Source organism: Anomaloglossus baeobatrachus, chromosome 3, assembly GCF_048569485.1.
Source record: "Anomaloglossus baeobatrachus isolate aAnoBae1 chromosome 3, aAnoBae1.hap1, whole genome shotgun sequence".
In the NCBI taxonomy this organism is placed as follows: Eukaryota; Metazoa; Chordata; class Amphibia; order Anura; family Aromobatidae; genus Anomaloglossus; species Anomaloglossus baeobatrachus.
Genome location: NC_134355.1, coordinates 619278608 through 619566965, shown reverse-complemented (window position 1 = coordinate 619566965; position 288358 = coordinate 619278608). Strand labels below are relative to the sequence as shown.

The 288358-nt window shown below is 48.2% G+C and overlaps 2 protein-coding genes across 2 annotated transcripts; both read left to right on the top strand.

The window, feature by feature from the left end:
• The first annotated feature begins 60531 nt into the window (after window positions 1-60531).
• YWHAQ (tyrosine 3-monooxygenase/tryptophan 5-monooxygenase activation protein theta) lies at window positions 60532-92555 on the top strand. Its single transcript, XM_075341099.1, has 6 exons — window positions 60532-60644; window positions 63838-64270; window positions 83123-83246; window positions 83995-84158; window positions 84635-84730; window positions 91350-92555. Exons 2-6 carry the CDS (start codon window positions 63974-63976, stop codon window positions 91413-91415), a joined length of 747 nt encoding a protein of 248 aa, XP_075197214.1. The 5' UTR covers window positions 60532-60644; window positions 63838-63973; the 3' UTR covers window positions 91416-92555.
• Window positions 92556-127794: 35239 nt separating this feature from the next.
• ADAM17 (ADAM metallopeptidase domain 17) lies at window positions 127795-273068 on the top strand. Its single transcript, XM_075341098.1, has 20 exons — window positions 127795-127926; window positions 133856-134207; window positions 161822-161954; window positions 164528-164661; window positions 165227-165315; window positions 174215-174377; window positions 219366-219508; window positions 225861-225947; window positions 237186-237299; window positions 246838-246982; window positions 248510-248598; window positions 250110-250262; window positions 250892-251091; window positions 252866-252969; window positions 260034-260168; window positions 263687-263817; window positions 264071-264149; window positions 265654-265742; window positions 267526-267582; window positions 272525-273068. Exons 2-20 carry the CDS (start codon window positions 134075-134077, stop codon window positions 272861-272863), a joined length of 2517 nt encoding a protein of 838 aa, XP_075197213.1. The 5' UTR covers window positions 127795-127926; window positions 133856-134074; the 3' UTR covers window positions 272864-273068.
• Window positions 273069-288358: the final 15290 nt, after the last annotated feature.

Sequence of the window (288358 nt, the reverse complement as noted above, 5' to 3'; positions counted from 1 at the left end):
TAGATTATATAAGTCATGGTCATAGTCAGCGAATGCCTCTGCAATATCTTTTGGATGTTTGCATAGCTGACCATGTTTCTTGTTTACAGATATAATTCTGTTTCTAAGGGCACGTTACACGCTACGATATATCGGGCGATATGTCGTCGGGGTTACGGATTCTGTGACGCACATCCGGCATCGTTAGACATATCGTAGCGTGTGACAGCTACGAACGACTGTGAACGAGCAAAAATACTCACCTTATCGTTGCTCGTTGACACGTCGTTCATTTTCAAAATGTCGGTCCTCCTTCTGTGCTCCGGTTGTTCATCGTTCCCGAGGCAGCACACATCGCTCCGTGTGACACACCGGGAATGACTAACACAGATTACCTGCGTCCCGCCGGCAATGCGGAAGGAAGGAGGTGGGCGGGATGTTACGTCCCGCTCATCTCCGCCCCTCTGCTTCTATTGGCCGGCCGCTGTGTGACATCGCTGTGACGCCGAACGTCCCTCCCTCTTGAGGAAGAGGATGTTCGCCACCCACAGTGACGTCGTCCGGGAGGTAAGTACGTGTACAAGGGGTTAATGACTTTGTGCGTCACGGACAACTAATTGCCCATGACGCACAAATGACGGTGGCGGGTACGATCGCTTGTGCGATCGCACGATAGATCGTACCATGTGACGCCTCCCTAACTCTTTGCTGTTTTATCCTTGACATCATAAATTTAATCTTTTTTTTTCTCCACTGATGTGACCTCTCTGTAATAAGCCATTACTTCTAAAATCACCTTACAATAGCCAGATTATGGTCTACAGGTCCACAGTATAGTACACTGCATATCACCTAGCAGACATATTTTCCATTGCACAGTCTACAAAGTCTGTAAAGACGGCCATGTTATTTGCAATCTGCTTTCCTAGGAACAGATCTCAATAAGCTATTGCCAAGTAGCGTTTTTCTAAGTTGACAGGGTGACCCACAGATTTTCAGGGGTTTTTTTTTACTCCATTGGAAGGCCAGGAGTTACCATAGATTATTCCTCTGATATTTTGTACTAGCCAAGACTCTCAGGGGTTGCTGGACTAAGTTATCTCAGAATATGTTCAGAAAAGTGACATGACAGTGCTGTGTATAGTCAGGAGGGACTCCGATTCTGTAGTCTAAATGGAAGATTGCAGAGGAGGCAGATGCTCGGGGAATTCTTGTCATCTCTGATGTTTCGTAAATTCTGACGGGTTATTGCTTGTACGTCACTAAAAATTGTTGCTCATAAATTGGGATTCCTGCCTGGTAACATGCAAAGCATAAAACTGCTAGAGACAACAACGTACGGCCAGTTCTCCAAATTATCCAAGGAGCTGTTTTTCAGTACGTCAATACCTGGCTGTGTGCTGCTTATGCTACTGTTGGCAGCTTGCGAGGCCTAAACATTCTCTGGATTTGTCAAAGGGAGCCGCCAGCAGCGGAACTTGATGATTTGCCCAAGTGCTTTCAGCGCACCAGAACATTCCTCAGACAACCATTACTAACCTCATTGATAGCAGCCGAGATGTGTAAGTGCAGGGATTTCTGCAAGTTGCAATCAAACATCATACAATACCTTCCAAAAGTATTTCCCTCCTTGGCAGTTTTCATGTTTTGTTACCTCACGGCCTAGAATTTGACTGTTTTTTGAGGGTTTGTATATGTTGATGTGAAGAACATGCCTACAACAGTGAACATTTGGATTTCATTTTATTGTGAAGCAAACAACAAAGAGGACAAAATAACTGAAAATGTCAGTGTGCATAACTATTCACCCCCTTAAAGTCAGTACTTTGTAGAGCCTCCTTTTGCAGCAATTACAGTTTCAGGTTGCTTTGGATAAGTCTATATGAGCTTTCCACATGTTGGCACTAGGATTTTTGCCCATTCATCAAGACACAACTGCTCCAGCTCCATCAAGTTAGATGGTTTCTTCTGGTGATCAGCAATCTTCAAGTATGACCACAGAGTCTCAATTGGATTAAAGGGAAACTGTCAAGTGCAATATGCACTAAGAACCACAAGCAGTTCTGGATGTATATTGCTAATTCCTGCCTAACCATCCCTGTATACACTAGCATAGATAAAGGGATCTTTAGAAAAAGTATTTCTAAAGATCCCTTATGATATGCTAATGAGCGCAGGGACTAGTCACAAGGGCATTAGTACCTGCTCTCATTGCGCCCTCTTAGCATGTTAGCTCGCCCACAGGGGAGTGCTAACATGTTACTCAATGCCCACTGCCCAGCGTCATCATCGGCAGTGACGTACATACCTGAGTCCATTGCACCACCTCAGAACGCTGGGCATAAAATCAGTGCGCATGATCGTCCCCGGAACTTCCGGTCATGCGCACTACGCCAGTTTGAAGCTGGGACGCATAAAATAAATAAGGAAAGTTTTTTACATGAGATTTGGTGTGCCGCTGGACTTTTTTTCTACATGGTTCCTCATACCTACAGCTATCCTGCTTCATCAGCGAACACCCAGAACCGGAGCCTTACTAAGGGAATACTGCTTCTAATCCGCTCCTCCCCAGGATTGTGGATAAGTCGTATAGTGGTCGGTGCAGAACCACATCTATATTTTGCACACGCCTGGACGCATATGTGACGCCCTGGACTAGCCAGGTAGTCACAAACACAACATCACACACACCCCCTCCCCTGGTTAGGCAACAACAGTCAAATCCTTACAAATGATATATGAGTCCCAAAAAGAACCACATACACATAGGAGTATAAATTTCCAAAAAACATCAATTTTTATTAAACATATACAGATGTACACAGATATAAAATCGCATGATTCATTTATCAGAAGGTATAAGGAGGACCTCTACCAGACATCCACCCCCCACAAAAGTAAATCTGTGTGTCTGGATAGCGTAGAAAAGGGGGGGGACAAATAACATAATGAGTCCCATATCCTAGTTACAACTAACAAAATGTTCGCTGTCGCCAGACATAATGCAGCTCCCAACTAATCCAGGGAAAATGCCATCTAAAAAGATCATACAATCAGTATAAGGCTAAGTTCAAGGCTTACCCATAAATTGGACAATAGTAGAAGCTCCGAACACACAGCAGTGGGGGGAAAGACTGCAGCTCCCAGTCCCGGACGCGTGTCGCTTAATGCTTCCTCAGCAGGAGGGAGGCAGGGGCGGAAGTGCGCTCATTCCCCAGATGTCCGTACTAAATACCCATGTGTCATTTAATTAAACACCAGGTGATATGTGCGTGCCAGCGCGGCGCACGCGCAGTGAACAGCCTCAAGTGTTTATGTGAAACAAGCCACAGCATTCCAACTCAAACGCGCAGACTCAGGGAGAATTCTCCCACTGACGTCACCGAGCATGCGCATTGGATCAACGGAGGCCGTGAAGTGTCTTACCTACAGAGGACTGTCAGAGAGCGTGCGCCCAGAAACGCACACATCACCAGGAGGTAACCAGGGGCTAATGCAACACAGATCACCACGTACCTATGTCCCAGATCGCCCAACATGTACTAATCAGCAAATTTTGAAACATAAACATAGCATACAGAATGCACAGTATACTAAAGTCATACCACATTCCCACTGTGACGGAACCGCATCAACCAGATAGAAATAATATCACTAGGTCATAATCAAGTCCCTAAAATACAGTTCAATCATTCAATAGTCCCAGATGTAACTATCATAGAAAAACAGCCCAGCATAATATGTACAATATTTCACTATCATAATTGCCAGGAGGTTTCAAAAAGTCTCAATTAATAACCATAAATTTTATTTTAGTCATTCACCAGGGTTGAGAGATATAGGAAGATTAAAGATCAACTCTGCATTCCATATATATATATATATATATATATATATATATATATATATATATAGAAAAACCCCCCCCGGCAATTATTCTCTTATAAACCGTCAATACACAGCTATAGCAGTAATTCCATGAGAGCTGGTCTAGGTCATAATCAAGTCCCTAAAATACAGTTCAATCCTTCAATAGTCCCAGATATAACTATCATAGAAAAACAGCCCAGCATAATATGTACAATATTTCACTAACATAATTGCCAGGAGGTTTCAAAAAAGTCTCAATTAATAACCATAAATTTTATTTTAGTCATTCACCAGGGTTGAGAGATATAGGAAGATTAAAGATCAACTCTGCATTCCATATATATATATATATATATATATATATATATATATATATATATATATATATATATATAAAAAAAACCCGGGCAATTATTCACTTATTAACCATCAATACACAGCTATAGCAGTAATTCCATGAGAGCTGGTCTCCAGACTCTTCCAAATCCTGAAACAGTTTTCCACATGGTAGACTTTTTATCAATGGTCAGATGGTGTGCTTGAGGACAAGGTTCACGATGAGCCGCAGAAAACCACCGATCACGAAGAGACACATGGGTACAAATTCATAAGATGAATAAATCACTATTAAAACAAGGAGAACAAACAAACACAATTAAAAAAGAATCAAAAAACACCATAAAAAACACCATAAAAAATATACATACCACTGATTTTCTATAGAAATGGGGCAAAGCTAAGTTTTTCATTTAGCCCATTTGGCATCATTGTGCCCAAAGTGACAATCCACCGGCACTCAACCTGTGCCAATTGCTTCTTTCAGTCACCCCTTCTGATGCCACAGTGCAAAATATCAATACCCATCAGTTTCAACCCCGAGGCATCACAACCATGGAAGGTCTTAAAATGCCTCGGGATTGTCCTAAGGGCAGTATCATCAACCACCTGTTTCGAATTACGAATGTCTCGAACATGATCCCTTGTCCTAGTCCGAAGCTGCCTGGATGTTAAACCAACGTACAGCTTCGGACAAGGACATGTTGCTAAATATATGACAAAAGAGCTCTTGCACGTAATATACTTCTGGATTTTGAAATACTTGCTGCCGTCGGCCGATCAAAAATCAGATCCTGGAATAAGATTGTGTTCTCTACAAGCCAGACACTCCCCGCATACATAGCAACCCTTCCTCTTAAGGCCCCGTCACACTAAGCAACATCGCTAGCAACATCGCTGCTAACGAACAACTTTTGTGACGTTGCTAGCGATGTTGCTGTGTGTGACATCCAGCAACAACCTGGCCCCTGCTGTGAGGTCGTTGGTTGTTGCTGAATGTCCTGGGCCATTTTTTAGTTGTTGCTGTCCCGCTGTGAAGCACAGATCGCTGTGTGTGACAGCGAGACAGCAACAACTAAATGTGCAGGAGCAGGAGCCGGCTTCTGCAGAGGCTGGTAACCAATGTAAACATCGGGTAACCAAGAAGCCCTGTCCTTGGTTACCCGATAATTACCTTTGATACCAGCCTCCCCCGCTCTCTCTGTCAGTGCCGGCTCCTGCTCTGTGCACATGTAGCTAGCTGCAGGACACATCGGGTTAATTAACCCGATGTGTGCTGTAACTAGGAGAGCAAGGAGCCAGCGCTCAGTGTGCGCTGCTCCCTGCTCTGTGCACATGTAGCTGCAGGACACATCGGGTAATTAACCCCATGTGTGCTATACTAGGAGAGCAGGGAGCCAGCGCTAAGCAGTGTGCGCTGCTCCCTGCTCTGTGCACATTTAGCTGCAGCACACATCGGGTTAATTAACCCCATGTGTGCTGTACTAGGAGAGCAGGGAGCCAGCGCTCAGTGTGCGCTGCTCCCTGCTCTCTGCACGTGTAGCTGCGTGAGCTGGTAACCAAGGTAAATATCGGGTTGGTTTCCCGATATTTACCTTAGTTACCAAGCGCAGCATCTTCCACGCTGCGCTGGGGGCTGGTCACTGGTTGCTGGTGAGCTCACCAGCAACTCGTGTAGCCACGCTCCAGCGATCCCTGCCAGGTCAGGTTGCTGGTGGGATCGCTGGAGCGTCGCAGTGTGACAGCTCACCAGCAACCTCCTAGCAACTTACCAGCGATCCCTATCGTTGTTGGGATCGCTGGTAAGTTGCTTAGTGTGACTGGACCTTTAGGGTACCTTCACACTTTAGCGATGCAGCAGCGATCCGACCAGCGATCTGACCTGGTCAGGATCGCTGCTGCATCGCTACATGGTCGCTGGTGACCTGTCAAACAGGCAGATCTCACCAGCGACCAGTGACCAGCCCCCAGCCAGCAGCGACGTGCAAGCGACGCTGCACTTGCACGGAGCTGGCGTCTGGAAGCTGCGGACACTGGTAACTAAGGTAAACATCGGGTATGGTTACCCGATGTTTACATTAGTTACCAGCGCACACCGCTTAGCTGTGCGTGCAGGGAGCAGGGAGCCGCGCACACTGAGCGCTGGCTCCTTGCTCTCCTAGCTACAGTACACATCGGGTTAATTAACCCGATGTGTAATGCAGCTACATGTGCAGAGAGCCGGAGCCGGCAGCACAGGCAGCGTGAGAGCGGCGGAGGCTGGTAACTAAGGTAAATATCGGGTAACCACCTTGGTTACCCGATGTTTATCTTGGTTACAGCTTACCGCAGCTGCCAGACGCCGGCTCCTGCTCCCCTGCTCGCTTCATTTGTCGCTCTCTCGCTGTCACACACAGCGATCTGTGTGTCACAGTGGGAGAGCGCCTTTGAAGAAAACGAACCAGGGCTGTGTATAACGAGCAGCGATCTCGCAGCAAGGGCCAGATCGCTGCTCAGTGTCACACACAGCGAGATCGCTAATGAGGTCACTGCTGCGTCACAAAAAGCGTGACTCAGCAGCGATCTCGGCAGCGAGCTCGCTGTGTGTGAAGCACCCCTTAGTTGGTTCATTGATAAGGAATGGATTAGACACAGGTGCCACATAATGGCTGTCAACCAGAATGTCCCTGAGATTTTTCCCTCGCCGAGGTGTCATCAAGGGATTCTCAGAGACATTCTGGGACAAGATCTTATCTGTCTTAAGAATCGCCCAGTGTCTTTTCAGGCAATCTCTCATTTTGTCCCACTGGCAATTGAATGTTGAGATGTATCTAATCTCATTCCCTTTGTTTTTATCTTTCTTTGTATTGGTTGAACTGTACAAAAGCTGTTCTCTTGGAGTGTGTCTGGCTCTCAGGTAACCCCTCTTTATATTGCGGTTACTGTATCCCCTTTGCTGGAAACGTACCCTCAAGTCTTGTGACTCACTTTCAAAACTTTGGTCTGTCGAGCAGACACGCCTCGCCCTCAGAAACTGCCCCATCGGGACGGCCCTAATCGTGGACTTAGTGTGAGCCGATGTCACATGCAACAGAGAATTCACGGAAGTTTCCTTCCGATGAATATCAGTGTGCAATGCGCCATCAGCCCCCACTTCAAAATGAATATCTAAAAAATCCAATTGTTTTTGACTAGCAACATAAGTTAATTTGATGTTTAAATTATTCCTGTTTAAATAAATCATAAATTCATCTAGCAGAGACGCAGCACCCTGTCACAGGAACAGCACGTCATCTATATATCTATGCCAACATATCACATGTTGGGAGAAGAGATCGTCCTCATGGAACATTCCCCTCTCCCACATGCCCAGAAATAAATTTGCATATGATGGCGCACATGCCGCCCCCATGGCGGTGCCACGTCTCTGCAGATAATACCTGTCCTTAAATAAAAATGCATTATGAGTCAAAATAAAATCCAATAGTTCCAAAATAAGTCCACGAGTAGGTCCGTCCAGACGGCTGCCATCCAAGAAGAGACGCGCCGCCTCCAGGCCATCCTGATGCGCTATACACGTGTAAAGGGACTCCACATCCGCCGCCACCAGCCACATATCTGGCTCAATGTGGAGTCCCTCCATCTTGGCAAGCGCATCAGTAGTGTCACGTGTGTATGAGGGCAGATCCTGTACAAGGGGTTCAAGGTAAAAATCCACAAATTTACAAATGGGGTCACAGATGCCACCAATTCCCAAGACGATTGGACGTCCAGGGGGATGGGTGGCATCCTTGTGGACTTTCGGCAGCAAGTAAAAGGTTGGAGTCCTGGGGTGCTTAACTAGGAGGCCATCCATCACTTTCTTGGGAATAATTCCCTGTATACAGGCCCTGTCTATTATCTCCTGTAGTTCCAAGTTGAATTCAGGAATAGGGTTATGACTCAAACGCAAATATGTTGTTTTGTTGTTCAATTGACGAAATGCCTCGCGTTCATATAAATTTACTGGCCAGATAACAACGTTGCCCCCCTTGTCGGCATTTTTGAGTCAAACAAAATCCTTGTTGCCTCCTCTAGGGTCTGATGTCCACACCAGGTGGGGCGGAGCCAGGCGGTTGGCCCCACCCACCGAGGATTTCACAGGCCTGGAGTCGGGAAAAAGCAGTTAGTTCAGTTTGGAGTGGAGTGGAGAACTTCAGTTTTCTAGTTGAAAGTGACAGGAGAGAAACTGTTAGTGTCTGGGTAGGAGCCCAGGCACTGTCAGCAAGGTCGGCAGACGGTGGTGGCCGTCTGCAGGAGTTGGCGCAGGTCAGTGGAACCGTAGAACCGGAGACGGGTGGCCCGCCGGTACCGAGCCGGGGAGCAGATTTGAACCAGTGGGAAACCATCGGAGTCAATACATTCTACAGCGGTGCAGGGAAAGACAGCCATCATCAACCTGTCCGGGGAGAGCAAAGACACTGCAGTCGGCTGCGGGACCCGTCCATCCAGCCATTTGGTTTACCAGAGACTCTGTAAATCTGTGCCTGAGTGAGTACAACAGTGCCATCCGGCACCGTGCCGCGCTGCCCCTGCAACCATGCACCCCGGCCTTCCTGCCTCCCCGTACCACCACCGGGCCCCGGGATCACCAACCCCTACCCACTGAGGGGGAACCAACATCCTAGCTGCTCCCTGCCATCGCTCCCGGGATCCCCGTCACCAGCAGCGGTGGTGCCCATTATCACCACGACCAGTGGGTGGCGTCACGAACTATACCCCCAAACAAACCACCTCTTTTCACTCGTGGGTGAGGAGCGCTGCTCGAGTCCCCGGGTCCGGCCCACCGCTCGAGCCACCGAGCAGCAGCAGCCCCGGACCCCAGCGTAGCGAGCGCGGCCCCTCCACCCGCGACACATACACCCGACTTCATAGTGCGCATGACCGGAAGTCCAGGGATCATGCACATTGAGCCGAAATCCAGCATTGAGCGCGGTGGCAGCTGAGAGGTGAGTGTGACGATGCCTCTGACTCTGCGCATTCATTAGTATGTTAGCACGCCCAAAGGGGCGTGCTTACATGCTAAGTGGGCAGACTAGCCACGGGAACTAAGGCGGGCTTTGCACACTACGACATCACAGGTGCAATGTCGGTGGGGTCAAATTGAAAGTGACGCACATCCGGCATCGCATGCGACATCGTAGTGTGTAAATCCTAGATGATACGATTAATGAGCGCAAAATCGTCGTAATCGTATCATCGGTGCAGCGTCGGCGTAATCCATAATTACACTGACGCGACGGTCCGATGTTGTTCCTCGCTCCTGCGGCAGCACACATCGCTGTGTGTGAAGTCGCAGGAGCGAGGAACATCTCCTACCGGCGTCACCGCGGCTTCCGTAGGATATGCGGAAGGGAGGAGGTGGGCGGGATGTTTACATCCTGCTCATCTCCGCCCCTCCGCCGCTATTGGCCGCCTGCCGTGTGACGTCGCTATGACGCCGCACGACCCGCCCCCTTAGGAAGGAGGCGGGTCGCCGGCCAGAGCGACGGTCGCAGGGCAGGTGAGTGCATATGAAGCTGGCGTAGCGATAATTTTCGCTACGCCAGCTATCACACGATATCGTACCTGCGACGGGGGCGGGGATTATCGCGTGCGACATCGCAGCCTCGGCTTGCGATGTCGCAACGTGCAAAGCCACCCTAACTCTCTTGGGACTAGTTACTGGCCTCATTAGCATATAACAAAGGATCTTTAGAAATAGCTTTTGTAAAGATCTCTTTATCTATGCTATTTTAGGCTGGGACTGCTAGGCAGGGATTAGGAATATACACACAGAACGTCTCGTGGTCCTGGGTGCATATTGCACCTGACAGATTCCCTTTAAGGTCTGGGCTTTGACTAGTTCTCTCCAATACATTTACACGTTTCCCCATAAATCACTCGATTGTTGCCTTAGCAGTATACTTTGGGTCATTGTCTTGTTGGAAGGTGAATCTCTGTCCCAGTCTCAAATCACTTACAGACTGAAACAGGTTTTGCTCAAGAACATCCCTGTATTTTGCACCTTCCATCTTCCCCTTGACTTGGAGCATTTCCCTGTCCCTGCTGCCCAAAAACCATCCCCACAGCATGATGCTGCCACCACCATGATTCACTGTGGGGATGGTGTTCTCGGGGTGATGAGCTGTTTTGATTTGGCATCAAACATAGTATTTACCTTAGTGGCCAATAAGTTCAATTTTGGTGTAGTCTGAGCACATCACCTTCCTCCATACATGTGTGGAGTCTCTCACATGTCTTTTGGCAAAATGAAAACAACCTTTCCAATATTTGGCTGAACATAAAGTATTGTTTTTTCTGGCCACTCTTCCATAAAGGCCAGCTTTATGGAGTGTATGGCTTATTGTGGTTGTATGGACAGATTCTCCTGTCTCTGCTTGGGAACTCTGCACCTCCTTCAGGGTTACCTTTGGTCTCTGTGTTGCCTCTCTGATTAATGCCCTCCTTGCTTGGGCTGAGAGTTTTGGTGGGCGGCCTTCTCTTGGCAAGTTTGTTGTGGTACCATATTCTTTCCATTTGATGATATTATGGATTTGATGGTGCTGCAGGAGATCATCAGAGATTGGGATTTTTTTTAGCAGCCAACCCTGACTTGTACTTCTCAACAACTTTGTCTCTGACTTGAATGGAGATCCCCTTGCTCTTCATGGTGTTTGGTTAGTGGTGCCTCTTGCTTAATGGTGTTGCAGCCTCTGTGACAATTTTTATTTATTTTATCCCTAAAATTTAATTTTTGCCTACATTTTTTCTCATTTCCCCAACACACAAATCAAATTACAGAAATTTTTAAACACAGGTTGCAATATAACAAAATAGTTAAAAGCCAAGGGGGTGAATACTTTCTAAAGGCATTGTATATTTTTTAAAGAAAATGTCCATAACATTTTATATTAAAATAGGCTCAATGGGTTATTATTAGGAATGATCGAATACCTCAAATATTCGGCAACGCCCACATTCGCCGAATAGGTCGCCGCTATTCGACTATTTGCGAATACTCGATGCGCAATGTAAGTCTATGGGAAACCCGAATAGTTGCCGAATAGCTTCCCATAGACTTACATTGCGCATCAAATATTCGCATAGCGGCGACCTATTCGTCAAGTATTCGCGAAGCCGAATATTGCTGAATATTTGTGATATTCGATCGTCCCTGGTTATACAAAGAAGAGCATATACCTCACATTGTCTGTGCTCTCCTGGTGGTCTCATGTGTTCTTCTGTTGGTAACATCATATGAATTCGACCTTTTCTTACCGTTGACTTTAAAGCTATGTGCGCACGTGTGCACTCTGCACCGCACACAAAAGGTCCGCTTCAGAGCGCAGCTGAAAAGCTCCGTTCTGAAGCGCCTGGTGCCTTCAGAATTCGTACGCTCTGCATGCTGCCTCTCCCTGTAGACAGCATGGAAAGCGCACGAAAGAAGTGACATGTCACTTCTTAGAACGCACGCTTCGGGCAGCAGCCAAATCGCTGCGTTCTAATACGTCACGTGCGCACGTCTCATGCACAATCTTCATAGATTGTGCTGGGGACGCAGGACGCATGCAGTTACGCTGCGGTGCAGAACGCAGCGTAACTGCATGCAATACACACACGTGCGCACATAGCCTAAAGGCTGCTTTACATGCTACGATTTATCTGACGAGCTCAGTAGTGATGTGACACGCCCAGATCGTTGTTACTATTTGCCGAGATTGCACATAGGTCGTTTATTAGCGGTCACACGTACACATCTCACAAGCGACGCAAAATCGTTCAGCGATATGTTTGACCAAGGCGGTCGTGTGGATGTTGTTCGTCGTTTGTAGGGTGTCAAACGTACCAATATGTCTGCTGCGTCCCAAACAATGAACAATATTTTGAAACTGAACGATATGTCAACGATCAACGATTTTCAACCTATTTGCGATCGTTCGGAGTCGCTCGTAGGTGTCACACGCAACGACATCACTAACGATGCCGGATGTGCGTCACGGAATCCGTGACCCCGACGACATATCGTCAGATAAAACGTAGCGTGTAACGCCGCCTTTACTGTCGCTCTCATTCATTCTCTTCTGGATTATTGTAATTCTTTACTAATTGGTCTCCCTGTTACTAAACTCTCCCCTCTCCAATCCATCCTGAATACAGCAGCCAGGATCATTTTCCTCTCCAACTGCTTTATTGATGCCTCTGCTCTTTGCCAGTCATTGCACTGGTTGCCTATCTGCTACAGAATCCAATATAAACTGATCACTCTCACTCACAAAGCTCTCCACGGTTCCGCACCACCCTACATCTCCTCCCTCATCTCTGTCTATCACCCCACCCATGCCCTCCACTCTGCTAAATGACCTAAGACTGACACCTTCAACAATTCGAACCTCCCACTCCTGTCTTCAAGATTTCTCACGAGCTGCGCCTATACTCTGGAACACACTACCAAGAGCAATCCGATTAATTCCCAACATCCACACCTTTAAGCGGGCCCTAAAAATGCATTTCTTTAGACTAGCCTATCACCTCACTGCCCTCATCTAATCTAGTCCCTTTCTGCCCTTCATAAAATTTACTTCCAATTTTTGTCCCCTGTATCTTCTGATTCCATTAATCTGTACCTGTATAAATTCTGGCTGATGACCGGTCCACACAGCTGGTTTTGAATCCCCTATTAAATCGATGGCTGGACCATATATGACAAGCTTTTCTCCCCCCCATTCACCTTTTGTGCCTCCCCTATTTCCTCATAGACTGTAAGCTTACGAGCAGGGCCCTCACTCCTCTTGGTATCTGAATTTTGTTATTTTGTATTGTCTCATATTGTCTGTACCTGTCCCCTCTGAATTGTAAAGCGCTGCGGAATATGTTAGCGCTATAGAAATAAAAATTATTATTATTATGACTATAGCTAATCAGCAGCCAATGATTAGATGCAGCCTTCACATTGTTTCTAAGCTGGAAGAGATATTATTTATTCCAGCTCAGAAACAATGTGAAAATTACAGCCACTTAGGCGGGCTTTGCACGCTGCGACATCGCAGGCCGATGCTGCGATGCCGAGCGCAATAGTCCCTGACCCCGTCGCAGATGCGATATCCTCGTGATAACTGCCGTAGCGAACATTATCGCTACGGCAGCTTCACATGGATTCACCTGTCCTGCGACCGTCGCTCTGGCCGGTGACCCGCCTCCTTGTTAAGGGGGCGGGTCGTATGGCGTCACTGCGATGTCACACGGCAGGCGGCCAATAGGAGCGGAGGGGCGGAGATGAGCAGGATGTAAACATCCCGCCCACCTCCTTCCTTCTGCATATCCTACGGAAGCCGCAGTGACGCTGGTAGGAGATGTTCCTCACTGCTGCGGCTTCACACACAGCGATGTGTGCTGCCACAGGAGCGAGGAACAACATCGGACCGTCGCGTCAGCGTAATCATGGATTACGCCGACGCTGCACCGATGATACGATTACGACGCTTTTGCGCTCGTTAATCGTATCATCGAGCCTTTACACACTACGATGTCGCATGCGATGCCGGATGTGCGTCATTTTCAATTTGACCCCACCGACATCGCACCTGCGATGTCGTAGTGTGCAAAGCCCGCCTAAGAGTCTCCTGCAGTCATGTGAAGTCCACCATTGGATAACAAAGTCTGGAGACCAGCAGGGGATAGAGGTAGTGATGGGAGGAGGGTCCGGTAGGTGAATATACTGTCTTCTTTGTTTTAGTAACCCTATTTTAATATAAAATGTAATTGACAATCCTATTAAATGTAAGAATTAAAGGTTATGTTTTATTAATGATGTGGTCATAACCTTCAAGCACATTTGTTTATGCTAAAGAACCTGTTTGTTCTTAAATAACTGTCACATAACAGACGGTCATGTGGTTTCTGGCAATAGAAGGTCACAGCGTTTGGCTGCGCAAAAAGCTTCCTGATTTTTTATTGTTTCTGCTGTCAGTATTCTTTGTACTAGGTAGCTTTCCTGCTGGATTCATCTCTCCCCCTTTAGGACCAGCAGGAGCTCTCCTTCCCTCCATCTGCTCAGTATCAGTATTCTCCATGTGCTTAAATACTCCCATCTTCCCTGGACTTGAGCTGGTGATATTATTCAATTCAATCAAGCTCTGGTTGCAAGCATGTGGCTTGTGCTTATCTGTGGTATTGTTGCTGAAGCTTTGCTGAACACCTGCCTGAGTCATCTGTGGATAAGTAGTTCATACATTTTCCCCTGTGTGTCCTCCTTGTTTCTTCTCTAGTATTTAATGAGGATGACGAAGAGCTCATCTCACCCGTTCCCTATTTAGGGCCCAGCACTAGTGATACCTAGGGTCAGGTATCCGACTCCAGGCATAGTTGTGGAACCTATCTAGGGTGGTGAGGGACTCCAGGGACCAGCGGTAGGTTTGGTCAGTGGTCACCATCTCCCCCTTCCCTTTTTTCCCTTCGATTTGCACTTCGCTGTACCTAGCGTGACACTAAGCTTGTCCATACACATAAGACGACTCTAAGCCAAATGAGGGTTTGGCTGATTTAGCCGACTCTACCATACATAGGAGCACTTGTTTGATATCACGTTCAGCCAATATTATACTAATATGAATGGAAAACTTTACTGTTGTTACTATTGTTCATCATTGTGGATACAGTAGAGATGTAATCCGTTCCTGGTCATTTCTTTTAACAATCTTGCTAGCATTGATTACCCTTTTCACTCCACCTGCCGCCCTGCTGGTACTATACTGCAGAATTGATAGGTATTGTTAGCTGACACCACGTACTCAGTAGACACACTAACCGTTTTCAATTCCTGGTTTGGATAAGACTAGATTCACAGTATTTTCCGCTGAGCACTACATCGAGGTTTCTGACAGAATCCCCCCAAAAACAGGAACCCCAGACAGAGCCCCAACAGAGCCAATCACTTCAGTGAAGCTGATGGAGTCCCCGTGGACACTGTCTGGCCTCCATCTTGGCAGTATTTGCCTTTTTCAGACATGAAGAAAGACGTGGCAGACCACGTTTGATGCGCCCTTATGAGTGTTAGAATCGTACAGGTAGGTACAATGTCGGTATCAATAACATCTACACTTCTTTGGGACTAGCTGCACACTGCGAACTGCTGTTTCAGCCTTATTAGGCCCCATCAGCACATGATATTGATTCCGGCTGCAAGGAAAGAGACTTGGAGATGGCTCCAAGGACCGAAATTCACTGCAGGTAATGATCAATATCTTTTGTTGTTGAAAAATAGAAAAATAAAAAAAAGGAGGTCTGTAGAGACTGGCCATTTTTTGTAAGGTGCCGTTACATTGTGTTACACTTTCTCTTTTCAGGGATAAGATATAGTAGAAGAACCAACAAAATCAATATTTTCAATTTAGCATTTTTGGTAAATCACATCAATTGTATTAGTTGAAGGACAGATATAATGTTCCCTTTTGAAGGCCTCTTCAAGATGTTGCCCACGTGGTCTCCAGATCAATCTCCAGCTATCATTGGGTCCAAAACAAAAGCGGAACTAATCACTTAAGAGGAGAGACTCAGGGGCGACAATACCAATGATGCAACCTGTGCAGCCGCACAGGGGCCCAAGAGGTAAGGGGCCCATTTCCACTTCCAAAGCAGGTGGAGTTGTGCGTTTTAATGAACTATTTGACTGCCAAGGGCCCATGGATAGACCTCTATTCCAGCCTCCATTGCCATCTTGCTTTGCCCCATGATAGCCTTTGAGAGTAGCAGTGTGAGGTTAATGGAGCACCTGTATTTGGACATCTGGATCGTAGCCCAACATTGTGCATAGGCCTTCTGATAGATTGTGTAGACACTATTTGATGCCTTAAACATTCAATTTCACTTGCAGTAAAGAATGAATCAGTTGTGAAACGAGTTGTACAGCCATTTCTCGAAAGTGTCCCAGGAGCCATTTTTCAACATGACAATGCCAGGCAACATGTTGCTCATGCTACTGTGAGCAGCCTGTGTGGACTAAACATGCTGTCATGGCCTGCCGTGTCAGCAGATTAGTGTCCTATCAAGCCCATCTTGGATGCCATTGATCGTAAGGCCGGAGTCAAACTTGCTAGTAACTCGCGCGAGTCTCGCATCGCATCGCATCACGCGGCACGGCCGCACACTCTCCGGAGGCGAGCATCTCAGCTGCATAGAGATACATGCAACCGACCCGCTCCTGTCAGGAGACTGTGTGGCCATGCCGGGTGATGCGATGCGAGACTCGCGAGAGTTACTAGCAAGTGTGACTCTGGCCTTAGAGAGCTGCCAGCAGTGGATTTTGATGATTGTCACGCCCAAGTGCAATCAGTGAAGTAGAACATTACTCAGACAACCATGAATAACCTCATCTATAGCAACCAAGGTTGTAAGAGATTTCTCTATGTGACGCTCATACTCGATACTGAATAAAAAAAGAAGTTTTAAAAATGTTATTACCATTTTTTAATCATTTGCATATCATTAACATGTCTATCAATCCTGTGATTTCCATATTTCCACGACTTTTCCGTATTGGTGTTGTAATTTTTATATTGAGGAGCATCCAAAAGATTAAATCATCTACTTTTTCTCAAATGTATATAATGAAATAAAAATAAAAATATTAACATATCTGGTATGGCTGTGTGCAAACTAATAAAGTATTTGTCTCACATGGTGAACAATGAAAAGAAACAAAAATTTGAAATGGCAAAATGGTAATTTTTTTCTTACTTTGCATTCCCCAAAAATAGAATAAAATTATAAGACTAAAAACTACAGCTCGTATGTAAAGGCCGCTTTATACGCAGCGACATCACTAACGAGATATTGTTGGGGTCACGGAATTCGTGACGCACATCCGGCCTCGTTAGCGGCGTCGTTGTGTGTGATACTTACCAGCGACCGCTAACGATCCGAAAAATGCCAAAAATTGTTGGTTGTTGACACGTCGTTCGTTTCCCAAAAAACGTTGCTCATTTGGTACGCAGGTTGTTCGTCGTTCCTGAGGCAGCACACATCGCTACGTGTGGCACCCTGGGAACGACGAACAACAGCGTACCTATCTTATCTAACATCTAACCTACCACTGCTCTTGCATGACTGCTACATGGCGCTGGCTGGCCAGCTCTGTTACATCAGAGACCTACAGTTCGCTAGCAGCAGTATATGTACATGATATCATATATATTTTAGTACTCAACAACACCTACAATATACTTAGTATAAAACATATCTTTTACAGTCAGGAAAATGGGCTATACAGTATGGGGGTGCAACCACCTCCTACAACCACACTGACTTGAAGAACAAAACTCCCAGGTACTTTTTTATTAGAAAGGTCATATTTACTGCAAAAAATAAAAATTAACAAGAAATGTTTTTCTTCATATTCACCTCACTTGGATTTCTTTCCTTTGATAACGTAAATGGTGTGATTCATCTAAAACGTGTCTTGCAAAAAACATGCCCTGAAACGGCTATGTTATTTGGGATTTCTCTAATCACCTTGACCTAAAGAATCATATTGCATTTTTTTCTGTTTTCCAGTATATTGAGTGGTGAAAAGAATGGTGCAATTTATAATGACAAAGTTTGAATATTTTTTTACAATCTGAGGCTGCACAAAAAGTTTGCAACTTTTGGTGATGTACAAAGATGGAAATGTGGGGCTGAAAATACAAAGAGGCGCAGATGGTGTCTTACCTGGTGGCACCAGTTATGAAGTTCAATAATTGCACTAACCTGATTTGGTTGTGTATAGACACAACCACTAAAGGCCGCTTTACACGGGACGATTTATCGTGCGTTCGCACCTGCCCCCATCGTTTGTGCGCTACGGGCAATTTGTTGCCGGTGTCGCACAAAGTCGGTAACCCCCTGTCACACGTACTTACCTCCCGAACGACCTCGCTGTGGACGGCGAACATCCTCTTCCTGAAGGGGGAGGGACGTTCGGCGTCACAGCGACGTCACACAGCGGCCGGCCAATAGAAGCGGAGGGGCGGAGATGAGCGGGACATAACATCCCACCCACCTCCTTCCGCATTGCCGGCGGGACGCAAGTAAGCTATGTTCATCATTCCCGGGGTGTCACATGGAGCGATGTGTGCTGCCTCGGGAACGATGAACAACCGGAGCACAGAAGGACGATCGATTTTTTTAAAATGAGCGATGTGTCAACGAGGAACGATAAGGTGAGTATTTTTGCTCGTTCACAGTAGCTCGTAGCTGTCACACGCTACGATATGTAAAACGATGCCGGATGTGCGTCACTAACGACGTGACCCCGACGACATATCGTTAGATATATCGTAGCGCGTAACGAGCCCTTTAGGCACGTAACCAATCTTCTTCAGGAAAAAAATCAGTAATGTACTTTACTGCTTTTTCCTGAAGAAGGAGTTGGAGTAACTCCAAAATGCATAGAAAATAAAAATCAGATGTTTTAACTTGATTGATCTTCAGTGATCCTCCTTCCTTTGGCCGCGTGGATTAACCCTTCCAATCTCCTAACTTTTATCATCAGAGATGGAAATGTGACAGGGCGTGGTAACCGCCCTGTCGTCAAATTTATGATGACTTGTGAAGTTCCTAATGCTACAAATTTTAAGGCCGCTTTACACGCAGCGACATCGCTAATGCGATGTCGTTGGGGTGACGGAATTCGTGACGCACATCCGGCCTCGTTAGCGACGTCGTTGCGTGTCAAACATACGAGCGACCGCTAACGAGCAAAAATACTCATCTTATCGTTGCTTGTTGACACGGTGCTCTATTCCCGATTATCGTTGCTGTTGCAGGACGCAGATTGTTCCTCATTCCTGCGGCAGCACACATCGCTATGTGTGACACCGCAGGAACGAGGAACCTCACCTTACCTGCGGCCGCCCGCAATGAGGAAGGAAGGAGGTGGGCGGGATGTTCGTCCCACTTATCTCCCCCCCTCCACTTCTATTGGGCGGCCGCTTAGTGACTTCGCTGTTATGCCGAACGAACCGCCCCCTTAGAAAGGAGGCGGTTCGCCGGTCACAGTGATGTTCCTAGGCAGGTAAGTAGTGTGACGGGTCCGAGCGATGTTGTGCACCACGGGCAGTGATTTGCCCATGAGGCACAATCGATGGGGGCGGGTACGCTCGCTAGCCATCTCACAGCGTGTAAAGCGGCCTTAACTCCGGTCCCGGATTGAAGTATGATTTGTGGTGAGGTTCACACCATTTTGTGCCTCGCTTGATTCATCAAAAATTGTGTGCATTAAAATGAATCAGGTGCCTCGCTCTCCTCCTTGCCCCCTTATCAGCTTGAAAAAACACCGATCTTGATAAATGGTGATGTGGCGCCCCTGAGGGTCCAGTCGCCACAAGAGGTACTGTACCTCAGCTAGAGGTGTGATACCCCATTCCCTTGTAAGGAGGAGGACACAAACCATTGTACACACACACTCTTAGTATTGCTATACCACTTCAGGCCAGGGTTAGGGCAAGATTGCTGCTAAGGGAGAGCACAGTCCCGGAGCCAGTCTGGAGTTGGGGTTAGTAAGTGGGTGGAACACGTTAGAACGGAGTGCAGAACTAAGTAGGATGCGGAGGAGAGAAGTCCTGAGGACTGGAGCCGAGGGAGCTCATCCTAGGACAAGGAGGGAAAACCAAGTAGAAAGGAAGCAGGGGTCCTAGAGTCATGAGCAGTGGGAAACCCACTCGTGGGCTCGTATCCACAGCCGACGTATTGGTGTGGAGGGACTAGGCCGCAAAGGGGACCGGCCCCATGACTAGTGGAGAACAGCCAGGCTCAGCTAGCAAAACCGGAGGCTGAGGTATCTTCATGTGCTAAAGCCACAACCACACACAAATCCGCTGAAAAGGTGACCAAAGAAAGCTAGGGGATCAGGCAGAGGAGCCTCCCAAACAAGGTTCATGATAAACGAAGGAGCTGTGGACAAACAAGCGCAAATAGGGTCTTACCCAAATAAGTGCAGGGTAGGGAGAGGGGAGTAATGCTACTCACCAAATATAGTTGTAAAAGTCACAACTACTGTATTAGCACGTACAAATCGATCCACGGCTGCAGCCACCCAGTGGCAGAAAACATAAAGCAATAGAGAAGGGTGTTCAAATGCCGCGCCAACAGATCACTCGTTCAGATGTTCAGACCAATGTCACTTTATTGTCATCCAGGTCTACGCGTTTCAGGAACCCCTGCTCCCTTCCTCAGGACCGTCAGGTTACAAATAACATGTTATTTGTAACCTGACGGTCCTGAGGAAGGGAGCAGGGGCTCCTGAAACGCGTAGACCTGGATGACAATAAAGTGACATTGGTCTGAACATCTGAACGAGTGATCTGTTGGCGCGGCATTTGAACACCCTTCTCTATTGCTTTCCAAACAAGGTTCATGGACACTGGCTCAGGGCACTGTGTGTGAGGCGCAGGGCAGGAGGGCGAAGCCAGCGCAAGAAGACGACCAGGAAAGGGACACATAAAGGGACACTGGTCTGGTGTCTCCAAATTACCTGGGGATCGGTTGGACCCCATCACCGCAGGACTCAGCACTCCAAGGGCAGCATTTGACAAGCCGGCCATGATATCTGCAACTAACAACTGTGAGTAAAGAACTAATGACTGCATTTCGCTGTGTCCTAGACTCATTCTCTGCGCCGCCAGCCCCGTGCTGTTCAAACACTTCATTGGCTAACAACTGCCTACGGTTGCCCTGAGGCCCAGCTCCACCTGTGGCGAGTTGTACCATCATTGCTGCATCACCATCTGCCCCCAGCTGTGCCATCTAAGCAGCGTCGGCCATACTTAGCCGAATACCACAGGTGGCGTCACGATTAATTATTATCCCTTGTAAATATATTCCCTCATCATTTAAAACGACACTGCCAGGGTCACGGAGTCGGGCCCTGCCGTCATGATCAGAAACAGAACAAACAGAAACGTGGCCCGGTTCTGAGTGTCCCAACGGCCCTGGTGGTTGTCAGTGGCCTTTAAGTTAAAGTGGAAATGGATGCAGGGTCCCATAGCATGTGCTCCACCTGCTACTTTAGCCATATGTGAGAACAAAAAAACGCCTCATTCCTCTGTGTATTGAAAGAGGACCAACCACCAGAATTTTCATATATAAACTAAGGCCAGTGCTATACTGGTGTTATCATGCTGATTCTATACATACCTTTAGTTGTCAGATCGCATGTATAGTTTCTGAAATACAGGCAAGTAAAGTGTGTGAAATGCACTTTTATTTGCTTGATAGCAGCTACAGAATAGGGCAGTCATGGCGAACCTTTCAAAGGCCGAGTGCCCAAACTGTAGCCCTAAACCCAATTTTTTTTCCGAAGTGCCAACCAATCCTATTATGTAAATAATTGATTTTAATCCTACCTTTGCAGTTTTCTCTTCAGCAGGGGGCATCACACTCATGCCTGCTTACCACACATTGAAGCTGAGCCCCTGCCCTTTCCAGACACAGCAGTTGAATTGATCTTTCTGGAAAAAATTGCAGCTTATTAGACAGAGATTTTAGCCTGGAATGCAATCAGATGTCACCCTGTAATCCACATCTACATTTCAAAGTCTGAACATCTTGAAATCCCATAAAGACGTACAAGTTGCTCCCCTCCTTTTTGATTGTGTAGTTATGTCCCCCTTCCTGGGCCACTTCTTGGTAAACATGTCCCCCATCCTGATATATATTTCCTACATTTTGGTATCTTTGTCCCCATCATGGCCCCATCCTGGTAAATATACCTCATCCTGGTAAATGTCCTCCATCCTGGTAAATGTACCCCATTCTGGCATGTTCTCCCATGCTGGTAAATGTACCCCATCCTGACATATTGCCCATCCTTGTAAATGTTCCCCCATCCTGGCATGTACTCCATTCCTGGTAAATGTCCTTCATCCTGGTAAATGTTCCTAATCTTGGTTAATATACCCCCATCCAGGTAAATGTACCCCCATCCAGGTAAATGTCCCCCTTCCTAGCATGTACCCCCATCCTGGTAAATGTCCACCTTCCTGGCATGTTCCCCTTCCTGGTAAATGTTCCCCATCTTTAACATATTCCCCATCCTGGTAAATGTTCCCCTTCCTGGTAAATGTACCCTATCGTGGCATGTTTCCTCCATCCTGGCATGTATATTTTCCCCATCTTGCCATGCATGTTTCCCCATCCTGGCATGCATTGTTCCCCATCCTGGCATGTTTGTTTACCCATGCTGGCATGTATGCTTCCTCCATCCTGGCATGGGGGGGGTGCGTGCATAATTAACAGCCGGCCTGCATGATCACCCCTGGCAACTACAGCCTGGAGTGATCATGTGCGGCTGTATTCACTGCCTCCCGTACATCATTATCAGCGTGGGGTGCAGGTTTCCTCCATCCTGGCATCTATCTTTTCCCCATCCTGGCATGTATGTTTCCCCCTTCCTGGTATGCATGTTTCCCCCCCATCCTGGCATGCATGTTTCCCCCCATCCTGGCATGCATGTTTTCCCCATTCTGGCATGTATGTTTTCCCCATCCTGGCATGTATGTTTCCCCCTTCCTGGCATGCATGTTTACCCCCCATCCTGGCATGTATGTTTCCCCCCATCCTGGCATGCTTGTTTTCCCCATCCTGGCATGTATGTTTTCCCCCATCCTGGCATGTATGTTTTCCCCCATCCTGGCATGCATGTTTCCTCCATCCTGGCATGCATGTTTCCCCCCCATCCTGGCATGCATGTTTTCCCCATGCCGGCATGCATGTTTCCCCCCCATCCTGGCATGCATGTTTCCCCCCCATCCTGGCATGCATGTCCATCCCCCATGCTGGCATGCATGTTTCCACCCATGCTGGCATGCATGTTTCCCCCCCATGCTGGCATGTGTGTTCTCCCCCCTCCATGCTGGCATGTGTGTTCTCCCCCCATGCTGGCATGTGTGTGTTCTCCCCCCTCCATGCTGGCATGTGTGTTCTCCCCCCATGCTGGCATGTGTGTGTTCTCCCCCCTCCATGCTGGCATGTGTGTGTTCTCCCCCCCATGCTGGCATGTGTGTGTTCTCCCCCCATGCTGGCATGTGTGTGTTCTCCCCCCTCCATGCTGGCATGTGTGTGTTCTCCCTCCTCCATGCTGGCATGTGTGTGTGTTCTCCCCCCTCCATGCTGACATGTGTGTGTTCTCCTCCCTCCATGCTGGCATGTATGTCCTCCCCCCCATGCTGGCATGTATGTTTCCATATTTCCCACCCATGCTGGCACTGGCCCCCCCATCCCCACCTTGGCTCAGCCGCACACAAGTTAAAAAAAAAAAAAACACAACTCACCTTCCAGCACTCGCTACACTGCTGCGTGACGCTGGGTCCTCAGTTCCCACGCGGACAGAAGACGTCATTAATCATTACGCCGGCACCGCTTACTGACGCTCCTTCGTCTCCTAGGCAACAGACCTGCAGCCTGGGAAAGGAGGCGTGTCAGAGCGTGGAGAAATGTCTCCTCTGCTCCAACACAGCTTTGAACTGCCGACACCACCGCACCAGCAGTTCAAAGCGGCAGGATGAGGACACAGCGCATGTGCCAGCAGAATGGGCTCTGCGTACCCCTGGTGGCATGCGTGCCATAGGTTCGCCATCACTGGAATAGGGGGAGAAAGGACAAGCAGGGAAATAGGGGCGGGAATAACTAGCAAAACCCGACCCACCTATTAGATATTCTTTTGCACCTTTCATCAAATAACAGTGCATGTCACAAACTTTACCTGCCTGTATTTCAGAAAGTATAGATCCGATCTCATAACTAATGGTATGTGTAGAATCAGCATGATAGCGCCAGTATAGCACTGGACTTAGTTTATATATGAAAATCCTGGTGGTTGGTCCTCTTTAAGTCTGCTTCGAAGTTGAGAATACAGTACTTTACAGTGTCATGAGATGACGGCACGTGGAGTGCATAAGACCTGTGGAGACTTCGTGCAAAGCTCCTAGCAAGTCGATTGCAATCCATTATAACTCTTCTTTGTCTCTTTGTTAAGTTCATAGATAACCCCATTATAATATCTCCTGTTATTGTAAGCATTCACACACATCCACTGGATGCCATTATATTCAACGCTTCAAAAGAATTGTGATTGTTGATTTGTTTGGAAACAATCAAATAAAGTTATCCGTCCACTGACACCCAGTTCATTTGACTGTTTTATTGCAGAGATCAGAGGAATTAATTGTTAGGATTCAAAGATTACATTTTGTAATGTCTGATTATAAAACAGATTAAAGGCCCCGTCACACTAAGCAACATCGCTAGCAACATCGCTGCTAACGAACAACTTTTGTGACGTTGCTAGTGATGTTGCTGTGTGTGACATCCAGCAACAACCCGGCCCCTGCTGTGAGGTCGCTGGTTGTTGCTGAATGTCCTGGGCCATTTTTTAGTTGTTGCTGTCCCGCTGTGAAGCACAGATCGCTGTGTGTGACAGCGCGACAGCAACAACTAATGTGCAGGCAGCAGGAGCCGGCTTCTGCAGAGGCTGGTAACCAATGTAAACATCGGGTAACCAAGAAGCCCTGTCCTTGGTTACCCGATATTTACCTTTGTTACCAGCCTCCGCCGCTCTCAGCTGTCAGTGCCGGCTCCTGCTCTGTGCAATTGTAGCTGCAGGACACATCGGGTTAATTAACCCGATGTGTGCTGTAACTAGGAGAGCAAGGAGCCAGCGCTAAGCATTGTGCGCTGCTCCCTGCTCTGTGCACATTTAGCTGCAGCACACATCAGGTAATTAACCCGATGTGTGCTGTAACTAGGAGAGCAGGGAGCCAGCGCTCAGTGTGCGCTGCTCCCTGCTCTCTGCACGTGTGGCTGGACACTGGTTGCTGGTGAGCTCACCAGCAACTCGTGTAGCCACGCTCCAGCGATCCCTGCCAGGTCAGGTTGCTGGTGGGATCGCTGGAGCGTCGCAGTGTGACATCTCACCAGCAACCTCCTAGCAACTTACCAGCGATCCCTATCGTTGTTGGGATCGCTGGTAAGTTGCTTAGTGTGACTGGACCTTTAGAATGAAGTTTTACATCAAACGGCTATTAAAAATGCAATTCACTATTTAGTGGTTTTGTTTATATCATGCATGTTAACCTGTAATAACAGCACTTGCAGTTCAATAGCTCATTATAATGCCCCTTTTTATGTGTCTGTGATAGAAGCACCTTCATATCCTGGTGAAACCCCTCTCCTTGTTCCTCGCTGAAGTCTCCAATGTTATTTGGAAAATCTGTTTAAATCACTATGGAGCTAGTGCATCTTTAGTAACTCCCAAATTTCTGAAGCTAGCAAGCATATCTTGCACCAATTCTTCATAATTGTCTGCTTTGTGAATATCTAAGTACCGTATTTTTCGCTTTATAAGACGCACTGGACTATAAGATGCACCCCAAACTTAGAGGAGGAAGATAGGGAAAAATAGTTTTTAATGTTAAAATGAGGTTCCGTCTTATAATCCTATTGTGTCTTATAATATCTCACTGGGGGGAGCGGCGATGCTGGAGTGGCTCAGGAGGGTCATAGGAGGCAGGGACAGTGATGCTGCTGGCTCGGAGGAGGGGGTTTCGCAGCTCAGGAGGGTCAGTAGACAGAGGGTTGGAAATACTGAAGGCTCGTTGTATCGCGGCGTCAGGCACCACTGATCTGCCGGCGCGGTGCGAGCTCCAATGAACTACCGGTGGTTGACACGATGGACTTCAAGGAAATGGCCGCGGAGGTGGCTCGTGCGCAGATTGGCTTGGACCCATTTGTAAAACTGATATGTCTATGGATCAATGAAGCTCTATGGGTCAGTATATGGATAGAACATGGACGTGTCACACAGATGTGTGAATGTAGCCTTATACTTACTAAATAAAGGCTGATCTATCATATAATTACCAGCAGCTAATAGAGACTGGATATAATGTGACACGAACTGAGTAATGAAATACCTGTTGTGATAACAGCTGCTCAAAGCCAACTGCTGAGTGATTAGCTGGAACCTGCATTTGGCAAGTACAGATTCAAGACTTAAAATTTTCAGCAATGCAAATCCAATAATGATAACATTGAAAATAGTGGTGCCAGATAAAGTATATACAGTAGTACGTGATTATCACAAGCGATGGTATAATCCACTCACTAGATATGGAATATGCCCCCACGTACTGTACTGCTACAACCCCCCAACCTAGTCTCCTTCCCCAGTGCCCTGTAGACCAGGCCTGCAGAACAAGTAGCACGCGGGCCGCTTAAGAATATTGTGCTGTATGTGAAAACTTGGAGGCTCTAGTTCTCATCTTCCTATATTCAAGTGTATTTGCATCATTCAGACACAAATCCAGTTGAACACTTCAGCATCGGGAGTGGCGCAGAGGAGCGCTGTTCAGATGCCGCCCCGACATGCAGCGGCGTGATGAGATCATCACGCTGTGCCCTCATCACACTGCTGCTGTTGCCACAGGGAGGCGAGGACACAGCTGGAAACAGTAAGTGCTCCATGGAGGAGCCAAAGATTAAAGCACTACTCCAGTGTTTTTCTTTATTTTACCACTAGAGTGGTGATTTAAATTTAAGTCCCCTGCCCACTGTCTTATGCTCACCATCAGGGCCGGCTCCAGGTTTTTTTGGGCCCCGGGCGGAAGAGTCCCAGTGGGCCCCATCCACACGCAGACAGACACATACGTACACATACATATACATATTTAAAGACAAACTCACAAAAATACATATAGAACTGACACATCTATACAGTCATATACACCTACATACATAGATACACATCATACATGCATACAGACACACACAGCTCTGCTGGATACATATAGACAGACACACATAGCTTTGCTGCATACATACATACATACAGACACAGCTCTGCTGCATACAGACAGACACACACAGATACTCTGCTGCATACATATAGACAAACATTGCTCTGCTACATACATACACACATAGCTCTGCTACATACATACATAGCTCTGCTGCATACATACATACACACATAGCTCTGCTGCATACATACAGAGACATACACACGGCTCTGGGGAGCCCAAACACACGGCTCTGGGGGGCCCACACACGTGGCTCTGAGGGACCCACACACACGGCTCTGGGGGACCCACACACGCGGCTCTGGGGGACCCACACAGGCGGCTCTGGGGGACCCACACAGGCGGCTCTGGGGGACCCACACACGCGGCTCTGGGGGACCCACACACGCGGCTCTGGGGGACCCACACACACAGCTCCGGGGGCCAGCACATACAGCACCGGGGGGGCAGGGCATACACCTAGGGGGAGAGAAGCCCATACAGCTCACCAGGGCCCATAAATCAGGGGGCGGGGAGGCCACATACTGCTCGATCCCGGTGGAGAGGGGGCCCACACAGCGCTGGAAAGAAGTGCTGTGCTGGGGTCGCTGGCTGGCACTGCGCCTCCTTCATCTTGGGGACTGAGTAGGATGCCGGTCGGTAGCTCCGCCCACAGATGAAGTTCAAACCAGGAAGTCTGCGTGCCTTAAAGGATTCCTGCTGAGCACTGCGGTCCCTGGAACTCAGCCCGGGGGCAGCAGAACTAAGGCGAGTGGGCCCCGGCCAAGGGGTACCAGAACTGACGAGGCTGAGTGGGCCCCCCCGGCTCTCCAGGGCCCCGGCATTTGCCGGGTGCTGACGCCGGCCCTGCTCACCATCTGCGCTCTTTACCTGTTTCCACCGTTGCTCCCCTAGTCAGTTTGTGACCTGCCAGCTCCATCAGTGTTTCATGGAGCGTGCCACAGGTCACAACTCAATACAAGTCTATGAATGCCTTGTTGTGGGCTCATTTTTGCTCTCATAGACTTGTATCGAGAGCTTGTGAAGTAACTTCTGACTTCCCGCCGGGCACAAGATGGAGCAGCGGGACCAAAGAGATGTTGAAAAAGGGTGAAGATGCCGAGGGGTGAGCATAAGATGGATGGCAGGGGACCTAGACGTAAAGCACCACTCCAGAGGTGAAAAAAACCCACTGGGGTGGTGCTTGCAATATACGATTATAGGAGGGGAGTGGTGGGGTTTGTGTTAGTGATACAGTGGGGGTACCTTATGGGACAATGGAGGAAAATTGTGAAGGAGGCACAGTATACAGAAGAGCAATGTGTGGGTGATATTATGGATATGTGTAGTGTGTGGGGGGATATTATGGAAATAGCCAGTGTGTTTGCGCTATTATGGAGAGGAGCAGTATGGCAGAGATATAATGAATAGGAGCATTGTGGGGGGATATCAGCATGTGCAGTACCATCATATGGGCGACATTATGGAGAGGGGCAGCATGTGGGGGACATTACGGAAAGGGGCTGTATTTGGGAGACATTACGGAGAGGGGCAGCGTGAGGGGATATTACATAGAAAGGCAGCATAGGGGGGACATTATAGAGAAAGGCAGTGTGAGTGAGGGACATATGGAGGGGGGTAGCATGTTGGGGACATATGTAGGGGGCAGCATGTCAGGGACATTATGGAGAGGATCAGCATGGGGGGGATATTTCGGAGAGAGGCAGTGTGGGGGGACATTATAAAGAAGGACCATGTGGGGGGGAACATTGCAGATAGGGGCAGTGTGGGTAGTGGCATTATGGAGAGTGGCAGTGAGATGGAATATTATGGAGAGGGGCAGTGTGAAGAATATTATGGAGAGGGTAAGAGGGGAAGAATATTATGGAGAAGGGCAATGTGAGAGAATATTTTGTCCAAGAAGTAAAGTGAAAGGCAATTTTTATTTAAGGGCACAGGGAGATATTTTATTTACCTGGCAGTATAATGATACTTTTAAGGGCACCATGTTGGTAAGTACTGCTGAAGGCTGGAGAAGAGGGAAGTTTGAATACAAGAGCTGTGGGAGTGGAATCTCATCATGGTCATAGAATAAAAGAAAAAATAAATTGGATCCTCCGTTAAAATATAACTTCTTTTATTCTTAGTGAACCATAAAATCGGATGTCACACAGACTCTATGCGACATCCGATTTTATGAATTACTAAGAATAAAAGTTATACTTTAATGGAAGATCTATTTTATTTTTGTTTGTTTTTCTATGGACTTCTATTACTCAGGAGCCGGTGGGGTTAGCTGAAAGCCTCCAACTGAATTACAGCGGACCACCACGATACAGGTGTGAGTGCGATTCTTTCCATTTGAATCTCATCATGGAGTGTGTACTATGACAAAAAACTTGAAGACAAAAAGGGACGTGAACAACTTCAATCAGATAGGATGTCACCTATAAGGTACCTGGGTGTAAATGTTTTTGTGATACTGCCTGCATCTCATCAGTACTGTGGTGCCTGAATAGTTGGCAGTCCGGTGATGATTGATAACAACAAATCCCAGTATCCCGTTACTATTATTAACCCCTTCATCCCAGGGCAATTTTCCATTTTTTTCCTCTCCTTCTTCCAAGAGCCATATGGTTTTTATTTTTCTGTCAATATTGCCATATGAGCGTTTGTTTCTTTTTACAGGACGAGTTGTAGTTTTTAACGACACCATTCATTCTGCCCCATATTTTACTGGAAAATGGGAAAAAAAATTCCAAGTGCGGTGAAATTACAAAAAAGGTTCACTATATAGTAAAACTGACCTGGCGTTATGATTATGAGGTCGTAGATACCAAACATGTATAATTTTACTTTTATCTAAATGGCGTAAAAAAATTCAGAGGTTTGTAAAAAAGAAAAAAAGAATTGCGCTTTGGCTTTGATCCACCCACGCCTGTTAGCTGAACATGTCCGCTGACCAGATCAGCAATGGGAGGGCAATAATGCGGGCTCGCCACGAGAGCCTACATTAAAGGGCCATACTGTAATGCTCGCAGAGCGAGCACGGGGTTAATGGATCCACTGCCCAAGGCACCGATCTCTGGCCTGGACGAGCGTACCTGAACGGCTACAGAGTCTTCACTAAAGCCACTGGTGGTGGAGATTGGCTAAATGCTGGTAGGTAGCCGACAAGATTAGCCCCAGGGGATCACAGTACCTGAACAGCTGGCACCACAGGTATGAACATAAACAGTCTCCGATAGTAGGAGCAGCAGCTGGTATCGAAGGTTCGGTCGAGATGGATGGATGCAGGAGCAGCGGCCGGTATCGTAGGAGCGGCTGGTGTGGATAGTTGCAGCAGCAGCTGCTATCATCGAAGCGGCCGGTGTGGATAGTTGCAGCAGCCAGTATAATCATGCACTGGAACACAAATAAGAATCAGCACACAGCAAAGTATCAGCAGCACAAAGGGACCTAAGAACTAGCAACGTATAGATCACATTGCCCAGGCACCTCCCTTAGGGCACTACTCCATATTAGATACATACGTATATTAGATGCTACAAAAGGAAAAAGGAGATGCCTCCTCCCTGATGAAGATTCTGACAGCTTAAGAAAATCGAAACGTACGTAGGTTGTGGATGTCTCGAGGCTCTTTTCCACGGATTCCCCCTTCTGGTATATCGTGGTTGGCTGATATGTGGTAACGATTTTTACACAGGCACCGCTCATGCCCAGTATTGCAGAACCTTTAGTGGGGCCATCAACTGAATTGGGACTGCATTTTATGTAACTTGTTATCATCTATGGGCGGCATGATTGTTGCTGAGTTAGCCCAGTGATCTGTATATGCCCACTGGCTTATCTGTTACCTGCTAGGATCATGTTTGTTTGTGTGCCCTGAACATGCATACCACTGCCTTTGTCATTTTGATGTACGGGGTTAAATCCGCTATGTAATTTTAATCATGCTTTTAACCTCATGGGATGTTATCCCCACTTTGTCTAAATAAAGATAAATTGTATTGTTGCACTTTAAAAACTCTCGTTCTCCTTTTTACATCATGTTTTTGAGTTTGTGCTAATGGTGTGGAGTTCCAGCAGAATCTGGATCCACCCCTCACTTTCTATGGTACTCTGGAGTACCTGCATCTAAAAGGAAAAACTGGCAGCACTTCCAGTAGTGGGAACAGGTGCATATCTGTTCATAATGCATAGTATACAGTGGGGAAAAAAAGTATTTCATCAGCCATTAATTGTGCAAGTTCTCCCACTTAAAAAGATGAAGTTGGCCTGTAATTGACGTCATAGGTGACCACAACTATGAGAGACAAAATGAGAAAACAAATCCAGAAATTCACCTTGTCTGAATTGGCAACATTTTATTTGCAAATTATGATGGAAAATAAGTATTTGGTCAATAACAAAAGTTCATCTCAATATTTTGTTATATATCCTTTCTTGGCAATGACAGAGGTCAAACGTTTTCTGTAAGTCTTCACAAGGTTGGCACACACTGTTGGGGGTATGGTGGCCCATTCCTCCATGCAGATCTCCTCTAGAGCAGTGAGGTTTTGGGCCTGTCGCTGAGCAACACAGACTTTCAACTCCTTCCAAAGGTTTTCTGTGGGGTTGAGATCTGGAGATTTTCTAGGCCAATCCAGGACCTTCATATTCTTCTTACAAAGCCACTCCATATTACATTTCTGTGATATTTTTTTAATTTTTATCTGTCTTGTCTCGTTTTCCCATTTTTGATAATCGAGGTCCACATCCGCCTTCAACTTTTTAAGGGATTCGAATGATAATTCTCTCCTCAATGTTGTATATACTTCTTCCATATCCACCTCAATTGTAATCAATGATAGACCATTATGTTCACTGAGTATATGCATAAAGCCATTAGCACAGTGATTCGCCATGTCTTCCCATTTTTTTTAAAAAAAGACTAGTCTTCAATCTCAAAATGGTACAACCTGGACTCTAAGGGGCACTTTGCACACTACGACATTGCAGGTGCGATGTCAGTGGAGTCAAATCGAAAGTGACGCATATCCGGCGTCGCTGTCCACATCGGAGTATGTGAATCCTTTTTACTACGATTAACGAGCGCAAAAGCGTCGAAATCGAATGATCGGTGTAGCGTCGGTCATTTCCATATTTTCGGAAGGACCGATGTTACGATGTGGTTCCTCGTTCCTGCGGCAGCACATCGCTGTGTGTGAAGCCGCCGGAGCGAGGAACATCTACCTGCGTCACGGCGGCTCACGCCGGCTATGCGGAAGGATGGAGGTGGGCAGGATGTTTACGTCCTGCTCATCACCGCCCCCCCTGCTTCTATTGGCCGCCTGCCATTTGACGTCGCTGTGACACCGCACGACTCGCCCCCTTAATAAGGAGGCGGTTCGCCGGCCAGAGCGACAACGCAGGGCAGGTAAGTGCATGTGAAGCTGCCATAGCGATAATGTTTGCTACGGCAGCTATTGTCGCGGGCGGAGGGGCAGCGCTCGCTATGCTCGGGTCCACGGCTGCTGCTGGCGTCACGGACTATCTCCCCAAAACAAACCACCCCCCTTTTCACTCGCCCACGAGTGAAAAGGGGGGTGGTTTGTTTTGGGGAGATAGTCCGTGACGCCACCCACGGGTCGTGGTGATAATGGGCACCACCGCTGCTGGTGACGGGGATCCCGGGAGCGATGGAAGGGAGCAGCTAGGATGTTGGTTTCCCCACCGTGGGGCCCGGTTGTGATACGGGGAGGCAGGGTAGCTGGGGTGGAGGGTTGCGGAGGCAGCGCAGCACGGTGCCAGATGGCACTGTTGTACTCACTCAGGCACAGATTCACAGAGTCTCTGGTAAACCAAACGGCTGGATGGACGGGTCCCGCAGCCGGCTTCAGTGTCTTTGCTCTCCCCGGACAGGTTGATGGTGGCTGTCTTTCCCTGCACCATTGTGTATGTATTGACTCCGATGGTTTCCCAACGGTAGTCCGCTCCCCGGCGTGTATGTACCAAAGGAGCCCGTTTTGCCCGCAGGCGTTGGCCCTTGGATCTCTAGCCTATGGCGGTGGCTGTTTATCCTCACGGTGTGGACTATTGCCTTCTGTCGGGTTTCGGGTGTTTGGAAACCCCTGGGGTTCCGGTCACTCTCTGATTTGACCGTTGTCAGCGGCTCATAGCCTAGTCGGGGTCCGATGGCCCTGCCTTTGTGCTTGGTACAAATCTGCTTCCCGGCTCTGTACCGGCGGGCCACCGCCCGTCTCCGGTCCTACGGTTCCGCTGACTTGCACCACCTCCTGCAGACGGCCACCACCATCTGCCGACCTTGCTGACAGTGCCTGGGCTCCTACCCAGACACTAGCAGTTTCTCCACTCCAAACTGAACCCCTCACTCCACTTCCACTGAACTCCAAAACTCAACTAACTGCTTTTCCCGCCTCCAGATCTATGAACTCCTCGGTGGGTGGGGCCAACCGCCTGGCTCTGCCCCACCTGGTGTGGACATCAGACCCTGGAGGAGGCAACAAGGATTTTGTTTAACTGTTGTTAACTATCCAGGGGAGGGTGTGTATGTGTGATGTTATGTTTGTGACTACCTGGCTAGTCCAGGGCATCACATTCCCCCTTGATGAAATGCAGACCATCCGCGGGCTGCCCGTCCATTACCGGTTTTATTTCTGAAAAATATAATTTAACATGGGAAAACATATAACATAAGCATACTTTTTAATTCTTCCCTGACGTGAGGCTTTCATCTTAAATAGTACTTAACGGCATAAAAACATTTTTATTAATAACGGACGGGTTCATGTTCTTCCGCTTCCCCACCCAAGCAACCTACACCTTGATGCTGCCCCTAAGAAACGGGCAGCACCCCTCTTCCCCAGTCCGGAAGCAGGAACTCGGTTCCAGGTCACCCGAGCGGGAACGGGTACGGTGTCTCGCACCCGGCTGTCATTTCAGGGGACCCCATGTCCAGGGGGACCCCTGACCCCCGGAGGATGGCCACCAGTCCTGATGGTGGCCGGAGCCCAGCCTGCTCTGCTGCGGGTCCTTCCTCCAATCTGCCTCTCCGGAAGCGGTAACGGAACACGGCCCACAAATTATTTACAAGGCCACAAGTTCATGGTTGGAATGCAAGTTCTCTTTCTTGTCTCTGAAAGGGGGTTAGTGGAAACACATAAAGTCCCTACGGGGACAACTTTTCTTCTTTTACGGACGGTAGAAATCAGGTAAGTAATTCGGATCATTGGTGTTCATTCAGTTATTTACACAATCAACATGCTGCACCCCTAGATAGTAGTTTCCCTATACCTAAGCGGGGGCCTACCTAGGTTGGGGCGTGTGGACCTTTGGGGCCCAATGTCGTTAGTAGCGGGCGATGGGACAGAGGAGACACCCGGTTCCTCTTCCCGTATGTCGTGTATGGCAGGTGGAGACCTACGGGGGCTTGGTATAGGTGCATCCCTGGGCACTGGTTCACTGGTGGTTATTTCCGTTTCCATTTCTTCCATGGGTTGTGGGAACATTATCACCGGAACAATCACCGCGCCGTTCTGCATAGGCCAGTCTGCTGGAAAGTCACCCATCACTGTGTGGATCACCTCTTTTTCCTTCTCCCTGTTCAGTATGGGAACCGGAACTTCGTTTGCCAATCTCAATGGGGGTGGGCACCTCTTCAGGTGGTCCCTGGAAACTGTAGCCGAGGTCTTCCCCTGGTCGCGGCTAATTAGATAAGTCTTCTCGTTCTCCCATTCGGTAAGCTGTATGACGTACGGGGTCTTCTCCCACTGATCATCAAGCTTATGGGTTCTTCTCTTCCGTTTCAGCACTACATCTCCGAGCTCAAAGGGAACGGCTGGAGCCCGCCTGTTGAACCACTGTTCTTGTTTTTCTCGGCTCTGACGCAGATTCTTCTCCACATATTCTTGGATCCGTCGGTACTGCGCTTGCCGCCGGGTATCCCAGTCTGCAGTCGAAGGGAGGGCCTCTGGAACTTCCAGGTCCATTTCCAGGTCCACCGGCAGCCGGCTCGGTCGGGCTCTCATCAGATACGCCGGTATGCTTTTGGTAGAACCACAGGGGATGTTATTGTACATGTCTATCAGGTCAGGCAGCTTCTCCGGCCACAGGTTCCGCTCTTCTAATGGTAGTATCTTGAGGAGATCCAGAACCAGATGGTTCATCTTCTCACACATCCCATTAGTCTGGGCATGGTTTGGCGTGGTCCTAATCTTCTTACAACCGTATAATTGGCAAAACTCTTGAAACACCTCTGCTTCAAAGGCCGAACCCTGGTCCGTAAGCACCCTCTCTGGGTATCCATGTGGTCGACAAAAGTAGACCTGGAATGCTCTAGCTGCAGTACGGCCGGTCAGATCTTTGACTGGAACAACCACCATGAATCTTGAGTAGTGGTCCACGATGGTCAAGGCATAGGTGTACCCACTTCGGCTAGGTGTCAGCTTGACGTGGTCCAAGGCGACCAACTCCAGCGGTTGATGGGTAATGATTGGTCATAGAGGGGCTTTCTGGCTGGCTTTGTCCCTTCTTCTCAGTGTACAGGGACCACACTCTCAGCACCAGGCCTCTACGGACTCCCGCATCCCACTCCAATAGAACCGCTCTCTCAGCAACATCTCCAGCTTCTTCCAGCCGAAGTGCCCGGCGCCATCGTGATATGCCTGTAGGACTTTGGGCACTCTGGCCTGAGGAACCACCAGCTGATGAACCTTCTCGTGAGTCTTCAGGTTGATCAGCTCCCGATACAGCTTCTCTTGGTGCAGGTACAGCCGGGCTCGTTCTTTCCACAGCCGCTGGGCTTCAGAGGGAGCTGCAGGATCAATTCTGGAGGAGCCCCGCTCAATCATGGTCTTGACCAACTGGACGGCAGGCGCCTGGTCTTGGGCTTTTTGCCACCCCTGGCTGGGTAGCGGGTCCAGGTTCACCTGTTGCTGTTTGACATAAAGTTTCTCGACCGGTGGCCGATGGAACGCGGGCAACTTGATTTCTTCGAGATCATCGTGTTCCGACCCCCCCCATCCGGCAGGTGGGGCATCCGGGATAACGCGTCTGCGTTGGTGTTCTTGCGGCCGGCCCTGTACTTGATAATGAAGTCATAGTTAGACAGCCTAGCCACCCACCGTTGCTCCAGAGCGCCTAGCTTGGCCGTGTCCAGATGGGTCAACGGATTATTGTCCGTGTAGGCAGTAAGTCTTGCTGCCGCAAGGTAATGTCGGAACCTCTCGATGATTGCCCACACCAGGGCTAGGAACTCAAGCTTGAAGGAGCTGTAATTTTCGGGGTTCCTCTCCGTGGGCCGGAGTTTTCGGCTGGTGTAGGCGATCACCTTTTCCTTCCCGTCCTGGACCTGGGACAAGACTGCCACCAGGCCCACATTGCTGGCATCGGTGTAGAGGACGAATGGGAGGTTGTAGTCGGGGTACGCTAGGATTTCTTCCCCTGTCAAGGCTGTCTTCAGCTGGTGAAAGGACTCTTCATGCTTTTCTTCCCACACAAACGGGAGTCCAGGGACTCTGCCATCCTTGGTCTGTCCCACGAGGAGATCTTGCATAGCTGCAGCCATCTTCGTGTACCCCTTGATGAAGTGGCGATAATAGCCCACCAGGCCCAGGAACTGTCTCACCTCTCTCACTGTGGTCGGCCTTGGCCAGTCCTGGATAGTAGTGATCTTCTCGGGATCTGGGGCGACACCTTCCGCGCTCACCACGTGTCCGAGGTACTGTACCCTGGGCTTCAGCAGGTGGCATTTGGAGGGCTTCAGCTTCATCCCATACCTAGCAAGGGACGCAAGCACTTCAGCCACGTGCTCCAGGTGAGCCTCGTACGTCTGGGAGTATATGATCACATCATCTAGATACAGCAAGACAGTTTCGAAATTGAGATGTCCCAGGCAGCACTCCATGAGTCGTTGGAAGGTTCCAGGGGCATTGCACAGCCCAAATGGCATGCTGTTGAACTCGCAGAGTCCCATGGGAGTGGCAAATGCAGTCTTCTCCCGGTCCTCTGGTGCGACCGCCACCTGCCAGTATCCGCTGCTAAGGTCAAGGGTAGAGAAGAAGCTAGCAGTTTTCAGCACAGCCAGCGACTCCTCGGTACGGGGGAGAGGATAGGCATCTTTATGCGTTATCTGGTTGATCTTCCGGTAATCCACACACATTCACATGGTGCCATTCTTCTTCACCAGTACCAGTGGGGCTGCCCAGGGACTACAACTATCCCGAATGACCCCTGCCTCCTTCATGTTCCTCAACATGTCCTTAGCGCATTGATAGTGTGCTGGTGGGATGGGCCTATACCTTTCTGTGATGGGTGGATGTATGCCTGTAGGGATATGGTGTTGAACCTCTTTAATCCTCCCGAAATCTAGTGGGTGCTTGCTGAAAACCTGCTCATACTCCTGTACTACCCTGTACACTCCCTTTTTGTGATGCGTGGGTGTAGCTTCAGTGCCTATATGCAGTTCCTGGCACCACTCCGCTAACTGTTCGGGGGGTATATGGTTACTGGCAGGGGGTGCAGAGGTAGTAGAGGCGGTCTCATGAATGGTGTGAGGATCTAGGGTAAGCAGCTTGGCCAAGGTAGCGTAACGAGGAAGTCTAACTTCTTCCTCCCCACAATTCAGCACTCTCACAGGCACTCTCCCCTTCCTGACGTCAACCACCCCTCTGGCCACCATCACCATGGGCCAGTGCTCAGAAGGCATGGGCTCCACCATAGCCGGGTAGTAGCGCCTCTGGGGACCTACTGCTGCCCTGCACCCAATTATCATCTCGCTTCTTGGTGGCACCACCAAGGGGGCCACATCCATCACCCTTACTCCACCAATCTCTCCACCCGTCAAGTTCACTTGCTGCCGATGTCGGCGAGCTGGATCTTCCCTGGGGGCTTGACTCTCGTTGGAAGCTGGAGTGCGGCGAGGATCTTGGCGAGGTCTCCATCCATGCGGCGGACCTGGGCAGCCAGTTCCTCCATCATCCCAACAGGTGCTGCAGGGGCTGGTAGAGCCGAGGAAGGAGGTGCCACCGAGATGGGAGCAGTTTCAGCCGGCCATGGGGCCGCCTCAGGAGCGTTTGGTGTTGGGGCTTGCAGGGCCTTGATGGCCCGCTTTTTCAATACTGCAAAGTCCAGATCGGGGTGTTCCAGGGCCCACAGCCGTAGCTGCTTGCGGTCTTCCGTGGACCCCAGCCCTTGCAGGAATTGTTCTACTAGCATCTTATTGCTGTCTACATCGTTAATAGTGTCCACCCGCTTCAGTGCACGGAGAGCTGTTTGCAAGCGCAATGCATAGTCTCTTATATTGTCCGCCGGCCGCTGTCGGCACTGATAAAACTGCATCCGCAATTCTGCTTCCGTGCGGGTCTCAAAAGCGGTTTGGAGTTTCTCAAAAATGGTAGTCACCGAGGGCCTGTCCGCGTCGGTCCAGGTCTCCGTCTCCTGCTCAGCTGCGCCGGTTAGCTGCACTAGCACTACTGCCGCCTGTTGCCTGCCAGTCAGGGCATACAAATCGAGGACCAGGCTCATCTTTTTACGGAACACCTGCAAAGCATCAGGCTTCCCATCGTATTGCGGTAGCCAGGCAGCACCAGGTACATTGGGCAGGGAGATCGGCATTACCTGGGCGACCGCTGGACCCGCGGCCTCCCCCGCTCTTGCGGCCGGAGCAAGGGCTGCCCCATTTCCATCTGCGGGTGCCGCTACGGCTGCGTCCGCCACTCCTCCAACGGCTCCGTCGGGTGCAGACATCTTTTTCCCGTTCCCCCTTGGTTCTTTCTACCACTTCCTTCTTCTGGGGGCGGGGCTTCACTTTCGCGCCCTCCCTGCTCGGGGAAGATGCTCGAGTGGGAAATCTTCGCGCCCAAGATGGCGGAACTTCAAATTTTTCGGCCGGACGCCGCCGGCGGGGACTGCAAGGCGCACTTCTTCCGGTAGGTAGATTGGTCCTATCCTGTTCGTGACGCCAAGTTGTCGCGGGCGGAGGGGCCGCGCTCGCTACGCTCAGGTCCGCGGCTGCTGCTGCTGCTCGGTGGCTCGAGCCGTGGGCCGGACCCGGGGACTCGAGCAGTGCTCCTCGCCCACGAGTGAAAAGGGGGGTGGTTTGTTTTGGGGAGATAGTCCGTGACGCCACCCACGGGTCGTGATGATAATGGGCACCACCGCTGCTGGTGACAGGGATCCCGGGAGCGATGGCAGGGAGCAGCTAGGATGTTGGTTCCCCCTCCGTGGGTAGGGGTTGGTGATCCCAGGGCCCGGTTGTGATACGGGGAGGGAGGGTAGCTGGGGTGTAGGGTTGCGGAGGCAGCGCAGCACGGTGCCGGATGGCACTGTTGTACTCACTCAGGCACAGATTCACAGAGTCTCTGGTAAACCAAACGGCTGGATGGACGGGTCCCGCAGCCGGCTGCAGTGTCTTTGCTCCCCCTGGACAGGTTGATGGTGGCTGTCTTTCCCTGGACCGTTGTGTATGTATTGACTCCGATGGTTTCCCAACGGTAGTCCGCTCCCCGGCGTGTATGTACCGAAGGAGCCCGTTTTGCCCGCAGGTGCTGGCCCTAGGATCTCTAGCCTATGGCGGTGGCTGTTTATCCTCACGTGTGGACTGTTGCCTTCTGTCGGGTCTTGGGTGTTAGGAAACCCCTGGGGTTCCGGTCACTCTCGGATTTGACCGTTGTTGGCGGCTCCTAGCCTAGTCGGGGTCCGATGGCCCTGCCTTTGTGCTTGGTACAAATCTGCTCCCCGGCTCGGTACCGGCGGGCCACCGCCCGTCCCCGGTCCTACGGTTCCGCTGACTTGCACCACCTCCTGCAGACGGCCACCAATGTCTGCCGACCTTGCTGACAGTGCCTGGGCTCCTACCCAGACACTAGGAGTTTCTCCACTCCAAACTGAACTCCTCACTCCACTTCCACTGAACTCCAAAACTCAACTAACTGCTTTTCCCGCCTCCAGAATTGTGAACTCCTAGGTGGGTGGGGCCAACCGCCTGGCTCCGCCCCACCTGGTGTGGCCATCAGACCCTGGAGGAGGCAACAAGGATTTTGTTTGACTGTTGTTAACTGTCCAGGGGAGGGGGTGTGTGTGATGTTATGTTATGTTTGTGACTACCTGGCTAGTCCAGGGCGTCACACTATCACAAGATATCGCAGCTGCGACGAGTGCGGGTACTATAGCGCTTGGCATCGCTAACATCGGCTTGCGATGTCATAGTGTGCAAAGTACCCCTTAGTCCTCTTGGTATGAGACCTTTCTATATGTATTTGTCCAAGAACGCCTTGTTCCACCATGTCTTGGTTCTTTTTTTTTGGCCAAAATTTTATATTTGTTAATTATCTCCTGCAGATCGCTGCCATCCACACCCGTGTCCACACTACTCTCTGAAGGCATCGTTGAGATGAGTAAGCCACTTATCATTACGTGACTTGAAATCCATGTTGACTGAAGGAATAACTAAAAAACACAAATGCACAGTATATAAGATACACAAAATCCATCAGTACTTAGGAGTATGTAATGCCAAAGGAAGGGAGAAGGATTTCCTATCCATATCGCAAATATTGCACTTATCCACATCACAATACATCAAAACAAGGAGAAATCCGTGGACAAATTGTGCTGTAAAACATAACATTTATTTTACCATATAAAAATGCAAAAATTATTTTTGCTCAAATATAAAATAGTACGGACAAATATTAAGATGACAATAACATGGATATTCACTGGTGTGTACAAAAGAATATTTATCTAAATAATGGTCACGAGGATACCACGACAGAGAGTGGTCCACTCTATTTCTGGTGTCAAGAGATCGCAGCGCATGGCTACACCAAACTACAGGAAGGAATAAAGGGAACGGACAAGTGAGGCAAACTGAAATGGGATTAAAGGAAGGGAAAACACCCCACAATTTCCACACAGCATTCTCTGGCTATGGCTCCCAAAGCGACTTCTTTGTCCACAGCTCACAAGTTCACTCCTGTGGCTAGCTATAGAAGAACTATCACTGGCAACTCCCTATGCTGAGAGGGGAGTATTTATAGCAGAAGTGAATGGGAAACTCAGAACAGCTGAGACCCGGCTTTTCATCCAAGGTTAGAAGACCAGACAAATTACTTAACCCTTGCAGCACCAAAACAAGGAGAATCTGCACAGCCAGCAGTTTTAACCCGTCCAAGTGTGCGTGTAACCATGCGCTGCAGTCTACTGACATCAGAAATAGAGGGGACCACTCTCTGTCGTGGGACCCTCATGACTATAAACCCCTACATTTCGGCCTTTTCAGACGTTTACATATATAAAAATATGTCAGTAACGATATACAGTAAAAGGGGAGTAAACATTATATGGATGGTTTAATACTCTATATAACAGGTTCCCATTAAATAGACTACAGGGCTTCTCCAGCCCCTAAACATCTGCTAGGGTACATTATTATAACTGGAATTTCGTAGACTAGGGTTAAACTGAATAGCAGATGCACAACCCTTCAAAGGAACCTGTCAGCCTATTTCATGCTGCCCAAACCATGCAGCAAGAATCAGAGGATAGCTGCATGATTGCATCCAGGTATATATTTATCATCATATGCCTCTCCAACCGGTACACATTCTGCCAGTCAATGCAATAGTTGCCCATTCACTAAGGAATGCAATATAAACTTATCACTTTCACCTACAAAGTTCTCCATTATTCTGCTCTGTCCTTCACCTTCTCCTACATCTTCTCCTTCACCTATCACCCTACCAGTGCCCTCCATTTCACTAAGACTGACAACCTCTTTAATTCGAACCTGCCACTCCCGTCTCCAAGAGTTCTCACGAGCTGCTCCAATTCTCTGGAATGCACTACTCAGGACAAATTGATTAATTCACAGTACCCACAGTTTTAAAGGGAACCTGTCATCAGAAATTTAGCTTGAAACCTAAAAGTTTCCCCCTCTGCAGCTCCTGGGCTGCATTCTAGCAAGGTTTCTATACTTTTGTGGCCCCTTTTAAACCAAATTAAATACTTTATAAACTTGTACCTTCTGCTATGTCAATTTTGTAAATCGTCCATGGGGGCGGGTTCTCTGCTGACCGTTGCTGTTCCTCCAGCACATTGATGCCGTCCCCCCAAGCTCCATTTCATCCATCAGGACGCCACCCACTGCGCCCGAGGTGCCGCCCACGCCAGGATCGCTGGTGACGTGTGTCACAAGCATAAGATTATGGGCGGCACTGTGATTGCATCGCAAGTGCCCGCCCATAATATCGTGGACGCGCTTTCCCCCACTGCCTCCAGCGTTCTGCGCAAGCGCTCGCCGGCCAAATGGCCCGACGTCACCTCCTTCCCATCTTACCCTGCAGCAGGGCAAGATGGGAAAGAAGTAACGTCGGGTCATCTGGCCAGCAAGTGCTTGCGCAGAACGCTGGAGGAAGAGGGGAAAGTGCGGTCACGAGGTTATGGGCGGCACTTGCTGATGACACTCACAGCGCTGCCCATAACCTCGTGCCTGCGCAAAACGTCACCAGCGGTCACACGTGCACACAGTGCACAGTCCCGCTACAGTCGCACAGCGCATGCGCGGGACCACGGGCGCCCATGGGCGGCGTTCTGAGATATGAAATTCAGCGTTGGGGGGCGGCGTAAATCTGCTGGAGGAACAGCAACGGTCAGCAGAGAGCCCGCCCCCATGGACGATTTACAAAATTTACATAGCAAAAGGTACAAGTTTATAAAGTATTTAATTTGGTTTAAAAGGGGCCACAAAACGTACAGGAACCTTGCTAGAATGCAGCCCAGGAGCTGCGGAGGGGGAAACTTTTAGGTTTAAAGCAAACTTTCTGATGACAGGTTCCCTTTAAACATGCCCTAAAACGTATTTCTTTAGACTGGTCTATCACCTCCCATCACCTATCCTTTTTGTCATCTCTTTACGCACCTTCCATGCACTTAATAACCCTCTGTACCTGTACTTGTACATGAATATACTCCGTTATTCCTAGCACTGCTACATGTGATAAAAGAGCTCTAGGTGCACAAGTGGGAGAGATCTGTCCATCACCCCAAGTAGTCTGGCCAGGGGCAGTGCCGGACTAATCTCATCTCTAGCTAGATCTTTAAAGTATAATTTCTCTGAAATGCTGGAGCAATCCATGCTGCTGGTGGTTTGGGCAGCATGAATTAGCTGATAAGTTCTGTTTAATAAATTTCTTATATCGTGGGCCGTCTGACAACCACTCTCTCTGATTTTTCATTGCTCAGAGAATGACAACTACGGCACAGGACAGACTGTTTCTCTGCAACAGAAATTTTGGAGATGAAAATGGGATGCCCATCCCAGAGCTGAGGGCAGTTTCAGCAGAATGGAGGACACTAGGAACAGAAACTATATATTAGAAATTAGAGTTGGTGCAAATCAATTAGTAGGAACCGATCCATCGGCCACGTCAGTAATCTGTGGCTGCTGAAGGGGAGCCCTGAGAGCTGCGTCCTACCTGTCGGCATCCGTGGCTCTTCCTCTGATTAGCCCGCCTGGCGCAACGTCATTGTTGCGGTGTGCTGCATATGTGACAATGCATCAGGCCGACTAACGAAAAGAAGAGATGAGCATGACACTTTGATGCAATCGAAAGTTGCCAGTGTACAGCTTGTATAACAGTGTACATTTGGTGTACCCTCTAAATAACTGGACACACAGTCATTAATGTCAAAACCGCTGGCAACAAAAGTGAGTACACCCCTAAGTGAAAAATGGCCAAATTGTATGCAAAGTGTCAAATTTTTGTGTGACCACCATTATTTTCAAGCTCTGCCTTAGCTCTCTTGAGGATGGAGTTCCCTAGAGTTTCACAGGAGCCACTGGATCCTCTTTCATCCTCCATAACGACATCACAGATCTGATGGATGTTAAGAGACCTTCTGCTTCTCCTCCTTCTGTTTGAGGAGGCCCCACAGATGCTCAATACGGTTTAGGTCTGGAGACGCTTGGCCAGTCCAGCACCTTTACCCCAAGTTTCTTTAGCAAGGCAGTGGTCGTCCTGGAAGTGTGTATGGGGTTGTTATCATGTTGGAATATGAAGTGAGGGGATCATGCTCTGCTTCAGTATATCACAGCACCTTCAGGCATTTATGGTTCTCTTAATGAACTGTAGCTCCCCACAGCTGGCAGCACTCATGCAGCCCCAAACCATGGCACTCCCACCACCATGCTTGACTGTAGGCAGGGCACACTTTTTTTTGTACTCCTCACGTGGTTGCTGACACACACGCTTGAAACAATCTGAACCAAATAAGTTTATTTTGGTCTCATCAGATCACAGAACCACATGTAATCCATGTCCTTAATCTGCTTGTCTTCACCAAACTGTTTGTGGGCTTTCTTGTGCATCATCTTCAGAAGAGTCTTCTTCCTGGGATGACAGCCATGCACACCAATTTGATGCAGTGTGGTGTATGGCCTGAGTACTGATAGGCTGAACCCTCAACCCTGTAACCTCTGCAAAAAAACTGGCAGCACTCATTTTTATTTTGAAAAGACAACCTCTGGATATGACCAGGGAATTTTAGGGCCCCATACTGTGAAAATTTTGGGGCCGCCTTGAGGCTCCACCCTGACCCCTTGAACATTCCACAGCCCAACCACCAATATGTATATACTGTACAGGGGACACTGCCGGATATATGTATTATAGGAGACACTGCGGGATATACATGTATATACAGGGACACTGCCGGATATACAGTTAGGTCCAGAAATATTTGGACAGTGACACAATTTTCGCGAGTTGGGCTCTGCATGCCACCACATTGGATTTGAAATGAAACCTCTACAACAGAATTCAAGTGCAGATTGTAACGTTTAATTTGAAGGTTTGAACAAAAATATCTGATAGAAATTGTAGGAATTGTACACATTTCTTTACAAACACTCCACATTTTAGGAGGTCAAAAGTAATTGGACAAATAAACCAAACCAAAAAAAAAAATTTTTATTTTCAATATTTTGTTGCGAATCCTTTGGAGGCAATCACTGCCTTAAGTCTGGAACCCATGGACATCACCAAACGCTGGGTTTCCTCCTTCTTAATGCTTTGCCAGGCCTTTACAGCCGCAGCCTTCAGGTCTTGCTTGTTTGTGGGTCTTTTCGTCTTAAGTCTGGATTTGAGCAAGTGAAATGCATGCTCAATTGGGTTAAGATCTGGTGATTGACTTGGCCATTGCAGAATGTTCCACTTTTTTGCACTCATGAACTCCTGGGTAGCTTTGGCTGTATGCTTGGGGTCATTGTCCATCTGTACTATGAAGCGCCGTCCGATCAACTTTGCGGCATTTGGCTGAATCTGGGCTGAAAGTATATCCCGGTACACTTCAGAATTCATCCGGCTACTCTTGTCTGCTGTTATGTCATCAATAAACACAAGTGACCCAGTGCCATTGAAAGCCATGCATGCCCATGCCATCACGTTGCCTTCACCATGTTTTACAGAGGATGTGGTGTGCCTTGGATCATGTGCCGTTCCCTTTCTTCTCCAAACTTTTTTCTTCCCATCATTCTGGTACAGGTTGATCTTTGTCTCATCTGTCCATAGAATACTTTTCCAGAACTGAGCTGGCTTCATGAGGTGTTTTTCAGCAAATTTAACTCTGGCCTGTCTATTTTTGGAATTGATGAATGGTTTGCATCTAGATGTGAACCCTTTGTATTTACTTTCATGGAGTCTTCTCTTTACTGTTGACTTAGAGACAGATACACCTACTTCACTGAGAGTGTTCTGGACTTCAGTTGATGTTGTGAATGGGTTCTTCTTCACCAAAGAAAGTATGCGGCGATCATCCACCACTGTTGTCATCCGTGGACGCCCAGGCCTTTTTGAGTTCCCAAGCTCACCAGTCAATTCCTTTTTTCTCAGAATGTACCCGACTGTTGATTTTGCTACTCCAAGCATGTCTGCTATCTCTCTGATGGATTTTTTCTTTTTTTCAGCCTCAGGATGTTCTGCTTCACCTCAATTGAGAGTTCCTTAGACCGCATGTTGTCTGGTCACAGCAACAGCTTCCAAATGCAAAACCACACACCTGTAATCAACCCCAGACCTTTTAACTACTTCATTGATTACAGGTTAACGAGGGAGATGCCTTCAGAGTTAATTGCAGCCCTTAGAGTCCCTTGTCCAATTACTTTTGGTCCCTTGAAAAAGAGGAGGCTATGCATTACAGAGCTATGATTCCTAAAGCCTTTCTCCGATTTGGATGTGAAAACTCTCATATTACAGCTGGGAGTATGCACTTTCAGCCCATATTATATATATAATTGTATTTCTGAACATGTTTTTCTAAATAGCTAAAATAACAAAACTTGTGTCACTGTCCAAATATTTCTGGACCTAACTGTATGTATATACAGGGAACACTGCCGGATATATGTTTATAGGAACACTGCCGGATATATGTATATACAGAGGACACTGCGAGATACATGTATATACAGGGGACACTGCGAGATACATGTATATACAGGGGACACTGTCGGATACATGTATATACAGGGACACTGCTGGATATATGTATATACAGGGGACACTGCGAGATACATGTATATACAGGGGACACTGCCGGATATATGTATATGTCGTGGGCGGGGAGGGCGCTGCACTCACCACGCTCGGGTTCGGCGCTGCTGCTGCTGCTGCTCGGTGGCTCGAGCGGTGGGCCGGATCCGGGGACTCGAGCGGCGCTCCTCGCCCGTGAGTGAAAGGGGGTAGTTTGGGTTTGGGGAGTTGGTCCGTGACGCCACCCACGGTTTGTGGTGAGGTTGGGACACCACCGCTGCTCTGGACGGGGATCCCGGGAGCGATGACAGGGAGCAGCTGAGATGGTTCTCTCCCCTCCGTGGGTAGGGGGGTTGGTGGTCCCGGGGCCCAGTGAGGTGTCGGGGAGGCAGGGTTGGCGACGTGCAGGGTCGCAGGGGCAGCGCGGTGCCAGATGGCACGGTGGTACTCACTCAGCCAAGAATGGATACAGAGTCTCCGGTAAACAAATGGCTGGATGGATGGGTCCCGCAGCCGGCTGCTGTGGTTACCCCCCAGAAGGTTGGTGGTGGCTGCCTTTCTCTGCACCTGTTGTGTATCTTCGGTCCTGATGGCTTCCCACCGGTAATCCGCTCCCCAGCTTGGATAGGTGCCGCAGGAGCCCCTTTTGCCCACAGGCTCTGGCCCTGGGAATTCTAGCTGTGGCGGTAGCTGTATATCCCTTTCTCGGTTTGGACGGTTGCCTTCAGTTGGGTCTTTGCTGCTAGGAAACCCCGGAGGTTCCGGTCGCTAACGGATTTGACCGGTTTTACGGCGACTCCAAGCCTGGTCGGGGTCCGTAGGCCCTGCCGGTTTGTGCTGGCTTCTCTTCGCTCCCCGGTTCGGTACCGGCGGGCCACCGCCCGTCCCCGGTCCTACGGTTCCGCGTCAATCGGCCTCTCCTGCAGACGGCCACCACCGTCTGCCAACCTTGCTCTTGGTGTCCGGGCCACGTACCTGGATACTGTCAGATTGCTCCTCAACTGCTACTTTCCTCCTTCTCCTTCACTCTCCCTAACTGTTCTGACTTCCTTTCCCGCCTCCAGGACTGTGAACTCCTCAGTGGGTGGGGCCAACCGCCTGGCTCCACCCCACCTGGTGTGGACATCAGCCCCTGGAGGGAGGCAACAAGGATTTGTGTATGACTGGTGTGCCTATCTCGGGGTGTGGGGTGTGTTGTTGCAGTACCTGTGACGACCTGGCTTGTCCAGGGTGCCACATTCCCCCTTGGTTAAATGCAGACCGTCCGCGGGCTGCCCGTCCATCACCGGTTTTATTTTTGTAAAACTGTAAAAGAGGTAGAAAACATGTAAACAGTCAACACAAGTATTTTTATAAATCTTCCCATAATGGGAGGCACGGTATTTTTCACGTTACAACTCATTTTATTAACAGTTGGCTTCCGCTCTCTCCCGCCCAAACAACCTGGCCCTGATGCTGCCCCTAAAAAGTGGGCAGCACCCCTTAACCCCAGTCCAGATCCAGGCTGCCCGAGCGGGAATGGGTACGGTGTTTCGCACCCTACGGTTACTTCAGGGGACCCACGTCCATGGGGGACCGCTGACCCCCGGAGGATGGCCACCGGTCCAGGTGGTGGCCGGGCCCCAGCCTACTCTGCTGCGGGCCCTTCCTCCAATCTGCCTCCCCGGAGGCGGCTACGGAATTAAGCCAATTATTTACATTCCACAAGTTTGTGGTTGCCCTGCAAGTTCTCGGGCTTGTCCGTAAGTAGTTCCTTACGCACGGTGCAAAGGGTCCCTACGGGGACAAACTTGTTGGCAACGGCCGGTTCAATCACGGTTGATAATCAAGTTAACATCTCGGTTGATTACTTTCATTCATTTACTCATTTATACAATCAGTGGACTGCACCCCTAAATGTTGGTTTCCCTGTACCTAAGCGGGGGCCTACCTAGCTTGGAACGTGTGGACCTACGGGGCCCCAGGTCAGTGGTGACAGGCAGTGGGACAGGGGGAACAACTGGTTCCTCTTCCAGTCTATCGTGTGGGGCAGGCGGAGGCATAGGGGAGCTGGGTACAGGTGCGTCCCTGGGCATTGGCTCATCGTCGACCACTTCCAACACTTTCTCATCCACGGGTTGTGGGAACAGTATTACTGGAAGAATCACTGCGCCGTTCTGCGTAGGCCAATCTGCCGGGAAATCGTCCATCATGGTGTGGATTACCCCTTTTTCTTCCTCTTCAGCCGGTCTGGGGACCGGAGCTTCAGTTGCTACCCTCAATGGTGGCGGGCACCTCTTCAGGTGGTCGCAGGAAACCGTGGCCAAAGTCTTCCCCTGGTCATGACTGATCTGGTAGGCCTTCCCATTCTCCCACTCGGTGGGTTGGATAACATACGGGGTCTTCTCCCATTGATCATCCAGCTTATGGGTTCTTCTCTTCCGCTTCAGCACTACGTCCCCAGGCTGGAAGGGGCCTGCAGGGGCCTTCCTGTTGAAGCACTGCTCCTGCTGCTCTCGACTCCGGCACACGTTCTTCTCTACGTATTCTTGAACCTGTCGGTACTGCGCCCTTCGCTGAGCGTCCCATCTAGCAGTCGAAGGGAGGGCTTCTGGGGCTTCCAGACCCATTTCCAGGTCCACTGGCAGCTGACCGGGCCGAGCTCTCATCAGGTACGCCGGTGTGCACTTCGTAGAACTGGAGGGGATGTTGTTGTACATATCGACCAAGTCAGGTAGCTTTTCTGGCCACAGGCTCCGCTCTTCCAGCGTGGTTCATCTTTTCACACATGCCATTGGTCTGGGCATGGTAAGGCGTGGTCCGAATCTTCTTGCAGCCGTACAACTGGCAGAACTCCTGAAACACCTCCGCTTCAAAAGCCGAACCCTGGTCGGTAAGCACTCTCTCCGGGTACCCGTGCGGTCGACAGAAATAAGCCTGGAATGCTCTAGCGGCGGTACAGCCGGTCAGGTCCTTAACTGGAACAACCACCATAAATCTTGAATAGTGGTCCACAATGGTCAGAGCATAGGTATACCCACTTCGGCTAGGGGTAAGTTTCACGTGGTCGAGGGCAACCAGCTCCAGCGGTTGATGCGTAATGATTGGGTGCAGCGGGGCTTTCTGGCTGGCCTCGTCCCTTCTTCTCAGTGCACAGGGACCACATTCTCGGCACCAGGCCTCCACAGACTCTCGCATCCCACTCCAATAGAACCGCTCCCTCAGCAACATCTCTAGCTTCTTCCACCCAAAGTGCCCGGCACCGTCATGGTATGCCTGCAGGACAGAGGGCACGTTAGTCTGGGGAATCACCAGCTGGCGAACCTTCTCGTGGGTCTTCGGGTTGATCAATTCCTGGTACAGCTTTCCCTGGTGCAGGTACAACCGGGCTCGTTCCTTCCACAATCGTTGGGCCTCGGCGGGGGCAGCAAGGTCGATCCCGGCGGAGCCCTGTTCCACCAGGGTCTTGACCAAGCGGACGGCAAGTGCCCGATCCTGGGCTTCTTGCCACCCTTGGCTAGGCAGCGGGTCTAAGTTCACCTGTTGTTGATGGACGTGTAACTTCTCGGCTGGCGGCCGGTGGAACGCAGGCAACTCGATCTCTTCGAGGTCATCATCATCCGGCCCTTCTCCCCATAGGTGGGGCATCCGGGAGAGTGCGTCTGCATTAGCATTCTTACGTCCAGCTCGGTACTTGATGGTGAAATCATAATTAGCCAACCTGGCCACCCATCGCTGCTCCAATGCACCCAGCTTGGCTGTGTCCAGATGGGTTAACGGGTTGTTGTCAGTATAAGCGGTGAACTTGGCCGCTGCGAGGTAATGGCGGAATCGCTCGGTGATGGCCCACACCAGTGCTAAGAGCTCAAGCTTGAAGGAGCTATAGTTCTCGTGATTCCTTTCCGTAGGCCGGAGTTTCCTGCTAGCATAAGTGATCACCTTCTCCCTTCCGTCCTGGATCTGGGAGAAGACCGCTCCCAAGCCTACATTACTGGCATCGGTGTAAAGGATGAATGGGAGACTGTAGTCTGGGTACGCCAGGATTTCTTCCCCAGTCAAAGCCGTCTTCAGCTGATGGAAGGACTCTTCATGCTTTTCTTCCCACACCAACGGGGTTCCAGGGGACCTGCCACCCTTGGTCTGTCCCACGAGGAGGTCTTGCATGGGGGCAGCCATTTTCGTGTATCCCTTAATGAAGTGGCGGTAGTAGCCCACCAGACCCAGGAACTGTCTCACCTCTCTCACCGTGGTCGGCCTCGGCCAGTCTTGAATGGCAGTGATCTTTTCGGGGTCTGGGGCGACGCCTTCCGCGCCCACCACATGTCCGAGGTACTGCACCCTGGGCTTCAATAGATGACACTTTGAGGGCTTCAGTTTCATCCCATACTTGGCAAGGGACGCGAACACCTCAGCTAGGTGCTCCAGGTGGGCTTCATACGTCTGTGAGTACACAATTACATCGTCCAGATATAACAAGACGGTCTCAAAATTCAGATGTCTCAGACAGCATTCCATCAGCCGTTGGAAAGTTCCAGGGGCATTGCACAGCCCGAACGGCATGCTGTTGAACTCACAGAGGCCCATGGGGGTAGCGAAGGCGGTCTTCTCACGGTCTTCAGGCGCTACGGCCACCTGCCAGTACCCACTGGTGAGGTCAAGGGTAGAGAAGTAGTTAGCGGTTCTCAGAGCGGCCAAGGACTCCTCAATACGGGGCAGAGGGTAGGCATCCTTATGTGTTATCTGGTTAATCTTCCGGTAATCCACACACATCCTCATGGTGCCATCCTTCTTCTTGACTAGCACCAACGGGGCGGCCCAGGGACTACAGCTATCCCTAATAACCCCCGCCTCCTTCATGTTCCTCAACATGTCCTTGGCGCATTGGTAGTCTGCAGGGGGAATAGGTCTATATCTCTCTTTAATAGGGGGATGTTCACCGGTGGGGATATAGTGTTGGACCCCTTTAATCCGCCCAAAATCTAATGAATGTTTGCTGAAAACTCGCTCATACTCCTGTACCACCCTGTATACCCCTTCTTTGTGATGTGTAGGAGTATCATCAGTGCCTACGTGCAACTCTTGACACCACTCATCTAACCGCCCCGGAGATGGGTGAGGACTGGCAAGAGTCGGTGGGGTCGGAGGAACGGCCTCCTGGATGGTGTGGGGGTCTAAAGTGAGCAACTTGGCGAGGGTAGCATACCGGGGAAGCCTAACCTCCTCCTCCCCGCAGTTTAACAACCTTACGGGCACCCTCCCTTTCTTGACGTCTACCACCCCTCGGGCGGCCATTACTGTGGGCCAGTGTTCAGAGGGTATGGGCTCTACCATGGCGGGGTAGTCTCGCCCCTGGGGACCTACCGCTGCCCTACACCAAATCATCATCTCACTCCTGGGAGGCACAATCAAAGGGGCCGCATCCATCACTCTCACTCCCGCAATCTCCCCTCCTGTTGAGTTCATTTGCTGCCGGTACATAAAGGCCCGGATCTCACGCTGCACAGCCCTCTGTCGGCCTCCCGCTGCGGTGGCAGCTAGCTGCCGCAGCAGGGTCAACGCCTCGCCCATGCAGTGCTCCATCACATTAGTCCCTAGCACTACCTTCGGGTTATGATCGCTGGGTTCGTTCATTATCACAATCATTCCCTGGTGCTGCAGTTCAGCCCGTCCCACAGTCATGGCCACTTGTTTGTACCCCATTTGGGTCAAGGGGAGTCCATCGGCTGCGACCAGTGTCATGCTACTGTCTGGAGGGGCAAGTTCATCAGTTCCCCAATACCGCGGATACAGTGTGTAAGGTATCGTAGTTACCTGGGATCCAGTGTCCAGGAGTGCCATCAGCGGGATGCCGTCCATGGCCAGGGGGATGATGGGCCAGGCCCCGATGTACCGGTCCCGCCAGTCGGGGGGGCCACTGGGTTCTACTCCTGAGGATTGGCCCGTGGCCCCAGGGGTTGCTCGTTTAACGGACACCGTCGGGAGTAGTGGCCGGGCTTGCTGCACCTGTAACAAATTGGAGGTCCATACCGTGAGTCATTGGCCCTTCTCCGCTGCATCCAGGGGACGTCCTCCGGGCGGTCGGCGAGCTGCATCTTCCCCGGGTGCTGGGGTCTTGTTGGAGGCTGGAGTGTGGCGAGGATCTTGGCGAGGTCCCCATCCATGCGGCGGACCTGGGCCGCCAGCTCTTCCATCATTCCGCCAGTGGCTGCAGGCGCTGCGGGAGCTGGGAGAGAAGGGGCCACCATGATGGGAGCAGTTTCAGCTGGCCATGGAGCTACTTCAGGAGCGTCAGATGCTGGGGGTTGCAAAGCTTTGATGGCCCGTTCTTTCAGCATGGCAAAGTCCACGTTAGGGTGCTCTAGGGCCCACAGCCGGAGCTGCTTACGGTCTTCCGAGGATCCCATCCCCTGCACGAACTGTTCGACTAGCATTTTGTTGCTGTTCGCATCATTAATGGTATCCACTCGCTTCAATGTGCGGAGGGCTGTTTGCAGGCGCAAGGCATAGTCTCTAATACAATCTGCAGGCCGCTGTCGGCATTGATAGAACCGCATCCGCAGCTCGGCCTCGGTGCGGGTCTCGAAGGTAATCTGCAGCTTCTCAAAGATGGCGCCCACAGAGGACCGGTCCCCCTCAGCCCAGGTCTCCGCCTCCTGCTCAGCCGCGCCGGTTAGCTGCCCCAGCACTACCACTGCACGTTGCTTATCGGTCAGGGGGTACAATTCTAGGACCGGGTTAAGCTTCTTTCGGAAGACCTGTAAAGCATCAGGTTTCCCGTCGTACTGCGGCAACCAGGTAGCTCCGGGCACATAAGGCAAGGAGAACGGCATCACCTGAGCAATGGAGGGGGCCACGACCTCCCCTGCTCGTGCGGCTGCGACCGCCGCTCCTCCAGTGGCCTCGTCGGGCGCAGACATCTTGTTTCCGCCCCCCTTGGTCTTTTCTCAGCACCTCCTCTTCAGGGGTGGAGCTTCGGCTTTCGCGCCTTCACTGCTCGAGAAGACGCTCGAGCGGGAAAATCTTCGCGCCCAAGATGGCGTCTTCTGAAATTTTTCGACCGGACACCACCGGCGGGACACAAGGCGCACTTCTGCCAGCCGGCAGAGCGGTAAGATCCTGTTCGTGATGCCAAGTTGTCGCGGGTAGGGAGGGCGCTGCGCTCACCACGCTCGGGTCCGGCGCTGCTGCTGCTCGGTGGCTCGAGCGGTGGGCCAGATCCGGGGACTCGAGCGGCGCTCCTCGCCCGTGAGTGAAAGGGGATAGTTTGGGTTTGGGGAGTTGGTCCGTGACGCCACCCACGGTTTGTGGTGAGTTTGGGACACCACTGCTGCTCTGGACGGGGATGCCGGGAGCGATGATAGGGAGCAGCTGAGATGGTTCTCTCCCCTCCGTGGGTAGGGGGGTTGGTGGTCCCGGGGCCCGGTGAGGTGTCGGGGAGGCAGGGTTGGCGAGGTGCAGAGTCGCGGGGGCTGCGCGGTGCCAGATGGCACGGTGGTACTCACTCAACCAAGAATGGATACAGAGTCTCCGGTAAACAAACGGCTGGATGGACGGGTCCCGCAGCCGGCTGCTGTGGTTACCCCCCAGAAGGTTGGTGGTGGCTGCCTTTCTCTGCACCTGTTGTGTATCTTCGGTCCCGATGGCTTCCCACCGGTAACCCGCTCCCCAGCTTGGATAGGTGCCGGAGGAGCCCCTTTTGCCCGCAGGCTCTGGCCCTGGGAATTCTAGCTGTGGCGGTAGCTGTATTTCCCTTGCTCGGTTTGGACGGTTGCCTTCAGTCGGGTCTTTGCTGCTAGGAAACCCCGGAGGTTCCGGTCGCTAACGGATTTGACCGGTTTAACGGTGACTCCAAGCCTGGTCGGGGTCCGTAGGCCCTGCCGGTTTGTGCTGGCTTCTCTTCGCTCCCCGGTTCGGTACCGGCGGGCCACCGCTAGTCCCCGGTCCTACGGTTCCGCGTCAATCGGCCTCTCCTGCAGACGGCCACCACCATCTGCCAACCTTGCTCTTGGTGCCCGGGCCACGTACCCGGACACGATCAGATTGCTCCTCAACTGCTACTTTCCTCCTTCTCCTTCACTCTCCCTAACTGTTCTGACTTCCTTTCCCGCCTCCAGGACTGTGAACTCCTCAGTGGGTGGGGCCAACCGCCTGGCTCCACCCCACCTGGTGTGGACATCAGCCCCTGGAGGGAGGCAACAAGGATTTGTGTGTGACTGGTGTGCCTATCTCGGGGTGTGTTGTTGCAGTACCTGTGACGACCTGGCTTGTCCAGGGTGCCACATATATACAGGGGACACTGCAAGATACATGTATATACAGGGGACGTTGCGGGATACATTTATATACAGGGACACTGCTGGATATAGGTATATACAGGGGACACTGCCGGATACATGTATATACAGGGGACACTGCTGGATATATGTATATACAGGGGACACTGCGGGATATATGTATACACAGGGGACACTGCGAGCGAGATACATGTATATACAGGGGACACTGCGGGATATATGTATATACAGGGGACACTGCGGGATACATGTATATACAGGGGACACTGCGAGATACATGTATATACAGGGGACACTGCCGGATACATGTATATACAGGGGACACTGCGAGATACATGTATATACAGGGGCACTGTGGGATATATGTAAATACAGGGGACACTGCTGGATACATGTATATATAGGGGACACTGCTGGATACATGTATATACAGGGGACACTGCTGGATATATGTATATACAGGGACACTGTGGGATATATGTATATACAGGGGACACTACCGGATATATGTATATACAGGGGACACTGCCGGATACATGTATATACAGGGGACACTGCCGGATATACGTATATACAGGGGACACTGCCGGATATATGTATATACAGGGGACACTGCGGGATACATGTATATACAGGGACACTGCGGGATACATGTATATACAGGGGACACTGCGGGATACATGTATATACAGGGGACACTGCGAGATACATGTATATACAGGGGACACTGCTGGATATATGTATATACAGGGGACACTGCGGGATATATGTATATACAGGGGACACTGCGAGATACATGTATATACAGGGGACACTGCCGGATACATGTATATACAGGGGACACTGCGAGATACATGTATATACAGGGGCACTGTGGGATATATGTATATACAGGGGACACTGCCGGATATATGTATATACAGGGGACACTGCCGGATACATGTATATACAGGGGACACTGCGGGATATATGTATATACAGGGACACTGTGGGATACATGTATATACAGGGAACACTGCCGGATACATGTATATACAGGGACACTGCCGGATATATGTATATACAGGGGACACTGCCGGATATATGTATATACAGGGACACTGCTGGATACATGTATATACAGGGGACACTGCCGGATATATGTATATACAGGGACACTGCTGGATACATGTATATACAGGGGACACTGCCGGATATATGTATATACAGGGACACTGCTGGATACATGTATATACAGGGGACACTGCCGGATATATGTATATACAGGGACACTGCTGGATACATGTATAGAGGGGACACTGCCGGATATATGTATATGCAGGGGACACTGCTGGATATATGTATATACAGGGACACTGCTGGATATATGTATATGCAGGGGACACTGCCGGATATATGTATATACAGGGGACACTGCCGGATATATGTATATACAGGGACACTGCCGGATATATGTATATACAGGGACACTGCCGGATATATGTATATACAGGGGACACTGCCGGATATATGTATATACAGGGACACTGCCGGATATATGTATATACAGGGGACACTGCTGGATATATGTATATACAGGGGACACTGCCGGATATATGTATATACAGGGGACACTGCCGGATATATATGTATATACAGGGACACTGCCGGATACATGTATATACAGGGGACACTGCTGGATATATGTATATACAGGGGACACTGCCGGATATATGTATATACAGGGGACACTGCTGGATATATGTATATACAGGGACACTGCGGGATATATGTATATACAGGGGACACTGCCGGATATATGTATATACAGGGGACACTGCTGGATATATGTATATACAGGGACACTGCCGGATATATGTATATACAGGGGACACTGCTGGATATATGTATATACAGGGACACTGCCGGATATATGTATATACAGGGGACACTGCCGGATATATGTATATGCAGGGGACACTGCCGGATATATGTATATACAGGGGACACTGCCGGATATATGTATATACAGGGACACTGCCGGATATATGTATATACAGGGACACTGCCGGATATATGTATATACAGGGGACACTGCCGGATATATGTATATACAGGGGACACTGCTGGATATATGTATATACAGGGGACACTGCCGGATATATGTATATACAGGGGACACTGCCGGATATATGTATATACAGGGGACACTGCCGGATATATGTATATACAGGGGACACTGCCGGATATATGTATATACAGGGACACTGCCGGATATATGTATATACAGGGGACACTGCTGGATATATGTATATACAGGGAACACTGCCGGATATATGTATATTCAGGGACACTGCCGGATATATGTATATACAGGGGACACTGCCGGATATATGTATATACAGGGACACTGCCGGATATATGTATATACAGGGGACACTGCTGGATATATGTATATACAGGGGACACTGCTGGATATATGTATATACAGGGGACACTGCCGGATATATGTATATACAGGGGACACTGCCGGATATATGTATATACAGGGACACTGCCGGATACATGTATATACAGGGGACACTGCCGTATATATGTATATACAGGGGACACTGCTGGATATATGTATATACAGCGGACACTGCCGGATATATGTATATACAGGGGACACTGCTGGATATATGTATATACAGGGGACACTGCTGGATATATGTATATACAGGGACACTGCCGGATATATGTATATACAGGGGACACTGCGGGATATATGTATATACAGGGGACACTGCCGGATACATGTATATACAGGGACACTGCCGGATATATGTATATACAGGGGACACTGCTGGATATATGTATATACAGGGACACTGCCGGATATATGTATATACAGGGGACACTGCTGGATATATGTATATACAGGGACACTGCCGGATATATGTATATACAGGGGACACTGCTGGATATATGTATATACAGGGACACTGCCGGATATATGTATATACAGGGGACACTGCCGGATATATGTATATGCAGGGGACACTGCCGGATATATGTATATACAGGGGACACTGCCGGATATATGTATATACAGGGACACTGCCGGATATATGTATATACAGGGACACTGCCGGATATATGTATATACAGGGGACACTGCCGGATATATGTATATACAGGGGACACTGCTGGATATATGTATATACAGGGGACACTGCCGGATATATGTATATACAGGGGACACTGCCGGATATATGTATATACAGGGGACACTGCCGGATATATGTATATACAGGGGACACTGCCGGATATATGTATATACAGGGACACTGCCGGATATATGTATATACAGGGGACACTGCTGGATATATGTATATACAGGGAACACTGCCGGATATATGTATATTCAGGGACACTGCCGGATATATGTATATACAGGGACACTGCCGGATATATGTATATACAGGGGACACTGCCGGATATATGTATATACAGGGACACTGCCGGATATATGTATATACAGGGGACACTGCCGGATATATGTATATACAGGGGACACTGCTGGATATATGTATATACAGGGGACACTGCCGGATACATGTATATACAGGGGACACTGCCGTATATATGTATATACAGGGGACACTGCTGGATATATGTATATACAGGGGGACACTGCCGGATATATGTATATACAGGGGACACTGCTGGATATATGTATATACAGGGGACACTGCTGGATATATGTATATACAGGGACACTGCCGGATATATGTATATACAGGGGACACTGCGGGATATATGTATATACAGGGGACACTGCCGGATACATGTATATACAGGGACACTGCCGGATATATGTATATACAGGGGACACTGCTGGATATATGTATATACAGGGACACTGCCGGATATATGTATATACAGGGGACACTGCTGGATATATGTATATACAGGGACACTGCCGGATACATGTATATACAGGGACACTGCCGGATATATGTATATACAGGGGACACTGCTGGATATATGTATATACAGGGACACTGCCGGATATATGTATATACAGGGGACACTGCCGGATACATGTATATACAGGGGACACTGCTGGATATATGTATATACAGGGACACTGCCGGATATATGTATATACAGGGGACACTGCTGGATATATGTATATACAGGGACACTGCCGGATATATGTATATACAGGGGACACTGCTGGATATATGTATATACTGCTGGATACATGTATAGAGGGGACACTGCCGGATATATGTATATACAGGGGACACTGCTGGATATATGTATATACAGGGACACTGCCGGATATATGTATATACAGGGGACACTGCTGGATATATGTATATACAGGGACACTGCCGGATACATGTATATACAGGGGACACTGCTGGATATATGTATATACAGGGGACACTGCCGGATATATGTATATACAGGGACACTGCCGGATATATGTATATACAGGGGACTCTGCTGGATATATGTATATACAGGGACACTGCCAGATATATGTATATACAGGGGACACTGCCGGATATATGTATATACAGGGGACACTGCTGGATATATGTATATACAGGGACACTGCCGGATATATGTATATACAGGGGACACTGCTGGATATATGTATATACAGGGACACTGCCGGATACATGTATATACAGGGACACTGCCGGATATATGTATATACAGGGGACACTGCTGGATATATGTATATACAGGGACACTGCCGGATACATGTATATACAGGGGACACTGCTGGATATATGTATATACAGGGGACACTGCCGGATATATGTATATACAGGGGACACTGCCGGATATATGTATATACAGGGACACTGCTGGATATATGTATATACAGGGGACACTGCTGGATATATGTATATACAGGGACACTGCCGGATACATGTATATACAGGGACACTGCCGGATATATGTATATACAGGGGACACTGCCGGATACATGTATATACAGGGATACTGCTGGATACATGTATATACAGGGACACTGCTGGATATATGTATATACAGGGACACTGCCGGATATATGTATATACAGGGACACTGCCGGATATATGTATATACAGGGGACACTGCCGGATATATGTATATACAGGGGACACTGCCGGATATATGTATATACAGGGACACTGCCGGATATATGTATATACAGGGGACACTGCCGGATATATGTATATGCAGGGGACACTGCCGGATATATGTATATGCAGGGGACACTGCTGGATATATGTATATACAGGGGACACTGCCGGATATATGTGTATACAGGGGACACTGCTGGATACATGTATAGGGGGGACACTGCCGGATATATGTATATGCACTGCCGGACAGCCGTGGTGTGGTGGCGGCCCGCCCTGCCCGTGGTGCGGCACCTCTACTGCAGGAAGCCGCCGCCACCACGCCCAGGCTGCACAGCGTGAAGAGAGAAAGAGAGGTAAGCAGCAACCCGGTTGCCACAGCAACAATGACGTTATTTCACCCTGCATCTCATTGGAGGAAACCCCGTGGCCCAAGCCGCAGCCTGTCGTTCAACCTAACCCACCCTCCTGTTCTCCACACCCCTCTAACCCCGCCTTTAGCTCCCGCGCTAGCTTCTGATTGGCTCCTACGTCTAGGTGAACGCGGAATTGGCGGCTTTCCTCCTGAAATGTGATTGGCTGACTCCTACTTGCCACTCCTTTTTGCCAACGCCTGGTAATTGGGTTAGGTTGAGCCTAGAGGGGTTTCTCGTCCGCCTGCACTCAGTCTCTGGGTTTTCTCTTGTCCTCCCTCTCCTTGCTCCGCCGGCCAGCGGCTCACACCGTGAGGAGCGCCAGGTGAGTGCGCGGCTCCCGGGGCCGCTATTACCTGTGGTGGGGGATGAGCTGCTCCCCGCCCTCCCGGCGGCAGCACGCCGTGATCCTGTCACCGCCTGCAATGTCACGGCACGGGCTTCTGCTGGATGATGTGATCTATTTCACGCCTGGCCGCCATTACTATTTGTGCCAGTGGGTCGAGCTCTGGCGTCACTATCCCTGCCTGTCTCCGCGCTGCAGGGGATATCGCGATAGCGAGGCTGAAAGTCTATCACTATCGCCAATCTGGGTGGGGGATGTGCCCTGTATAGGAAGAGTGCGATATATGGGCTCATTATGTAAGGGGCTAGACCTGCCACATAGTGCTCCGCCATATATCCCCAATACAGTGCTGCACACCCCATATATTGCAGTGGGTGTGATATATATATATATATATATATATATATATATATATATATATATATATATATGATCTCTCCCCTTAAATGAGGATATACACCACATATTGCAATGTGTGATATATCTGGAGAGAATATTCCCCCCCATGGGTATATTGCAGTGTGTAAGAGAGAATGGTAATATCCACCCTACATAATGGTGTATTACATTCTTGCCCTAATATATAGTCTAGTGTATACTCACTAAACAGCAAGAATGCAATATGATATACCCTAACTATACAAGGGATATATATTCATTTATATAGCGCTATTAATTCCATAGCACTTTACATACATTGGTAACACTCTCCCCATTGGGGCTCACAATCTAGAGTCCCTATCTGTATGTCTTTGGAGTTTGGGAGGAAACCCACGCAAACACGGGGAGAACATACAAACTCCTTGCAGATGGTGTCCTTGGTGGGATTTGAACCCAGGACCCCAGCGCTGCAAGACTGCAGTGCTAACCACTGAGCCACCGTGCCGCCCATATATATCTCTATCCCTGTAATTTCTCCCCCCCTCTTCTCATTCTTGCCCTAATATAAGGGGAATTATATTATATATTTGTGCTCCCCCCCCCCCCCCTCCCCCTCCTCCCTCCTTTTCTCATTCTTGCCTTTTACTTCCTGCCCCTGCGCTGTTGCATATATTGCAGGTATGGATGTAGCGTGGGGATCCCCACCTCTGGATTACCTCCGGTGGTGGGAGGAGGGAGATTCCCATCCTCCGCTGTATATTACAGGGAATAGTCGTCCCTTGTTGGTTTCTGCTGTGAATGACCAGGGTCTCATTGACTTTCATCCATAGTGATCTGATTTCTATACTTTACAACATGTTCATATTTTTTGTCTGTACCATTGTACAATAACACTTGTACCACACTGGCTGCAGATTCTGCCCAGCTGGTCTCGCTGGGAGTTGGTTTTTGGGGTTTTTTTTTTTTGTGCCCCAGCTGAGTATCTTACAGCCTACTACTCCCTTCAGCTTTTTATTGTAGGACTCTGACACGCTGTCACACGCTCCTTGCTTCTGCTCCCAACCCTGCCTGTGCTGTGGTACTGGTGCCAGTATATTACTGGGAAGCCTGGTTTTCCCCCCCCTTTCCCTGAGGGGTGGGAGTGATGGAGGGAGAGGCAGGCAGGGCAGGGATGATCCATAGAGCCTGGAGACAAAAGGCAGGGCAGGCAGCCTCATCCCTCCTCCTCCCATAGTACGATTTCCAGCACCTCCTGTTACTGACTCATGTGTTAACTCGTTTTTGCGAGGAAGCGTCCTCTTGCAGATCCTCAGGGTGTCTTGAGGATTTTTTTTTTTTTTTTTTTCTTCCCATCATGCATTTTTTTGCAGAGCTGTGGATCGGTGAAGGGAGCCTTGTACAGTAGTTGTTGGGTGTGTGCCTCCTCCTTGGATTTGACACGTGATCTGGAATGAATGAACAGTACATGGCTGTGCTTTGTGACAAGCTGACGCCTTTATTGAGTACATTTTTTATGCCGTATTCTCCGGTCGTGGGTTTTAAATGGCATTGGAGTGTGACGGCGTGTTGGTAGAGTCCAGCATCGGCAGGAATTGGTGTGAATATGCCGTGTGGGATTCCCTCTGCGATTTCTGAGTGAAGGGGATGTGGCTGCGGTTTGTGCTGCTTCCCCTCATTGTTCACTGCACAGTGGTCGTCAGCTGTGTAGGATTTGTAGCTGGCCTTATTCACTTTAATGGGGGGCACTGGCGTTTCTTGCATAGTTGGGCCGTGGGAGCTGATCTGAATTTGCTGTAGGGGGTTGATTTAGTTTAGCCCATCTTAAAGAGGTTGATTTTTCTGGGTTAGACACTCTTTACAGTCTAGAGCACCATACGCACTAGATAAGTTGGACAAACTTTGATCATCCACAATCTATAGCATAGCACTGAAGTCTGGCAGTGCTGGGGTCCTGCATTCAAATTCACAGGGACTGCATCTGCAAGGAGTCTAGGCTATGTGCCCACGGGTATATCCGCAGGTTTCCCGCAGCTGCTGCCCGGAATCCACAGCTTTCCATTGCTGCGGGATTCCAGCGATATAGCTGCGGTAAACCTGCGGACATTCGTGCAACTTACCTGTGGAAGTCCCGGCCTCTATCTCCATAGTGAAGGGCTGGGATTTCCGCAGAAATAATTGACATGCAATTATGTGCGGCTGTGGGAGATCCACAGCATATGCCGCTCATACCGCAGCTCATACCGCAGCATGGACACAGCACTCCCCATGTCCCATAGAAAATTCACATAAATCCGAAGGTTTTCTGCAGCAAATTCCGCGGGTACACATAGTCCTGTGGGCGCATAGCCTTATGTTCCCTCTGTTTTTGTGGGTTTCCTCCCACATACTGATAATTAACTTAGATTGTGAGCCCCAATGGGGACTGTGATGTCTATACAGCGCTGTGGAGTCAGTGGTGCTATATAAGCCAGTATAATAGCGTCCTCCCCACTTTTCTCTGACAGATATCGGCCAGGTCATATAATGTAATGCTTGCACCATCAGATTCGATTGCATTGCTCATGTGGTCCCCTAAGCTGCCCTGCATTTGGCTGTGATCAGCCTGCGCTCTGCTGTCCCCCTGTGGAGGATAAGCTTTACATTATGAAGGGCTATTTATCACCTGTGATTTATCTTCTGAAGTGATCATCTTTTGCCACTTTTACAGTTGGAAGGCAATGGTGGATAAGGAATATAATTGCACCTTATGTTTGCATGCCACTATCTTACCTTCTTGCTTTGTGTTTTGTAGGTTTGGCTGCCTGCTCCAGCTTCAGGTCTAGCTAGAACTCCTCACTCGACTTTCCCAGCTTTTTTTTTTTTTTTTCTTCACCCCTCCTTTCTTTTGGGCTGTTTTATCTCGCTCTGTACCAAATCACACTCAAGCCATGGCAGAGAGAACCGAGCAGATCCAGAAGGCCAAGCTGGCAGAACAAGCAGAGCGCTATGACGACATGGCGGCCAACATGAAGGCTGTGACTGAATATGGGGACGAGCTGTCCAACGAAGAAAGGAACCTTCTTTCCGTGGCTTACAAGAATGTGGTTGGCGCACGGAGGTCAGCATGGAGGGTCATCTCCAGTATTGAACAGAAGACGGATAGTGCGGACAAGAAGATGCAGATGGTGAAGGAGTACAGGGAGAAGGTGGAGGGGGAACTTAAGTGTATATGTGATACTGTGTTGGTAAGTTGGCGACTTGTGCTTGACCATTATGCAAATGCCACATCTGACATGTGCAATGCTTGTATTGGTGTAATAGCTCACCTTGTTAGGATATGCCGGCTCTTTAACAGCTATGGGACCTCACCAGATTTGAGAAGGGGTCCGTGTTCCAAACATTCCAGTCACTGTTTTTTTGCCTGCAAAGCAACTCTTACCCTCCAGATGTTCTTGGAACTACAGCTTAACCCGGTCGTGTGAATTGTGCTGCAGCACTCCCTGCACAGCGATTGCTCGGGCACTGCTGGGTATGTAAAGTCTCTGAATGGGACGCCAGCTCGACCATCCAAATTATCAGGAAGGGGGGTGTCCTAGAGGTTGAAAATACACTTAGTCGAGTGGGGTTACATGGGTTGAAAAAAGCCCTAGGTCCATCTAGCTCAGCGTTCCTCCACCAGTTCTACATTTGGTCACTAAGTCACTTATAACCAACAATGTTGTGTGTAGTGAGGAAATCATCCAACCCTGATATAAAAGCTGTTATAGTATCTGCCATTACTACCTCTTGTGGTCGGCATTCCACAGTCTGACCGCTCTAACTGTAAAGAACCCTTTCCTATTTAGCTGTCGGAATCGCTTTTCTTCCACTCGCAGTGAGTGCCCCCTGGTCCTTAGTATTGTCTTTGGAAGAAATAAGTCATGTGCCAGTCCTTTATATTGACCACACATGTATTTATACATATAAATGAGATCTCCTCTGAGACGTTTTTTTTTCTACGCTAAACATATCTATCTATTTCAACCTGTTATCATACGGGCGGCCTCCATTACTTGTAGTATTCTAGTTGCCCGCCTTTGAACGGTCTCTAACTTCTGAATGTCCTTCTTAAAATGCAAAGCCCAAAATTGGATCCCATATTCCAGATGTGGCCTTACAAGTGATTTATAGAGGGGTAACAATACGTTGGGATCACGAGATCTAATCTCTTCATACACCCTAAAATCTTGTTTGCTTTAGCAGCTGCTGCTTGACATTGAGTGCTGCTGCTCAGCTTATTTGTAATGAGTATACCCAAGTCCTTCTCCTGTTCTGTAGTTCCGAGTTTACTTCCATTTAATGTATACGCAGTTATAGGATTACTCCGTCCTAGGTGCATTACTTTACATTTATCAACATTAAATCTCATTTGCCAAGTATCTGCCCATTCTGACATCTTATCCAGGTCTTTTTGTAATATTGTACTATAAAGATCAGTTTTTAATATCCAACATAGTTTGGTGTCATCAGCAAAGACTCACCCTTTACTATCAATTCCATCCACAAGGTCGTTAAAGAGATTAAAAAGAATCGGTCCTAGCACAGATCCCTGCGGCACCCCACTGCTGACTATAGCCCAGTATAGGGTTGCTGTGGCACATGTAGACTATGCCCTGCAATACACTGAGGAATGGGGGGTGCCAGAGTTTGGAAGCTCCTTAAACGGACGGTTACCCACATTCCATACTTGCGGGGAACAAAACAGTTCACTCGGGGTCCATGTGACTAATTTAAAAGTTAAAACAATGGGGCTTGTCACTTAGAGGAATTTGGACCCCCAAACACTCACACAGAGCCGGGACTCTCATTGCTTTGGTCTGGTGAGTCCTGTTCACGGCTGTTCTGGTCTGTGTTTTGACTGCAATGGCTGTTACCACATTGATGGCGCTCACCACCACTGTAGCCGTTCACGGAGTTCAGCAGCCCTACTAAGGGGACCTACAGCGGTGATGCATGCGGTGTTGACTCAGGGATAGTGAGTACCCACTGAATGTTTTTGGTGTATTAGAGCATTTGCAGTTTTTTTTTTTTTTTTTTTCTTCTCAAGTGTGGCAAGTCACACTAAATTAATGGGGTATGTGATAATTGATTGCTAAGTAAGAGTGCCCATCCCTTTGAAGAACATGGTCCCATTGCACTGCGCTGTTTCCATAACATACAGACTTTAAAGGGAATCTGTCTGAAATCACTACATGTGCATAAGAATTTTAGGGTGTGAAATCAAAGACAAGTCCAGCAATACCTTTTTTACATGGCCAGTCCGTTCCTCAGTTACTGAGAATTCAGTGTTTTGAATTAATATGCAGATGAGGCTGAAGGACTATGGTAGATCTGAAGCCGCTGTCACTCCAGCTCTACTCCTTGCCCAGCTCAGAATCCCCCCTCCGCTTTGATAGACAACCTCTATGCTGTGCAACTTCAGGCAAATGATCGGTTAGTCAAACAGGTGTTGGCATTGGGCAGGAAATAGAGCTGGAGTGACGGAGGCTTCAAATCTTTCATAGCTCTTAGGCTATGTGCGCACGTTGCATACTGTCACTGCAGAAATTTCTGCAGCGATTTGAACAGCACACGTGCGCTTCAAATCGCTGCAGAAACAGTCCGTAATGAAAAAAAAAAGCCGATTCCATGCGCTCTGACTTCAGCCCCTCCCATAGACAGAGCGGGGGATGCAGGCAAAAGCGCAGGAAAGAAGTGACATGCCACTTCTTAGAATGCGCGCTTCAGGCAGCAGCCGAAGCGCTGCGCACTAATACGCCACATGCGCACGGCTCCTGCATAATCTTCATAGATTATGCTGGGGACGTAGGACGCATGCAGTTACGCTGCGGTGCACATCGCAGCGTAACTGCATGCAAATACGCAACGTGTGCACATAGCCTTAAGCCTCATCTGCATATCAATTCAAAAGCTGATTTCTCAGTAAGAGGATTAGACTGGCCATTCGAAAATATTGCTGGACTTGTCCTTGGAGGAGTTTTGTGCATAGAAGAAGTTTGGGCTGTGAAATCCTACTGAAAGTAACTCTTGATAAAGTAAAGAATTGTACATGCTTGAGAGGATCTCCTCTGACACCTTACAAACCTTTTTTCTTGACACTGTTTTTAACAAGATCAGATGACTGTATTATGAGGGCCATCTTGCAATAAATGTACCAGAATTTCGGTGCAACTTGCCCCAAACAAAACTGACCATCAGGGCTTGTGCCATAGTCAATTTCTACACCTCGTGTGACGAGGGAGGGTGTGCGGCAGAATGACAGATTCAAAAGCATGTGCCAAATTTTTGTTACAAATTCCTGACAATGTGTGCACATGCTGCATTTATTTTATTTTTTATTTTTTTTGCAGTTTGTTGCACAAATCTGCATATTTTTCAATCTCCCAGCAAAGCCTTATAAGAACTCAGAAATGCTATGAGCACTTATTTATTTTTTTTTTCTTTCAGTTTTGGGGTGACAAAAAAACAAAACAAATGCATTTTATTCCTTCCAGCCATTGATTTCACTACAAAATTTTTTTTTTTTCTTTTTTGCCTTTTTCTATCAAATTGTGCAGTTTTGTTGTGAACAAATATTCTGCAGCAGGCGCACAGCCTAAGGGTATGTGCGCACGTTGCTTTTTACCTGCTTTTTTGCTGCTTTTTCTTCTGCGCTGTTTAATGCCAAAATGGATGTGTTCTTCTATTCAAGCAAAGTCTATGGGAATTTGGGTTTCTTGTCCGCACTATGTTGTTCAAAATGCTGCCTTTTTGTGGCAGAACTTTGGTCAAAAACTCAGCTTTGCAGTGCAAAACCCAAATGGCAAAAACAATTGACATGTTGCTTCTTTGAAAAGCTGAGTTTTTGACCAAAGTTCTGCCTCAAAAAGGCAGCATTTTGAACAACATAGTGTGAAGAAGAAACCCAAATTCCCATAGACTTTGCTTGAATAGAAGAACACATCCATTTTGGCATTAAACAGCGCAGGAGAAAAAGCCGCAAAAAAGCAGGTAAAAAGCAACGTGCGCACATACCCTCAGTCAGTTTACAGGTAGTGTAAAATTGGACTGGATGGTGTAAAGAGCTACAGGATTATCGGACTTAAAAATGTACACTTAAAGTGCAGCAATCACCAGAATTTTTGTGTATAACCTAAAGCCAGTGCTATACTGGCACTATCAGGCTGACTCTATACAGACCTGTAGTGGTCAGCTCAGATGTTTAGGTTTTGAAATCCAAGAAAGTAAAGTTTACAAATTTAGCAGCTTCCTGAGTGACAGCAGCTGAGGATCAGATGTTGGGGGAGGAGAAGGGTATTCATAGTTCATATTTTATAATCAGCTCCTTGAGTGACAGCAGCGAAGGAGCAGATATCTGGGGGGTATTCATGGTTATCCCCTCCCCCTGTTAGAATTAGCATAAATATTAACAATCAACTTACTTCACTAGCAGGACCTGTGAGGTCATACCCATGTGACCAGAAGGGGGCGGGGCCTGAGCCAACAGGAAAATGTTGCTTCCTGGTATCGGCTATGTTGGCTGAGGCTCCGCCCCTTGTCACATGGGTAAAATACTTATAGTTATCCCCACCCCCTGTTATGTAATTCTATTATCTGCTCCTCAGCTGCTGTCAATTAGGAAACTGCTGATTTTATAAACTTAATTGGATTTCATTACCTATACATCCGAGCTGACCACTAAAGGCATGTATAGAATCAGCCTGATGGTGCCGTATAGCACTGGCTTTAGTTTATGGGAATCCTGGTGATTGGTGCACTTTATGGATTTGTCAGGATACTAGAAGTTTGTGCCATAAAATGTCAGCTTCCTTGGTACAAAGTTGGTCTTCTAGTAGCAAGTATCAATAAGCATTAGCATCGTGCCTTCTAGGGTAGCCCCCCTCTACGGATAACTAGCCCAATCAAACCTCACTCAAAATTTGGGATTTGTAGTTTTGCAATCAATATGAAATTAAGAAGCTTGTGGAATTGTGTATTTCGTGGCTGCGTCACTGCCTGTGCGTGCTCCTGATGGCTTCTATATCCATGTTACATAATCCCAGGCTCGTTAAATGTGACTGGGGACATGCTGCTTATTGCCGGATTTAATAAGCTTTGTTACTGGGAGGAATTGTTCTGCTCGGTGACTTTTTATGTTCACGTCGACGTCTCGTTTTATCTGATGTCCTAGAAAACTTGAAATAATTTTGTGTGTCTCTTTGCAGTCACTTTTTTTTTATGCATGTTAATGGACTCTTTTAAAGAGTAAATGTAATTTTTATTTCAAATCAATAGTACAATATTGTTCATGAAATAGAGTACATTTTTTTTCTTTTTTTTTTTTTTTTTTTTTTTTTGTATTTTTCTTTCTTGGGTAGTGGCAATGGAAATGTGTATTGATCCACTTGTCATATCCAGGCTTATTGGGCCGTGTAGTGTTACTATGGGCCTGAAGTCTGTGGCCTGTTTGGATGGGTGAGGATGGTGACCCCCTACATCCCTCTAACTCTGAGCACAGGGTCCAGACATGGTTTGGGGCTCCCGCATGTATTGGACAAATATACAATTTGACATGGCTGCACGATAAATGGCAGTATAGGGAAAACCTGTTACAGGACAGTGCAGTGCTGGTGTTACGGATCATCTGATATGATCTTGGAGGGGGGGGGGGGCTTCAGACATGAAACGTTCCTGTGCCCATCTTAACAAGCTGCTTTTCAGTGCACAGCAGCCATCACAGCCGCCTTGATTTGCTGATCCGGTAGTATCGTGTAGGTGAATAAGTTGCATCATGTGTTTCAATCCAGTGATTTTGCTGCATTGTGTTGCCTGCACTTATGTCGGCAGTGCAGGAGTGGCGCTATCGAGATCAATAATCAGTGGAGCCGTATAAATCCTCCTGTCTAGCACTGCAGCGTGCTGCAGATATGTCAGCAGACGTTAATGAGGTGGCTCAGCGGTGGCTGCTCACGAGGAGGGGGCTCGTGTGGGGTTTACGCAGCACTTCTTTTTTTTTTTTTTTTTTTTTTCTTTTTGTCTAGTCTCATAGGTGAATCCGAAAGCAGGGACTTGATACCCTCCCCATGGTCATTAGGCTTTATGGCTGTGAATGTTCTTTTGTCATGTAGGCTCTATATCCAGCAGTGTGTTCAGTGGAATAGATCTTTCTTCCTTAAAGCCACATTGTGCTGTTCCTGTTGTTCCTCCTGGAAATGTACATATGATCTGACAAGTGGGGGGGCTTTGCTTTCTTCTTCAGCACTTTGTTCTCCTAAACTGTGTTTGACACCCACTTATTTTGTCATTAGGACGTTTCCAGGAGGAATAACTGAGGAAATAGAGTATTGCAGAATTCAAAGTAGAGTCAACACAATTGTGTGTGGGCCTTTTGTAGGCCTAGAAGTCATGCTGGTGTGCTATAAATTTTCCCTTTTTTTTTTTTTTTTTAAAAAAAAAAAAAATTTTTGCTAATTTCATACCTAGGTATTCAAATTGTCTCCAGGGAGGAAGGAGACAAACTCCAGCGCCACCTATTGGAAGTAGCAATCTTACAAGTCAAAAGTGGCCTTTTAACAAGCCTTTTCATAAGACTTCAGATTTATACCAGATCAGAACCCCAATTTGACAGTGTGTCGGGGTGATTGCCCCTATGCCTAGGTATATTGCTGTTTAAAGGGAACCTGTCACCACTTTTTTGGCGTATAAGCTGCGGCCACCACCGGGCTTATATACAGTATTCTTACATACTGTATATAAGGGCCCAGGCCACTGTGATAACAACAAACACTTAATAATACTTACCGAACGGTCGCACTGTGGGCTATATGGGCGTCTCCGTTCTCCGGTGCTAGCCCCTCCTCTTTCGGCCATCTTCGTCCTTTCTGAAGCCTGTGTATTGACGCTTCTACGTCATACACACTCTCCGGTCCTGCGCAGGCGCATTACAGTACTTTGATCTGCCCTGCTCAGGACCTGAATGCCGGCGAGTGTGGATGACTTTTGACGTGTCATACACCGCGGCTAGAGGAGGAGGACTAAGGTGGCCCAAAGAGGCGGTGCAGGACAGCGGAGATGCCTATATGGCCCACCGTGCGACCGTTAGGTAAGTATTATAAAGTGTTTATATTTTCACAGCGGCCTGGGCTCTGATATGCAGTATGTAAGAATGCTGTATATAAGAGCCCGGTGGTGGCTGCAGGTTATAGGCCGAAAAAGTGGTGACCGGCTCCCTCTAATGCAGCTCATTAGATAAAGATCAGGGGCTCTGCAGTGTCTGTGGCTTCACCAGTGTCTGGTGGTAGAAAAAAATCCCGGCACACTTCTGAGTCATAAGAAACAATTAATTTGTGTTCAAACTAGTTTATTTTGATTGAAATTAATTTCAATCAAAATAAACTCTAGTTTGAACACAAATTAATTGTTTCTTATGACTCAGAAGTGTGCCGGGATTTTTTTCTACTATACATTGTTGTTTTCCTGAGCACTTACAGTGAGCCAGACCCTCTTGGACTTAGTGTCTGGTGGTGGCAGATCCGGTCCGCAGTCTATATTTTGTACCTCCATAGGCAATTATTTGCAAAGTATTCAGTAGATCCCATGTCTGAAATTCTGGTGGGAATAGATCCCCCTCTCCCTAGTCTGCACATGGCATCACAGCCCTATGTCCAGCACATATACAGAGACTAGCTTCCAGCGTATATGGTAGAGCACTTTAGTCCATTGACTCTACAGACCAAAATAGGGTCCTTATGCAGTCCCTGGTCTAACCCGGGGTTTCCTGTGGCCCCCTACAGTAGATTCTTTTATTAACGTTCGTTGTGTGATCTGACCATTTTGGTTATGAAAATCGGGCTCCTGTTTTGTTACTTCTGCAAAGTACATGTGCCATGCAAAACATCTGTACCCGACCGCTACAGTACAGATCGGGTTACAGAGAGCTTGGTAATTCTAGAAAACGAGCCGGAGAACTCATTGGGAGCGCTGGCTGACATTGTCAGCAGTGTAGGAGGGAAAAGTATTCACGCCTGCGAGCTCTGTGCATGTCCAGCTTCACTACAGTAGGGGTGTGCACATGGCCAATACTTGCAGCAGATTATCCTGCACCAAAAACCAGATTGCAGAAAAAAATTCAGCATACATATACTCCTGTTTATTTGGATGAAAATTGCTAAGAACGGACAGGCTGCAGATCTGAAATAAGCTTCACTACAGTTCTGCTGGGAAAATGAAGCAGCTTGAGATTTCAGAGATGTCACTCACTTTGCTGGTTCTGTAAAGGTCCGATTTTTTTTTTACCTTTGTCTCAGCATGTGCCAAAAGGTGGAGTTCTGACTGCAGCAAGATGAGAAAATACCATATGGGCAACCTGTCTTAGTCACACAGTACTGGTACATAAACCTTAGAGAGTCTGTACAGAATGACTGTTCAAACCAAGCATAGCCAAATGCTGCCCTCCTATCAATCTGTCGCAGCCCTTCACTTGGTTATTAAACCAGAGCTGTCCATGATAGAGGGGTTGGGGGGGGGGGGGAGGTCGAGTGGGAGGGACGCTGCACTTTAATGGTTGGCCATAGTATGTGTTTGGTTTGAATAGTCATTTTGTGCTGGCTGACTCCTTATTATACATGCCCATGATCTGGACCTGCTGCGTCCAGATCTGCGGTCCGTGAGTCTCCCTGCAGAAGACCACAGCGACCCGTGCCCACAATTCGGCCTCACGGAGTTCCCGTCTCTCGCTTGTTCTCCCTATGGAGGAAACTTTGCAACTCCGCAGCAAAGAATTGACACTTGTGGATCAGAAAGCCGCACCACAGGTCAGTGTTCGCTGCAGGCCGCACACGCACAGTGGGCAAGGAATTTCTAGAAATCCCATCCACTGTGCTTGTATTGTACAATGAAGCGTTTTTGGACACAGCTGAAGCATGCTGCGTCCAAAACACTGATAACACTGATTGTGGACATGTACCTTTTTTAACCCTTTAGTGACGGAGCTAATTTTCACCTTAATGACCAGACCAAATTTTGCAATTCTGACCAGTGTCACTTCATGAGGTTATAACTCTGGAACGCTTCAACGGATCCCGGTGATTCTGAGATTGTTTTTTCGTCACATATTGGACTTCATGTTAGTACCAAATTTAGGACAATATTTTTTTGCGTTTATTTATGAAAAAAATTGAATATTGGCAAAAATTTTGAAAATTTAGCAATTTTCAACTTTTGAATTTTTATACCGTTAAACCAGAGATTTCTGTGACACAAAATAGTTAATAAATAACATTTCCCATTTGTCTACTTTACATCAGCACAATTTTGGAAACAAAATTTTTTTTTGTTAGGAAGTTAGAGGGGTTCAAAGTTTATCAGCAATTTCTCATTTTTACATCAAAATTTACAAAACCATTTTTTTAGGGACCACATCACATTTGAAGTGACTTCAATAGGCCTAGATGACAGAAAATACCCAAAAGTGACACCATTCTAAAAACTGCACCCCCCCAAAGTACTCAAAACCACATTCAAGAAGTTTATTAACCCTTCAGGTGCTTCACATGAACAAAAGCAATGTGGAATGAAAAAAAGCAAAAATTAAATTTTACCTAAAAATGTTGCTCTAACCCAAATTTATTCACTTTTAGAAGAAATAACACAACAAAATGGACCCCAAAACTTGTTCCCCACTTTCTTATGAGCGCGCTGATACCCCACATGTGGTCAGAAACCTCTGTTTGGACAAATGGGAGGGCTCGGAACAGAAGGAGCAATATTTGAATTTTGGAAAGCAAATTTGGCTGAAATAGATTGCGGGCACCATGTTGCATTTACAGGTCCGCTAAGGTACCTAAATAGAAGAAACCCCTCACAAGTGACACCATTTTGGAAACTAGACCCCTCAAGGCTTCTATCTAGGGGTATAGTGAGCATTTTAGATCCACAGGTACTTCACAGATTTTGTTAACGTTACGTTGTCATATTGAAAATTTTAATAATTTTCTCAAAAATGTTGCTTTAGCATCAATTTTCTCACTTTTTCAAGAAGTAATTCCAAAAATTTGACCTCAAGGTTTGTTAACCACTTTTTATGAGCGCGGCGATACCTCACTTGTGGTCTGAAACCTTTGTTTGGACAAATGGGAGGGCTTGGAACGAAAGGAGCAATATTTGAATTTTGGAAAGGAAATTTGGCTGAAAAAGATTGCAGGCACCATGTCGCATTTGGAGGTCCCCTATGGTACCTAAACAGCAGAAACCCCGCACAAGTGACCCCATTTTGGAAACTAGGCCCCTCAAGGAATTTATCTAGATGTTTGGTGAGTACCCTGAACCCCCAGGTGCTTCACAGAAGTTTATAACGTTGAGCCATGAAAAAAAAATAAAATTTTACCACAAAATTGTTATTTCAACCAGGTAGCTTTTTTTTTTTACAAGAGTAAAAGGAAAAAATTCAGCATAACATTTATTGTGCAATTTCTCCTGAGTTTGGCGATACCTTATATGTGGTGGAAATCAACTGTTTGGGCGCATGGCAGGGCTCGGAAGGGAAGGAGTGCCATTTGACTGCAAAATTGGCTGGAATCAATAGCGGACGCCAGGTTGCATTTGGAGAGCCCCTGAGGTGCCTAAACAGTGGCCGTCCCCCACAAGTGACTCCATTCTGGAAACAAGACACCTCAAGGCTTTTATCTAGGTGTATATTGAGCAGTTTGAATCCACGAGTACTTCACAGAATTTGATAAGCTTAGGTTGCCATCAGGGCTGTGGAGTCGGTAAGCCAAACCTTCGACTCCGACTCCGACTCCTCAAATTCTCTTGCACCGACTCCGACTCCGGCTCCGGCTCCGACTCCGACTCCGACTCCTACATATATTGCTTATAGTTAGGTGAAAAATTTATTGTAGTACATGAATATGTGTATGTGAACATCAGACATTTAATAATTTTTGATACAATAATCAAGATATTTGGATAGAACATAAAATATATTTATTGGAATACAACTTTAGAACACAAAAAACTGTAATAAATTGTAAATATGTAATACACTATGTAATATACAGTAGATTACATATATATCTTGTGTGTGTGTATATACACTGTATATATATATATTATATATATTACATATTTACAATTTATTAGTTTTTTTTGTGTTCTAAAGTTGTATTCCAATAAATATATTTTATGTTCTATCCAAATATCTTGATTATTGTATCATAAAAACAATTAAATGTCTGATGTTCACATTGTACTACAATAAATTTTTCACTTAAATATAAGCATTATACTAAATGTTGTTATTTAGTAAAATATTCAGCACATTCTGCATTGCACTCCTGTCCCCAATTTATTATATATTTTCGGAGTCGGTGCATTTTATACAGACTCCGACTCCGACTCCACCAAAATGAGCTCCGACTCCGACTCCACGACTCCGACTCCACAGCCCTGGTTGCCATATTGAAAATTTTCATTTTTTTCACAAAAATGTTGCTTTAGCATCAAATTTCTCACTTTTTCAAGAGACAACAACAAACCGTGGACCCCACAGGTTGTTATCCAATGTCTTATGAGCACAGGGATACCCCACATGGGGCCAAAAACCTCTGTTTGGATAAATGGGAGGGCTTGGAATGGAGGGAGCACCATTTGAATTCTGGAAAAGTTAAAATAAATTGCGGGCACCATGTCACATTTGCAGGGCCCCTTGGGTACCTATACAGCAGAAACCCCCCACAAGTGACCCCATTTTGGAAACTGGATTTTATTCAGGAGTATAGTAAGCATTTTGAATCCACAGGTACTTCACAAAAATGTTGCTGTAGCAACAAATGTCTCACTGTTAGGCTATGTGGCCATGATCCAGCGACACGGCGTCCAGTACACAGTGCCAGCCTTCCTGCAGAGATGTGAGTGTTGTCCACGGGAGAACGCAGCTGCCCATGCCCAGGATTTGGGTTCAGGCCGCTGTGGAGCTCTATGCTACCTGCAGAGAACACTCTTGTCTCCGCAGCATAAATTGACATGCTGAGGCTCAGGAAGCTGCGCCACAGGTCAGTGTTTGCTGCGGAGAAAAGAAGCACATTGGGTACGGGATTTCTAAAAATCCTTCCACTGTGCTTCTACTGCACAATGCAGCGCTATGGACGCAGGGAAAACACTCTGCGCCCAAAACGCTGCAAATCCCGATTGTGGGCGCACAGCCTAAAATGCTACAATGGATGAATGGATAGATGTCAAACATATATAACGTCCCACCCCCTGCATATTCTAAGCTGGCGCCCTTTAGTGCCTTTCATGTTGCAGTAAAGGGTGCCTAGCCTTGTATTTAGCCCCCCAAAAAATTAATAATTAAAATAAACGACGTGGGGTCCCCCCTATTTTTGATAACCAGCTAGGGTAAAGCAGACAGCTGTAGCCTGCAAACCACAGCTGACAGCTTCACCTTGGCTGGTGATCAATTTGGAGGCCTCCCCAGGCGTTTTTTTAAAAAAAAAAAAAAAAAAACGTGGGGTCCCCCCAAATTTGATCACCAGCCAAGGTGAAGCGGACAGCTGGGGTCTGGTATTCTCAGGGTGGGAAGAGCCATGGTTATTGGACTCTTCCCAGCCTAAAAATAGCAGGCCGCAGCCGCCCCAGAAGTGGCGCATCCATTAGATGCGCCAATCCTGGCGCTTCGCCCCAGCTCATCCCGCGCCCTGGTGCGGTGGCAGACGGGGTAATATATGGGGTTGATACCAGCTGTAATGTCACCTGGCATCAAGCCCTGGGGTTAGTGATGTCACGGCATCTGAACAGATACCCGACATTACTAACCCAGTCAAGTAATAGAAAAAAAAAGACAAAAAAAAAATTTATTTGGAAAAAAAAAACTCCCCGAAACATTCCTCTTTTACCAATTTATTGAAAATAAAGAAATTCCGGTCGCTGTAATCCATTTTGGAGGTCCCTCGGCGACTCTGGACCTTCTAGAATATGGGGGGCACGTTCAGGGAACGTATCCCCCATTTTCTGGAAGAGCAAGCTCTCCATGAGCAGTGTGGGTGCAGTAATCTGAGAATACTGCACTCACACTGCCCCGGTCCAACCTAGGGCAGAGTGACCTGCAGTAACCTCATTCCAGAATATGAGGGGCACGCTCACAGAACGTACCCCCCATTTTCTGGAACAGCAGTCTCTCCATGTGAGGAGTGTGACTGCAGATTACCGCACTCACCCTCCCCCGGTCCACAGTGGAGCCTGTGCAGCAGGGATCCAGCTGACAGCCGCTGTCTGCGCATGCGCCGCCAGCATTGAAGAAGAAGAAGAAGAAGGAGGCGGCGATCGCGGGCCCGGAGCACCAGCAGACAGGTAACGTATGACCGGGGGCTGGGGGGGGGGGGTGACGGGGGGTGACCTAGCGGGACCTGGGGACACCTTTCTGTCGCATGTGATGTGTCACATGCGGCAGAAAGAGCAGAATGAATGCGGCCGCGCGGCGCCGCCATCTTCCACGCTACGGAGGGGGGAGGGGGGAGGCGGCTCTGGAGACCGGAGGGGGCTCCGGGGACCAGAGATCTCCGGTGTACCGGAGGAGGGGTCAGGGGGAGGACATTTCCCTCCGATCTGAAATGTTTGATCATTTCAGATCGGAGGGAAATGACTGCAGAGCCGGCGGCGGCTGCAGTTTTCTGTGCGCTTCGGCGCCATTTTGGATGTCCGGTGGGGGTAGGGGTGGGGGGACTCTCCGGTACCGGGGGCTTTGGGGGCACTAGGGGTTTAGATTTCTTTCTCATCTGACATGTTTGATCATGTCAGATGAAAAAGAAATCAGTTTTACCGGCCATTTCTTTTTTTTTTTTCATGTGTTCGTCGGTATACAGTGTATACCGCCGATCACATGATCGGGGTCCAAAAAAAACACCCCGATTCATAATCTGGGGGGTCTCAGCTACCCCCGGTAGCTGAAACCCCCGAGATTTTCGGTCGCTGGGGGGCGCTACAGGGTTTTTTCGGGCCGCCGCTTTAAAGCGGCGGAACAGAATAAGTACCCTGTTTTGCCGCCGCTTTAAGTCGTACGGCCGTCGTTATGAGGTTAAAAGGACTGTCAGCACAGAATGACCAATCAAACTACAGGCACTTGGTAGAACATGGCACAGGTGCTCAGTGCATCATGGCTTGGGCAAACATGAAGTGCAGCTTCCCAGTTGCTTGTTTTCCTGCGATCTCCACACTCCCTTATTTGACAGCTCTGGCCTCATAGAAAAGAGTGGAGATGGTAGGAAAATAGGCAGGTAGGACACTGCACTTAAAGTGCACCAATCGCCAGGATTTTCGCATATAACCTAAAACCAGTGCTATACTGGCACTATCAGGCTGATTCTATACGTACCTGTAGTGGGCAGCTCGGCTGTTTTGTTTTGAAATCCAAGAAAGTAAAGTTTATAAAATCAGCTTCTTGAGTGACAGCAGCTGAGGAGCAGATATCTGGGAGGTATTCATAGTTATCCCCTCCCCTTGTTAGAATTTGCATGAGTATTATACCATTAGTTTAAATTTTGACTTGCAGGACCTGTGGTGAGGTCAGACCCATGTGACCAGAAGGGGCGGGGCCTCAGCCAACAAAGCTGGAACCAGGAAGCAACATTTTTCTTTTGGCTGAGGCCCCACCCCTTCTGGTCACATGAGTAACCTCAGCACAGGTCCTGCCAGTCAAAATTTAAATTGATGGTATAATACCTATGCAAATTCTAACAGGGGGAGGGGATATGTATGAATACACCCCAGCTATTATCTGATCCTCAGCTGCTGTCACTCAAGAAGCTGATGATTTTATAAACTTTACTTTCTTGGGTTTCAAAACCTAAACATCCGAGCTGACCAGTACAGGTATGTATAGAATCAGTCTGATAGTGCCAGTATAGCACTGGCTTTAGGTTATATATGAAAATCCTGGTTGGTTCTGTTTGCTTGTCCATGCCATAATGCACCTGTGCTTTGTTTGCACACTCATTCTGTGCTGACTGTCCCTTTTCTAAGGGGGTTTTGCAAAGGCCATATTGGTTTTGATTGCATTATCTACACCTCCCTTTTGCAGCATATCTTATGTTATTTTTCTTGCTATCCAGGGTAAAGGGGAGAAAACAAGTGCTCATGGGGGGGGAATGGGTCGGACACTTCAGGTGGGGAATGATAAACACGTTTTTATGGGGAGTGGGGTCATATGCAGACTTTTTGTGACAAGTTGGTCAACTTACATAGCACTTCTGGGGATTTAATTAGAACTAGTACTTTGTTTATCTAATTCTTGGGGGAAAATGATGTGTTTAAGTGCCACATCTGGCTCGCTTTACATATGCAGGGTACACTAGAATATGATGGTGCTTAGAAAAGGGCAGACATTAATAGAAAACTATTTACACGTAACTTAGTGTATTGCGTCTAATACAGAGTATTCAGCTCCTCTTCTTCCAGGAGACTCCTATAGCCGCCTAGATAAGTCATACGAATACACCAGTTTCTGCAGAATTGGCCTCCCATCTAATTTTTTTTTTTTTAAAAAATCTGATACTTTTTTATTAAAACAAAACACATACAACAGTATAACAAATCGGCATCCAAATTAAGTTTATCTATTACCCCTTTCCCTCCCCCACCCCGGCAGCAACCCTCCTCCCCAGTACTACATCCCATTTAGTACACACTTGGAATACCCTCCAACTGCAGTATAGCAACCATCCCGTTCACCCCAATGCAGGAGGAACTACTAGTAACACAAATAAAACAAAACACACATCAGAGGTCTCCGACGGCTATCCCGGTCCCAAACCAGTTTACTGGTCCATCACTCGTCCTATTCGCATTGCAGCCAAGGAGACCATAGCTTCTCAAACATTTTGACATTCCCCCTTCTTTCATACACTCCCTGTTCCAGCTGAAGAATACATTTCACCCTTTTAATGTACTCTCCCCTGGTCGGGGGGTCTTTTTTTTTTTTTTTTTTTTTTTTTTTAACCAGGACCTGGCGATTAGCTTTTTTGCCGCATACAGCAGCCTAGCAATGGCAATTTTCATAGTGTTTTCACCCTCAAGCTCCTCAACATATCCCAATAGGCATATCAATGGTTCCCTGGGAAGGACATACACATAGGAAGAACATATCTTGTGGATAACCTTAGTCCAAAAGGAGACCAGTCTTGGACAAGACCACATCATATGAAAAATACCTGCGTCAGATCCCTGACACCTTGGACACTCCGAATTCATTTTCAACCCCATTTTAAACATCAGTAAGGGAGACCTATATACCCGGTGAATCACATATAGGTGAGATAGTCTGGCCGGTTCGCTCATAGAGAGTTTAGGTACATACTCCAGGATACTGTCCCACACCTCCTCCGTTTATCGTCCCAACTTCATCCTCCCATTTAGATTTAGTTTTAAGTGGGTAGTCTAAAAGAAAGGTATGTAGTATATCTTTATACGTGTCAGAAATGATCCCCCCCTTACACACATACTCCAGTACCAGGTCAGTCTGGATGTCCACACTTTTTTTAGCCACTTAGGCTGCAATCACATGTTTTAATTGACTGTAGTGAAGCCAGCCGGACGCCAGCAACTGACACTCACTCTGTAACTGCGGGAACGATTTCAAAATTCCTCCATCCAATATCTGATGCATGTATATTACACCCTTGCGTCTCCATTCCTCAATATTCCCCATTTTTCCAGCACCCATGACAGCACCCTTACATTCGTGGTGCCGTTATGGGTTTAGAAAAAACACATTACCGGGAAGTAATTACGTATTTTTCCAGCACCCATGACGGCACCACTAATGTAAGGGTGCTGTCATGGGTTCAGAAAAAAACACATTACCGGTAAGTAATTACGTATTTTCTGAATCTCCGGGAGATTACTGTTATCCCAGATAGGTGTTGGCCTCCCATCTTATAAGTATGGGTACTTCCAAACTCTCCCCCAACCCCCAAACAGAAGGGTCAGCGCAGATCCTTCCTGTGTATGGCGAAGTCCGGAGTGATGAGTGTCAGCTGATCAGTTGTCCTATTGGAAAAATGTGCATTGTGCCCTCACGTATAATGGCTGATTCTTGTCCATGCATCACCCCCATCTACTTTTTAAAGAGCGCCAACAATCTGGCGTTACTTTTACTCCTATATATGAAAATCCTCTGTCTTCTGTCATCCGATTGCAATATGTGAGGATGGCGCATCCTCTGCTCTTGTGACCGTGGAAATGCACATGGTCACACCTGCAGACCACCCATAATCGCTTCTCAGCAGATCACACCCGGAAGAACATGAGCCACACACTTTCCAAGAGACCGCTGAGCTGATTTTGTGGGCAGTCTGCAGCTCAGTATGACAGCGCGTGCTCTCGCGATCATGAGAGCAAAGTAGAATCATAGAATATTAGAGGTGGAATGGACCTCCTGGGTCATCTAGTCCAGCCCCCTCTCAAAGCAGGATTCACTAAATCATCCCAGACAGATGTCCGTCCAACCTCTTTTTAAAGACTTCCATTGAAGGAGAACTCGCAACCTCTCGTGGCAGCCTGTTCCACTCATTGATCACCCTCAGGCGACCAAGTAGGCGAGCAACAGTCACTAAGATGGGGCGGAGCCTGCACATGGCGCTATCTTCGTGAAGCCTTATGCGATACTTCCAAATATGTGTGTGTGTGTGTGTGTGTGTGACTGCGAAGGCCAAGCAGACAGGGAGGGGTGTAGATAGCATGACCCGACCTACGTATTCCTGCCCCTGTTGCACCTGTCTATTAAATAGCAGTGCGTTGCTAGAACTTTACTTGCATGTGTTTGTGAAATAAAATATTGAAATTCAGAAGAAACGCTATGCTTACATTCGCCATCCCAGCACCGGTATTGCACTGGCTTTACTTTATAGATGAAAATCCTGCTGGTTGGTTCCCTTTAAGTCTAATACCAGAAAAGAGTAAGGCCCCTTTCACATTGCGTTTCAGTGGCTGTCAGGGCATACGTCCGAAATTCTGCCCCTCCCCCCACAAAACGAGTTTCGGACGTATCTGCCGACAGGGCCATTGAGTATAATGAAGCAGACAGAGCAAGCGTATGCTCCGTCTTGTACCATCTACTGATATTTTAGGATCTGCCATTAGGTGATCGCAATTGACCCTGCTCCCCTCCTTTTCTTATGACCGCTGCACATTATCATAAGATACGCCAGTAACAATAGATGGGTTCGGGATAGGATGAACATGTCACGTCCTGACTCAAAAAGAAGCTATATACAGTATAAGAAAACAGCTACAGTGCAGATAATTGCAACACTTTTACTTATTTGTTTAGTTTTTTAATTTTGAATCCACGTTGTGCTATGAAAACTTTATTTTATATTTTATATATATTTATTTTTTTTTTTTTTTTAAAGTTAACAAACACAAGACCCTAACTTAATGAAAAGCTTGTTTTCTGATGATGGGTTGCTTGTTATTAAACTCTGCAGATCATGCTGTCTGGATATAGGCTTCAGTCCTAAAACCTGAAGATTGCTCTGCTGCCTTGTAGTAAAACTGGTTTAGTATGTGGGCAAACTGGGAGGTATGATTCTTTTGCATAGTGCTGCCTATACGAATATAATCCTTTTTGTAGCTTTCTAACTTCTACACAAGTTTTTTTAGTTTTTTTTTTTTTGTTTTTTGGTGAAACTCTGCAAATCCACTTTAGGAGATCTGTTTTTCATTCATACTGTGGGGGGGACTAAGTGTACTCTTTCAATCTGCTATAGAGACTCTGAAGCCATTCACTTTGCTGTATCCGTGCCCCCAGCAGAATGTATGCATGAAGACAATCTATAGTAGGCAGCATATCGTCTAGGGGCTGTCATTTTCCCACTGAATTTTTCTTTTGGGAGCTTTTCCAGGTTTCATGCCTTGCTTGAAATTTAGGGAGATATAGGGAATACTAATCCTGGGTTATCCATGTATCTGAGCCCCACAGGGGTACATAATGGATCAATGCAGGTAATGTCATGAGCAGCAATGTTATTATTTAGGTGCGATGTAAGATCTTGCAGCTGATGTCTTGTTCTTTCTTTCCAACCTAGACCCTGCTCGATAAATTTCTAATCACCAAATCCACCCAGCCAGAGAGCCAGGTCTTCTACCTGAAGATGAAAGGAGACTACTACCGATACTTGGCAGAGGTGGCCACTGGAGAGGAGCGAGCCCGTGAGTGTCCTCAGATATACTATATTCAGAGCATGAATACATAGTGTCTGCAAAAGCAGATCTATTAAAGGGAGGTTGCCGGGCATTTAACATTGATGACCTATCCTTAGAATAGGTCATCAATATCTGATCAGTGGGGGTGTGACGCCTGGCACCCCCCACCAATCGGCTGTTCCCACCCGGAACCCCCGCCGATCAGCTGTTCCCAGTGCTGGCGGACAGAACTACTCAGTTGTAGGCATACACAGATCTGTCACTTGTATTGTGGTCGCGGTTGGGTACTGCATATCTAGCTCCTATTTGAGCTAATAGGGGGCAGGTGTGAGGTACCCAGCAGCAGCCATTATTTTTCAACCATACTGTGCAGCTCCTCCACAATTGAGTGGTTCCGGTCAGCGGTGCCACTGGGAACAGCTTATCTGCGTGGGTGCCGGGTTTTACACCCCTATTGATCAAACATTGCGGACTGATGATGGATATAACTTGCGTCCTCTACAGCAGCCTGCCTAGACCATGAATGGTGAGCCTTTTAGAAAATGGGCACTTAATCTCTGCGCCCGGCTTACGGGTGTGTCCACCTTCGCTGCAGACACTTATGCATCTGACCTATGGATTCTCAGTGAAATGAAACGGTGTTTCATATTGAGGGGAAAGTAAACCCCTCGTTGAACGGCATGAATGATCTCATAGATGCTTTCTCGGGGATTATTTGACGCTTGCATTTAGTGGCTCTTCTACCTCTTGACAGGCACAATACAAGACTCACAAGAAGCTTATCAAGAAGCATTTGATATCAGCAAACAGAAAATGCAACCAACACATCCCATCCGCCTGGGCCTGGCCCTGAACTTCTCTGTATTCTTCTATGAAATTCTCAATAGTCCCGAAAAGGCCTGCCAACTGGCAAAGACTGTAAGTACTCCTGGTCTTATGCCGGCGTTCTCGTCAGTCCAGCAGCTGAACTCTTCACACAATATACCCAGTAGTATAGATTTCTGTGATTTCCAATCACATTGTGTGCGATGTATCAAGAGTGGGGGAACAGAGAAGGATAATCAAATACCTCAAATATTCGGCTTCTCAAATATTTTCTGAATAGGTCTGCGCTATGCGAATATTCGATGCGCAATGTAAGTCTATGGGAAGCCCGAATAGTTATTCGGGTTTCTCATAGACTTACATTGCGCATCAAATATTCGTAAATAGCAGCGACCTATTCGGAAAATATTCACAAAGCTGAATATTTGATCATCCCTATTAATAACCTCATTTTGTAGACACCCTTGGAGGTGACTGAGGAAGCTGTATATGATTTCCATATGAGCTTGGAATTTTAATACATTTAGAGCATTTGTATAATTTTATTTTATTTATTTCACTTTTTGCAGGCATTTGATGAAGCCATTGCAGAACTCGACACCCTTAATGAAGACTCCTACAAAGACAGCACACTTATCATGCAGTTGCTTAGAGATAACCTAACAGTAAGTAATGGCATTTTTTTGATACCTTAGTCCTTTTTTTAAAGAGATAATCCAGGTTTTCTAACTTCTGCATCAGGAGGTGAGGCTATTGGTGTCACATTTACAAATGTTTGTATGTGCAAGCCATAGGTATTGTCATTCTATGCACCCCTTACACAATAGCAAGGCTCTAATGGGTTGCAAATACAGGTGGGGTCTGCTGAAGACCCCATGCCTGTGATGACTCTAGTTTCTGTTCATAGGATCGTGATATTTGCAGCAATTCCGGGGTATTGATGTCTGTAGTAGAAGCAAAGTCCTGTAAGGGGACTAACAAATACAGAAAGAATTATTTTATTTTTTTTTTTTTTTTTTTTTAAACAACCTTAGCAAATGAAGTTCAAACCAACCAAAAATATAAGCAGTCTCAAAAAATAGTGAGATATACATGCATACATTTTTTTTTTTTTTGTGCAAATTTTCTGAATTTCTTTTCATTGCTTAAAGGGAAGATATCACCTCACTTTTTTTCTTTAAAAAAACATTCTGGCCAGTTTAATATTGAAACATCACTACTTGCATCACTAGCAAGGTTTAAAAAAAAAAACAAAAAAACCATGTAATTGACTTTTGGTTAGATGAAGGTATCTCCTCTAGTGGTCAGTCATAGGTGGTGCTATTGATATCAGCATGACTGATGTTTGTTTGTTTATTTTAATTAAATCTCACCCACCAACATTAAAAATAATTACCCCGACATCACAGCACTCATCCCTGTAATCTTGTGCTTGCGCACTAAATGTCTTCTACCCGGGCATGTGCACTTAATGAGTCTTGTGCCCATGCCCCGAGCTGCTGTCACTTCAGGAGCGTGCACGTTTAGCGCACCCCTATTACCAATGTAGAGAGGAGACAGAAGACGGTGACGTCAACAGCCTGCAGCATGTGCTCATCACATAATGAATCTGGGGACATACACTCAGATTCAATGCACATGCCCAGGCAGAAGTCCTTTAGTGCACAGGATTACAGGGGAGATTGCCCAAAAAAAACAAGCCATCTTTGGAAGCTGCATAATCGTACTTACTAGTCTGAGTTTTATTATATATTGAACACTGTAAATGAAGAGAGATGAAATGAAAATCTACAATATAGAGAGATTATATGTTTGCTCCATATTTATTTATTTTTTGCAATTGGGGAAAAATGCCCTGTTAGGTTTATTTCACACAAACAAATGTTTTCACTGACATGTTGACGCATATCTCCCTCCGTGTGCCTTGACTCACGGCACGTGTGTTCTCTATGTGCTATCCGTTATAGCACATGGAGATCAGGTATTGGAAACTCGCCTGTCCCAGCTCCTGCTGTCCATGGTGCTGAATCTCCAGCTCTCCTGTGTCCGGCCGCTGCTGTTGCTACTTCCGGGTCGGCTGTGCAGTGCATATGCATCAGTAATTAGCTGCCTAGGAAGCAGCGGCCGGAAACCATCGCTGGAGAAGGTGAGTATGAAAAGCTTTTATTTCAAAGTTGTTGTTTTTTTTTTGTTTGTTTGTTTGGTATGTTTCACGGATCACACCATAGTGTGGTCCGTTGGACATCAATGATGCCGGGAAAAAAAACTGACTTCTCCATGTGGTATCACGGGCATGCGTGTACACCGCACGGAAACACGGTCCGTGGAAAAAGCACTGTGTGCAGACCTATTGATTTTAATGGGTCTGCGTATGTCTGTGATGAAATAGCACATACGTACCAGAATCACTGATGTGGGAAAGAGGCCTTGGGGAGGGGTTAAAAATTTTAAACCAGAAGTACAATCTCCCTTAAGCAAAAAGATTGTCATAATTATGGGACCAAGAAGTCATGAGGGGCGGTAATGGCAGCACAGATGCACGGTCAGTCCTTGTGAAAAATGGAAAAAAGAAGGGAATTTTGTTTACTTACCGTAAATTCCTTTTCTTCTAGCTCCAATTGGGAGACCCAGACAATTGGGTGTATAGCTTCTGCCTCCGGAGGCCACACAAAGTATTACACTCAAAAGTGTAACCCCTCCCCTCTGCCTATACACCCTCCCGTGCCTCACGGGCTCCTCAGTTTTGGTGCAAGAGCAGGAAGGAGGAAACTTATAAATTGGTCTAAGGTAAATTCAATCTGAAGGATGTTCGGAGAACTGAAACAAATGAACAAGCCCGAAGGGAACAGGGGCGGGTGCTGGGTCTCCCAATTGGAGCTAGAAGAAAATGAATTTACGGTAAGTAAACAAAATTCCCTTCTTCTTTGTCGCTCCATTGGGAGACCCAGACAATTGGGACGTCCAAAAGCAGTCCCTGGGTGGGTAAAAGAATACCTCGATAAATAGAGCCGACACGACTGCGAGTGCCGCCCTGGTGATTGATGTAGGCGACTGCAGTGGCGTTGTCCGACTGGATACGGATCTGCCTGCCCTCCAGCCACTGATGGAACGCCAATAGGGCTAGATACACTGCCCTTATCTCCAGAACATTGATCTGAAGGGAAGACTCCCTCGGAGTCCAGGTCCCCTGAGCCCTGTGGTGGAGAAACACTGCTCCCCACCCTGACAGGCTCGCGTCCGTGGTGACCACAGCCCAGGTTGGGGGCAGGAAGGATTTTCCCTGCGATAGAGAAGTGGGAAGAAGCCACCACTGAAGAGACGTCTTGGTTGCCAGGGAAAGAGAGACATTCTTGTTGAGGGAAGTCGATCTCTTGTCCCACTTGTGGAGAATGTCCCATTGGAGTGGGCGTAGATGAAATTGCGCGAAGGGCACTGCCTCCATCGCTGCCACCATCTTCCCTAGGAAGTGCATGAGGCGCCTCATGTAGGACCGCCACAACGGATGCCATGACTTTGGTGAAAACCCGTGGGGCTGTCACCAAGCCGAAAGGCAATGCCACGAACTGAAGGTGTTCGTCCCCTATGGCGAAACGCAAGAAGCGTTGATGTTCGGGTGCGATCGGCACATGGAGATAAGCATCTTTGATGTCGATCGATGCGAGAAAGTCTCCCTGTGACATCGAAGCGATGACCGAGCGGAGAGATTCCATCCTGAACCGTCTGGTTCTCACATGTTTGTTGAGCAGTTTGAGGTCCAGAACGGGACGGAATGAACCGTCCTTCTTTGGCACCACTAACAAGTTGGAGTAAAAGCCGCGCCCCTGTTCCTGAGGGGGGACGGGAATCGCAACTCCTTCTGTCTTCAGAGCGGCCACTGCCTGAAGAAGTGCGTCGGCCCGAGCAGGGGGGGGGGGGGGGTGAGGAGTTGTGAAGAAACGAGTTGGAGGACGAGAGATTAACTCTATCCTGTAACCGTGAGACAGAATGTCTCTCACCCATCGGTCTTGAACATGTGGCCACCAGGTGTCGCAAAAGCGGGAGAGCCTGCCACCGACAGAGGATGCGGTTCGGGGATGCCAAGAGTCATGAGGAGGCCGCCTTGGAGGCAGTGCCTCTGGCAGCCTTTTGGGGGCGTGACTTAGACCGCCACGCGTAGGAGTTCCTCTGACCTTTCTCCGGCCTATTGGACGAAGAGGATTGGGACTTGGCGGAGGGGCGAAAGGACCGAAACCTCGATTGTATCTTACGTTGCTGAGGTCGCTTTGGTCTGGACTGGGGTAAGGAGGAGTCCTTTCCCTCTCATCCAATCGTTCTCCAAACAATCGGTCGCCAGAAAACGGCAAACCGGTTAGGAATCTCTTGGAAGCAGAGTCTGCCTTCCATTCGCGCAGCCACATGGCTCTGCGGACTGCCACAGAATTAGCGGATGCGACCGCTGTACGGCTAGCAGAGTCTAGGACTGCATTCATGGCGTATGAAGAAAACGCCGACGCCTGAGAAGTCAAAGACGCAACCTGCGGAGCAGAAGTACGTGCGACCGCATTAATCTCGGTTAGACAAGCCGAGATAGCTTTGAGTGCCCACACGGCTGCAAAAGCCGGGGCAAAGGACGCGCCCGTGGCTTCATAGAGCTCCTGGTGAAATCCATCTATCTGCCTGTCAGTGGCATCTTTTAGCGATGAGCCATCTGCAACCGATACCACAGATGTAGCCGCCAATCTAGAGACTGGAGGATCCACCTTGGGACACTGAGCCCAACCCTTAACTACGTCAGGGGAAGGGGTAACGTGTGTCAGCAAGGCGCTTAGTAAAGCGCTTGTCCGGAACCGCTCTGGGTTTCTGGACAGCATCCTTGAAGTTAGAGTGGTCGAAAAACGCACTCCGTGTACGTTTGGGGAACCGAAACTGGTGTTTCTCCTGCTGAGAAGCCGACTCCTCTATAGGTGGAGGCGGGGGAGATAGATGTAACACCTGGTTGATGGACGAGATAAGATCATTTACTAAGGCGTCCCCTTCAGGTGTATCAAGGTTGAGGGCAACGTCATGGTCAGAGCCCTGAGCTGCGACCTCCGCCTCGTCCTCCAGCGAGTCCTCCAGCCGGGAACCTGAGCAGCGTGATGAAGCTGATGATTCCAAGCTGGCCCGCTTAGCTGGTCTGGGGCTGTGGTCCGTGGAGGAGTCATCCACGTGAAACCTAGAGCCCACCCCGGGAGCGCGCTGCGGCGTGGACCGAGAGGGACCTGGAGGCGCCGATCCAACAGTGACCTGGGTCTGTGTAAGGACCGGTCTGGACTGCAAGGCTTCTAGCAGCTTGGCAGACCATTTGTCCATAGACTTAGCCCTGGATTGTGAAAGTGACTCAAAGAGCTTCTCAGCAAACACTGCAAACTCTGTCTCTGCCGCCTGGACAGTGGTAGCATGGGGGTCTACCTGAGCTGAGGGGCCCACAAGTGGTCGCGGCTCCGGCTGAGTCAGTGTAACAGGGGTCGAGCATTGCTCACAGTGAGGGTAGGTGGAACCCGCAGGCAACATAGCCCCACCACTGCAAACTCTGTACAGGTCGCAAAGAAACCCTGTGCCTTAGCGCTCTTGCTCCTTGTGGACGACATGCTGTTGTGTCCCAGGAGAGTGATCACAGAGGGTATAAGGGAAGAGTATACAGCCCGGCCGAACAGAGATCTATATATATATATATATATATATATATATATATATATATATATATATATATATATATATATATATATATATATATATATATATATATATATATATATATATATATATATATATATATATATATATATATATATATATATATATATATATATATATATATATATATATATATATATATATATATATATATATATATATATATATATATATATATATATATATATATATATATATATATATATATATATATATATATATATATATATATATATATATATATATATATATATATATATATATATATATATATATATATATATATATAATACGTATCTATTCAGGCAACCCAGGGGGACCAGCACCGGATGACCGGTGTGGCTTACCGACCGCTAAAAAGCGGCGTGTGTGTCCTCCAGATTCCCTGCTCCAGGTCTCCCAGCGGTGAAGAGCTCTTTCCTGATGATTCTCCAGCGCAGAATGTCTGAAAAAAATGGCTGCTGGAGCTCTCAAAGGGGGAGTGGAGCGGTGGGCGGCACCAGGAAAAAGTGCGGGAACCTGGGGTCCCTATTGTGATCAAAGAGGGGGGAGGAAGCATACAGGATGCTCCGGCCCTCACTGCCGACGTCAGGACGGCTGTCCCGCCCCTACCCTGACAGACAGGTCCGGGGGCGGGAGTCTTGCCAGTAGGCCGCAACTGAAGCCGGGGACTAAATTTATGACCGCGGCCGACAAGCAGGCGCGGAAGTCCCCCGGCTTTCACGGATCAGCAGCCGCTGTGTGTCCCAGGCAGCGTCCGGTCGGCTGTCCCGCCCCTACCCTGACACAGGTCCGGGGACGAGATTTTGCAAGTAGGCCGCAACTGAAGCCGGGGACTAAATTTATGACCGCGGTCGGCGCGGAAGTCCCCCGGCTTTCACGGCCTAGCAGCCCTTGCAGCGTCCGGGTGCCAGGCGCTCCATGAACCGTCCCCATGGGGACACAGAGTACCTGACAGATGCAGGGCCCGGTCCCTGATAAAGAAAATACTCCGGTCCGGCAGATTCCACACAGGGGCTGCGGAGGGAGCACGGTCCCAGTACCTGGATGACCGCTCAGGATCCCACTTCTCCCAGAGCCCCCAAGGGATGGTGAAGGAAATACGGCATGAGGCTCCGGCCGTCGTACCCGCAATGGGTACCTCAACCTTAACAGCACCGCCGACGTAGTGGGGTGAGAAGGGAGCATGCCGGGGGCCCCGTGGGAGCCCTCTTTTCTTCCAACCGATGACATCAGCAGCTGCTGCTGACTAAAATGGGAATGCATGAGTGGATGTGTGCCTCCTTCCACACAAAGCATAAAAACTGAGGAGCACGGGAGGGTGTATAGGCAGAGGGGAGGGGTTACACTTTTGAGTGTAATACTTTGTGTGGCCTCCGGAGGCAGAAGCTATACACCCAATTGTCTGGGTCTCCCAATGGAGCGACAAAGAAAATAAAGTGTTCAGATTATGTAGCTATAAAGCTGGTTGTGTAATAATGGAATACATTTTAATATTCACTATGACTTCTTGAAAGTTTGAGAATAAGTTTTGATGTGAGGTTTTCTTTCTTTTTCTTCCTTCCTTAGTTATGGACTTCTGATGCTGCAGGAGATGACAACGATGCTGGAGAACAGGCCGGAGAAAACAACTAACGCGCCGCCATCTGCCCCTGATCAACCCTTTTTACACGTCTCCATTCCTAATCGCTCCACGTGGATTTCCTTATAGCAAAGAAAGTCCATCCATGTGTAACGGAAATAAAGTTTATAGTCTGTTCACACTGCAGCTTCTGGAGAACTCCATTCCTTTTTTTTTTTATTTTTTTTTTTTCCATCTTTTCCCCCCTTTTATTTTTGTTTTGGTGTGCGGTTACTGCTGTAGAAGAGTATTAACGGTTTCACTTCATGTAAAAAAATAAAAATTAAATAAAAAAAAAATGTGGAAATGCACGTTAACTACCAGACACCTATGGTAAGGACTCTCTAAGCCTTTCTAATATTTAAATAAAAAAAAAGAAAAATTGGAACCACCAGTTTCTGCAACTGACTTTGTGTATTATATTGTAAAATGTAAGAAATATAGTTTACTGCTACAGCCAAACCCAGTTTTGATTTAAATATAATTTACTTCCCCCCCCCCCCCCCCCACTTCTCCTTCCCTCTCATTCTTTTTTGGGGGGTAATTTGGTCCATAAATATTTAGATATATCACCCCCTCCCACCTCTGCCTACCCACTTTCCTAAAAGCCAAAATATTGCTGCTGCCTGGGTATAACTTTGTTTTCTACCTAGCAAACACCTGATTAAGGCTCTGTCCATACAGTGTAGTTTTTAGGGGGGCTTCATATGATCGTACTGCAGGCTCAATTCCCAGGGCGACTGTGGATCTCATGGCACAAACTAAACTCGTACATCCCTGTGGTTCCACTAGTTTGGGTTACAAGATCTTGAGGTTGGGTTGGCAATTGTGGCCATGTTACAGATGAGAAATTACAGCTATGATTGATTTTTCTTGGGTTGATGAGGGCTTTTTTTTTTTTTTTTTTTTTTTTTTTTTTTTTTAATCCCTTTTCCCCCTTCTCTGCCAAAAATAGTCTTGGATTTAGTTGTAAATAAAGCCCATTTAAAAACTGCGCTGTATGATCAAATCCTAATTCATCAGAGGCTGCGGACGAAGATTGTGGATAATCATGTACAATTATATAATATATTTTTAATTTTTTTTTTCTTTAAAAATTTTGCTGCTGTTCAGTTGACAAACCTGCCTTCTCCAATAAACCTTCATTACACTCCTATTGTTGTCATGGTGTTCTCTTACAAAATTAAATTTATCGGTACATTGGACTTTACAGGGATTCCCATAAGCAAAATTAAATAAACTTCCACCATTAAATGGGTTTTAAATACAAAAAAATATATTTATAATTTATTTATTTTTTTTTTTTTTCCCCCTGACCATTTTTTATAAGTGGTGTCCCTGCTATGTGCTGTTATGGCTGTGTCTGACCATGCAGAGACATGTTCTGATTATACTACATCTCCTGTGCAGAGGAGGAAGTGGGAAAACGTATAGACATTACAGCACAATTTCCACAAAAATTTTCTTTGAGGTTAAAACATCTTTTAAAAACAGGCAGGGAAATGTCTTACAGCACAGGATCGCAGCTGATTCTGTGAGGTAACATCTTTATACATCCTGTCTTGCACAAGATCTGGGTTATGATCAGATCTGTCGGGTCAGACACGGCCATTACACAGCACATGTATAAGTGTCTCAGCACAGGAACAATACATTTTATATTTTAAACATCCCATTGTGAACTTATGCCAGTGTCTGATTAAAATGAACATTAAAGAGGTTTTCCCCACAAACAAAAATAATTAAGAAATTTATTTCCTTTCTCGCCTTTTCATTGGGGGACACAGACAGTGGGTTATATGGTGTCTCCAGGGGAGGCGTGACACTAGGCTTGAAAAAAGTGTTAGCGCCTCCTCCCACAGCATATAACCTCAGCTAGGCGGGAACTAGCTCAGTTTTTTCCTAGTGTCAACAGGGAGGCTGACATGTCTGGACTGAGCTCCACCAGAGGTGCCTCAGGCCAGCTTATTTTTAATTTTTATTTCTTCAGCGCTCTATTGGGAGACCCAGACGATTGGGGTATAGCTACTGCCCTCCGGAGGCCACACAAAGCACTACACTAAAAAGTGCAAGGCCCCTCCCCTTCTGGCTATACCCCCCCGTGGTATCACGGGTACTCCAGTTTTCAAGCTTTGTGCGAAGGAGGTCAGACATCCACGCATAGCTCCACAGATTTTAGTCAGCAGTAGCTGCTGACTATTTCGGATGGAAGAAAAGAGGGCCCATATAGGGCCCCCAGCATGCTCCCTTCTCACCCGTTGATGGTGTTGTAAGGTTGAGGTACCTATTGCTGGTACAGAGGCTGGAGCCCCACATGCTGTTTTCCTTCCACATCCCCTTGTAGGGCTCTGTGGAAGTGGGATCCTGCCGGCCTCAAAGCTCTGACGCCGGGCTCCATCCACAGACCCATAGAACCTGGTGGATGCCGAGCAGGAGTACCATCAGGGACATGGCCCTGCATCATACAGGTACTCTGTGTCCCCGGCAGGCACAGACACACTCCGGGCTGGCTGGGTGTTGTAGTGCGCCGGGGACCGTAACGCTAGAGCTAGTGTTCCTACAGTTTAACTGGGGGACTTTTTTCTGTGTGTGGGAACGCAGCGCCGACCCCCGCTGGACCGGCGGCGCTGCTGTGACTTTTAGTTCGCCGGGGACACGCCGACCGCGCTTTTACGGCGGTGGCGTTTATAAATCTAGTCCCCGGCTTTTGCGGCCTAGGACGCCGGCAGCTCCGATTCGTTCCCGCCCCCACCCTGTCAATCAGGGTAGGGGAGAGACGCTGTTTCACGGCAGCGACGAGGGCTGGAGCCTGATTTACATGCTCCAGCCCTCTCACTAGGCACAGAGGGAAGCAGGCTTCCCGCTCTTAGCCAGGAACGCCCAGGGCCCGCCCCCCCCTCCTCTCTCAGGACGCCGGCAGCCATTACATGCATGTCTGGCTGGAGGAAGGACGCAAGGCTCTGGGAGACCTGGACTAGGGGGCTTTGGAGATCACACACCCGCTCTTAAGCGGGCGGTAAGCGGCTTTTCAGCTGGCCCCTCTAGTGCCTCAGTGTGTATTAGTGTACTGTGTCACTGGACATATATATATTTCCTTATTGCTTGCACTGTGAGGTCGCTTCCTGGCTGTATACCCAGATCACTCTGAGGAGGCAGCAACATGTCATCCGCAAAACGCAAGGCTGCCAAGGCTAGGGCTGTGTACACTGCGTGTGCTGCATGTGGGGCTGCTCTACCAGCAGGCTCCAAGGACCCCCATTGTGTGCAATGCTCAGATCCGGTGCTGCTTCGCCAGCCGGAGTCAGGAGAGATAGTGACCCAGGCTGAGACGCCTGTAAGTCCTGCCCCGGTGTCAGGGACAGACTTTGCAGTTTTTGCGGATAATATGTCTGTGACTATGGCAAAAATCCTTGAAACTTTGCAATCCATGCCTGGGGCTCAGTCTATGGACACGGCGAGGTCTCTGTCCTCTAATCCCCCTCAGTTGGATTTAATCCAGACTGCAAGGGGGTCCCCGGCTTCACAGGCTGAGTATTATGACTCAGATGATAGCCCCAGCCACCCTAAGCGAGCTCGCTGGGAAAGACCCTCAACGTCATCACACTGCTCAGGGTCTCAGCGCAATCAGTCTCCCTGTGATGCGTCTGATGAGAGTGATCAGGAGTCTTATCCTGGAACCCCTCTCAATCTGGATACCCCGGATGGGGACGCCATGGTAAACGATCTTCTCAGCCATCAATAGACTGTTAGATATTTCTCCCCCAGCCCCTTCAGCAGAGGAGGCAGCTGCAGAGCAGGAGAAGTTTCGTTTCCTCTATCCCAAGCGTAAATTAAGTGCTTTCTTGGATCACTCTGACTTCAGAGAGTCAATCCAGAAACACGACGCTCATCCAGAAAGGCGTTTCTCTAAACGTTCTAAGGATACACGTTTTCCTTTTCCCCCTGATGTGGTCAAGCGCTGGACCCAGTGTCCAAAAGTTGACCCCCCGATTTCCAAACTTGCAGCTAGATCCATAGTTGCAGTGGAGGATGGCGCTTCACTTAAGGATGCCAATGACAGACAGATGGACCTTTGGTTAAAATCTGTCTATGAAGCTATCGGCGCGTCGTTTGCTCCAGCATTCGCAGCCGTATGGGCACTCCAAGCTATTTCAGCTGGTTTAGCAAAAGTGGATGCTATCTTACATCCAGCGGTGCCGCAAGTGGCGTCCCTTACCTCGCAGATGTCCGCGTTCGCGTCTTACGCTATCAATGCGGTCCTAGAATCTACCAGCCGCACCTCAATGGCGTCCGCCAATTCGGTAGTTTTGCGCAGAGCCTTGTGGTTAAAGGACTGGAAAGCAGATGCTGGTTCCAAAAAATGTTTAACCAGCCTGCCTTTATCTAGAGATAGACTGTTTGGCGAACCATTGGCTGACATCATTAAACAGTCCAAGGGTAAAGACTCTTCTTTACCCCAGCCCAGAACAAGCAAACCTCAGCAGAAAAAGTGGCAGCAGAGGTTTCAGTCCTTTCGAGGTTCGGGCAAGACACAATTCTCCTCGTCCAAAGGGACTCAGAGGACGCAAAGAAGCTCAGATTCCTGGCGGGCTCACGCGCGCCCCAAGAAAGCAAATGGAGGAACCGCTTCCAAAGCGGCCACCTCATGACTTCCAGCTCCCCCCCCTCCGCATCTCCGGTCGGGGGCAGGCTCTCCCGCTTTTCCGTCATTTGGATGTCACAGGTCAAAGACCGGTGGGTGACAGACATTTTGTCGCGCGGGTACAGAATCGAGTTCAGTTCTCGTCCTCCAGCTCGGTTCTTCAGAACCTCCCCACATCCAGACCGAGCAGATGCCCTGCTGCAGGCGGTGGACTCCCTAAGAGCGGAAGGAGTAGTGGTTCCTGTACCGCCTCAGGAACAAGGCCGAGGGTTTTACTCCAATCTCTTTGTGGTTCCAAAAAAGGACGGCTCGTTCCGTCCTGTTCTGGATCTAAAGCTGCTCAACAAACATGTGCACGCCAGGCGGTTCCGGATGGAAACCCTCCGCTCTGTCGTGGCCTCAATGTCTCAAGGAGACTTCCTTGCCTCAATAGACATCAAAGATGCTTATCTCCACGTGCCAATTGCTACAGAACATCAACGTTTTCTACGTTTTGTGATAGGAAACGAACATCTTCAGTTCGTAGCTCTGCCATTCGGTCTGGCGACAGCCCCACGGGTTTTCACCAAGGTCATGGCGGCAGTGGTAGCAGTCTTGCACTCTCAGGGACACTCGGTGATCCCTTACCTAGACGATCTACTTGTCAAGGCACCCTCTCAAGAGGCATGCCAACTCAGTCTACATGCTACACTGGAGACTCTACAGACGTTTGGATGGATCATCAACTTTCCAAAGTCGAATCTGTCTCCGACACAGTCGCTAACGTATCTTGGCATGGAGTTCCATACTCGAGCAGCGAGAGTGAAGCTTCCGCTGAACAAGCAGCGGTCACTACAGACAGGGGTGCAATCCCTCCTTCAGGGCCAGTCGCACCCCTTACGGCGCCTCATGCACTTCCTCGGGAAGATGGTGGCAGCCATGGAAGCAGTTCCCTTTGCGCAGTTTCATCTGCGCCCACTTCAATGGGACATTCTCCGCCAATGGGACGGGAAGTCAACGTCCCTGGACAGGAAAGTCTCTCTTTCCCAGACGGCCAAGGACTCTCTACAATGGTGGCTCCTTCCCACCTCATTGTCTCAGGGAAGATCCTTCCTGCCCCCATCCTGGGCAGTGGTCACGACAGATGCGAGTCTGTCAGGGTGGGGAGCAGTGTTTCTCCACCACAGGGCTCAGGGGACGTGGACTCCGCAGGAGTCCACCCTTCAGATCAATGTTCTGGAAATCAGAGCAGTGTATCTTGCCCTACTAGCCTTCCAGCAGTGGCTGGAAGGAAGGCAGATCCGAATTCAGTCGGACAACTCCACAGCGGTGGCATACATCAACCACCAAGGGGGGACACGCAGTCGGCAAGCCTTCCAGGAAGTCCGGCGGATTCTGATGTGGGTGGAAGCCACGGCCTCCACCATATCCGCAGTTCACATCCCCGGCGTAGAAAACTGGGAAGCAGACTTCCTCAGTCGCCAGGGCATGGACGCAGGGGAATGGTCCCTTCACCCGGACGTGTTTCAGGAAATCTGTCGCCGATGGGGAGTGCCGGACGTCGACCTAATGGCGTCCCGGCACAACAACAAGGTCCCGGCATTCATGGCGAGGTCGCGCGATCAAAGAGCTCTGGCGGCAGACGCATTAGTTCAAGATTGGTCGCAGTTCCGGCTCCCATACGTCTTCCCACCTCTGGCACTCTTGCCCAGAGTGTTACGCAAGATCAGATCCGATTGCAGCCGCGTCATACTCGTCGCCCCAGACTGGCCGAGGAGATCGTGGTATCCGGATCTGTGGCATCTCACGGTCGGTCGACCGTGGTCACTGCCAGACCGACCAGACTTACTGTCCCAAGGGCCGTTTTTCCATCAGAATTCTGCGGCCCTGAACCTGACTGTGTGGCCATTGAGTCCTGGATCCTAGCGTCTGCAGGATTATCTCAAGGAGTCGTAGCCACAATGAGACAGGCTAGGAAGTCAACGTCTGCTAAGATCTACCACAGGACGTGGAAGATTTTCTTATCTTGGTGCTCTGCACAGAGAGTATCCCCTTGGCCATTTGCATTGCCCACCTTTCTTTCCTTCCTGCAATCGGGGTTGGAAAAGGGCTTGTCGCTCAGTTCCCTTAAAGGGCAAGTCTCGGCACTGTCTGTGTTTTTTCAGAAGCGTCTAGCACGTCTTCCTAAGGTGCGCACGTTCCTACAGGGGGTCTGTCATATTGTGCCCCCGTACAAGCGGCCGTTAGATCCATGGGATCTGAACAGAGTACTTGTTGCTCTGCAAAAGCCGCCCTTCGAGCCTCTAAAGGACGTTTCCTTTTCTCGACTGTCACAGAAAGTGGCGTTTCTTGTCGCGATCACATCGCTTCGGCGAGTGTCTGAGCTGGCAGCTTTGTCATCCAAGGCTCCTTTCCTGGTGTTCCACCAGGACAAGGTAGTGCTGCGCCCCATTCCGGAGTTTCTCCCTAAGGTCGTATCCTCGTTTCATCTTAATCAGGATATATCCTTGCCTTCCTTTTACCCTCATCCGGTTCACCGGTATGAAAAGGACTTACGTTTGCTAGATCTGGTGAGAGCACTCAGAATCTACATCTCCCGAACGGCGCCCATACGCCGTTCCGATGCACTTTTTGTCCTTGTCGCTGGTCCGCGCAAGGGATTGCAGGCTTCTAAAGCCACCCTGGCTCGATGGATCAAAGAACCAATTCTAGAGGCCTACCGCTCTGCGGGGCTTCCGGTTCCTTCAGGGCTAAAAGCCCACTCAACCAGAGCCGTGGGTGCGTCCTGGGCATTACGTCACCAGGCTTCGGCTCAACAGGTGTGCCAGGCAGCAACCTGGTCCAGTCTGCACACTTTCACCAAGCATTATCAGGTGCATACCTATGCTTCGGCGGATGCCAGCTTAGGTAGAAGAGTCCTGCAGGCGGCAGTGACATCCCCGTAGGGGAGGGCTGTTTTTTTGCAGCTCTAACATGAGGTATTTCTTTACCCACCCAGGGACAGCTTTTGGACGTCCCAATCGTCTGGGTCTCCCAATAGAGCGCTGAAGAAGAAGGGAATTTTGTTACTTACCGTAAATTCCTTTTCTTCTAGCTCTTATTGGGAGACCCAGCACCCGCCCTGTTGTCCTTCGGGATTTTTTTGTTGTTTGCGGGTACACATGTTGTTCATGTTGAACGGTTTTTTCAGTTCTCCGATGTTTCTCGGAGTTAATTTGTTTAAACCAGTTATTGGCTTCCTCCTTCTTGCTTTGGCACTAAAACTGGAGTACCCGTGATACCACGGGGGGGTATAGCCAGAAGGGGAGGGGCCTTGCACTTTTTAGTGTAGTGCTTTGTGTGGCCTCCGGAGGGCAGTAGCTATACCCCAATCGTCTGGGTCTCCCAATAAGAGCTAGAAGAAAAGGAATTTACGGTAAGTAACAAAATTCCCTTCTTTGTTTTTCTTTTCTTATTCATTCTATTTTTGAAAGGGGCAATACTAGGGTGCCTTGCCACCCACGTTCCTCCCCCCCCCCCCCCACCCCCGTGTACAGGCAGAGGAAACCTGGCGTGCACAAGCAGTCAGTCTTCCCTCGCGCCCAAGTGGTCGGGTCTGCGTACCCCTCCAGGCTCCCTGGAAGCACCTCACAGAGGTAGCTCCAGAGAGCTAGGCAGAACCGAACACCTGCCAGCCTTGAGCCGAAGATGCGTCCCCAAGATCCCCCGCATCCCAGGACCGACGCGTCTTCAGACGGAGCCAGGAGCAGGTAGGGAGACGACGAGTCAGTCCCCTGCATCCAAACCGCCGCCTGGAACAGCGCTGGTGGGGCGATGCAGGCCGTGATCCTGGGGAAGCATCATTAATTTAGCTCCCGGCGTCTGCCTGCATTCTAGCAACGCCCCCTCCACTGCTCCAGAAGCCGCTCCCTCTAGTGGGCCGTCTCTCCCCTCCATGCTGCCAGAGAACGCTGGACGCCATTACATGTGGGGAGCAGACATGGGTGAGATCGCCTCCTTGGCTCTGCGATTCTGCAGAACTATATACCGCTCTGCTCAGTGGTATATCGCTGTCTTTCTAGCGGTGTGTCTCTGCTGGCTGGTGGTGTATATCAGCTTTTAGCAATATATACTAACTGTGGCTGTAGGTATATACCGACTGTTTGACGGTGTGCTACTTTACTCGGTATATACCAGCTCTGCATAGCAGTCATTTATACTGTTAGCAGCTCCTAACCCACAGCAGTCCCTTTATAATACTGCTAGAGGCTCACTGTACTTATTGTGGAACTGTTGCTGATATGTGTAACCGCAAGGGTGATAAAGCTTCCCAGGCATCCTCTATGGACCTGTACTATGCTTGTACCACCTGTGGACACTCTTTTTTTGTAATGGCCGAAGCTATCCACTATGCCGGGGCTGCGATGCCCCTACTACCGTGTCACTACCAGGAGGTCGTGCAGTCTGTGGATATGGCTGCGGCCACTATCCAGGCAGTACCCCAGTCTGATGACGTTATTCCTGCCTGGTCTCTTCTAAGGTTAGATGACCTGGCCGCTCAGATATCCCAGCCTTCCATAGGCTCACAGCCTCCCCCCGGCTCAGCTCCCCCAGGGGAGCCCGCCTTCGTCTGGTGTCTCGTTCCCAGTACATAAAAAGGCTGTCTCCAAAAGGCGCCATTGCGACCGTTACGTCTCATCCGACTCGGACGATGATCAGTCTGACTCAGGCTCCGTGACCTTTAGTAGTCACAATTCCCAAGACTCTGACTCTGATTCAGATGTCCCTTCTGAGTCTAGACATATGGAAGACACATTAATTTCTGCTGTCAATCACTCTGTCGATTTCTGATCAGCCTTGGGACCCGACTTCTCAGTCGGCAATCAAGTGGGCCAAGAAGCCTCCTAAGTCCTTTGCCCAGGATCTGATTTTCATCAAATCATATCTAAAACGGTGGGATCACCCTGATAGGAGGTTTAATAAAAAATCCTCCTTGATTCGCTTATCCCTTTCCATCGGAACTGGTTAAGCTCTGGCAGTACCCCCCGTTGTGGATCCGCCAGTATCCAGGCTGGCTAAACACACGGTTATGTCTGTCTCGGACACCGCGAATCTCAAGGATTCGTCTGACCGCGCAATTGATGCTGCGGTCAAATCTATTTTCCAGAATAATAGAGAGAACTCTGGCACACTACCCAAAAAGGTTTCTTTTTAAATATTATTTTATTTTTGAAAAAAGGAATTCATGCATAATGATGTCCAAAAAGTAACGCAATTGCGCCCTAAGTGTACCGCAAGTTAAGGAAACTTAACCACCAGCGGCTGCACATGAGGGCACTGAGGCTGTGTGATTTTGTATGTTGTCCATGGTCCTGATGGACCACAGACATTACTGCAACATTTCAACATTTCTCGGTAGCCGAGCGCTCAGCTGAGCGCCAGACCGCCGGCATGTGTCAGCTCTCAGCTGAGCACTAAGCCGCCGGCATGTCAGGGCGTTCAGCTGAGCGCCAGACCGCCGGCATGTGTCAGCTCTCAGCTGAGCGCTTTGCCGGCGGCATGTCAGGGTGCTCAGCTGAGCGCTTTGCCGGCGGCATGTCAGGGCGCTCAGCTGAGCGCTTTTGCCGGCGGCATGTCAGGGCTCTCAGCTGAGCGCTTTGCCGGCGGCATGTCAGGGCTCTCAGCTGAGCGCTTTGCCGGCAGCATGTCAGGGCTCTCAGCTGAGCGCTTTGCCGGCGGCATGTCAGGGCGCTCAGCTGAGCACTCGGCCGCTGTAACTGTACTGTAAAGAAGAAAAAAAAATAAATAAATTTTTTACTACGTCTTACTTTCGGGGTACGTCTTACATTAGCCGACCCCCCCCAAAACCCCCACTACGTCTTACTATCGGGGGTGTCTTACTATCGGGGAAACACGGTAGGTCTAAACAACTGAATATATAAGTCCAAATTATTAGTCTGTATGAGCCTAATACTGATACCTTAGAGCTATTGATCGCAAGTATGTGTAAGACCGCTATATTGGTATAGCCCAGTCATATTCTATACTCAGGTATAGTCACAGTTTTATCTACATGGAGACAAAGACACAATAAATCAATGGATCCATAAACTTGGTCATAATGTAAAGGGGACCACTCACATATACTCGTCTTGTTACTGGGTCTAATTATGCAGTGGAAAAGGGGCAATACTTTGCTCCAGTATCCTAGAATAAAATATATAGTATACTGTGACTGAAGTAATCGTGTGTCCGAGGATATTGTAGCCATATGGTGAGACCTACCTATACAGTATAGCAGAGTAGTGTCTGTATCCAGGTTAAACTCGTGGCTGTATACTATAATAATGTTGCGATAGTATATCCTTTAAGTAATATTTACTGCATTATACAGGGATACATGCTGCTGTGTATACACACGGGTAAGGGGTTTCTAGTATACAAAGAGAGTCACAATGAGGATACTTAACTTAATCATTAGAATATAGGGATCAAAACATAGATAGACCTGCTCAGGTTCCTAAGTAGTTAATGGATATCACCTAACGGGTGCCGGACTATCTAGAAAAGATAGAGGGAGGACATAAGTAAAGTCATAGCTAAACAGCCGCAAGGCATCACCCTGTAACTCACCTGAACCTGTGTGGTAAGGCAATAGGACCTGCTCCCTCTGCGTGGCGGTGATAAATGCCAGACAGCGGGGGTTTATAAAGGGAAACATATGTAGATCACTTCCTGTGATCGTAATGAGGAAGTGAGGGGGTGGAACGCTGTGACGCTTGCGTTTCAGAAGTCATGTGACCCTCCGATACGTCATTTCCGGTTTCATGTGATCGTCCGATACGTCACTTCCAGTTTCCATTCGCCGGTGTCAGATGCCCATAGTGAAGAGAGGAAGACCAGGAGGTGTGTCCCAGGGATGACGCTAGTGTAGGGGGCGTCCCTAATCCAGAATGGGTGGATAATTAGTGACGTTCCTATGACTGTAAGCTTCTGTGCATATGGGCAACATTTAACAGAGATAGTGCCCAGGAGTGCGGTGTCAATAATTCTGAAAGAAAGAAAAATTAATTTAAAATAGAGATTTTGGCTATAGAATCATTACAATTAGTATGATATTTGCTCGTATCGTATTTCACATGAAGACTGTGTCAGTGTGTATATATATAATGCGTGTCCACTGATACAAGGGACACATGATCTATGTATGTAGCATATATACATATAAAAAACATAAACAATTATATGAAGAGACCTCCAGTATGTTACTATACTCTATGTTATCATTCCTAATATAAATCCATGCAGGATCCCAAGGGAAATAGACTTAGGAGAGGTAGAGAGGGAAAGGAAGAGGGGAAAAGGAGGGGGAAGGGGGTTTGAGGAAGGGGGGAAAAAATCCTTATTGTTGTATACGAAAATAAAGTGGGTCCTGCGGACCAAATTAAGTCTAAACTTTATACATCTTTATACAAAATTAACCAGCCTGAAAAACATCCCAAGGTTGATGAGTACCTAAAAGAGTCATAAGAAAGGTAATTCCATCAGAAAACGTACTGTCATACATGGATGAACCAATAACAGCATAAGACAATATCACTAGAGAGTCGAGAGCAGAGCCATAACGACCAATGTCAAGGGTAAAACCAATTATAATCCTGACTCGTATCTACGGTTCAGCCCATGGGGTTCAATAGTGTCTAAGGTATGAATCCATCTGGCCTCAGCTTCACGCAATCGTTTAACCCTATCCCCACCTCTGCTAATGACATCCACATAGTCAATCACCTGGAAGCGTAGTTGTGAAATCGTATGTCCTTTTGAAATGAAATGCTGGGGAATGGGTAATAATGACCGGCCACAACGAATATCAGACTTGTGCTTATTAATGCGGTCTCGGACATGTTGGGTAGTCTCCCCAACATATCCGAGACCGCACGGACATTTGATAAGATAAACCACATAGGAACTGTTACACGTGAATAGGCCTTTAATGTTGTAGATTTTGCCCGTTCTAGGGTGTGAAAATGTCCCACCCTTAATTACATTAGAGCATTGAGCACATCCCAAGCATGGGAATGTGCCCCGTTGTGGTGTGTCTAAAAAAGCCTGTCGTGATTTGTGTGTGGCGGAACCTATGTCCGCCCGGACCAAACTGTTTCTTAAGTTGTCCGATCGCTTGAAGCAAAAAAGTGGTGGGTTGCCAAATTCCGTCACACGTGGATAAGCCGCAGATAGTAGGGACCAATGTCTCAATATGATCTGTTTTAGTAGTGGGGAGAAAGGATGAAAGGTGTTAATGAACGGTATCCGGTCACTGGTGTCACAAGATCTGGTTGTTCTGGGCTGAGTGGCTAGAGCCACCCCAAGGGGATAACCCCTTTCAAGGAACCTATTACTCATTTCCTAGTGGCGTATAGTCCTTGTGTCGCTATTCGAAACTAATCGGTCGACACGTATGTGCTGTGAGAGAGGTAACGATCTCTTCATATGTTTGGGGTGATTACTGGTATATATCAATAAACTATTCCTATCCGTTGGTTTGGAATAATCAAGCGGGCCAAGAAGCCTCCTAAGTCCTTTGCCCAGGATCCGATTTTTCATCAAATCATATCTAAAACGGTGGGATCACCCTGATAGGAGGTTTAATAAAAAATCCTCCTTCATTCGCTTATCCCTTTCCATCGGAACTGGTTAAGCTCTGGCAGTACCCCCCGTTGTGGATCCGCCAGTATCCAGGCTGGCTAAACACACGGTTATGTCTGTCTCAGACACCGCGTCTCTCAAGGACTCGTCTGACCGCGCAATTGATGCTGCGGTCAAATCTATTTTCCAGGCTTCCAGCTCCCCTCTGCACCCCCTGTTTGCCTTGACATGGGTGGCGAGAGCTAGGAGTGTGTGGAGTAGGAACTTGCGCAAGTTGCTTCGCTCTTGCAATATTCCTTCAGAGGCTCTTGAGATCCTTGATTTGTTCTCTCTAGCCTCTAATTACTTGCTTCACGGCTCCTTAGATGCAGCTAGTTTGTCAGCCGTAACGGCAGCCAACGCTGTTTTTGCCCGCAGAGTCCTGTGGCTAAAGATATGGAACGCGGACAGTGCCTCCATGAAGTCCCTGTCCACACTCCCCTTCCAGGGTCTTCGTCTGTTTGGAGTATCCCTGGACAAGCTTATATCTGAGACGACGGGTGGTAAAAGTACCATTCTACCACAAAAGCGGCCTGTATCCAAAAATTTTAAAAAGTCTTCTTGGCGCAGGCAGTCCTTTCGGCCCGCCCCCCAAAAACACAGGGGTCGTCGCAACGCTCAGATTGGGGATCCGGTCCCTCAAGGGACTCTGTCTGGAGTGGGAACGCCAGGAAATCTAAACCCAAGGGACCTTGCCCCGCCAAGGCCCCTTCAGCATGACGCCGGGTACCCCTCAGAGCCGACTCCTGTTGGAGGGCGGCTTCTGCTTTTTCAGGATATCTGGCTAGACCATACTCACGATGCTTGGGTTCGAGAAATCGTCACCTCAGGTTACAAGATCGATTTCCATTCCCTACCGGCCAACAGGTTTCTGCGTTCTCGGCTTCCAAAGTCAACAACGCAAAGCCAGGCCTTATGTCAGGCCATAGCCTCTTTACAGAAAGCAAACGTTATCATTCCAGTGCTCCTGGAACAGCGTGGCAAAGGTTTCTATTCAAACCTCTTTGTCGTCCCCAAAAAAGATGGCTCTGTCCGTCCTATCCTGGACCTCAAAAGGCTAAACGGGTCCGTACGGATTCGGACCTTCCGAATGGAATCATTGCGAGCCGTACTAGCTGCTATGGAACCGAGAGAATTCCTAGCTTCCATAGACATTCAAGATGCTTATTTACACATTCCCATATGTGTATCGCATCAACGGTTCCTTCGTTTTGCGGTAGGACACCGTCATTTCCAATTCAGGGCCCTTCCCTTTGGACTGGCTACTGCGCATCGGGTCTTCACAAAGGTCATGGCGGCATTCATGTCCATTTTGCACTCCAGAGGCGTTCTGGTCGTTCCCTATTTGGACAACCTACTTGTCAAGGGGAGCTCTCCTCAAGTTTGCTCAGAAAGCGTGCAAATTTGCCCAGACACGCTCTCAAGGCTAGGGTGGCTTCTCAACTTCAACAAGTCATCCCTCATTCCTCATCAGCGCATCACCTTTTTAGGTATGCTGATAGACACGGTTCAGGCCCGGGGTTTTTCTTCCAGAAGACGAGAGGTCTTCCCTGATCCGGGCCGCCCAATCCCTCTGCTCCCGCCGTTACCCATCCCTCCGGAGTGGGATGAGAGTGTTAGGCAAGATGGTAGCAGTCATGGAAGCCGTGCCGTTTGCCCAATTCCATTTGCGCCCTCTGCAATTGGATCTTCTGTCCTCTTGGGACAAGAATCCAGCCTCTCTAGACCGGTTAGTCCGCTTATCTCGGACTGCCCTCAGCTCCCTCGTCTGGTGGACTCAGGTCTCATCCCTATCTCAGGGGAAGTCCTTCCGCCCTGTCCACTGACACGTAGTCATGACAGATGCCAGCCTGTTAGGCTGGGGGGCGGTGTTTCTCCACCACACTGCTCACGGACGCTGGTCTCACCCCGAGCGATCCCTTCATATCAACGTTCTGGAGATCAGGGCCATATTTCTGGCCCTTCAGACCTTTCAACCCTTGCTTCTGGGCCTCCCGGTTCAGATCCAGTCAGACAATGCCACGGTTGTGGCTTACGTCAACCGTCAGGGAGGAACTCGCAGCAGGGCAGCGATGAAAGAAGTCTCCAGGATTCTTCTTTGGGCACAGAAGCACATCCCCATTATTTCAGCTGTCCATATTCCGGGGATAGACAACTGGGCCGCAGACTTTCTCAGCAGGCAAGGTCTAGCGGCAGGGGAATGGTCCCTCCACGACGAGGTGTTCCATCAGATCACTCTTCGTTGGGGGCTCCCAGCTGTGGACCTCATGGCGTCTCGGCTAAACGCCAAAGTACATCCCTTCGTATCCCGGTCGAGAGACCTGCTAGATCTCGGCTCCGACACTCTAGTCCTCCCGTGGTCGCAGTTTCGCCTGCTATACGTTTTCCTTCCGTTCCCTCTCATTCCGAGAGTAATCAAGAAAATCAAAGCGGAGGGAATCCCGGTGATTCTCGTGGCCCCGGACTGGCCCAGAAGAGCCTGGTTCCAGAGCTCCTCCACCTTCTCGGCGACACTCCCTGGCGTCTTCCCGACCGTCCGGATCTTCTGTCGCAAGGTCCAATATTCCACCAGAATACAGCACAGCTGCATTTGACGGCGTGGCGCTTGAATCCTTGATTCTAGCCAAGTCTCATCTTTCTTCCAGGGTAGTTCATATCATGCTTAATGCTCACAAGCCTTCCTCCGCCAGAATTTATCACAGGACCTGGAAGACCTATCTGTCCTGGTCTGACCGTCATAATCGGTCGCCCCTGACCTTTCCAATCCCTAATGTTCTTGCCTTTATGCAAGACGGTATGGACTCGGGTCTTGCTCTCAATACCCTTACAGGACAAGTTTCTGCCTTGTCAATTTTTTTCCAGAAGCAGCTGGCTTCTCGCCCTCAGGTCCGTACCTTTCTTCAAGGGGTGGCGCATTTGGTCCCCCCTTATCGTCACCCCTTAGATCCCTGGGATCTAAATTTGGTTCTCGGAGCACTTCAGCTTCCTCCTTTCAAACCCTTGAGAGAAATCTCTCTTCAATGGCTGTCTTGGAAAGTTGCCTTTTTAGTCGCTATTACCTCTATCAGGCGAGTGTCCGAACTGGCAGCTCTTTTCTGTCGCTCACCTTACCTGATATTCCATCATGATAAGGTGGTCCTTCGGCCTTCCCCCGCCTTACTTCCGAAGGTTGTATCCTCTTTCCACCTGAACGAGGACATTGTGTTGCCGTCATTCTGCCCGGCCCCGGTCCACTCCTTTGAGAAAGCCCTTCACACTCTCGATCTTGTCAGGGCTCTGCGGGTCTACATCTCCAGAACAGCGCCGTTGCGCAAGTCCGATGCCCTTTTCGTCCTCTCAGAAGGACACAAAAAGGGCGACCGGGCTTCTAAATCCACGATTTCTCGATGGATCAGGACTGCCATGTGTAAAACTTACAAAACACAAGGTGTTGTTCCTCCTCAATCTGTGCAGGCCCACTCTACATGAGCAGTGGGTGCCTCCTGGGCTATCCGCCATCAGGCTTGGGCGGACCAACTTTGCAAGGCCGCTACCTGCTCCAGTGTGCACACGTTTACAAAATTCTACAGAGTGCATACGCATGCATCCGCGGATGCTGCTCTTGGAAGACAAGTCCTTCAGGCGGCAGTGGCCCATTTATAAGTGGCCTCTGCTCGGTTTTTTGACAGTGTTTATGTGTTCCCTGCAGTTGCAGTTGTTAGTTAGCTCTTAGTCTGATGTTATACATTGTTAATAGTTCAGTTCCTACCCAGGGACTGCTTTGGGACGTCCCACTGTCTGTGTCCCCCAATGAAAAGGCGAGAAAGGAAAGGACATTTTTGTGTACTCACTGTAAAATGTCTTCCTTGGAGCCTTTCATTGGGGGACACAGCTCCCACCCTTGTGGTTTTGGTTGTCCTTCTACTGCTTTTACAACAAACTGAGCTAGTTCCCGCCTAGCTGGGGTATATGCTGTGGGAGGAGGAGCTAACACTTTTTTCAAACCTAGTGTCACGTCTCCCCTGGAGACACCATATAACCCACTGTCTGTGTCCCCCAATGAAAGGCTCCAAGGAAGACATTTTACGGTGAGTACACAAAAGTGTCCTTATATATATATATATATATATATATATATATATATATATATATATATATATATTGTGAGGTAGCACGGTCGGCTGCGCAGCAGAAGACACGGGATCCAGGCATTAAGTTTCACAGCACACGGTTTAATGTCCAAACAAAAGTCCACACCAATATGCATGTGCCTCTCCAGCAGAGAACTCAGGGAGTTGTATTCACTCCCTCACACCCGGCACACCTGCCCTTGTTCCTGTTTCCATTTAACCCTTCCTTCAGCCTGTAGGGAAACAGCATTAACCCTAGAGTGGATTTACTTTCTATCATGGAGTGAGCACAACCGGGGCGAGACATACCGGCCGTCATAGATAACCCCGGTCACAGTCTCACAATATATATATATATATATATATATATATATATATATATATATATATATATATATATATATATATATATATATAAAAAATTATTTTTTTTTTAACACTAGTTTTGACAAATTTTGTAATATTCTGGAAACTAAAGACATACTCTTGGAGTAGAGGTTGGTAGACATGCCCTGCATAGAAGCATGTTCACACTGACCACTTAACCGACAAAATGAGTGTATACCCTGCTGTAAAACAGGTAGTCTATATAAATGGAATGGGTTACTTAGTACCAGTGCTGTGGAGTTGTTATGAAATGAATCGACTCGCACACTCTGAAAATAATAATTTGGACATAGTAGTTCAATGCTGAATGTGGGGGAAGTTTTTGGGATTTTTGTTTTCTTTGGAAAAAAAAAAGTCGTATGAAAGAAATCAAATATCCTATACCTGTCTTTTCTACTCCTTTTCTAAGGATTTAGGCTTTTAGTTGAGATGAATCTGTGCTGCACTTTATGTACATGGTTGGTAGAGAAGCTCAGAGGAAGTCCCTGGGAAGTAAGAAGTCTCCAAGAGGGACAGGTTGGAAAGTGAGGAAATTGGTTATTGCTGCCAGAACTCCTAAAGTTGATTTCATGTTGATGTGCTGGGAAAGGGGCAATTGTAGTTCAAGCCACTCGGTGGGACAGGACCGAATTACAGTTTGAACAATAGTTTCCGCTCAAGCATTCTTGTAGACATGGGTAACACTGAAGGTCAATGGACACAGGTGGCTGAATGTAAGGCATTACTTCATTATCCATTTACAATGACAAATTTACAAGCTGAGTATTTAACTCCTGGTACTTTGATAAGCGTTGAAGAACTTTCCATTTGGCCTGTCCCCAAAATGAAGTTCACTCTGACATTTGCTGCTTCAATGAAACACACTTCTATTAGAAAATAAAATTCTTCTGGCAGCTGATTGTGAACCCAAGTCATCATATAGTTCTGGATGATCGTGAGGTTACTAAAGGAAAAGCAGTTCTGACAGGAAGCAGTTAGAATGAGCGGCTACAGGACTGCAAAGAGCAAGAGGACTTTGGTCCTGCCAGTGCTACTGCTGCCATATCTTTAGCATGTAAGATGACGATTTGGGTCCTGCCAGTGCTACTGCTGCCATATCGTCAGCCTCATCAGATGAGTGAAAGTGTTGCTGTAGGGATAAAAAAAATTAAATTCCCATAGCAAACTGACCAGATTTCAGCAAAATTATCCACTTGCTCTCAAAGTAGAAGTTCAACCGTTCATCAAAACTTACTGTGCATGAGGCAATTCCTTTATACCCTGAAATTGTTAGAGATGTTGCCCATGTGGTTACGGCTTTACCACCAACCCAAGTTAGTGTAGAGAGGCTGTTCTCTAGCCTTAAATTAAAAGACTTGGGTATACAAATAGTTCACAGACTACACATGAGTCAGCAGTGTGATGCAGCAGTAAAAAAGGCATACTGTGTTCTTAAGAGAAGCAGAGTCTAGATCACGAAGTAATTATCCCCCTCTACTCCTCTTTGGTCAGACCTAATTTAGAATACGGAATCCTCTTCTGAGAACCACATTTTTTAAACAAAAAGACATCGAAAAACTGGAGCAAGTTCAGAGAAGAGCTTCCACGATGGTGAATGGACAGCAAACTATGTCCTTCGAGGAATGTTTAAAGGCTCTGGGAGAAGATGCAGATTAGATAGTCAAACTATTTGACAGGGTGATCAATGAGTGGGACAGGCTTCCATGAGAGGAAGTCAGTTCCATTTCAATGGAAGTCTTCCAACAGAGGCTGGACAGCCATCTGTCTACGGCTTAGTGAACCTTGCATTGAGACGGGCTTTGACCAGTTGGCCCTGGAGGTCCCTTCCAACTCTAACATTCTGATTCTTAGATCAGATTGAGGTAATCTATGAAGGAGGATCTGATGGAGGCAATACTATTTCTCAGAACAAATTCATAGACTGCAGTACGTTTTTCTCAGTAACTTTTTTCCGATTTACTGCCTAGTGTATTGCATATTAGAATTTATTAAAAAATTTTGTGTTCTAAAGTTGTATTCCAATAAATAGAACATAAAATATATCTAAATAACTTGATTATTGTATCAAAATGGTGATGAATGATGGAGACGACCCTGGTGGGCCTATCTAGCTTTGCACAAGATTGATCTTCCTACGTTAAGCCATCAAGTTACCATGGCTCGAGATCTAGCTGAAGGCCTTTAAAAGGAACAAGAAATAAAGCCTGATGATGAAAAGCCTGATGTTACCATTTTACTCCAATAAATATATCAGTTAAACATGAGCTAAGTATGAGGGAGTCTGAGTTGGGGTCAAAATAATTGAGGAGTAGGAGGTTTGGCTGATCAACTCCACAGCCCTGCTTAGTACACACTTGATAATTAACAAAAAAGAGTGTAAAGCCATCCCACCACAACAAGGTGTACCCCAATCAGGGTCGTCCCTAATCCTCTAATATTTATACCTCATTTTGTGTCACACAACATCAATGTATATGGAGGCATAGAAGGACAAGGACCCGACTGTACGGTCACCCTGCCACAACAACTTACACTCCGGCTCATGTCTTTGGTTTTTCTCCCTTTGTTTTTTTGTTTTAAATTTTGTGCTATGTACAAACAGGCTTGTGGTCTCACCCTCCTTGAGCTGGATATTTCAGTTATGTAGCTTTTCATGGCTGAATATCGGTACAATCGGGCCCCGGTCCTTTTCTGTCCACATATACATTGATGTTGGTTGATTACAAGGTGGACTGTTCATATTACAGGATTAGGGACTGTCCTGAATGGGCCAATTTTTGCCACATGGGACTGCTTAGGGTGCGTGTCCACGATCAGGGTTCATAGTGTTTTGCAAACTGCATGTTTCAGCTGCGTCCAAAACGCTGTGTTGTACAGTATAAGCACAGTGGATGGATTTCTAGAAATCCCATCCCCATTGTGCGTGTTCTGCCCGCAGCATAAACTGACCTGTGGTGCGGCTTTCCAAGCCACAGCATGTCAATATTTTGCTGCGGACTTGCAAGTGTTCTCCACAGAGGTCCGAGGCCGGATCGTGGGCACGAGCAGCTGCGGTCTCCTTCGGCGAACACTTGTGGTCCCGCAGGTCAGGACCCAACCGCGTCCAGGACACAGCAGGTCCTGATCCTGTCCACATACCCTTATGCTTTTTTCTTTTTAATCAAAAACCTTGTGTACTATACCCTATAGTATATATTCATTTTGTTTCTTTTTGGTTTTGTCTCTTCCTCAAAAATTTACATCTTGATTCTTACATGTTTTGACAGCTCTTAGGATTGTCTGCTCTCCCTTGACGACATTTTTATGGACATACAGTAGCTGACGGGTGCCATAAATGTCAGTCGTGGAGCCACCTTAACGCCGTGTGTTCTGCAGTTTTCTTGATCCATGTTTTAGCATTTTTTACACTCCTTAGTGCATCTGTTTTTCTCGTATTGAATTTTCTTTAGTTTCTGAAAAGTTAACAAACAGTAAAATACAGATGGCACACGGGTGACGCCTGTCTGTGTGCATTTTTTCCCATCCTATTTATCTACATTTGTAGGTTTAATCCTCAAGATTAGGATCAAAGTAGGAAAAGGCACATTCATTGTATTAAGTGTGGGAATCACACATACCAAAATGGGTGAAACCGGCCCTAGGAGATTTAGGCTATGTGCGCATGCTGCGGTTTTTTCCGCGTTTTTGCAGTGTATTTTTGGGCTCAAAACTTCATGCGTTGTGCTTCCCCAGCAAAGTCTATGACTTTTTACTTTTGCTGTCCGCACACAGCTTTTTTTTGGGTTGCGTTTTTGAGCTGTGAAAAAAAATGGACATGTCAATTCTTTTCCTGCGTTTTGCTGTGTTTTTCCACCCATCCAAAGCTTTGGAAAAACGCAGTCAAAAATGCACAAAGACGCAATAAAAAAATGATGAGCTGTTACCGCTGTGCTTTTGCCGCGGGTGCGTTTTTGTGCATTTTTTGCAGCCAAAAACGCAGTGTAAAAAAAAAACCCGTAAAAAAAACCCGCAGCGTTCACACATAGCCTTAAAGGGGGTAGTCCCATCTCCAAAATCCTATCTCGAAATGTAGCAGATATTTTTTTTATTATTATTATTATTATAATATTAGCAAATACCTTCAATTAGAAATGTATAGCTCTCCTCATACAGCCATGTCTCTTACCTCATGTGCAGGGTATTGCAGCTAAGGTATCCATGGTTACCACCACAAGCAACTAACTGTCACTATATGAGTGGATATAACCATGGATACCTAAGCTGCAATGCCCTGCACATGATGTAAGAGACATGGCTATATCAGGAGAACTATACTACATTTCTAATTGGACATGTTTTCTAATATTATTACACCTTCTACATATTGGGATAGGATCTCGAAGCTGGGAATACCCCTGTAAGGATTCTTTGGCACTGCAATGGCCCTAAAGGCCCCCTTCACATGTCAGTGATTCCGGTACGTATGACATCGGTTTTATTAGTACCGGAGACACGGACATACGCAAGCCAATTAAAATCAATGGGTCTGTGCACATATCAGTGATCTCTGATGGACCATGTGTTCCGCACTGATGTCACATGGACCTCATAGTGGTGTGATCCGTGTGACACGTGTCTTTGAAATAAAATTATTTTCTATACTCACCTGTCTCCAGCTTTGATGTCCCCAATGCTACTGTCTTCGACGCTGCTGTCACTTGCTTCAGGGCTCGCTCATTATGCTCATTGCATATTCTTTGAATCGTGGACCCGGAAGCAAGTGTGACCGTAGCACTGGAGATAGCAGCACCACGGAGAGTAGTGTGACGCCCTGGACTAGTCATGGTGTCACAGGGGACTGCATTCCTGTCCTTATAGTGCGGAACCCACCCTCCATGGTTTTGGGATCCTAACCTTTGGTGTTGCTTCTATCAGCATTTAAATCCTAGTCACCTTACACCACACCCTGTCAGGCACACCAGTGAGTGGTCTAGCTGGAATAGGGCCACCCGCCTAGGGGTCAGACAGACTGGTGGGAGGGACTTAAGTCAGTTCAGTGTCAGCTTTCAACGAGAGAGGAGCTGAAGTGGCAGTACCTGGGGAGTTGGGAGAGGAGTTGAGTAGTAGCTCTCAGAGAGTGAGGAGCTAGGGGAGTTGGAGCTCCCTGGGAGACATTGGCTAGGTCGCAGACGGTGGTCTGGGACCGGAGGAGTCAGCGACCCGGTCGCAGAGTATTGGAGAAAGGAGCCAGGTTTCGTTTTGGAGAATGGTCGGCACCAGAATATTTAGTAACCGGACTGGTACCGAGTACAGCGGGGTACTGGACCCTAGATCATATCTAGGGTCCAGGTATCAGTAGCTTCACGCAACCTGATAATTAACATGTGGAGGATAGTCTCTTTATGAACTGTCCCCAAGAGCTCAGAGATCGAAGGCACCAACACAACGAGGGGGATAGGGCTTTCCAACCCATGCGACCCACTGAAATCCCAAGTGTCAGCCATCAAGAGAACAGCTTCCATATCCGAGTATAGGGAGCGGGACCCCGAGAGCTTCAAGCTGAGGGGTCACGCAAAACCATCTACAATTTAGTGCAAGGATGCAGGTCAAGACCACCAGCAACATCAAAGGGAGCGGATTCCCGGACGAGCTCCCCCCCAGAAACGCAGCGGTGCTCAGAGACTTGGTTTACTTATGTGTCGGAGTCTGTTTGATGTTCGCAACAACACCCACACGGTCTGAGTGAGTGCGCTGCATTTCCCCCACTGTTTCTGGCCAGCTGCGCGGCCTGCACCCCGCATTCCTGCACCACCACCATCCAGAGTCCCGGGGCCTACCCTACCCATGGAGGGAATTGTCATCTGGCTGTCCCGCTCCATCTCCCCCGGGTAGTCCCATCGGCAGCGGCGGAACTCCCATTTACTGCGAACCACGGGTAGTGTCATGAACATTTATCCCCTGTAAATAGACCCCCCTTTACATTTGACTGTCCGCAAGCCCCCAGGTACGGAGACCCTCGAGCCACAGCAACCCCGGATCCGAGCAGTTCGACCGCTGCAGGGGTGGCACAGTAGCACCGGAGACAGGTGAGTATAAAGTTCCTGCTCTCCGTGTGCTATCACAGATAGCACATGGAGAACACACGTGTGCCAAAATCACGGCCCATGGAGGGCCATACGCACTTTCACCATGTCCATGAAAAACGTGTGTTGTTTTCACTGACGTGTAAAAGAGGACTAACTTGGCTTCCAATACACAAATCATGGCACCTTGGGTTACTCTTTTGCTTGCTCTGTATTTTTATTGCAGATCCTACATTTCTGAGGAGACGACTCTAAATATAGGCCCAATTCATTATTGCGTTTGCATTTTTTTTCTTTTGTTCGCCTATAGGTTTTTTTGTGTTTTTTAACAAATAGAATTTTGTTAGCCCTTCCGACTTTATTGTAGGACATGAATCTTGGCAATAAAAAAAAATTCACAACTTAAAGGCAAAAATAAGAGTTTTTATTTAATGTAAAATTCATGAAAAATCTTCCACAAAGTCCACAAGACAACAAAAAAAAGTGACTTGTTTTGTTTGTATTTTATCGCTGGAGTGGTGCTTTAAATCTACGTCCCCTGATCCCTATTTTATACTCACCTTCCAGCGGCTTCACCTGTTTCCAGCGCCGCTCCGGTGAATCTACAGTAGTTTGTGCCCTGCAGCAGCTCGAGTGTTTTATGGAGCGCACTGTATGTTACAACTCAATACAAGTCTATGAGAGCCTCATTCTGGCCCTCATAGACTGGTATTGAGAGCTTGTAATGTAACTTCTGACTTCCAGCCACTCAGAAGTTATGAACACAAGATGGCGCCGCGGGACTTCAGCAGCACCAAAAAAGAATGAAAACGCTGGCAGATAATTATAAGACCAAGGGCAAGGGCTTAGGTGTAAGCGCTGAAAAAAAACCCTACTGCAGTGGTGCTTTAAAGGGAAGGTATTGTCTAATTATTTTTTTTTTATTTTTTTTCTAGCCCAAATCAGCAAACAATATTATTTTAATTGTGTAACAACTATTTTCTGAATGTAATTCAACTTTGAAATATGTAAAGTAAAACGTTTAAAAAAAAAAAATACTTAGAATTACCAGCAGGGGGAGCATCTTCTGAGGTAAACAGCAAAAAGCTATAGTAATCCTTAGTAGAATTACGATAGCTGCAAATTTGGGCAGTCACTAGATGACATGCCTATTCTCCTCCCCTTTTGGGTGTTACACTGCACCCAAAAGGGGACGTGGTGTATTTCATAGTAATGTGTCGCCATTTTATGGGTGACTGTATATGCATTGTACAGCTCCCCCCGGAAGTAAAGTGGAAACACATTTTTGTCAGACAGCAGCAGCGGCAATACAGCAACTTGCAGCAATGGAGGAGAACGATCGTGGGCCGGTGGAGGTATTTACTTCCGCTTTCAGATCCTGGCTGTAGGAGAAAAATGCAGCCCGGCACAAAGCGTGGGCTAGGGAAAAATGGCTGCTGAACACACCCATGGCTGTGAATTGGGATGTCCACATAGGCGTTACCATTTCACAGCGGGAGGAGTTGTCATACAACTAATGGGGTCGGGACCCGACCACTATCGGCTATGTACATGAGGTGCTGTAAATCGAGCCTGCACTGTCGTGCTAGATTCTGGAATGTAAAATGGCGGCCCCCATTGTCCAGCTTTCCAGGATTATAAAAACTGAAATACATCTTTATTTTAAGCAAGATAACATTATCACTGCATGTTATCTTACAACTAATCATTGTTTGGATTATATAAATTCACGATACCTTACCTTTAAAAAAAAAACAAAGCAAATAATGACTCAGTGAGGGGCTGTTGTATAACTGGTATCATATCACAGCTTTAACATAGTTAAGTGTCGCCGAGTAGCCCTGGTCTTCAAGAAACTGTTCTCCCAACAACATTCGTTATGGTCATTTCCCCAATCTGTTCCTGCACAGCTCCGTGATGTCGCCAGAGGAGGGAGGCAGGGGGTTTGTGGTGTCTGACACAGACGGCATGGATGAAGAATTACTGTAGAAGAGAAGCCATCTGCCATAGACAGTCATGGGGTGGACTGTAGAAAGGCCCCCTTATAGATTTAAAGTATGCTGCTGTGTTGAAGAATCGATGAATGATCATTCGTAATGCTGACACAGCCATTCCTTGTGTAGTCCAGATCACACTCAGTGACGAATGAACCATATTTCTGTGAATAGTCTCATGGAAAATTATTCATTTATGGTGGGAATTTTTTTTTGGGTTAAACAACGATTCCATCTGATTCATCAGCTAAAACAATCATTCGTTCTTAAAGGGGTGGTCCACTACTCAGCATCAGTGGCCACATCGATGTAAATCTCATAAAGAAGGCTTTTCTCACATACCTTGTGTAGTAAATTCTGCCTCTGAGCGGCACTATTGTGGTCTGCTCATCCCCATCACGTGACGCCTGGGCTCTGTAACCTCTGAGGTCCAGTGATGTCATGTCAACTTCCAGTTGACCCGAGATCTCCGAGACCGGCCCCAGTCTTCCTAAGTGACTTGTGTGTGGGTGGCATTTCACCGCTTGTCACAGCTCAGCATCACTCCTGCTTACGGCGCTCTGCAGCAAAGGAGAGAGTGTGCGAGATGCTGGGCTGTGATGAACGATGAAACTCCACCCACAGCCCAGTCACAAAATTGTGACCAAAATTTAAATATTTTGTGTGGCCTTCATTATTTTCAAGCACTGCCTTAACTCTCTTGAGGATAGAGTTTACTAGAGCTTCACATGAGCCACTGGATCCTCTTCCATCCTCCATGAGGACATTATGGTTCTGGTGGATGTTAGAGATCTTGCGCTCCTTCACCTTCCATTTGAGGAGTCCCACAGATGCTCAATAGGGTTTAGGTCTGGAGACATTTGGTCAGTCCTGCACCTTTACCCTCAGTTTCTATACCAAGGCAGTGGTCATCTTGAAGCTGCGTTTGGGGTCATTATTATGTTTGAATACGAAGGGAGGGGATCATGCTCTGCTTCAGTATGTCACATTACATGTGGGCATTCATGGTTCTCTCAATGAACTGTAGCTCCCCACAGCTGGCAGCACACACGCAGTCCCAAAATGATACTCCCACCACTATCCTTGACTAGATCCAAGATACACTTGTCTTTGTACAACTCACCTCATTACCATCACACACGCTTAACACCATATAAACCAAATAAGTTTATATTGGTCTCCTCAGATGACAGGACATGATTCCAGTTATCCATGTCCTTAGTCTGCTTGTCTTTAGCAAACTGTTTGCAGGCTTTCTTGTGCATTATCTTTAGAAAAGGCTTCCTTCTGGGACGACAGCCATGCAGAAAAAAATTGATGCAGTGTGTGGCATATGGTCTGAGCACTGATAGGCCGACCCCCCACCCCTGTAACCTCTGCAGAAAAGCTGGCAGCGCTCACACATCTATTTTAAAAAGACAACCTCTGGACATGACACTGAACACATGCACTCAACTTCTTTGGTTGACCATGGCAAGGCCTGTTCTGAGAGGAGCCTCTCTTGTTAAACCACTGTATGCTCTTGGCCACCGTGCTACAGCTCAGATTCAGGGTGATGGCAATCTTCTTATAGTCTAGGCCATCTTTATGTAGAGCAACAATTCTTTTTTTCAGATCCTCAGTGAATTCTATGCCATGAGGAGCCATGTTGAGCTTCCAGTCACCAGTATGAAAGAGTGTTTGAGGGATAACACCAAATGTAACACACCTGCTCCCTATACACTACTGAGACCTTATAACACTAATGAGTCACATGACACCAGGGAGGGAAAATGGCTAACTGGGCACAATTTGGCCATTCTCACTTAGGGGTGTACACACTTTTGCTGCCAGCGATTTAGATATTAATGGCTAACTGTTCAGTTGTTTAGAGGACACACCAAATATACACTGTTGTTATACAAGTTGGATACTGACTACTTTACATCGTATCAAAGTGTCAATTCTTCAGTGATGTTGTGACGCCTTGGCCTATCAGGTCGTCACAAGGGTGCCGTGCAATCTGCCCTTCTGCATGGTACCCGCTCCTCCTTGGTTACGGGTCCTGTCCCTTTGGTGTTGCTAAGAACAGGTATACACAAATCCTGAGGAACACTCTGCACCACACCCACCAGACACCCATGGGTAGCCTGAGGGGAATAGCTGCCCAGATGGAGGTATGGTAGAAGGAGGGCCAGAAGTGTCTGGAGTGAGAGAGGAGAATGGAGGAGAAGTGCCAGTGAGCGGTGACAAGAAAGGTCACGCTGCGGAGCTGGGCTCCTGTAACAGTCCTAGGTGCCAGACGTTGGTCTGGCCTGGAAGGAGCTAGAACCCCGGTTGCAGGGGGTAGTGACAGGGGGCACAGTACTGCCACGGAGGGCAGACCGGTGGCCTTCTGCTACAACCGGGCAGAGGCCAGGGCACGGCGGGGTACGCGGACCCTAGGCTGGGAAGTAGCTCCACGCAGCCCAGTAATTCACCCAACGGGAACGGAATCTTCACAAACCGCTCTCCACCCGCTCCAAAATTGGGGTAATAATGCAACCATAGGGATAGGACTTCCCAAAACCGTCCAGCAGATCCCACGCGTGAACCCTGAGAGCAAGCTCACCCTGCTAGCCACGCAGGTGAGTGGAACCCTAGTAGTTACAGGCAAAAGAAATCCACCAAGTGTAAACACAGTGCTAATGGACAAGGCTTCAGACCAACCAGCAACACCAAAAGGGCACGGACCCACCGTGCTTGGACTAAGGCTGCAGGACGTTCAAGATTTTGGTTTATCCGGTGTCAGTGTCAGCATCTCTGGACTGTGTGAGTACGTGGTGCCCCTTTGTTCCCAACGGGTCCCGAGCAAACCTCCACCGAGCCCGGGGACACCTTCCCCTGCCCACGGAGGGGTTAACATCAATTGCTGCCATTCCATCACTCCCGGGCACTCCCATCTCCCCTAAATACAGCAGCGGCGGTATCCCCATTTTTACCACCAACATTATCCAACATTATCCAAATCCACCCTTTCCACCCCCTTTTATTTTCGAGAGGCCGCGCGACCCCGCCGGAGACCCCTCGAGCCACTGCGGATCCGGATCTGAGCAGCCCATCAGCTGTCGCGGGGGCGGTACAATGTCATGAAAAGACATAATAAAATATTTACAAAAATGTGAGGGGTGTACTTACCTCCATAGCAATGATGAGCTAATAAGGCTAAATGACATTTTCTGCTTATGCAGTGAATAGCTCCCTTGCAATAATGTTGGGATTTCTAGTTGCTCTCAGTGATTAAAAGTAACAAGGATAATGGAGATCAATATACCTTGGAGGCAGCGATGTATCCAGGTAAGGGTGGGGGCAGTGGTGCTTTTGCTCTGGGTGCAGCTGGCAGGAGGGCACTGAGGTGTCTGGTCAGTGACTGCAGACGCGAGTACAATTGAAGCCTTTATCATCGGCACTTCTGGGTCAGAACGATGTCAGCAGTGTGATCAGGTGATCTGATCACGCTGCTGACGTCAGTCGCTGGCGCCGCAGATGTGCACATAGCATTGGTGGTAAGTGCTGCAGTGGAGCTGAAGACACCGAATATTTATTGTAATTGGTGGGATTATTTGAGGACATAATTTAGGAGCAAGGGGAAGGAGGGTTGGGTGCTGACAGAGGAGAAGTGAGGGGAAGATGCTTGCTGATACAGAATGGGGAGTGGGGGGAGGAATGTGAGGGCACAGTTTGGGAAGCAAGAGAGCAGATGGGTGCAGACTGGGGAGCAAGGGGGGATGTATGAGAATGCAGTATGGGGAACAAGGTGGGGATGTTAGAGGACACAGTATGGGGAGTGAGGAGTGATGGAGCAGACTCGTTATGTTTAGTGAAGATAGAATGGGTGTAGACACAGTAATGAGAACAAGGTGGAAGGGAGAAATTTAAGGACACAGAATAACGAGCAAGGAAGGGATGGGTGCAGACACAGTATGGATCCTGAGGAGGGGCATGTATGAGGAAACAGTATAAGGGGGGATGTTTACAGACACAGTATGGGGAGCAAAAGGGATGGGATGAATGCAGACACAATATACGGAGCAAGGTGGAGAAATGTAAGGACACAGGATGAAGCGCAAGGGAGGGATGGGTACAGACACAGTATGGAGAGTGAGGAGGGGCTTGTATGACAAAACAGTATGAGAGAGGATGTACGCGCACACAGTATGGGGAACGAGAAGGATGGGATGGGTGTGGACATAGTGTGGAGAGCAGATGGTATGTGTGAGGAGACAGTATGGGGGGTCAGAGGGTAAATATGTGAGGAGATAGTATGGTTGTGAGAGGAAACAGTATGAGGGATGAGAAAATGTGTGAGGAGCCTTTTGAAGGAAATAGCATGAGGAAAAAAGTTTGAAGAGGAACAGAAAAGAAACTGTATAGTGTGTGTGAAGGTGGTTTAGAAAGGAAATTGCATGAGCGTACAGTATATTGGCAGAGCCAGGAGGTGATAGTATGCTGAGGAGGGGGAGTGTGATGAGGGGGTCACAGTATAAAGTCTGGGCAGCATAGGGGGGCACAGTGCAGAGGGCAGTGAGGAAAGAAGAGTGCAGTGTGGAGGGCATGTGCCATAGGAGGGAGAGTGAGTAGGTCATATTTTGAGCAGGGAACACAGTGACGGACAATTATTTATTTAGGGGCACATTGTAGAGCAAATATATTTATTCAAGAGCATTACAATCATTCTGCTATTTTTAAGGGCATAGTGTCAGGATATGCTGCAGAAGAGCAGAGAAGATGGAAGTCTGCAGAGATGAGTTGTGGATCTGAAAAGTCATTATGATGTATGGACAAAATTAAGAAGAGAAAGAGGACAACTCTGATCAGAGACACCACCATCTGTTTCCCCAAACATTAAACCCACCCTGAAAATAAGCCCTAGCACGATTTTTCAGGATTTTTGAGTATGTTTGAAATATAAGCCCTAATCCAAAAATAAGACAGAGTTGCAGTTGATAAAAAATCAATTTAAATAATGTCCAAGTCAGCTACGAAAAGTAAACTCAATTGACTGCGGCAGGACAGATAGACCCTTCACCAAGGAAAGCAGACACCCCCAAAAGAATAGCACTCAATAGACCCCACGAGACCAGAACAATAATGGTTGGCAAGTGCCAGGCTCTCACACACAGATCGGGTAGTCTAGCTGGGATCACTCCATTTCTGAGCCCATTATATTAGAGCATTTTGGCTGCTCCCATTTAGCAGGAGGAACCAATTGCAACACTTGGCTGCAGTGGAATGCAGAAGAAAGCAGCCTTGATGCCAAGAGACCTGACAGGATGTAAGACGCCTGGGACATGAGTGACGTCAACAGGTTCCTGTATGGTCCACAGTCTGATGATGAATGATAACAACTCCCAGTATCTCCTTGCCAATTAAGATCTACTGGTAGTTGTCGGTTTATGTGATACAAATGTGATACACCGAATTGCAAAGTTTGGTATCCGTAACGGACACCTATTGTCCATGCATGGACCCTGAACACGAACTTCTCAGGGAACTCCATGTTACTGTTCAGGTTGGGCCACACGGATGAAAAAGAAGCACAATGGGGGTTAAAGCAGGACAATTATACTTACCTACTCTCACACACGGCTGTCACACTGAAGCTGGGTCCACTCTTTAAACCTCATGAATATACACTACTTCCCCCGCCCACCCTCTGTGACAGCATCTGTGATTGGTTGCAGTCAGACTGCCTGCATCTGTGATTGGTTGCCATCATAGTAACTGTCTGGGTCCCAGACGTGGAGTATAAAAATAAATAATTGGAAAAATGGTGTAAGGCCCACTATATTTTGATTCACAGCACAGATAAAGCAGACAGCTGGACGCTGCAACCTCCAACTGTGTTTTATCTTGGCTGTGAATCAAAATACAAGGGAACCTAATTAAAAAAAAAACAAGTGGGGTCCCTTGTATTTTGATACACAGCTAAGACAATGCACACGGCTGGGGGCCGCAGCTGTCTATTTTATCTGCACTTGGTATCAAAATACAGGGGACCCTACACCATCTTATCCAATTATTTATTTATTTTTATACTCCACTTCCAGGACCCAGACAGCTACCCTGACAGCAACCAATCACAGATGCTGTCACAAAAGGTTGGCGGAGGAGGCAGTGAATATGCATGAGGTTTAAAGAGCGTAGTGGGACAGCTGCATGGAAACTCGGCAGGTATAACTGTCCTGCTTTAATGCCCTAGAATTTACTAACATAATTTTATAACACTCAAGTTTGAGTATCTTAGTCTTATATGGGTTTGACGTCCTGGGTCAAGTCTGGTCCCGAATCAGACTTTTTTTTTAAAGTCTCGCCGGACCTACCGAATCCGAATATCCGCAGGTTTGCCCATGTCTAATTAGGAACCACTTTTGGACTGTAGATCAGCCTGGAAGTGTGAAATGCACTGCAGCAAAAAAGAATGTTATTTCATTTTTTTTTTTTTTTTTTAAATTGTGAAAAGTTTATTCAGAGGGTCATTTATTATTCAACCCCTCAAACCACCAGAATTCTGTTTGGTTCCCCTAAAGTATTACGAAGTATTTCAGGCACAAAGAACAGTGAGCTTCACATGTTTGGATTAATTATCTCTTTTTCCAGCCTTTTCTGACTAATTAAGACCCTCCCCAAACTTGTGAACAGCACTCAACTTGGTCAACATGGGAAAGACAAAGGAGCATTCTAAGGCCATCAGAGACAAGATCGTGGAGGGTCACAAGGCTGGCAAGGGGTACAAAACCCTTTCCAAGGAGTTGGGCCTACCTGTCTCCACTGTTGGGAGCATCATCCAGAAGTGGAAGGCTTATGGAACTACTGTTAGCCTTCCACGGCCTGGACAGCCTTTGAAAGTTTCCACCCGTGCCGAGGCCAGGCTTGTCCGAAGAGTCAAGGCTAACCCAAGGACAACAAGGAAGGAGCTCCGGGAAGATCTCATGGCAGTGGGGACATTGGTTTTAGTCAATACCATAAGTAACGTACTCCACCGCAATGGTCTCCGTTCCAGACGAGCCCGTAAGGTACCTTTACTTTCAAAGCGTCATGTCAAGGCTCGTCTACAGTTTGCTCATGATCACTTGGAGGACTCTGAGACAGACTGGTTCAAGGTTCTCTGGTCTGATGAGACCAAGATCGAGATCTTTGGTGCCAACCACACACGTGACGTTTGGAGACTGGATGGCACTGCATACGACCCCAAGAATACCATCCCTACAGTCAAGCATGGTGGTGGCAGCATCATGCTGTGGGGCTGTTTCTCAGCCAAGGGGCCTGGCCATCTGGTCCGCATCCATGGGAAGATGGATAGCACGGCCTACCTGGAGATTTTGGCCAAGAACCTCCGCTCCTCCATCAAGGATCTTAAGATGGGTCGTCATTTCATCTTCCAACACGACAACGACCCAAAGCACACAGCCAAGAAAACCAAGGCCTGGTTCAAGAGGGAAAAAATCAAGGTGTTGCAGTGGCCTAGTCAGTCTCCTGACCTTAACCCAATTGAAAACTTGTGGAAGGAGCTCAAGATTAAAGTCCACATGAGACACCCAAAGAACCTAGATAACTTGGAGAAGATCTGCATGGAGGAGTGGGCCAAGATAACTCCAAAGACCTGTGCCGGCCTGATCAGGTCTTATAAAAGACGATTATTAGCTGTAATTGCAAACAAGGGTTATTCCACAAAATATTAAACCTAGGGGTTGAATAATAATTGACCCACACTTTTATGTTGAAAATTTATTAAAATTTAACTGAGCAACATAACTTGTTGGTTTGTAAGATTTATGCATCTGTTAATAAATCCTGCTCTTGTTTGAAGTTTGCAGGCTCTAACTTATTTGCATCTTATCAAACCTGCTAAATCTGCAGGGGGTTGAATACTACTTGTAGGCACTGTATCTACAGTGCTGGCCAAAAGTATTGGCACCCCTGCAATTCTGTCAGATTAAAATACTCAGTTTCATCTTGAAGATGATTGAAGACAAATTAAATGATGATGATAATACCAAAGAATTTGTGATTGCAATCATTTTCAAGAAGAAACTGAGTATTATCTGACAGAATTGCAGGGGTGCCAATACTTTTGGCCAGCACTGTATGTATATATAATTGCTTTATTTTGTCTGTCTGTCTTGCTCCAAAATGACGTCATTACACTGACAACCGTCGCATTGGCCGCTCAGCTCGGCCTGGCCCCGCCCCCCGCATGCATTGGCCGCTCAGCTCGGCCCAGCCCCGCCCCCCGCATGCATTGGCCGCTCGGCTCTGCCCCGCCCCTCCGCACACGTTGGTCGCTTGGCCCCGCCCCTCCGCACACGTTGCCCGCTCGGCCCCGCCCCCCGCACACATTGCCCGCTCGGCCACGACCCCCCACACATTGGACACCTATACACCTCCCCCAGCACACATTGGGCACCTATACACATCCCCCCAGGACTACAGGACTACTCCACCTATTAGACATCTCCCCCCAGGACTACTACACCTATTAGACACCTCCCCCAGGACTATTCCACCTATTAGACACCTCCCCCCAAGGACTACTCCTACTATTAGACTCCTCTCCCCCCTGGACTACTCCTCTTATTATACTCCTCTCCCCCCAGGACTACTCCTTCTATTATACTCCTCTCCCCCCAGGACTACTTCTCCTATTATACTCCTCTCCCCCCAGGACTCCTCCTCCTATTATACTCCTCTCCCCCCAGGACTACTCCTATTATACTCCTCTCCCCCCAGGACTACTACTCCTATTATACTCCTCTCTCCCCAGGACTACTCCTCCTATTATACTCCTCAGCTCCAGGACTACTCCTCCTATTATACTCCTCTCCCCCAGGACTACTCCTCCTATTATCCTCCTCTCCAGCCAGGACTATTCCTCCTATTATACTTCTCTCCCCCCAGGACTACTCCTCCTATTATTCTTCTCTCCCCCCAGGACTACTCCTCCTATTATACTCCTCACCTCCAGGACTACTCTTCCTATTATACTCCTCTCTCCCCAGGACTACTACTCCCATTGTACTCCAGTCTCTCCAGGACTACTCCTCCTATTATACTCCTCTCCCCCCAGGACTACTCCTCCTATTATACTCCTCTCCCCCCAGGACTACTCCTCCTATTATACTCCTCACCTCCAGGACTACTCCTCCTATTATACTCCTCACCTCCAGGACTACTTCTCCTATTATACTCTTCTCTACCCAGGACTACTCCTCCTATAATACTCCTCCTATTATAGTCCTCCTATTATACTCCTCTCTGTGGGGTGCGTAGCATGGGGGATGGAGCACCATGGAGGGTGCGCAGCATGGGGGGATGAAGCACGATGGGGGGTGCGCAGCATGGGGGGATGAAGCACGATGGGGGGTGCGCAGCAAGGGGGGATGAAGCACGATGGGGGGTGCGCAGCATGGGGGGATGAAGCACGATAGGGGTGTGCAGCATGGGGATGGAGCACGATGGGGGGTGCGCAGCATGGGGGGATGAAGCACGATGGGGGGTGTGCAGCAAGGGGGGATGAAGCACGATGGGGGGTGCGCAGCATGGGGCGATGAAGCACGATAGGGGTGTGCAGCATGGGGATGGAGCATGATGGGGGTGCGCAGCATGGAGGATGAAGCATGATGGGGATGCGCAGCATGGGGGATGGAGCACGATGGGGGTACACAGCATGGGGTATGGAGCTCTGATGGGGGATGCGCAGCATGGGGGATGGAGCATGATGGGGGGTGCACAGCATGGGGGATGGAGCACGATGGGGGTTCACACCTCCCCCAAAAACACACACACACACGCACTGGGAACCACAAACACCGCCCTACACAGACACCCACACACACAGACAACGCCGCACACACACAACACTCAACACACAAACACCGCGGCACACACAAATATATGCACACACCGTGCAACACACAGACTGCACAAGAAATACCTCCCCCCATAACACACACACGCACCCCACACACACAAACCGCGCAACACACAAGGCACCACACACACAACGCTGCAGACACACAGCGCTCCACAAACAACGCAACACACACACCGCTCTCACCCCCCCCCCCCCACACCCAGACAACACCCAGAACAATTACAGCGCCCTACACAAACACTTGGCAACGACACACAACAACATATATATATATATATATATATATATATATATATATATATATATATATATATATATATATATAGTCCTGCTTCCACTCCAAAAATGTATTGAAATACTCTGTATATACATAAACAGTTCTTTTGGGGAGATTCTCTCTGGAAAAAACCCTCAAAAACACTCTGCGTGAGCACAGCCGGCATCCTGCCCAAAAGACACAATTCCCACTGCTGATAGCTGAGCACCAGCTGAGACTCGCACATGCGCAGTGGCAGAGCAGTGAGTCACCCAGCACAATCACGCAGAAACCAGAAGTGCTACAAGAGCTCATTTACGTAAACTACGTACGCCCATTACGTATCTTACGCCAGACTGATCACATGCGCTGAAGTGTATTCACATGAGCGCAAGGATATCCTGTGGAATAACAAGTTCCGGGCCTGTGTGTAGGAGAGACTTGTTGCATTGATTGGGTTTCTCATTCTTTACCGAGAACTGTGTGTATCCGTGCGCTGCGTCCTCGCTGTGCGGGCACATCCGGATTCACGACGAGCAGGTACGTAATGTATGAGAGCGGCACTGGAGCTATCCTGTGTGAGGGCAGCGGCGTTATGGCGGCTCCATATACCGTCAAGCACCTCCTTACTATGTGTCTTTCCCTTCCTCTTAAAAAAAAAAAAAGTCTAATATCCTCCTGTTTTGCTTCGGACTCTATAAGGGGTACAATGGCTGAGCCGAATGTCACAGGATGCGACTCTGCAGCTTCCCAGAGAACTCAATGGAAGTGTCACGTGACTGTCTCAGCTCTGGAAGGTGCAGTCCAAATCTCCAGAATATTGGACCTGTCAGTAATGAGTATTTCTATTCACTGACAGCAAGCAGGAATAGCGAAAAATGGGTTATTAGGGGAATTTCTCATCTGCACAGCGGTGGATGGCACCAGTTCTGGGGCATGTGTAGAGGGGAGCGGAGGGATGGCTGGCAGGGGTCCGCTCTACCTGACTAGACTGAGCTTGTGATCCGCCCCGGCCGGGCGGTGCGACACTCGGCTCTTCAGGGGAGCGTCCACCGCCCCGAAACCGGGCACCGTCATAGACGTAGCAGGGCAACACATCACACAGAGAGACTTTTTGCAAAAACATCTGCACAGACATGGCCATACATGTCTCTTCTGGTGCCGCTGTACTCTCCTGTGTAGCCTGGTATTAGCCATCCAGCAGCTGAGACTGAACCTCTGCTTTTCCCCGTTTCTTGCGTCCACGGATCCCCCTGAATTGTAAAGCGCTGCGGAATATGTTGGTGCTATAGAAATAAAGATTATTCTTATGGTCCACTACACTAGCCTCTCGACCTGAATATTGGTACTCGTGCCCGACTCCCGACTGGTCCCTGGACTCTGCTAAGCCCGCCATGAGGTGAGCCGTGGGCTCCGGACCATTGGAGGACAACTGGTTCCGCAATAGACTCTAGTACAGAGCTCGTCCTTGTTACAGCAATTATTCGGCAGAATGGCCCTCTTCTGGCCTGTCTCACTAACCTCTGCTCTCTGACTCTCCTCCCATCCTGGCTCTAGTTCCCTCGGCAGGCAGATATTCAGCATTAAAGAGTTTGAAGACCGTTACAAATTACCCCCCCCCCCAAAAAAAACAAACAAAACATAAAGGGTTAGTCTGGCCCCCACTCAACAAAGCAAAAGTGAGTGGGGCCAAATTACCCCATAGGAGGGGTGCGGGCTGGCAGATATCTGTAAGCGGGATGTCACTATACCACTTGACACGAAAGCCAGTGGATCCGGAGTGGCTCTTTCAGGCTGAGAGAATCCTCCAGGAATCATCCGTTCCAATGGATCAATCTGTTGGCAAAAAAAAAAGTTCCATAAACAAAACTTTCTGTCCGTTTTAAAAAAAAAACTAGATTTTTGCAGGATGCAATTTCTTTAACATGAGTCTATGGAAAACGGATCCGTTAACGGATTGCTATTTATCTTCTATTGGAAACTGATCCAGTAAGAAAAAAAAAAAGGTCCTTTACAAATGCAAGAAACAGTTAACGGATCCGTTTTCTATAGACTTCGATGATCAAAAAAACGTATCCTGCAAAAAAAAAAATTCTGTTTTTGTAAAGTAATCTTGCTCCTGCGTACATCGCTCTGCCATGCTGAGGGCAGGGAAAAGCGCGCATGTGCCAGCTTTTCTTTCGGGTCACTGGCACTTTTTTCTCCTCTCCTTGCGCATGCGCATTACAGTTGTTTTCCCTGTCCTTCTTAGGGCAGGGCCATGTAGTCCTGCGCAGGAGCCAGATTGGGGGTGGTGTATGGATGACGTAGGACGCCTCATCCACATAACTTAGGGCAAAAGGAAGGCAATTGAGGAGGAGGCGCCAAGCAAGTCCAACGGCGTCCATCAAACCGGACCGTGCCTTATGGGGCAATGATTAGTAATTTTTTGGACATATAGAGGGGTTTGGGGACTCATATGAAGGTGGTGGCCTTAGCTGACATTGGGAAAATCCTGGTGACAGGTTCCCTTTAAGTGGGTGTATTGTTAGGGTTAGTTCTCAGTATCAGAGCTTTACCACCTCAGATCTTGCCACAAATTTGTTGTGATTTTTATAGCAACTTCTGCATTTATTATATGTGTGGATTTTCTGTGCTGATTTCACCACATACGTTGCAAGAGGAAAATCCATTGTGTAAATTCACAGCATTCCTGCAACATAATAATCACACCGTGGATTTCAAAATTTGTCACCTGCTCCTTTTCCACTCCAAATTTTTCCGCTACATGTTTTTTTTTAAATTAATATTATCCTGCGTGTACCATCACCTGCCGCAGTAACAGGATGGAAGGGAGGCCTTCTTCTCTAATCAAGTAGACTCATAGGTTTGCATAGGAGCTGTAGACCTAAAACGGTAAGGGTACGTGCCCACGATCAGTGTTTGCAGCGATTTAGATGCAGTGGGTTTTCGCTGCTTCTGAAACGCTGCATTGTACAGTACAAGCACAGTGGATGGATTTCTAGAAATCCCGTGCCCACTGTACATGTACAGCCCGCAGCGAAAACTGACCTGCGCTGTGGCTTTCTGAGCTGCAGCATGTCAATTCTGTGCTGCGGAGTCGCAAGCATCCTCCGCAGGGAGAAGAGAAGAGAGAGACTGCAGCGCCCCAAACCCTGATCGAGGGCACGAGCAGCTGCGGTCTTCTGTGGAGGAGACTCGTGGCCCCGCAGCCGCAGGTCAGGACCCGCCGAGTCCAGGACACAGCAAGTCCTGATCATGGGCATGTACCCAATTTAGAGAGTTGCTTCCTATTTTCCATATATATTTTGAAGCAACCTGACAGTAGATTTGCGCAGTGTGTTGGAGTAAACTTTCAGAGTGCCTGTCTGTGACTGTGCGTCTCAGATGACTAGTCCGAGGCCGGTTGGTCTCTCTATCTATCTATCTATCTATCTATCTATCTATCTATCTATCTATCTATCTATCTATCCCTCTATCTATCTATCTATCCCTCTATCTATCTATCCCTCTATCTATCTATCCCTCTATCTATCTATCCCTCTATCTATCTATCTATCTATCTATCTATCTATCTATCTATCTATCCCTCTATCTATCGATCTATCTATCCCTCTATCTATCCCTCTATCTATCCCTCTATCTATCCCTCTATCTATCCCTCTATCTATCCCTCTATCTATCCCTCTATCTATCCCTCTATCTATCCCTCTATCTATCCCTCTATCTATCCCTCTATCTATCCCTCTATCTATCCCTCTATCTATCCCTCTATCTATCCCTCTATCTATCCCTCTATCTATCCCTCTATCTATCCCTCTATCTATCCCTCTATCTATCCCTCTATCTATCCCTCTATCTATCCCTCTATCTATCCCTCTATCTATCTATCATATATAGATGATGCTGGCTCTCCACAGTATGTATTCCCGAATCGCAGCAGTGTTACAGAATGAAACATAATGCAGCCAGTGTGTGATTTATACTGCCCACCCTGTGACCAGCATGAATCTGCTGTCAGGTTCCCCTGAGTTAGGCTATGTGCACACAGTGCATCTTTTCTAACACAAAGTTGAGCGTTTTTGGCCCCAAAAAACGCACCCGTGGCAAAAAACATATGGGTTTTTGCCACATTTTGCCTAATGTGTTTTTTAAAGGGAACCCGTCACCAGTTTTTTGCCCTATATGCTGCGGCTACCACCAGTGGGCTCTTATATACAGCATTGCATGACGGTGCATGACGCGTCTACGTCATACACACTCGCCGGCATTGAGGTCCTGCGCAGGCGCACTTTGATCTGCCCTTCTCAGGGCAGATCAAAGTATTGTAGTGTGCTTGCGCAGGACCTGAATGCCGGCAAGTGTGTAGGACGTGTCATGCACCCAGGCTTCAGAATAAGGAAGACCAAGATGGCCGAAAGAGGAGGCGCCAACACCGGAGAACGGTGCCACCCATCTGACCGTTTTGCAACGCAGCGACCGTCTAGGTGAGTATTATAAAGTGTTTTTTATGTTCTACACAGCGGCCTGGTTATATTATTAATTATTAATTATGTTAGAATACTGTATATAGAGCCCACTGGTGGTGGCCGCAGCTTATAGGGCAAGAAAACAGTGTCAGGTTCCCTTTAAGCCAAATCTATGGACTGGAAGGGCTCAAAAATGCTGGAAAAACGCAAAAAGAATTGGCATGCTGCATCTTCAAAAATGCAGCCAAGATGCAGACAAAAAAAGATGCAGTATAGACAGCAAAATAGCAATATCATAGACTATGCTGGAGGAAGGAAATGCATGCATGTGAACATAGCCTTATTCCCATCGCATAATGTGATGCCATTTCCATTGCACATACCATAACAAACAGGAGGTCCAACCTCTGAGACACATGCTGAGCTTAAAGGAGTTGTCCAGGCTGATATTAATGACCTATTCCTCAATATCAGATATGCGGGGGTCCAGTACCAGGTACCCCCCACTGATCCATCAGGTTTCAGCTCTGGTACTACCTGGATGTAAACCGTGAACAAAGTCAGAACAGCACGGCTCTGTTTCTTTACAAGTGACCGTTGTTCAGCTTCTATTGAATCCAATGAAATATCTGAGCCTGGCCCTTCTAATAGGACAGGAGCTGAGCTTCTCCGTCTACGTTCACTGTTAACATCCAGGTATTTTTGGAGCTGAAAACAGCTGATCATTGGGGTTACCAGGTATTGGACCCCCACCGATATGTTTCCTAGCAAGGATAGGTCATCAGTATCAAAAGGCTGGAGACCCCTTGAAAGGTGTACACACACATTATACGTATTTTGGCTGCTGATTGTGGAGTAAGCCGCCAATCATCGTGTGTCCTCACTCTTCCTCGATAGCAGATGTCTGACTCTGGCTTATCGCCTCTCCCTACTGAGGTCATGTGCTATGGAGGCTCAGGAGTAATAGTTGGCGGTTGAATGCGAATGGGTTCGTATGACTGTAAACATTTTTTTTTTTTTTATACAAAAGGCTAAAGGGTGCTTTACACCCTGGAAATCACTAACGATATATCGTCAGGGTCACGTCGTTAGTGACGTGGCGATGCCGGGTGATGCGATGTAAGGCCCGTGCAGGTCTCTCGCAAGTGTGAATCCGGCCTTAAAGGGAATCTGTCAGCAGGTTTTTTCTACCTCATCTGAGAGCAGCATGATGTAGGCAAAGAGGCCCTGAGTTCAGCTATGTATCGCATAGATTAATGGCTGCAGCCGTTCTGACACAGTGAAAGATTTTATGCTCTGTATGTAGCAGAGTTCTGGGAGCTGCCCCTGTCCACACTTCCATAGACAGAAGCTGCTATTCACAGAGGGGTTTGAAGTCGGACTAGAGCTCGCATGCTGCTGAGACCCACTAATGATAAAGATAAAAGGCTTAAGCTAACATTGCAGGAATATAGACATAGACTGTGAAATAAGACACAAGGCTACAGTCTGTTTTAACTCTTGCAGTATGCGGTCTTCACATTACATTGCAGAAACCTGCTGACCAAGTCCCTTTAAGGAAGCATTAGCATCTCCCCCCCCCCCCCCCCCCCACTACTTTCCTTTCCTACACTATACCCAGTTCCCTATCGGTCTCTAGTTACCGTTCCAAAAACGAGGCCATACCCGCTGCAGTAAGTCTCTGCCCAGCGCACACTACACTAGGGGGTTTTGTATAGACCAGCGGGAATCCGGGCAGCATCAAAACAGGAGCGCGAGGTGAAAGTTACTTTTGTTATTTATTTTTATTTTTTTACGAGCTACTGCTGATGTACGGGAGCGCTGTTGAGCCGGGAAAAAACTTTTTATGGGCTTAGGCCTCCCGCATCTGACACTGGCTGAGGGTCCTGGACCTCTGATCCTTTTGTTGTACTCATGGTATATCTTAGTGAAACCCATGACTTTTCTTTGTACCATGCCGTGATATTTTCCTCACTGTCCCTTGTTTTTCCCTTCTCCAGACCGGTGCTAAAACTATGATGATCATGTCGCCTTTTTACCGATCTTCTGAGATGTGACGGAAGCATTTTACAGCCATACGTATTTGCACAGGGTTATACTTGTCATGTGGAGTACTGCCAGGCCTGTGCGGATGGTGAATGGACCGCGGGGGCATTGACTCTGTGGAGTTTTGACATTTGGTACACGGAAGTTCGGAAAGAAGGACGCGAGGAAAGAAGATGGAATCCGTCAGATCTTACGGATGCATCAACTTATTTTTGGCACTGTCCTTATTGCTCTTGTTATCACCAAAACTACCAAATGGTGAACGGATACCTGAGAAGCATCAGCGGGATAGCTCGGGAAAACATGGTAAGATCAATTGTAATGTGCCCTGTATAATGTGTATGTATAGACTGTATGCTAAGAAAAAGACTGATGGCACATCCTACCTTTCTAATGTGAACAGGTGCAAACTGAGCATGAAACATAATAACAAAAAGGAGACAGCTGCACTCTGTAGCGCTAAGACATGTGGACCAATGAATATGGGAATATAGACATGCATTACTGCTATGAAAAACATGTAAAAATTGAGATACTTAGCACACAAAAATGGCCAGATGTTATGTGAGCCCAACAGCCAACGGCAAGGCAACTTCTTATTGTTGGGTCCCTATCAAACTAATGTCTGCCTTTGGGTTAAAAAAAAACTACTATTCAGCCCTCCTGCTCTTCAACCTTAGGCTATTTTAATTCTTTATTTGCAGGTTCCTGTCCACCCATCAATTGTAGTTTTTTTTAACCCAAAGAGAGGCATTAGTTTGATAGGGACCCAACAAACATGAGGTCGCCTTGCCGCTGGCTGTTTGGCTCATATAAAACTGGACATTTTTGTGTGCTAAGTATGTCAATTTTTACATGTTTTTCATAGCACTAATGTATGTCTATATTCCCATATTCATTGTTACATATATATTAGCACTACAGAGTGCAACTGTCTCCTTTTTGTTACTATGGACTGCATGCACATCAGAGAACCGTGCCGCTAAAATGTAAGGTTAGAGGCAAATTCAGACGTCCGTGAAACACGCTTTGAGACGCAGTCTCCCAACCTGAACTCTGCAGTCTCGTCAGGATCAGTAGACCCACGGCGAGTGCTTGCATCATGGTCCATACACGGACGTCTGAATTTGCCCTAAAGAAGAATACCTTATGGAAGTATCTGGCCATAAACAGGTTGGAACTAAGGGTACTTTCACACTTGCGTTATTTTCCTTCCGTTACAATCCGCCCTTTTGGGAAACAGCGGAATCCGTTAACGGATTCCGCTGTTTCCCATAGACTTGTATGGTTGACGGATTGTACCAAAAGGAGCTGCGTTGCTTCCGCTGGGCGACGCTCCGTTGCTTCCGCCCAGCGGGAGGAACGCAGCATGTAACGTTATTTTGAGCAGCGGAATCCTCTGGATTTCACTGCGCATGCTCTTTTTTTTTTTTTTTTTTTTTTTTTTTTAAATCAAACTTTATTTTGGCTCGCGGTGGCCGAACGTTCAGCTGAGCGCCCGGCCGTCGGCAAGCGACAGCGCTCAGCTGAATGACCGGCCACCAGCATGCCCGGCCGCCGGCAAGTCACAGCGCTCAGCTGAGCGCCCGCCCGCCGGCATGCCCGGGCGCCGGCAAGTGACAGCGATCAGCTGATCACCCGGCGGCCGGCTGCAGGGAGCGATCAGCTGATCACCCGGCGGCCGGCTGCAGGGAGCGATCAGCTGATCACCCGGCGGCCGGCTGCAGGGAGCGATCAGCTGATCACCCGGCGGCCGGCTACTGGGAGCAATCAGCTGATCACCCAGCGGCCGGCTGCAGGGAACGATCAGCTGATCGTTCACTATAGTCTGCCGCTGGTAAAACCGGGAAAAAAAAAAAAAAAAAATCAAAACGAATTGCGTTGTTTTGCAGCATCCGTTGCATCCGTTGTGTCACTATATGCAACACATCCGTTGCATCCGTTACACAACGCAATGCAACGGATACCGTTCAACGCAAGTGTGAAAGTAGCCTAAACTAAAATAGTGGAGCAAATTTCAGTACAGGAGAAGGCTGTGCTGTGGCTGAAAATTGTTACCAGTGTATTTAGTCTGGACAATCTCTCAGCTGCCAGAAATATTAGTATTAAGGTAAGTGCCCACGATCAGGAATACAGTCATATGAAAAAGTTTGGGCACCCCTATTAATGTTAACCTTTTTTCTTTATAACAATTTGGGTTTTTGCAACAGCTATTTCAGTTTCATATATCTAATAACTGATGGACTGAGTAATATTTCTTGATTGAAATGAGGTTTATTGTACTAACAGAAAATGTGCAATCCGCATTTAACCCTAGAACGCATACCTGGGGCCTCGCAGGACTGCTAGGTCATTTGTTTTCTATGGTAGATTGTTATGCTTGCGCGTTTTAGGGTTAAACAACATTTGACCGGTGCAAAAGTATGGGCACCTTTAATCAATTTCTTGATTTGAACCCTCCTAACTACTTTTTACTGACTTACTAAAGCACTAAATTGGTTTTGTAACCTCATTGAGCTTTGAACTTCATAGGCAGGTGTATCCAATCATGAGAAAAGGTATTTAAGGTGGCCACTTGCAAGTTGTTCTCCTATTTGAATCTCCTATGAAGAGTGGCATCATGGGCTCCTCAAAACAACTCTCAAATGATCTGAAAACAAAGATTATTCAACATAGTTGTTCAGGGGAAGGATACAAAAAGTTGTCTCAGAGATTTAAACTGTCAGTTTCCACTGTGAGGAACACAGTAAGGAAATGGAAGAACACAGGTACAGTTCTTGTTAAGCCCAGAAGTGGCAGGCCAAGAAAAATATCAGAAAGGCAGAGAAGAAGAATGGTGAGAACAGTCAAGGACAATCCACAGACCACCTCCAAAGACCTGCAGCATCATCTTGCTGCAGATGGTGTCAATGTGCATCGGTCAACAATACAGCGCACGTTGCACAAGGAGAAGCTGTATGGGAGAGCGATGCGAAAGAAGCTGTTTCTGCAAACAGAGTCGCCTGAGGTATGCAAATGCACATTTGGACAAGCCAGTTACATTTTGGAAGAAGGTCCTGTGGACTGATGAAACAAAGATTAAGTTGTTTGGTCATACAAAAAGGCGTTATGCATGGAGGCAAAAAAACACGGCATTCCAAGACAAGCACTTGCTACCCACAGTAAAATTTGGTGGAGGTTCCATCATGCTTTGGGGCTGTGTGGCCAATGCCGGCACTGGGAATCTTGTTAAAGTTGAGGGTCGCATGGATTCAACTCAGTATCAGCAGATTCTTGACAATAATGTGCAAGAATCAGTGACGATGTTGAAGTTACGCAGGGGATGGATATTTCAGCAAGACAATGATCCAAAACACCGCTCCAAATCTACTCCGGAATTCATGCAGAGGAACTATTACAATGTTCTGGAAAGGCCATCCCAGTCCCCAGACCTGAATATCATTGAACATCTGTGGGATGATTTGAAGCGTGCTGTCCATGCTCGGCGACCATCAAACTTAACTGAACTGGAATTGTTTTGTAAACAGGAATGGTCAAATATACCTTCATCCAGGATCTAGGAACTCATTAAAAGCTACAGGAAGCGACTAGAGGCTGTTATTTTTGCAAAAGGAGGATCTACAAAATATTAATGTCACTTTTATGTTGAGGTGCCCATACTTTTGCACCGGTCAAATTTTGTTTAAATGCGGATTGCACATTTTCTGTTAGTACAATAAACCTCATTCCAATCCAGAAATATTACTCAGTCCATCAGTTATTAGATATATGAAACTGAAATAGCTGTTGCAAAAACCCAAATTGTTATAAAGAAAAAAGGTTAACATTAATAGGGGTGCCCAAACTTTTTCATATGACCGTAGTCGTGTTTTGGATGCAGCATGTTTTCCCTGCGTCCAAGACGCTGCATTGTGCAGTACAAGCACAGTGGATGTGGTTTATAGAAATCCCGTGCCTGCTGTGCTTATTTTCTCCACAGTGTAAACTGATCTGAGGCGTGACTTCCCGAGCAGCAGCATGTCAATATACAGTATGCTTGTGGAGACATGAGTGTTCTCAGCTGGAGAAACACAGCGAAAATTTGCTGCGCCCAGAACTCTGACTGCAGGAACAGACGCTGCATTTTCCAGCCGAGAACGCTCTCATCTCCGCAAAAGAAAACACACTTTGTCTAGACTGCTGCATGTGCAGATCGTGGGTACGTTCCCTTAGGGTTGTGTTTATCCTTTATGGAGGCCACCAGCGTCCATTGGAGACCTGTAGGCCTGGCAGTGCTTTCTAGGAAGATCCTCTGAGAAAAACGAAGCTGTCTCTCTAGTGGCACCCATTGGAGTAACAACCTCATAATTCATTGTCCGTTCCTTTTTAATGAGCCCTGCCGCGTGACTTTGGATATTTAGCCAAGGCATTCTCCTTCAAAAATGAAAAAGATTTCTGTCTTCAGTCAGCGGTTCCAGGGTTCTTGCTCCTCATCAGTGCAGAGCAATGGCTGGCTGGGTGAGAAGCTTAAGGCCTCTTTCACACGTTCGTGAAAAAACCACGCACTTTTTTTCACGGACGTGTCAGAGGTGCGTTTTGCCCTCCGTGAGCCATGTTTATGGGCTACGTGTGTGCTCCGTGTGTTATCCGTGATAACATGGAGAATGGGAACTTTCTGCTCACCTGTCCCTGGCGTTGGTGTCCGTGGTGCTGATCTTCGGTCTCCGGTCTTGCCGACTCCCCGCTGCTGCTGCTTCCGTCCGCAGTGAAGTGAATATGCAATGAGCATAATGAGCGGCGGTCGGCAGCAAGTGACAGCAGCGGCAGAGACAGGAGGGCAGGAGAAGGGGAGTAAAGATTTTTTTTTCTCTTTTCTCACAGACACATGTCTTCTCTCCGGTGCGTGTCACACGGAACACATCCATGTGGTCTGTTTGCGTTCCGTGTGACACGTTTGCGTTCCGTATGACACCCGTGATGCCGGAGAGAAAACGGACATGTCGGTGTGAGAAACACACGTAAGTACGCAACGGACGCACGTCCCGTGCGCAAATACTTAAAGGGGTTGTCCGACATTAGCTTAACAAAAATGTTTGAGTTTATCTGTGCTGTATTGTCATATAAATCACACCTACATTGTTATTTTCTGTTTTCTAACTTTTGTTCCTCTTGAATTATACCTTTATTCTCTGCAGCTTCTTGTTTACATTCAGATCCAGCAAACTGACCACTTCCTGTGCAAAACCTCAGTCAGAGCTGTCACCGCCCAGCCTCAGTGTCCAGCCCCTCCCCAGTGTCCAGTCTCGCCCCCTGCCCGCCCCCTGCACACACAGTCCCTGTCAGTATATTCTTCCCCAGCACCTGACCTGGTATCACTACAGCATTGCAAATAACAGCCTCACATCGGGGTCTGCACCGCACACATATGTCTCTGCACACGCACACACATGGCTCTGCACCGTACACATGGCTCTGCACACGCATGGCTCTGCACCGTACACATGGCTCTGCACCGTACACATGGCTCTGCACCGTACGCATGGCTCTGCACACGCATGGCTCTGCACCGTACACATGGCTCTGCACCGTACACATGGCTCTGCACCGTACACATGGCTCTGCACACGCATGGCTCTGCACCGTACACATGGCTCTGCACCGTACACATGGCTCTGCACCGTACACATGGCTCTGCACCGTACACACATGGCTCTGCACCGTACACATGGCTCTGCACCGTACACATGGCTCTGCACCGTACACACATGGCTCTGCACCGTGCACATGGCTCTGCACCGTACACACATGGCTCTGCACCGTACACATGGCTCTGCACCGTACACATGGCTCTGCACCGTACACATGGCTCTGCACCGTACACACATGGCTCTGCACCGTACACACATGGCTCTGCACCGTACACACATGGCTCTGCACCGTACACACATGGCTCTGCACCGTACACACATGGCTCTGCACCGTACACATGGCTCTGCACCGTACACACATGGCTCTGCACCGTACACACATGGCTCTGCACCGTACACATGGCTCTGCACCGTACACATGGCTCTGCACCGTACACATGGCTCTGCACATGCATGGCTCTGCACCGTACACATGGCTCTGCACCGTACACACATGGCTCTGCACCGTACACATGGCTCTGCACCGTACACACATGGCTCTGCACCGTACACACATGGCTCTGCACCGTACACACATGGCTCTGCACCGTACACACATGGCTCTGCACCGTACACACATGGCTCTGCACCGTACACATGGCTCTGCACCGTACACATGGCTCTGCACATGCATGGCTCTGCACCGTACACATGGCTCTGCACCGTACACACATGGCTCTGCACCGTACACATGGCTCTGCATATGCATGGCTCTGCACTGTACACGCACACACATGGCTCTGCACACGCACACACATGGCTCTGCAACCCCCCCATCCCCATCGGGAACACATGTGGAGTACATACTCACCCGTCCTCGGTCCCCGCCGCTCCTGCACGTTCGTCCGCTGTCTGTGCCCTCTTCAGCACAGTAGTGACGTCACCGCTGTGCTGCAGAGCGCACAGACAGCGGGAGGGACAGTGACTTCTCATCAGCACATTCAAATGTACCGGCATCGGTGATCTGTGATGCCGGTACATTTGAATGTGCGATCCTGGGCAGGGGGCCCGGTGCTGGAGCTGACACTACGGCAGCTGCCGCCAGGCCCCGCCCCCAAATCACGGACCCCACAGCAGTGCAGGGGGAGGTTACTGGAGGTGCAGGGGAATGTGTGGGAGGGTGCAGGGAAGGGGGGCGGTGACTCCTCGCACTGTAGTCGCCCAGCAGGGAGGTGACATGCTGCTCCACATTTGCATGTCAACATGGCCCTGCCCATGTAGACGTGCAAAGACCGGAAGCAGCAAAATCGCGGCAGGAGCGGTCACATGACCGCTCTGAGCCGGGGGAGAGGGGGCTGACAGCGGGGCAGGTAAGTGGTCTCTATCTACTTACCTGCCCCAATGTAGCCCAATAGGGAAATAAAAAAAAAAAGTCAAAGAAGCCGGATAACCCCTTTAAGTGTGTCCAAAACCATAGGAATACCTAGGTCTACGTGTCTACGGTACATGAGAAAGCTGCCAAACACGTCCCGGAGGCACGTACGTGTGAAAGAGGCATAAGACAAAGATTTAGGGAAGTGTTTATTTTTATGCTCCTGGTGTAAGAATCGGCCAAGTAAGGCTAAGTTCACATTTCCGCTAAAATGTATCAGTCACAATCCGCTGCTCTTGTAAACAGCGGAATCCGTTTAGCGGATTCCGCTGCTCCCATAGACTTGTATGAGCAGCGGATTGTGACTGATGATGCTGCGTTGCACCCTCCGCCCGACTGATCAGTCGTGGAACGACTGACCGCCGGGCGGGGGGAACGCAGCATGTAACGTTTTTTGAGCAGCGAGATCCGTCGGATTTCGCTGCGCATGCTCTCTGGCTCCCTGCACACGTCACCAGCTTTGGTTGGTTACCCGATATTTACCCTGGTTACGGTGCAAGGAGCCAGCGCTAAGCGGTGTAGGCCCGTAACCAAGGTAAATATCGGGTAACCAAGGTAAACATCGGGTGCTTTGCTGTTACCCGATATTTAGGCTGGTTACGTGTGCAGGGAGGCCGACACTTCCCCGCTCGGCCCCGCCCCCTCCCGCACTCCGCACATGTATGTACACACACACACACACACACACACACCTGTCCCCAGCCATGCAGACAAGCACTGACACCCTCGTCTGGCCCCGCCCCCTGCTCGGCTCCGCCCCCTCCCGCACTTTGCATGTGCACACACACACATACATACATACATGCACATACACACACTCACACATACACTCACCTGTCCCCAGCCATGCAGACCGCAGCACTTCTACTGACATCCTCAGCGCCTGGCCCCGCCCCCCGCTCGGCTCCGCCCCCTCCCGCACTTTGCATGTGCACACACATACATACATACATGCACATACACACACTCACTCACTCACAGATACACTCACCTGTCCCCAGCCATGCAGACCGCAGCACTTCCACTGACATCCTCAGCGCCTGGCCCCGCCCCCCGCTCGGCTCTGCCCCCGAACTCCGCCCCCCGCACACAACGGAATCCGACAAAGAATTCTGTTCTTTGTCATCCGTTGTACAGCGTTGAACAGCGCATCAGTCACATGCGTCAAGCGACGCATGTGACTGATACAAATCAACGGAAATGTGAACTTAGCCTAAGTATTTGTTCTTTATCACTCGTACTCAGGATACAGGTGGAAACAAAATTGCTGCAGAGATTTTGAAAGCAGTTAAAGGTCCCTTTACACTGCACGATTGTCAGGAACGAGCAATTATTCTGCTGTCGATCATACCACCAACGAGAAAAATGTTTGTAGAGCAATATTAAAATTGTTGTCGGCAGCACGTCGTCCTGTGTAAACAGGATTTGTGCTGCCGAGGACTTTGGCGGCCTGTGAGCACTGAGCGATTCATAGAGATTCCACTCTGCAGACCGATTACTGATCATGCAGCTCAGCCGGTGGATCATATATATAATTCTGGAACCCCGAGGAAATATCCAATCGTAAAACTAAGTCACTCATTTCACGCTTCCTTGAATATTACAGGATTTCATAATTTTATCACTTGTGTATTTCCACACGTAATTGTCCTGACTTTACACTTCTTTCCCCGGCCCGTCCGGTCAGGGTGACTGTGATGTGCAGTAATGTATAGTTCTGCTTTACCGCTCTATTCTCTCATCCAGATATGGCAGTGATCTGTACAGGTTTGGCTAAACTTGTGCTATCCTCGCGTTTTGCGGATTGCTGAAGGGCCGCTATATCACACCGTCAGCAGTTTTCCAGGGGAGTCCGGCAGCGGCCCGATTTTGAATGGGGTTGACTCTTGAGGAAACGACTCCTTTTACCTCTGGAACTTCTATTTTGGCAATTCTGGTATTAACCAATGGATAGGTGAACATTTCTGACTAGTCGGTAATCACCCTTGAACCTGCTCTCATCTGGACAGGGCACCAGTGGTGGATCTGCCATTTCTGGAGTTCATGGTGCTGGGCATTAGCGCCTGTCCCACTACAGGATGTCCGGTCCTCATACCTCTCATGGAGCCTGTTGGTTAGACACGCACACCAGTAGGCACTGGAGGTCATTTTGTTGTATTCTGGCAGTGCTCCTCCTATTTCTCTACAGAGGAGTAGATAATGGTCCTCTTGCTGGGTGGTTGCCCTCTTACGGACCTCTCCAGCTTTCCTCTTCCTGCACATGTCCTGCTATATGCTTGATTATTTTCAAGACTGTGCTGTGAGACATAGCAGGCTTAGTAATGGCGGCTATATATACCTGTGCCATCCTGGAGGAGCTGGACTACCTGTGAGACCTGAATGAGGTCTGCCTCATCCTACAGTGGTGACAAGGGCAATAGCAAAATGCAATGCCAGGGAAGAATAAGGACAGTAATTATCGTTTCGTCTTTTGGGGTAGTCTTGATGTTTCTCTCCTGTGCCCATGTTGCCAAAGCCGATAACGTTGACTCACAATTGCTTCTGAACTGGATGGGCAGATACCCCTGAAGTTTCTTAGATTTGGGGTTACACTGTGACGCTTGAGTCATATGTCTGAAACGTCATCCATCGTGATGCCCAATCGCTGAGCGGTACGCTATCAAAGTTGCTCAGCAATCGTGCATCATGGTGAGTTGAGTTTTGGACAGATACAGCAAGACGTGGCATACAAACATGGGCTGCGTATTTGCTTGTGAAAGATCTGCTGCATTTTACACTCCCAGCAATGTGCATGAGATTTAAAGGGAACCTGTCAGGTCCAATATGCACACAGAACCATGAGCAGTTCTGGATGCATATTGCTAATCCCTGCCTGACCGTCCCTGTATACACTAGCATAGATAAAGAGATCTTTAGAAAAAGTATTTCTAAAGATCTTTTACCGTATGCTAATGAGCGAGGGGACCAGTCCCCTGAGCGTTGCTTCCCCTCACTAGTCAGCCCCCTTAGCATGTTAGTACACCCACAGGGGCGTACTAACATACTAATGACTGCGCAGCGTCAGAGGATGATCACACTCACCTCTCCGCTGCCATCACCACCGGACACTGGATTTCGGCTCAGTGCTCATGATCCTGGAGTTGGGTCATGTGCACTACTTGAGTTTGAAGCCAGGACTCCTACACCCGGCTTCATAATGCGCATGACCCAAACTCCGGGATCATGTGCACTGAGCCAAAATCCAGTGTCGGACGCGATGGCAGCGGAGAGGTGAGTGATCATTCTTTGATGCTACGTATTTATTAGCATGATAGAACACCCCTGTAGGTGTGCTAACATGCTAATGGGGCCGACTGGCCGGGGAACTAATGCGCAGGGGACTAGTCCCCTCATTTATTATCCTACATTAGAAGATCTTTAGAAATAGTTTTTCTAAAGATCTCTTTATCTATGCTAGTGTATACAGGGACGGTCAGGCAGGGATTAGCAATATGCGCCTAGAACTGCTCATGGTACTGGGTGAATATTGGACCTGACAAGTTCCGAGCCTACGGACACTCAGTGTGCAGCGCAACACAAGGTTAACGACGGGACTGGAATAGAAGGAAGAGACACCTCCTGCAACTCTCATGAGTCTGTACCCTACGCTCCGCAACGTCCCTATACGGGACCTCAGTCCGGACTTTGGCACTTGCACCTTATTGTTCTTCCTCCTCCGCATGACGGTAACTACCGCAGCTGTTGTTTTATGAAAGTGATGGAATAAAAAAATAGTTTTCTCCTTGGATTTGGAGTGCCGCTATCTTTTCGGAATCCTGTGAATCTTTGTCCCACACTGGGATTTACAAGCGCCGCACTCTCATCTGTATGCAAAGTCCTGCACAGGGATCGAATGGTTTGCAGTGAGTGACACAGGACATATACCAGCAGGTGCCAATATCTTATGCCAGCTTTTTCATATATAAAATCAATGAATCTGATCGGTACACGGCGTAGCGAGAAAAAAATCCAAACGCCAGAATTACATTTTCTTGGCCGACGCAACATTGCATTAAACTGTAATAACAGGTGATCAAAAAATCGCACCTACCCAAAAATGGTATAATTAAAAATGTCAGCTCAAATTGCTAAAAATAAATAAGCCGCCACTGAGCCTCAGATCCCGAAAAATGAGTTTAATCTTAAAAGAGGGTCTGTCTTAGGCTGCTTTCACACATCCGGTTTTTGACGTCAGGCATAATCCAACAGAAATAATGATGCAATGGATCCGTCGAGAAAACGTATACGTTGCATCAGTTTTTTCCATCAGTTCCTTCTGTCTTTGGACGGATCCATCGTGCTACTGAGCATGCGCAGTAGAAAAAACGCAATCCGTCGCTGAAATGCGTTTTTTTGCCACATCATGACGGATCCGGCGCCCATAGGCTTTCATTGTACATGACGCCGGACGGTGCCGGATCCGGCGTGGTCCGTTTTTCAGCCGCAGCCAAAAAAACGCTGCATGCTGCGTCCTTTCCGGCAGCTGGACAGAAATTTCGCCGGCGCACGACGGATTCAACACAAGGGCATCAGGCACAATGCGGCGCTAATACAATTCAATGAGGAAAAAAGGCATCCGGTGACGGATCCGTTTTATCTGTTTTTCTCCAAAAACTGGATGTGTGAAAGCAGTCTTACAATCCTATTGTATCTTATAGTATTTCACCAGGGGGAGCGGTGGTGGTGGAGCGGCTCAGGAGGGTCACAGGAGGCAGGGTCAGTGACGCTGCGGGCTCGGAGGAGCGGGTGTCACGGCTCAGAAGGGTCAGTGGACGGAGGGTTAGCGATACTGCAGGCTCGGGGGTGTTGCACCGACAGGCGCCATTGATCTGCCGGTGGACTGCGGGCTCCATTGAATCACCCGTGGTTGACGAGGTTGACTTCAAGAAAATGGCCGCTAAGGGGGCGTATGCACAGATAGGAGTCCGCGGCCATTTTCTTATAGTCCATCACGTCAATCTGCAGCCATCTTCTTGAAGTCCATCGTGTCAACCGTGGTCAATTCAATGGAGCCCGCAGCATTGCCGACAATCCTGAGCCGCTCTACTGCAGAGACACCCCTCCTCCAAGCCCTCAGTATTGCCGACCCTGCCTCCTGTGACCCCGCTCCACCACCGCTGCTTTGATAAGCCATATCCGGATTATAAGAAGCACCAGCATTTTAGCCCCAGTTTTGGTGGGGGGTGGGGGAGTGTGTCTTTATAATCTGGAAAATACGATTCTTCTGTCCATATGGTCTATAGTGTCTAGAAAATTCTGCATGACAAACAGGGAAATCTGGGATGTACTGAGGATTTAGTCATCACTGCAGGTCATTCAGAATTTGTATACATCATGTGGGTTGGATTTGGTAAAAATCTCATCCATTTCACTGGTGCTCTCCGATCCGAAAATGACTGCAAATCCAAATTCCCTTCCACACTACTCATTCATATAAATCCAGACCTAAGGACCAGTGCATAATGAGTTAGATCCATTCTGCAATCACTATCCCTATGATGAGGCAAAACAAAGGTTGAGCTGAGGCCACCGGAGAGAAGGAGCTGCATGAACTTGGGATGGACCTCAAGCACAAATCAGGTAGTGAATATTTGGGCTTTGTATACATTTTGTTAGTTTTTCTAGAACATGGCATTTTTTTTTTTTTTTAAAGATTTTAGTAAGATTTTTACGAAAAAAAGGTCTTCTAGTGCCGGTAATTGTTGAGGAACAGCCATGGTCCTAGAGCGGCAATATCACTGGGAAGAATGCTCGTGTAGTACACTGTATATTTTTTATTATTTCATTACTCGAGGAGGATTTATTGTTTACCGCATATTGTGGTTACCATGAAGTGCGGGAAATAACGAGCCCGCCGGGAGAGCTAGCGCTCTATATATTTAACAGGCTGAGGGATCGCTTTCTTCCAGGCATTTTGGTGATACTAGCGGGAGCCATAACTCTTAGTGCAGGAAACGTAAACCTCTTCCTACTGACAGAAGGCACGAGCGCTCAAGTGGCCGCCTGAAAGGAAATCTTGGCAGACGTCCTGCGGAGGCTGATGTGATTGATCGGAATCCATATACAAGGGAAGCGCTGGCAAAGCATTACAGAAGGAATATTCTCCCATTTTTTATATTGTGTTGCTGTCACCAGATTTGGCGCATGAGATTATTCTTATCCAAGGTGTGAATATTGTATCTTGTATCTCTACCACATTATCTGCCTATATACACCCCGCTGGAAATGTAGACCTCCAGTGATCTCCAGATCCCCGCCAGTGCGGAGCTAACACAGTCAGCTGATATCTCGTCACTCTCTGTTAGCGACATTTACAGTCAAGGCCAAAAGTCTTGGCACCCTTCAAATTATTTCAGAAATTGAAGTATTTCTTTCAGAAAATTATTGCAATTACAGTGGAACCTTGGATTGAGAGCGTTTTGCAAGACAAGTAAATCTTTTTACAAATTTGTAACTTGATTTAAGATCAATGCTTTGCAAGAAGAGCAAATACTCCCCGTGCACACGTCTGGTTCTGTCCTTTCACAGTGTTCTGACCCGCTCTGGAGGTAACTTTCTGTACACTGTGTGCAGAATTATTAGGCAAGTTGTATTTTAGAGGATTTTTTTTTTATTATTGATCAACAACTATGTTCTCAATCAACCCAAAAGACTCATAAATATCAAAGCTTAATATTTTTGGAAGTTGGAGTTGAGTTTTTTTAAGATTTGGCTATCTTAGGAGGATATTCCCATCTCACTTGTTTATTTTCACCAGGTAAACCAATATAAGGCTATGTGCGCACTTACCGGATTTTGCCGCGGATTTTCCGCGGATTTGCTGCATGTTTCGCTGCAGAAAATGTTCATAACATCTCTGCAGTGAATCACCAGCAAATCCTATGGAGAAAAAAAATCCTGTGCGCACTGGGCGGATTTTGACAGCTGCATGTTTTGCTGCGGGAATCCCGCAGAAAAAACAAGTGCATGTCACTTCTTTTCCGCACATCGCTGCGGGATTTCACTCCATTGACTCAATGTTAATCATGAAATCCCGCAGGGAATAACGCAGGCAGCAAATTCTGTGCGGTTCACTGCGTTTTCCTGCGTTATTCCCTGCGGTATTTCGCGGTTTACCTCCGGTAATGTGCATCGCCTGTCTGCGGTTTTGCAGGGAAGTGATGTCATTACAGGAAGAGGAAGCCGTGCAGAGAGTAAACACACACAGATCACACTCACACAGACATCACAGACATAGAACACATAGACACAGACACATAGAACACACATAGAAAGAAAACGGAAATATAGAAAAAAAAGAACGTGGGCTCCGCTGCATATTTACCGTCCAGCCGAGGTAAGCACACAGCGGCGGCCCGGTATTCTCAGGCTGGGGAGGGAGAGGGGCAGGGGTAATGTCCCCCGCCTCACTCCCCCTCCGGCAGCCGAGAATATCAGCCGCAGCTGCCCCGGCACTGTCGCATGCATTATGCGACAATACCGGCGTGTCCTCGGCTCTTCTTGCCACCGTGTAGCAGTGGTGGCAAGGTAATACAAGGGGTTAATGGTGATGGGGGACCACCGCCATTAACCCCAGGCTTGATCATGGCAGCGTCTATGTGACAGCTGCCATGATCAACCCGTAAGTAAAGTGAAAAACACACAGACAGAAAAATCCTTTATTTTAAATAAAACCAACAAGCCTCGTTCACCCTTTTATTAACCCCCCCCAAACAAAGCTCCGGCGTAATCCACCGCTCCGGCTCCGGCGTCCTGCACTGCTGACATCCAGCCGCGACTGTCACAGACACAGGGCTGAATGCAGCAGACAGCAGAGGTAATTACCGGTCATTTCCCACGGCCGGTAATGTGAACTCACTGCCGACCGTGGGAAATGCAGCGATCTGTCCTCTATCTATCCTTCTATCCCTCTATCTATTCTTCTGTCTATCCACTATCAGAATTAAATGTGTTTTTTTTTTTTTCTTCAATGTGCTTTATTGCATTGAATGCAATAAAGCACATCCCAACCCGCACGCGGCAAAACCGCGGCAATACCCCGAACAATGCCGCGGTAAAACCGCAGCAAACCGCATGCGGTTTTCGGGTGCGGTTTCCCGCGGTTTTTTACCGCGGGTGCGGTAATCTTTGAGAGCATGCGGAATTTACGCAAGGAAATTTCATTTCCCAGTGCGCACAGAGCCTAACTGCACAAAATTTAGAAATAAACATTTCTGACATGCAAAAACAAAACCCCCAAAAATTAGTGACCAATATAGTCACCTTTCTTTCTGATGACACTCAGCAGCGACCATCCATAGATTCTGTTTACGATCAACATTGCGTGCAGCAACCACCACAGCCTCCAGACACTGTTCCGAGTGGTGTACTGTTTTCCCTCCCTGTAGATTTTACATTTTATGAGGGACCACAGGTTCTCTATGGGGTTTAGATCAGGTGAACAAGGGGGCCATGTCATTATTTTTTCATCTTTTAGACCTTTACTGGCCAGCCACGCTGTGGAGTAGTTGGATGCATGTGATGGAGCATTGTCCTGCATGAAAATCATGTTTTTCTTGAACGATACAAACTTCTTCCTGTACCACTGCTTGAAGAAGTTGTCTTCCAGAAACTGGCAGTAGATCTGGGAGTTGAGCTTCACTCCATCCTCAACCCAAAAAGGTCCCACAAGTTCATCTTTGATACCAGCCCATACCAGTACCTCACCTCCACCTTGCTGGCGTCTGAGTTGGAGTGGAGCTCACTGCCCTTTACTGATCCAGCCATTGGCCCATCAAGAGTCACTCTCATTTCATCAGTCTATGTCTTAAGATATTTCTTGGCCCAGTCTTGACGTTTTATCTTATGTTTCTTGTTCAAAGGTGGTCGTTTTTCAGCCTTCCTTACCTTGGCCATGTCCCTGCGTATGGGACACCTTGTGCTTTTTGATACTCCAGTAACATTGCAGCTCTAAAATTTGGCCAAACTGGTGGCAAATGGGGTCTTGGCAGCTTCACGCTTGATTGTCCTCAATTCACGGACAGTTATTTTGTGCCTTTTTTGCACCACATGCTTCTTGCGACCCTGTTGGCTATTTCCATTAAAGGCTTGATTGTTCGGTGATCATGCTTCAAATGTTTGGGAATTTCGAGACTGCTGCATCCCTCTGCAAGACATCTCACAATATTGGACTTTTCAGAGCCCGTCAAATCTCTCTTCTGACCCATTTTGCCAAAGGAAAGGAAGTTGGCTAATAATTAAGCACACTTTATATAGGGTGTTGATGTCATTACACCGCACCCCTCCTCATTACAGAGATGCACATCACCTGATTTACTTAATTGGGCTCTCAGGCCTATACAGCTTGGAGTAGGACAACATGTATAAAAATAAAAAGTATCATGTGATCAAAATACTCATTTGCCTAATAATTCTGCATATATATATATATATATATATATATATATATATATATATATATATATATATATATATATATATATATATATATATATTGTGTATGTATACAGTATACCATTGTGTATTAATTTGCATTTGTGGATACAGTACTGTGCTTTTTTCTGCTAACCAGTACAGCACATTGCTTGTACTGTACTAAAATCTAATTGCCTGTGCCATATTCCTACCACACATTTGGCTTTTTTTTGGGGGGGGGGGAGAATAGATGTGGGATGTGTTGTTTTGATTTTTTTTTGGGTTTTTTTTTGTGTACTGTACTAGAATAAAGCTTGTCATATTTATACATCATTTCTTTGTCGCTCCATTGGGAGACCCAGACAAATGGGTGTATAGCTATGCCTCCGGAGGCCACACAAAGCATTACACTAAAAGTGTAAAGCCCCTCCCCTTCTGCCTATACACCCCCCGTGCCTCACGGGCTCCTCAGTTTTCATGCTTTGTGCGAAGGAGGCTGACATCCACGCATAGCTCCACAGCTTAGTCAGCAGCAGCTGCTGACTATGTCGGTTGGAAGAAAAGAGGGCCCATAACAGGGCCCCCAGCATGCTCCCTTCTCACCCCACTTTGTCGGCGGTGTTGTTAAGGTTGAGGTACCCATTGCGGGTACACGGCAGGAGCCACATGCTGTTTTCCTTCCCCATCCCTTATGGGCTCTGGGTGAAGTGGGATCCGAATCGGTCTCCAGGCACGGGGACCGTGCTCCCTCCGCAGCCCCTGGGGTATCTGCTGGACAGGAGCCGGGTATCGTCAGGGACAAGGCCCTGCTACTGTAAGGTACTCTGTGTCCCCGTGGGGACCGCGCATGGAGCGCTTGTGCCATACTCATTCCAGCACTGCTGGGTGTGTTAGTGCGCCGGGGACTACCGCGCGGCCGTGCTTATTGCCGGCCGCGCTTATAACTTTAGCCCCCGGCTTCTGCGGCCTAGTGTCGCATATTCCCGCCCACAGGCCTGCCAGTCAGGGGAAGGGCGGGACGCTGCACAGATCGTCAGCGCTGAGGGCTGGAGCATACATTTGTATCCTCCTCCCCCCTCACTCAGTACACTGGGGCACTGGATTCCCGCACTTTCTTGGGCACGCCCACGGTCCCCTCCTCCCCACAGAACGCCGGCAGCCATTCCTGTCAGCGATTCAGACGCTGGAGAGGAGAGACATCACAGGGAGACCCAGGCAGGGATTCTGGTGATCACACAACCGCTCTGTGCGGTCGGTAAGCAGCACCTGTGGTGCTGGCCCCACTGAGTGCCGAAGTGTGTATATATATATATATATATAGGCTTATAGGCTATACATTTGCACTGTACGGTCGCTCTGTTGATTTTTGGCTATATACCCTCCTGGATTGTTTTCAGAGGAGACAACAGCATGTCGTCCGCAAAAAGCAAGGGTGCCAAAGCACAGGCATACTTTGCAACCTGTACCTCATGTGCAGCCATACTACCGGCAGGTTCCACTGACCCTCATTGTGTGCAATGCTCGGCCCCTGTGGCACTTACTCAGCCGGAGCCTCTGCTACAGGTGGCCCAGGTGGAACCACCTGCTCCCACTGTCCAGGTGACAGGGACGGAGTTTGCAGCCTTTGCTGACAAACTGTCTGAGAGTATGGATAGATGGTCTTCTAAAATACTAGAAGCCTTACAGTCCAGACCGGTGATTCAGGTCCCGGGCACTGTTCAGTCTTTGACCCCAGGTCCCCCTCAATTGGAACGGCAAAGTGACCCTGGGGTGACCCATAGGTCCCAGGGTGAGGTCTCTGACACGGACCGCAGTCCCAGGCCGCCTAAGCGGGCTCGCTGGGAAATTCCCTCCACCTCATCACGAGGACTCTCTGGAGGATGAAGCGGAGGTAACAGATCAGGATTCTGATACTGAAGCCGCTCTCAACCTAGATACACCTGAAGGTGACGCCGTTGTGAATGATCTGATAGCGACCATCAATCAGGTGTTGGATATTTCTCCCCCAGCTCCTCCAATTGAGGAGTCAGCTTCTCAGGAGAAATTCCGTTTCAGGTTTCCCAAGCGTACATTGAGTACGTTTCTGGATCACTCTGACTTCAGGGAGGCAGTCCAGAAAAACCGGGATTGTCCAGACAAGCGTTTTTCCAAGCGCCTTAAGGATACACGTTATCCCTTCCCCCCCTGATGTTGTCAAGGGCTGGACTCAGTGTCCTAAGGTGGATCCTCCAATCTCCAGACTGGCGGCTAGATCCATAGTTGCAGTGGAAGATGGGGCTTCACTCAAAGATGCCACTGACAGACAGATGGAATTATGGTTAAAATCCATCTATGAAGCTATCGGCGCGTCTTTGGCTCCAGCATTCGCAGCCATATGGGCTCTCCAAGCTATCTCAGCTTGTCAGGCGCAGATTAATACAGTCACTCGTATATCTGCCCCGCAAGTCGTGTCCTTAACCTCTCAGGCGTCGGCGTTTGCGTCCTACGCCATTAATGCTATCCTGGACTCTGCGAGCCGTACGGCGGTAGCATCCGCCAATTCGGTGGTAGTCCGCAGGGCCATGTGGCTACGAGAATGGAAGGCAGACTCTGCTTCCAAAAAGTTCTTAACCGGTTTGCCATTGTCTGGCGACCGCTTGTTTGGTGAGCGATTGGATGAAATCATTAAACAATCCAAGGGAAAGGACTCATCCTTACCCCAGTCCAAACCAAACAGACCTCAACCACGGAAGGTACAATCGAGGTTTCGGTCCTTTCGGACCGCGGGCAGGTCTCAATTCGCCTCGTCCAAAAGGCCTCAGAAAGATCAGAGGAACTCCGATTCATGGCGGTCTAAGTCACGTCCTAAAAAGACCGCCGGAGGCACCGCTCCCAAAGCGGCCTCCTCATGACTTTCGGCCTCCTCAAACCGCATCCTCGGTCGGTGGCAGGCTCTCCCGCTTTTGCGACGCCTGGCTGCCACAGGTAAAAGACCAATGGGTGAGAGACATTCTATCTCACGGTTACAGGATAGAGTTCAGCTCTCGTCCTCCGACTCGTTTCTTCAGAACTTCTCCGCCCCCCGAGAGGGCCGATGCCCTTCTGCAGGCGGTGAGCACCCTGAAGGCGGAAGGAGTGGTGATCCCTGTTCCTCTTCAGCAACGGGGTCACGGTTTTTACTCCAACTTGTTCGTGGTGCCAAAAAAGGACGGATCCTTCTGTCCTGTTCTGGACCTAAAACTGCTCAACAAGCATGTAAAAACCAGGCGGTTCCGGATGGAATCGCTCCGCTCCGTCATCGCCTCAATGTCCCAAGGAGATTTCCTGGCATCAATCGACATCAAAGATGCTTATCTCCACGTACCGATTGCACCAGAGCATCAGCGCTTCCTGCGTTTCGCCATAGGGGACGAACACCTTCAGTTCGTGGCACTGCCTTTTGGCCTGGCGACAGCCCCACGGGTCTTCACCAAGGTTATGGCAACAGTGGTGGCAATCCTACACTCTCAGGGACACTCGGTGATCCCTTACTTAGACGATCTGCTTGTCAAGGCACCCTCTCAAGGGGCGTGCCAACACAGCCTGAACATTGCTCTGGAGACTCTCCAGAGTTTCGGGTGGATCATCAATTTTCCAAAGTCAAATCTGACACCGGCCCAATCACTGACATATCTTGGCATGGAGTTTCATACTCTCTCAGCGATAGTGAAGCTTCCGCTGAACAAGCAGCGTTCACTACAGACAGGGGTGCAATCTCTCCTTCAAGGTCAGTCACACCCCCTGAGGCGCCTCATGCACTTTCTAGGGAAGATGGTGGCAGCAATGGAAGCAGTCCCTTTTGCGCAGTTTCATCTGCGTCCACTTCAATGGGACATTCTCCGCAAATGGGACAGGAAGTCGACGTCCCTCGACGGGAACGTCTCCCTTTCGCGGGCAGCCAAAGCTTCCCTTCAGTGGTGGCTTCTTCCCACTTCTCTGTCGAAGGGGAAATCCTTCCTGCCCCCATCCTGGGCGGTGGTCACAACGGACGCGAGCCTGTCAGGGTGGGGAGCGGTCTTTCTCCACCACAGGGCTCAGGGTACTTGGACTCAGACAGAGTCCTCCCTTCAGATCAATGTTCTGGAGATAAGGGCAGTGTATCTTGCCCTAAAGGCGTTCCAGCCGTGGCTGGAAGGCAAACAGATCCGAATTCAGTCGGACAACTCCACAGCGGTGGCATACATCAACCACCAAGGCGGGACACGCAGTCGGCAAGCCTTCCAGGAAGTCCGGCGGATTCTACTGTGGGTGGAAGCCACAGCTTCCACCATATCCGCAGTTCACATCCCGGGCGTAGAAAACTGGGAAGCAGACTTTCTCAGTCGCCAGGGCATGGACGCAGGGGAATGGTCCCTTCACCCGGACGTGTTTCAGGAGATCTGTTGCCGCTGGGGCATGCCGGACGTCGACCTAATGGCGTCCCGGCACAACAACAAGGTCCCGACATTCATGGCACGGTCTCAAGATCACAGAGCTCTGGCGGCAGACGCCTTAGTTCAGGATTGGTCGCAGTTTCAACTGCCTTATGTGTTTCCTCCTCTGGCACTGTTGCCCAGAGTGTTACGCAAGATCAGGTCCGACTGCCGCCGCGCCATCCTCGTCGCTCCAGACTGGCCGAGGAGGTCGTGGTACCCGGATCTGTGGCATCTCACGGTCGGCCAACCGTGGGCACTACCAGACCGACCAGACTTGCTGTCTCAAGGTCCGTTTTTCCATCTGAATTCTGCGGCCCTCAACCTGACTGTGTGGCCATTGAGTCCTGGATCCTAGCGTCTTCAGGGTTATCTCAAGAGGTCATTGCCACTATGAGACAGGCTAGGAAACCAACGTCCGCCAAGATCTACCACAGGACGTGGAAGATATTCCTGTCGTGGTGCTCTGCTCAGGGGTTTTCTCCCTGGCCATTTGCCTTGCCCACTTTTCTGTTCTTCCTTCAATCCGGATTGGAAAAGGGTTTGTCGCTCGGCTCCCTTAAGGGACAAGTCTCTGCGCTCTCTGCGTTTTTTCAGAAGCGCCTAGCCAGACTTCCACAGGTACGCACGTTCCTGCAGGGGGTTTGTCACATCGTCCCTCCTTACAAGCGTCCGTTAGAGCCTTGGGATCTGAACAGGGTGCTGATGACTCTTCAGAAACCACCGTTCGAGCCAATGAGAGATATTTCTCTCTCACGCCTTTCGCAGAAAGTGGTCTTTCTAGTAGCAGTCACTTCACTTCGGAGAGTGTCTGAACTGGCAGCGTTGTCGTGCAAAGCCCCTTTCCTGGTGTTTCACCATGTCAAGGTGGTTCTGCGTCCGGTTCCGGAATTTCTCCCTAAGGTGGTATCCCCCTTTCATCTCAATCAGGATATCTCCTTACCCTCTTTTTGTCCTCATCCAGTTCACCAATGTGAAAAGGATTTGCACTTGTTAGATCTGGTGAGAGCGCTCAGATTCTACATTTCTCGTACGGCGCCCCTGCGCCGCTCGGATGCACTCTTTGTCCTTGTCGCTGGCCAGCGTAAAGGGTCACAAGCTTCCAAATCAACCCTAGCTCGGTGGATCAAGGAACCGATTCTCGAAGCTTATCGTTCCTCGGGGCTTCCGGTTCCCTCAGGGCTGAAGGCCCATTCTACCAGAGCCGTGGGTGCGTCCTGGGCTTTGCGGCACCAGGCTACGGCTCAGCAGGTGTGTCAGGCAGCTACCTGGTCGAGCCTGCACACTTTCACGAAACACTATCAGGTGCATACCTATGCTTCGGCAGATGCCAGCCTAGGTAGGCGAGTCCTTCAGGCGGCGGTTGCCCACCTGTAGGACGGAGCCGTTTTACGGCTCCATTATGAGGTATTATTTACCCACCCAGGGACTGCTTTTGGACGTCCCATTTGTCTGGGTCTCCCAATGGAGCGACAAAGAAGAAGGGAATTTTGTTTACTTACCGTAAATTCCTTTTCTTCTAGCTCCAATTGGGAGACCCAGCACCCGCCCCTGTTCCCTTCGGGCTGTTGTTCTTTGTGTACACATGTTGTTCATGTTGAATGGTTTCAGTTCTCCGAAATTCCTTCGGATTGAATTTACTTTAAACCAATTTATAATTTTTTCCTCCTTCTTGCTTTTGCACCAAAACTGAGGAGCCCGTGAGGCACGGGGGGTGTATAGGCAGAAGGGGAGGGGCTTTACACTTTTAGTGTAATGCTTTGTGTGGCCTCCGGAGGCATAGCTATACACCCATTTGTCTGGGTCTCCCAATTGGAGCTAGAAGAAAAGGAATTTACGGTAAGTAAACAAAATTCCCTTCTTTTCTCTCTATACTGTAGACCTCTCACACCAACAATTCATTTGTAAGCCAAATTGCAGTTTAGTTTTATGTTTTTACTGTGCTGCACAGTATTTGGTATTAGTGTACTGTAATTTTATATGAATACAGTACATTAGTTTGTATTACTGTAATAAATTTGTATAAATACAGTAAATATTTCTGGGTTGTGGAATGAATTGTCTGCGTTTCAATTATTTCCTATGGGAAAATTTGCTTTGATATAAGAGTAACTTGGTTTAAGAGCACACTACCGGAACCAATTATACTCATAATCCAAGGTTCCACTGTACACTTTTTATTATACACATCTTTATTTTCTTTGTGCGTATTGGAACAACACAACAAAAGTGATAAAAAAAAATGCAAATTGGACATAATTTCACAAAAAAAACACACAAATGGTCCAGACAAAATTCTTGGCACCCTCAACTTAATATTTTGTTGCACAACCTTTGAAATAAATAACTGCAATCAGTCGCTTCCTATACCCATCAGCCGCTTCTTACTCCTCTCACCTGGAATTTTGGACTCTTCTTTTGTAAACTGCTCCAGGTCTCATATTTGAAGGCGTCTTCTCCCAACAGCAATTTTAAGATCTCTCCACAGGTGTCAATGGGATTTAGATTCGGACTCATTGCTGCCATTTCAGAACTCTCCTGCACTTTGTTTCCATTCATTTCTGGGGGTTTCTTGAAGTATGTTTGGGGTCATTGTCCTGCTGGAAGACACATGGGACACAAACCTAGCTTTCTGGGCACTACATTGCCACCCAAAATAAAATCCTTTGGTAGTCTTCAGATTTCATGATGTGTTCCACACAGTCAAGGCACCCAGTGCCAGAGGCAGCAAAACATCTTTCAACCTCCACCATATTCGACTGTAGGTACTGTGTTCTTTTCTTTATAGGCCTCATTCTGTTTTCTATAAACAGTAGAATGATGTGCTTTACCAAAAGGCTCTATCTTGGTCTCCTCTATCCATAAGGTGCTTTCCCAGAAGGAATTTGGCTTTATGTACATTTTATCAAACTGCAGTCTAACCTTTTTATGTCTGTCAGCAGTGGGGTCCTCCTGGGTCTCCTGCCATAGCCTTTCACTTCATTCAAATGTGGACAGATAGCTTGCGCTGACACTGATGCACCCTGAGTCTACAGGACCGCTTAAATTTCTTTGGAACTTGATTTTGGCTGGTTATCCACCATTTGGGCTGCTAATCCTGCGTGTAAACCTTTCAGCAATTTTTCTCTGCTGTACACGTCCAAGGAGATTTGCTACAGTGCCGGGAGTTGTAGACTTCTTGATTACTTTGCACACCATGGACAAAAGAACATCAAGATGTCTGGAGATGAACTTGTAACTTTTGAGACTGGTTGATATTGTTGTAATAATTTTGGCTCTCAACTCCTCAGATAGTTCTCTTCTCCTCTTTCTGTTCTTCATCCTTAGTTTGGCATTCACAATGCAAAGATTGAGTCAACTTCTCCCCTTTTTATCTGGTTTCAGGTGTGATTTTCATATTGCCCACACCTAATACTTGCCACAGGTGAATTTGAACAAGCATCACATGTTTGAAAAAAAAGTTGTTTACCCATAATTTTGGAAATGTTCCACAATTTTTCCGGACCAATTTTGGTGTTTGTATGAAATTATGTCCAATTTAGCTTTTTTTCCAGGTTTTTTTTGTGTTGTTCCAATACACACTAATAAAATAAACGTAGCACAAAATGTTTGGTTTTAATACTTTTTCGGTGATAAAGACTTCATTTTCTGGAACAATTTCAAGGATGCCAACACTTTTGGCTATGATTGTAAGTGATAGGTTCCCAGTAGTGCATGCATTGGGGCATCCAACCAACCCAGTACCGGGTGCGGAGTGCCCATGGTTTCTTATGGGTTCCCACTTTCTTGGTACTTTTGTGAAATCCAACCTTACGCTGCACTTTATAGGAGACCATGACTTTCATCATATCATGTGATACTTCCGAGTAACTATTATTTAAATTTTTGTTCCCATAAATTAATAGTATACATGAAATTTAAGCTTGGACTATATATTATTAGAGCAATCTACTTCTCTCTCCTCCTGGACCGATCATTAATCCTTAAAATTTTCATTTCGTGGTTAAAATCTGTCTTTGGGGAGTACAGCTTTTCCCATTTCTGACAGACGACCGTTGGTGCTTGTAAAATTGTATGAAGAACTTTCCTGTGGCTTCAGGACAGAATATCTGTGTTCCGCTAGCTCCTCCCACACTTCCATTTCCATAGAATCTTATCAGCACCAACTGCCATCTCCTATGTCAGTAATGTAACATTCTTTCCTCACTGATTACAGATTCTATCCATGAATTTTTTATATATATAGATATATATATAGATAGATAGATATAGATATATATATATATATATATATATATATATATATATAGATAGATATAATTACTAGAAGGTGGCCCGATTCTAACGTATCGGGTCGTCTACAATGTGTATGTAGGTTAGCAGATTGAATAATAAGGTAATGAATGGACTGGATGGGTTACGTTTAATTTAGTATTCTTATAATTATTTATTGGCTTTAAAATGACAAACAGAAGGAACAGTTTTAATAGATGAGTCTAATGTGTAATGATGTCCATGGCTTGTAATGAAAGAAGGCCATGAACAGTGTAAAGTTAAATAAAAATATGCTGATGCTGTGATGTGGCCCAATGCTGGTATGTGCCCCCATCGTGGTGCAGCCACCATCCTGACATGTGCCCCCATCCTGCGGGGTAAGGACGCTTTCACAATTGTGTTCAGCGCAATCCGCCGCTATGGAGAATAGCGCAGTCCGTTAACGCACTACGCTATTCTCCATAGACTTGTATTGACGACGTACTGTAACACAAGTGTCTGCGTCGCATCCGCTGGACGATGCTGAGTCGTTATTTTGACGCAGCGTCGGGCGGAGGGAACGCTGCATGTAGCGTTTTTTGGGTTGTTAAAATAACGCACATTGACAGATTCCGTTAGTATCCGCCAAGGTGTCTAATGATTGTCTATGGGGGCTGATTCCGCCACTATGCGCTAAGCGGCGGAATCCACTGACAGATTCCATCACGTTCTACTGAACATGCTCAGCATGTCCAGCAGAACGATCTCAATCGTTTAAAATTGCTCCTGGTCTCTCCCCCCCCTCCCTCTCATACTCACCGCTCACTGGGGCTGCACTGCACGGCTGTCACAAAGCTCCGGCGGCTTTTCCTCTTATGAAAATGCCGGCCGCTCATTTTTCCATCTCGTATTCCCTGCTTCCCCCGCCCACCGGCACCTATGATTGGTTGCAGTCAGACCCGCCCCCACGCTGAGTGATAGCTATCTCACTGCAACCAATCACAGCCACCGGTGGGCGGGTCTATATCGTGCAATAAAATTAAATAATTAAAAAAAAAAACTACGTGCAGTCCCCCCCAATTTAGATACCAGCCAAGATAAATCCACACGGCTGAAGGCTGGTATTCTCAGGAAGGGGAGCCCCACGTTATGGGGAGCCCACCACCCTAACAATATCAGCCAGCAGCCGCCCGGAATTGCCGCATCCATTAGATGCGACAGTCCCGGGACTGTACCTGGCTCATCCCGAATTGCCCTGGTGCGGTGGCAATCGAGGTAATAAGGAGTTAATGGCAGCAGCCCATAGCTGCCACTAAGTCCTAGGTTAATCATGGCAGGCGTCTCCCCGAGATACCTTCCATGATTAACCTGTAAGTTAAAGAAAATAAGCACATACACCCGAAAAAATGTTTTATTTGGAATAAAAGACAAACCCCCCCCCTCTTTTACCACTTAATTAAACCCCCAAATACCCCTCCAGGTCCGGCATAATCCATAGAGGTTCGCTTTCAGCTCTGCTACATGAAGCTGACAGGAGCGGCAGTAGAACACGACCGCTCTCTGTCAGCTCCACGCAGCAACTGAAGTGAGCCGCGCGATCAGCTGTGCCCTCATTCAGGTGACCCGCGGACACCGCTCTCAGGTGGAGGACTGCAGCTGTGGCCGCGGGTCACCTGAGTGATGGCACAGCTGATCGCACGGCTCACTGCAGTCACTCGGGATTTGCGGTCACCCCTCTCTCTCTCTCTCTCCTCCTGACTGCAAATCTCCTTTTTCCAGCGAAACATTAAAAAACAAAAAAAAAGCAAAACGTTCTTTTACAGGAATCTGTTACTTTATTAGCACACTATTCGCAACGCATCTGTCACATGCGTCACACAACGCAAGTGTGAAAGCAGCCTAATGTGTGCGGGGGACGGGGGGCGGGGTGGGTGGAGCCGAGCGGGCCCATGGTGCTGAGGACATCAATGGTGGGAACTGCATGGCTGGGGACAGGTGACTATCCAGGTGTGTGTGTTCAGTGTATGCATGCGGAGTGCGGGGGGGGGGTAGCCGAGCAGGGAAGTGTCGGGCATCATCCTGTTGGCCCGTAGTTTCGGGCTGTTCAATTAGGCTCCTTCCAAACGTAGCCAGGGTAAATATCGGGTAACTAAGCAAAGCGCTTTTCTTAGTAAGCTGATGTGTACCCTGGCTACGTGTGCAGGGAGCCTTAGCTGAGCCGTTGGTCGCAGGCTCTTTAGCGCACGCGGTGTGGTGTCACTGTAGTGGCGTCATTTTGGAGCAAGACAGACAGGCAGAATAAGGCAATTATATATATAGATGTGTGTGTGTGTGTGTGTGTGTGTGTGTGTGTGTGTGTGTGTGTGTGTGTGTGTATATATATGTATAATATATATATATATATATATATATATATATGTATAAAATTATACTCTGCTTTGCCACATCCATAAGGTTCTGAAAAAAACATGAAATTTAGGGTCCACAATAGACCAAAACAATTGAAATCCTGAATTGGGGTACATACAATGAAAGCAAAACTACAGGTCACCACACAAAAAAAACAAGTTTTTGATAAAAGGTTACAAAAAAAGCCATCTTGTGACCAAATCTTCTTTGAATCTGAAGATTTAGGAGGTCCTATATTTCTGATTAGAATCATTTACAAAGCATTGCTGGATACATTATATAACTATGATCTTGCTTTATGATTCTACTCATTCACATGCAACTTTTTATCCTCAGCAAACCTGGACGCCATGTTGTCAGAGTACGACGTGATCTCGCTGTCTGGCATCCAGCAGCACTCCATCAGAAAACGGGATCTGGAGCCGCAGTCTCAGGTGGAGCGGATGGTGGACTTCACTGCCCTGCACAGGTAAGCCACATCAGACCCACCTTGGCGTTACAAGAACCGACGCTGTGCTTACACGGTCTAAAGTCTGCCTATGCCAATAGAGATTTAATCTATACCGGTGGTGGAGAATATTGTGAATACTTCCAGTAATTAAAGTCTAAACGAAAGTGGGCAGCTGTTTTAGATGTGGTGGCTACAGCAGTTACTATATTCCATATTTCCAAGTACAGTACTGCAGAGAAGAAGCTTTGCTACTTCATTCTTCTAAGGGTACTTTCACACTTGCGTTGTTTTCCTTCAGTTGCAATCTGCCATTTTGTAAAACAGCGGAATCCATTAACGGATTCCGCTTCTTCCCATAGGCTTGTATGGACGACGGATTGTGAGTGATGGACCTGCGTTGCTTCCACTGAGCGACGCTGCATTGCTTCCGCCGGGCGGAAGGAATGCAGCATGTAACGTTTTTTGAGCAGCGCAATCCGTAGGATTTCGCTGTGCATGCTCTCTCTGGCTCCCTGCACATGTAACCAGAGTACACATCGGGTTACTAAGCAATGCGCTTTGCCTAGTTACCCGATATTTACCCTGGCTACGGGTGCAAGGAGCCAGCGCTAAGCGGTGTACACTGGTAACCAAGGTAAATATCCGGTAACCAAGCAAAGTGCTTTACTTAGTTACCCGATATTTACCCTGGCTACGTGTGCTCCGCCCCCCTCCCGCAGTCCGCATGTATACACACACACACACACACACACACTCGTCCCCAGCCATGCAGTCCCCGCGGCACTGATGTCCTCAGCGCCATGGCCCCGCTCGGCTCCACCCACCCCGCCCCCGCACACATTCTCGGCGGCCGAACGATCAGCTGATCGTTCACAATAGTCTGGCGCCGGTAAAATTGTAAAGAAGAAAAAAGAAAAAAAAAAAAAGATTCCGTTGTTTTTTATGATCCGTTGCATCCGTTGTGCCATTATATGCAACACATCCGTTGCATCCATCACACAACGCAATGCAACGGATGCCATTCAACGCAAGTTTGAAAGTAGCCTAATAAAGAGGTCGGGAACATTTTTGATTGAGAGAGTCATTGAACCCCACATATTTTAAAATGTAATTCCGTGAGAGCCATACTTACCAGGGGGGAGCGGCGGTGGTGTAAATGTTCAGAAGGTCCCAGGAGGCAGGGTAGGCGATGCTGCGGGGGTGTCGCGGCTCAAGAGGGCCAGTGTGTGGAGGGTCGGCGATACTGCTGTGGGGTGTCACCGCCGGCAGGCGCCATTGATCTACCAGCAGGCTCGGAATAGGGGGTGTCATGGCTCGGTGTGTGGCAGCAGAAGGTCGGCGATACTGTTGTGGGGTGTCATGACCGCAAGCGCCATTGATATGCCGGCGAACTGCTTTGAATCTCCTGCAGTTGATTCGATCAACTTCAAGAAAATGTCCGAGACGTGTGCGCAGATCGACGCAATGTACTTCAAAAAAATGGCTGCGGAGTCCTATCTGTGCACACGCTTCCGCAGCCATTTTCTTGAAGTCGATCTCGTCAACTGCGGGAGATTCAAAGCAGCCCGCAGTCCGCTAGTGTGCTCACCGCCGCGACACCCCACGAGCTTGCAGTATCGTTGAGCCTGTGCCATCACTACCGCCCTGGTATGCGGTTTGTAAGACACACTCCCATTTTTTCCCCCAGTACCGGAAAATACGGTATTTTTTTTATTAAAGATTTATCTGCAAGCCAGATCCAGCCATCAAAAGAACCATATCTGTCTCGCGACCCATAGGTTCCCGACCCCTGTTCTAATAGGTGGTCTTTATGGATAGAGATCACTATTCATCAGATAACCGAAAAAAATGGGCTGGTGCATCTGTTGGTGTAAGGGATATGTGTAGGTGCACATTCACACCGTGGCCATTAGCAAACAAAACCTAGCATAAAAACAAAGCGCAAATACCCTGCAGTAAGTAAATAACTAGTAATAGTACATGTAAATAACACGGGCTACTTAGTTGACACTATTTTTAAGAAACTAGTGCAAAAGCTTTCCCACAACAACAAGGTGTACCTCATCAGGATTGCCCCTAGCTCTGGTATCCCTATGTGCCAGAAGGCCTCAAAATACATGGGGGCAGAGCAGGGCCCAGGCCTGACTGTTTCACACCTGCCTATGGACAAAATGCACAGCCTAAAAAAAATTGGCCACCCTCTATATTGAAGGACAGAGCTAGATTGCTTGGAGCAAGTAGTGTCTGCAGAGAAATGTCAGGCATCGGCGTGCACACAGCGCTCTCTCCTCTCTGCTGCGGCCACATGCTGCACAGCTACACCCTGAAGTGCTGCGGAGCAACCTCCGAAAGAGAGGAGGAGAGCGCTGTGCCAGAGGTTTCTCTACACAAAGCGATATATCCGCCCAAGCCATCCCAATAAATGGCGGGATGTGTGACGAGACTCCAGATGCGCTCATCTCCTGGATGAAGTAACCAGTCATCTTCATCAGTTTCTTGCTAGTGACCTGCAAAAGGGTTAGAGAATAACTAAAAAGGTGCATTTTTTTATTTTTTAAAGTTCTTAAATAATAAAATTTTTATGTTTTCAGGCATTTTAAATTGTACCTAACCTCGGACGCAGATCATCTGTCAGAAAACCTTAAGGCTGTCGTACTGGACGGGAACGGCAAAGGAAAGGAGTATCACGTGAAGCGTTCGGACTTCTTCACTGGACATGTCGTTGGTGAGTGCCTCGCTGCGCCATGTCAAGCCTAACCGCAACCACTAAATACCGATTTAGGGGACAACAAGATATCATGAAATCAAGCCCAGAGGCAGTTCTCATATAGGCATCTTGGAGAATCTGATTTCCTTTTTTTATCTTTGTTGGAATATACATATATCTATCCCCCATTATTATAGCAATTATTTGGTACTTTTAGGCCCTGTGCGCACACTGCCGTTATTGATGCGTTTTTGGTGCAGTTTGTTTCCCTAGACTACATGCATTTCTTTCCACAGCAAAGTCTATGAGAATTCAGAAAGGCTGTGCGCACGTTGCTTCTTTTTTGCATGCAGTTTTGGTTACAGAAAAAAAGAAGCATCATGTCATTACTTTTTGTGTTTTTCACTGCGTTTTTCCATTGAAAATAGTGAAAAAACGTATGGGAAAAAACGCACCGAAACGCGTTTTTTTGGCTAGAGGTGTATTTTTTTTGTGGAAGACACAAAACTGCAGTGTGCACACACAACCTTAGACTGTTTTGTAGTTTTTGACTTTTTATGGTTTTTGTTTTTTCTCTTTGCAGGGGAGCACAATTCGAAGGTCATAGCGCACATTGGTGATGGTGATTTTACAGCTCGGATCTCAGCAGATGGCGAGGAGTATAACATTGAGGTAGGCGTTGGTGACAAATGTGTACGTAGGCCTTCATCATGCTGTCTGTTCTCTTGATGTGAAAATTATTGAAAATGTCTGGAACATAGTGTGTCCACCCATATCCTGTCCCCCGCCATTAACTTGAGAATGGTGGCAGCTATAGGCATAGAAGTGGTGTCTAGGTATAGTAAATTAGCCATGCGCTACACAATGAAACTACCTATAGTGCCACCTGGTGGAAAACAACGGAGTTAGCATTTTTATCTTGAATACGGAACGAGATAGAGAAAAAAAGTTAGTTACAAAGTTGTAGGGCATCATCAATTCAATATGAATCAACACCTTGCTTACAGAAATGCTATGATATTAAACCCATGACCCCCCAAAACATTGAATGCTGGTCACGCATATGGTGCTCATTTAACTTTGATGCTCAAAGTGGCCCCCGTCAGCTGCAATGCACATCTGGACTCTGGACAGCATACTGTATCTTGCTGCACGTTGTGCAATATGGTAGGTGACACGTTTGCACAAGCATCTGTGATACGTCGTCGTAGGTCCTGCAATGTTGGTTGAGGGGTCGCATACACCTGCTGTTTGATGTGACTTCACAAAAAGAAGTCCAATGGGGTCAGGTCAGGTGAGCGTGGAGGCCACTCCACACAGCCACCATACCCAATGACTTGTAGGAAGGTCTCCATGAGGTATCGCTTCACGTCCGCAGCCTTGTGAGTTTTACACGTTCTTATCATAGCATTTCTGTATGCAAGGTGTCGATTCGTATTGAATTGATGATGCCCTACAACTTTGTATTTCACTTTTTTTCTCTCTCGTCCCGTTTTCGAGATAAAAATGCTAACTCCGTTGTTTTCCACCAGGTGGCGCTATAGGGGGTTTCATTGCGTAGCGCATGGCTACTTTACTATACCTAGACACCACTTCTATGCCTATAGCTGCCGCCGTTCTCAAGTTAATGGTGGTGGACAGCATATGGGCGGACACACAATATACAGTCATATGAAAAAGTTTGGGCACCCCTATTAATGTTAACCTTTTTTCTTTATAACAATTTGGGTTTTTGCAACAACTACTTCAGTTACATGTATCTAATGATGGACTCAGTAATATTTCTGGATTGAAATGAGGTTTATTGTACTAACAGAAAATGTGCAATCCGCATTTAAACAAAATTTGACCAGTGCAAAAGTATGGGCACCCTTATCAACTTCTTGATTTGAACACTCCTAACTACTTTTTACTGACTTACTAAAGCACTAAATTGGTTTTGTAACCTCATTGAGCTTTGAACTTCATAGGCAGGTGTATCCAATCATGAGGAAAGGTATTTAAGATGGCCACTTGCAAGTTGTTCTCCTTTTTGAATTTCCTATGAAGAGTGGCCTCATGGGCTCATCAAAACAACTCTCAAATGATCTGAAAACAAAGATTATTCAACATAGTTGTTCAGGGGAAGGATACAAAAAGTTGTCTCAGATTTAAACTGTCAGTTTCCACTGTGAGGAACATAGTAAGGAAATGGAAGAACACAGGTACAGTTCTTGTTAAGCCCAGAAGTGGCAAACCAAGAAAAATATCAGAAAGGCAGAGAAGAATGGTGAGAACAGTCAAGGACAATCCACAGACCACCTCCAAAGACCTGCAGCATCATCTTGCTGCAGATGGTGTCAATGTGCATTGCTCAACAATACAGCGCACTTTGCACAAGAAGAAGCTGTATGGGAGAGTGGTGCAAAAGAAGCTATTTCTGCAAGCACGCAACAAACAGTCGCCTGAGGTATGCAAAAGCACATTTGGACAAGCCAGTTACATTTTGGAAGAAGGTCCTGTGGACTGATGAAACAAAGATTGAGTTGTTTGGTCATACAAAAAGGCGTTATGCATGGAGGCAAAAAAACACGGCATTCCAAGAAAAGCACTTGCTACCCACAGTAAAATTTGGTGGAGGTTCCATCATGCTTTGGGGCTGTGTGGCCAATGCCAGCACCGGGAATCTTGTTAAAGTTGAGGGTCGCATGGATTCAACTCAGTATCAGCAGATTCTTGACAATAATGTGCAAGAGTCAGTGACGAAGTTGAAGTTACGCAGGGGATGGATATTTCAGCAAGAGAATGATCCAAAACACCGCTCCAAATCTACTCAGGCATTCATGCAGACGAACAATTACAATGTTCTGGAATGGCCATCCCAGTCCCCAGACCTGAATATCATTGAACATCTGTGGGATGATTTGAAGCGTGCGGTCCATGCTCGGCGACCATCAAACTTAACTGAACTGGAATTGTTTTGTAAACAGGAAAGATCAAATATACCTTCATCCAGGATCCAGGAACTCATTAAAAGCTACAGGAAGCGACTAGAAGCTGTTATTTTTGCAAAAGGAGGATCTACAAAATATTAATGTCACTTTTATGTTGAGGTGCCCATACTTTTGCACCGGTCAAATTTTGTTTAAATGCGGATTGCACATTTTCTGTTAGTACAATAAACCTCATTTCAATCCAGAAATATTACTCAGTCCATCAGTTATTAGATATATGAAACTGAAATGGCTGTTGCAAAAACCCAAATTGTTGTAAAGAAAAAAGGTTAACATTAATAGGGGCGCCCAAACTTTTTCATATGACTGTGTGTGTAATAAATATATATATATATATAGATAGATAGATAGATAGATAGATCTATATATATATATATATATATAGATCTATCTATCTATCTATCTATCTATCTATCTATCTATCTCTATATATAATATATATATATCTATATATTATATTATATTATATTATATTAGTATAAAATCTAGTTTCTTCGGCGCTCCATTGGGAGACCCAGACGATTGGGTGTATAGCTACTGCCTCCGGAGGCCACACAAAGTATTACACTAAAAAGTGTAAGGCCCCTCCCCTTCTGCGTATACACCCCCCGTGGGATCACGGGCTGCTCCAGTTTTATGCTTTGTGCGAAGGAGGTCAGACATCCACGCATAGCTCCACTGTTTTAGTCAGCAGCAGCTGCTGACTATGTCGGATGGAAGAAAAGAGGGCCCATACTAGGGCCCCCAGCATGCTCCCTTCTCACCCCACTTTTGTCGGCGGTGTTTGTTAAGGTTGAGGTACCCATTGCGGGTACGGAGGCTGGAGCCCACATGCTGTTTTCCTGGGATCTTACCGGCCTCCATCCACAGACCCGGAGATCCTGCTGGAATGGAGCGGAGTATCGTCAGGGACAGGCCCTGCAACGTTAAGGTACTCTGTGTCCCCGTACAGTCTATGCACAGACACACTCCAGCGTTGCTGGGTGTGTTAGTGCGCCGGGGACAGTAGCGCTGCGCGCTTGGGCTTTACTCACTGCAGCCTAGCTGAGTGAGTTTATGTGTCGGGAACTACCGCGCCAGCCGCTGCTGGAGCTGCGGCGCGGCTGAGACTTGTGGTGCGCCGGGGACTTTCGCGCTGCCGCGCTTTTACGACTTATAAATCTAGTCCCCGGCTTTTGCGGCCTAGTTACGTTTCGTTCCCGCCCCCAACCCTGCCAGTCAGGGAAGGGGCGAGACGCTGTACAATGATCAGCGCCGAGGGCTGGAGTCTTATTTACATACTCCAGCCCTCTCACTGGGCACAGGGGGACGCCAGTTTCCCGCTCTTGTCTGGGGCACGCCCACGGCCCGCCCCTCTTCACAGGACGCCGGCAGCCATTCCTGCAGGCAATCTAAGCTGGAGAACGGACACAGGCTCTGGGAGACCCAGCAAAGGGATTCTGGCGACCACTTACCCGCTTATGCGGGCGGTAAGCAGCACCTTGGTGCTGACCCCACTATTGCCACAGTGTTTTTTTGTGTACTTTATCCTTGTACTTATATTTGCAAGACCATACACAGACACACGCCAGCATTGCTGGGCGTGTTAGTGCGCCGAGGACAACAGCGCTGCGCGCTTGGACTATACTCACTGCAGCTTAGCTGAGTGAGTTTATCTGTGGGAAACTGCCGCGCTGGAGGCTGCGGCGCGGCTGAGACTTGTGGCTGTACGGTCGCTTCTTGGCGATATACCCCTAGATAGCTCTGAGGAGACAACAGCATGTCGTCAGCATAGAGCAAGGGGGCCAAGGCACAGGCTTTCTATGCTGTCTGTACCGCACGTGAGGCTGTTTTACCGGCAGGTTCCACTAACCCCTAATGGGTAGAGTCTCTGCTAGTGGTGGCCCAGAGAGGGCCACCTGTGAAACTGTCCAGAGGACAGAGTTTGCAGTTTTTTTGCTGATAAAATGTCTTGGACTATGAACAAAATTCTAGCAACTTTGCAGTCCAGGGCGGTGACTCAGACCAAGGGCATTGTTGAATCAAGGCTCCCCGGTCTCCCTCAGTTGGAACTAATCCGTGCTCCAAAGGGGTCCCATACATCCCAGACTGAAGGCTCTGACACGGACGACAGTCCCAGACAGCCTAAGCGAGCTCGCTGGGAGAGACCCTCGACTTCACACACTGGTCAGGGTCTCAGCGAGAGGATTCTCTGTATGATGAGGTAGCTGGTCAGGTTTCTGATCCTGAGACCGCTTTCATTCTGGATGCTCCTAATGGGACGCCATGGTGAATGATCTCATAGCGCCCATCAATACACTGGTGGATATTTCTCCCTCAGCCCCTCCAGTGGAGGAGGCAGCTTCAGCAGGAGAAATTCCATTTCAGGTATCCCAAGCGTAAATTCAGTACTTTTTGGGCCTCTCTGACTCAGAGGAGCAGTCCAGAAACACTACGCTTATCCAGACAACCTTTTCTCCGCCGCGCCATCCTCCATAGTTGCAGTGGAAGATGGGACTTCACTTAAAGATGCCATTGACAGACAGATGGACCTCTGGTTGAAATCTGTCTGTGAAGCTATCGGCGTGTCGTTTGCTCCGGCATTCGCAGCCGTATGGGCACTCCAAGCTATTTCAGCTGGTCTTGCGCAGATAGACACTGTCACACGTACATCTGTGCCGCAGGTGGCGTCCTTAACCTCGCATGCATTGCGACTTACGCTATTCATGCTGTCCTGGACTCTACGAGCCGTACGCCGGTGGCGTACGCCAACTCCGTGGTTTTGCACAGACCCTTGGGGTTAAGGGAATGGAAGGCAGCTCCTGCTTCCAAAAAGGGCTTAACCAGTTTGCCATTATCTGGTGACAGACTGTTGGCTGAGCGATTGGATGAAATCATTAAACAGGCCAAGGGTAAGGATTCTTCCTTACACCAGCCCAGATCAAACAAAACCCAAGGAAGGACAGTCGACGTTTCGGTCCTTTCCAGGCTCGGGCTGGTCCCAATTTTCCTAGTCCAAAAGGACTCAAAAGGCTCAGAGGGACTCAGACTCCTGGCGGGCTCAATCACGCCCAAAGAAGGCAGCCGGAGGAACCGCTACCAAGGCGGTTTCCTCATGACTTTCAGCCCTCTCTCTCTCTCTCCGCATCAGCGGTCGGTGGCAGACTCTCCTGCTTTGGCGGCATTTAGCTGCCACAGGTCAAAGACCGGTGGGTGAGAGACATTTTGTCTCACGTGTACAGGATAGAGTTTTGTTCTCGTCCTCCGGCTCGATTCTTCAGAACTTCCCCACCTCTCGACCGAGCCGATGCTCTTCTGCAGGCAGAAGGAGTGATAATCCCTGTTCCTCTTCAGGAACAAGGTCACGGTTTTTCCTCCAATCTGGTTGTGGTGCCAAAAAAGGACGGCTCTTCCGTTCCGTTCTAGACCTAAAACTGCTCAAAAAGCAGTGTAAACCAGGCGGTTCCGGATGGAATCCCTCCGCTCCGTCATTGCCTCAAGGTCTCAAGGAGATTTCCTAGCATCAAGAGACATCAGGATGCTTATCTCCACGTGCCGATTGCTCCAGAGTACCAGCGTTTGCTGCGATTCGTTATAGAAGACGAGCATCTTCAGTTCGTAGACCTGCCCTTAGGTCTGGCGACAGCCCCACGGGTTTTCACCAAGGTCACGGCAGCAGTGGTAGCAGTCCTGCACTCTCAGGGTCACTCTGTGATCCCTTACTTGGACGATCTACTTGTCAACGCACCCTCTCAAGAGGCATGCCAACGCAGCCTGAACGTTGCGCTGGAGACTCTCCAGAGTTTCGGGTGGATCATCAACTTTTCAAAGTTAAATCTGACACCGACCCAATCACTGACATATCTTGGCATAGAGTTTTATACTCTCTCAGCGAGAGTGAAGCTTCCGCTGGACAAACAGCGTTCACTACAGACGGGGGTGCAGTCTCTCCTTCAAGGCCAGTCACACCCCTTAAGACGCCTCATGCACTTCCTAGCGAAGATGGTAGCAGCAATGGAGGCAGTCCCCTTCGCGCAGTTTCATCTGCGTCCACTTCAATGGGACATTCTCCGCCAAAGCGATGGGAAGTCGACGTCCCTAGACAGGAACGTCTCCCTTTCTCAGACGGTCAAGGACTCTCTTCAGTGGTGACTTCTTCCCACCTCATTGTCAAAAGGAAGGTCCTTCCTACCCCCATCCTTGACGGTGGTCACGACAGACGTGAGTCTGTCAGGGTGGAGAATAGTCTTTCTCCACCACAGGGCTCAGGGTACGTGGACTCAGCAGGAGTCCACCCTTCAGATCAATGTTCTGGAAATCTAAGCAGTGTATCTTGCCCTGCAAGCCTTCCAGCAGTGACTGGAATGCAAACAGATCCGAGTTCAGTCGGACAACTCCACAGCGGTAGCATACATCAACCACCAAGGCAGAATACGCAGTCGGCAAGCCTCCCAAGAAGTCCGGCGGACTCTGATGTGGGTGGAAGACAGAGCATCCACCATATCCGCAGTTCACATCCCGGGCGTAGAAAACTGGGAAGCAGACTTCCTCAGTCGCCAGGGTATGGACGCAGGGGAATGGTCTCTGCACCCGGACGGGTTTCAGGAAATCTGGGGCCTTCGGGGGAGGCCGGACGTCGACCTAATGGCGTCTAGGCACAACACCAAGGTCACTAGTTTCATGGTGTGGTCTTACGATCAACGAGCTCTGGCGGCAGGCGCCTTAGTTCAGGATGGGTCGCAGTTCCAGCTACCCTATGTGTTTCCCCCTCTGGCACTGTTGCCCAGAGTGCTACGCAAGATCAGCTCCGATTGCCGCCGCGCCATCCTCGTCGCCCCAGACTGACAGAGGAGGTCGTGGTACCCGGATCTGTGGCATCTCACAGTCGGCCAGCCGTGGGCACTACCAGACCGGCCAAACTTACTGTCCCAAGGGCCGTTTTTCATCTGCATCCTACGGCCCTAAACCTGACTGGGTGGCCATTGAGTCCTGGATCCTAGCGTCTTCAGGATTATTTCATGACGTCATTGCCACCATGTGACGGGCTAGGAAGCCGACGTCTGCCAAGATCTACCACTGGACGTGGAAGATATTCTTACCTTAGTGCTCTGCTCAGGGACTGTCTCCCTGGCCATTTGCATTGCCTACTTGTCTTCCTTCCTGCAATCGGGTTGGGAAACAGGTTTGTTGCTCGGCTCCCTTAAAGGACAAGTTCCAGCGCTGTCTGTATTCTTTCAGAAGCGCCTAGCACGACTTCCTCAGGTACGCACGTTCCTGCAGGGGGTTTGTCACATTGTCCCTCCGTACTGAGGCCGTTAGACCCATGGGATCTGACCAGGGTACTAATTGCTCTCCAGAAGCCGCCATTCGAGCCTCTGAGGGATGTTTCACTTTCTCGACTTTCACAGAAAGTGGCCTTTCTGGTAGCGGTCACGTCCCTTCGGAGAGTGTCCGAGCTAGCAGCGCGGTCATCCAAAGCTCCCTTCCTGGTGTTTCACCAAGACAAGGTAGTGCTGCGCCCGATTCCGGAGTTTTCTCCCTAAGGTGGTATTCCCTTTTCATCACAATCAGGATATCTCCTTACCTTCCTTTTTGTTCTTATCCATTTCATCGATATGAAATGGATTTGCATTGTTGGATCTGGTGAAGAGCACTCAGAATCTACATTTCCCGCACGGCGCCCCTGCGCCGATCGGATGCACTCTTTGTCCTTGTCACTGGTCAGCGCAAGGGGTCGCAGGCTGCCAAATCCACCCTGGCTCGATGGATCAAGGAACCAATCCTTGAAGCCTACCGTTCTGCTGGGCTTCCGGTTCCATCAGGGCTGAAGGCCCATTCTACCAGAGCCGTGGGTGCGTCCTGGGCATTACGGCACCAGGCTACGGCTCAGCAGGTGTGCCAGGCGGCTACCTGGGCGAGTCTGCACACCTTCACCAAGCGTTATCAGGTGCATGCCTACGCTTAGGCGGATGCCAGCCTAAGTAGAAGGGTCCTGCAGGCGGCGGTTGCCTCCATGTAGGGAAGGGCTGTTTTTACAGTCCAAACTTGAGGTATTAATTTACCCACCCAGGGACTGCTTTTGGACGTCCCAATCGTCTGGGTCTCCCAATGGAGCGCCGAAGAAGAAGGGAATTTTGTTACTTACCGTAAATTCCTTTTCTTCTAGCTCCAATTGGGAGACCCAGCACCCGCCCCTGTTCCTTCGGGATTTTTGGTTGTTCGGGTACACATGTTGTTCATGTTGAATGGTTTCAGTTCTCCGATGTTCCTTCGGATTGAATTTGTTTAACCAGTTATTGGCTTTCCTCCTTCTTGCTTTTGCACTAAAACTGAAGCAGCCCGTGATCCCACGGGGGGTGTATACGCAGAAGGGGAGGGGCCTTACACTTTTTAGTGTAATACTTTGTGTGGCCTCCGGAGGCAGTAGCTATACACCCAATCGTCTGGGTCTCCCAATTGGAGCTAGAAGAAAAGGAATTTACGGTAAGTAACAAAATTCCCTTCTTTATTTAGGTAAGCTGCTCCCCTCGGATGTATGGATCTGCGAATGTAGTTTTTCCGTTTTCCACGGCTCATGTTTTTTTTTTTCTTTCTTTCAGCCTCTGTGGAGGTTTACCGGGAATGGTTCGAGAGATAATCTCTTGGTCTACCGATCTGAAGACATCAAAGAAGTGTCCCGTCTCCAGTCCTCCAAAGTGTGTGGTTACGTCCATCCGGAACAAGATCTCTTCAGAAACCAGGAGCCTAGAGCAACACACAAAGGTACTGCGTAATTGTCTTTAAAGAGTCACCAGCAGAAAAGTGACCAGTTTTTGGTCTTTTTATTCACGCTGCTTCCCTGAGTATTTCAATTTTTTGTTTTTTAATCAATCGGACGGTTATAGAGATATTGACCTGTTTTATCTGATGAAGATTTTTATGCTGTATACAAAGGAGGCGTGGCTCACAGGGTAATAATGCAGAGTAGCCTAAAGACACGCCCCCGAGGATCCGGGAACCATGCTTTCTTGGTAAAGATTAAAAATTAGCACTAAATCCAAAGGCCCATATCTCTGGAACCGTATGACGAATTTAAAAACAAAAAATAGAATACTCCTAGGAGTATCAAGGATAAAGTTAAAACAAAAACTAGTCATTTTTGACCGAGTACTCTTTAAAATGTGACTTGTTATATATTTTGGCAATAGGTACCAAATATCTGTAACCATTGTGCATAACATATATAAAATACCTGTACTAAGTTCTCCGACCAGGTGGGAAGTGTTTTAAAAGAAACCTGTCTGTGCAGATATTCCTGCCTGTGCAGCTTATTCCAAGTCCACTCTGTTAGTAAGGAAATTGCTGCCTCCGTGCGGATTGACAGCTATTTTATTATATCACACGAGTACAGAAGAGGCCATCACTGGGCAGTAAAGCTTTTCTCATGGCATAATGACAGTGGACCTGCAGCACATCTTTTTTGTCTATATAGTGCTGGCCAAAAGTATTGGCACCCCTGCAATTCTGTCAGATAATACTCAGTTTCTTCTTGAAAATGATTGCAATCACAAATTCTTTGGTATTATTATCTTCATTTATTTTGCTTGCAATGAAAAAACACAAAAGAGACTGAAACAAAAATCAAATCATTGATCATTTCACACAAAACTCCAAAAATGGGCCAGACAAAAGTATTGGCACCCTTAGCCTAATACTTGGTTGCACAACCTTTAGCCAAAATAACTGCGAACAACCGCTTCCGGTAACCATCAATGAGTTTCTTACAATGCTCTGCTGGAATTTTAGACCATTCTTCTTTGGCAAACTGCTCCAGGTCCCTGAGATGTGAAGGGTGCCTTCTCCAAACTGCCATTTTGAGATCTCTCCACAGGTGCTCTATGGGGTTCAGGTCTGGACTCATTGCTGCCCACTTTAGTAGTCTCCAGTGCTTTCTCTCAAACCATTTTCTAGTGCTTTTTGAAGTGTGTTTTGGGTCGTTGTCCTGCTGGAAGACCCATGACCTCTGAGGGAGACCCAACTTTCTCACACTGGGCCCTACATTATGCTGCAAAATTTGTTGGTAGTCTTCAGACTTCATAATGCCATGCACACAGTCAAGCAGTCCAGTGCCAGAGGCAGCAAAGCAACCCCAAAACATCAGGGAACCTCTGCCATGTTTGACTGTAGGGACCGTGTTCTTTTCTTTGAATGCCTTTTTTCTTTTTCGCTCCTAATTGGGAGACCCAGACAATTGGGTGTATAGCTACTGCCTCCGGAGGCCGCACAAAGTACTACACTTAAAAGTGTAAGGCCCCTCCCCTTCTGGCTATACACCCCCCCGTAGGAGCACGGGTCCTTCAGTTTTTTGCTTTGTGCGAAGGAGGTCAGACACGCACGCATAGCTCCACTGTTTAGTCAGCAGCAGCTGCTGACTATGTCGGATGGAAGAAAAGAGGACCCATACAAGGGTCCCCAGCATGCTCCCTTCTCACCCCACTTTCTGTCGGTGGTGCTTGTTAAGGTTGAGGTACCCATTGCGGGTACGGAGGCTGGAGCCCACATGCTGATTCCTTCCCCATCCCCATTAGGGCTCTGGGCGAAGTGGGATTTTACCGGTCTCCAGGCACAGAGACCGTGCTCCATCCGCAGCCCCTGGAGAAGCCGCTGGATTTGGAGCTGAGTATCGTCAGGGACATGGCCCTGCTCCGTCAAGGTACTCTGTGTCCCCGTGCATACGCGCGCACACCGCAGCATTGCTGGGTGTGTTAGTGCGCCGGGGACAACAGCGCTGCTGCGCTTGTGCCATTTCCTCACTTCAGCTTAGCTGAATGGGTAGACTCAGGGAGAACGGTCGCGCCGGCCGCTGGGACTGCGACGCGGCTGGGACTTGTGGTGCGCCGGGGACTTCCGCGCTGGCCGTGCATATATCACGGCCGCGCTTATTACTACAGTCCCCGGCTTTTGCGGCCTAGTTCGTTCGTTCCCGCCTCCGCACCTGCCAGTCAGGAGGAGGGCGGGACGCTGTACAGAGCATCAGCGCTGAGGGCTGGAGTCGTTTTTACATACTCCAGCCCTCACACCAGGCACAGTAGGACGCAGTTTCCCGCTCTTTGTTTGTGGCACGCCCACGGTCCGCCCCTCTTCACAGAACGCCGGCAGCCATTCCTGCCTGCACGCTGAGCTGCAGAGGGGAGACGGGGAGACCCAGACACGGGATTCTACGGCCTCATACCCGCTGTTCAGCGGGCGGTAAGCAGCCCTCAAGGGCTCACCCCCACTTGTGCCGTTTGTATACTGAGTATTTTGTGTTTGCAAATACTTTGTACTGTACGGTCGCTGGTGATTCTCGGCTATATACCCTCCTAGATTACAAGGAGGCAACAGCATGTCGTCCGCAAAACGCAAGGGTGCCAAGGCACAGACATTATATGCTGCCTGTACCGCATGTGGGGCTGCTCTACCGGCAGGTTCCACTGACCCCCATTGTGTGCAGTGCTCGGCCCCTGTGCAACTTGCACAGCCGGGGCCTCTGCTGGACGTGACCCAGGGTGTACCACCTGTGAATGCTGTCCAGGTGACAGGAACAGAGTTTGCAGCTTTTGCTGACAGATTGTCTATGACCATGTCAAAGATTCTTGAAACATTGCAGTCTAGACCAGTAACTCAGACCATGGACACTGGGGCATCATTGCTCCCTGGTCCCCCTCAGCTGGAACACTTCCAAGCTCCGGGGGTGTCACATGCACCCCAGGGTGACGATTCTGACTCGGACGACAGTCCCAGACAACCTAAGCGGGCTCGTTATGAGGGGCCCTCAACTTCGTCTCACTGGTCAGGATCCCAGCGGGACGAATCTATGGGTGATGAGGCGGATGTAACTGATCAAGATTCTGATCCTGGGTCCGCTCTCAATCTGGATACACCGGATGGTGACGCCATAGTGAATGATCTTATAGCGTCCATCAATAGGATGTTAGATATTTCTCCGCCAGCTCCTACTGAGGAGGAGGCAGCTTCACAGCAGGAGAAATTCCATTTCAGATATCCCAAGCGTAAATTAAGCACTTTTCTGGACCACGCTGACTTTAGAGATGCAATCCAGAAACACCACGCTTATCCTGAGAAGCGGTTTTCTAAACGGCTTAAAGATACACGCTATCCTTTTCCCCCTGACGTGGTCAAGGGTTGGACCCAGTGTCCCAAGGTGGACCCTCCAATCTCCAGGCTTGCAGCTAGATCCTTAGTTGCAGTAGAAGATGGAGCGGCACTTAAAGATGCCACTGACAGGCAGATGGAGCTCTGGCTGAAATCCATCTATGAAGCTATTGGAGCGTCGTTGGCGCCAGCTTTCGCAGCCGTATGGGCACTTCAAGCTATTTCAGCTGGGCTTATACAAGTCGACTCGGTCACACGTACATCTGCCCCGCAGGTGGCACCATTGACCTCTCAAATGTCTGCATTCGCGTCTTACGCGATTAATGCTGTCCTGGACTCTACGAGCCGTACGGCGGTGGCGTCAGCCAACTCCGTGGTTTTGCGCAGAGCCCTGTGGTTGAGAGAATGGAAAGCAGATTCTGCTTCCAAGAAGTGCTTAACCAGCTTGCCCTTTTCTCGTGACCGATTGTTTGGGGAGCGTTTGGATGAAATCATTAAACACTCCAAGGGTAAGGACTCATCCTTACCTCAACACAGGCAAAACAAGCCCCAACAAAGGAGGGGTCAGTCTGGTTTTCGGTCCTTTCGAGGCTCAGGCAGGTCCCAATTCTCCTCGTCCAAGAGGACTCAAAAGGATCAGAGAGGCTCAGATTCTTGGCGGACGCAGTCACGCCCAAAAAAGACAGCAGGAAGAACCGTTACCAAGACGGCTTCCTCATGACTTTCAGCCTCCTCTCTCCGCATCCTCGGTCGGTGGCAGGCTCTCCCGCTTTGGCGGCATTTGGCTGTCACAGGTCAAAGACCGTTGGGTGAGGGACATTCTGTCTCACGGGTACAGGATAGAGTTCAGCTCTCGTCCTCCAACTCGTTTCTTCAGAACTTCCCCACCGCCCGACCGAGCCGATGCTCTGCTGCAGGCGGTGGCCGCTCTAAAGGCGGAAGGAGTGGTGACTTCCGTTCCTCTTCAGGAACAAGGTCACGGTTTTTACTCCAATCTGTTTGTGGTGCCAAAGAAGGACGGGTCCTTTCGGCCCGTCCTGGATCTAAAGTTGCTCAACAAACACGTAAAAACCAGGAGGTTCCGGATGGAATCTCTCCGCTCCGTCATAGCCTCAATGTCTCAAGGAGATTTCTTAGCATCAATAGACCTCAAGGATGCTTATCTTCACGTGCCGATTGCGCCAGAGCATCAGCGTTTTCTACGCTTCGTTATAGAAAGCGAACACCTGCAGTTCGTAGCGTTACCTTTCGGGCTGGCAACAGCCCCTCGGGTCTTCACCAAGGTCATGGCAGCAGTAGTAGCTGTCCTGCAGTCGCAGGGTCACTCCGTGATCCCGTATTTGGACGATCTACTTATAAAGGCACCCTCTCAAGAGGCATGCCAACACAGTCTGAACGTGGCACTGAAGACTCTCCAGAGTTTCGGGTGGATTATCAACTTTTCAAAGTCAAATCTAACCCCGACCCAATCACTAACATATCTTGGCATGGAGTTTCATACTCTCTCAGCGATAGTGAAGCTTCCACTGGACAAGCAGTGCTCTCTGCAGACAGGGGTGCAATCTCTCCTGCAGAACCAGTCCCACTCCTTGAGGCGCCTCATGCATTTCCTAGGGAAGATGGTGGCAGCAATGGAAGCAGTCCCTTTCGCGCAGTTTCATCTGCGCCCTCTACAATGGGACATTCTCCGCCAATGGGACGGGAAGTCGACGTCCCTCGACAGGGATGTCTCCCTCTCTCAGGCAACCAAGGACTCTCTCCGATGGTGGCTTCTTCCCACCTCATTGTCAAAAGGAAAGTCGTTCCTACCCCCATCCTGGGCGGTGGTCACGACAGATGCGAGCCTATCAGGGTGGGGAGCAGTGTTTCTTCACCACAGAGCTCAGGGTACGTGGACTCAGAGAGAGTCCACCGTTCAGATCAATGTTCTGGAAATCAGAGCAGTCTATCTTGCTCTGCGAGCCTTCCAACAGTGGCTGGAGGGCAAGCAGATCCGGATTCAGTCGGACAATTCCACAGCGGTGGCGTACATCAACCACCAAGGGGGAACACGCAGTCGACAAGCCTTTCAAGAAGTCCGGCGGATTCTGACGTGGGTGGAAAACACAGCATCCACTATATCCGCAGTTCACATCCCAGGCGTGGAAAACTGGGAAGCAGACTTTCTCAGTCGCCAGGGCATGGACGCAGGGGAATGGTCCCTTCACCCGGACGTGTTTCAGGAGATCTGTCGCCGCTGGGGGATGCCGGACGTCGACCTGATGGCGTCACGGCACAACAACAAGGTCCCGGTTTTCATGGCACGGTCTCACGATCACCGAGCTCTGGCGGCAGACGCCTTAGTTCAGGATTGGTCGCAGTTCCGACTACCTTATGTGTTCCCACCTCTGGCATTGTTGCCCAGAGTGATCCGCAAAATCAGGTCCGACTGCCTTTGCGCCATTCTCGTCGCTCCAGACTGGCCAAGGAGGTCGTGGTACCCGGATCTGTGGCATCTCACGGTAGGACAACCGTGGGCGCTACCAGGCCGTCCAGACTTGCTGTCTCAAGGGCCGTTTTTCCATCTGAATTCTGCGGCCCTGAACCTGACTGTGTGGCCATTGAGTCCTGGATCCTAGGGACCTCAGGTTTATCTCATGATGTTGTTGCCACCATGAGACAGGCTAGGAAACCATCCTCCGCCAAGATCTACCACAGAACGTGGAAGATATTCTTATCTTGGTGCTCTACTCAGGGAGTTTCTCCCTGGCCATTTGCATTGCCTATTTTTCTTTCCTTCCTGCAGTCTGGGTTGGAAAAAGGTTTGTCGCTTAGCTCCCTTAAAGGACAAGTCTCTGCGCTATCCGTATTCTTTCAGAAGCGCCTGGCGCGACTTCCTAAGGTACGCACGTTCCTGCAAGGGGTTTGTCATCTCATTCCCCCTTACAAGCGGCCATTGGAACCCTGGGATCTGAACAAGGTTCTGATTGCTCTCCAGAAGCCACCTTTCGAGCCTATGAAGGAGATTTCCTTTTCTCGGCTTTCACAGAAAGTGGCTTTTCTGGTGGCGGTCACGTCTCTTCGGAGAGTGTCAGAGCTGGCGGCGTTATCTTGCAAATCTCCCTTCCTGGTGTTTCACCAAGACAAGGTAGTACTGCGTCCAATTCCAGAGTTTCTTCCCAAGGTGGTATCTTCCTTTCATCTCAATCAGGATATCACTTTACCATCTTTGTGTCCGCATCCAGTTCACCAATTTGAAAAGGGTTTACATCTGTTGGACCTGGTGAGAGCACTCAGGATCTACATTTCCCGCACGGCGTCTCTGCGCCGTTCGGATGCACTCTTTATCCTGGTCGCTGGTCAGCATAAAGGGTCGCAAGCTTCCAAATCCACCCTTGCGCGGTGGATCAAGGAACCAATTCTTCACGCCTACCGTTCTGCTGGGCTTCCGACTCCTTCTGGACTGAAGGCCCATTCTACCAGAGCCGTGGGTGCGTCCTGGGCATTACGGCATCAGGCTACGGCTCAGCAGGTGTGCCAGGCGGCTACCTGGTCGAGTCTGCACACTTTCACCAAGCATTATCAGGTGCATACCTACGCTTCGGCGGATGCCAGCCTAGGTAGACAAGTCCTGCAGGCGGCGGTGGCCCACCTGTAAGAAAGGGCTGCCTGACAGCCCGATCGCGAGGTATTATTTTACCCACCCAGGGACTGCTTTTGGACGTCCCAATTGTCTGGGTCTCCCAATTAGAAGCGAAAAAGAAGAAGGGAATTTTGTTTACTTACCGTAAATTCCTTTTCTTCTAGCTCCAATTGGGAGACCCAGCACCCGCCCTGTTTTTCTGAGGGTATTTGTTTTTCGGGTGCACATGTTGTTCATGTTAATAACTTACGTTCTCCGATATTGTTTATCGGATTGAATTTGTTTTTGAAACAGTTATTGGCTTTCCTCCTTCTTGCTTTTGCACTAAAACTGAAGGACCCGTGCTCCCACGGGGGGGTGTATAGCCAGAAGGGGAGGGGCCTTACACTTTTAAGTGTAGTACTTTGTGCGGCCTCCGGAGGCAGTAGCTATACACCCAATTGTCTGGGTCTCCCAATTGGAGCTAGAAGAAAAGGAATTTACGGTAAGTAAACAAAATTCCCTTCTTTTTTTTTCCTGTAAACTCTATGTTGATGGCTTTTCCCAAAAAGCTCTACTTTTGTCTCTTCTGACCAGAGAATATTCTTCCAAAACGTTTTAGGCTTTCTCAGGGAAGTTTTGGCAAACTCCAGCCTGGCTTTTTCATGTCTCGGGGTAAGAAGTGGGGTCCTCCTGGGTATCCTACCATACAGTCCCTTTTCATTCAGACGCTGACGGATAGTACGGGTTGACACTGTTGTACCCTCGGACTGCAGGGCAGCTTGAACTTGTTTGGATGTTTGTCGAGGTTCTTTATTCACCATCCGCCCAACATCTTGCGTTGAAATCTCTCGTCAATTTTTCTTTTCCTTCCACATCTAGGGAGGTTAGCCACAGGGCCATGGGCTTTAAACTTCTTGATGACACTGCGCACCGTAGACACAGGAACTTTCAGGTCTTTGGAGATGGACTTGTAGCCTTGAGATTGCTCATGCTTCCTCACAATTTGGATTCTCAAGTCCTCAGACAGTTCTTTGGTCGTCTTTCTTTTCTCCATGCTCAATGTGGTACACACAAGGACACAGGACAGAGGTTGAGTCAACTTTAATCCATGTCAACTGGCTGCAAGTGTGATTTAGTTATTGCCAACACCTGTTAGGTGCCACAGGTAAGTTACAGGTGCTGTTAATTACACAAATTAGAGAAGCATCACATGATTTTTCAAACAGTGCCAATACTTTTGTCCAGGGCTGTGGAGTCGGAGTCGGTGTTCATTTTGGTGGAGTCGGAGTTGGTATAAAATGCACCGACTCTGACTCCTAAAATATATAATAAATTGGGGACAGTAGTGCAATGCAGAATGGGCTGAATATTTTACTAAATAATAACATTTAGTATATTGCTTACCGTATTTTTCGGACCATAAGACGCACTTTTTTTCCCCCAAATGTTGGGGGAAAGTTGGGGGTGCGTCTTATGGTCTGACTATAGGGCTGCGGCTGGGAATGAGGGTGCTGCGGGTCATCGGGGGCACGAGCAGGCAGCAGCAGCGCCTGCTCGTGACCACGTGGGCCCGCTCATTACATATGCACGCCCATCCTCCCGCCCATCTCTCAGCGCAGAAGCCGGCGCTGACAGGTGGGCGGGAGGATGAGCGGGGACGCGCGCATAGTAAAGAGCCGGCCGCATGATCACCCCTGGCAATTACAGCCTGGAGTGATCATGTGCGGCTGTATTCACTGCCCCCCGCGCGTCATTACCAGCGCGGGGTGCAGTGAATCAGTACACTCGCCCGACCCGTGTGTGGAGCCGCCCCCCTGCTGCACGCGATGACTTCCTGTCTGTGCCGGTCAGCTGATCTGTGCCGGTCAGCTGATCTGTGCTGAGCTGGTCAGCTGATCGGCACAGACAGGAAGACATCGCGATGTTGCAGGGGAACGGCTCCACACACACAGATCAGCGTGCCAGAGAGGAAGATGTGATCGGTGCTGCAGGGAGTGAGGAAAAGGTGAGTATAAACGTTTATTTTTTTCTCTGTGCTATAGGATACAGGCCATATACCAGGATGGTATATGAGCACGATGGGAGTATATGAGCAGGCAGGATGGGGGGGCATGTAAACAGGCTGGATGGGGGGGCATGTAAACAGGCTGGATGGGGGGGCATGTGAACAGGCTGGATGGGGGGGCATGTGAACAGGCTGGATGGGGGGGCATGTGAACAGGCTGGATGGGGGGGCATGTGAACAGGCTGGATGGGGGGGCATGTGAACAGGCTGGATGGGGGGGCATGTGAACAGGCTGGATGGGGGGGCATGTGAACAGGCTGGATGGGGGGGGCATGTGAACAGGCTGGATGGGGGGGCATGTGAACAGGCTGGATGGGGGGGCATGTGAACAGGCTGGATGGGGGGGCATGTGAACAGGCTGGATGGGGGGGGCATGTGAACAGGCTGGATGGGGGGGGCATGTGAACAGGCTGGATGGGGGGGGCATGTGAACAGGCTGGATGGGGGGGACATGTGAACAGGCTGGATGGGGGGGGCATGTGAACAGGCTGGATGGGGGGGGCATGTGAACAGGCTGGATGGGGGGGGTATGTGAACAGGATGGATGGGGGGGTTTATAGCAGGATCATATACAAGGCAGGAGGATCATTACCAGGATGGGGTACCTTAGTAGAGAATTTGGGGACATTACCCCCATAACAGTGTCAGCAGCAGATCCTCGCCCTATAACAGTGTCTCATGACCACATTTTTTGCTTAAAGTTTTATTTTCCCATTTTCCTCCTCTAAAACCAGGGTGCGTCTTATAGTCCGGTGCGTCTTATAGTCCGAAAAATACGGTATATTTAAGTGAAAAATTTATTGTAGTACATTGTGAACATCAGACATTTACCGTATTTTTCGCTTTATAAGACACACCTGATTATAAGACGCACCCCCAAATTTGGTGAAGGAAAAGAGAATTATTTTTTTTTAATGTTAAATGGGGTCCATCTAATAATGCCAGTGTCCGTCTAACAAATCATATAGGGTATATGTCCCTCATAGCCCCCCCATCCTAAAATTAGCTCCCTTAATCTGGATATGGCCCCCTTATATTGAATATAGCCCCCTTGTCATGGCACACGTTCCCCTGTGCTGCCTATGGCCCCCTATGGATTGCACACGTTCCCTGTGCTGCCTATGGCCCCCTATGGATTGCATGCATTCCCCTGTGCTGCCTATGGCCCCCTATGGATTGCATACGTTCCCCTGTGCTGCCTATGGCCCCCTATGTATTGCATACATTCCCCTGTGCTGCCTATGGCCCCCTATGGATTGCATACGTTCCCTGTGCTGCCTATGGCCCCCTATGGATTGCATACATTCCCCTGTGCTGCCTATGGTCCCCTATGGATTGCATACGTTCCCTGTGCTGCCTATGGCCCCCTATGGATTGCACATGTTCCCTGTGCTGCCTATGGCCCCCTATGGATTGCATGCATTCCCCTGTGCTGCCTATGGCCCCCTATGGATTGCATACGTTCCCCTGTGCTGCCTATGCCCCCCTATGGATTGCATACATTCCCCTGTGCTGCCTATGGTCCCCTATGGATTGGATATGTTCCCCTGTGCTGCCTATGGCCCCCTATGGATTGCATACGTTCCCCTGTGCTGCCTATGGCCCGCTATGGATTGCACACGTTCCCCTGTGTTAGATATCGCCCCCATGGTGCTGCCCATGGCCCCTATATAGATTGCACAAGTCCCCCTGTGTTAGATATCGCCCGCAGGCTGCTGCCCATAGTAAAATAAAACACTCTTTCCTTACCTCCTCCAGTGCTGTCCTCCCTCCTGTCTCCCTCCGTGCTTCTCTTCCTCCACTTCCTGGTTCTCGGCCGGTCATGTGATCAGCACAGCAGACTGAGATCTCTGCGTGCCTGCCTGATCACAGTGGAAGCAGGGACACAGGGAGAAACACTGGAGGAGGTAAGTAAAGCTTTTTTATTTTAGAATGAGTAGCAGCATGGGGGCCATATCTAACACAGGGGGGGCATGTGCCATCACAGGGGGGCGCAGGGACATATAATATGCACCGCTCCCCCCAGACCATCACTGCGGTGCGATTTCAGCACCACCGGAGATGGACAGCGGCTGTGCATATTATATGAGCGGGAGCAGAAGATCAAAGGCTGCAGCCCGCAGCGTTCACCTGCCCCCAGCAGCGCCCCCACCTCCCTTAGAACATAAAATATATATATTGGAATACAACTTTAGAACACAAAAAACTAATAAATTGCCAATATGTAATACAATATGTAATATATATATATATATATATATATATATATATATATATATATATATATATATATATATATATATAATACACACACACAAGATATATATGTAATCTACTGTATATTACATAGTGTATTACATATTTACAATTTATTACAGTTTTTTGTGTTCTAAAGTTGTATTCCAATAAATATATTTTATGTTCTATCCCAGTATCTTGATTATTGTATCATGAAAAATTATTAAATGTCTGATGTTCACATACACATGTTCATGTACTACAATAAATTTTTCACCTAACTATAAGCAATATATGTAGGAGTCAGAGTCTGAGTTGGAGTCGGAGTCGGTGCAAGAGAAATTGAGGAGTCTGAGTCGAAGGTTTGGCTTACCGACTCCACAGCCCTGCTTTTGTCTACCCCCTTTTTTATGTTTGGTGTGGAATTGGTGTGGCTTTATGACAAATTTTTTTTTTGTTTTTTTTCATTGATGACAAATTAAATGAAGATGATCATACCAAAGAATTTGTGATTGCAATAATTTTCAAGAAGAAACTGAGTATTATTTGACAGAATTGCTGGGGTGCCAATACTTTTGGCCAGCACTGTATATATATAGAGCAGTATCTATGTCTCCTGTGTGACTTAAATACAGCACTCTCACTGTCTTCTGTGTGAGACATACATATATACAGACATGTATAGCAGACTGTGTATATACAGCAGTCTCAGTGTCTCGTATGGGATTTATATACAACAGTATCGGTGTCGCCTGAGTGACTTATATACAGCAGTCTCATTTTCTTCTGTGTGATGAATACAGCAGTGTGAGTATCCTTTGTAATGTAGAGCAGTCTCTGTGTCTCCTATGTGATGTATATACAGCAGTCTCAATATCTCCTTTGTGATGTATTCAGCAGGTATCAGTGTATCCTATGTGATGCATATACAGCAGTCTCTTGAGACTTCTTCCTAATTGAAGTAATCCAGGAGTTTCTCAGGAAGTTATAGACTGACTTTCTGTCTACATATTAGCCCGTGTCTGGACCTTGAAGTCCGGCTGGAGATCACTTGACCCAACTTCTTATAATAAAGGGCTGGTTGGATATGTAGCTGAACTGGGCTGAAAAAAAAAATTGCAAAGTTAAAATATATGATAATTATTTAAAGCAGACCTGTTACCCGCTGATGATTTAATTTATGGTGTCTTTAAGATGCCATGATAATGGGAAGGAGGCAGGAGGTGTACCTGCACCCACTAACCAGCCCGTAAAAGGCCTCATCACCAAAACATCCTTGGGTATAGCCTGGATCACTGACCTAATGGTAAGTGAGGCTGGGGCCTCTGAAATATCGGAAGGCGAGAGAATACTCTGCCAGACATAAGAAAAGGGTCACATTGGTGGAGAAATATAATTGTTGCACTTCTGGTTTATTAAGGACCATTACATGTTGAGTGTTCGCATATGCGGCCATTAAATATAACGAGCGTTTTCTATCTGTTGTCAGCTGCAGACGGCACAGATTTGACTCCAGTAGGCCGCTTTGTAGTCATTGTAGCGTCTTCTCCAGACGTGCACAGGTTTCTTATTGTCTGGCTCTGCGTCGTATAGCAGTAATGATCATCCTCATAGAAGGTGAAAAGCAAAAGCTTGAAATTATCAGTAAGTGGCGCTCCGCCGCCCCCTCCGCCTCGGCTGCCCACTCACTTGTAATGAAGAACAGCTCCTGCGTGGGGAGAATCTTGTACCAGAGCTTTGGCACACGAGCGGCAGGGGAGCGTCTTCTCTGTGTGGGATCATGTGCAATTACATGCGCTGCGGCTCTATGGGAGGTGGATATTGTCCGTACACCTGCGCTCCGGATAGTGAATTGGGGAATGATGTAGGAGCGGCAATGGATGGCGGCACTGTGCTGCTCTATGGGGACTTTTATGTTCGTACAGAGATCCTACTTCGCTCTACTTTGTGCATTTGTCATAGATTTAGATTTTTAATCGCATTCATAGATTTGTAATGCGTTAAACAAGCAGTATGCTAATTTACTTTATTTTTTAGGAAAAGCCTACAAATCCAAATTCTAAAGTAAAGCACGGAATACTGCCTTTTACCGTAGACATGCCAAATGCCACTGTAAGGCTGAGGCCACACGGGGATTTGTGCGAGTCCTCGCATGACACTCTGCTGATGCTGGCAGCACAGCGGGAGCCGAGTGTCATGCGACTGTGGTCCGATTGTGCGATCAGACCACAGTTGCGGAGGGGAGGGCCAGCCCTGTGGAGGTGAGGGGAGGGATTTACCTCCCTTTCTCCTCCGTTGCCGGCTGGTGTGAGAATCACATTACTCTTGCGTTACACCGGTGTTTCGCGAGTACAGTGCGATGTTCCTTTTGCCCCATAGTCTTGAATGGGTGAGAGTGAAACACGCTCACATTAGACTCGCAGCATGCTGAGACTGTTTTCTTGGTCCGATTAGGGGCTGAGAAAATAATCGCTCATGGGAGCTGCCCCATAGAGTAATATTGGTCCAGGTGGAATGCGATTTCTTCTTTTTTTTTTTTTTTCCGCATTCCACTCGCAGCGGTTTTTTTTTTCTTGCCGTGTGTCCTAGGCAGGTGATGTTTTGTTGTTTGTTTGTTTGTTTGTTTGTTTGTTTTCTGTTCGGGCATTTGGGTATTGTAGAGCGAGGTCTTCTGCTCTGTACAACTTTGATGTGGTCATTATAATACTTAAGGCCCCGTCACACGCAACGACATATCTAACGATATATCGCCGGGGTCACAGATTCCGTGACGCACATCCGGCATCGTTAGCAATGTCGTTGCGTGTGACACAAGCAAGCGACCGTTAACGATGGAAAATACTCACCATATCGTCTGTCGTTGACACGTCGTTCATTTTCAAAAAATTGTTGATTGTTGAGGTCGCAGCTTGTTCGTCATTCCCGAGGCAGCACACATTGCTATGTGTGACACAGCGGGAACGACGAACTACAGCTTACCTGCGGCTGCCAGCAATGTGGAAGGAAGGAGGTGGGCGGGATGTTCCGGCCGCTCATCTCCTCCCCTCCGCTTCTATTGGGCGGCCGCTTAGTGACGCCGCTATGAGGCCGCACGAACTGCCCCCTTAGAAAGGAGGCGGTTCGCCGGCCACAGCGACGTCACTAGGCAGGTAAGTATGTGTGACGGGTCCTAACGATGTGCGCCACGGGCAGTGATTTGCCCGTGGCACACAAACGACGGGGGAGGGTACGCTCGCTAGCGATATCGCTGCATGTGATGGGGCCTTTAGAAGATAGTTTAGGAGAAAAGAGACAAGGGTTTCAGACACTTAGTTTATTGATGAGTTGCTTGCCAACTTGTTCTACAGCCTATGAATAATGCTCAGTTGATTAGTGCCATTTATATGTCTGCTGCACATACCATACGCGCTAATGTAAGCCTATACCATCAGAGATGTAGGAACTGTGCGCTAACAAGCTGGATAGTCCCTCTTCCGGAATCCAGAGAACACAACATCCGTAGTTTCTATATCGAGTCACATTTTGATTCATCTGCCACAGAACAGTTTTCCATTTTGCCCATTTTCAAAGAGTTTTGGCCCACAGACGACGTCAGCGTTTCTGGATTGTTTGATATTTGGCTTATTCTTTGTATGATAGCGCTATAACTTGCATAAGGGGTTGTCCTGTCTGCTGCCTTCAAGAGCGCTCCTGATTGATTGACAATTTGGATCACCCCGTATGCTGCTGTATTCCGCGAAATAGGTTCAGTGAAGCTGGGCAGGATCGGGAGCTAACAGTGCACTCCAGTGATCTGGCCAGCCTCTGTGCTGTACTGACAAGCTCAATCGAAAAGAGCTCTTAACTACAGATGATCGGACCCGTGGAAGTTGGGTTCGGTGGGTTCAGATGGCCTTGAGATAAAGTTTGGTTATGAACCCAAAGTTGACCTGACTCCAAATGGAAGTCACTGTTTGGGCAGTCGAGCTCTCCGCCCATATCCAGTCAGCCAAAAACAGATCACCACGGTGGGCAGGATTTTTCCATTTTTTTTTTTTAAATTTTTTTTTGTGTGGTGCACACTACATCCGATCCCGCTGTTGTTACCCCCAGTGTGAGCCACTCAAACACTACAAGTGGCTCGCACTGGGCTGAGCACCGAGCATACCCGAGCACAGCGATGCTCACTCGAGTGGTTTGCACTCGTAAAGCACCCAAACCTTTATTAAAAAAAAAAGTCTGTGTTTTCGGTACAAACACCAAACTTTGGGTTCACTCATCTCTACTTGTAAGCACTGTGTACCTTCAGCCACAACTGCCCGACCACAGCAGTAGCCGATATTCAAAGCAACAAGCTGTAAATGAAAAAGAAAATGAGTGAAAGCGGGAGAACAGTCTAAAAAACGGTTGAATTGAAAAGTTACTTACAAGCACTTTCCAATTATACCCATGTTTAAAGATGGAAATAACCCTTATGAGTAAAAAAAAAAACAAAGATGAAGTAGTGAGGAATACTGGGAGTATGCGGGAGCAAAATGAAGAGTTTCTTGACAACCGTATTAGAAAGTCCCAATGCATGGAACTTCTTGCACACAAAACCTTAAGGGTACTTTACACGCTGCGACATCGCTACCGATATATCGTTGGGGTAACGTCGTTAGTGACGCACATCCGGTGCCGGTAGCGACATCGCAATGTGTAACACTAATGAGCGACCATCAACGATCGCAAAATCGTTCCAAAACGGTGATCATTGACGCGTCGCTCATTTTCATAATATCGCTGCTGCCACAGGTACGATATTGTTCCTCGTTCCTGCGGCATCACACATCGCTATGTGTGACACTGCAGGAGCGACGAACATCTCCTTACCTGCCTCCACTGGCAATGCGGAAGGAAGAAGGTGGGCGGGTTGTTACGTCCCGCTCACCTCCGCCCCTCTGCTTCTATTGGCTGGCCGCTTAGTGACGCTGCAGTGACATCGCTATGACGCCGAACGCAAGTTCCCTTTTGAAGGAGGGATTGTTCGGCGGTCACAGCGACGTCGCTGACAAGGTATGTGCGTGTGACGCTGCCGTAGCAATAATGTTCACTACGGCAGCGAGCACCAAATGTCGCACGAGCGACGGGGGCGGGTGCTATCGCGCTCGACATCGCTAGCGATGTCGCAGAGTGTAAAGTACCCTTTTAGGCTTCCTCTCCTGACCCTTCCCTCCGTCGGCGTACCTCCAGTTCTGCATTTCATCATTCTCTTTGAATTTCTCACCGTTATTTCATTCTCCTCCAAATAAAACGCTCCAGAAATCTCTTGAGGGGGTTTATTACCATCCACCATTTCATAATAATAATTATTAATGAATCTTTATTTCCATAGCGCCAACATATTCCGCAGCGCTTTACCATTCAGGAGGATCATATACAAACAAATAACACTTATAGAAAATGCAATTATTAGAGTATGGGGAAAAAAAAAAAGACAACCCTGCTCGTGAGAGCTTACAATTTACAATTAGATGGGGGGGGGAACAAGGTGCAAGTGCTTATTTACAATGACAATCCAGCCATCTCAAGGAAATGGGGGATAGATAAGGGCTGCATGAACCAGTCAGCCAGAACGTTGAGATGCTTTTGGATGTGGTGGAGTTTGACGTGGAGTTATGTTCTGAGAAGTCGTGGCGGGACTATGTAAATTTAAATTCGGCTAAGGAGTGTGATAGGCCGCCCTAAAAAGATGCGTTTTTAGGGAGCGTCTGAAGCTGAGTAAGTTGTGGTTCGTCCTAGCTTCTTGGGGTAGAGCGTCCCAGAGGATTGGTGCAGCTCGGGAGAAGTCTTGGATGCGGGAGTGGGGGGTTCGGATTAGTGTGGATGTTAGTCTTATTTCATCGACTGCTTCCCACTCATTAGGCGTAATCCACTATATTTCTAAATTACGGACATGAGAACCAGAAGCTGTCAGCACTATTCTTTGTTGCTGGACTTTATGATGTGAGCCCAACAGCCAACGGCAAGGGGACCTCTTTTTGTTGGGTCCCTACCAAACTAATTCCTCTCTTTGGGTTAAAAAAACTCCAATTTATGGGCGGATATGCATATAAAAATGGAGAATTAAAATAGCCTAAGGCTGCTTTCACACATCAGTTTTTTGCCATCAGGCACAATCCGGCAAAAACCTGAAAAACTGGATCCGGTGTCTGCTGCCGCCGGATCCGTTTTTCCCCCCATAGATGTCTATTAGCGCTGGATTGTGATGGATGGCCTTGCGTTCCATCCGGCTTTTGCCAGATCCGGCAAAATTTGCTTGTCCGGCGGCCAGATGAAACGCTGAGGGGAACGTTTTTTGTCTCTGGCAAAAAACCATATCGCGCCGCATGGCGTGTTTCATAATGGAATCCTATAGTCGTCGGATCTGCCGTAATGCGGCAAAAAAAGTATCCGTTTTTTTGAACTGAGCATAATCAGTAACACCAAGGCTAAAGAGCAGGAGTGCTCAATCAAAAGGCATGACCCTGTATGGCACTTCCTAACTTTCTAATGTGAACAGGTGCAAACTGAACATGACCTATGGTAACAAAAAGGAGACAGTTGCCCTCTGTAGTGCTAAGATGTGTGTGACAATTCTTCATTTGCAGGTTCTTGTCAACCCATAAATTGTAGGTTTTTTTTAATCTAAAGAGAGGCATTAGTTTTTGTAGTAACCCAAAAAAACGAGGTCGCCTTGGCGTTGGCTGTTGGGCTCACATGAAACTGACCATTTTTGTGTGCTAAGTTTCATCAATTTTTGCATGTTTTTCATAGCAGTAATGCATGTCTATATTACCATATTTATTGTGCCACATCTCTTAGCACTACAGATTGCAATTGTCTTTTTTTGTTACCATGTTTCATGCTCAGTTTGCACCTGTTCACATTAGAAAGGTAGGATGTGCCATCAGTCTTTTTCTTGGATAGTATGATGACTCCTTATGTCGTCGGAGATCGTTTCATCTTGTTGCAAAGATCAATTATGATCGATAGCGCTTTGGAGCAGTGTATATGCACCGAGAGCTTCACCGCCCTTCAACTTCCCAATGAATCATGTGCATTCCTAATGGGCAACTGATAACCGGCAGACCGTGTCTCAGTGACGTACACGGCACCAAAGAATCCCAGCATCTATCCTCACCTACTCAGACCCTAGGGAAAGCAGATACAATACTAAGGGCGGCTTTTCACACTACGACATCGCAGGTGCGATGTCGGTGGGGTCAAATCGAAAGTGACGCACATCCGGCGTTACTTGCGATGTCGTAGTGTGTAAATCCTAGATGATACGATGAACGAGCGCAAAAGCGTCGTTATCGTATCATCGTTGCAAGCTCCGACTTTTCCATAATTGTGCTGCAGCGATGGTACGATGCTGTTCCTCGTTCCTGCGGCAGCACACATCGCTGTGTGTTACGCCGCAGGAGCGAGGAACTTCACCTTACCTGCCGCCGGCGGCTCTACGGAAGGAAGGAGGTGGGCGAGATGTTTACATCCTGCTCATCTCCGCCCCTCCGCCGCTATTGGCCGCCTGCCGTGTGACGTCGCTATGATGCCGCACGACCCGCCCCCTTAGGAAGGAGGTGGGTCGCCGGCCAGAGTGACGGTCGCAGGGCTGGTGAGTGCATGTGAAGCTGGCGTAGCGATAATTTTCGCTACGCCAGCTATCACACGATATCGTACCTGCGACGGGGGCGGGGACTATCGCGTGCGACATCGCAGCATCGGCTTGCGATGTCGCAACGTGCAAAGCCCGCCTAAGGGTACTATTGCAATCATAAAATTAAAGTGGTTTTCCCCTTTTAACACTGCAGAACTTTACACTTGAGTAGGGACATTTACAGTCAATAAAGACAATGCAAAGTAACATAGTTCGACAGTAACAGGAGGAGTGAGGGTCCTGCTTGCAAGCTTACAATCTATAAGAAAATGGGGGGAATACAATAGGTAGAATGTGCTTGTTATGTATGGTCTGACTATCATTATAATAAATAGGGGTTTTCATATAAAGCTGCATGAGCCGTTATTTGTCTAAGGCTACTTTCACACATCCGTATTTTCCTGTGCGGCACAATCCGGCGCTTTGCAGAAAAACCGCAACCGTTTTTTTTTGCCGCCGGTTGCGGTTTTTTTTTTGCATAGACTTACATTAGTGCCGTATTGTGCCTTATGGGCTTGCGTTCCGTCCGGTTTTTGCCGCATGCGGCAGATTTAGCCGATGCGGCGGCCGGATGGAACGTTGCCTGGCACTTTTTTTGTCCGGCAAAAAAAACGCATCGCACCGCATCCGACCGATGCGGCGCGATTTGCAATGCATGCCTATGGACGCCGCATGCGTTTTTTTCCACTGTGCATGCTCAGTAGCCTGCCGCAAGCGGCAAAAAACGGACGGGCCGCATGTAAAAAACTTATGCAAAGGATGCGGTTTTGTCGCCGCATCCGTTGCATAGGTTTTAGAGCCGGATTGGCCGGCTCTGCTAAAACCGGAGGTGTGAAAGCAGCCCAAGTACAATTACCATGTGGAACTTAGTGCATGGAGGATGTGGAGACTAGATTCTGAGAAACATTTTAGAAAAGAGGAACAGGGACGAGTTAGTTCAGAGAAGTGAGGTGATAATCTTGTCTAAAGAGATCTTTGTGCCCTGTAGTATTGTGCCCAGTAGTATTGAGCCCATCCTTGTGCCCATTGTTGTGCCTTGTAGTGTTGTGCTCATCCCTGTAATATTGTGCCTAGTACTTTTGTGCCCATCCTTGAAGTATTGTGCCCATCCTTGTAATATTGTCTCCAGTAGTTTTGTGCCCATCCTTGTAGTATTGTGCCCAGTACCTTTGTGCCAATCACTTGTTATTACAAGTCTTGCCCAGTAGTTTTGTGGCCATCCTTGTAGTATTGTGCCCAGTAGTATTGTGCGCACTCACACACAGCAAGGAGACAGCAGCGCTCCGAACCCTGATCGCGGGCACGGGCAGCAGCGGTCTCCTGTGGAGGAGACATGCGGCCCCGCAGGTCAGGGCCCGCCGCGTCCTGGACGCAGCAGATGCTAATCGTGAGCATGTACCTGCTTGTTGCGGCCCGTGACGATCGCTGCCCTATGCTGAGGGTCGACATCGGCAGGACTTTACTACAATTGAATAATTTGCTGCCCGACAATCAGATGCAAGGTGGTGACGTCAAATAGCGACGTCACTTCCTTGCATCTGATTGGCGGGCAGCAGCCATTGGTATAACGCGGACAACTCCTCTGCGCGGAACCGCAAATGATTCAATTGTAGTAAAGTCCTGGTGGCGCTGCCCCGCCATAGAGCCGCGATTGTCACGGGGTCTGTGGGCCGCAGCAAGCAGCCTCAGGGGCCGCATGCGGGCCGCGTGTTTGAGACCTCTGATCTATCCTATGGATAAGCGGTAACATTCTAATTTCGGACATCCCCATAAACAGTCTGTTTCCCTCATAAACCTCCACTTTCTACAGTCATTGAGGCTATAAGATGATTTTGCTGCTAGAAGCTGTAGCTGGACAAAAGGGTGCTTTACACGCTGTGACATCGCTAGCAATTGCTAGCGATGTCGAGCACGATAGCAGCCGCCCCTGTCGTACATGCGACATTTGGTGATCGCTGTCATAGCGAACATTATCGCTACGGCAGCGTCACACGCACATACCTGTGCAGCGACGTCACTGTGCCCGCCGAACAATCCCTCCTTCAAGGGGTAGATGCGTTCGGCGTCACAGTGACGTTACTAAGCGTCCAGCCAATAGAAGCAGAGGGGCGGAGATGAGCGGGACGTAACATCCCGCCCACCTCCTTCCTTCCTCATTGCCGGTGGACGCAGGTAAGGAGATGTTCGTCGTTCCTACGGTGTCACACACAGCGATGTGTTCTGCTGCAGGAACGACAAACATTGTACCTGCAGCAGCAACGATATTAAGGAAAGGAGCGACGTTTCAACGATCAACGTTTTTGGATGATTTTGCGATCGTTGATCGTTGCTCATTAGTGTCACACGCTGCGATGTCGCTACCGGCACTGGATGTGCGTCACTAACGACGTGACCCTGACTATATATCGGTAGCGATGTCGCAGCGTGTAAAGCACCCTAAACTCTTTTCTCTGCCCTGGATATGACCTACCAGGCTACACAAGTCGTATGGACGTCTGGGACAGAAAGTTTGTGGTTTTAGAAATGTCTGACTTGTAGAATGTGCGGCGTTCATAGTAGCAGATATGACGGGGTTAATCTGATTACTATGTACATTTTTACTGATAAACTCTCCGTGTTTTAGGAGCATAAAATCCACCTCGTCAGGACCGGACCTTTTTGTTCTTAGAAAATAAAGTATCCAGTCAAGGTCAATTAGTTTTCAGAAAAATGATCTGCTGCATCGGTATAAGATGCTCCGGGCAAGATGCCCTCATGTTCCTTAGTGATGCTCAGAAGAAATGAATCATCCAAACCGTTGGTTGGAAGGTGCTCATTAGGGAACATGCACTCCTCCTAAGCCCGTCTATAGCCAGGCAGCCAATTATGTGCCGAGCACTCAGCCGCCGTCTACGGCTCTTCACGCATCCTACTGGAGCGGCACTTACCAGCCTAGAGGACTTCCATCCTGAAGGTTAGATGCACCCCCATGGTGGATGTAGTGCGCAGGCGATGTGCAGCGTGCAGGACCATTGTGCATCCCTTATGAGTCAGGGAGCGCCGGAGTTTGGTAACAGACTATTATACTATTGTGCAGAGCAAAACTGAGGGAAGTGAATATGATTTGTGTGTTCATTCTGCAGCAGCTGATGTAATATTAGCTGTAGCGCAGATGTGATCGACTTCTTCCTGTAGTAACCAAGATAGAGATGATTCCCTACCTGCGAATAAAATGCACATTTCACGTACTTTGTTTTCTTTTTATTTTTGGGATGAAACTTCTGGTAGAAGAACAAGATTCATTGTAAGTTCAGAATTACAGTGAGTCTGTTAGCACTCAAACCAAGCACAGGTGCGGCTTCTCACGGCCAAAAGAGTAGTTCAGTGCACCTTCCCACCTACTTAGATTCCATATTTTCTGCCCTCGTCCGGGCACCTTCCAACCTACTTGTTTTACACCATTTCTGCCCTCATCTGGGCACATTCCCACCTACTTGTTTTCCATCATTTTCTGCTTTCTTCCTGGCACCTTCCCTCTTAAAATTTTTCCATCTTTTCTACCTTCATGCAGGTACTTTCGCACCTAATTGTCTTCTGTATTTTCTGCTCTCGTCCGAGCACCTTGCCACTTGTTTTCCATCTTTTCTGCCCTCGTCCGGGCACCTTCCCACCTACTTGTATTCCATCTTTTCTTCCCATGTCCGGCCACCTTCCCACCTACTTGTATTCCATCTTTTTTGCCCACGTCCGGGCACATTCCCACCTACTTGTTTTCCATCTTTTTTTGTCCTTGTCTGTGCACATTCCCTCTTACTTATTTTCCATCTCTTCTGCCCTCATGTGGGCACCTTCCCACCTGCTTGTTTTTCATCTTTTCTGCCTTTATCCTGGTACCTTCCCAACTAATTGTTTTTCATCTTTCCTGTCCTCGTCCAGGCTCCTTCCCACTGGTTTTCCATCCTTCTCTGCTTTCTTCCTGGCACTTTCCCACCTAATTGTTTTCCATCTCTTCTGCCCTTGTCCTGGCACTTTTTCCCACCCACTTGTTTTCCATCTTTTTCTGCCTTAAAGTCTGGCTCTTGTAAAGCCAGAGCTGTCAATAATGGAAGAGGTTGGAGATGGCTGATTGACTGCTAATTTTATTAGCAAAGGCAGTCCCTTTCTTTGTCTATAAATCAGTTTTGACCAGGGGCAGATTAAGGGTAACCAGGGCCCCGGACTGTTCAGGACCTGTGGGCCCCCCCATCCCTATACACGGGTCATGTGACGGGTCCATCATCATACACGTGAAACAGATAATTTTCCTTTCGTCACGACAGCACCCACGAGAGAGGGATCCGCCCCCTTCAGGACAGGAAACCTACAGATAAAAAGGGGCGGTCCCCCTCCCTCATCAGTTGGTTTCCTGTCCTGCTGGGATCGGAACCTACAGTACCTGGGTCCTGTTGAGTCCGTGCGGTCTCCAAGGGAACGGCGGAGCTCTGGATCCGGAAGCACGGTCGGTGGAGCTCCCCTCGTGGACTCCGTCCTCCGGTGCACCTCGTCCTCTTTCTCCTGGTCCGGCTTTGCCTCCTGGGATATGACGCCTGCAGCAGGGGGTGCTTCTCCCGGAACGTGTGCGCGGCGGGGGGGGCCGTGCCGCATCGGTGCACGCTTCCCTGCTGCAGTGACCCGGAAGTATACAGGAGCACTTCCGGGGGAGCGGGCGGGAAGGTTCCTAGTGAAGCTCGTGCTCCCCTCCATCCTGGCCGGACGCTGCGGTGCTGGTGAGTCTATGGCGGTCGGGCCGGAGCCTCTCCCTGACGCGTGCCTGCGTCTTCACCACTGCACGGCGTGTGCACGTGGGAAGGGGTGTCCTGGGCCTGCCGCGTCCGCGTTCTGTCTCCCCGTCGGCGGCCCGGCTGTGCTCCTGCTTCTGCGGATCAGGGGGGGCTCGGCTGTGGATCTCTGCCAGCCCTTCCCCCTGCCCTTCTGTCCGGGGTTGATCCCCTTCTAGGTCGGTCCCTCTGCCGTCAGCGTCCCTCCTGCTGTGCTGAGTCCGGCGTCCTGGTGGTGTCTGCACTGGAGTGTGAGCTGGGGTGCCCTCTTGGTCTGTGCTCGGTAGCCTCTGTGCCTCCTGCCTCTGAGCTCCTGGGCCCCTGTGGCCTCCGGGCCCCTGTGGCCTCCTGGCCTAGGTGGAACCTGGCCCCTGTGGCCTCCTGGCCCCTGTGGCCTCCTGGCCTCGGTGGATCCTGGCCTCTGTGGCCTCCTGGCCCCTGTGGCCTCCTGGCCTATTTGGGCTTCTAGCCTTTGTGGCCTCCTGGCCTCTGTGGTCTTCTGTGACCTCTGTGGCCTCTGGGCCTCTGTGGACTCCTGGCCCCTGTTTCCTCCTGGCTTCCGTGTCCTCCTGGCCTCTGTGTCCTCCTGGCCTCTGTGTCCTCCTGGCCTCTGTGTCCTCCTGGCCTCTGTGTCCTCCTGGCCTCTGTGTCCTCCTGGCCTCTGTGTCCTCCTGGCCTCTGTGTCCTCCTGGCCTCTGTGTCCTCCTGGCATCTGTGTCCTCCTGGCATCTGTGTCCTCCTGGCATCTGTGTCCTCCTGGCATCTGTGTCCTCCTGGCCTCTGTGGCCTCCTGGCCTCTGTGGCCTCCTGGCCTCTGTGGCATCCTGGCCTCTGTGGCCTCCTGGCCTCTGTGACATCCGGGCCGCTTGCCTTCTGTGGCCTTCGGGCCTCTTGGTTTCTGTGGCCTCCGGACCCCCTGGTGTCGGTGGACTCCTGGCTTCTGTGGCTTCGGGGCCTCTTGGCTTCTGTGGCCTCTGGGCTTCTGTGGCTTCTGGGTCTCTTGGCTTCGGTGGCTTCTGGGCCTCTTGACTTCGGTGGCTTCTGGGCCTCCTGGCTTCTGTGGCTTCCGGGGCCTCTTGGCTTCTGGGGCCTCCGGGGCCTCTTGGCTTCTCTGGCCTCCTGGGCCTCCTGGCTTCTGTGGCCTCTGGGCCTCCGGATTTCTGTGGCCTCTGTGCCTGTGGGCCTCTGTGCCTGTGGGCCTCTGTGCCTGTGGGCCTCTGTGCAGGTTGGCCGCTGTGCCTGTTGGCCGCTGTGCCTGTTGGCCGCTGTGCCTGTGGGCCGCTGTGCCTGTGGGCCGCTGTGCCTGTTGGCCTCTGTGCCTGTTGGCCTGTTGGCCTCTGTGCCGGTTGGCCTGTTGGCCTCTGTGCCGCTTGGCCTCTGTGCCGCTTGGCCGCTGTGCCGCTTGGCCGCTGTGCCGCTTGGCCTCGGTTCCTCCGGGCTTCTGTGCTTTGGGGCCTCGGTCCTCTGTGCTTCCTGGCCTCGTGCTTCCTGGCCTCGTGCTTCCTGGCCTCGTGCTTCTTGACCTTGTGCTCCTGGCCTCGTGATTCCTGGCCTTGTGCTTCCTGGCCTCCTGCCTCTGTCGGTCTGTCCCTCCGGGCCTGGGGCCTCTGTGCCTCCTGGCCTTGGGCCTCTGTGCCTCCTGGCCTTGGGCCTCTGTGCCTCCTGGCCTTTGGGCCTCTGTGCCTCCTGGCCTTGGGCCTCTGTGCCTCCGGGCCTCGGGCCTCTGTGCCTCCGGGCCTCGGGCCTCTGTGCCTCCGGGCCTCGGGCCTCTGTGCCTCCGGGCCTCTGTGCCTCCTGGCCTCGTGCCTCCTGGCCTCGGGCCGCTCTGCCTCCTGGCCTCGGGCCGCTCTGCCTCCTGGCCTCGGGCCGCTCTGCCGCCTGGCCTCGGGCCTCTTTGCCTCCTGGCCTCGGGTTTCTCTCCCTCCTGGCCTTGGTGCCTTCTGGCCTCGGTGCCTCCTGCCTCGGTGCCTCCTGGCCTCGGGCCTCTGTGCCTTGTGCTTCCTGGCCGCGTGCCTCTGGGCTTCCGGGTCTTGTGCTTCCTGCCCTCTGTGCTTCCGGGCCTCCTGGCCTCTGTGCTTCCTTACTTCCTGGCCTCCGGCCTTCCTGGTCTCTGGACCTCTTGGCCCTTGTGGCCTCTGTGGCTTCTTGCCCTCTGTGGCTTCCTGGCCTCTGGACCTCCCGGCCTTGGGCCTCCGGGCCCTGTGCTTCTGTGCCTCCTGGCCTCGGGCCTCTGGGTCTCCTGCCCTCTGTGTTGCCTGGCCACCTGCCCTCTGGGTTTCCTGGCCTCCTGCCCTCCTGCCCTCTGTGCCTTCTGCCCTCTGTGCCTTCTGCCCTCTGTGCCTCTTGGCCTCTGTGCCTCTTGGCCTCTGTGCCTCTTGGCCTCTGTGCCTCTTGGCCTCTGTGCCTCTGGGCCTCTGTGCCTCTGGGCCTCTGCGTCTCCTGCAGCTGGGCCTCTGGGCCTCTTTGTGTCTGGCCGTCTGGGCCTCTGGGCTTCTGTGCCTCTCGGCTTCTGTGCCTCTGGGCTTTTGTGCCTCTGGGCTTTTGTGCCTCTGGGGGTTTATGTGCCTCTGGGGGTTTATGTGCCTCGGGGCTTCTGTGCCTCTGGGCTTCTGTGCCTCTGGGCTTCTGTGCCTCTGGGCTTCTGTGCCTCTGGGCTTCTGTGCCTCTGGGCTTCTGTGCAGCGGGCCCTCTGTGCGTCTGGCCCTCTGTGCGTCTGGCCCTCTGTGCGTCTGGCCCTCTGTGCGTCTGGCCCTCTGTGCGTCTGGCCCTCTGTGCGTCTGGCCCTCTGTGAGTCTGGCCCTCTGTGAGTCTGGCCCTCTGTGAGTCTGGCCCTCTGTGAGTCTGGCCCTCTGTGAGTCTGGCCCTCTGTGAGTCTGGCCCTCTGTGAGTCTGGCCCTCTGTGAGTCTGGCCCTCTGTGAGTCTGGCCCTCTGTGAGTCTGGCCCTCTGTGAGTCTGGCCCTCTGTGCGTCTGGCCCTCTGTGCGTCTGTGCCTCTTGGCCTCTGAGCCTCTGTGTCTCTTGGCCTTTAGACCGCGGGGGCCTGTGTTCTGGTCTTCCGCCTCTGCCGCCTTGCGCCTCCCTGGCCTGGCGGGGGGGCCTGGCGCCTTGGGCTTCTCGCTTCGCTTCTGGGTTCCTTGCTGCTCCCTTCTGGCCCTGCCGTCCCTGGTTCTCTCTCCTGGGGGCCGTGCTTGTTCGGGCGCCCCTGGGTTTTTTCCGTCCCGGCCTGCCCTTCGGTTCCGGAGTCCCTTCCTTCCCCCCGGGTCTCAGGACTCCCCTTGCCGGTGTGTTTTTTTGTCGGGGCATTGCTGCCTTCCCGTCCTTCCTGTGCTGTGGCCGCCAGTTCGCACCCGACCTTGTGGTCGGCTGTCGTTGCTCTTCCTGCCCTCCCTTCCTCCCTGTCTTCCGTTGTCCTCTGTTCTGCCGTTCTCCTGTCGGGAAGGGTTATGGGTCTCTCGGTCGGTCCCCTCCGGGTGTCGTTTTCTGCCCTGGACGCCCTGTTTACATCCTGTCTTGCGGGTTCTGTGGGGGTTATGCTCTCCATTCCGGCTGGGGGCCGCTGCCGGCCGGTCCGTCTACCGGCTCTCCTCCCTGGGGTCTTGATCTGGGGTTGGGCGACCTCCCCTTTGCGCTTTTCTTGCCCCTCTCTGTCATGTGCTCTTTCTCCCTTCCTTCCCTTCGTGTCCTTGCTTGGGGGGGGCGATGTTCTCCCCCCCGGGTCGCTCGGCGGCCCCTTGGCGGCTGGATGGGTCTTTTGTTTTTTGTCTTTCAGGGTTCCGGCTGTGTTCCTCTGGTGTCGTGCCGTCCTTTGCCCCGATGGCTGTGGGCTTCGGTTTCCCTCGCGTCGGTGGTGCAGCCTGTTCTCCTGTCCTCCCCGGTGACGGATCGTTCTCCTGCGAGGTGGCCTCCTACTTGGTGGCTGTGGCGGATGTCTCCTCAACGGTTTTGTGAGACTGTGACCTGGTCTTCTCCTTCCACTTTTCCGGGCTCTGCCGGCTAGCCTTTGGTTCTTCCACTAACCTTCCATTTGGCAGCTTGGTTCTTCCCGTGGTTTTCCCGCCCTCAGTGTGTCTTCTCTCTAAGTCTCTCGTGGGTGCTGTCGTGACGAAAGAAAAAGATTATATTACGTACCGGTAATGGGATTTTCCTGAGTCCACGACAGCACCCTTTACACCCCTGCCCTTTCTTTGTTTGTTTTTTTTCACGCTTCGGTGCCTGGGATTGCTGTGTTAATTACTAATTCTTTGGCGGTTCCTCTCCTGGTCTCTGCAACCAACTGATGAGGGAGGGGGACCGCCCCTTTTTATCTGTAGGTTTCCTGTCCTGAAGGGGGCGGATCCCTCTCTCGTGGGTGCTGTCGTGGACTCAGGAAAATCCCATTACCGGTACGTAATATAATCTTTCTGAAAAATAGTTGCCGAAACTAACCTTAAAAACATCCACTAATCTAGTAAATATACCCTTCAGTTTATAAAAAAAAACCAACAACAATAAGGCAGAGTATTGAACAGTCCAACTTTAAACAAGACTACTGCCCAAAAAAAAAATAAAACATAAAAAAAACTGAGCAAAAACATCCTGTGTGAACATAGTTAAACAAATGCTGAAGTAAAATACTCAGCAAATACTCGTGTGTACGAGGCCTTACAGATACTGAGGTAAAAACTCACCAAATACTGAACATGTGCACATGGCCTTACAGATACTGAGGTAAAAAACTCACCAATACTGAACATGTGCACGAGGCCTTACAAATACTGAGGTAAAAAACTCACCAATACTGAACATGTGCTCATGACCTTAGCCTATGTTCAAACGGTGTTTTTTTTTCTGCAGCAAAAGCTACAGCTTGTTGTTAGCATGTATTTACATTAAACCAATGGAAAAAAAAACTGTGAAACTGCCCTGTGTGAACATAGCTTAACAAATACGGTAACAAAAACTCTAAGGCCCTGTGCGCACTGGAAAACGGAATTTTCTTAAGAAAATTCCGCAGGGTCTGAAAGATTACCGCACCCGCGGTAAAAAAACGCGGCAAACCGCACCCGAAAACCACATGCGGTTTGCCGCGGTTTTACCGCGTGCAGGTTGGTACATGTGTTTTAATGCATTCAATGCAATAAAGCACATTGAAGAAAAAAAAAAAGGTCCTTCTGAGATAGATAGAGTGATAGATAGATATAGATAGATCACTGCATTTCTCCCGAGCGGTAATGTGTTAACATTACCGGCCGTGGGAAATGACCTGTAATTACCTCTGCAGTCTGTCTAGTTGCGAGGCTGCATTCAGTATGTGTCAGTCGCGGCTGAATGCAAGCATCGCAGGACGTGGATTACGCCGGAGCTGTGTGTTTCGGGGGGGTTAATAACGGGGTGAAACGGGCTTTTTTGTGTTTTATTTAAAATAAAGGATTTTTCTGTGTGTGTGTGTGTGTGTGTGTGTGTGTGTGTTTATTCACTTTACTTATGGGTTGATCATGTCAGCTGTCACAGACGCTGCCATGATCAAGACTGGACTTAAATGGCAGCGATCCGCTGCCATTTAACTCGTTATTACCTGGATTGCCACCGCATCACGGCATCTGGAAGAGCCGGGACACTCCGGTAGTGCCGCATAATGGATGCGACAGTCCCAGGGCAGCTGCGGGCTGATATTCTTGGCTGCGGGAGGGGGGGGCATTAACCCTGCCCCTCGCCCTCCCCAGCCTGAGAATACCGGGCCGCCGTTGTGTGTTTACCTCAGCTGGAAGGTAAAAATACGGCAGAGCCCACGTGTTTTTTTTTTTTTAGATGTCCGTTTGATTTGCACGTGTATTGTATGTGTCTGTGAGTGTGATATGTGTGTGTTCTATGTCTGTGATGTGTGATGTGTGTCTTTACTCTCTGCATGGCTTCCTCTTCCTGTCATAATGACATCACTTCCCTGCAAACCGCAGGCAGCGATGAACATTATGTCCCGAAAACGCGAAATACCGGAGGGAATAACGCAGGAAAACGCAATGAACCGCACAGAATTTGCTGCCTGCGTTATTCCCTGCGGGATTTCACGATTTCATTGCAGTAAATGGAGTGCAATGCCGCAGCGACGTGCGGAAAAGAAGTGACATGCAATTGTTTTTGCTGCGGGAATCCCGCAGTAGAACGCGCAGCTGTCAAAATCCGCATAGTGCGCACAGCATTTTTTTTCCCAGGTTTTGCTGGTGAATCACTGCAGAGGTGTTAAGAACATAACATGCAGCAAAACCGCAGGAAATCCGTGGCAAAAACCGGCAAGTGCGCACAGGGCCTAATACTGAACATGGACAATGAGCCTTGGGGCCTCGAACCTTCCACAGTCCCTCCATCAGTCTTGGAAAATCTCCTATTCTGCAAACAGTCCTCATGAATCAAACATTAACCGCTAGTCGTCATTCCAACAGCCCGAAAAAAGCTGCATGCACCGTTTTTTAGGTCATCAAAATGACAAGCCCAAGACAGAATAGTCAGCCATATGCGTATATTTAATATATAAAGGTGTGTGTGTGTGTCCGCTAAAGGAATCCGCACCATCACATTTACAATCACGATATTTTGCACAGACACCCCATTTGACTCAGGGAATGTCATAGACTACGTTTTGAGGGGAAAATTTAACCCCGTGCTTTAGTTATTTGCCAAAAAACCTACTTACATTAAAGACAATGGAGCTGTGATTGGTTGCTTTGGGCAACGAAAGACATTTTTAGTATAAGAAGCTTATGTGTGAGGTAATATGATTTCTGTGGAGAGACAGAGACTGTCAGACAGCCAGCCAGGGAGAAAAAGAGACAGCCAGCCTTGGAGAGAAAGAGACAGCCAGCCAGGGAGAGAAAGAGACAGCTAGCCTGGGAGAGAAAGAGACAGCCAGCCTTGGAGAGAAAGAGACAGCCAGCCAGGGAGAGAAAGAGACAGCCAGCCAGGGAGAGAAAGAGAGACAGCCAGCCAGGGAGAGAGGGAGAGACAGCCAGCCAGGGAGTGAAAGAGAGACAGCCAGCCAGGGAGATAAAGAGACAGCCAGCCAGGGAGAGAAAGAGAGACAGCCAGCCAGGGAGATAAAGAGACAGCCAGCCAGGGAGAGAAAGAGAGACAGCCAGCCAGGGAGAGAAAGAGAGACAGCCAGCCAGGGAGAGAAAGAGACAGCCAGCCAGGGAGAGGGGGAGAGAAAGAGAGACAGCCAGCCAGGGAGAGAAAGAGACAGCCAGCCAGGGAGAGAAAGAGAGACAGCCAGCCAGGGAGAGAAAGAGACAGCCAGCCAGGGAGAGGGGGAGAGAAAGAGAGACAGCCAGCCAGGGAGAGAAAGAGACAGCCAGCCAGGGAGAGGGGGAGAGAAAGAGAGACAGCCAGCCAGGGAGATAAAGAGACAGCCAGCCAGGGAGTGAAAGAGACAGCCAGACTACCTGCACATATACACACACAGCTCTACAACAAGCACATCTCCATGCACACTATACATTACCACATCTTGCAGCTCTTCATCGGTGCAGGCAGGGGAGAAGACACTAGGAGCTGCACGGAGGCTGCAGCAGCTGAATAACAGGACCTGTCAGTTCACCGGTCATGTGATCAGGCTAGGTCCTTCACCTTCTCAGCCTCCGTTCTGCTCCAGTACATTTCCTCCCTTGCTCTGCCCCGATCACATAGATCAGAGCAGAAAGAGAGGGCAGCTCTCTATGAGCGACCCAGGCCCCCTCATTACCCTGATGGCGGCCCCTGTCCTGCCGATGCGCTGCAGGGCGGGCGGACAACTCAACATCTTTTAAATGTTTCATGCGGATTATAATGGGGGCAATTTACTTTTTGTAGCATGGGCCCCCTGTAGCCTCGGGCCCCGGGCGGTAGCCCAGATTGCCCTCATTATAATCCGCCTATGGCTGTGACCGAATTGGAGTCTGGCATAGCTATTGAAATTGTAGTCAGTCAGCCCCCTTCACTGTCTTTGTCACTTGGTATCACTTTTCTAAGGCAGAGAGTGAATTTTATTCTGCCATAGTCTGGTTGACTGCAGATTCAATATCTAAGCCAGCCTCTGACGCTATAACGGACGATGCTTAAGGCCCTGTCACACACAGAGATAAATCTGCGGTAGATCTGTGGTTGCAGTGAATTTGTTGACAATCAGTGCCAGGTTTGTGGCTGTGTACAAATGGAACAATATGTCCATGATTTCACTGCAACCACAGATCTGCCAAAGATTTATCTCTGTGTGTGACGGGGCCTTTAGACAGAGGGCTGGCTTTACTATTAAAATTGGCAACCCACCTATCATTAAGGCCCCGTTACGATTTATCTGCCGATATGTCGTCGGGGTCACAGTTTCCGTGACGCACATTCGGAATCGTTCAAGACGTCATTGCGTGTGACAGCAACGAGCGAGTGTTAACGATGGAAAATACTCACCTAATCGTCCATCATTGACACGTCGTTCATTTTCAAAATATCGTTGATTGTGGAGGTCTCCGGTTGTACGTCGTTCCCGAGACAGCACACATCGCTACGTGTGACACCCCGGGAACGACAAACAACACCGTGCCTGCGGCCGCCGGCGATAAGGAAGGAGGTGGGCGGGATGTTACGTCCCGCTCATCTCCGCCCCTCTGCTTCTATTGGATGGCTGCCGTGTGACGTTGCTGTGACGCCGCACGAACCGCCTTCTTAGAAAGGAGGCTGTTCGCCGGACACAGCGACGTCGCTAGGTGGTATGTAGTATGTGTGATGGCTCCAACCGATTTTGTGCGCCACGGGCAGTGATTTGCCCGTGACGCACAAACGACGGGGGCGGGTGCTTAGACCAGCGATATCGATGCGTGTAACACCCCCTTTAGATTCACCTCCTATTTGTGTTTGGGACAAAGGACTCCCACAATAGAAAAAATAGTATTGAAACTTAATTTATTTACTTGTAAAATGAGAAGAAGCCTAAAACCTAGAAACCCTTGGCTAAAAGGGATACCTTTTGTTGGCAAGTGACTGCACAGGTGGTTGTCTTCTAACTTTAATGGCAAAGCCAGCCCTCTTCTCTGTCTATACATCAGTTTGGCTGAGCTATTGAAACCGCAGTCAGCCAGCCCCCTTCACTGCCTGCTTTAGTCACTTGTGAACACAGGTATTATTTTTCTGTGTAGGACACAAATTGGAGATCAGGCTGCCAGGACCTGGAATGGCCAAAATGAACCATATTAGAAAGTTGTCTCACATGTCCTCATTTCACACAGTCCGTGTACGGATGCGATTTCTGGAGCGACTGCAGGCCTCCTAACCTGAACTTTCAGTCTCGTAGACTTATATATGAGGCTATTAGTTTGAGTCAAGAAACCTCATCCATAAATCGCATTTGGTTACAAGCTAATCACTGGTCGTTTATTATCCTGTTTAGAACGGCCAACTGCATCTCCATGTGCACAGAACAATCGCTAATATGATCGTGCTGTGCAACAGAGTATATAATAATTAATAATAATAATTTTATTCATTTATATAGCGCTATTAATTCCACAGCGCTTTACATACATCAGGAACACTGTCCCCATTGGGGCTCACAATCTAGAGTCCCTATCTGTATGTCTTTGGAGTGTGGGAGGAAACCGGAGGAAACCCACGCAAACACGGGGAGAACATATAACCTCCTTGCAGATGTTGTCCTTGGTGGGATTTGAACCGAGGACCCCAGCGCTGCAAGACTGTAGTGCTAACCACTGAGCCACCTTGCTGCCCATATCACGATACATGTACTGCCAACAATGAAAAACAAATCATGGCAGAAATAGTGTTTTGCGCCAGGTGATTGCTGACTGGTTTAGATGGCATGGTCGGGAACAAGTGTACTTCTGTCACCCAGGCGTTAAAGAAATATTACTTCCCTTTTTGTCCCTCTGTGACTCTTCCCGTCATCTTACTAAATTCCGAGAGGTCTGTGATTTGACATACTAAGGGTAAGCAGTCAACATCGGGCAAGACAAAGCCGTAGATATCTTCAATCCTTTTTGTTTTTCTCTTCGTGGTATCTTATATCAATAAGCGAGGTCCACTTAATTATTACATAGTTTATGAAAACACAAAATTAAAGAAATTAAACTGAACAGGGTAATGATCTGTCTGCTCATACAGTGTCACGATGTTTAAGAGCATTTGGACTCTGCAGTGACCCACAACTCTCATCAGCAGAAAGAATCAAAAGGCGAGACTTAGGCTAGTTTCACACTTGCGTTGAACGGTATCCGTTGCATTGCGTTGTGTAACGGATGCAACGGATGTGTTGCATATAGCGGCACAACGGATGCAATGGATGCTGCAAAACAACGCAATCCGTTTTGTTTTTTTTACCGTCGGCAGACTATTGTGAACGATCAGCTGATCGCTAACAGTAGCCGGCCGCCGGGTGATCAGCCGATCACTCACAGTAGCCGGCCGCCGGGTGATCAGCCGATCACTCACAGTAGCCGGCCGCCGGGTGATCAGCCGATCACTCACAGTAGCCGGCCGCCGGGTGATCAGCCGATCACTCACAGTAGCCGGCCGCCGGGTGATCAGCTGATCACTCACAGTAGCCGGGTGATCAGCTGATCGCTCCCTGCAGCCGGCCGCCGGGTGATCAGCTGTTCGCTCCCTGCAGCCGGCCGCCGGGTGATCAGCTGATCGCTCCCTGCAGCCGAGCGCCGGGTGATCAGCTGATCGCTCCTTGCAGCCGACCGCCGGGTGATCAGCTGATCGCTCCCTGCAGCCGGCCGCCGGGTGATCAGCTGATCGCTCCCTGCAGCCGACCGCCGGGTGATCAGCTGAGCGCTGTCACTTGCCGGCGGCCGGGCATGCCGGCGGGCGGGCGCTCAGCTGAGCGCTGTCACTTGCCGGCGGCCGGGCATGTCGGCGGCCAGTCGTTCAGCTGAGTGCTGTCACTTGCCGACGGCCGGGCGCTCAGCTGAACGTTCGGCCACCGCAAGCCAAAATAAAGTTTGTGATTTAAAAAAAAAAAAAGACCATGCGCAGTGAAATCCAGAGGATTCCGCTGCTCAAAACAACGTTACATGCTGCGTTCCTCCCGCTGGGCGGAAGCAACGGAGCGTCGCCCAGCGGAAGCAACGCAGGTCCTTTTAGTACAATCCGTCAACCATACAAGTCTATGGGAAACAGCGGAATCCGTTAACGGATTCCGCTGTTTTCCAAAAGGGCGGATTGTAACGGAAGGAAAACAACGCAAGTGTGAACGTACCCTTACCTTTGGTGAGCAGCATGTTGTGTGGACAGAGGAGAAGTAGTCCACAGTTCATTTTAGTGATGAAAGCAAGCATAATTTATTTGGGTCTGATGGGAAACATTATGGTTGTCGACAAACTGGGGAAAGACTGAACACAAAGTGTGTTAAGAAGCCTTAGGACAGTGATGGCGAACCTATGGCACACGTGCCACCAGGGGCACGCAGAGCCCATTCTGCTGGCACGCGCGCTGTGTCCTCATCCTGCCGCTTTGAACTGCTGGTGCGGTGGTGCCGGCAGTTCAAAGCTGTGTCAGAGCAGAGGAGACATTTCGCCACGTTCTGACACTCCTCGTTTCCCAGGCTGCAGGTCTGTTGCTTAGGAGACGGAGTAGCGTCAGTAAGCGGTGCCGGCGTAATGATTAATGACATCTTCTGTCCGCGTGGGAACTGAGGACCCAGCGTCGTGCAGCAGTCGAGCGAGTTGTTGTTTTTTTTTTTTTAATAACTTGTGTGCGGCTGAGCCAAGGTGGGAATGGGGGGGGGCAGTGCCAGCATCGGGGGGAGGGGAGGAGCACACATGCCAGCATGGGGGGAAATATGGAAACATACATGCCAGCATGGGGGGGGAGGACATACATGCCAGCATGGAGAGAGGAGAACACACACATGCCAGCATGGAGGGGGGGAAAACACACACATGCCAGCATGGAGGGGGGAGAACACACACATGCCAGCATGGAGGGGGGAGAACACACACATGCCAGCATGGGGGGAAAAAAGCATGCCAGCATGGGTGGAAACATGCATGCCAGCATGCGGGGAAACATACATGCCAGCATGGGGGGAAACATACATGCCAGCATGGGGGGGGAGACATACATGCCAGCATGGGGGGGGGGGAGACATACATGCCAGCATGGGGGGGGGACATACATGCCAGCATGGGGGGGGGGACATACATGCCAGCATGGGGGGGGGGGACATGCATGCCAGGATGGGGGAGGAGACATATATGCCAGCATGGGGGGAAACATACATGCCAGCATGGGGGGGGGACATGCATGCCAGGATGGGGGGGAAATATGCATGTCAGCATGGGGGGGGCATACATGCCAGCATGGGGGGAAACTTACATGCCAGCATGGGGGGGGGGGGACATACATGCCAGCATGGGGGGGGGGGCATGCATGCCAGGATGGGGGAGGAGACATATATGCCAGCATGGGGGGAAACATACATGCCAGCATGGGGGGGGACATGCATGCCAGGATGGGGGGGAAATATGCATGTCAGCATGGGGGGGGGCATACATGCCAGCATGGGGGGAAACTTACATGCCAGCATGGGGGGGGACATGCATGCCAGCATGGGGGGGAAACATGCATGCCAGGATGGGGGGGAAACATACATGCCAGGATGGGGGGGAAACATACATGCCAGCATGGGGGGAAACTTACATGCCAGCATGGGGGGAAACTTACATGCCAGCATGGGGGGAAACATACATGCCAGCATGGGGGGAAACATACATGCCAGCATGGGGGGAAACATGCATGCCTGGATGGGGGGGAAACATGCATGCCAGGATGGGGGGGAAACATGCATGCCAGGATGAGGGGGGAAACATGCATGCCAGGATGAGGGGGGAAACATGCATGCCAGGATGAGGGGGGAAACATGCATGCCAGGATGGGGAAAACATACATGCCAGGATGGGGAAAACATACATGCCAGAATGGAGGAAACATGCATGCCAGGATGGGGGGGAAACATGCATGCCAGGATGGGGAAAACATACATGCCAGGATGGGGAAAACATACATGCCAGGATGGGGAAAACATACATGCCAGAATGGAGGAAACATGCATGCCAGGATGGAGGAAACATGCATGCCAGGATGGGGAAACATGCATGCCAGCATGGGGGGAAACATGCATGCCAGGATGGGGAAACATACATGCCAGGATGGGGAAACATACATGCCAGGATGAAGGAAACATGCATGGCAGGATGGGGAAACATGCATGGCAGGATGGGGAAACATGCATGGCAGGATGGAGGAAACATGCCACGATAGGGTACAGTTACCAGGAAGGGGAACATTTACCAGGAAGGGGGTACATTTACCTGGATGGGGGTAAATTAACCAGGATTGGGAACATTTACCAGGATGGAGGACATTTACCAGAAATTGGGTACATGCCGGGATGGGGGAATGTAACACCTGCCTGGATAAACAGACTCAGGTAGGATGTAATGGACAGACTAAATGGAAGCCCCTCACCAAGCAGGACCCCAGAACCCTTTAACCCCTATCCAGGGATTTGGAATTACACAAGGCCCTGGAGATCTCTACCCGTGGAAGGCTGCAGTCCGAGAGAGTAGTCGTCAGGCAGGGTCAAACCAGGAACAGCAGAACAGGGACAGAATCGGCAGGCAAAGGCATAAACAGAAAACGTAGCAGTGGTCAGATCCGGGTCGGGCAGCGAGGTACAAAACAGCAGGCAGAAGGGTAGTCAACAACAAGCAAGTCAGCGCACAGGAATCACAAAACAAACAGCACATGAGCCAGAATCAGAACTATCTCTGGCAGAGGCCAGCAGACAGGAGGGGGAATAAGAAGGGTGTGGTGTCTTCCCATAGGCTGTAGCTGAATGATGGTACTTCAGCTGGGAGACACACGCCACCTACAGTCAGCTAGCGGTACTGCAGATCCCAAGATAACCCAGCCTAGTGGATGATCGGAGCCTGCGCCCACCGGTGCTGCTGGCATCGACTCCTCTCCCATCACCAGCACCATCCACGGCAGGAACACGGCGATCGGAGCAGAAGTCGCTGGAGCAGACTCCGGCGGTGACGTAACAGGGAACATTTACAAGGATGGGCAATATGTCAGGATGGGGTACATTTACCAGCATGGGGGAACATGCCAGAAAAAGGTACATTTACCAGGATCGAGGACATTTACCAGGATGAGGTATATTTACCTGGATGGGGCCATGATGTGGACAAATATACCATAATGTAGGAAATATATATCAGGATGGGGGACATGTTTACCAGGAAGTGGCCAGGAAGGGGGACATAACTACACAATGAAAGGGGAGGGGAGCAACTTGTACGTCTTTATGGGATTTGAGGATGTTCAGACTTTGAAATGTAGATGTGGATTACAGGGTGACATCTGACTGCATTCCAGGCTAAAATCTCTGTCTAATATGCTGCAATTTTTTCCAGAAAGATCAATTCAACTGCTGTATCTGGAAAGGGCAGGGGCTCAGCTTCAATGTGTGGTAAGCAGGCATGAGCGTGATGCCCCCTGCTGAGGAGAAAACTGCAAAGGTAGGATTAAAATCAATTATTTACATAATAGGATTGGTTGGCACTTCTGAAAAAAATTGGGTTTAGGGCTACAGTTTGGGCACTCGGCCTTTGAAAGGTTCGCCATGACTGCCTTAGGACAATATCTGCGTGTACAGAATTACTATGAAACTAAATGAAAAATGTACCATTTTTTCGGACCATAAAATGCACCTAGGTTTTAGAGGAGGAACAAATTGAAGAAAAAAACATGGTCATGATACACTGTTATGGGGGGGGGGAATCTGCTGCTGACACTTGTGGGGGTACTGGTTTCCAATTCTGCACTAATATACCCCATCCTGTGCCCCTTCCAGGTATATATGTCCCCCATCCTGGTGTGTATGTAGATAGCATAGTGATTAGGGGGCAGAGCTCTTCCCTCTATATCTAGCTCCTCCCTCTTCCTATAGCTCCTCCCGCTGCCTCTAGCTCCTCCCATCATAGAATCTCCTCAGTAACATCTGCCATCTCCTATCTCAGTAATGGGAATTTCTTCACTGAATACAGATTTTACCTCAGAATTTAGAATTTTGATAATGACTGATCAATTCTGGCAGAGAAAGAAGCAAATGTGTCTAATAAGATATATCACAGAGTTGGTTATTTTCATGTGTACTATTGATTTAGGAAATAAAAATTAGAATGATGGGTACCCTTTAAGCCATCGCTATGACCCCTTGATTCTCAGGATCATGGGGGTCCCAATAGTCGGACCTCCACCAACCACAAAATGTCCCACCCTAACAATATCCAATGACCGTGTAGGCGTATTCTGCGGTTTTCTAGATCTGGAGCATAGGTAGTGGCAGCGGGCAGACGGTGAGCAGAGAGCTACAAGGAGTATGTACTGTGGATCAGAGCCAGGGAGAGTCAGTAATGCTCCCCTTATAAATGTGTGTCAGAAAACCATGGCGGGTAATGCAGAGTAATGTATATCATTTTCCTGATTATTCATTTATAGCCGGAGCCTTAAGTGTTGGCCATTTACTGGAAATCCTCTACAAAGTGCAGCCCTGCCATTGCTGGAGCCTTGCAGATGGTGGCTGCGGAGGCATGCTTTGTTTTTTGTGCAGTCTGTGTCTTCAGTGCAAAACTAGTTTTTTTTTGTTTTTTTTTGTTACAATATTCGGGGTATAATTAGGGGCAGTGTTATGTCCCTTTCTTAGTGCACGAGATGGTACTATTATGTGCAGTCTATTAATATTTTATTCCTCAGACAGCCATTAATTAATAGCGCCTGTTCCTTCTGGATTATAGAGGGTTCCCCTGAAAACTAGCCCCCTCTGTGATATTCATGTCCTCATTTATACACTATTTAAAGGGAACCTGTCACCACTTTTTCGGCCTATAAGCTGCGGCCACCACCACCGGGCTCATATATACAGCATTCTAACATGCTGTATATAAGAGCCCAGGCCGGGGGTATAACCTAAAACACACTTTATAATACTTACCTAACGGTCGCACTGTGGGCCATATGGGCGTCTCCGGTGCCGGTGCCTCCTCTTTCAGCCATCTTTGTCCTCCTTCTGAAGCCTGGGTGCATGACGCGTCTACGTCATACACACTCGCTGGTCCTGCGCAGGCGCACTACAATGCTTTGATTTGCCCTGCTCAGGACCTGAATGGCGGCGAGTGTGGATGACGTCGGACCTGTCATGCACCGCAGCTAGAGAAGGAGGACGAAGATGGACAAAAGAGGCGGCGCCGGCATCGGACAATGGAGAAGCCCATCTGGCCAAACGCGCGATCGTTAGGTAAGCATTATAAAGTGTTTTTTATGTTATATCCCCGGCCTGCGCTCTTATATACAGCATGTTAGAATACTGTATATAAGAGCCCAGTGGTGGTGGCCGCAGCTTATAGGGCAAAAAAGTGATGACAGGTTCCCTTTAACATTAATGATAAGTTCCATTTTTGCACAAAGGGCATCCGTCCACCCCTGCTCCTCACATTATATATTCCTGTCTCTGCTGTATCTGCCTTCCATGGGAGGTTTTATACAGACAACGCCTTCAGTTGCATGGGATTTATATAGTAAATGATACTCGGCACACGCTCTAAGGCACTTTGCTGGTAATATGGGCTGGATGATAAAGATGTAAATTTGGCATTTGGAATTTTTTTCTCATTACCTGACCCCACGATACTATGTCAACACCATGGCACCCCATGATCACATCAGGAGAACGCCGATGGCGGCGGGAAATAGCGCTATCCCCGCTACAGCCATTTAAATCGCGCTGTACAATTATGACAGCACGATCTAAGTGGTTAGCAGGCATGGGTGGATCTCTGATCCACCCACGCCTGTTAGCTGCACATGTCTGCTGATCAGATCAACAGACCTGTGCGGGGATTACCGCAGGTTCGCCACTGAAGCACGCTACAACCGGGGGTAGGGAAGCTTCGATGTATATATACGTCCAAAGTCATAAAGGGGTTAAAGGGAATCTGTCAACAGGTTTTTGCTCCCCCATCTGAGAGCAGCATAATGTAGAGACAGAGACCCTGATTCAAGCAATGTGTCAGTTACTGAGTTGTTTGCTGTCATTTTGATAAAAATCAATGTTTTTCCCCTCACCCATGACAGCACACATATATCATGTGGTGCTGTCATGGGTGAGGGGAAAAACGGCTACCGGTAAGTAACCTTGGTGTTTCTCTGCTGCAGATCTAGCAGTTATACAGAGCTCATGAATATGCTGGACTGCCTGGTGGCAGCACGCCAAGTAGTCCTGCAATGATAATCTGCTCCTGATTAAACAGTCATTTTATCAAAACTACACTAAGCAGCCCAGAAGTCATCACTGGAATCAGGATCTCTGGCCCTATGTTATGCTGTTCTCAGATTAGGTGGCAAAATCCTGGTAACAGATTCCCTTTAAAGGAGTTTTCCCACAAACACGGTACATTTTAATCAATAGATCTCAAAATAAAAATAAGTTCCACAATTAAAGGTGTTAAAAAAATAATGCCCCTGTGCTGAGATTTTATATACGTGCTCCTGCTATGTACTGTGTAATGTCTGTGTCTGACCGTACAGGGACATGGTCTGGTCATACCACAGCTCCTGGGCAGGTGCAGACGCAAAGGTGAATATACAGATTGGACACATCTGCTGCTTTCTGTGAGGTAAAACGTTTGTAAACATGTTTAACCTCACAGAATACAACAATTGTGATCCCGTGCTGACCTGTCTATATACTCTCTTGCGTCCTATCCGGCCCAGGAGATGTGGTATGATCAGACCATGTCCCTGTACGGTCAGACACGGCCATTACACAGCACATAGCAGGGACATATATATAAGATTATCTCAGCACAGGAACAATATTTTTTTTTAAAACTTATTTTTATTCCAAAATCCATTGATTAAAAAGTACTTTTTTTGTGGGACAACCTCTTTACCTACTGGGAGGGGTGAAATCTCACGTCCCCGGAGAATAGTTTAGAGAAACAACCAGTTCTGCAAGCAGAGATTTCACATACTGCTCTCCAAAAGCAACACATGTGAATAACTCTGCAATGGAGCAACACAACACAACATGGCAGCAAGTGGCAGAATCTGGAGAGAACTGGGAGTTTTTGCAAGGTATTTTACTCAGGGTTTTTTTTTTTTATAGCAAGTTACAGATCCTTTTTAAACAAGAAAGCAAGAGACAAGCCTTTTTACTATATTACCGAAAAACACAGCAAAAATAGTATCGCAGCCAGAATGCAGAACACTAAAGATCCGCATAGACTTTTGACAGCTGTCAGCCGGACAATAGTTAGGCCGATCCGTCAAACAGCAGCTTTCTCATCCAACAGGGTAGGCGATAGCTAGCGAAACTCGACCCACTTATTAGATATTCTGTAGCTGCTGTCAATCAAATAACAGTGCATTTCACAAACTTTACCTGCCTACATTTCAGAAACAATAAATCCGATCTCACAACTAAAGGTATGTATAGAATCAGCATGATGGTGCCAGTATAGCACTGGCTTTAGTTTATAAAGGAAAATCCTGGTGGTTGGTCCTCTTTAAGAGGATTACTGCAGGTTGGATGACTCAGGACATTATATGAGTCAGAGAAGTGGAGATAGTTCGAGGTGACGGCATTATATTGGTTTATTACATTAGCTCTTATGAATTTGCCGGCAACCCTAGATTACAAATGATACCGTCGTAATCTATCCTTTATCACATGAAGGATAATGTACACTTGTGTCTGCTCCCCTATGCACATTTGCCGGATGGTATAGGTGTTTGTGGTCTGTCTGATATTAGTAATAGCAGGAGATGATACAACCAGGGTGTCAATAATATACGTGTATTATCCCTATGAGCTTCATTTTGGAAAAATATTAAAATAAATGGCTGTACTTCAAAATAAGAAGTATGTTCTGTGCACCCCCATGAGCATCCCCTCTTTACAAAACTCTTAAACATCTCAAGTTACAATATGGCTGTGTGTTTTTGTTCTTGGGCTTTTCCCGTGTAAAACATACATTTCTACTGAACATCTATCACTACTGGAGTGTGTAATATGCAAACTGTCAGGATCCCCAATCTATATATACCAGCAGCTCAAGCTTTCACATGACCACCAGTAGTTTCCGTCATGAGCCAATTAGGTTCATGCCCGCTTCTCTCAATAGAAAAAAGATTGAAGGTCTGACTTTGACCACAGTATGCAAATCATGCATGAGCATTCATGAGACCAACACTCGAAATGACAAGAAAGCGGAATCTTAACAGTTTGCATATTACACACACAGAATTTGACTATCTGCAGTGAGAAGCATTTCAGAAATGTATATTTAGCCCTATAAATTCCTTTAAACATTTCAAATAATATAATCTATGGTTTGACTTAGGTTGGTTTCACACATCAGCTTTTTGACAGCAGGCACGATCCGGCAAATAAACTGATGCGATGGATCTGGCGACAAAATGCATCCGTGGTATCAGTTTTTTTCATGTGTTACTTCCGGTTTTTGACGGATCCGTTGTGATACTGAGCATGCGCAGTTCAAAAAACCGTATCCGGCAGCCGTATCCGTTTTTTGCCGTATGACGTCGGATCCGGCGTCCATAGACTTTGATTGTAAATCACGCCGCATGGCGCTGGATTCAGCGTGATGCAGTTTTTTGCCGGAGACAAAAAACGCTTCAAGCAGCATTCCATCTGGCCACCGGATGAGCTATTTACTCCGGATCCGGCAAAAGCCGGATGCAACGCAAGACCATGCTGCAAAATCCGGCGCTAATACAAGTCTATGGGGGAAAGAACAGATCCGGCGGCAACACACGCCGGATCCGTTCTTTCCGGTTTTTACTGGATTGTGCCGCACAGCAAAAACAGGATGTTTGAAACCAGCCTTATATGCTGGTGTGGATTGGATGGGTTGTTACTGACATCTGGTGAGAAATTCACATCAATAGCTCCTACAGAAATACATTTACTTACAAAAATGGTGACTGGTTCCATACTTATTTTACCCACTGTATCTTGTTTATATGACAACCCCTTTAAGTTAATAAGTTGTAATAACCTGGGACCAGACATCCGTGTTTCTCGGTCCGTGCAAGGACTGCAATTTCCCCGACCATCCATGCATCTCCTGAGCTGAACAATCAACCTTGTATGTGGCTACAAAGCTGTTAGATCAGGTCCGTCTGGCCATTGGGGTCTGTTCAGACCATCTTCAGAGTTGCATTATCTAACAGCCGCTGATCAGGAGCGCCGAGGTGTCTGGAAATCCTCCCGATGCTAGAAATGAGCAGGAGACTTCATATGTAAAATGTCGCATGTTGAAATGTGCACAAATTGCAATTTCTTAAGAATATAATTGCAGTAGAAATCTATTTGTTCCGCGCATTTTATAAACTAAAAAAATTATTAAATGTCAGAAAAACAATGATAAACTTGGTGCATGCAAGGAAATTAAGCAAAGTGTATAATATTTGGGGTGCAAACACAATGATACATGGCCCCCACTATGTGCTGGGATTAAACGGTACTTTACACGTTGTGACATTGCTAGCATCGGCTAGCAATGTCGAGCGCGATAGCACCTGCCCCCGTCGCACACGCGATATGTGGTGATTGCTGCCGTAGCGAACATTATCACTACAGCAGCGTCACACGCACATACCTGGTCGGCGACGTCGCTGTGACCGCTGAACAATCCCTCCTTCAAGGGGGAGGTCCGTTCGGTGTCACAGCGACGTCACCGCAATGTCACTAATCGGCCGGCCAATAGAAGCGGAGGGGCGGAGATGAGCGGGACATAACATCCCGCCCACCTTCTCCCTTCCGCATTGCCGCTGGATGTAGGTAAGGAGATGTTTGTCGCTCCTGCGGGTTTACAAACAACAGCGGTGTGTGGTGCTGCAGGAACGACGAACAACATCATACCTGCGGACGCACCGACATTATGGAAATGAATGACACTACACAGATCACCGATTTTCGACGCTTTTGCGATCGTTGATCGTCGCACCTAGGATTTACACATTGCGATGTCGCTACCGGCGCCGGATGTGCGTCACTAACGACGTGACCCCGACGATATTTCGGAAGCGATGTCGCAACGTGTAAAGCACCCCTAAGTCTCTGGTGGCCTGAAAGTAGACCTGTTTTCCTAAATCAATGTAATAATCTTTATTAATCAGGTTTTGTTTCCTTTATATTCAGATCCCGAACATTTACACAGAGAGAAAAGGCAAAAACCTCCTCCAGATCCTACGAAGAACACCTGTAAGATGCTGGTGGTGGCCGATCATCGCTTCTACAAATACATGGGGCGGAAGGAAGAAAGCACCACCATCAATTATCTGGTGAGTAACCTGCATTCCTGTTTAAAGGGGTTCTCCGCTTTTTATAATCACTTAATAGTAGGTGCAAATAGGCACATAGAGTCCGTGGCAATAAACAGTCCAATCCCGGTCCGGTATGCTGCTGATGCGGTCAGCTGCGGATGACTTCCTCACTTAGAACTTCCATCGAGCGGTAATAGAGGTATAATAAATGTCGCACTCCCAGGGACCACCATGTAATCGGTATAGATAAATTCTGATCATTTTATTGGTAAATTCTGATGACCTTTACTTGCAGTAAAATAATCATATAGACACATTTTGTCTATATGGATTCCGTGGTTGTCCCTGGGAGCGGGACATTTATTATACCACTTTTTAAAGAAAAAAAATAATTTGAGGATTCTTTAATTCAGTAGGTGTGTCAGCTGCCCGATCACCTTACTCTTTTTACTTTCCTGCTGTCTGATCATATAGTTATTTCCAGGGCTGCCACTAGGAATTTCAGGGCCCCATACTGGCAAAAGTTCGGGGCCCCTTTGAGGCTCCGCCCCAGCTCCGCCTCCACCCCATGAATCTTCCATAGCCTCACCCCCACTCTTGGAAAACTTCACTTCTGCACTACAGCCTCACCAATCACACATTAACCCTTCACACTGAACACCGTATCACACACACAGCCATCAGATTTTGTTTTGGCCAAAAGATTTTTTTTAAGCCTGCCACCACAACAAGGTAGACTCTTTTGGCCGGGCCCTACTTTACTCTAACTTTTTTTTTTTTTCTTTTTAAATCTAACTTTTTTAGTGTATATTTATTTTTGGTATATCTATTTTTTTTTCTGTAAAGGGATGTGTCACATACAATTTTTAAAGTAAGTGAAACCAAATTCTGATAATGCTGACTTGTGGATTTAGACCTGACACCCCTTCAAAGGGAATCTGTCACCAGGTTTTTAACACCTAATCTGAGCGCAGCATAACATAGCAGAAGAGATCCTGATTCCAGCGATTGTCACTTATTGGGCTGCTTAGTATAGTTTTGATAACATCACTGGTTAATCAGCAGGAGATTATCATTGCAGGGCTACTCATCATGCTGCAGGTAGTCCAGCATATTCATGAGCTCTGTATAATTGCTTGATTTGCAGCAGAGAAAACATGGATTTTATCACAATGAAAGCAAACAGCCCAGTAAGTGACACATCGCTGGAATCAGGATATCTGTTTCTACTTTATGCTGCTCTCAGATGGGGGAACAAAAACCTGCTGACAGATTCCCTTTAAGGCTCTTTCAGCAGATAGATAGAATCATAGATAGAATCATAGATAGATGGATATGTGGCGCCCCTGAGGCTTCAGTCACCACAGGGTACTGCACCTCACTTAAGGTGCAGTACTCATCCTGGATCCAGAGGAGGTCGGTACCAGTTCCACAACACAAACTCATATACACAACCAGGTTGCCCTCCCCATTGGGGACCAGGCTAGGGTAGGGTCTTAAGCTAGTCACCAAACATGGGGGGCAGCCTCCCACTATTGACAGGGAACCGGGGGAGGAGCAGCCACCAGGGGGAGTTAGGAGCTTACACAACAGTTAGAGTGTTCTCCAGCAGGAGAGAACAGGAGCGGGACCGGTGCGGTTCAGGGTGCAGAGCATTAGGGTGGAACAGACTTCACGTTGTATCACCAGAATCTGCAGGACAGAGGGATTGCATGTCCCTCTGACCACCACGAGATCCCGGAGCACAGTTCCACATAGGGTCCCGAGTCATGATTACAGTCAAGCCCCACAGCAGCGCCGCGTCACCTACACACGGTACAGGAGCTAACACTACACAAACCGGGGTCCCAAGCAGCATCAGGCCACGGGGATCCATCTGTAAAGGCGCAAGAAGGAAGGGCCCATCGACCACCATACCGGTTCTAACCTCCAACGGATCTGGGATCGGCTGCGGCCCATCACGGCTGGAACCACAGTAGCTGATTCAGCCTTTTGATTGCCGTCGCCCCGCGCTTCGGCGCCAATGGCCACTACTCTCCTCATCATCCTCCCCAGGGCCCCGCTCCACCTGTGGGGAGCAGAACCATCCTTGCTGCAACACCATCCGCCCCGGAGGACAGCGACAGCAGCGGCGGCTAATCCCTGACCACGTACCACAGGTGGCGTCATAAGACTATCATCCTCATCATTCCCCCACCATCATCCAAATCCCCTTTTATTGTACACCTCGGGGCCACGAACCCGGGCAGGGCCACCTGTGACATCCCCCTGACCCGACATCACTGGCCCGGAGACGAGTAACATTTAACCCCTGCCCCGTGGGTGCTACGGATGGACAGAGGGACGGATGGACAGAGGGACGGATGGACAGAGGGACGGATGGACAGAGGGACGGATGGACAGAGGGACGGATGGACAGAGGGACGGATGGACAGAGGGACGGATGGACAGAGGGACGGATGGACAGAGGGACGGATGGACAGAGGGACGGATGGACAGAGGGACGGATGGACAGAGGGACGGATGGACAGAGGGACGGATGGACAGAGGGACGGATGGACAGAGGGACGGATGGACAGAGGGACGGATGGACAGAGGGACGGATGGACAGAGGGACGGATGGACAGAGGGACGGATGGACAGAGGGACGGATGGACAGAGGGACGGATGGACAGAGGGACGGATGGACAGAGGGACGGGATCACAGCAGGGGGTGGGGTCATAGAAGGTGGGGGGAGTCACAGCAGGTGGGGGGGTCACAGCAGGTGGGGGGGTCACAGCAGGTTGGGGGGAGTCACAGCAGGTGGGGGGGTCACAGCAGGTTGGGGGGGTCACAGCAGATGGAGGAAGGTGGGAGGGGGGCAGCAGATGAGGGAGGGGGGTAGCAGATGAGGGAGGGGGGCAGCGGCTGATGGGGGAGAGCGCTGGCAGATGGAGGGGACGCAGCAGATGGGTTCAGTGCTGCTGGATCAGGGGCAGTGACTGCTACAGCCAGCAGCGGATGGTTGGGGGCTGGGGCAATGGCAATGGCAGTGGCTGAAAAGGGACAGTGTCTTTTAAACTTACCGATCGCTCCCCTCAACTTCCACAGACGCCGGAGTGAAGCTAAGGGGAGCGATCACCGGCCCCAGATCCACAGTGATTGGAGAAATCGGTCACAAGGCCGGTCTCTCCAATCAGAGCTGGGGGCGGGTGAAACTGAGGTCACCCAGCTCCAGCCAATGATCGGTTCTACAGCTGCACTGAACATGGCTGGATTTTAATGTTTTAGTCTTTTTCAATGGCTGAAACATTACAGTGGCTGTGATTGGCTGAGCGGCGTTCGTCAGCCAATCACAGCCTCCTTAGGTCCGGGGAGGACACATCACCCCTCCTGAGGTCAGGCAGAGGGCCCCTCCTCCCCGAATCTAAGATATTTGCAAAGCAATCGCAGCCACTGGGGCCGCGATCTCGCCATGACGTACTGGGTACGTCATGGGTCCTTAAGTACCAGGGAGCTATGACGTACCCAGTACGTCATAGGTCGCTAAGGGGTTAACACGTTTTCAGGCTCCAGGGGCCCGCTCCCGCTTGGCGCCCTTGTGCGACTGCAGGTGCTGTCAGTGCAACGTCCCCGCCCCCTGCCCATGGGGCCCGGTGAGCAGAGGAATGAAAGGGGAGGAGCCCGAGCTATCAGCGTGTCCGGGCCCCGCCTCCTGCTCACTGCACAACCAGCCCGCCCTGCGAAATGTACTGTCAACGCCCCCTGCCCCTGGGGCCCGGTGAGCAGAGGAATGAAAGTGGAGGGACCTGCCAGCGTGTCTGGGCCCCCCCTCCTGCGTCCTGCTCACCGGGTCCAGTACAGGAGTCCCAGTAGTAATGCCCTGATGGCAGACCTGGTTATTGCTGATGCACCTCTATTATTATAGAACATTTACTTTGGATGACAAGTGCTGCAGTGTAAAGCATGGAGAAGTAGGAAAATAATGACCTGCATGTAAATTCTGCTTCCATCTTTTAAAGGGAATCTGTTAGCAGGTTTTTCTACCTTATCTGAGAGCAGTTCTGAATCCAACAATGTATCACTTATAGAGTGGAGCGAGTACCTAACTATTCGTTCTTGCTATACTCATAACAAGTACTGTCTAATACTCGCGTATTTGTTCCGAATAGTGTGTGCCATGCAAGTCAATGGGGAATCCTCGCAATTTAAGGAGTAACCCGAATGCTGTACTATTCATGTGAGTAGCAAATAGTGCGGCATTCAGGTTACTCGTTACTTTGCGAGTTTTCCCCATTGACTTGCATTGCACACACTATTCAGAATAAATACGCGAGTATTAGACAGTACTCGTTATGAGTATGAGTGCGAATAGTTAGGTACTCCCTCAACTCTAATCATTTAGATTATTAGGTGCAGCCGTTCTAACACCGAGTTTTTAGATTTAGCAGTGTAGCAGAGCTGAGAGAGCTGTCCCGCCCACACCAGGCTCTTTTTAAAGACTGCATTGACAGTGATGTGTCAATCAGAGGAGGGGGTGTGCCAGACTACCGTGCGTGTGACATTGTAGTCCAGCAATGATAAGGGTCCTGCTGCTTAAACAAACATTACAAATAAACAGATCGGACCTTGACAACTCAGGCATCCCTGAATTCTCTGTATTAACCCTTGCAGCATGCTGTCTTCAACTTACATAGCAAAAACCTGTTGACAGATTCCCTTTAACCCCTTCACGACCATGGACGGATCTTTCCGTCATGGATCGTGTCCCGGTAAGCCCCGCCCCCTGCCGAGGGCAGGTGGCGTGGATCGGCACACATATCAGCTGTTTTCAACAGCTGACATGTGTGCCTACATGTTCCGAGTGGAATTGCATTCCACCCGGAACATTAACCCCTTAGATCTCGCTGCCAAAGTCTGGCAGCGAGATCTATATGCGTGCGGCCATGTTTTCTACTTACCGCCGCCCCCTCCGGACGTCACGTGAGTGATCACGTGACGTTCGGTGGTTGCCATCTTAGCACAGGGTCATGTGATGACGCCTGCTGCTAAGAAGTTTCACTTTCCTTTTTCCTCGGCACGGAGCAGAGGAAAAAAGAAAGTGACTATTTCTGCTGTTTACAGCGGTATAGCTGTGATCAACAGATAGCGATTCGGATTGCTGATCGCTATAGCCCCTTAGGGGGACTAGTAAAATAAAATAAAAAAAAAAGTAAAAAAAAAGTTTTAAAAAATTAAAAAAAAAACAAAAAACCTAAAAGTTCAAATTACCCCCCCTTTACCCCCCATTGAAAATTAAAGGGTTAAAAAAAATAAATATACACATATTTGGTATCGCCGCGTTCAGAAATGCCCGATCTATCAAAATATAAAATCAATTAATCTGATTGGTAAACGGCGTAGTGGCAAAAAAATTCCAAACGCCAAAATTACGTTTTTTGGTCGCCGCAAGTTTTACGCAAAATGCAATAACAGGCGATCAAAACGTAGCATCTGCGCAAAAATGCTACCATTAGAAACATCAGCTCGAGACGCAAAAAATAAGCTGTCACTGAGCCATAGATCCCAAAAAATGAGAACGCTACGGGTTTTGGAAAATGGCGCAAAACGTGCGCCACTTTTATTGGACAAGCTTGTGAATTTTTTTTAACCCCTTAGATACAAGTAAACCTATACATGTTTGGTGTCTACAAACTCGCACCGACCTCAGGCATCATACCCACACATCAGTTTTACCATATAGTGGACACCGTGAATAAAAGATCCCAAAAACTATTGTGCCATCACACTTTTTTTGCAATTTTTCCACACTTGGAATTTTTTTGCTGCTTTCCAGTACACCATATGGTAAAACTTATGGTTTCATTTAAAAGTACAACTTGTCCCGCAAAAAACAAGCCCTCATATGGCAAGATTGACGGAAAAATAAAAAAAGTTACGGCTCTCGGAAGAAGGGGAGCAAAAAATAAAAACGGAAAGTGCCCCGGGGCTGAAGGGGTTAATAGATAAGATTGCTGAGCAGTGGTCACTCTTACCTTACCCACGGAGAACTAAAAAATTTCCGAGACTTGAGTCGCGAACATTTGCACAAAGGGCAGAAACTCTCAGCTAGAAATGATAGAGAATCTGGTTTTGTGAGATGCATTAAAATCTCATAAGTTACAGCTGGAAACTTCCAGAAGTCGTGTATAAATCCTTGCAGTGGTTGTCACTGCACCACTATATTTCGCAGGCTGATACCATTGGTAATTATTTGCTAATGAAGTCATATTTGTAGCAAAGGCGGATTTTTCAACTAGATGTTATTATTGTTTTATGTTGCTTTTATGCTCCGATTTTATATTTTTGTTTTTACCAACTTAATTCGTTATTATGTGTTGACAATTGTAGATTGAGCTCATCGACCGGGTGGACGACATATACAGGAACACGTCCTGGGATTCTCAGTGGAAGGGATATGGGGTCCAGATAGAACAGGTATGTTGTGTCCGGCCGTGGTAACGATCTCTACCCATGGTGGTGTCTGAATCGCAGGACTGCGTAGAAATAGGACAATCTACAATATAAAGCCTCATACAGACAACTATGCATCAGCCATAATACAGCTCTCATTGAAGTCTATGGAGCTTCACTATACATCTGTATAGCACGGATTTCATTATGCAGTAAGGGACCAAATGGTGATGAGGTATAACCAGGCGTAAGGAATGCCCCGCGTCCGTATGCTCACCAGAAAGGGTTAAATTAAGAACACAATCCCTATGGTTGCATGGGTAATAATGCTGCTGCTGCCAATTCCTATCCAGCAATGAATGCCCTCGGAAGAAATATGTTCAGGGGAGTCAATGGGAGCTCTGGAGGCTAGTTTTCGGCCACACTGCCAATTCTCAAAATGGCAATACCCAGTCACAATACTATATTGCCTCCCGTCAACTCCCACCTCTGATTTCCTCATGGCTTACCTAATTGTTTCCAAAGTGTGGAAGGTATTCAGGCCTAGAAGCAGAAGCATTGCTCGTCAGCGAGAATATTATCCCTATAATACAGGGTTTGTATTGTGTACAATATGTGTTGCCATCCAGAGTCCGTACATATGGCTGTGTGCATGATGCCTACCTGTTCTCAGAAAGGATAATACTTTTTTTCCACAAGTTACTGATAGGTACTATGTGTGGCCTTATATGTGGTTTTTATATATAAAGTGTGTCGCCCTGGACTAGCCAGGTAGTCACAGATAGCGCCCCGCACAACACCTGTCCCCTAATAAGGTGTCACCAGCCAACCAGTAAAACCCTAGTCACCCCTCTCAGGGCTTGATGTTCACACCAGGGGGGGGAGCCAGGCGGTTGGACACGCCCACCGAGGAGTTCAGAGAGCCTGAGGCGGGAAAACGCCAGATGGAGTTAGTGGAGGTGAAGTGAGTGGAAGCAGGCCGGTGCCCAGGTCTGCGGCAGTCTGACAGGTGCCAGGGTTAGAGCCCGGGCACCTTTGGCTAGGAGGCAAGCGGTGGCCATAGACTGCAGGAGCCGGGAAGACAGCTCGGTGGAACCTTGGTGGACCGGGACAGGGTAGTGGCCCGCCAGTACCGACCCGGGGAACCGACTCGGAAACCGGAGCACAAAGGGGGGTACTCAGACCCTGAAACGAGGTCCAGAAGCCACTGGACCGAGTTAATTAACTGATTGCGGTCTGGACTATAGGTCCTTTCCCACCCAAAGTCCTGACTGAAGACAACAGCCCAACGAGGGGGATAGAAAGCCACCGCACAGGCAGAGAGATCCCATGGGCCAGCATCTGCGGGCAAAAGGGCTCTCCCGACATTCACAAAGCCGGGAAGCGGACTCCCGTCGCTGAAGCTCAGGCAGTCCACAGATACACAACACGGAAAAAGGGCAGAGACCACCAACCAGGTGGGGGACCCGACGCAGCTGGCTGCGGGCACCGACCACCATCAACTTGGTTTACCAGAGACTTGTGTGTGTTACTAATCGTGAGTACAACAGTGCCCTCCGGCCGCGCACCTCCCTGCACCGCCCAACCACACAACACCCAACGGATCCCGGGGCCATCATCCCTGCCCACGGGAGGGGTTAACATCTTGCTGCGCAACATCTCCCCCTGGTGCCCAGTAAACGCAGCGGTGGTGTCCACCTTCACCACAACCCGTGGGTGGCGTCACGAACTTAAACACGGCTCCGGCCGTACACCTACGTCCCCCTAAAGCGCCAGCCCCTGTTTCAGATCGAAGTGGACCATGGGACCCCGGGTCCGGAGACGCTCGAGCCACCACCCGGCGAGTCCGGATCCGAGCGGCTCGGTTGCCGCCGAGCACGGGGCGGTACACATCGACTCTCCTGGCGTCACAAACAGGATACTTACCCATTCACTTACCTAGTGAAGTGCGCCTTGAAGTGAAGTCAGCGGTGATCCGTTGCGAAATTTTTAGAATCCGCCATCTTGTCGCCATCTTTTGGCGTGAAGATTCCCGCCAGAGTCTTCTTCCCTGCAGAAAGGGCGCGAAAGCTGAAGCCCCGCCCCCTGGGAACACGGCCGTGCAGCAAGGCCGGAAGTCGCAAAGTGAAACTGACCGGCCGAAGAAGGGAGTGCCACGAAAAGACCAAGGGGGGGGGGGGGCGGGAGAAGATTCTGTGCCATGTGACGGAGCGGATAAAGGGCTGGGACTCCAGGACCCTGCCACCCTTTTGGTTCCTGGATCCCGAGAGAGCGACATGGCTGACCCGTCCGGCAAGCCTGAAGTCCCGGAGCCCGCGCCTGGAACAGCAGCGTGGGTGGAAGCCCGGACGACGCTGATGTGCCGCCGTCTGCAGGCCCAGGTGCACTTCTTAATGGAGCGGTGGGTGGCCGAGATGGAGGAAATAGCTGCGGCCGTACGAGTACGTGAAATGGAGGCAATCTTGGAGGAGCGGGTAAGCGACGCACGCCCCTATGTCCCCAAGGGACCGGCTGACGCGGCTGAGGGACCCGGTCTGCCCCACCCTCTATCTTGCCTCCCTCGCCACCCGTACTGGTTGCCGCTGCCCCCCCCGCTCTGTCCGCTGCCCCCGACACCGGCAGCGGAGCCCGTCCTATCCGCCCGTGAGGACCCACCTGTAGAAGCAGCCCGCGGACGGCCAATCATCCAACCAGCGCCAATCCCGCTCCCGTGGAAGAGTGGCCCCCGGAGAGTGCCCGGACCAGGAGTGAACCCGCCAGTCCCGGAGGAAACCGTGTCCCAGCTACCCAAGGCCCCGGCAGTCCGCCCGGCTGAGATGGAGGTGGACGCCGATCGGAAGTGGGCCCAGCAGGCGAAGCTGGCCGCTCCCAAAACCCAGGCCTCGGCTGAGGCGTCGCGGGGTTGCCACTGCAAGGTAGCTGAGCAGGCCACGACACAGCGGGGCTCCCCAACGCAGAAGGTACCGATCGTAGCCGGAACAGGGGAGCTCCGGCTGGGCCCGACCCCGCGCAGAGTGACCCGGAGCAGGCAGACGCTCCGTACTGGGAGCGGCAGCAGAAGCAGCTGGGCCGGGAGATTGCGGCCCGAGAAAAGAAGAAGGCGGAGGTGCTGGCCTGGACCATCCAAGAGAAGGAGAACCTCTACAGCGCCACCTATCGGGTGCGGGGCCCGACCTTTGAGGGCCAGGTTCGGCAGTTTGACCCCCGCCGTGGATGGGGGTTCATCTTTGAGCCGGGCCTGGAAGCGGAAATATTTGTGTCTCGGAGGGACGTGCCCGCATCTTCCCGTGGCTCATCCCGACCGGGACCTGAAGCCCGGAGAGCTGATGAGCTACACCCGGCATTGCGGGGAGAGGGGATGGTTCGCTCTCGACGTAAAGAGGAGGGTGAGCCGCAGCGTCCAGAGGTGCCCCCAGTCCCCTCCCCCGCCGCACAGTCCTGAGGAGTACGAAGAGGAGTACGTGTGACTTTTGTTTTGGCCCCCGTTATTGCCCGTTTTAAATGAACATGGCCGAGAACTTGCAGGCCACCCAATAACTTTTGGGTTTCTAAATAGTCCCGGACCAACCTTCCAGGTCCTACAGTCTCCGAAGAGGCTGGCTGGAGGAAGGGCCTGCGGCAGAGGAGGCCGAGGTCCCGTCACCATAGAAACCGGTGACTACCCTCCAGGTCAGGGGTCCCCTGGACGTGGGGCCTCTGAGAGACTGCTGGGTAAGGAACTTATTACCCGGCCCGTATGGGCAATACCCGGACCTGAACCCGATTCCTGGACTGGGGAAAAGGGGTGCTAACCTAGTTTTTAGAGGCAGCATCAGGGCTAGGTTTGCTTGGGTGGGCAAATGAAAGGACCCGGTCCCGTCCCGTTCCCGGTTATTAAAAATGTTTTATTTGCAACATTCAAGTATAATGCCTCCCGTCAAGGGATGAAACAAAAGCTTTCGTAATTGTAAATATGTTGGTATACTTGTATACATGTTCTCTTTTATCTTTTGCAGTTCAGAAAAATAAACGGTGGTGGTCGGACAGCCCGCGGATGGTCTGTAGTTAACCAAGGGGGAGTGTGTCGCCCTGGACTAGCCAGGTAGTCACAGATAGCGCCCCTCACAACACCTGTCCCCTAATAAGGTGTCACCAGCCAACCAGTAAAACCCTAGTCACCCCTCTCAGGGCTTGATGTTCACACCAGGGGGCGGAGCCAGGTGGTTGGCCACGCCCACCGAGGAGTTCAGAGAGCCTGAGGCGGGAAAACGCCAGATGGAGTTAGTGGAGGTGAAGTGAGTGGAAGCAGGCCGGTGCCCAGGTCTGCGGCAATCTGACAGGTGCCAGGGTTGGAGCCCGGACACCTTTGGCTAGGAGGCAAGTGGTGGCCTCAGCCTGCAGGAGTCGGGAAGATGGCTCGGTGGAACCGTGGTGGACCGAGACAGGGTAGTGGCCCGCTGGTACCGACCCGGGGAACCGACTCGGAAACCGGAGCACAAAGGGGGGTACTCAGACCCTGAAACGAGGTCCAGAAGCCACTGGACCGAGTTAATTAACTGATTGCGGTCTGGACTATAGGTCCTTTCCCACCCAAAGTCCCGTTCCCACGGGCCAGCGTCTGCGGGCAAAAGGGCTCTCCCGACATTCAGAAAGCCGGGGAGCGGACTCCCGTCGCTGAAGCGCAGGCAGTCCACAGATACACAACACGGTGCAGGAAAAAGGCAGAGACCACCAATCGGGTGGGGGACCCGACGCAGCCAGCTGCGGGCACCGACCACCATCAACTTAGTTTACCAGAGACTTGTGTGTGTTACTAATCGTGAGTACAACAGTGCCCTCCGGCCGCGCACCTCCCTGCACCGCCCAACCACACAACACCCAACAGGTCCCGGGGCCATCATCCCTGCCCACGGGAGGGGTTGACATGTTGCTGCGCAACATCTCCCCCGAGTGCCAGTAAATACAGCGGTGGTGTCCACCTTCACCATAACCCGTGGGTGGCATCACGAACTCTAACACGGCTCCGGCCGTACACCTACGTCCCCCTAAAGCGCCAGCCCCCTTTCAGATCGAAGTGGACCACGGGGCCCCCGGGTCCGGAGACGCTCGAGCCATCACCCGGCGAGTCCAGATCCGAGAGTCTGAACTTTGAAGCTCCAACATAAATCAGTATGTCCGGTGGGATCTTTCTTTCTACAGTCGGTCTTCTCAAGCATCCAGCGACATGATGTCATACAGCAGATGTTCTACAGGGGTCTCACATTGGTAGGATCCTTGTTGCTGGGAATCCTATTTAATAATTTATGGATCACTGATGATTCATATGTTTATTGCAAAAAGGATGAAGAATAACCTCTTATTTGCACTGAAGGACAAACCTGATGGATTCTGTATGCACTTAGTTGGAGAGAGATTGGGGCATATGAGTCTCTTCCTCCTTTATCATATTGCAGCAGATGAGTCTTTGCACAATATCTAAATAGACTTTCATCATGGGACATACAGTATATATCTATATATATAATTGCCTTAGTGTCTCTGTCTGTCTGTCTTGCTCCAAAATGACGTCAATACAGTGACAACCGTCGCATTGACTGCTCAGATCGGCCTGGCCCCACCCCGCCGCACAAATTGGCCGCTCGGCTAGGCCCCGCCCCCTCACGCATTGGACGCTCGGCATCTCCCGCCCCCCGCACGCATTTCCCGAACCCACACGGAGCCCCGACTCCCTGGTGACTGCTGCAGCCCCGGGAGCCCACACCGGCAACCCAGCCGAGACATACCCTTGCGTGTGCCGGAGCCGGCGTATGCTGGTAACCATGGTACACATTGGGTAACCATGGAAACCACTTTGCTTAATTACTCGATTGTGTACCATGGTTACCAGCGTATGCCGGCTCCCTGCCCATTCAGATCGTTGGTCTCCCGCTGTCAAACACGCCGATGCGTGCTGCACAGCAGGAGACCAACAAACAAAAAATGAACCAGCACTGTCGCTTTGAATAGTTACCTGATGTGTACCATGGTTACTAGCTTACCCCGGTTCCCGGCACACGTGTGCCGGAGCACGCTGGTAACCATGGTACACATCGGGTAACTATGGAAACCGCTTAAAATAGTTACCCGGGCCCCGCCCCCACACACTTTGCCCGCTTGGCCATGCCCCCCACACACTTTACCCGCTCTGCCACGCCCCCACACACTTTGAGCACTCGACCACGCCCCCTCACACTTTGCCCGCTCGGCCACGCCCCCTACACACTGCCCGCTCGGTCACGCCCCCCACACACTGCCCGCTTGGCCACACCCCCTACACACTCTGCCCGCTCGGCCACGCCCCCACACACATTGGGCACCTATACACCTCCCCCCCCAGACTACTCCACTTATTAGACACCTCCCCCCCAGGACTACTCCACTTATTAGACACCTCCCCCCAGGACTACTCCACCTATTATACTCCTCCCCCCCAGGACTACTCCACCTATTAGACTCCTATCCCTCCCAGGACGACTACTCCTATTATTCTCCTCTCCCCTCAGGACTACTCCTTCTATTATCCTCCTCTCCCTCCAGGACTATTCCTCCTATTATCCTCCTCTCCCTCCAGGACTACTCCTTCTATTATCCTCCTCTCCCTCCAGGACTACTCCTCCTATTATTCTCCTCTCCCCTCAGGACTACTCCTTCTATTATCCTCCTCTCCCTCCAGGACTATTCCTCCTATTATCCTCCTCTCCCTCCAGGACTACTCCTTCTATTATCCTCCTCTCCCTCCAGGACTACTCCTTCTATTATCCTCCTCTCCCTCCAGGACTACTCCTCCTATTATTCTTCTCTCCCTCCAGGACTACTCCTCCTATTATACTCCTCTCTTCTCAGGACTACTCCTCCTATTATACTCCTCTCCCCCCAGGACTACTCCTCCTATTATATTTCTCTCCCCAGGACTCCTCCTCCTATTATACTCCTCTCCCCCAGGACTACTCCTCCTATTATACTCCTCTCCCCCCAGGACTACTACTCCTATTATACTCCTCTGCCCCCAGGACTACTCCTCCTATTATACTCCTCTCTCCCCCAGGACTACTCCTCCTATTATCCTCCTCACCTCCAGGACTACTCCTCCTATTATCCTCCTCTCCCCCCAGGACTACTCCTCCTATTATCCTCCTCTCTCCCCAGGACTACTCCTTCTTTTATACTCCTCTCTTCTCAGGACTACTCCTCCTATTATACTCCTCTCTTTTCAGGACTACTCCTCCTATTATACTCCTCTCCCCCCAGGACTACTCCTCCTATTATACTCCTCTCTCCCACAGGACTACTCCTCCTATTATCCTCCTCACCTCCAGGACTACTCCTCCTATTATCCTACTCTCCCTCCAGGACTACTCCTCCCATTATACTCCTCTCCCCAGGACTCCTCCTCCTATTATCCTCCTCACCTCCAAGACTACTCCTCCTATTATCCTCCTCTCCCCCCAGGACTACTCCTCCTATTATCCTCCTCTCCCCCCAGGACTACTCCTCCTATTATCCTCCTCTCTCCCCAGGACTACTCCTCCTTTTATACTCCTCTCTCCCCAGGACTACTCCTCCTATTATACTCCTCTCTCCCACAGGACTACTCCTCCTATTATCCTCCTCTCTCCCCAGGACTACTCCTCCTATTATACTCCTCTCTCCCCAGGACTACTCCTCCTATTATACTCCTCTCACCCCAGGACTACTCCTCCTATTATCCTCCTCTCCTCCCAGGACAACTCCTTCTATTATCCTCCTCTCCCCCCAGGACTCCTCCTCCTATTATCCTCCTCTCTCCCCAGGACTACTCCTCCTATTATACTCCTCTCTCCCCAGGACTACTCCTCCTATTATCCTCCTCTCCTCCCAGGACTTCTCCTCCTATTATCCTCCTCTCTCCCCAGGACTACTCCTCCCATTATACTCCTCTCTCCCCAGGACTACTCCTCCTATTATCCTCCTCTCCCCCCAGGACTCCTCCTCCTATTATCCTCCTCTCTCCCCAGGACTACTCCTCCTATTATACTCCTCTCTCCCCAGGACTACTCCTCCTATTATCCTCCTCTCCTCCCAGGACTTCTCCTCCTATTATCCTCCTCTCTCCCCAGGACTACTCCTCCTATTATACTCCTCTCTCCCCAGGACTACTCCTCCAACACGCACACTGCAGAAAACATACCTCCCCCCAAAACACACACACACACAACCACACAAACCGCGCAACGCACACACACAACGCTGCAGACACGCAGCGGTCCACAAACAATGCAACACACACAACGCAACAAACACCCCCCCCCCCACACCCAGACAACACCCAGAACATTTACAGTGCCGTACACAAATACTTGGAAACTGCCCACAACAACATTTATATACATATAACAAAAATCATACATTAACTACACAATAAATTCTAGAATACCCGATGCGTTCCCAGGCCATCTTCTTGTGTGTGTGTGTGTGTGTGTGTGTGTGTGTGTGTGTGTGTAAATATATATATATATATTAATATATATATATATATATATATATATATATATATATATATATATATATATAATATATATATATATATATATGTATGTATATATATATGTATATATATATATATATATATATATATATATATATATAATATATATATATACATATATATATAATATATATGGGAGGACTTGTACTGTGTCTTCATGCTGAATCCAAGCCTAAATTAAACCCCCTCCCCCACAAAATAAACCCTGAATTGATAACCTTATATGTGTATCGTGCCTAAAGAGGAACTCCGGAAAAAATGGACCTGCTAATTAACTATTACCTAAACTTTAGGAGATCTGCACCCTTCCTGCCAGTTCTATAGGGTTATTCTAATCATTTTAACTCATCGCCTATCAGTGGGGGTCATCATTAGGACCTTTCACCCATCCCTAGGACAAGGGAATCCCCGTTGGAATGATCTGGCATAGCGCCATTTATTTTCTGTGCGGCTCCCTACTTTTCAGAGCCTCATTTTCCGGTTCCGAGGGGTCCAACAGTTAGGATAACATTTAAAGGGAATCTGTCAGATCCTCTGTGCCCTCAAACCCAGCAGGATTCATGTCTGTCTGCCCAAATTCATTGCGTAACCAGCCGTGTCTAATGTTTATTCACTTATTAGGCCTGTGACTAGTCAATGGGGTGTTAGTGCCCCGACTAGTCAGCAATCTTTCCATGTTATCACACCCCATCTGGGTGTGATAAAATGATTTGCACGAGTCGGCGTTACCGCCACCTCCAGGAAATCTCACGTATGCACGTGGCTTTGTTCACTCACCCGGCTTCAGCGAGACGCCCTGCACATGATTGAAAGAACAGATTCTACGCTTCTGATCATACGCAGTGCGCCTCTCCTGAAGCCGGGACACGTACACCCCTCTTCAATGGTTCAATGTGAGTGAGCAAAGATGCGCTCTTGCTCGATATTTCCAGGCGCTGGTGGTAGCACTGGCTGGTGGAAATCATGTTACCTTTTATGGCCATATTTTATTCACAACAGAACATAGAGCACAGATCAGAAGCTGATTTAGACATTTTTCCATTTAATTTGAAAAATTTAACTAGTTTTAGAATTTGATGGCATCAACACATATCAACGTAGTTGGCACAGAGTTAACAAAAGGTGGAAAAGTAAGTGATATTAATGAAAAACACGTGGAGGGTCAATTTTCAACTAAGTCACCAAACTGTATATGAAAAGAGCATGTTAGAGAGGCAGAGTCTCTCAGAAGCAAAGATGGTCAGAGGTTCACCAATCTGTGGACAACTGCAGCTATAAATCATAGAACAATTTCTGAAAAATGTTCCTCAATGTAAAATTGCAAAGACTTTAAATATCCCACCAGCTATAGTACATAATATCACAAGATTCAGAGATTCTGCAGAAATCCATGTGCACAAGGGACAAGAATGACAGTCAGCATGGATGCTCATGAAGATCTCAGATGATACTGCTTTAGGTTTCCTTCACACATCTGTGGAATTAAAAAAAAAAATAAAAATGCATATTTAGCATGGTCCGTTTTGGATGTCCGTATAACCAGTAATGGAAACAAACACATGAAGCTGAAATGAATGGGTTGTTTTTAGATGTAAAAGATGTGCAAAGCCAAAAATGCTAGCTAGATAACCAATGCAAAAAAGGGTAACAATGGAAATTCTGCGGAGTCTTAGGCGGGCTTTGCACACTACAACATCGCAGGTGCGATGTCGGTGGGGTCAAATTGAAAATGACGTACTTCCGGCATCGCATGCGACATCGTAGTGTGTAAAGGTTCGATGATACGATTAACGAGCGCAAAAGTGTCGTAATCGTATCATCGGTGCAGCGTCGGCGTAATCCATAATTACGCTGACGCGACGGTCCGATGTTGTTTCTCGCTCCTGCGGCAGTGCACATCACTGTGTGTGAAGTCGCAGGAACGAGGAACATCTCCTACCGGCGTCACCGTGGCTCCCGTAGGATATGCGGAAGGAAGGAGGTGGGCGGGATGTTTACATCCCACTCATCTCCGCCCCTCTGCTCCTATTGACTGCCTGCCATGTGACACCGCAGTGACGCCGCACGACCCGCCCCCTTAATAAGGAGGCGGGTCGCCGGCCAGAGCGACGGTCGCAGGGCAGGTGAGTGCATGTGAAGCTGGCGTAGCGATAATTATTTAGTTGAGTGCGGGTCTTGGTGTCCGAGATGCGCAGGATTAATGTCTTTATTGCAGTGTTTTCCATTTGTACATTTTCGTTTCTTTCCTGACTTCTTGATCCAGGCCGGGATGATTTCGAGCCACCATGACTACCAGTTTACTGCACCAGTTGTGATAGTGGTGGAGTGATTATCAGACGTAATTGCTTACGACGATCACTGTCTGCTGCACCATGCGGTGTTTATTCAGAGCCCGCAGCAGAGGAGCCTGGGCACAGATGGCACAGCAGAAACGGGTGATGATGTTGGCACAAAATAATGAGCTGCAGAGCAGAAGGCTGGGATCATGAGGTGACTGAATGACAATATTCCTAGGAAGAGGCAAGATGAGCAGACATTAAGATGGGAGGGAGGGGGACGACAGGAAAGCTGAGCAATCTGGAGTATGTACTGACTGCAGAACATTTAGCAATAAAGCTACCCAATGTGAAGCCTTGAAACGCGATGTACTTATGTATGTGCCATGCCAATTACTGCATTTTTATATTATAATTTTGCTTTATTATCCCTTTACTACCTAGATCATTGTTCACAAGGAACCAGAAAACGTGACCGGGTCCAAACTGCACTATAACATGGCCAAAAACTACCCGAACGAGAACAAAGACGCCTGGGATGTGAAGCAGCTGCTGGAGGTGAGCGGGCACGGGGCACATGTGTCATCAGAATTCATTACTGTGTATCCCATACTGTACAGGGCCCGTCAGATTAGCATGGATTTTTTTGTTTTGCAATGACCATTGTTACTTGAAAATATTGTAACTCGAGACCGTAAGTCTATGATAGACTTTTCACTGGTCCCGAGGGCCCCAAATGTCAACCCAAAAATAAGAAAAAAAAAAATAAGTCTGAAGAATATTGGGCAGCTAAAACTAATACAGGTGAATGGAGGCAAAAATATCGTCACAGACTGTTACGTCACTTTTTGTGCATTGGATGGGAGGGTCCTCTTCAGGTCTTTGTTCACTCAAGCAGTTGTACAAAAAATAGTGGTGTTTACCTCACAATGTGTCACATGAGAAAGTGTTGTAGGGAATATATAAGAAATGTGGCACAAGTGGCGAGCAGGATGGGACAAGTAGCATAGGGAGACAGCAGTCAGTTAATACAGGCAGATGTCTGTAGAGTCCATGTAGGACAGGTAGAGCGCAGTGTACAGTACATTTAGGATAGAGACAGCAGTACAGTACATTTAGGACAGGTAGAGAGCAGTACAGTACATGTAGGACAGGTAGAGAGCAGTACAGTACATGTAGGACAGGTAGAGAGCAGTACAGTACATGTAGGACAGGTAGAGAGCAGTACAGTACATGTAGGACAGGTAGAGAGCAGTACAGTACATGTAGGACAGGTAGAGAGCAGTACAGTACATTTAGGACCGGTAGAGAGCAGTACAGTACATGTAGGACAGGTAGAGAGCAGTACAGTACATGTAGGACAGGTAGAGAGCAGTACAGTACATGTAGGACAGGTAGAGAGCAGTACAGTACATGTAGGACAGGTAGAGAGCAGTACAGTACATGTAGGACAGGTAGAGTACAGTACATGTAGGACAGGTAGAGAGCAGTACAGTACATGTAGGATAGAGACAGCAGTACAGTAAATTTAGGACAGGTAGAGAGCAGTACAGTACATGTAGGACAGGTAGAGAGCAGTACAGTACATGTAGGACAGGTAGATAGTAGTACAGTACATGTAGGACAGGTTGACAGCAGTACAGTACATTTAGGACAGGTTGAGAGCAGTACAGTACATGTAGGACAGGTAGAGAGCAGTACAGTACATTTAGGATAGGTAGATAGTAGTAAGTACATTTAGGACAGGTAGAGAGCAGTACAGTACATGTAGGACAGGTAGAGAGCAGTACAGTACATGTAGGACAGGTAGAGAGCAGTACAGTACATTTAGGACAGGTAGAGAGCAGTACAGTACATGTAGGACAGGTAGAGAGCAGTACAGTACATGTAGGACAGGTAGAGAGCAGTACAGTACATGTAGGACAGGTAGAGAGCAGTACAGTACATGTAGGACCGGTAGAGAGCAGTACAGTACATGTAGGACAGGTAGAGAGCAGTACAGTACATGTAGGACAGGTAGAGAGCAGTACAGTACATGTAGGACAGGTAGAGAGCAGTACAGTACATGTAGGACAGGTAGAGAGCAGTACAGTACATGTAGGACAGGTAGAGAGCAGTACAGTACATGTAGGACAGGTAGAGAGCAGTACAGTACATGTAGGACAGGTAGAGAGCAGTACAGTACATGTAGGACAGGTAGAGAGCAGTACAGTACATGTAGGACAGGTAGAGAGCAGTACAGTACATGTAGGACAGGTAGAGAGCAGTACAGTACATGTAGGACAGGTAGAGAGCAGTACAGTACATGTAGGACAGGTAGAGAGCAGTACAGTACATGTAGGACAGGTAGAGAGCAGTACAGTACATGTAGGACAGGTAGAGAGCAGTACAGTACATGTAGGACAGGTAGAGAGCAGTACAGTACATGTAGGACAGGTAGAGAGCAGTACAGAATATTTAGGACAGGTAGACAATAGTACTGTACATTTAAGACAGAGAGCAGTACATTATATGTAGAGAACAGTACATGTAGTACAGAGAGAGCAGTACAGTATATGTAGGACAGGTAGAGGGCAGTACAATACATCTAGTACAGGTAGTGAGCAGAGTAGTGTATGTAGAACAGGTAGAGAGCAATTCTGTATAGGTTGAGGGCAGCACAGTACAGGTAGAGGACTGTTCAGTACACGTAGAGAGCAATGTAGTACATATAGATTGCAGTGCATATAGTAGAGCGGGGCAGTACAGGCAGGCAGCTGCACAATACATGCAGTACAGGTAGGCAACTTTACAGTACAGTACATGCAGTACGGATAGGCAGCTGCACAGTACAGTACATGCAGTACAGGTAGGCAGCTGCACAGTACAGTACATGCAGTACAGGTAGGCAGCTGCACAGTACAGTACATGCAGTACAAGTAGGCAGCTGTACAGTACATGCAGTACAGGTAGGCAGCTGCACAGTACAATACATGCAGTACAGGTAGGCAGCTGCACAGTACAGTACATGCAGTACAGGTAGGCAGCTGCACAGTACAATACATGCAGTACAGGTAGGCAGCTGCACAGTACAGAACATGCAGTACAGGTAGGCAGCTGCACAGTACAATACATGCAGTACAGGTAGGCAGCTGCACAGTGCAGTACAGGTAGACAGCTGCATAGTGCAGTATATGCAGTACAGGTAGGCAGCTACACAGAGCAGTACATGCAGTACAGGTAGGCAGCTACACAGAGCAGTACATGCAGTACAGGTAGGCAGCTACACAGTACAATACATGTAGTACAGGTGGGCAGCTGCACAGTGCCGTACATGCAGTACAGGTAGGCAGCTGCACAGTGCAGTATATGCAGTACAGGCAGGCAGCTGCACAGTACAGTACATGCAGTACAGGTAGGCAGCTGCACAGTACGGTACATGCAGTACAGGCAGGCAGCTGCACACTACAGTACATGCAGTACAGGTAGGCAGCTGCACAGTACAGTACATGCAGTACAGGTAGGCAGCTGCACAGTACAGTACATGCAGTACAGGTAGGCAGCTACACAGTACAATACATGCAGTACAGGTAGGCAGCTGCACAGTACAGTACATGCAGTACAGGTAGGCAGCTGCACAGTACAGTACATGCAGTACAGGTAGGCAGCTGCACAGTATAGTACATGCAGTACAGGTAGGCAGCTGCACAGTACAGTACATCATGCAGTACAGGTAGGCAGATACACAGTACAGTACATGCAGTACAGGCAGGCAGCTGCACAGTATAGTACATGCAGTACAGGCAGGCAGCTGCACAGTACAGTACATGCAGTGCAGGTAGGCAGCTGCACAGTACAGTACATGCAGTACAGGCAGGCAGCTGCACAGTATAGTACATACAGTACAGGCAGGCAGCTGCACAGTACAGTACATGCAGTGCAGGTAGGCAGCTGCACAGTACAGTACATGCAGTACAGGTAGGCAGCTGCACAGTACAGTACATGCAGTACAGGTAGTCAGCTGCACAGTGCCATACATGCAGTACAGGTAGGCAGCAGCACAGTACAGTACATGCAGTACAGGCAGGCAGCTGCACAGTACAGTACATGCAGTACAGGCAGGCAGCTGCACAGTATAGTACATGCAGTACAGGCAGGCAGCTGCACAGTACAGTACATGCAGTACAGGTAGGCAGCTGCACAGTACGGTACATGCAGTACAGGCAGGCAGCTGCACACTACAGTACATGCAGTACAGGCAGGCAGCTGCACAGTATAGTACATGCAGTACAGGCAGGCAGCTGCACAGTACAGTACATGCAGTACAGGTAGGCAGCTGCACAGTACAGTACATGCAGTACAGGTAGGCAGCTGCACAGTGCCATACATGCAGTACAGGTAGGCAGCTACACAGTACAATACATGCAGTACAGGTAGGCAGCTGCACAGTACAGTACATGCAGTACAGGCAGGCAGCTCCACAGTACAGTACATGCAGTACAGGCAGGCAGCTCCACAGTACAGTACATGCAGTACAGGTAGGCAGCTACACAGTACAATACATGTAGTACAGGTGGGCAGCTGCACAGTGCCATACATGCAGTACAGGTAGGCAGCTGCACAGTGCAGTATATGCAGTACAGGTAGGCAGCTGCACAGTGCAGTACATGCAGTACAGGTAGGCAGCTACACAGTACAATACATGTAGTACAGGTGGGCAGCTGCACAGTGCCATACATGCAGTACAGGTAGGCAGCTGCACAGTGCAGTACATGCAGTACAGGTAGGCAGCTGCACAGTGCAGTATATGCAGTACAGGTAGGCAGCTGCACAGTACAGTACATACAGAGCAGGTGGAGAGCTGGGACCACTGTACATATAAATCCATAAATTGTCAATAACTGAATGTATTTGCCTGTTTAGAAGTAGTTTCTAACAACCAGAAATAGTCACTCTGTAGAGCTGATGCAGGAGTCCTTCAGAGTAAAACCTTTAGGCTATGTGCGCACTAGTGCGTTTTACCTGCGGATTTACCCGCGGATTTGCCGCGGAAATTTCTTGAGAAATGTCTGCAATCTTTGTGCAGACATTTCCCAGCAATCCTATGGTAAAAAAAAATAGCTGTGCGCACTGGTGCGGATTTTTCTCAAGAAATTTCCTTGAGAAGAATTTCTCGAGAAACTTTCTTGAGAAAATGAACATGTCCATTATTTCCGCAGGTACCCTGCGGATTTCAGCAGTACAGCCTGCAAAAATCCGCAGGGAACCACCCGCGGGAAAATCGCGGCTAATCCGCGGCAAATCCGCATGCGGATTTGGTGCGGATTTTTTCCGGAGGTCCGGAAATCTTTCACTCCCAGAAGTTTCTCAAGAAATTTTCTTGAGAAACTTCTCATTTCTAGTGCGCACATAGCCTTAGGCTATGTGCGCACTAGTGCGTTTTTCCCGCGGATTTACCCGCGGATTTGCCCCGGAAATTTCTTGAGAAATGTCTGCAATCTTTGTGCAGACATTTCCCATGAAATTCAATGAGAAAAAAAAATAGTTGTGCGCACTGTGCGGATTTTTCTCAAGAAAATTTCTTGAGAAAATTTTCTCGAGAAACTTTCTTGAGAAAATGTGCATGTCCATTAATTTCCGCAGGTACCTGCGGTATTCCGGGGGTATTCCGCAGGTAGCAATGATGTGCGGTATACCACCGGAATAGCCGCGAATTACCTGCGGTAATGCTCATCGCTGCCTGCGGTTTTGCAGGAAGCGATGTCATTATGCCAGGAAGAGGAGGCGGAGCAGAGTAAACACAGACGTCGCACTCCCTGGACGCCGCACAGAAGCACTTCCGTGCGACCTCCAGGTGCCCGTGCAGTCTGTGTCCTGCTCCGGCCTCGCGGCTGCCTGCACTGCAGGGTGTCAGTGTCTGCCCGCAGTGTCAGCAGCCTGTCACGCTGCAGCGCAGGCAGACACTGACACAGGCAGACACTGACACTGCACTGCAGGGTGTCAGTGTCTGCCCGCAGTGTCAGCAGCCTGTCACGCGGCAGCGCAGGCAGACACTGACACCCTGCAGTGCTGGGAGCCGCGGGGATGACGATCGCTGCTGTCAGGAGGTGAGATCATTACCTGCTGTGACGATCTCCTGCCTCCTGACGTCAGCGCTGTCACTGCTGTCTATGCCCGTCTCGCGAGCGGCCCGAGACTGTCACTAGCGGTGACGTCACGGGCTCTCGCGATAAGTCAGTGACAGCGCTGACGTCAGCAGTACAGGAGATGATCACAGAAGGTAATGATCTCATCTATGCTCCTGATGGCAGCGCTTGTCATCCCCTGCAGTGACCTGAGCTGACCTATTGATGTTAGCTCAGGTCACTGCATTGCTCTCCCAGCCAATGGGGAACATTCTGTTCTTCATTGACTGGGACAGCGACTATGGTATGGATCGCCGTGCCCCCCCCCCCTTATTGGATTACGCCGGACGTGGAATTGATTGTGCTCTTTTCAATAAATTGGTTAAAGAGGGAATGTTTTGGGGAGTGTTTTTTCAAATAAAACTTTTTTTGCTGTCTATTTTTTAATTATTACTGACTGGGTTGGTGATGTCGGGTATCTGATAGACGCCTGACCTCACCAACCCCAGGGCTTGATGCCAGGTGACATTACACATCTGGCATCAACCCCATATATTACCCCGTTTGCCAACGCACCAGGGCGCGGGATGAGCTGGGGCAAAGCGCCAGGATTGGCGCATCTAATGGATGCGCCACTTCTGGGGCGGCTGCGGCCTGCTATTTTTAGGCTGGGGAGTGTCCAATAACCGTGGACCTCCCTAGTCTGAGAATATCAGACCCCAGCTGTCCGCTTTACCTTGGCTGGTGATCCAATATGGGGGGGACCGCACGTTTTTTGTTTTAAATTATTTATATAATTTAAAATAACAGCGTGGGGTGCCCACTGTTTTGGATTATCAGCCAAGGTGAAGCTGCCAGCGGTGGTCTGCAGGCTGCAGCCGTCTGCTTTACCCTAACTGGCTACAAAAGATGGGGGGACCTCACGTCGTTTTTTTTTTAATTATTTATTTATTTTATGGCTAAATACAAGGCTAAGCACCCTTTAGTGCCACATGAAAGTCACTAAAGGGTGCCAGCTTAGAAAATGCAGGGAGGTGGAACATTATATAGGTTTTTCTCATCTATCTATCTATCTATCTATCCCTCTATCTATCTATCCATCTATCCCTCTATCTATCTATCCATCTATCCCTCTATCTATCCATCTATCCCTCTATCTATCTATTCATCTATTCATCTATCTATCTATCTATCTATCTATCTATCTATCTATCTATCTATCTATCTATCCCTCTATCTATCTATCTATTCATCTATTCATCTATCTATCTATCCCTCTATCTATCTATGTATTCATCTATTCATCTATCCATCTTTCCCTCTATCCATTATCTGTCTATCGATTATCTTTATTATTTATTGCAGGGACAAACCTGCGGTAAATCCGCGGCAAATCCGCGGCAAAAACGCATGCGGATTTGGTGCGGATTTTTCCGCAGGTCCGGAAATCTTTCACTGGCAGAAGTTTCTCAAGAAATTTTCTTGAGAAACTTCACATTTCTAGTGCGCACATAGCCTTAATGTTGTTCTCTCTCAAGAAATAAAAGCAAAGCAATGTAACATGCAGAAGCATACTGTCTAAACGTGTGACCGGACACTCTTGTTCTTGTCAGGTCCTTAGCGGAAACTTATCAGGATTTCACACCCCAAACTATATGCTCATGAAGCTGTTTCAAAGACAAGCCCAGCAATACCTGTACATGTCCAGTCCGTTCTTCCATTACTAAGAAATCAAATGTAGCTAAAAAAAGAAAGAGTTAACTTCTCATGCGTTGCAGTAAGAGTGATGAGAGTCCGGATAGAGATGAATAATGATTTTATTGTCTGCGCGTTTCAAAGCCGGCTTCTTCTTCAGGACAAATCATATTATTATGATTTGTCCTTAAGAGGTTAATCAAATAAATGATTTATTGGGAGGACTTCTTTAATGACATTGTCTGTATATTTGGGGTCATTGTCCAGCTGCAGAATAAATTTGGAGCCAATCAGACGCCTCTCTGATGGTATTGTGATGGGTAAGTATCTGCCTGTATTTCTAAGCACCATGAATCCTGACCAAATACCCAACTCCATTTGCTGTAATGCTGTCCAAACTTGTAAGCACCCTCCACCCACTTGTGTCCTGCAGACGCTCATTATTGTACCACGCTTAAGACGTTCAGCAAGAAACTGCCTTCTGTTGCAGCCAAATATTTCAGATTTTGACTCATCGGTCCAGAGCAACTGCTGCCGTTTTTCTGCACACCAGACCCCATGTTTTTGTGCAAAGCCGAGTATCCTTGTTAAGGCTAGTTTCACACTTGCGTTGGACGGCTTCCATAGCATTGCTTTGTGTGACGGATGCAACGGATGTGTTGCATATAGTGGCACAACGGATGCAACGGATGCTGCAAAACAACGGAATCCGTTTTGATATTTTTTTTTTTATTTTTTTTTTTTTACAGTTTACCGGCAGCAGACTATTGTGAACGATCAGCTGATCGCTCTCAATAGCCGGCGGCCGGGTGATCAGCTGATCGCTCCCAGCAGCCGGCCGCCGGGTGATCAGCTGATCGCTCCCAGCAGCCGGCCGCCGGGTGATCAGCTGATCGCTCCCAGCAGCCGGCCGCCGGGTGATCAGCTGATCGCTCCCAGTAGCCGGCCGCCGGGTGATCAGCTCATCGCTCCCAGTAGCCGGCCGCCGGGTGATCAGCTCATCGCTCCCAGTAGCCGGCCGCCGGGTGATCATCTGATCGCTCCCAGCGCCAGGTGATCAGCTGATCTCTCCCAGCACGTGGGGGTAAACTGATCACTCCCAGCGCTGGGTGATCAGCTGATCGCTCGGCCGCCGAGAATGTGTGCGGGGGGCGGAGTGGGTGGAGCAGAGCTGGGCCATGGCGCTGAGGACAGGTGAGTGTGTGTGTGTGTGTGTGTGTGTGTGTGTGTATATATGTGTGTGTGTGTGTGTGTGTACATGCGGAGTGGAGTGCGGGAGGGGGCGGAGCCGAGCGGGGAAGTGTAGGACTCCCTGCACACGTGGCCAGGGTAAATATCGGGCAAAGCACTTTGCTTGGTTACCCGATATTTATCTTGGTTACGAGTGCAGGGAGCCAGAGAGAGCATGCGCAGTGAAATCCTAAGGATTCCGCTGCTCAAAAAGTTACATGCTGCGTTTCTCCCGCTGGGCAGAAGCAACGCAGCGTCGCCCAGCGGAAGCAACGCAGGTCCTTTTGGCACAATCCGTCATCCATACAAGTCTATGGGAAACAGCGGAATCCGTTAACAGATTCCGCTGTTTTCCAAAAGGGCAGATTGTGACGGAAGGAAAACAACGCAAGTGTGAAAGTACCCTTACATGTCAAAGGTCTAGTTATTTGGCCTCAATTCCTTCGAGAAGACTACTTTTGTCCAGACTTCTCTGGATTGTAAATGGTGTAGCTGGTCTCACTGGTTGCTGCCAGTTCTGAGCTGATGACACTGCTGGACATCTTCCAGTTTAGAAGGGAAGAAAGCACATGTCTTTCATCTGCTGCACTAACATTGCTCGTTTCTTGCTGCTTCTTCAGAAGAGCTTGAACAGCACATCTTGAAACCCAGTCTGTTTTGACATCTTTTCCTGGGAGACACCTTGCTGATGCAGTATAACTACCTTGTGTCTTGTTGCTGAGCTCAGTCTCGCCATGGTAATAGACACGTCATTTTCAATAGTTCGTTATGACATATTCAGAAATCCGATGCAATTACAGTCTATGGATTAATGATGTTAGGGTCTTGGTGTCACAGGCATCCTTCACCCTTAAACGTCCATGGTAAAGCATACTGTATCTTCTATCTGAGCAATGAAACCCTATGGACACAATTATCTTGCATTTTGGGAAATATTCCATTGTATACGCTAAATGTGTACAGGGAATGTGTTGTGATCTGGCTGTAATACACATATTCCCAAGGCTGGGGGAATGATATATATATACTGTGTAGTAAGGCCAGTCATGTGAATGTCTTGTTTGCAGCAATTCAGCCATGACATATCCGAAAAGGCCTCCACGGTCTGTCTGGCTCATCTCTTCACCTATCAGGACTTTGACATGGGGACTCTAGGACTTGCCTACGTTGGATCCCACAAGCCAAACACCCACGGTGGAATCTGTCCTAAAGGTGAGTGACAGCCGGTGTTCTCGGTCAGTTCACTCATTATATGTGTGCTTTGTATCAGCAAGTTTCCATTTTATGACTTATTGATCAAATCTTCATTTAATTATACATTGGACGCCTCACTCCAACCCCTCATTAAATTACCTGAATATCCTACATGCTATACAATTATATGTATTGGGCAGTAGATACTGCCTCATCAGTTTGTACTTATCTGTATAGGATGTCATTTAATAAAGACAGAAATAATTCAGTTGGAGAGCTGTACGGTGTATGTAGTACTGCTGTGTACCATTATAGTACATGTAGTACTGCTGGAGACCATTATGGTACATGTAGTGCTGCTGTGTACCATTATAGTACATGTAGTACTGCTGTAGACCATTATGGTGCATGTAGTACTGCTGGAGACCATTACAGTACATGTAGTACTGCTGTAGACCATTACGGTACATGTAGTGCTGCTGTAGACCATTATAGTACATGTAGTACTGCTGTAGACCATTACGGTACATGTAGTGCTGCTGTAGACCATTACGGTACATGTAGTACTGCTGTAGACCATTACGGTACATGTAGTGCTGCTGTAGACCATTACGGTACATATAGTACTGCTGTAGACCATTACGGTACATATAGTACTGTTGTAGACCATTACGGTACATGTAGTACTGCTGTAGACCATTATGGTGCATGTAGTACTGCTGTAGACCATTACGGTACATGCAGTGCTGCTGTAGACCATTATAGTACATGTAGTGCTGCTGTAGACCATTACGGTACATGTAGTACTGCTGTAGACCATTATAGTACATGTAGTACTGCTGTAGACCATTACGGTACATGTAGTGCTGCTGTAGACCATTACGGTACATATAGTACTGCTGTAGACCATTACAATACATGTAGTACTGCTGTAGACCATTACGGTACATGTAGTACTGCTGTAGACCATTACAATACATGTAGTACAGGTGAAGACCATTACAGTATATGTGGTGCAGGGGGAGGCACATTACAGTACATATAGTACTGGGGGGGGACCTTAGGGTACATGCACAGGTTGCTTGAATCCACCAGTTGTTTCATTGTCACTGTATTTTGTGACCCACAGGACAGTTTGTGGCAAAGTCATAAAATCTAAGATAACATAGACATTGGGTGGTTTGTGTGACAATTCTCCTTCCTGACCTCTACTTCTGACTGCACATGTCTGTGTTATGGGTGGGGCTGAGTGAGCCGCTGCCAGACCTGTCTTTGTATATAGGATCAGGCATGTTAAAATCCAACATGTCCAACCTTTCTAGCAGAGCCAGTTCCCTCATTAGTCAGTCCTGCGGGTTCATGCTCACACCTTATATACCGTCTGTGATTATTAGCCGTGGTCCTCTCCGCAGTGTATTCCGGGGCTGGGTATGTTGCTCCTGCTCCTCCAGCAGATGCTGCTTCTTATCTGCTATTCTCCGCTCCTCTGTGTCACACATTACATTATGCTGGAAGTGACATGACGCCATCTCTTTATCCCCGCAGCTTACAGAAGTGAGTCATCACAGAAATCAATTTTCTTGAACACCGGCTTGACAAGTACAAAAAACTATGGAAAAACCATCCTGACAAAGGTAAAGGCAGAGCCGCGTATTACAGCTGGTACCTGACTGTATGTGACTGCTGCGCTGTGACCGGAGGGGGGCTCTTACACAAATCTCTGCTGTACGTTACTTACACAGCCATTTCCAGTTTTATTTATGTAAAATTTACAGTGAATGTTTGTATTATAGAAGGCCTATTATTTAATCAGGTTTTTATTTTAAACATAATAAAATGTTGTGGGGTTTTTTTTTTGTTTTTTAGTTTTCATGTTTTTGTGTAAATTAAAACGATCCTGCACTTTTCACACTGGCCACAATAAATCAATATTCCCTGTGTTGTTGAGATCACTTTCCAGCAGTCTCATTGTCTGCACAAACAGGATTATAAAGAATGATCACAATTCTATTAAGATAACAAAGGCTCCACTATTCACTATGGATGGTGGTCACAGCTCACCACCTCCTCTTCCCTGCACAGTGACTTCTGCACATGCCACAGAACAGTTCTACAACATTCTTCTATAAATAAGGATTACAAAGAAAGCTAACCCACCTATATAGATAACACAGGATTCACTGTGAATGGTGGTCACAGCTCACCTTCTCCTCCTCCCTCACAGTGACTTCTGCACATGCCACAGAACAGTTCTACAACATTTTTCTATAAAAAAAGGATTACAAAGAAAGATAACAGCTCTATATAGATAACACAGGATCCACTATTCACTATAGATGGTGGTCACAGCTCCCCTCCTCCTTCCCCCCTGCACAGCGACGTCTGCACATTCCACAGAGAGGTTTTACAACAGTCTTCTATAAATAAGGATTATAAAGAAAGATAACCCCGTATATAGATAACACAGGATCTACTATGGATAGTGGTCACAGCTCTCCTCCTCCTCCCCCCTGCACAGTGACTTCTGCACATTCTACAGAGACGTTTTACAACATTCGTCTATAAATAAGGATTACAAAGAAAAATAATCCCTCTATATAGATAACACAGGATCCACTATTCACTATAGATAGTGGTCACAGATCACCTCCTCCTCCCCCCCTGCACAGTGACGTCTGCACATTCCACAGAGAGGTTTTACAACATTCTTCTATAAATAAGGATTATAAAGAAAGATAACCCACCTATATAGATAACACAGGATCCACTATGGATAGTGGTCACAGTTCACCTCCTCCTCCTCCCTGCACAGTGACTTCTGCACAAGCCACAGAGCATTTTTACAACATTGTTCTATAAATAACTAGCCATGCTGGGACTAGTGGTGACATCCTCCCTGCAGCATACAGCGCTCACTTTTTAGCTGCACATCTAAATATACTCACCCCTTCTACTTCCATTTTTACCGTCAAACCACCAGCATGTCCCGGCACAGCAGTGCGGTGACTATGTATCGTCCCCTGGTCTCCAGTGATGCATCGTCCGTAGATAGCTGGACTAATGGCGGGAGGACCCGCTCACCGCAGAGCTCTGGATTGGGACGAGCCATTATGTGTATCACTGATTTCGGTCTTCTCTCGGGCAGGAGGCTGACCTGGTGACTACGCATGAGCTGGGCCATAACTTTGGGTCTGAACACGACCCCGACAGCATGGAAGACTGTGCGCCCAGTGAGGACCGTGGCGGCAAATTTGTGATGTATCCTATAGCTGTGAGCGGAGACCACCACAACAATAAGGTAAAGCTAATCCTTCCCACATTGCTCACTATTCTCTGGACACCTTACACTAGTAATTGTGCACTCACTATTCACGCTGCCCGCCTGCCGCCTTCTGTTGTGTAGACCACATAAAGTCGCTCTTGGACGTGCTGCTCTCCTGTCTGTCACGCTGCATTCTGCCATAACACAGAAGATAATTTTGAGTTCAGGCAAGCCATTGGACAATAGCAGGAGTAGTGCATGCTAACAAGTGACGAAAAGCAGTTCCAGCACCTATAATACTGGCAGAACCTCCCAATTGAAAAGAGCAGCCAGTTAAGCTAACCTGAGAATTGAGACAGTGTATGGATATGTTAGACAGGCATGTACACCACAGGGTAGTTGTGGGGATGAATTCAACATGACCATGTTTTGTTAGAGGTATTTTGTGACACTAAACTCTGTTTTCTCTAGCTCAAAGAATGGGGCCTAATTATAGAAAATTAAAATGATGGTGCCTGGTTCTGTGCATGGTTTGCCGGCATTATTTGTACACCCTTGCTCTATTCTGTCTTTCTACATTACACATGTAAACGGGGCAAAGCAAGATGAAGGACGAGGGCTACGATCTCCAAACCCATCAGTCATTTCTGCTTCTCTCCCGTCAGATGTTCTCCATTTGCAGCCGAGAGTCAATCCTGCGCACACTGATGAGCAAAGCGTCCATCTGCTTCAAGGAGCGCAACAACAAGGTCTGCGGCAACTCCAGGGTGGATGAGGGGGAAGACTGCGACCCGGGACTGCTGCACCAGCACAATGACCCCTGCTGTACCTCTGATTGCAAGTTTAAGAATAATGCAAAATGCAGGTCAGTAAAAGAGCAACTTGAGAATGTGCCTTCTAGAGAACTCTTCTCTTCTATTAAGCCCTTCAGAGCCTTGCACATACCGGTACGTTCAAGGCCGCGTCTGTCCCTTTGATGCGCGGCAAGCCCATATGTTTCCCTGCATACATGTTGCAATTTCGCATACGATTTCATATGCGATTTGCAACGCCCCCATCGTATGTGCGGCACGTTCAATTTGTTGAATGTGCCGCACATACGATTAACCCCCGTCACACGTACTTACCCGTCCATACGACCTCGCTGTGGGCGGCGAACATACACTTCCTGAAGTGGGATGGACGTTCGGCGTCACAGCGACGTCACACGGCAGCCGGCCAATAGAAGCGGAGGGGCGGAGCTAAGCGGAACATAAACATCCCGCCCACCTCCTTCCTTCCGCATTGTGGGCCGGGAGCCGCAGGACGCAGGTAAGATCTGTTCATCGTTCCCGGGGTGTCACACACTGCGATGTGTGCTACCCCGGGTACGATGAACAATCTAACGTGCAATTCTAGAGAAAGGTACGATGTGCATGCGATGAACGTTTTAACGTTCAATCGCACGTACCTGTCACACACTACAATGTACTTACAATGCCGGATGTGCGTTACTTACGACGTGACCCCGCCGACACATTGTAAGATACATTGCAGCGTATAAAGCGGGCTTTACAGGCACTGGTGGATCTCTGATCCACCCTCGCCTGTTAACTAGTTAAGTCCCGCTGTCCATCTCTGACAGCGGGATTTAACGTTCGCCTGTGCGGAATGTATTATTTCCAGCTGCCATCGGTGACCTTGTGATATGATCGTGGGAATGCCGATGGGTAGTCATGTCAGCTGATGACCTCTGTGGCTGTTCCTTTGAACACCAGTAGAGCGCCAAATTCATAGATCAACATTCATACTGTACAGACGGTGCTGATGCCCTGCTCTGTACAGCACAAGGGATCAGACTACATCAGCTTCAAGTCTCCAAAGCGACTAGTAAAATCAAGAAAAAGTGGGGAAAAAAATAGTTACAAAAATATGAAAAAATAAAACAAACTCCCTTAGTTCGAATAACCCCGCTTTTGCCCCATTAAAAATAAAACTATTAAAAAAAATTAATGCATTTGGTATCTCTGCATTCAGAAATGCCCGATATATCAAAATATAATATAAATTATTGTATTTATCTTTTTATAAGTTGTTCCTGATTATAAGATGCACCCCAAATTTAGAGATGAAAAAAAAAAAATTATGGGGCCTGTTTTATAATCCGGTGGTGTTTTACCGGGGGCCACAGGAGGCAGGGGCGGTACAAGAGTACGGCAATGCTACGGGTGGTGCAGGGGGGGGCCAGATACTCACTGTGGGCTGCAGCGCTGTGCTGGGGCAGCCGGCGATGCTCTGTGCTGGTGCTCGCTGTGGACGGTGAGGCACTGGTCATTCGGAAGATGTCAGCTGTGTGGGCTTCAAAGAAATGGTGGCCGGAGGCAGCGCGTGCAACTACAACTTCTGCAGAAGTTCCGCTATGTTGATGGAAAAATAAAAAAACATTGTGGCTCTTGGAGGAAAGAAGGAGCACGAAAAGTAGAATTTTCTGGTCCGGCAGGTTGAAGCAGAAGTCTCTAGTATAGCACAGTATATGGTCACCCCGAGTGGTGCACTGTATTGTTAGTCTGTATGTTATGTGTGCTAAGTCATACAATGTGTTAGGTTAGTAGGGTCATTAAATCATAAAAATATTTTTTTCTAAATCCTCCAATGTTTAGTGATCGGAACAGTCCGTGCTGCAAGAGCTGCCAGTTTGAAACTGCACAAAAGAAATGCCAGGAAGCTATAAATGCAACCTGTAAGGGCGAGGCCTACTGCACAGGTACGTACTGCTGGAGTCACTGGAGGATCTTGCCAGGACGTCTGTCACTCACGGACATCTTGTATAATAGTCATTCATCAAGACCGGCGCTGTTCACACCGGTCCTGATGAGGTGGCGTCCTAGCTGCCTGATTCATCGCCTTTGTGCGACTTGCCAGAAATCTTACTCCAGTTACTGGCTGGAGTAAGATTTCTGATGTATTTACAAATTGTGTCAAATATTACATCATATTGACAATAAATTCTTAACTATTAGCACATTTATTATGGGGGTAGGTGAGGGGAGGGAGTAGGGGAAAATGGTGACATTAAATTTATTTTCCGATCACATTCTTTATATATAAATCTGCAGAGTTATTTGATAACAGTGTAGCAACAAAGTTGTTTACCCACAATTTTGGAAAGGTGCTTACAATTTTCTCTGGCCTATTTTTCGGAATATCTATGATTGTTTTTGTGTTGTTCCACACAAAGGAAATAAACATGTGTATAAGATTTCTGCTGTAAGATAAGCTCCTGCTGATAAAACACTGATTTTATTTAAACAAAAACACAGCCCAGTAAGTCACAAACAAAAACCTGTGTCACGTTATCAGAGAGGTTTTGACCCCTGAAACCTGTGTCCCCTGAAACCTGTGTCTTGTTGAAATGAGTCAATCCGCATACCATTTTTGTAGTTTATGTAAGAATATAAACTATGCTATTGTGCCTAAGACTCTTGCTAACCAAGCGCGGAGCCAGGAAATGTTGTCACAGGCACAGATATATATAGACAGATAGATAGAGGGATAGATAGATAGAGGGATAGATAGATAGAGGGATAGATAGATAGATAGAGGGATAGATAGATAGAGGGATAGATAGATAGAGGGATAGATAGATAGAGGGATAGATAGATAGAGGGATAGATAGATAGAGGGATAGATAGATAGAGGGATAGATAGATAGAGGGATAGATAGATAGAGGGATAGCTAGATAGAGGGATAGCTAGATAGAGGGATAGCTAGATAGAGGGATAGCTAGATAGAGGGATAGCTAGATAGAGGGATAGCTAGATAGAGGGATAGCTAGATAGAGGGATAGCTAGATAGAGGGATAGCTAGATAGAGGGATAGCTAGATAGAGGGATAGCTAGATAGAGGGATAGCTAGATAGAGGGATAGCTAGATAGAGGGATAGCTAGATAGAGGGATAGCTAGATAGAGGGATAGCTAGATCGAGGGATAGATAGAGGGATAGATAGAGGGATAGCTAGATAGAGGGATAGCTAGATAGAGGGATAGCTAGATAGAGGGATAGCTAGATAGAGGGATAGCTAGATAGAGGGATAGCTAGATAGAGGGATAGCTAGATAGAGGGATAGCTAGATCGAGGGATAGATCGAGGGATAGATAGATAGAGGGATAGATAGATAGAGGGATAGATAGATAGAGGGATAGATAGATAGAGGGATAGATAGATAGAGGGATAGATAGATAGAGGGATAGATAGAGGGATAGATAGAGGGATAGATAGATAGAGGGATAGATAGATAGAGGGATAGATAGATAGAGGGATAGATAGAGGGATAGATAGAGGGATAGATAGAGGGATAGATAGAGGGATAGATAGATAGAGGGATAGATAGATAGAGGGATAGATAGATAGAGGGATAGATAGATAGAGGGATAGATAGATAGAGGGATAGATAGATAGAGGGATAGATAGATAGAGGGATAGATAGATAGAGGGATAGATAGAGGGATAGATAGATAGAGGGATAGATAGATAGAGGGATAGATAGATAGAGGGATAGATAGATAGAGGGATAGATAGATAGAGGGATAGATAGATAGAGGGATAGATAGATAGAGGGATAGATAGATAGAGGGATAGATAGATAGAGGGATAGATAGAGGGATAGATAGAGGGATAGATAGAGGGATAGATAGAGGGATAGATAGAGGGATAGATAGAGGGATAGATAGAGGGATAGATAGAGGGATAGATAGATAGAGGGATAGATAGAGGGATAGATAGAGGGATAGATAGAGAAGAGATAGATAGAGGGATAGCTGGAGGGATAGAGGGATAGATAGAGGGATAGATAGAGGGATAGATAGATAGAGGGATAGATAGAGGGATAGATAGAGGGATAGATAGAGGGATAGATAGATAGAGGGATAGATAGATAGAGGGATAGATAGATAGAGGGATAGATAGATAGAGGGATAGATAGAGGGATAGATAGATAGAGATAGATAGAGGGATAGCTGGAGGGATAGAGGGATAGCTAGATAGAGGGATAGCTAGATAGAGGGATAGCTAGATAGAGGGATAGCTAGATAGAGGGATAGCTAGATAGAGGGATAGCTAGATAGAGGGATAGCTAGATAGAGGGATAGCTAGATAGAGGGATAGCTAGATAGAGGGATAGCTAGATAGAGGGATAGCTAGATAGAGGGATAGCTAGATAGAGGGATAGCTAGATAGAGGGATAGCTAGATAGAGGGATAGCTAGATAGAGGGATAGCTAGATAGAGGGATAGCTAGATAGAGGGATAGCTAGATAGAGGGATAGCTGGAGGGATAGCTGGAGGGATAGAGGGATAGCTAGATAGAGGGATAGCTAGATCGAGGGATAGCTGGAGGGATAGCTGGAGGGATAGCTGGAGGGATAGAGGGATAGATAGAGGGATAGCTAGATAGAGGGATAGCTAGATAGAGGGATAGCTAGATAGAGGGATAGCTAGATAGAGGGATAGCTAGATAGAGGGATAGCTAGATAGAGGGATAGCTAGATAGAGGGATAGCTAGATCGAGGGATAGCTAGATAGAGGGATAGCTAGATAGAGGGATAGCTAGATAGAGGGATAGCTAGATAGAGGGATAGCTAGATAGAGGGATAGCTAGATAGAGGGATAGATAGATAGAGGGATAGCTAGAGGGATAGCTAGATAGAGGGATAGCTAGATAGAGGGATAGCTAGATAGAGGGATAGCTAGATAGAGGGATAGCTAGATAGAGGGATAGCTAGATAGAGGGATAGCTAGATAGAGGGATAGATAGATAGAGGGATAGCTAGATAGAGGGATAGCTAGATAGAGGGATAGCTAGATAGAGGGATAGCTAGATAGAGGGATAGCTAGATAGAGGGATAGCTAGATAGAGGGATAGATAGATAGAGGGATAGAGGGATAGCTAGATAGAGGGATAGATAGATAGAGGGATAGATAGATAGAGATAGATAGAGGGATAGCTGGAGGGATAGAGGGATAGATAGAGGGATAGATAGAGGGATAGATAGAGGGATAGATAGATAGAGGGATAGCTAGAGGGATAGCTAGAGGGATAGCTAGAGGGATAGCTAGAGGGATAGCTAGAGGGATAGCTAGAGGGATAGCTAGAGGGATAGCTAGAGGGATAGCTAGATAGAGGGATAGCTAGATAGAGGGATAGCTAGATAGAGGGATAGCTAGATAGAGGGATAGATAGATAGAGGGATAGATAGATAGAGGGATAGCTAGAGGGATAGCTAGAGGGATAGCTAGAGGGATAGCTAGAGGGATAGCTAGAGGGATAGCTAGAGGGATAGCTAGAGGGATAGCTAGAGGGATAGCTAGATAGAGGGATAGCTAGATAGAGGGATAGCTAGATAGAGGGATAGCTAGATAGAGGGATAGATAGATAGAGGGATAGATAGATAGAGGGATAGATAGATAGAGGGATAGATAGAGGGATAGATAGATAGAGGGATAGATAGATAGAGGGATAGATAGATAGAGATAGATAGAGGGATAGCTGGAGGGATAGAGGGATAGATAGAGGGATAGATAGAGGGATAGATAGAGGGATAGATAGAGGGATAGATAGAGGGATAGATAGATAGAGGGATAGCTAGAGGGATAGCTAGAGGGATAGCTAGAGGGATAGCTAGAGGGATAGCTAGAGGGATAGCTAGAGGGATAGCTAGAGGGATAGCTAGAGGGATAGCTAGATAGAGGGATAGCTAGATAGAGGGATAGCTAGATAGAGGGATAGCTAGATAGAGGGATAGATAGATAGAGGGATAGATAGATAGAGGGATAGATAGATAGAGGGATAGATAGATAGAGGGATAGATAGATAGAGGGATAGATAGAGGGATAGATAGAGGGATAGATAGAGGGATAGATAGAGGGATAGATAGATAGAGGGATAGATAGATAGAGGGATAGATAGATAGAGGGATAGATAGATAGAGGGATAGATAGATAGATAGAGGGATAGATAGATAGATAGATAGAGGGATAGATAGATAGAGGGATAGCTAGATAGAGGGATAGCTAGATAGAGGGATAGCTAGATAGAGGGATAGCTAGATAGAGGGATAGCTAGATAGAGGGATAGCTAGATAGAGGGATAGCTAGATAGAGGGATAGATAGATAGAGGGATAGATAGATAGAGGGATAGATAGAGGGATAGATAGAGGGATAGATAGATAGAGGGATAGCTAGATAGAGGGATAGCTAGATAGAGGGATAGCTAGATAGAGGGATAGCTAGATAGAGGGATAGCTAGATAGAGGGATAGCTAGATAGAGGGATAGCTAGATAGAGGGATAGCTAGATAGAGGGATAGCTAGATAGAGGGATAGCTAGATAGAGGGATAGATAGATAGAGGGATAGATAGATAGAGGGATAGATAGATAGAGGGATAGATAGATAGAGGGATAGATAGATAGAGATAGATAGAGGGATAGCTGGAGGGATAGAGGGATAGATGGAGGGATAGATAGAGGGATAGATAGAGGGATAGATAGAGGGATAGATAGAGGGATAGATAGATAGAGGGATAGCTAGATAGAGGGATAGCTAGATAGAGGGATAGCTAGATAGAGGGATAGATAGATAGAGGGATAGATAGAGGGATAGATAGATAGAGGGATAGCTAGATAGAGGGATAGCTAGATAGAGGGATAGCTAGATAGAGGGATAGCTAGATAGAGGGATAGCTAGATAGAGGGATAGCTAGATAGAGGGATAGCTAGATAGAGGGATAGCTAGATAGAGGGATAGCTAGATAGAGGGATAGCTAGATAGAGGGATAGATAGATAGAGGGATAGATAGATAGAGGGATAGATAGATAGAGGGATAGATAGATAGAGGGATAGATAGATAGAGATAGATAGAGGGATAGCTGGAGGGATAGAGGGATAGATGGAGGGATAGATAGAGGGATAGATAGAGGGATAGATAGAGGGATAGATAGAGGGATAGATAGATAGAGGGATAGCTAGATAGAGGGATAGCTAGATAGAGGGATAGCTAGATAGAGGGATAGATAGATAGAGGGATAGATAGAGGGATAGATAGATAGAGGGATAGCTAGATAGAGGGATAGCTAGATAGAGGGATAGCTAGATAGAGGGATAGATAGATAGAGGGATAGATAGAGGGATAGATAGAGGGATAGATAGAGGGATAGATAGATAGAGGGATAGATAGATAGAGGGATAGATAGATAGATAGAGGGATAGATAGATAGATAGAGGGATAGATAGATAGAGGGATAGATAGATAGAGGGATAGATAGATAGAGATAGATAGAGGGATAGCTGGAGGGATAGAGGGATAGCTAGAGGGATAGCTAGAGGGATAGCTAGAGGGATAGCTAGAGGGATAGCTAGAGGGATAGCTAGAGGGATAGCTAGAGGGATAGCTAGATAGAGGGATAGCTAGATAGAGGGATAGCTAGATAGAGGGATAGCTAGATAGAGGGATAGCTAGATAGAGGGATAGATAGATAGAGGGATAGATAGATAGAGGGATAGATAGATAGAGGGATAGATAGAGGGATAGATAGAGGGATAGATAGATAGAGGGATAGATAGAGGGATAGATAGAGGGATAGCTAGATAGAGGGATAGCTAGATAGAGGGATAGCTAGATAGAGGGATAGCTAGATAGAGGGATAGATAGATAGAGGGATAGATAGATAGAGGGATAGATAGATAGAGGGATAGATAGATAGAGGGATAGATAGATAGAGGGATAGATAGATAGAGATAGATAGAGGGATAGAGGGATAGATAGAGGGATAGATAGAGGGATAGATAGAGGGATAGATAGAGGGATAGATAGAGGGATAGATAGAGGGATAGATAGAGGGATAGATAGAGGGATAGATAGAGGGATAGATAGATAGAGGGATAGCTAGAGGGATAGCTAGAGGGATAGCTAGAGGGATAGCTAGAGGGATAGCTAGAGGGATAGCTAGAGGGATAGCTAGAGGGATAGCTAGAGGGATAGCTAGAGGGATAGCTAGAGGGATAGCTAGATAGAGGGATAGCTAGATAGAGGGATAGCTAGATAGAGGGATAGCTAGATAGCGGGATAGCTAGATAGAGGGATAGATAGATAGAGGGATAGATAGATAGAGGGATAGATAGATAGAGGGATAGATAGATAGAGGGATAGATAGATAGAGGGATAGATAGATAGAGGGATAGATAGATAGAGATAGATAGAGATAGATAGAGGGATAGATAGATAGAGGGATAGATAGATAGAGGGATAGATAGATAGAGGGATAGATAGATAGAGATAGATAGAGATAGATAGAGGGATAGCTGGAGGGATAGAGGGATAGCTAGAGGGATAGCTAGAGGGATAGCTAGAGGGATAGCTAGAGGGATAGCTAGAGGGATAGCTAGAGGGATAGCTAGAGGGATAGCTAGAGGGATAGCTAGAGGGATAGCTAGAGGGATAGCTAGAGGGATAGCTAGAGGGATAGCTAGAGGGATAGCTAGAGGGATAGCTAGAGGGATAGCTAGAGGGATAGCTAGAGGGATAGCTAGAGGGATAGCTAGAGGGATAGCTAGAGGGATAGCTAGAGGGATAGCTAGAGGGATAGCTAGAGGGATAGCTAGAGGGATAGATAGAGGGATAGATAGAGGGATGGATAGATAATATATATTGTTTTGCTTTATTTGGACATGTATATGTAGGAGTAGCATAATCCTTTATGCACTGCCCAGGATGTTTGATGAATTTTTTTTTCAGACACAGTCCATTCACCTTCATTTTCTGCCTATTCACAGGGAACAGCAGTGAGTGTCCTGCTCCTGGAAATGCAGCCGATGACACCGTCTGTGTAGACCTGGGAAAATGCTTGAATGGGGAATGTCGTCCCTTCTGTGAGATAGAGATGAACCTCAAGTCTTGTGCCTGCAATGGTGAGGGTGTATAGCACAGACACACACCGCGGCCGAGCCGTGCACTGAGCCGTTATCCCGGACCATCACTAATACCTAATCTGTCCCCATTTCACACAGACTTATGACATGTGAGGGGTCACTTAACTCCAGGGGGGGTCTCCGATTTTAATAAACTCTATTAGGCAATTTGGTAATTTCCCCCATACCGACTCTCCTTTAGAGGTTGGCTACAAGTGGGTCTTGCGCTCTCCGGAGCCTGGCACATCTGTACATCTCTGCACAGCCCATTAAAGACCACCTGTCATCAGGTTCTGCTAACTGAAGTAGTGACATGGCCAGATTGACGCTGAATAAAATGGTACTGCAGTGAAGAAATCCGCTGTGTAGATTGTGTGTAGAGTGCCGGCCTGTGAGGAGTAGGGTCTTTGGTTCACCCCCGGCCCCTCCATTGTCTCTGGTGTTTATCGTTTTCTAGTTTAATTTATGCCCCAGCAGCGTCCTAGAAAAGGACAGAACTTGTGCACATTGATCTTCTAGCAGTCTCCAGTAAAATGGCAGCGCATGCACGCATTGAGATCTCAGTTTATCACTGAGCCAAGATCTAAATCTGCGCATGCGCCACCTGAGATCTTGTAACACTAATGAGTCACATGACACCGGGAAGGAAAAATGGATAATTGGGCACAATTTTGCCATATTCACTTTGGGGTTGTTAAGATCTGAGGTTGTGGGTTGTATTAATCACCTAGGCAGTTTATATTTATTCATCTGTCCATGGTCTTACAGCAACTCCGGGTAGATGGCCAAAATGAGATGCCCCCCGTCCACGAGATCCCAAACCTGGATTTGTTGTTCCACTGCCCCCCATACCAGTGATACCCACTGTCTCCCAACTTTCGGTTTTCCCACAGCTTTTGTATCTCCCGCCGGTATGGTCTACAGTCATAGCCTATGCTCCTCCAGTTGATGGATACCACGACCATAACGTGTATCCTGCACCAGCCGGCAATAACCCTCATCAGTATCCTAAGCACCCCAAGCCAGCCGCCTCCGGTTTGAGGCTAGATCTGGGAAACACCCTCCCCCCCAAAGCTAACTGCATTGGTGGAGGTATTTTTCTGAGGCCCCCTGTGGTGACGTCTCCACTGAGTCTACTATCACCATCCATATAATGGCACTAGTGGCTCAGAGAACAATTGCTTAATTAAGGCCTCTGCGACACTAACGAGAGTAATAGAATTATTGTTTACTTTAATTACCAATCTTGTGCCTGGCCTTCTATATACATAAGATCAGATGGCAGGTGTCTGCTTTATGGCCTGGGGTCTGGATGAGCATGGTATGTATGTAAAAATAAAAAATAAATAAATCTTTATTTTTATATATCGCTAACATATTCCGCAGCGCTTTACATACATCAGGAACACTGTCCCCATTGGGGCTCACAATCTAAATTCCCTATCTGTATATCTTTGGAGTGTGGGAGGAAACTTGGAGTACCCGGAGGAGACCCCCGCAAACACGGGGAGAACATACAAACTCCTTGCAGATGTTGTCCTTGGTGGGATTCGAACCCAGGACCCCAGCGCTGCAAGACTGTAGTGCTAACCACTGAGCCACCGTGCCGCCCTGTGAATTGTGTCTCCCACATGTTTGAATTGTGTCTCCCACAGCATCCCTCACGATCCATTAATATCTTATTGTGCACCTTACAGTGATGAGCAAGAATATATCGAATAAAACACAACAATGAGATTGGTGTAACCAGCGCTCCGTGCTGGAAAAAGTCCACATTCTTTAGAGCTGAGGACTCTGCCCTACATCCAATAGTTTTTAGTCTGAAGCCAACTCCTCATAGGGAGTGTACTCACTTTTCTATTCTGTACATATGACTTTTCAGCAGTCTCATTATCATCACAGGTAACCTCTATATACAGTTGATAACACAGGATCTCCGCTCACAATTGGTGATGTTACATATCACTTACTCCCTGCACAATGACCTTTGCAAAACGTTACAGCATGATTAGAAGACGCTTCTATAGAAATCAGCAGGGTCCGTGTCAGTCCCTTGTTGAATACTTATATTAGACCTGATTGCACCCTCACTTATCAGCTGTACTTGGAGCCGGCGGCAGCAGGAAATGCTCAGTTCCGGAGCTGCCATGTCTTCAGATAGCGGTTGCAGCTGGGTACTTTACATCCGCCTCCTATTGATTTAAATAGGAGTCAGATGTGCAGTTCGCGGCTGCTATCAGAAGATGGGAAAGCTCCGGAACTAAGCATTTCTGGCCACCTGCTGCCGGCACCGGAAACAGCTGATCAGCGGGGGGTGTCTAGTGTTGGACGCCAGCTGACCAGACATTGATGACTTATCCTAAGGATAGGCCATCGACATTAAAGTAGTGGACAATCCCTTTAATTGATGTAACATTACTGCACAGTGTGGCGGCCACTAAGGGGTGAATAGGAGGTTACTTCTTTGACTAGGGCGGCTTTCACACTACATTTTTTTAACATGCGTCCTGAACGTTTTTTTAATGCAAAAACTGATCCAGTGCAAATGCGTTTTCATTTCAATGCATTTGCAATGGACTCGCGTCAACATGTGTTCACCTGCGTTTGCGTGCGTTATCGTGAGGATCCAGCGACTTGCAGTTTTTTAACATTTTTCAAAAACGCTACTTGTAGTGTTTTTGAGCTGCGTCCAAATACTGCAAATTGCTGGATCCTGACTATACTGCATGTGAACGCTGGCATGCTGATAGACAGGATCCTGCTTGCTCTACTGAGCATGCCCAGAAACCAACCTCGGGTGATCAGTCCCTCCCCCCCCCCCCCCTCTCCTCTCTCCCTCTCCCCTGCCTGAGAGCTGTGGAGGCTAGTAAACAAGGTAAACATCGAGTAACTTGCTTGGATACCCGATGTTTACCTTGGTTACGTGTGCAGGGAGCCCGGGTCCTATTAGCTGCAGATGCTCGTAACCAAGGTAAATATCGGGTATCTTGCTTGGATACCCAATGTTTACCTTGGTTACGCGTGCAGGGAGCCCGGCTCCTAGAAGCTGCAGACGCTCGTAACCAAGGTAAATAATGGGCATCCAAGCAAGTTACCCGATGTTTACCTTGGTTACGAGCCTCTGCAGCTGTCAGATGCCGGCTCCAAGTCTGTCACGTTCAGTTCCCCTCACTCCCGATCACATGACTCCAATGCCCGCACATAAACTTCAAGTGACAGGATCCTGCAAAATAACACATGCGTTTGCATGCGTTTTTCTCTGTAAAAACAGGATCCGCTTTTACAGCAAAAAAACCGTTCATGACGCATGTTAAAAAAAACGTAGTGTGAAAGCAGCCTAACCTCTAGCTCCCATTGAGCTCTATAGTATGTAATAAGCACCCTCTAGTGGCAGATGCATAGAATGGAAATCTATGACTAGAAAGAAGGGGAATTGGAACTCTCTCATGAGACTTTTCCATATTTTTTTTGGGCTCAAATTGGGCAATAGTCTGGAATATATTGTGTTTTTCTTTCAGAAACGGAGCACTCCTGTAAAGTGTGCTGCCGGAACAGTGATGGGACCTGCAGCCCGTACACGGACGCCTCCAAGCAGAACCGCTTGTTACGGAAAGGAAAGCCGTGCACCGTGGGCTTTTGTGATGGCAATGTAAGCGGTCACCTCTCTGTATCTGTTCGCCTTCATTGTGTCCTGATATTTAGACCGGGATCTCATATTATGGGATTCACCATGCGCACAGTGTATAGAACAGGGGGCGACGCACAAGTGCTGCCCGGCTCCTGACATCTGCATTTGCTCCTGGTGAATAGCTGTGGACAGGAGCTGTCGTCCGTTCTCCTCTGCAGGGTTACGTGTCACTCTCTATTAGACGTGTAGTAATGTGCTTTATCTTTTATTATAGGGAAAATGTGAGAAACAAGTGCAAGATGTGATCGAGAGGATCTGGGACTTCATAGACAAACTGAGCATCAATATGTTGGGTGAGTGATTTCTGTGTAGCTGCGTCCTAGAAATGGTCCACCCCAACTGCTGTAACTTAGGCCGGGCTTACACACTGCCTAGGCTGGACTCAAATCAGTCTGTAGATTGGGCCTCATTCATTATTTCCTTTGTGCAATTCTTCATTTGCGCCTCATTTATTTATTTGAATTTTCACCTTTTTTAAAGTCTCTTTCAGTGTAGCTTTACTCTATTTTGTTTTCTCCTGATTCATCATTTGCTACTTTTCAAAAAGATAATATAATAATAATAATATTTATTCACTTATATGGCGCCATTAATTCCACAGCGCTTTACAGAAATACTGTCCCCATTGGGGCTCACAATGTAAATTCCCTATCAGTATTTCTTTGAAGTGTGGGAGAAAACTGGAGTACCCGGAGGAAACCCACGCAAACACGGGGAGAACATACAAACTCCTTGCAGATGTTGTCCTTGGTGGAATTTGAACCCAGGACCCCAGCGCTGCAAGACTGCAGTGCTAACCACTGAGCCACCGTACAGTGCTTACCACTGAGCCACCGTACAGTGCTTACCACTGAGCCACCGTACAGTGCTAGCCACTGAGCCACCGTACAGTGCTAGCCACTGAGCCACCGTACAGTGCTAGCCACTGAGCCCCCGTACAGTGCTAGCCACTGAGCCACCGTACAGTGCTAGCCACTGAGCCACCGTACAGTGATAGCCACTGAGCCACCGTACAGTGCTAGCCACTGAGCCACCGTACAGTGCTAGCCACTGAGCCACCGTACAGTGCTAGCCACTGAGCCACCGTACAGTGCTAGCCACTGTGCCGCCTGATACAAAATTTGTTGCACATCGACTCCAGTCCTCCCTCGGGAACGATTTTATGTACGCCAGAAAACAGTTTCACAATGTCTCTGATTCTTTGGGAAACGTGACTTTTGCACTAAATGGTCCCTAAAAAAAAGTTAATAACAAAAATGAAGATTTTTTTGATGTTGCGCAAAATTCATGAAACGCGTGCTCCATTTTGAAGGATTAGGTGCAAAAAAAAAAAAAATGCAACGAATGCCACAAGATTAAACAGAAGAGTGTCAAGAAAATGCAAATGATGAGTAAGGGCCAATGTTCCCATTTAATGACAGCATCACCTGCTTTAATCTCCTATTCCTAGCATTTGCCATAAGTGTATGGTAGATGCCGGTCACATCTATAGATCTTGAGAATGGAGTCCCTTTAAAACTCTGCAAAGTAACGCAGGGAGGAGCGACGGGAACCAAAGCTGCCGCTTACTGTAGCCGGTCAGGTGGTAAACCCAAATAATCGCAGTCGTCATGTTTGGCACAAATACGGTCATCATCAATTCATTTTGACCAAATAATAATAAAACTGAATTCGCTCTTCTCAGGCGCCGGTTCCCGTCGTCTCGTTTATGGACCTTTACTAGCGGAGATCCTGTGTGCGTTGGTTTTATCAGGTTTTATTCACTGTTATTATTTTATGTCCGTTTTTTTCTTTCAGGCAAATTCCTGGCAGACAACATTGTCGGATCAGTCATCGTTTTCTCTTTGCTTTTCTGGATCCCTCTCAGTATTCTCGTCCACTGTGTGGTGAGTGTATCAGAAATATCCTAGGATTAATTGGATCATACAAAGGGTTCCCCCCACTTTTACCCAAAGTAGGAAACTATATTGCCACGGCAGAAATGAGTTGTGCCGGCGGCTTCACTACCTTACTAACCCGCAGATATCGGCTGCAAAAAAAGTTGGGTGCATCCAGATGACACCAGAACCAAATCTATCCATTACAGGCCATAGAAATCTGAATCTCCTGCGCTGCCCCCTAGGTTTTACTTGCTGTACTGCCTCCATTTTTATGAAGGTAAAAACCAAGGATGCAGTTGTACCGCCCCTGCAGCGGTCGAACCGCTCAGATCCGGGGGTTGCTGTGGCTCGAGGGTCTCCGGACCTGGGGGATCGCAGCCACTTTAAATGCAAAGGGGGTATTTACAGGGGAGAAGAGTTTGTGACGCCACCCGTGGTTCGCAGTAAGGGGAGTACCGCTGCCGATGGGAGTACCCGGGGGAGATGGAGTGGGGCAGCCAGATGACATTCCCTCCAAGGGTAGGGGAGGCCTCGGGACTCTGGATGATGGAGGTATAGGGGAGCGTGGTGCAGATTGGAAGCAGGGGAGGACAGCGTACTCACTCAAGCAGTGTTGGTAGTGATGCGACCGCAAAGCAGACTCTGACACAAAAGTAAACCAAGTCTCTGGGTGCCGCTGCCACTTGAGGGGAGCTCGTCCGGGAGTCCGCTCCCTTTGGTATTGCTGATGGTCTGTACCTTGCCTCCATGCACTGTATTTTAGATGTTCTGAATGACCCCTATGCTTGAAGCTGTCAGGGTCCCGCTCCCACTATTAGGTAGGGAAGCTGTGTTCTCTATGGCTGACACTTGGGATTTCAATGGGCCGCATAAGGTGGAAAGCCCTATTCCCCTCTTTGTGTTGATGCCTTCGATCTCTGATCTCTTGGGGAAAGTTCATAAAGAGACTATCCTCCACAGGTTAATTATGAGGTTGCGTGAAGCTACTCCCTGATCTAGGGTCCAGTACCTCGCCGTGCTCTGTACCGGTTCGGTTACTAGGTACTCCGGTGCCGACCGTTCCCCAAAACTAAGCCTGGCACCTTTCTCCAATACCCTGCGACCGGGTCTCCAACTCCTTCAGTCCCAGACCACCGCCTGTGACCTAGCCAAAAGTCCCCAAGGAGCTCCAGCTCACAGCTCCTCACTCTTTGGGAGCTACCACTGTTCTGACTAAGCTTTGCTCTGCACTTCCTCTCTCTGACTTCCTCCCTCCCACCAGTCTGCCTGACCCCTAGGCGGGTGGCCCTGTTCCAGCTAGACCACCCACTGGTGTGCTGACAGGGTGTGGTGTGAGGTGTGACTAGGGTTTGAATGCTCATGGAGCAATACCAAGGGTTAGGATCCCAGAACCATGAGGGGTGGAGTGCTGCACCAGAAGGAAAGGGGTGCAGTACCCTGTGACCCCCTGACTAGTTCAGGGGCGTCACACAGTAATGACAATTGTGGATTTTTACAGACTGTCTAGTTTGCACTGGTACGTGGCTGCGTCCTGCAGGGACCATTAGGCAGCCGAGAGGTGGGGTTGTCCCCTAGGATGGCAGACCGTTTCTGAGAAACATCTCGTAATTTCCGTAAATGCAGTTCTGGAGGCACCGGTGGAGACACTGGAGCTCATTGTGCAGGGGCTGAATGTATTGGTGAAGTCTCCATCGCAGCTTGAACTGATCGATCTCCCCGAATGCTTCTAATTCAGCGATGGCTGACGTTTTATACACCGGTAAACGCCTGCGGTTTTTTTTTTCTCTAGGATAAGAAGCTGGACAAGCAGTATGAAGAAAATGCCAAATCCTTGTTCTTGCCAAGCGTAAGTGTTCATCCTATAATGGGGTTACTTCATTATTAGGTTTACAGGCACTTTATCTTCTGTATGGCTCTAATAAAATTGCTTATTCTACATGTGGCCATTGACATTACAGGGATTCTCCAGCATCATCGGGTGAGAGGTGATGATGATAACGATGGTGAGCATGAAGGATAATGTTTCAGCAGATATCATATACACATCCTGGCAGTTGTGTCGAGAAAGTGTCTTTAGCGTCTCTGACCTTCAGTTATGGAAAACAGTGGCATTGACGAGTCTCTAAGGCTTTGTGCATGTTCCCCCTGCAATTCATCTGAAAGAGCTCCCCATAATATGACCATAGTGCACAGCAATGTCAGCGCGATACTGCTGTGTAGATGTTCTGTCTTATGTCACTTCTTTGAACTGCTTCGCGGTTCGGAAACCCTGAAGCGGGAAATATAAGTGACATGTTCATTCTTCATGCCGCTTTAGCTCAGAAGCAGCGAGCTCTCTATACTTCACACTACAGAGAAATAGATGATCCTCCGCAAGAATGACGGCAAACCCATGTCAGGACCGTCGGCGGTTTCCAGAAAGGGCATCACCTTGGAAATGTCAGTGCTTGCCCTGGCGTCTAAGGGTATGTGCACACTATCAGGACACGCTGCATTCTGTCCCGCAGGGCTACGAGTATTCTCCACAGAAGACTACAGCTACCTGTGCCGACGATCTGCTGCGGACACCCTGCGGAGAACACTCACGTCTCCGCAGCAATAATTTGACATGCTGTGGCTCAGGAGCCGCATCGCAGGTCAGTTTACACTGCGGGAAAAACAAGCACAGTGGGCATGGGATTTCTATAAATCTCCTCACTGTGCTTTTACTGTACAACGCAGCGTTTTGGATGCAGCAAAAACACGCTGCGTCCAAAACGCTGTGAACCCTGATCGTGGGCACGTACCCTTAAGGACGCTGTGTGCGCATTTCCTTGAGAAGATTTTCTGCCTTTTATTAAAAGTGTATTTTCAAGTTTATTATTATTATTTATTATTATAGCGCCATTTATTCCATGGCGCTATACAAGTGAGAGAGGGTATACATACAACAATCATTAACAGTACAAGACAGACCGGTACAGGAGGAGAGAGGACCCTGCCCACGAGGGCTCAGTCTACAGGGAATGGGTGATGGTACAATAGGTGAGGACAGAGCTGGTTGCGCAGTGGTCTACTGGACTGAGGGCTATTGTAGGTTGTAGGCTTGTTGGAAGAGGTAGGTCTTGAGGTTCCTCTTGAAGCTTTCCACGGTAGGGGAGAGTAAGATGTGCTGAGGTAGAGCGTTCCAGAGTATGGGGGATGCACGGGAGAAATTTTGTACGCGATTGTGGGAAGAGGAGATAAGAGAGGAGTAGAGAAGGAGATCTTGTGAGGATCTGAGGTTGCGTGCAGGTAGGTACCGGGAGGTCATAGATGTATGGAGGAGACAGGTTGTGCATGGCTTTGTATGTCATGGTTAATGTTTTGAACTGCAGTCGTTGGGCGATGGGAAGCGAGTGAAGGGATTGGCAGAGTGGCGAGGCTGGGGAGTAGCGAGGGGAGAGGTGGATTAGGCGGGCCGCAAAGTTTAGGATAGATTGGAGGGGTGCAAGAGTGTTGGAAGGGAGGCCAGAGAGCAGGAGGTTGCAGTAGTCGAGGCGGGAGATGATGAGGACATGCACTAATGTTTTTGCTGATTCTTGGTTAAGGAAAGCACGGATCCGGGAGATATTTTTGAGTTGTAATCGGCATGAGTTGAATGGATGTGTGGCTTGAAGGGATAGAGCAGTGTCGAGGGTTACTCCAAGGCAACGAGCTTGTGTCACTTTGGAAGTTATTCCCTAGCATGTTCCCGATCCATGGGTGTCTGACCACTGGAACCCCATAGATCCTGAGAACTTGTAGCTCCGGAAACCCCGGGTGAATGGAGTGGTGGTCGATCATACACACTGCAATTCAATTCATTGTAATGTGAGTGCCGAAAATCAGCCAAGCGCAGCTCTCGGCGCTCCCAATAAGAGTGAATGGAGCGGCCGTGTGCATGATCAACCTCAGCTCCATTCACGTGGTGGTCCCAGCAGTCCGTTATCCCCCAACCTATGGACTAAAACTTCCAAACTTGAGAATACTAGTTTAAGATTTACTCAAACAACTGGGATAAATGTAGCACCGGGCCCGGCGACCTGAGCAGAGGAGCACTGTGCCTATGGAAAAGATGGAGGAGCATCAGTGCTGCCTCCAGGAATCCACCAGCCCCTCGTTGTGCTGATATTGGAGGTCCCGTATGTGCTGACCACAGATCATATACAGAGGATCAGTGTCTAAGGCCCAGGAAATCCTTTTAGATACCTATATCATGGAAACTGTGTCTGGTAAACGGACGGTTTAAATAATATCCAAGCCAAAACATGTTAATTGAATGGTTTTTTTTACATATATATATATATATATATATATATATATATATATACACAGTACAGACCAAACGTTTGGACACACCTTCTCATTCAAAGAGTTTTCTATATTTTCAGGACTCTGAAAATTGTAGATTCACACTGAAGGCATCAAAACTATGAATTAAAACTTGTGGAATGAAATACTTAAAAAAGTGTGCAACAATTGGAAATTTGTCTTATATTCTAGGTTTTTCAAAGTAGCCACCTTTTGCTTTGATTACTGCTTTGCACACTCTTGGCATTCTCTTGATGAGCTTCAAGAGGTACCGTAGTCACCGGAAATGGTTTTCCAACAGTCTTGAAGGAGTTCCCAGAGATGCTTAGCACTTGTTGGCCCTTTTGCCTTCACTTTGCGGTCCAGCTCACCCCAAACCATCTCGATTGGGTTCAGGTCTGGTGACTGGGGTGTTACGCCAGATGACCTGGTCTCCACACTCTCCTGCTTAGTCAAATAGCCCTTACACAGCCTGGAGGTGCGTTTGGGGTCATTGTCCTGTTGAAAAATAAATTATGGTCCAACTAAATGCAAACCAGATGGAATAACACGCCGCTGCAAGATGCTGTGGTAGGCATGCGGGTTCAGTATACCTTCAATTTTGATAAATCCTCAATAGTGTCACCAGCAAAGCACCGCCACACCATCACACCTCCTCCTCCATGCTTCACGGTGGGAACCAGCCATGTAGAGTCCATCCGTTCACGTTTTCTACAAAGACACGGTGGTTGGATCCAAAGATCTAAAATTTGGACTCATCCGACCAAAGCACAGATTTCCACTGGTCTAATGTCCATTCCTTGTGTTCTTTAGCCCAAACAAGTCTCTTCTGCTTGTTGCCTGTCCTTAGCAGCTATTTTACCATGAAGGCCTGCTGCACAAAGTCTCCTCTAAACAGTTGTTCTAGAGATGAGGTGTATCCAAACTTTTGGTCTGTACTGTATATACCGGTGTGTGTGTGTGTGTGTGTGTGTGTGTGTGTGTGTATGTATGTATATGTGTGTGTGTGTGTGTGTGTATATATACATATATATATATATATATATATATATATATATAATATATATATACGGTATATGTATATATACGGTATATGTATGTGTATATATATATATATATATATATATATATATATATATATATATATATATATATATATATATATATATATATATATATATGACCTGACCACTGAGCCAGGGTCCTGCAAATTTATTCATGCCCCTTTACTAGAAACATGAAAAATGGACATCTGAATGGGGCCTAACATGTATTCCCCTGTTTAACCCCTAAATGACAAGCGCAGTACACATATGGCACTCGATTGGAGTGAGCCAGCCCGTCATAGCAGATAATGGCCGTGTTACTCAGTAATCATCTTCCTTTAGTAACCTCAGGCTGATAAACTACTCTAACCACCCATCAGCCCCCCCAGGACGTGATTGTGGGGTGCGGATGGGTTGTCATCATAGCAGGAGGCCTGCTGAAGATGTGGTCTGTCAATGCTCCATGGGCGACTGTGCATTGTGCCATATGCAGTAATACTGTGGTATTGCTGCATATAGTCTAAGCAGATGGACGATGGAAGATTCAATATCCCAAAGGGGAATAGAAAATAAAGTAAAACGTAAAAAAAAAATGTTTTAACAAATATTTTAAAATAAATAAAAAAAAAAATATGAAATTTGCCCCCAACTTTCCCCCCCATTAAAATAAAATCTTAAAAAATAAAACAGATAGGGGTGTCTATTCTCCGTGTCTGGCGCATCCTCTTTCGGGCATCTTTGTCCTCTTCTTCTGAAGCCTGGGTGTATGAGGCGTCCTACATCATGCACACTTGCCGGCATTGAGGTCCTGCGCAGGCGCACTTTAATCTGCCCTGAGCAGGTCAGATCAAAGTATTGTAGTGCGCCTGCGTAGGACCTTAATGTTGGCCTATGTGCATGACTTAGGACGCATCATGCACCCAGACTTCAGAAGAAGGAGGACAAAGATAGCCAAAAGAGGAAGTGCCAGACACATAGAATGGAGACACCCATCTGCACCGTACTGACCGGTTTGGTAAGTATTATAAAGTCATTTTTGCGTTCTACACAGCAGCCTGGGCTCTTATATGCACCATTCTAACATGCTGTATATAAGAGCTCACTCATGGTGGCCACAGCTCATAGTCACCAAATCTGCTGACAGGATCCCTTTAACCTGATTGGTCAAATTGATTTTTTTTAAAGGAGAGTAAAATATGAGAGTCTAAAACAATAAATTGCCAGATTCTAAAAAGAAAAGTAAACCTAGCATAATAAATAAGCATGTGTCAGCACTTTCTCCTTATTCCTAAAACTTGCAGTTTGGGGGGAGGCTCCTGCTGCAGCCAGTTGCCTTACACTCATAGACGGTGCGATTTAAGGTTTGTTGTAGGGAAGAACTGGGAAATATGATGTGTTCTTCATGTTATATTTTCATTCTTTTCCTGACAGAATGTGGAAATGCTGAGCAGTATGGACTCGGCTCCTGTACGTATTGTGAAGCCTTTCCCATCGTCCCAACCCAACACCCGATTCCAGTCTTTGCAGCAAGTGCCAGTAGCTCCCAACTCCGCTAAGGCTGACCATCAGAGGATGGATACTATCCAAGAGGACCCCAGCACAGACTCACACCTCGATGACCAGTTTGATGATGACCCCTTCCCCAACAGCGGTTCTCCTGCCAAGTCTTTTGAGGACCTCACCGACCACCCGGTCACCAGGAGTGAGAAGGCCTCTTCTTTTAAGCTCCAGCGGCAGGGAAGAGTGGACAGCAAGGAGACGGAGTGCTGATAGCCCCGGCGCTCAGCCCAGCGCTCAGCCATGACAATCACATGCGTGTCTGAAGACAATCTACATGAAGCCCCTCCATTGTGCACTGTTTTCTGAAGTCGCCAGATGTTGTATATATTTAATATTTTCTGCCAAGTGTTGTTTTGTACGCCCTAACACATATTCTTAAAGGGAAGTCTATTTATGATTAAACGGCTTTACACTGCTTTTGTAATGGGATGATTGCAAACTATTCCTTTTATCCTTAGAAATAACCTCTCCGTGGTGCAGATTCACAGTTCTATGTCATCCGGCCACGACGTCTACCTATGCAGAAAACACGTCCCTTTCAGATGCTGTTACACTAGTAACCCAATGTAAAGGGTACCTGTCATGTTTCCCAAAAACATGGCCATGCTCATTCGCCCACAACTACCGTAGATAACTGTTTTGCACACGGCAGTTTGGTATGTCCAGGAACTGTCCCAAATTGTCATGGTCTGTAACTTGCCTTTCATTTTTTTTTTTTTTTCAATGGCCTGCCCAACTTAGTCAGTATTCTGCCAGCACTATCGGAGCTGGAGTGTTCCCGAACCTCCTAGTGTGTATTACTCCTATCATTATGCAATATCTTGCACGCTCCAAACTAAAAGTTGCCTCTCTGATTTTCCTGTATGCAATGTGACAGACAGAAGAGGAGAGAGTCAAAGACCCCCTCTCACCTCCTATAGAGAGACAAAAGACCCCACTCCTTTTTCCTGTATTGTGGCTCTGTGCTATAACAGATGGATTATACGAGAAACTGTGGACAGTAACCTAGAATGGATACACTCAGTGGCTGATGGTTTGGAGTAATGTTTTAGGGGTAAAGCTGCATTTATTCTGTAAGATAATTGTGAATGAGTGGTCTTATGCCTGTTTACAATTCTCTCAGTGTAAACAGGCTGCCAATCACCCGATGAACGAGCAACATGATCTTTTGTGCAGCGCAAAAGAGCATCGTTCTCACCGGTGCATCGTCCTGTGTGAACAAGACCTGCTCTGCCAATAACCAAGGCCGCCTATGTGCTCTGGTCTATTACAGTGGGCATCGTGTACTGTAGTCTTTGTATAAATAGCTGATTGGTAAAGGTTTAACAATTGGCGGTCATATCATACCGCCATGTAAACGATCCTAAGACAAAGGAATTTTTAGGGCTCGCTCACATCACTGTATAAAAAGGAAGAGTCGATCCGATGTTTTTTCGGATATCATTCGCTCGAGTGTTATACTATGGAGCGGTGCTCATCAGTGTTTTTTTTTTTTCTCATGCTGGCATGAGAAAAAAAAAAATTGTTGCATGCTGCAATTTGCAGCGTCCCTTGACGCACGGACACCTATAAAAGTCTATGGGTGCATGTGAAACATCAAGAAAAAAAAAAGATAGCTCACCACATTGCTGTACCCAAAAGAATCCAGTCCCAATTTGTAACACATGGATCCGGTAGGAGCAATCATAGTAGACTAAACAGCAGAAAGCAAATAATCCAGCGTAGTTCTTAGATTTCCGGATGAAGAAAATGTAACTTTTAATTTAAAGATTAAAAATCAATATATTGTGACAGCAATGATACTGCACAAAATGCGTAGGAGGCACAGACGGATGCGTTTCGGCATACTGCCTTAGTCATGGTCCATTAACCACTTAATACTTACCATGACTAAGGCAGTACGGCGAAACGTGTAGGTTTCTACCTTCTAGACTTTTTATGCAGTGTCATTCCTGTCCAATGTATTTATTTTTAATCTTTAAATTTACATTTTATTCATCCGGAAATCCAAGGACTATGTTGGATTATTTGCTTTCTTCCATATGAATCATCGGACTACACTGATGACATCTGAGTGCAGTCCAAGATACGCAGAGACAGACAATGGAGAAAGGAACCTTCCATTTCCTCACCTGTGATCCGGCGCGAGAGAATCAGATCACCATAGAAGACACTCAGCTCACGCTCGCTGAGTGTTATTAGCATATCCCATCCCATTCTCTCACATCGGACGCTACTCACCAGGATGACACCCACCCCCACCCCCGGCTTTAAAAGTGATTTCTAGGTTATTACATCAATCAACTGGGATTGAGTTGTCTGAAATTACATCAACTATATAAGTATTTTTCAGACTATAAGATGCAGCAATGGTTTTGGTGTAAGAAGCTCAAAACTTCATAAACAGTGAGAAATTCAAATGTAATAACATGAACAGTGGCTGAGCGTCAGGCCAATTGTCACCGCTCGTCTACATGCTGCTCAGATTCCTCTATGGAGAGAGGGGCTAACGTGGCGATCAGAAATGTCACAGATTGCTTTGCATCTGTGACATTTTTTTAACATAATGGCCATTAGTTTGTCAATTCTAATTCTTTCGTTATAGACCTCTAGGTGTGTTAGGATATTAATGCTTAAGTTAGACAATAAAGTACTGTATTTTTCAGATTATCAGACGTACTTTTCCTCCCAAAAAATTGGGAGGAAAATGAGGGGTGCTTCTTATAATCCGAATGCACCTTACAGGGAGGCGCTAGAGAGAGGTCGCAGGAGACAGGCTCTGTGTTGGGGCCTGTGCGGCGGGCTGTGCTGGGACCTGTGCAATGGGCTGGGCAGCGGGTTGTGCTGGGGCCTGTGCGGCGGGTTGTGCTGGGGTCTGTGCGGCGGGTTGTGCTGGGGCCTGTGCGGCGTGCTGTGCCTGTGCCACAGCCTGTGCCATGGGCTGTGCGGCATGGAAAATATCAGTGGTGCGGGTTTCAAATAATGGTGACCAAGGTAGCGCGTGCACAGGTGGAGCTCTTGGCTGAAGATTTCATCTGCGCATGCGCTGCCTCTGTCCCATTGATCCCCCAGCAGCAGACTTAAAGAAAATGGTGCGCAGAGGTGGCGCGTGTACAGATGAGATCTTGGCTTGTCATTGAGTCTATAGCTCAATCTGCGCACGTGCAGACTCTGGCCGACATTTCTTTGAAGCTTGCACTGCCAACAATTTCTGGAAGTTGCCTACCTCTCAGCATCTGGGACACCCGCCGCACGCAGTATTGACCTGCTCCACCACCTCCCTTGCCTCCTGTGATCCCGCTCCACCACTGCCCTTGCCTCCTGTGATCCCGCTCCACCACCGCCCTTGCCTCCTGTGAATCCCACTCCACCACTGCCGTCATCCGCTCCCCCCCTCCAGTTAAGGGACCACCGAATTGTAAGATGGATCCCGTATTTATTCTTTTTTTTTTTTTTACCTATTTTTATCACTAAATTTGGGGTCTGTCTTTAAATCTGGTGCATCTCATAAACCGAAAAATGTGGTAAATCTGTCAGACCAAATGACTGCAAACCAAGCACAGGCACTCTGTGCACTTTTGACGTGCCTGAGCAGATCATTGCATCTTCTCACTGGTTTTCAATTGAGGTCCACTCTCCTCTTCCTTGATTGCCAGATCTGACGTTAAAGGAACCAGAGGACGGAGGGATAAATGTAACACAAGTAGGAGGGAAGGTGCACTGAACTGCTCGGTCATGGAAAGTTGCATCGAGCGCCTGAGCTGAGTTGTTCATGGATTTCCTCTAATGCTTCTGTCGCACAAAAAAAGACAAATAATTACACTAACAGACCTAAATGTTCATGAAGAACGAATCGGAACCAACAAATTGACCATCTACTAAGTGCACTGAATGCTTCGACACTGCCAATGGTGCGCTCGAGGCTTGTGCTTGGTTTGGAGACGTGTCAGTTTTTTTTCCGGCAGCATGTGTGCCACGGACCAATACAAATCTATGGGTCTGTGATAAACGTGCAGTACACGGATGGCTGTACATCTGGAAAAACACGGATTGATGGCACACTGCTGGAAAACACTGATTGCACTGATACTGGTTTTTCACGTACGTGTTTTATACGCACATGTGAAGGGGGGCCTTAGGAACAGAGACAGAATACGGAGCCCACAGATTGCAGAACGGTAATAAAGAGAACAATGTGGCATCATACAATCACATGGTATAATTATTAGGAATGATCAAATACCTCAAATATTCGGCTTCGCGAATATTTGCCGAATAGGTCGCCGCTATTCGACTATTCGCAAATATTCGATGTGCAATGTAAGTCTGTGGGAAACCCGAATAACAAGTATTCGGAACTATTCGGGCTTCCCATAGACTTACATTGCGCATCGAATATTCACATAGCGGTGACCTATTTGTTGGATATTCGTGAAGCCGAATATTTCAGATTTTGGATCATTCCTAATAATTAGGAGTAATGTCTATAGGGGAATATGTGGCTCATAGAGGCACAAAGGCTTGGGACCCTTGTAGGAAGGCACATATATAATATGCATTCCCGGCATTGATTTGCTTACTGGTGGCTTTGTTTTTTTTCACCCGATGAATCACTAAATCATCCGGCGTCTTCTCTGTGCCCAGGACGTCACACTCTGCATTACCATGAGAGGGAAAGCAACCCTCTAATAGAAATACTTAGAATTAGAATAAAAAAATTGTTTAAAAGAACAGAGAGTCCTCAGTGGTTGATACCTTTTAATGGCTAACTGAAAAGATGGTAATAATTGCAAGCTTTCGAGACTACTCAGGTCTCTTCATCAGACCTGAGTAGTCTCGAAAGCTTGCAATTATTACCATCTTTTCAGTTAGCCATTAAAAGGTATCAACCACTGAGGACTCTCTGTTCTTTTAAACAATTTTTTTATCTCTACTGGCTAACACGGTACAAAGATATATTTTACTTGTAGAATTAGAATAGAAATTGACTAAAATGCGGTATGATTCAATCTAAGTGCGGAACATTGATGACCAAAATAAAGCAGATGATGGAGGAAAAAAACAATCACTAAGCAAATGATAGTCACTCCTGCCTTCTGTACAGTGCTGAAATTTTTTTTTTATAAGCAATTGGACATAATGGACGCCGAGTACCTTTACTGTCTTTAAAGGGAACCTGTCAGGTGCAATATGCACCCAGAGCCATGAGCAGTTCTGTGTGTACAGTGCCTACAAGTAGTATTCAACCCCCTGCAGATTTAGCAGGTTTACACATTTGGAATTAACTTGGCATTGTGACATTTGGACTGTAGATCAGCCTGGAAGTGTGAAATGCACTGCAGCAAAAAAGAATGTTATTTCTTTTTTTTTTTTTTTTTTTTTTTTAAATTGTGAAAAGTTTATTCAGAGGGTCATTTATTATTCAACCCCTCAAACCACCAGAATTCTGTTTGGTTCCCCTAAAGTATTAAGAAGTATTTCAGGAACAAAGAACAATGAGCTTCACATGTTTGGATTAATTATCTCTTTTTCCAGCCTTTTCTGACTAATTAAGACCCTCCCCAAACTTGTGAACAGCACTCATACTTGGTCAACATGGGAAAGACAAAGAAGCATTCCAAGGCCATCAGAGACAAGATCGTGGAGGGTCACAAGGCTGGCAAGGGGTACAAAACCCTTTTCAAGGAGTTGGGCCTACCTGTCTCCACTGTTGGGAGCATCATCCGGAAGTGGAAGGCTTATGGAACTACTGTTAGCCTTCCACGGCCTGGACAGCCTTTGAACGTTTCAACCCGTCCCGAGGCCAGGCTTGTCCAAAGAGTCAAGGCTAACCCAAGGACAACAAGGATGGAGCTCCGGGAAGATCTCATGGCAGTGGGGACATTGGTTTCAGTCAATACCATAAGTAACGTACTCCACCGCAATGGTCTCCGTTCCAGACGAGCCCGTAAGGTACCTTTACTTTCAAAGCGTCATGTCAAGGCTCGTCTACAGTTTGCTCATGATCACTTGGAGGACTCTGAGACAGACTGGTTCAAGGTTCTCTGGTCTGATGAGACCAAGATCGAGATCTTTGGTGCCAACCACACACGTGACGTTTGGATACTGGATGGCACTGCATACGACCCCAAGAATACCATCCCTACAGTCAAGCATGGTGGTGGCAGCATCATGCTGTGGGGCTGTTTCTCAGCCAAGGGGCCTGGCCATCTGGTCCGCATCCATGGGAAGATGGATAGCACGGCCTACCTGGAGATTTTGGCCAAGAACCTCCGCTCCTCCATCAAGGATCTTAAGATGGGTCGTCATTTCATCTTCCAACACGACAACGACCCAAAGCACACAGCCAAGAAAACCAAGGCCTGGTTCAAGAGGGAAAAAATCAAGGTGTTGCAGTGGCCTAGTCAGTCTCTTGACCTTAACCCAATTGAAAACTTGTGGAAGGAGCTCAAGATTAAAGTCCACATGAGACACCCAAAGAACCTAGATAACTTGGAGAAGATCTGCATGGAGGAGTGGGCCAAGATAACTCCAGAGACCTCTGCCGGCCTGATCAGGTCTTATAAAAAACGATTATTAGCTGTAATTGCAAACAAGGGTTATTCCACAAAATATTAAACCTAGGGGTTGAATAATAATTGACTCACACTTTTATGTTGAAAATTTATTAAAATTTAACTGAGCAACATAACTTGTTGGTTTGTAAAATTTATGCATCTGTTAATAAATCCTGCTCTTGTTTGAAGTTTGCAGGCTCTAACTTATTTGCATCTTATCAAACCTGCTAAATCTGCAGGGGATTGAATACTACTTGTAGGCACTGTATATTGCTAATCCCTGCCTAACTGTCCCTGTATAGACTAGCATAGATAAAGGGGTCTTTAGAAAAAGTATTTCTAAAGATCTTTTATCGTATGCTAATGAGGCCAGGGACTAGTCGCAAGGGCGTTACTTCCCCTGACTAGTCCGCCCTCTTAGCATGTTAGTATGCCCATAGGGACGTGCCAACATCCCAAATTTTTGGGAGGAAAAGTTCATCTTATAATCCGAAAAATATGGTATCTTTTCATGAGACAACACTGAAGAAATGACACTTCATACAATGTACAGTAGTCAGTGTGCAGCTTGTATAACAGTGTAAATTTGGTGTTCTTTAAATAACTCACAGCTATTAATGTCTAAACTGCTGGCAATAAAAGTAAGTACAACCCTAAGTGGAGAAAAAAAAGCCAAATTAGCCATTTTCCCTTCCCGCTGTTATGTGACTCATTAGTGTTACACGATCTCAGGTGTGAATGGGGAGCAGGTGTGTTACATTTGGTGTTATCTCTCACACACTCTCTCATACTGGTCACTGGAAGTTCAGATGGCTCCTCATGGCAAAGATTTCTCTGAGGATCTCAAAAAAAGAATTGTTGCTCTACAATAAGATGGCTGCAGCACAGTGGCCAAGACCATATAACAGTTTAACAAGACAGGATCCACTTAGAACAGGCCTCGCCATGACCGACCAAAGAAGTTTAGTGCATGTGGTCAGCATCGTATCCAGAGATTGTCTTTTCAAAACAGATGTATGACTGCTGCCAGCATTACTGCAGAGGTTACAGGGGTGGGAAGTCAGCCTGTCAGTGCTCAGACCATACACCACACACTACATCAAATTGGTCTGAATGCCTGTCATCCCAGAAGGAAGCCTCTTCTAAAGATGATGCACAAGAAAGCCCGCAAGCAGTTTGCTGAAAACAAGCAGATTAAGGCCATGGATTACTGGAACCATGTCCTGTGGGCTGATGAGACCAAGATAAACATATTTGGTTTAGATGGTGTCAAGTGTGTGTGGGTGAGGATTACAAAGACTAGTGTGTCCTGCCTATAGTCAACCGTGGTGGTGGGAGTGTCATGATTCGGGTCTGCATGAGTGCTGCTGGCTGTGAGCATCTACAGTTCATTGAGAGAACCATGAGTGCCAACATGTACTGTAACATACTGAAGCAGAACATGATACCTTACCTTCAGAAACTGGGACACAAGGCAGTTATCCAACATATCGACCCCAAACACATCTCCAAGACGAACACTGCCTTGCTAAAGAAACTGAGTGTAAGCGCCGATTCACACATCCGGCTTTTTCACATGCTGAAGCAACTGAAGCAACTTCTGGAGCATGTGAACCGGAAGTTGCCGCACTGCCATTGTACTGTATCACACTGTACTGGAGTGTGCCGGATCCGCCAATCCAGCAAAAAGCCGGATATGTGAAACTGCCCTAAAGCTGCTGGACTAGCCAAGCGTCTCCAGACCTAAACCCTATTAAGCATCTGTGGGGCATCTTCAAAAGAAGGTGGAGGATCGCAAGGTCTGTAACATCCACCAGCTCCGTGATGTCGTCATGGAGGATGGAAGAGGATCTAGGAGCTCATGTGAAGCTCTAGTGAACTCTTTCTCTGGCCATTTTCCCTTAGGGGTGTACTCACTTTTGTTGCCAGGGATTTAAACATTAATGGCTGTGTGTTATTTAGAGGACTCCAAATTTACACTGTTATACAAGCTGTACACTGACTACTTTGATACAATGTAAAGTGTCAGATCTTCAGTGTTGTCCCATGAAAATTTATCAAATATTTACAAAAAATGTGAGGGGTGTACTTACTTTTATGATATACTGTATATTAGTTGCGAGAGGTAGGGGGCAATATAATTCAAATTTTGGTCCTACAGCATGTTTACAGATGAATACTTCACAAGTGAACTGAAAAGGAATTTGATAGGTGCTTAGATCAGATTGATATGCCTAAACTTAGAAGAAGAGTGAAGGTTTAGAAAGGGCAATATCCCGAGAAGAACTCACTGGACAACAATTTTAGACATAATGATCGTTTAGAAAAACAAGAGAACCTGGAGTAGTAAATAGTGCAAAGCAATAACTAAATTTATTAATGTGTGAAATAGACAAAGACGCAAAAAGGCAAAATGGCCATATAAAACACCGCCTTCCCTCCCTAACGAAGCGGTGTCCACAAGGGTACAATTTGATTTTGCGAAACGTACGTTGGAGGTTTAGGGGGCCTTTTTACTGGGGTGTCCCCTCTATTGGGATTTAAGGCTTCCTTGCACTTAGCACTTTGTAATTACCATCAAGACATTGTACCTGCATTGCATTGATCATATGCAATAGCTAGGATGTGATATCTATACTGTGTTTGCAGCAGCTTTTAGATGACATTTGGCTGACTTTATATCAACTGCACTCAGCACTTTATAACTATTTTATGCTGCTATATTTACATTGTGTCTGTTATAATTGTTAGTCAGTATGTTAGCGGTTAGTTTTCTTCGATCACACCTGGTATTTTATCTAAAGCTTAATGTAATTACTCTAGGCTGGATCGCGGGTAGCACCGGTGCTCTCCTATTGAGGGTGAACTGCCCTGGAGTGGAAAGAGTGGAGGACGATCTTGGTGACCGGCTTGTCTCGGCTATTCAGGTCCAAGTGTGACCTTGTGGCGAGAGGTTCTGTGCCGCTCTATATAGTGAAACGTATTCCTAAAGCCTGTATACAAAGGGTTAGCAGAATTTATTTTCACACTTATTTCCCTTCTTTCAGATTATGTATGTCTGTTATTTCTCATTGGAAGTGCTTAAACAGCCCTGATTCCTTTTGATATATCTTTGGTACAATTCTCAGTCAAAGGACGAACATGATCCATTAGTCATGCAAGCCTATTTGAAGTACCATATTTTTCGGATTATATGGCGGACTTTTCGTCCCAAAAATTTGGGAGGAAAATGAGGGGTACATTTTATAATCCAAATGTAGCTTACCGGGACGTGGAGAATGCGTACTGTGCTGGCTGCAGGCGCTATGCTGGCTGTGTGCAGTAGGGCGATGCTGCAGGAGTCGGCGTGGGCACAGATGGAGCTCTCGGCGCAAGATCTCATCTGCACACGCACCGCCTCTCGGACCAGTGGAATTAAGGAAAGTGGTGTACGGAGATGGCGCATGCAGAGATTAGATCTTGGCTTACCATTCAGCCGATAGCTCAATCTGCGCACGCGCCGACTCCGAGCTCCATTTCTTTGAAGCCCGCACTGCCAAAAGACCATCTGGGACACCTGCCGCACTGCTTGCAGCATCGCCCTACTCCACTGCCGCCCTTACCTCCTGTCATCTCGCTCCACCACCGTTGCCGCCTCCCCCGGTAAGACACCACCGGATTATAAGACGGACACCTTTTTTTTCCTCTAAATTTGGGGTGTGTCTCACAATACGGTGCGTCTTATAAAACGGAAAATATGGTAGTTTTGGTGCAGGGGCAGTGTGTCGAGAGTGTATGGATGTGGATAAAGGGAACTCGTGAAAAGATGCCATTTGATATCTCAATGGGTTGGCAAAAGCCAAGAGACCATTCAAGTGTCTGTTATGTTTATATTATAAAAACTTTAGGATATAAAAAGAAAAATAAATATAAATTAGAGTCTCCTAGTCTACAGTGCCTCATACTGCTGAAATCCCAGCGCCAGTTATCTTTGAACTATGCTCTTATCAAGAACAGCATTATGGTGAACAACAAACTGATACCAATGCTGAAGACTTCTAAATTGAAGATGTCTCAGTTCATAAACCATTTGACCAGCAGTAGTTGGAGGACTTGGCACGAGATTTCGGACTATCAAAATAGCCTTTAGATCTCTTGGAGAGATACAAAATGCTTGGTTGCAACATAAGCACCAAAGTGCATTTTCTGCATAGCTATTTCACTGACTTCCCTCAAAACCTTGATGCAGTCACTGATGAGCATTGTGAACGATTCCACCAAGATATGAAGGTTTTGGAAGGACAGTGTCAGGGTGGATTGGATGTAGATATGATGGTTGTCCACAGATTGAACACTCCAGGAAAAGCTATAGGTGTAAATATTTACCTTAACTGCTCCCTAAGTTGGTCAAAAACTAGTGCGGGATGAAAATAGTGTTGCACAGTGTTATAACTGGCATGAGGAAAGAGGCAAAATGACAATGGTACCAGGGGTAGAAGGGTTCCCATTGACATTTTTAATTTATATTAAGGACTATTGCCATAATATCTTGCAATACACTTTTAAAAAGTGGAGAATAGAATAGCGATAGTGCCCAAAAAGGAGAAGGATGGGGAGTTCCTGACTCGTATAGACCAATCTGTCTACTGACTTCAAATATTAATGGGAACCTGTCACCAGGTTTTTCCCTTATGAGATGCAGCCACCACCAGTGAGCTCTTATATATAGCATTCCAGAATACTGCATATAAGAGCCCAGGCCGCTCTGTAGAATATAAAAAATACCTGTATGATTCTCACCTAGGGGGTGGTCCGGTCTGATGAGTGTCGCTGCTCTCGATCTGGCGACCCCTCTATCTTGTGCAATTGCCTTCCTCTTTATCAGCCCCATGTGCATGATGCGTCCTACGTCATCCACACAGAGACCTCCATTGTGCTCCTGCGCACTTTGATCTGCCATGCTGCAGTGCGCATGCGTGGGCAGTCTTTGACCTCTCTTAGCACCTGCGCATTAGAGTACTTTGTTCTGCAGGAGCGCATTGGCGGACTTTATGTGGCTGACGTAAGACGTGTCATCCACACCGGGCTGAGCAGGAGGATGGCGAACACACAATATGGAGGAGATGCCGGACCGAGACCAGCAACGCCCATCAGACTGCACCGCCCTTTAGGTGAGTATAATAAAGGTCTTTTTTATGTTATACAGCGCGGCCTGGGCTCTTATATACAGTGTTCTAGGATACTGTATATAAGGGCTCACTGGTGGTGGCCGCAACTTATAAGAGTAAAACCTGGTGACAGGTTGCCTTTAAAACTTTTGGCTAAATTATTAGTGATCTGTCAATCTAAAGTTATAGCTAATGGAGTACATTAAGACCAGGCCGGGATTATGCTCTCCTAATCGACAGCTGATAGTCTTTTCCTAAATTTGCAGGTGTCCTGGGATGACCCCCCCCTCCAAAGGGCAATACTGTAACTAGATGCTGCAAAAGCTTTTGACAGTGCAGAGTGGGGTTATCTCTGGGCCATCCTGAGGAGAATAGCTTTTTCTGCCACATCAAGATCTTACAGTTAGGTCCAGAAATATTTGGACAGTGACACAATTTTCGCGAGTTGGGCTCTGCATGCCACCACATTGGATTTGAAATTAAACCTCTACAACAGAATTCAAGTGCAGATTGTAACGTTTAATTTGAAGGTTTGAACAAAAGAAGGGAATTTTGTTTACTTACCGTAAATTCCTTTTCTTCTAGCTCCAATTGGGAGACCCAGACAATTGGGTGTATAGCTTCTGCCTCCGGAGGCCACACAAAGTATTACACTTAAAAGTGTAAAGCCCCTCCCCTTCTGCCTATACACCCCCCGTGCATCACGGGCTCCTCAGTTTTGGTGCAAAAGCAAGAAGGAGGAAAAGTTATAAATTGGTTTAAAGTAAATTCAATCCGAAGGAATTTCGGAGAACTGAAACCATTCAACATGAACAACATGTGTACACAAAGAACAACAGCCCGAAGGGAACAGGGGCGGGTGCTGGGTCTCCCAATTGGAGCTAGAAGAAAAGGAATTTACGGTAAGTAAACAAAATTCCCTTCTTCTTTGTCGCTCCATTGGGAGACCCAGACAATTGGGACGTCCAAAAGCAGTCCCTGGGTGGGTAAAATAATACCTCGTAATAGAGCCGTAAAACGGCCCTTTCCTACAGGTGGGCAACCACCGCCTGAAGGACTTGCCTACCTAGGCTGGCATCCGCCGAAGCATAGGTATGCACCTGATAGTGTTTCGTGAAAGTGTGCAGGCTCGACCAGGTAGCCGCCTGACACACCTGCTGAGCCGTAGCCTGGTGCCGCAAAGCCCAGGACGCACCCACGGCTCTGGTAGAATGGGCTTTCAGCCCTGAGGGAACCGGAAGCCCAGAAGATCGGTAAGCTTCAAGAATTGGTTCCTTGATCCACCGAGCCAGGGTTGATTTGGAAGCTTGTGACCCTTTACGCTGGCCAGCGACAAGGACAAAGAGTGCATCCGAGCGGCGCAGGGGCGCCGTACGAGAAATGTAGAGTCTGAGTGCTCTCACCAGATCTAACGAGTGCAAATCCTTTTCACACTGATGAACTGGATGAGGACAAAAAGAGGGTAAGGAGATATCCTGATTGAGATGAAAGGGGGATACCACCTTAGGGAGAAATTCCGGTACCGGACGCAGAACCACCTTGTCCTGGTGAAACACCAGGAAAGGGGCTTTGCATGACAGCGCTGCTAGCTCAGACACTCTCCGAAGTGATGTGACTGCCACTAGGAAGGCCACTTTCTGCGAAAGGCGTGAAAGAGAAATATCCCTCATTGGCTCGAAAGGTGGCTTCTGAAGAGCCATCAGCACCCTGTTCAGATCCCAGGGTTCTAACGGCCGCTTGTAAGGAGGGACTATGTGACAAACCCCCTGCAGGAACGTGCGTACCTGTGGAAGTCTGGCTAGGCGCTTCTGAAAAAACACAGAGAGCGCTGAGACTTGTCCCTTAAGAGAGCCGAGCGACAACCCTTTTTCCAATCCGGATTGAAGGAAGGAAAGAAAAGTGGGCAAGGCAAATGGCCAGGGAGAAACACCCTGATCAGAGCACCAAGATAGGAATATCCTCCACGTTCTGTGGTAGATCTTGGCGGACGTTGGTTTCCTAGCCTGTCTCATAGTGGCAATGACCTCTTGAGATAACCCTGAAGACGCTAGGATCCAGGACTCAATGGCCACACAGTCAGGTTGAGGGCCGCAGAATTCAGATGGAAAAACGGCCCTTGAGACAGCAAGTCTGGTCGGTCTGGTAGTGCCCACGGTTGGCCCACCGTGAGATGCCACAGATCCGGGTACCACGACCTCCTCGGCCAGTCTGGCGCGAGGAGGATGGCGCGGCGGCAGTCGGACCTGATCTTGCGTAACACTCTGGGCAACAGTGCCAGAGGAGGAAACACATAAGGAAGTTGAAACTGCGACCAATTTTGAACTAAGGCGTCTGCCGCCAGAGCTCTGTGATCTAGAGACCGTGCCATGAATGTTGGGACCTTGTTGTTGTGCCGGGACGCCATTAGGTCGACGTCCGGCATCCCCCAGCGGCAACAGATCTCCTGAAACACGTCCGGGTGAAGGGACCATTCCCCTGCGTCCATGCCCTGGCGACTGAGAAAGTCTGCTTCCCAGTTTTCTACGCCCGGGATGTGAACTGCGGATATGGTGGAGGCCGTGGCTTCCACCCACATCAGAATCCGCCGGACTTCCTGGAAGGCTTGCCGACTGCGTGTTCCCCCTTGGTGGTTGATGTATGCCACCGCTGTGGAGTTGTCCGACTGAATTCGGATCTGCTTGCCTTCCAGCCACGGCTGGAACGCCGTTAGGGCAAGATACACTGCCCTTATCTCCAGAACATTGATCTGAAGAGAGTCCAGGTTCCCTGAGCCCTGTGGTGGAGAAAGACCGCTCCCCACCCTGACAGGCTCGCGTCCGTCGTGACCACAGCCCATGATGGGGGAAGGAAGGATTTCCCCTTCGACAGAGAAGTGGGGAGAAGCCACCACTGAAGGGAAGCCTTGGCTGCCCGTGAAAGGGAGACGTTCCTGTCGAGGGACGTCGACTTCCTGTCCCATTTGCGGAGAATGTCCCATTGAAGTGGACGCAGACGAAACTGCGCAAAAGGAACTGCCTCCATTGCTGCTACCATCTTCCCTAGGAAGTGCATGAGGCGCCTCAGGGGGTGTGACTGGCCTTGAAGGAGAGATTGCACCCCTGTTTGTAGTGAACGCTGCTTGTCCAGCGGAAGCTTCACTATCGCTGAGAGAGTATGAAACTCCATGCCAAGATATGTCAGTGATTGGGCCGGTGTCAGATTTGACTTTGGAAAATTGATGATCCACCCGAAACTCTGGAGAGTCTCCAGAGCGACGTCCAGGCTGCGTTGGCATGCCACTTGAGAGGGTGCCTTGACCAGCAGATCGTCTAAGTAAGGGATCACCGAGTGTCCCTGAGAGTGTAGGACTGCTACCACTGCTGCCATGACCTTGGTGAAGACCCGTGGTGCTGTCGCCAGGCCGAAAGGCAGTGCCACGAACTGAAGGTGTTCGTCCCCTATGGCGAAACGCAGGAAGCGCTGATGCTCTGGTGCAATCGGTACGTGGAGATAAGCATCTTTGATGTCGATTGATGCCAGGAAGTCTCCTTGGGACATTGAGGCGATGACGGAGCGGAGCGATTCCATCCGGAACCGCCTGGTTTTTACGTGTTTGTTGAGCAGTTTTAGGTCCAGAACAGGCCGGAAGGATCCGTCCTTTTTCGGTACCACAAACAAGTTGGAGTAAAAACCGTGACCCTGTTGCTGAAGAGGAACAGGGATCACCACTCCTTCCGCCTTCAGAGTGCACACCGCCTGAAGAAGAGCATCGGCTCTCTCGGGGGGCGGAGATGTTCTGAAAAATCGAGTCGGAGGACGAGAGCTGAACTCTATCCTGTAACCGTGGGATAGAATGTCTCTCACCCATCGGTCTTTGACCTGTGGCAGCCAGGTGTCGCAAAAGCGGGAAAGCCTGCCACCGACCGAGGATGCGGTGTGAGGAGGCCGAAAGTCATGAGGAGGCCGCCTTGGGAGCGGTTCCTCCGGCGGTCTTTTTAGGACGTGACTTAGACCGCCATGAA

Coding starts and splice junctions, on each gene's coding strand:
- YWHAQ (XM_075341099.1), top strand. CDS start 63,974: ATGGCAGAGAGAACCGAGCAGATCCAGAAGGCCAAGCTGGCAGAACAA. Junction 64,271..83,122: donor GTATATGTGATACTGTGTTG/GTAAGTTGGCGA, acceptor TTTCCAACCTAG/ACCCTGCTCGATAAATTTCT. Junction 83,247..83,994: donor CACTGGAGAGGAGCGAGCCC/GTGAGTGTCCTC, acceptor ACCTCTTGACAG/GCACAATACAAGACTCACAA.
- ADAM17 (XM_075341098.1), top strand. CDS start 134,075: ATGGAATCCGTCAGATCTTACGGATGCATCAACTTATTTTTGGCACTG. Junction 225,948..237,185: donor ATGGGGTCCAGATAGAACAG/GTATGTTGTGTC, acceptor TTTACTACCTAG/ATCATTGTTCACAAGGAACC. Junction 250,263..250,891: donor GAGACCACCACAACAATAAG/GTAAAGCTAATC, acceptor CTCTCCCGTCAG/ATGTTCTCCATTTGCAGCCG.